We start from the raw sequence: 288,358 nt of genomic DNA, 5'->3' as shown, positions 1-288,358 counted from the left end.
GGGCGGAGCGGAATAACCTGACCCCGGAAATGCTTCCCCTGTGTGTGGGCGGGACCGAGGCAAGGATAGACGTGGCTCTAAACGGGGTACAAATATTTCCGGTTGGGATATAGAAGAAGCGGGCAAAGAATATAGGCCCTGACGGAAATAGAAATGCCCCTACCGGAAGTCTCTTTCTCAACTTCAATAACTTTATTGTTACGTGTTCTTCAGGTTATTGACAATTGAGTTACCTGACCCTGCCGGCAGAGGTCCTCCTGAACTCCAGGATCTCCAGCCTCAGTTCACAGCTGACTAGTCTGGGTGGAGTGTGTGGACCGTGTGATTTCCGCGTGGACATGTTGACAGTTTCCACCGCCTAGATCACAACCACCAGTATAAACTTTTCCAACATCCAAATAATTCTGCTGTTAGAAAACCAAGTTATGAAAACACATAAAAACTCAAAGGTTTCTGTATATGAAAAATCTTTAATAGTATCAAATAACTCGGGGGGCCTGGGTGGCTCAGTCCTTAAGCAGCTGCCCTCTGCTCAGGTCATGATCCCGGGGTCCTGGGATGGAGCCCTATGTCGGGCTCTCTGCTCGGTGGAGCCTGCTTGTCCCTCTCCCTCTGCCCGCCACTCTCTGCTTGTTCTCTCTCTCTCTCTCTCAAATAAATAAATAAAATCTATGTCCAACACTGAAGAATTGGATTAATTCATGGCACAGACATGTAATTGAAATACTATTCAATCCAAGGGTACCTGGGTGGCTCAGTCGGTTAAGCCCAGGAAAGCCCTGGACTCTTGAATTCGGCTGCAGTCATGATCTCAGGGTCCAGGGGCAGGGCTCCATGCTCATCCTGGAGTCGGCTTGGGATTCTCTCTCTCCTCTCCCTCTACCCCTCCCCGCTGCTCTCATGCACTCTCTCTCTCTCTCTCAAATAAATAAATCTTTAAAAAAACACTATTCTGTCTTTTAAATCATGTTGTAGTTTTGACAAATAATTAAAAACAAATATAGTATTGGATAATTTGTAAAATAAAAGTTCTATAATTTATAGAATAAATAAATATCTGTGAGTCCATACTGACATAAATAAATGATTGGATAAGTAAATGAGGGAGAAGGGATAATTCTACAGAGGAATTCCTGTCAATAAATATAGAATGAGGAAAATAGAAATAATTGACAGACAAAATCTAAGAATGGGTTCTAAAATTAGTGGGTGAAAGTTTGAGGAGAAACAAATTTGCACTGTATCAAATGATCTCCCCAAGGTATTTATTAATAGCAATGAGGGGCTCGGATATTTTACAGTGGAGAAACCTGGCAAGTATCACCTTCACCAAGCCACAAAGGTCAACGTCATCATCATGAAACTCCTGACATGATAAGTTGAGGAGAAGGACACAGTATCACTTCTGTGGTATTCCTGCCAAAAATGCAAAACTACATTCTAATTATGAGAACACATCAGACAAACCCAAATTGAGGGACATCCTGTAAAGCAAGTGACCGGTATTTTTCAAAAGTGTTAAAATCATAAAAGACACGGAAAAACCACGGAACTGTTACATTAGGAGATGAGGGAGGCATGACAGCTGGATGCAGTGTAGGAATCAAGATTAGATCCTGGAACAGAAAAAGGGAAAACTATAGAATAAAATAAAAATATTTGAATTAAGTCTGTAGTTTAGATTACACTATTGTACCAATGTTAATTTCCCAGTTTTGATTATTGTACATGATTTTGTAAGATGGTAACATTGGGGGAAGCTGAATGAAGGGCACACCTGAACTCTGTACTACATTTGCAACTTTTCTGAAGTCTAAAATTACCTAAATGTAGGTGATTGGGATTACTAATTATGTTTCTTTTCTTTTCTTTTCTTTTTTTTGTTTTAAAGGATTTATTTATTTATTTATTTGACAGAGAGATAGAGAGCACTAGTAGGCAAAGTGTCAGGCAGAGGGAAAGGGAGAAGCAGGCTCTCTGCTGAGCAGGGAGCCCGATACGGGGCTCGATCCCAGGACCCTGGGATCATGACCTGAGCCGAAGGCAGACGCTTAACCAACTGAGCCACCCAGGTGCCCCTCTTTTCTTTTTTTTTTATCATTCAACCCAGCTTCAGAGCATTGTTTCCCCATCAAACCACTCCACCACCATTTCCTAGAGAAAATCATCTTGTAGATACATAGAGACATGTGGATCTACTCATCAAAGTACCTAACACACACTCTCTTCTTGCCAGACTGATCTCTAGTTCCAAAAATCTCAGAAATAAAATTAATTCTGTTGAGTTTTGTGATGTCAATTCTTCACCAAACATCATCCTTTTATATTCATCCAAATATAAGCATATTTTTCTCCCAAATGTGTTTCTATTGCAGATTTTCCTAAATCCATGATCACTCTTTCTTCTAAATATTATGTTTAATTCCTTAAAATATTTTTAGTAACTGGTGATTCGTGATGCTAAAGTGTTGGAGGATATCATCAAGAAGACATGACCACCAGTTCACCTGAGAGCTGGACTTAGGTCATCAAAGGCTCCTCACCTCTTCCCCTGTCCTTGGACTGTAACTTCTGCCCACCACTCCCACAGTGGGAGCTATTTTCAAGGATGCAGCCTTGAGAGAGCAATATGTTTTTGAGACCACTTGGACTGAATACATGACTGAACCCAGTGAAGGTCTCTATATAAACTTTAAGATTCTATCAGGCAGGTGCAGAGATCTACTCGTCTCCCGGCTGCCTAAGACAAGCCTCATATGTAAGTTCCCTTTCTTTTTTTTTTTTTAAGTCATTTTCTTTTTTTATTTTATTTTATTTATTTATTTGACAGAGAGAGACACAGTGAGAGAGGGAACACAAGCAGGGAGAGTGGGGGAAGGAGAGCAGGCTTCCCGCCGAGCAGGGAGCCCGATGCAACGCTCGATCCCAGGACCCTGGGATCAGGACCTGAGCTGAAGGCAGACGCTTAACAACTGAGCCACCCAGGTGGCCCATGTAAGTTCCCTTGCTTATTGAGACAGCCACCTACTGACCTGGAGTGGCCTGCCACCGTCTTCGGTCTCTCATTACCCTCTGAATGTGGGTGCCAGTTTCTAATTTCACCTGCGGAATTTCTGAGGCTTCAAACCGACATAAAGGGATGCAATGCAGGTCACGGTACCCATGGAAAAGATTTGGGTCAAGGCTGAATGTTTAATCAGCTGCTGTGAGATCAAATGAGGGGAGAGGAAAATAGATATGCAACACGATAATGCTTGATCTATTCTTGAATCAAAGAACTGAGAGAGCTGAGGAAGCAGTGCCTGGAAGACCCAGCAGTCTCCAGCTGGCCCTGCAAGGGTGGGAGGGAGACAAGAGCAAGGAAACAGAGTAGCAGCAGTTTGCATGGGGTGTTTTAATTTTGCAGAGCACTAGCATAGAAATATACACTTGTAAACAATGCAGCGGTCGCTCAAACTATACTAGAAATGTGGTATACAATATACTGAATTCTTCCGCTTCAGACGATAGTGCTCTTTTCTGTATGGACAAATATTGTCTAGTCCCCCCTCCAAAAAAAGTACAAAATTCCTAAAATGGATGAACTTTTATACTCTGTATTACAAGTCAAGTTATTTCCTGCTTTCCGCTGGTGATTATTAGCTTATTCCCAGAAGCACTAGAGGCCATGACAAATACAATTACAGTTTTATAATTCTTACAATGTATTTGATTCAAGAATGGCTAATCGTTCCCATAAATCATTCAAATTGATAATAGTGAATGTATATATACATATATACATATAAGATACACATATGTATTCATAGTGCGTGTGTGTGTGTGCACACACGTGTGTACAAGAGAAAATAAGAAGACAGGATTGCATCGGCTATCTTGGGAAAAGGACAAATTCAGAGGAATTTCATACCCAAATGATCAAGGTCCCACATCACAATAGATGACATTTTGTGTTATTCAGATTTCACTTTTGATCTCTTGACCGAAATCCTATGAGTAAGACAGCATAGGAGTTATTCTCTTTCATTTAGAGATATAAGCAAATGAAACACAAGATGGTGAAGAAAGTTGACAAAGGCATTTGGGAGCGTGAGGGGAAAAGGCCACTTTTATATGCTCTTTCTAGAGGGAAATTTGCCAACCCCTATCAAAACAGAGGCTAGAGAAATGGAGAGAGAGAGAAAGAAGAGAGCTCTTTTTTTTTATTAATTTATTTATTTGAGAGAGAGCGCATGCGCGCGAGCGCGGGTGCCTGTGAGTGGGGGCAGGGGCAGAGGGAGAGAACCTCCAAGCAGACTCCCCACTGAACATGGAGCCCAACACAAGGCTCGATCCCATGACCCATGAGATCATGACCTGAGCTGAAACCAAGAATTGGACACTTAACCCGATTGAGCCACCCAGGTGCCCCAAGATAGCTCTTTGATCTAGCAATTCTATCTCTGAGAATCTATCCTAGAGAAATTTTTACATATGAGAAAAAAAAGTACATATTGAGGGTAGTTGGTAATGGAGGAAAAATGGACACAACCTAAATATTTTTCGATAAAGGAATAGTTTTTTCCTGTTACCTATTGCTACCTAGCAGACCAAACCAAAAAAATCGTGCCCTAAAAAAACCCACCATTTTGTTATCTTTCATAATTGCTTGCATCAGAAATGTCTACAGGGCACATCAGAAAAGACCTATCTCTGTTCACCATGTCTGGAGCCATAGCTGGGGTGACTCGAATGGCCACTGGCTGGACCGCTGGGGACTGGCTACACGTCTCTACATCCTCACATGTCTCTCCAAGGGCCATCTCCAGCATGAAGAGTATTTGGACTTCTTACAGCGGCTTGGGGCTTGGAGAGACTGTTCCCAGAGGCTTCCGACCTCACCTCAGAAGTCACAGATCACTTTTGCGGCACTCTGTGTCAGGCGCACGCCAGAGTCTAGAAGGCAAATGGACTCCGCCTCTCAATGGAAGGAGTAGCAAAGAACGGGCAGGATTTTGAATCTACCATACTGGTCCGAATTTGGTAACCATTAAAAAGAATGAAATGTTTTATCAATTCTGATTCTATGCAACCTATGGATTATCTAGAGGCATGAGGAAGGTTCTGAAAGTGATGGAAATATCCTGGTTTTACCAAACGTTATCTTGTTACCTATTGTTAAATGTTTCATCTCTGTTGTGGGCGTGGTCTCATAACTGTACACATGTCAGAACGGGTCAAACTGCACAGTTTAAACATGTGTAGTATACATATACACATGCAACATATTCATTACACCTCGATAAAATTGGGGCAAGGGAGAATGAAGTAGATATGTAAGCAGTGACATGGAAGAAGATTGATCACATATTGTTGAATTAAGAAAGCAAGTGCCTGGGCAGGTGGGTGGCTCAGTCAATTAAGCGTCAGACTCTGGATTTCAGCTCAGGCCATGATCTCAGGGTTGTGAGATGGAGCCCCCTGTTGGGCTCCACCCTGGGCATGGAGCCTGCTTAAGGATTCTCTCTCTCCCTCTGCCCCTCCCCACCCACTCTCTCTCTCCCTCTCTAAAAAAAAAGAAAGAAAGAAAGCTGCTGAACAATATAAATATAATCCCACATTTAGTTAAAAAATCACACACATGCAAAGAAAAAAAAAAGGTTTGAAAAGATAAGTATAGCAAATTGTTAATGGTAGCTATCTCCTATGAGTTGGATTGGCAGAGCAAATAGAAGGGTATTCATGACTTTAAGATTTTTTTTTAAGATTTTATTTATTTGAGAGAGAAGGAGAGAGAGAGAGATCACAGAGGCAGAGGGAGAGGGAGAAGCAGACTCGCTACCAAGCAGAGGACCCAATGCAGGGCTCGATCCCAGGGCTTTGAGACCATGACCTGAGCCAAAGGCAGACGCTTAACCCACTGAGCCACTCAGGTGCCCCCTTAAGATTGTTTTTTGAAAAAGAATTGTTAAAGAATGAACACAGACTGGGGGTGAGACAGAAAAGGGTGGAGGAAAAGAGATTTACAACTGCCCTCTGACATGAAGAATATTGGCATAGACGTGACAGCAGCCTGGGAACCGAGCGACAGCTGCGGAACTGGAGGGGAAAGATAGGAACTAAAGGCATGTTAGGCCTTGGGGTGGGGGATGGGGGTTGACCAAGTGCTCAAAACCCAACTCCAGTGCGCCTCTTTTCCTATTAATTCTGCACACGTACTCACTCAGCTTGCATTTCCACTGCCAGGGACCCGATCGATTATAGGTGTAAAACCTGCAAAAGTTGTTAACATGCACCCGTGCTAAATCTAAGATAAATGAGCCCTGGCCCAAGGTTTGAAATGGGGCCCTCCTCCCCCAACACACACCAGAGCAGGTCCCCTCCTTGCAGGGGACAGTGGGGAGGGGAGGTCTTGATGATCTGTGGAGGACTCCTATGGGTGGAGACAGGGTTTGGAGCTCTCAGTATTTTAAAACTAACAGCCTGCTATGTGAACCTTTCTGTGTGTGAATAAAAACAAAACAACAAAAAGCTAAAACATATGTGCTCTTTTTCGAATTAAAGAACTTTCATGATTACAGCATGGCATAACATGCAGACAGCCTCATCTATAGCCTGTATTTTTACGTTTTCGTCTGCAAATTTCATTACGTGTGGCTGGCATTTTGTTGACTACAACCGACAACCCCAAGCAGGGGAAGGAGGAGAAAAACATTTTTTTTGTTGTTTAAGATTTTATTAATTTATTTATTAGAGAGCGAGCAAGAGAGAAACAGCATGAGAGAGGAGAAGGTCAGAGGGAGAAGCAGGCTCCCAAGGAGCAGGGAGCCCGATGTGGGACTCGATCCCAGGACCCTGGGATCATGACCTGAGCGGAAGGCAGTCGCTTAACCAACTGAGCCACCGAGGCGCCCAAGAAAAACATTTTTTAAGCTTTTTACGTATTTATTTATTTTGACTTCCTTACTGGGATGTGAGCTTACTACAGAAAATTCCCGTGGCCCTCGGGGCCAGGGACGCGGCGGTTTCTGCGGCGCTGGGTGCCGGCTTCCCTTCCCTCGCGCGCTCCTAAGCCCCAATTCTGCGTACTTGGGGTTAGTGGCTCGGGCGGAGACGGTGGCGCTGGCGCTCAGGGGCGCCCCCAGGTGGCGGCTGCTGATCCGCGGGCTCCGGTGCTTGCGCGCCCGGGCCCGCCGGCCCTTCCACTCGAGACAGCCGCGGGGAAGAGCGCGCGCCCTCCCCGGACCCCGACTGCAACTCCGGCCCAGGGCGACCCCGCCAAGTCTGGGTGAGGCGCGCTGAGGTAGCCCTTGCACATCGGTAATGGGCTGCCGGGGGACACTCCTGATTCCAGGCAGCCAGGGCTCAGCTCCCTGCTGGAGAACGCAGGCCTGGGGTCTCTTTCTTGATCCCACAACTGTTGCTTGAGCCCTACCATTCAGAGCTGCCAGGCCTACCCCAGGGTCTGTGGGCCAGGGTGTGGGCCAGCTTTTGCCTGTCCTTGCCTCTGTGCCCACAGCCCGACCGCCAAAGGGTGTACCCTGGATCTCTTCCACACATGAATATGGGCAACTTGAACCTCTGTGCCTCAGTGTTCTGATAGGAGAATGGGCACTAAATGAAATAATAAAAGTACTTGCTGCATAGGGTGTGTGGTGAGGATAAAATGAGATGTATGTATACATATATATATATCAGGAATTTAGAAAATTAAGATATGGAGATATATATAGAGATCTATCTATCCATCTATCTATCTATCTATCTATCTATCTATCTATCATCTATCTATCTATATGAAAGCCTTAGACTCAAACACAGGATGTGCACAGTAAGGTTTAGTTGTTGAAGAAGGGAGGGAAGAGAAGGAAGAAAAAAGGGAGGAGAAACTTTCAAGTTGTTTAGATTTTAATCCCTCTGGAATTCTCCAGGCTGACCTTCCAAAGCCTCCAGGACTTGGTCACAGCTATACCTCTGCCTGTGAGCATCTTCCAGAAATGCACCGAGCACATTCCAAGGATAAATTCCTCAGCTGCTTGCCAGCCATTTTTCTGTGCCACACCCTGGAGGGATCTGATGCAGTCCAACAGCAAAGGGGAGGGTCTATTTCAACCTGGTTCTCAAGTGGGGTGGGGCTCCAGACAGGAAAGCTCACTGGATTGAGAAGCCCTGATTTTGATGACCAACCCCCCGCACAAGGAATCATCGTCGTACAACAGGGTGATCCAAGGTGTGTGCCTTGCCCCTGAGTCAACAACAGTTACGGAGGCCCCTTCCTTCCTCCATGGAGGTCAGAGTGGCCAGAAGCAGCCTCCTGGTGGTCTTCACGTTTCTGGCTAAATGCACAGCGACTTCAGCCTTCATTCTCAGAGTACAAATAGCACCAGCCAGTAGTTGGCCGCGTTCCTGAATGAGGGCTTTGACCTCTTAAAGAACAGAATTTACAGCTGGAAGAGAGTCTAAAATCGTATCATCAAACCCCTCCCGTTCCACACAGGAGCAAACTGAGGCGTACAGAGGTGAGATGTGCAGCCCAAAGTCCTCCAGGTGACTAACGAAACTAACGAACATCACAGCCCAGCTAGAACTTAGATAACCTGACTTCTGTGGCTGATGCTCTCCGTACTACCTCAGAGCTTCTCCAAGTTGAGTGATGTGCAAAGCCCTTTTAAAAAAATTAGATTCCCAACGTTGATGTAAATAGTTGTATGATGGGGGTGCCTGGGTGGCTCAGTTGGTTAAGCGACTGCCTTCAGCTCAGGTCATGATCCTGGAGTCCCTGGATCGAGTCCCGCATCGGGCTCCCTGCTCGGCAGGGAGTCTGCTTCTCCCTCTCCCACTCCCCGTTTGTGTTCCCTCTCTCGCTGTGTCTTTCTCTGTCAAATAAATAAATAAATAAAATCTTAAAAAAAAAAATAGTTGTATGATGTTTCTTAAGTATGTACAAGAAGAAAACCTGACATGAGCTTTGTATGTTTACATCAAAATAGACTTACAAGTTTCATATCAATAAAAGTATAAAACCAGTAACAGTCCAAGGAGCATCACTAATGACATGGATGCCATTGTCTTTCCGGGAAACTGAATTGCCCCTGGCAACATGAAGATGGTGCGGACTGCTGCCACACAGCTGTTTTGGGGTTCCCTGTGCTTACATCATACCAGCAACATGCTCCATTCCCCTGCCATCTGAATCACCAAGAAGCCTTCAGTCAGGCGATCCCTAATATCATGTGCCCTTAACTGGCTTGTATCTACCATGTGTATATGAACTCAATCCCTGTTTTTTTAGTAGCTTTTTTTTTTTTTAAGATTTTATTGATTTATTTAAGCAAGAGAACAAGCAGAGGGGAGAGGCAGAGGGAGAGCGAGAAGCAGGCTCCCCACAGAGAAGGGAGCCCGATGCGGGGCTCTATTCCAGGACCCTGAGATCATGACCTGAGCTGAAGGCAGAGGCTTAAGCCACTGAGCCACCCAGGCATCCCCTTTTTTAGTAGCTTAACTATAATAGTCTATATATACAAACAAGGAGGGTGCAAGCTGAAATTACGTGGCAACACTAAGCTATACAATAGTCACATTGATGATCCAGAATATGTATATATTTGTTTAAATATATGAAATGAAAACACACATTTTAAAATTTTGTTCACAGGCTCTAGTTTGAGAAATGCTGCACCCATGTCCTGCTGCCCTAAAGGCATAGACAGTGATGAAACTTCTCTGTCATCTGCTGCAAGAATCTGAAACTCTACATTCCAGAGCCATGCCTTTGCTTCTTAAGGCTTTTCATCCATTAGTGTCTTAGAATGGGCCGCGGATGATGGAAAAATGTCTAAGGGATAAGCAGCAGGGTTTTTCCAGGTCAGGGAAGGGGTGGGAAAGCAGAAGAGATGGACATAGGATCCAAAGACCTCCTTAAAGTGGGTACTGCAAAGATTCACCTTGGTCAACCCCACTCAATTATTAAAATCTGAACACTGAAAAGGACCCCTGCTCATAACGCAACATTGCAAAATTAGCCCATGTTATAGTTACAAAGTACCTCTCATCTGTTTCTCACTTTAACTCTAGGAGAAAGTTGGTGGATATCATCTCCAATGAATGAATGAAGAACTGAACCCCAGCGAGGTTTGTGACCTACTTAAGCTAATGATCGGTAGAGGGCAGACCTATCACTGCAACCAGGATACCTGACAAGACCTTTTCTCTCCCCTCTACACCAACATTATGAAAGTGAGTGACATGAGGACATACATTTGAACCAGTTAGTCCTTTTCTGTAATGGGACATTTTAGCAAGGATGAGTCTTAAGGGTGAGCATTACAAGTTCAAAGAAACACCTCCAAGAGGGAAATGCTTGAAGCTTTGGTATGTTCTGTTCTATCTACTATAAGGCAGGAGTAGTTCAAGTGCTAAAACACTAAACCATGACATTGAAGAGGAGGAAGGATAAAACACCAGACTTCTCAGATCATGCCCCATTTGACTTCTTCATTTACAATAAAAGTTGCAAAATGGAATCATTGAAAAGAAAATTTTCTTATGCACACCAGCAACTCCTTCTTGAATTTTCAGAGCCTGTTAATTTAGAATTGCTGAATTTCATGTATAATCCTCCAGCCTATTAGAACCACTTCTCTTGGGATGGTATTTGTAGCTTTATCAAGTGTTTGAAGATCTGTTTGCTTTTGCAAGTTATTTCCTTGCTTACTCACTTTATCAATTTCTCATTCACACATCAGTGAACTGTATAAATCGCCTTAAACTTTAATAATTTATTTAAACAGTAGCTAAGGCTTTATTTCATGTTAAAAGAAGAATTGCTGTCCTGGACCAGACAAACAGTCCCCCACTTAGAATTTAGAATCAATATTTAGAGTCAAGTCATATTTGAAGACAGACATAATTGCCTTCAATATTTAAACCTCAAAAACCTATGAGCTGCAACTTTGCTAGTCATAAAATTAAAACAAGTGCAATAAAATCGTTATTACATGCTGGTGAGGAGAACAAATATTGGTAAAACATCTTTGAAAATATCTATCAGTTGTCTTTAAATTTTTTAGAACTACTTCTTCTGGGCTTTTTATTTTTATTTTTTAAAAGATTTTATGTATTTATTTGTCAGAGAAAGAGAGAGAGAGCACAAGCAGGGGGAGCGACAGACAGAGGGAGAAGCAGACTCTCCACTGAGCAGGGAGCCCGATGTGGGACTCGATCCCAGGACCCCAGGACCATGATCTGAGCTGAAGGCAGCTGCCCAACTGACTGAAACACCCAGGCATCCCTCTTCTGGGCTTTTTAAAAAGTTGGTAATCTTAAATATTTAAAAAAACTTTATGTACAAAGATGTTCATCATGGGATACCAACAAACATTTGGAAGAAATTTAAGTTTAGAACCATGGTAAACTTGTTTGATGGCCTATTAGACAGTCATTTTAAATTTTTTCCATTTTACTTGTATTTTCTGTTTTTTTAATATTGTTAAATGAGTGTGCATTATTTGTCACGGTGTGCATATATTAATTACTCCTACATATTTTTGTTACGCATGCATGTTGTGTGTGTGTGTGCGTTATAGTGTTAGGGATCTCAAAACAGAACCAATTCATTCATGAACTCATCCACTTATTAAACATTTAGTGTGTACCTACTATGTGTCAGGTGTTGTGTTAGCGAGTCTGAGTAGTCAATACTAAATAAGAACATTCCCTGCCTTCAAGGACCTTACAATCTAGTGAGAGAGACAACAAAGTACTGAAAAGTACAATACAATATATGATTGTACAGATCATATATATTATTCTAATATATCATTGGAGTAACATGAGATGATATTACATAAAGCACAGAAGAAAAGCATCTAATCCATTCTTGGAAGATAAGGTTTATTTCTTGGAGGAAAGAACATCTAAGCACTGTGCTTGGCATACAGTAGGTGCTCAGTAAATGTATTTTGAATGAATTGGTATCAGAAGGGCAATGGGGCAAATAGAGTAGGAGAAACCCTTTCAAGACAAAGGAAACATCATGTGCTCATGCCTAGAAGCGAGAATGTAGAACACTTGCAGGAAGTCAAAAATTGTCCAGTATGGCTGGAATTTGGAGTTGAGTTTAGAAAAGTGACAAGAGATGAAGCCCAAGAAGTGCATAGAGACAAATCTATGAAACCCTGGGTGCCATGCTAAGGAAGAGAATGAGCAGGGAGGACATTGCCAGATGGGCCATGGAGAAAGGTCCTGGACAGAAGGACACATGCAATGACAGGAGGCGCGTCGGGAGGTGGGGACGCAGTAGAGACTGTTTCAGTTGTCTAGAAGGACTGAATGCAGGAGAGTCCATGGAGAAAGGAGGATGCCTGGAAGAGACAGTAGGATAAAATCCACAGGGCTTGAGGTTTAACTGAGTGTGAAGTAAAATGAACAGGAGGCGGCGGGGTGCCTGGCAGTGGAACGAGGTACGTGGAGGTGCTGTGGTTTACACAGGATCACATGCAGGCGCTTGCTTGAGGCAGGACGAGGTGGCTCAGCCTCCCTTGCATGGCTGCCTCGCCCTCGAGCCACACCCACGGCATCACTGGGATTGCCCTGTGGCCAGAGGAAGAGAAGACTTAGGCCAGTTAACAGATGGTTTGAACAATACACAGGCACCAGCTAGAAGTGAACAGCTGCCGTGTGACAACCCCAATCAGGAGCGTCACTGGAAAAGAACTGGGAAAGAAAATCTTCGGACCACTCAGACTTCTAACAGCACCTCTATACTGCCAGGCCTGGAAGTCTTGAATCCACGATCCCAGCCCAGGTGGTTAGTCTTCATTTGTCCCCCAGAGGTTTTCCATCTCTTGTCTCGTGCTGTATTTGAAGAAATGTCTTTAAATCTGGTTTCCAGTGTACTAATTCTCTCTTCAACTATTTGCCTTCTATTTTAATTCCAATAATATTTTTTCCGTTTTAAGGATTATATTTTTAAAGATTATTTTTAGGTATTTATTTGAGAGAGAGCGAGAGCACACATGAGCAGGGGGTGGGGAACAGGGAGAGGGAGAGAGGATCCTCAAGCAGACTCTGCACTGAGCTTGGAGCCCAACGCAGGGCTGGATCCCACGACTCCAAGATCATGACCTGAGCTGAAATCAAGAGTCAGACGCTTAACCGACTGTGCCACCCAGGCACCCCAAAGATTATATTTTTTAAATATGATCATTTTTTAGAACTCAGATTATTTTTATAATCTGCCTAGTTCTTTTTCATAGTTTTTCTTTCCCTGTCTGGTATACTTCCATTTCATTAATTTATATCTGCATAAGAGACATGCTTTTACCTTTCTCTGAAAATTATCCTTTAGGAAGGGGAAGTACAGGGTGCCACAGAAGCATATGACGGCAAGCTGGACTTCACCCAGGGAGCAGAAGAAGCCCTCCACAGGAAAGATAACATAGCTGAGCACTGAGGGGCACCCTGTCACTTGGAGTTGTATCCAAACTGCCAGACCCTCTCCAGGCCCAACTGTAGCTCCACGACTTCTACAACCATTGGATACAGAATATGTGATTGCACACCACCACCACCACGCCCCCCTGCCCTGCACCATGCAGGGGTCACTATGAGGAGTAGAAGCTGCCTCCAGGATTTCACAGCTCTTTCCACCCCATTGTCTAACACTGCTAGGGCTTGGGAGTACTCGAGGATTGTTCCATTTTCTCCCATCATACTTAAAAAACGAGAGATCGCTTTCCTCTGTTCTCAGGGCTATTATGAGCCCTCCTCATCCCTGCCATTCATGATAGGCAGCTCAAGCAACATGATCAAATGCTCAGTTTCTGGGGCACCTGGGTGGCTCTGTTGGTTAAGCGTCTGCCTTCAGCTCAGGTCATGATCCCAGGTCCAGGGATCGGGAGTCTGGCTCCCTGCTCAGTGGGAAGCCTGCTTCTCCCTCTCCCCCTCCCCCTGCTCATGCTCTCTCTCTCTCTCTCTCAAATAAATAAATAAACTCTTAAAAGAAAAAAACAAAACAAAACATTGTTTCTGTCAGAGGCCAGTAACAACTCAAGAGCTGTTTCACACAGAAAAAAATAGTTATTTGCAACAAAGGGTCTGGCTTTGCCCTCAAGCTCCAGGGGTGTGCACAGCAATTCTCTACTGGGGGTTTGGAGTTTTCTTTTTTTTTTTTCTTTTTTTTTTTTAGATTTTATTTATTTATTTGACAGAGAGAGAGATAGCGAGAGCAGGAACACAAGCAGGGGGAGTGAGAGAGGGAGAAGCAGGCCTCCCGCCGAGCAGGGAGCCCGACGCGGGACCCGATCCCAGGACCCCGGGACCATGACCCGAGCCGAAGGCAGACGCCCAACGACCGAGCCACCCAGGCGCCCGGTTTGGAGTTTTCTGAACTCTCCATACAGCATCCCTGTCTGTCCCTGTCTGTCTTCAGGCACGTTAATGTGATAGAGCAGCATGTACTACAGCCCAGATGCCCAAAGACCTTCTCTTGCTCTGGGCCTCACTCCAAACTGGCAGCCTTACAAGTTCCTTCCTAAGTAAGTCAGAGCAGTAAATTCCAATGTGCTGGTCGTTGTTCTCCAAAGAAGCCCATGGTCATGGCCGTAGGTCTCTTGGGGCTTGAAGAAAGATTCTGAGTATATGCTCGGAGCAGTGTCAAGGGTTCCAGGTCTGCAAACCAGCTCAGACCTTGGCACTGGGTGAGAGGCCAGGACTCTACGATTGTGACCCAAATTAGATCTCTGCTTACCTGGCAAGTTCCAATTATGTAAATCAAATTAGGTTTTTAGCAGGCTGACCATCGATTTCATTGCTAGGGACTCCATTGAAGATCCTCACAAGTCAAAGCATTCTATTTGCCACTGTGGGCCCGCCACCAATTACAGTGACCATGCCTATTGTCTCTGGTATGAAACACTGTCACTTGGCCTCTGAGATCGGGAAGTCTACTTCAGTGGCAGCATTGATCATCGTCATTTTCAGCCTGCAGAGGACACCCACTGCAAAGTTTCTGAACTTTCTGATGCGGCTGTTCCCATCAGCACATTTCACAATACCACATTGAAGGGAGTATCTTCTGGGCCCTCCTCAGGGGACACCGTCGGGAAGAATTTTTTACAATCTTGGTGTGGAGGCCCCCACAGGATGCAAGAGAATGAGAAGGGCTGCAGTAGACTGTGTAATTATCTCTTAAACATTCCAGTTTCCTTGCCTATGATGGCCTTGTCTGGATGTTCCTGCCCCCGGAGGAAAATGCATGCTGCTCTTGTTGAACTCAAGAGCGTCCATGTGACTTGCTTTGGCCAATAAAATGTGAGAAGCCATGTGCACCACTTCCAGGTAGACACTGTGAGCCAGTATGTGCTTTTACTATGATCTCTTCTCTGTGCCCCAGACCAACCATATACCAAAATAAGTTCCATCAGCTTGGGTCCAAGGGAAGACAATATAGAACGGAGCTGTAGTTGACCTTTTATGCACATGTGGTGTGTTTAAGATATAAATTTTGTTACAAGCCAATGAGATGTTGGGGCTATTAGTTGCTGCAGCATCACCTAATCTATCCTGACTGATACAGCTGTAAACATTTACATAGAGTTTTTCCTATGTGCTCTACCACTTTACATATGTTAACTCTTTTAATTTTCATAAGGACTCTATGAGTCACGTCCTATTATTACCCCACCTTCCCAGACGAGAGATTGAAGCACAGAGAGGTTAAGTAACTCGCCCAGAAACATGCAGCACTAAGATCTGAATCTGAGCGGTTGAGCTCCACAATCCATGTTCTTAATCTACTACACCACAAAAACAGAAGCAATAAAAAAATTTGATAAATATGACTACATAAAACAAAGTTCTACATGGTTAAAAAAAAACCCACGATATACAAAGTCAAAAATATTAGAGCAGAAGGAGACTCCCCACCAAGCAGGGAGCCCAAAGCAGGGCTCAGTCCCAGGATCATGACCTGAGCTGAAGGCAGACACTTAACCAACTGAGCCACCCAGGCATCCCTAATTGTAATTTTAAAAGATACTAAGTTACTCTCCACAAAGCCTGGGCCAATTAACCCTTCTATATTCAATACAGTAAGTAGTATTAGCAAGCTCCCTCTGCCCTTCCCTGCCACTCACGCTTTCTCTCACTCTCAAATAAATAAAATCTTAAAAAAAAAAAACACTGTGGGGCACATGGGTGGCTCAGTTGGTTGAGTGTCTGCCTCTTGGTTTCAGCTCGGGTCATGATCTCAGGGTGGTGAGATCAAGCCCCATGTGGGGCTCCATACTCAGCTGGGGTCTGCTTGGGATTCTCTCTCCCTCTCCCTCTGCCCCTGCTCATTCTCTCTTCCTTTCTCTCTCTCAAATAAATAAATGAATCTTTTTTAAAAAATTGCAATTACTTTGACCCAGGACTTCATTCTTTGGAAATATTTGTGGATGTGAAAAATGATAAAAATACAAAGATTCTTCATGTATTGCTTTTGAAGTAGCAAAAGAATTGGAAACAATCTAAATATTCATCAATAGAGAATTCGCTAAATAAATATGGCTCAACCTCAGAGTGATTTATAAACTGGTCTTCAAAAAGAATAGGTAGTTCTTAAAATGTCAATATGGATAAATTGTTGATAAATTGTTAAGTGAGACTAAGGCACAGAACATTGTATGCTATTATTAGTTTTTAGAAATAATCCATTGGGGGCGCCTGGGTGGCTCAGTCGTTAAGCATCTGCCTTCGGCTCAGGTCATGATCCCAGGGTCCTAGGATCGAGCCCCGCATCGGGCTCCCTGCTCAGTGAGAAGCCTGCTTCTCCCTTTCCCACTCCCCCTGCTTGTGCTCCCTCTCTCACTGTCTCTCTGTCAAATAAATAAATAAAATCTTTACCAAAAAAAGAAATAATCCATTGCTCTGGAAGGATACATACACACACACACATACACACAAGGTAACCAGTTGCCTCTGCAGAAAAAAAAATGGTGAGGGGCAGGGAGCACAGGGCAAAAGGATTTTTTATTGCATAACTTTTGGTATCTAGACATCTACATATATTACCAAAAATGATTTATTTTTATGAAGAATACTCTTTGCACCCTCATCCCCTAGATAAATATCAGGTTTGTTCAGTGTTATTACTTCAATTGTTGAGAATTAAAGACAAATTAACCTTGACAAGATTAACTTCTATTTGGGGGCGCCTGAGTGGCTCAGTTGGCTAAGCGTCTGCCTTTGGCTCAGGTCATGATCCCAGAGTCCAGGGATAGAGCCCCACAAAGGACTCCTTGCTTGGTGGGGAGTCTGCTTCTCTCCCTCTGCCCTTCACCCTGCTCGTGCACATGCTCTCTCTCTCTCTCCCTCTCTCTCAAACAAATAAATAAATCTAAAAAAAAAAAAAAAGATTAACTTGTATTTAATCCTTCTTCCTTATTCTCCAGGTAAAAATATTGATTTCTACCTATAAAGAGTATGGTAGTATGGTATATGGCATTCAACTATAATATCACACTAGTTGTCCTCCAAGTGAGGAATAAGTGAAGATATTCCGAGATAAACAAAAACTGAGGGAGCCATGACCACTAGATCTTCCCTGTAAGAAATGCTCAAGAGAGTCCCACAGGTGAAATGAAAGGACACTGAACAGTAACTCAAACCATATGGAGGGCGCCTGGGTGGCTCAGTCGTTAAGCGTCTGCCTTCGGCTCAGGTCATGATCTCAGGGTCCTGGGATCGAGTCCCGCATCGGGCTCCCTGCTCCTTGGGAGCCTGCTTCTCCCTCTGCCTCTCTCTCTCTCTCTCTGTCTCTCATGAATAAATAAATAAAATCTTTAAAAAAACAAAAAACCATATGGAAAAATAAGATCTCAATAAAGGTAATACATGAGCTATTAAAAGTCAAGTGTTATTAAAAAATTTTTTTTAATTATTAGTGTAAGAGCTAGTATTACTGTAACTTTGGTTTATAACTCTGTATTATGTTTTATAAACGATTTAAGAGACTAGTGCATTTTAAAAATCTTTAGTTTGGGATGCCTGGATGGCTCAGTCAGTTAAGTATCTGACTTTGGCTCAGGTCATGATTCCAGGGTCCTGGGATCAAGTACTGCATCGGGCTCCTTGCTCAGCGGGGAGCCTGCTTCTCCCTCTGTCTGCCACTTCCCCTGCTTGTGCTCTGTCTCTCTCACTCTCTTTCTCTCTCTCTGACAAAGAAATAAATAAAATCTTAAAAAAAAAATTTTTTTTAAAGTTTGCATTTGTTTTGGACACACATAGTATAAAGTAATTTGTGACCAAAAGACGGGACAGAGCTGTAAAGAAGCAGAGTTTTTATACATTATTGAAGTTAAGCTGGTACAAATTCAAATTAAAGTGTTACAATTTTAGAATGTAAATGTAATCCCCATGGTAACCACAAAGAAAATTTCTATAGAATACACATAAAAGGAAATAAGAATTTGAACATATTACTACAAAAAGTCAAGTAAACACAAAAGAAGACAGTAATGCAAGAAATGACGGACAAAAAATTATAAGGCATAAAGAAAACAACATAATGACAGAAGTCCTTCCTTAATAATTGCTTCAAATGTAAATGGATTAAACTCTCTACTCAAAAGACAAAGATTGGAAGAATGGATTATAAACACAAAATCCAGGGCACCTGTGTGGCTCAGTCAGTTAAGCATCTGCCTTCGGCTCAGGTCATGATGCCAGGATCCTGGGATCGAGCCCCGCATCAGGCTCCCTACTCAGTGGGGAGCCTGCTTCTCCCTCTCCATCTACCTGCTGCTCCCCATGCTTGTACTCTCTCTGTCAAATAAATAAATAAAATCTTAAAAAAAATAAAACACAAGATCTAAATATATGCTGTATATAAGAGACTCACTTGAGATCCAAAGACCAAACAAGCTGAAAATAAAAAGAAGATATTCCATAGGAATAATAACCAAAAGAGAGCAAGAATGGCTATATTAACATCAGACAAAATAGATTTAAGTCAAAAGAACTTACAAGAGAGAAAGAAGAACATTAAATATTAATAATAGGTTCAATACAACAAGACAATATATAACAATTACAAACATTTACACACCTAATGACAAACCATCAAAATTTTTGAAGCAAAAACTGACATAACTGAAGAGAGACAGTTCTACAGTAATAGTTGGAGACTTCAATATCCCACTCACAATAATGGATAAAACAACTAAACAGAAGATAAATAAGGAAATAAAGGACTTAAAAAAGGATCTAACACAATAAAGCAACTAGATCTAACAGGCATACACAGAACACTCTACCCAACAACAACAGAATACACATTCTCTTTAAGTTCACATGAAACATTTTCCAGGAAAACCAGTGTTAGGTCACAAATTAAGTCTCAATAGATTAAAAAAAAATAAATGTCAAAGTATCTTCTCTGGCCACAGTGGGATGAAATTAGGAACCAATAACAAGGGATGCCTGGCTGGCTCAGTCAGTGAGTATGTGACTCTTGATCTCAGGGTTGTGAGTTCAAGCCCCAAGCTGGGTATACAGATTACTTATAAATAAAATCTTTAAAAAAAAAAAAAAAAGGAAGGAAAACAGAAAAATCCACAAAATTATAGAAATTAAACAACACACTTTTAAGCAACCGATGGATCAAAGAACTCAGAAGGGAAATTAGAAATACTTAGAGACGGGGCGCCTGGGTGGCTCAGATGGTTAAGTGTCTGCCTTCAGCTCAGGTCATGATCCCAGGGTCCTGGGATCGAGCCCCACATCGGGCTCCTGGCTCAGCGAGGAGCCTGCTTCTCCCTCTCCCTCTGCCTCTCTCCCTGCTCATGCTTTCTCCCTCCCTCTCTCAGTATCTCTGTGTCTCAAATGAATAAATAAAATCTTAAAAAAAAAAAATTAAAAAAAAAAAGAAATACTTAGAGACAAATGAGGGGCTCAGTTGGTTAAGCAACCGACTCCTGATTTTGGCTCAGGTCATGATCTCAGGGTCATGGGATCAAGGCCTATGTCGGGCTTCATGCTGAAGGGGGAGCCTGCTTTGGATTCTCTCTCTCCCTCTGTCCCTTCCCCCTGCTTGTGTGCACGCTTACTCTCTTTCTCTCGGAAGGAAGGAAGGAAGGAAGGGAGGGAAGGACTCAGATAGAAATGAAAGTGAAAATACAACTTGCCAAAACATGGGATGTAGTGAAGGCAGTGCAAAGGGAGAAATTTATAGCTATAAACACATTCAAAAACAAGAAAAATCTCAGATCAACAACCTAACTTTATAACTTAAAGAACTAGAAAAAGAAGAAAGAACTAAACTCAAAGTTAGCAGAATGAAGGAAATAATAAAGACTACAGCAGAGATAAATGAAATTGAGACTAGTAAATGGGGCACCTGACTGGCTCAGTTGTGGGAGTCGCATGCTTGATCTCAGGGTTGTGAGTTTGAGTTCCACATTGGGTGTAGAGATTGTTTAAAAATAAAATTTAGAAAAATTAATTCAAAATGGACCAAGGGCTTAAATCTAACACAATAAAGACTAAAACAATAAGACTAAAAAAAATAGTACAAAAGCTTTACCACACTGGATTCAGAAATGATTTCTTGGATAGGTCAGCCACAACAAAAATAGCCAAACTGGATTTCATGAAAATTAAAAAAAATTTGTGTATCAAAAGACACTAGCAACAGAGCAAAAAGGCAACTCACAGAATGGGAGAAAATATTTGCATATCATATATCTGATAAGAGATTAATATGCAGAGTATATAAAGAACTCCTAAAACTCAACAACAAAAAACAAACAACCTAATTCAAAAATGGGTAAAGGATTTGAATAAACATTTCTCCAAAGAGGATATACAAATGGCGAGCAAGCCATGAAAAGGTATTTGACGTCACTGATCAGGAGGGAAATGCACATCACAACCACAAAAAATATCAGCCCATACCCAGTAGGATGGCTTCTCTTGAAAACACAAAAAATAGCAAGTGTTAGCCAGGATGTGGAGAAATTAGGACCCTTGTACACTACTGGTGAGAATGTAAAATGGTACAGTCACCACAGAAAACAATATGCAGTTCCTCAAAAAAAACCCAGAATTACCGTATGAGCCAGCAATTCTACTTCTGGGTGTATATCCAAAAAAATTGAAAGCAGGGTCTCAAAGAGATATTTGTACACTCACGTTCATAGCATTACTCACAACAGCTAAAACATGGAAGCAACCCACGTGTTCATTGACAGATGAAAAGATCAACAAAATGTGGTCTACACACATAATGGAATATTATTCAGTCATTAAAAGGAAGGAAATTCTGCAATATGCTACGATGTGGATGAAACATGAAGACATTATGCTAAGTGAAATAAGTCAGTCACAAAAAAACAAATACTCGGGCACCTGTGTGGTGCAGTCGGTTAAGCAACTGACTCTTGGTTTTGGCTCAGGTCGCGATCTCAGGGCCAGGAGATGGAGCCTCCTCCCATTATTGGGCTCTGGGCACGGAGTCTGCTTAAGACTCTCTCTCCCTCTCCCTCTGCCCTTCCCCCCATGCGTGCACACTCTCTCTCTCTCTCAAATAAATAAATAATCTTTTTTAAAAATGCCGTATGATTCCACATATCAGGTGCTTAGGGTAGTCAAAATCACAAAAACAAAGTATAATGGTGTCTGCTGGAGGGTGGGAGGAGAGAATGGGGAGTTTCATTTAATGGATATAGAGTGTCCGTTCTTCAAGATGAAAAGAGTTCTGGAGAGGGACGGTGGTGATGGTTGCACGACAAGATGAATGTACTTCATACCACACAATTATACACTTACATGGTAAATTCATTTTATGTGTATTTTACTATAATGTTTAAATATTAATCTCAGCCTGAATGGAACACGAGCTGACAGAGGTTTTGATTTCTTTGAGCATCACAGAGAGACTCGGTGAATAAAGCAATCCATAGGAAACCCCACCCACTGTGCTCTTATCCCAACTGTCACAGGCTCTTTGGTGACCTTGGGATAACACACATAAGCATCCCAGAAGTAATAAGCAAATCTTAGAAGGCTTCCATTTAACACAAGTATTTACTGAATTATCTACCATGGGCAAATTATCAGGTTAAAAAAGCACACAGTAGTACCGCAAATTAAAGCAGGGATATAATTAAGAATGAAGTCTGCCAGCGGCCTTAAGCAGGCCTTGGATGTTTGGAACTCTGGCCCTAACTGTAGGATGTGGATACCTTTTAAGTCTAGAATATTCATCACTCACACACACACATTCAGTGGAGACAAGCAGTAACTTATATTCAGTCGGCTTCCCTTCCCATAAAGTACTGTGGAATGCTGGGGCGCCCGGGTAGCTTAGTCAGTTGAGCAACTGACTTTTGGTTTGGGCTCAGGTCATGATCTCAGGGTCCAGGGATGGAGCTCCCATTGGGGCTCAGCGGGGAGTCGGCTTGAGATTTTTCTCTCTCCCTCTGCCCCTCCCCCAACTCATGCTCACACACACACTCTCTCTCTCTCTCAAATAAAATAAATAGGGGTGCCTGGGTGGTGCGGCCCGTTTAGTGGCCGACTCTCGGTTTCCACTCAGGTCATGATATTGGGGTCATGGGATTCAGCTCTGTGTCCGGCTCTGCGCTCAGCAAGGGGTCTACTTACGTTTCTCCCTCTTCCTCTGCCCCTCCCCACCTCTAAAATGAATAAATAGATATTTTTAAAAATATTTTTTAAAAAAAGAATTGTAGAGTGTTTCAGAAATATATTTGCAATGTATTTGTAATAATATTTGCAATATATTTTTAATAATTAATTACAATTAACGAAGCAAAACCTCTTAAGAATGTAGCTGTCTCTACCATATAATGCAATGAAACAGTATAACTTGAAAGTCAGTATGGTCAGAGAAAGACTAAGAATTATGTAAAATAACCCAGGAGTTTAGAGGTTAAGTCCACAGCCCACATGATGCACTCTTTATAGAGGTGTCCCCCCACTGTCAAAAAAAAAAAAAAAAAAAAGGCTGAATTGTTTTTTAATCACAGAAGTATTCAGTGTGTTGAATAGAAAGCAAGTAGTTAAAAACTGAAGTAAACAGCAAAAGTTTCCCATCATCCTTATTAGCTCAATTTTAAGTTTGACAGACATTTAATATACTTTTAGAAACATTATATACTTAAAATATAAATCAAATATTATATATACTGCAACTCCCACTTTCCCCCACTTGCCATAAATCGGACATCTGTATCCCAAGTTAGTCCTTTTTGCATTTTGGGTTAATATCTTGTTTTAAATTACAAAATACAGGCTTTTGAGAAACCAAAACCTATAATTATGTATAAGGAAAATATTTCTAATTCTTTCTACCCTATGATGGTCAAATTTTGTGTCAAGTTGGCTAGGCTATGGTGTCATCGTATGGCAAACACTAGATGTCGCTGTGAAGATATTTTGTAGATGTGAGTACCATCCATAATCAGTTAACTTTAAGATTACGCTCCATGATATGGTGGGCCCCATCTAATCAGTTAAAGGCTTCAAGAGGAAAAAACAAAACAAAACTGAGGTTTCCTGAAGAAATTCTACTTCAAGACTGTAACAGAGGGGCACCTGGGTGGCTCAGTCATTAGGCGTCTGCCTTCGGCTCAGGTCATGATCCCAGGGTCCTGGGATCGAGCCCCACATCGGGCTCCCTGCTCAGCGGGAACCCTGCCTTTCCCTCCTCTCCCACTCCCCCTGCTGGTGTTCCCTCTCTCTGTGTCTCTGTCAAATAAATAAATAAAATCTTTTTTTTTTAAAAAAAAAGACCGTAACAGAAATCCTGCCTGAGTTTTCAGTCTGCTGGCCTGCTCTTCTGATTTCAGACTTGCCAATCCCCCACAGCTGCATGAGCCTATCTCTTAAAATAAATCATTTATGTATACACACACAGACACATACACACACCCTGGTGGTTCTGTTTCTCTGGAGAACTCTAATACACACTCTTTAAATCCATTCCCTACAAGCGTTAAGTTTGCTTTTTCCCTAAGAAATGAGTCCACGGTATATACGGGAGCCTGCATCTTTTAACTTTTTCCTACTTAATAACCTATCATGGACATCTTTCCAAGTCAGTAGGCTGAGATCTAACTCATTCTTCTCAAGAGCAACATAGTAAGCCATTGTATGGATTATTATTTAAGCAAGGGAAATACAGACATATAGGTAGTTTCCAGATTTTTTTTGCTCTTCATTCTATTATTTGCATCAAGCTTTCAAGAAACCTATTTATATACACTGCCCTTGTCTTGTATTCCTGTTTTGTTTCAGAATGGATCTAGTTATAATCTACCAAATAAATTGTGTCTTATTTTCCCAGCTGCCAGTTTAGAAATAAATCACCTGGATTAAAAGCCAAATGTGTCTTAACAGGTACCATAATGCGCATGAGGGTTCTACTGTCCACAGGCCTTTGAGAAATGCCAGCAGCCAGTGGATCTCACTAACCTTCATATGAAGTCAATCCTGTACATCATTTAATCTCTCAGGTAAGAGAACTGAGAAAGCGCTCCTTTTTCCCCGACTCTCTTTTTTTTCAATAAACCACCATGTTTAATTCAAATGTTAATAAGACAGGCACCTAGAAAAAAATATGTATGTTTTTTATAATCTTATGGATGAGGTTTTTTTATTTTTTAATTTTAATTTTTGTTTAATTAAGCTTTATGCCCAATGTGGGGCCTGAACTCACGACCCTGAGATCAAGAGTCACATGCTCCACCAACTGAGCCAGCCAGGCATCCCAAAAAATATTTTTCAGTGAAAAAATTAATGACCTAGATTTGCGTGTCATCCCCTGGCTCTTCTATGCCAACTGATCCACAGTTAACAAAACATCCCAGCCCGTCTCTAGCCAACACCAAACCCTGGAAGGACTGAGGGAACCTGAAGGCGCAAGGCACTCATGTCATCACCCTGGTGTTCTGCATCTCTGAGGGACCTTGCCGAGCCAGTCCATGAATCAAAGTCACTGGCCTCTACTGGGCTACAGAGGATTTCATATAGTGGGAGGTCACACAGGTGTCCAGGCAATTAAGATGATGATCCTGGGGCGCCTGGCTCAGGCAGTAGCGCATGAAACTCTTGATCTCAGGTTGTAAGTTCGAGCCCCACGTTGGGTGTAGAGATTACTTTAAAATTAAAAAAATAAAAATAAAAAGATGACCCCAACAACTTCTCCATGAGGAGAAATGTCTGTAGCCACCTTTACAAGTCCCATTTATTTCTACTCCAACCTTCTGGACTCTTTGGAGCTTGTCTTTGTTTAAAGGTCTCTATCCAAAATAACCACAAATCATTTGGATCATTATGTATTATTCCAGTTTATTAAACAATGAACAAGGTTTATGCCACATATTCCAACAATGCTTAAATAAAGAGCTTGAGATATAAAGGCTTATGAAAAATGTAGTCTTTACATAATACATACTATTTCCAGCGCATGAATAAATATAGAGAACAGGAGCCATTTTTATATCACAGATCAGCAACCTTCAGCATCGATGATCACACAAATCCACAAGCAAACAAACAATCCATTATCTTCATTTTAGTCATAAAAGCTAAAAATCCTTTTGCCACATTTAAGCAATATCCAAGGGGGTTGGGGACTTGTAGTCACAGCCCCGAAAAAAAGGGGACTGAGTCTCCAAATCCTTAAGTTCTCTCTTGCGTGAACTCCTTCAGGAAGCAGAAAAACCAGAACAGGTTAAGATCCTGTTCTATACAACATGTTTAATAAATCGACACTGGAGAAAGACTCCATTTTTGTCTTAAAAACATGATCAAGTTTTATAGTGAGGTTTGAGCTTCTTTTCATCCTGGTATGAACATGTACATAATTTGAATAAATTGATACAATGAATGTTGCATGACGTTGACTCTTTACGTGGTTTTCAAAATGGACTTGCTTCTACTGTTTTAGAAATTATATGTACACTTAAAAAATATAATGTTTTCATTAAAAAAAAAAAAGTGGTTCTTAAAAAGTAATGCTTTAAACTCAAGGAACTCAAAGTGAAAGCCTTTCTGAGAAAGCCCTGACCAGGTTAATGGAATGTTTTGGTAGGAAGAAAAAAAAAAATCTCCATCTAAAAATACGGTTCAGTACCAGGAGCAGGGCCCAAGAGAGCTCAGCTCTGCAGTCACATCTAGAGTGGGCCCAGGGATCTGGACTTTCAACTAAGTCTTTAATCAATTAACACCTAGACACCATTCTACCACTTCTTCCTTTCTCTTCTTAATGACTTTGTCTCTAGTTTGGAAATAACAATTCTGCCTCGCAAAATCTTTTTTGAAGTAGACATTAATAAAGAAGGCAACGTGAAAGTGATTGGCAGGAAAACGGCTCGATCCCCCCAAAAAACCTACACTCCTTCGATTCTGGGTTCAAGGGAGGTGGTGACCCACGGTGAGAACACACTGGGAACCTGCCTGGCTAATATTGCGGAAGGGTCCACCCCAGAGCCATTGTCAGTGTGTATTCAATGTTCTCAAACGGTAGAACCGAAGGTACCCAAGTAACTATGTCCCCTTCCCTGGGCTGTCTTCTAGAAGTGTAAAGTTCTTCAGGCTCTTGGAGTCACTTTTTATGAAGGCAAGAAAGAAGAGGGAGAATGATTTTTGTTGTCTTTGGAGAAAGAAAGGAAGAGACTATATACCTCTTTCAGAAACGGGAAAACAGGTGCAGCACTAAAGAGAGAGTTTCTAAAATTTCAAGCAAGTGTTTTCCATCCAAAACCGAACAGGAAGTCCGAGACAGGACATATCTTAATAGAACCCGAACTAAAGTAAAAACTGAAAAATCTGGAAAAGTCAACTCTTCTATTCACTCGCAACATTTTGCTAAAGGAAAACATAGTAAAACTGTAGCTTAGACTGTGTTCTCTCTTTTCACAAGGCCTTTGGCGAGAGCCTTTGCTGGGGATTCCAGCGAGAATCCTTTCATGAAACCACTCTCTTCTGTACACCAGGCCGTTGATGCCGGGATTCTGGCGGGACGACGGCACGACTGAGGTCCAACGCCTACCCTCCAGGCAGGTACTAGCAGTTACTCCTGTCTTCATTTGACCCTCAACATCAAGAGGCGTTATTATCCCCATTTTACAGACTGGGAAATAATAAACTTTGCTAAAAATCGGAGCAAATTGCTAACATTACCTAAGACTGACCCGCAGCTGCCTCAAAGATCTTCCACCAATGTGGATCCTGCCATGTTCAAAGCCAACACATCCCACCGTCATGGGTTTAGAGATCAATACTTTGTAACAACTCCTCACAAAGGTCAAGCCTTCAGGGGCTGAAAATCACTTATTGTAAGCGAAGGATCCTGCCGAAATCAGAAATGATAAAGCAGTGCAATATTCCAAGGATCTATTCCCTCCTGCACTGTTTCCACCTGGAGTTGAAAGGTTGTGAAATTTCTTCAGCTGACAAGAAGCGACAGTCCCCCACAGGTTCAGGAACAATAACACCCTCTTGGAGGCTCCATTCCGTGGTTCCTGTGAGCTTCTCCAGAGCAGTCTGGCATTCTCAGCTGTGAGCTGAGACACAACAGGGGCTCCTCTCCCCTGAAGAAAACCACACACGGTTCCTGATCTTCTCGCAAGTTTTCTTTAGCAAGAAACATGCGTTCCACACGCGGTCGTGGAGTCGAAGGGCACTTGCATGGTAAGGACTAGCGTTCGGATGCTCGTTTCTAGCATGAGACATCTGAGGCACGGCTGCCCACACACAGCAACCGGAACTAACCCCATCCTCATCTGTTGCTCACGCTTCAGAATCTGCGATGAACCAAGCAGTGAGAAGCAACGTGACACGCAGGAAGCTTTATTGTTTCGGAAGGGAACCTTTGCAGAGCGCCGTCTCAGGCAGCCTTGACTTGTCACAAATCCAATTTCTTCAACTGCTCATATGTCACAAAGAACTGCAGTTACTGGTTAAGGCTGACAAAGAAGATGCTGTCTTAACATCACGGACACGTGAAAACTGACTCACAGACAGCACATTTAACAGATACGTCTGGGCAGACCACGTGCCTTGGACGGGATTGAACATGAGGGGCTCCATCCTTACCCACCTCAAAAGGTCTTCTCATTAGCCTTCCCAAGGTCAGCCTGGAACAGAACCACCACAGCAGAGATATCTCTAAATCCCCTCACACCAGCTCCCAGAGCCTCTTCGAAGATGACATCCCCCCTGACTAGCTCTGGCGATCGCTGTGCTGGGCAGACTTTCCAGAACAGTGAATTCTGTGTGAAACAGAAAGACAGCAAGCCCTGGGAAGCTCTCCCCAAGGGTCACGGCGAGGCAGGCCTTCAGCAGCGGGGAGGCGCAGGTAAAGAGAAACGGGGATGGTGAAAACCACATTCCCTTCTTTATAATTCTGCCCTTCCGTGTCTAGTGAACCGCCGCTTCTTTCCTCCCTCCCACTTTGGCATACAAGAAACAGTGCTAATCGGCCAAATAATTCAGGAGCTAATTCCTGTTTATCTGCAGGCACTCTCTAAAATAAGCATTCTAGAACACTGCTGCCAAACCGCATCCTTCCCAAGGGTGGCTAGGGATATCAAATCAATCCCTGTCTCTCTCTCTACTCGTAAGTATTCTCAGCTTCGAAAACTGAGTCTGAATAGAAATCTGTATTGATGTCAGTCCCTTTCAAAACACCAGCACTAAACCAAGAGTCATATAGCCCAGCACAGAGATTTTATACCTGCTGAGATAGAAACTGAATCATCATTTCTTAGAATCAGAGGAACTCAAAAGAATAAGACGCCACTTCTAAATTATCATTAATAACATGACAGTTTATACAATCCTCTTTTAGCTACATCTTTCTTCAGATGTACTGCGACAGAAAAGGATACAATGATATTCCAAGGACCAAGTCTCAACCAATTTGGCCAAAATCCTTTATACAGAGCAAAAAACCCTTCATTCTTCCATGTCTGTTATAAGGCGGGGGGGTAGGGGGTGGGGAGACAAGTTAACTTCCAACTTTCCAATTAGGTCAAATGCATTCACAATTCATTAGTAGCCAGACTGAATGATCTACTTTTCTTAAAAATAAAATCCTGTTTGAAAAGACTGTCTAAAACCTCATTGCCCTCTGCCTCTTCTTGCTCTTTAAAGGATTCTGCATGGGAGAAGACAAAGGCTCCGTGTCAAACCAACCCACGCCAAAGCAGGCAAACGGCCACTGAAGGAGTGAGAAATGAGACTGAATCCCAGCTGGAGTCTCTTGCCTCCTGGTCCCATGCGCTCACAAGCAGGTGGGAAATAAAGAAGTGAAGCAATGGTGGTAAAGACCTAATTCGGACCACCACTACTTCACGTCGCTGGGTGGATAAAAACACGCATCTCTGCTCCGCTGAAGCAGCCCTTGAAATCTAGACTGTGCCAGCATCACCCCCGAGGGCAGGAACAGCAAAGCGGGCCCGGATCCTCGGCTGCCGGCAATCTAGTCGGGGAGACAGCTGCAAACTTGCACCCCCTCATGAAGAGGAGGCCCCACTGTTTAAACTGAAAATTACAGTAAGAGCGATGTGTTCTTCTGAGAGATGTCTGAATGAACGAAATTTGTTCCAATAGGACTCGAGAGGAGGGAGATACACTGGAAGGAGACCCAGTTCCACTGTGATGGCAGAAAATCTGACTATTTTCTCTCCCTTTACAGCAGAGCAGCGGTATAAAGGAAATACACTTTCATTTCTAAAGATTCATTTAGATTCTGTATTTATCAAAGTTAGCCCCAGTGTGGCCCAAACTGGGTACTATCCCAGGGCTTTAGAGCATCATTCATGTTCGTTATAATAGCCCCCCAAATTTAGATACTTCTCCGGTTAAATAGATGTATACAAATAAGCATGTGTGTGAATATGTATGTCTATATTCACACACAAACACACACACACACACATTTGGGGGGCAGTTTCGATGATTGAAACAAACCACTAGAATATTGAAGATTAAGTAAAATAAACTTGCTCATTTCATAAGTGTCCCTTATTATTATTAATTATACTAACAAGGCTTACTACACATGAATCCAAGCACTACGCTGTTTTGTAGGCATCATCTCAATTTTTTACAATAATTCTATGACATACGTGCTATTATTGTCCCATTTCACTTATGAGGAAACTGAGGTATAGAATCTGGTATCTTGACCAGTCACACAATCACAAGTGACAAACCCACAGGTTTGTCTTGCTCTAACCCTTGTGTTTGTCATCGTGATAAGGAAACTCTTCAGAGGGGAACAAGTAAACTAAGGAGCTGTGAAAGGACTTCAGGACCCTGCCCAGGGGCACACCCACGCTCACCTGTAACAAGCAGTCCAGGGTACCTGTGTGGCCAGAACACCTGCCATCCCGAAGGACTCTCTGATTCATCATCCGTGTTCTCACAACATCGACGGGGTTGGAGGCCAGCGCCCCAGCCAGACCACAGGTGAAGCTTGAGCTATGAAAAAAATACCAAGGGAAAAACAAACAGTTCAGCACCGCTCAGCCGCAACCACCACCATCAGAAGCAGGAAGCGGCCTCCTCCCAAATGACGCCAAAGTGACATGTAACAAGAGGAAAGGTTTCCAGGAGGAGGTCCATCACTAGAGCGCTGCACGAACTTCTTAAATGTGGCACTCATTAGAGTGGCCTACAAATTCCGGCCCCGACTAAGAACACCTTTGAGGTTCCGGAATGTCAAAGAATCGTAGAAACATGAAGCAATGTCCTCCAACGATGATCTAGTGCATCTATTTGCTATAAGCAGGACTCAGAGTAATTTCAGCCCTATCATAACCGTACCGCTCTTGGAGAGCAGAGAAAAAGACGTCGTCACTGTAATGCCCTCCAGGGGCCTCTGGGTCTACGAAACCTTCAGTCGCACAAGACTAAGACCACACCTGGTATCAATCAACTCAGGACAGGGTTTCTCAACTTCCACACTCCTAACATTTTGGGACCAGGCAAGTCTCTGTCGTGGGGGGCCGACCTGTGCACTGTAAGCTGTTGGCTTCTACCCAGCAGGTGCCAACAGAACTCCCCAATCCTAACAATCAGAACAGTCTCCAGAAATTGCCAAAGGTCCCTTGAGGGGCAAAATCAGCCCTCAGTGGATGAAACCAGGATACATCCATATTAACCAGCAGCTATTTAAAAATACATGAAATTTGTTTGTACTGACACGGAAGGATATTTGGAATATATTATTGAATTTAAAAAAGCAAGTAAGAACAGCAAATACTGCGTGGTACCATTATATGTGGAATCCATAAACAAAAAACAGAACCCATAGAAACAGAGTAGAAAAGTGTTGCAAGGGGTGAGGGATGGGGGAAATCGGAAGAGGCTGGTAAAGGGGCATAAACCTTCAGCTCTAAAATGAACAAGGTCTGAGGATTTAACATATTACAGGGTGACTATAGTTGATAACACTATCACATAACTGAAATTTGCTAAGAGAGTACAAGTTAAATGTTTTCACACACACACACACACACACACCCAAAAGGATAAATGTGTGAGGTGATGGATGTGTTAATGAACTCTGGGGGCAGATCCTTTCACATTGTGTATGCCTATCAAATCATTATGTCATACGCTTTAAACAGCTCACAAGTTTGTCAGTTATACCTCAATAAAGCTAAAAAATTAAAATAATATAAATAAAAAGTAAGAGAATGTTAAGCATGATCTTGCTTGTGTAACATGTACACATAATATACGTTTATAGACATATTTGCATGTGCCTAAAAACCAAGCTGTTGACCATGGTTACCTATGTAAACAGATAAGGACTTTCACTTTTTCTTGGTTCACTTCTGAATTATAATTTTTCAAGTATGAGAATACTTTTATAATAAAACTTTAAAATTTCTATATATTTATAGCAAATTGTCACCCTGAACTCATGTATCCCTAAAATATCATTTTTTTTTAAATCTCTAAACATGGGCACCTGGGTGGCTCAGTTGGTTAAGCGTCTGCCTTCAGCTCAGGTCATGATCCTGGAGTCCTGGGATCGAGTCCCGCATCGGGCTCCCTGCTCAGCGAGGAGTCTGCTTCTCCCTCTGACCCTCCCCCCTCTCGTGCTTTCTCTCTCTCATTCTCTCTCTCAAATAAATAAATAAAATCTTTAAAAAAAAAAAAAATCTCTAAACATACAGGAAGTGGGTATACACAGTGTCTCCCATTAGGCCCGAGAGAATCAGATGCTTCTTGGTGAGGTCATAGACCGGTAGCTCCACGCCGACAACGATGGCAGCCCTCTGGGCCGTAAGGGACACTCCCTGGGTAAAAATACGAATAACCAAGATTCAGACATCTCTCCATGGAACAGGCCTTGAAAAAAACTACAGAGTGAGAGAGTAGAAAAGACCAGAGGGTAAAGAACTCAGAAGCTCCCATGCCCAGTTCTGCTCTGGCACTGACTGTATGACCTTGGCCAGACCCTGGCCAGGCCAAGTCGCCTCACAGAGGCTCCGGTTTCCTAGTACATACTGAGAAGACTCTACTGGATGACCTTTAGGGTCTATTCTGTGAACTGACGGGTGACTAGACTACCAGGGAACAGCACTCCATACCAGCGGCTGCCTATTAACGGTCTTCACTTAAGGACCAGGAAAACACACAGATCAAAAAATCCAGCATAACTATAACCTAGAAAACCCTTCTCCAACAGAATTTTTTTTTCAAGTAAACAAACGAAAAAGTGCTCAATCTTCACAGAATTTCTTATGCATGAATTAGCCAAAAGGTACTTTAAAACTATGACATATTCTTTGTATTCCCATTTCACAGGTAATGAAATTAAGAAAGAAAGTAACTTCGAGGGCGGACGTCACTCTTCTTCCCGTACACCATTTTGACATTCGGATTAAATAAGAGGATGGAAATAGGAAAAATAAATTCAAAGAAGGAAAACGGGGAAGAACTAAGTAAGGAAGTTGGCTCTGTTTTGCGGACTTACCTTCCACAGTCCCCTTGCTCCCTCTTGCTGGTAAATGTTAATGAAGTTGCCTATCATTCCACCTTGAAAGGTGCTGCTTTGTGCCTGCATCCGTATCTAGAGATTATTTTAAAGATGAACATGAGAAGGAAAGCACATTTCTCTCTGAATGTAGACTTCTGAAAATCATTCAATCTGTTGTTTACTAACCATTGAAAGAATCGCAGTATAAATAGGACTGTAATGCTAGTTTAAAACGCCCTTTGTAGGATTTATAAGGATTTAACATTCATAAGGATTGGTTCTGAGGCACTTTGGAATCAAAAAATGGATTTTTAAGGGGCGCCTGGGTGGCTCAGTCGTTAAGCGTCTGCCTTTGGCTCAGGTCACGATCCCAGGGTCCTGGGATCGAGCCCCGCATCGGGCTCCCTGCTCAGCGGGAGGCCTGTTTCTCCCTCTCCCACTCCCCCTCCTTGTGCTCCCTCTCTCACTGTGTCTCTCTCTGTCAAATAAATAAATAAAATCTTAAAAAAAAAAATGGATTTTTAAACGTAGTCTTTTGAAAAGGAAAGAAAATGACATATTTCCTTGTAAGTTACTGAACAGGAAAGAGAATGTGATGGTATGCTAAGATTTCACATAATTGATAAGAGTATCCAGCACACTTGGCAGCACTAAGCATGGACAAGTATATTTCTTAAATTAGTTACTTCAAGCCACTACTATTTCCAACCAGCTGAACCAAAAGGTATGCAGGCGAGCAGAGCACGAGATGACCACATGATGCCCGTCACACTCTGTTACACTTGAACTTACAAATAAACTTGACAACGCCCGTGGAATTCAAAGGACCGAGATTCCAACATAAAAATAATGTTTGATGTAGCTCTCTACATTTTTTAAAGGGTTTTTTCTCACTAAAAATTGGTACCTTATTTTTGTTTAGGGAGCAGTTATCTCTAACTTCTAAAAGAAAGTGTTACTGCCATGCTAACATGGGAAAATAAACCAAACTACGGGAACTGCCTTTCTATGAGCCCCGACAAATGTTTCAGGTATTAAGAGGCGTACGGATATTTTTCTCCACTTTTCCCCAACGAAATCCTAGCAAAAGCACCTTCACCGTGCCGAGGTGTAGCATACTCTGCATACTGCTGCAAAAAACTCGGATGTTCGTCAGAATCTCCTATTGGAGTGAAGGCTCTGAGGGCAGGGTCCTTATCTTACTCATTTTTGGATTCTAAGCATGTAGTACATCAACTGGTAGAAGGTAGAAGCAGTGAACACTGGTTAACTAATAGGAACAAAAAAGGAGAGGGAAGGACAGAGACAAACATCCTAAGAGCACTGAAAAAGCAAATCCTGGGCACCTGGGTGGCTCAGTCGGTTAAGCATCTGCCTTCGGCTCAGGTCATGATCCCAGGGTCCTGGGATCGAGTCCCGCATCGGGCTCCCTGCTCAGCTGGGAGTCTGCTTCTCCCTCTCCCCACTGCTCATGCTCTCTCTCTCTCATTCTCTCTCTTTCTCTCTCAAATAAATAAAAATTAAAAAAAAAAGAAAAGAAAAAGTAAGTCCTGCCTAATTTCTATTTTGTTTAATTAGTTTATTTCCTTGTCTTTTTCCAGAAAGGATCTAAGGAGGCTGTATCCCTGGTATATCGGCAACAAGGTCATCCGATGCGTTATGTCTAACTGTGGTAAGGACATATTTCCATTCGTATTTCCTGAAATCAAGTTAACAGATAACATCACGTGTTCAGAAATGGTCATTAGGGAGCAGATTTGTGGAGAACTTGCAGCCCATCCATTTTTAATGAACCAATAAAACCTGGAAGATTTTCAATGAAAAATGAAATTCAAATGTATTCAAGCCCAAATTTTTTTTCTGCTTAATCGCCAAAAACCTTGTCTCCACAATGAGCTCTACTTTTGAGTTCCTCTGTATCAGTGGGAAATCCATCCAGTGGATGTTTCTAAGTTAGAGTCTTCATGGCACTTAAATTATAAACAAGTTCACACATACAGTGTATGTTATATTTGCAGCTTTTCATTATCTGAATGTTGTTCTCAATAAGAAAATGTGGGGTATGCCTATAAGATATGGATCGTACTGCTTACTTTCAAAACATCAGTTGGATTAGCGATGGTTGAGGATACGACTCCAGAGAGAATTCCACACACCACATTTATCAGTAGAGTTTCATCTATAAACAAACACATATTATTCAACTTTTCGTATACACAGAGCTCTTCATATCAGTCACTCAAATATAGGTGTAACTCGTTTACATGTCACTTGTACATCTTTAGAGAAAAGTAAAATTTCTGCTTTATGAATAAAGCAATTTTTTAAAGATTTTTTATTTTTTTAAAATAATCTCTATACCCAATACGGGTCTTGAACTTAAGACCCTAAGATCAAGAGTCATATGTTCCACTGACTGAGTCAGGCACCCTTGAATCAAGCAATTTTTAAAATATCAGGAATTTTGCTGGCTTAACAGGATTTTGCCTAGCAAAATGACTTGATATCCAAAAAAGGAATGTGAATTATCATGCAAAGTGAACAACCATGTACTAATTCACTTTTGTGTGTGTAAATGCAGACCACTGTAGTAATTAAGATGAGGTATATCCCGCAGGAGAATAAAAAAGATACATTCCTGGGGCCCGTAGGTGGCTCATTTTGGTTAAGCGTCTAACTCTTGATTTTGGCTCAGGTTATGATCTAAAGGTCCTGGGATCGAGCCCCATGTCAGGGTCCATGTTCAGTGGGGAGTCTGCTTGAGATTCTTTCTACCTGCCCTTCCCCCCACTCATGTGTGTGCATGCTCGCTCTCTCAAATAAATAAATAAATCTTAAAAAAAAGAAAAGAAAAAAAAGATACACTCCTAGGAGATACCGAGAAGATAAAAGTTTTAAAGCACACTGTATATATTTAATGTGAAATATACTGAAGTGCTAAAGCATCTTAGCTCCTGTTGACCACTCTCATATAACAGCTGACTAGCACTCGTCCCATTGTAAAAAAAAAGAAAAAGTTCTACGGATTAAAGCAAAGTCACAGAGACAACTAGCAATAGAGTATTAGAATTCAGTTCTTAATACTAAGAAGGGTATTCACTGCTTTCCTGGAAAAACAGCTTATAATTCCTGATTTTAGAAATTTTTAAGTTGGCTCAAACTATAATAACACACACTGTAGTCTGGGTGTTTTGGAGATGAGGATAACTAAAAATTTGTTAAGATTGCTCTTTTAACTGCCACTCCCCTAAGTTCAGCTAAGAACGATGTGCTTTAAGCACCATTCATTCAGACTTTACGTCCAGAGTTCTCCTCAGCAGTAGTAAAGTCCCGGTCAGGCTCAAGAAATTCCGATCTTGCCTTGACTAAAAAGACACACAACCCCCCACCTCCTGTCCACAAGTGGAAAAGAGATTCCCCACTCGCCTTCTGGGTGTTCAACAAACAGCCGCTTCAAGCTCTGGTAAATGCCTATCTTGATAGTGCCGTAGGAAGCCTGGCGTAACATCGCAGGGGCAATTCTGTCAAACCAACGCACAAAAGGACAAAGTAATCCTAAAAATCACTTTAAATCCTCTAGAAGACACACACACACAGAAGCAATCACATGTGCCTTCCACAATCAAACTATGCTAAACCAGATTTCTCACAATTCAAGATCCAACAAAAATATAGCTGGGTTCAGTTAAATTTGTGCCAATTATTAGTTCACGAAGTGAAAGCTCAGCCCCTTGTAGTTATCCTTAATGAAAAGTTAAGCGAATGTGGAATTCTAATCTGCTCACCGGTGTTCAAGGGAAAAGGCTCTCCTTGCTCGGGACAAAGCGCCCGGTGAAATCTGCCCTCTGCAAGCATCTAGCATTCTTCCACTGCTGCTCTGGAGCTCATCTCCCACCTTGTTGGAGGCCCTGTTCTGGTATTTCCTCTCCCTCTCTTAGCCTTCTGGACACCAGAACCACCCTGGGGCAGTTATCCGCCCGCTGTTCCTGCACTTCCCACCTCTTCTCCAAATGCAGTCTGCCTTCCCTCCCCCTCTCTCCATCAAAACTGCCCTCAGTTGAGGTGACCAGTTGACATCTCTGTCACTAAATTAAATGATGTGTTCCACTTAGTACCTTACACAACCTCTCTGTGGTATTTGCTACTGTCCACCCTCTGTCCTCCACGCAGCGACCTCCTCCCTGAGCTCCGTTAACATCCCCCTCTCCTGTTTGTTTCCTTTTCTCCACAGCCCCCTACTTCTGTCATCTGGGGGATCCCCAGAATTCCATCCTGTGCTTCCTTCTCTCCCCACTCTCCACACATTCCCATGCTTCCACCACTGTCAGAGACTCAGGACGCCTAATTCCTGCTTCCAACACGGATCCAATGATGCATTTCCAACTGCTTCGTAGATTTCTCAATGCGCATGTCCTATCCCCGGCCCACCTCTGGATCCAGAGTCCCACATTGAACTCACTATCCTCCCGCTCCAACCAGTCAGCTCTCCTCTCTGTTTCCCAGACTAGGGAATGGAAGCTCCATCTACATTTTGGCCCAAACCAGAAATCAAGACATCAGCCTTGTCCCCTGCTTCCTCCACACCCCCTCACATATTAGCTCCCATAATATGTCAACCCTACGCCCTAAACAGCCTGTCTTCTTTCTCTCTGTCCCCAACACAACACCTCTGTTCAGATCCTGCTTCCAGCGTGACAGCCTACTTCCAGTGTCATCAGTCTTTCATCCCGTCTCCCCATGACAGGCCGGCTTCTCTTCACCATGGAAACCCTATCCTGTCAGTCTCGCACTTAAAGCCCCCCCCAGTAGCTTCTGCCCACCACAGGCATAGCAAATTCAAGTGCCGAGAGCGCCAGGCAGATGCCTTAAGTGAGTGACGCAGGCTGGGTCCAACTGCACACACATACACCGCGTGAGAGGCAGAGGTTTCAGGAAACCAGAGAAGCCCTCCTTGATGCCTGCTCCTATTATCCTAAGTGAATGAATGTGGGCCCAGATGTTGACTTTTTCCAAGAAAATGGAATCCCAGGTTTCTGTGTGCAATTTCTCATAGCTGAAATATTGGCCCAAGTGAAAAACAAAAACCTTTGGTGACGGTGGGTGGGAGGGCTGCAAGGCCCGGATTGGGGACCTATGAGGCCCGGATTGGGGACCTATGGTGTAGCGGAGGAGATCAGGATGCTTGGCCTGTCCCGAGGCCGTCCATGTCCTGACCCCTCATTAGGGCTCCAACCCCAGCTCTTACCGCTCACCAGCCCCCACGCTATACCCATGCCGAATTACTTGCAGTTCATAGAATGTACTGGGCTTTCTTGCACACTCTACTGGCTCTGTGTAAATACAGTTCCCTTCTAACTTCACCTGGCCAACTCACTCTTCTTGATCCTGCAAGCTCAGACTGGGCGCCGCCTGCACCGAGCAGCCTTCCTAAAACCCGCCCTCTTTCCTGTCCCCACACTCTGGGCTTGACGCCCTGCCTCTACCAGACTCTAGTACTCAGTATCAGACTCCGCTGTATCCCCCGTTCCCACGTCTGCTGTCCCCACTAAATGACAGCTCCTTCACAACCGTGTGTTGCTGCTGATCCCCATCTGTCCTCCCAGATCCAGTCTCTCAGCCTTCTCTGTGATGCTCTGCGGCCGGGAGGGTGGTGCCCGCGGATTACGTCATTCAGGTTCCCCTGCCAGCTGACTTCCAGGTGGATTCCACCAGTAGACGATGGGATGGAGGGAGGGAGGAAGAAGAGGGATTCTCCTCTCCCTGGGCACTACCGAAGCATCCCTCCACAATGACTGTTCGCTCCTTCAAGGCTCTAGTCTTAACAGGCTCTGCTAACACCATTCCCGTCCTTGTCCTTTTGGTCCTAGGGTTGGAACCAATTTCTCACTTTGATAGTTTCTAGGTACCTCAATATCCTTCCTTTGTTCCCTTAGCCCTTAAGCAGCCCCTTCATTAAGGTCTCCTCACTGAAACCACCCAAGCAAATTCTGTTTTCTGCAGGGACTCGGGCTGACATACTCACTTTCCCATCCCGCACCTTCACACTGTTCGATAAATGTTGGATTAAAGGAAAGTTGTTCACAACCCTTACCCATACAGGATACTCTGTCATTTTCCTTATAGCAAAAACCTCAGTAATTCAGAATAGCCAAGAGGAAGGGCTTTTTTCAGAGTGAAACACTGAATTATGGAATGTTTTTTGGAAACAAATGTAATTTTTGCATTAGTATTTGTATTTGAATATAATAAAAACATACTTTCACCACAATGTTCATTACATAAAAGATATATAGAAAATAAAGCTGAAATGAAAAACGAAAAACCTGCAAACTACTTTCTCTTTTCAAATATATCTCAAATTTCTAATTTTTCTCCATGAAGTCTTAGTTTTCAGTCTATTCATTTGGAAGGTCAGTAGTCAAATATAAAAACACAAAGGTCTACTTACCCTGAGTACAGAGCTTTCAGCCCTTCTTCTCTGCCTATCCGCACTAACGCATGCAACATTCCTCGATACCTGATTTCTTTAAAGTTTGCATCATTTGTCTGGCCTTGAATCTGGAGCCGTGTCTTCGTTAAGTCAATTGGAAAAGTACCTTAAAATTTTTTTAAAAAGAAATATTTCACTTGATAAAAAGAAATTCCACTAAATAAAGGATACATGGTGATCTATTACCGAGGAAACATTTTAACTATAATGTAAACTAAGAAATGGAATTAAGAAATAGCAGATACTTTGCAATCTTTTCTCTATTTAAAAAAAATTAGGAACCAAAACATTAAAAAGACCCCTATTTTCCTTTCTTTACATTTTTATGTAGTTCCCATCCTACTCTACCTAGGATGTCAGAAGCTACACTGCTGTGAAAGACAGGTACACGGAATGATTTACACAAACAGGAAATTTTAAAATATGTTACTGTTTTTTGCATCTGTGAAAGCTAAAATCAGGTTCAATATGAACAAAGAGAGAGAAGTTCATTTTCCAAAGGAGCGTTTCACTTTGTGTTCTGCAGTCTAAAAGTAAATCTGTTCACGCAGCTAAAAATGTTTACCAGTGCCCCACGGAGAGTCCACCCAAATATGTAACACTCATTCTCAGCACACTTGCTCCACCGTGGCAATGGGAGAACCCACCTGCACGGGCAACCAAGTGGGTGGGTGGTTCCTGTGCCTTCACCCCTCAGCCCTGCTGGCTCCTCAGGGGCAGCCCCTGTCCCAGGACAGCAGTGACCGAGCCCTGGAAGCCCACGATGTGTCCAGCCCGGCACCTGGCACTCAGCAGCTGCTCAATGAGGATTTGTTGAGTGAATTATGCCAGGAAATAGACAAAGATAACCGGGATCTGATGTGGCACTCCACTGAGGAGGCAGTCACAAATACGGTATGGCTAATGGGCAGGGGAGGACCTGGGAGCTCCTCCCAACTCTCTACGGCCCCAGGCGCTAACAGGGGCAAAGTGGGGGAAAGGACAAGGAGCACAGGGACAGATGTGATCTAAAAATGACTGATAAACCTTCTGTTTGACTAACAGGTTCCACTTTCCCCACCCACACTGAACTTTGAACTCTAAACAGCTAGGCAGCCAAAATGACTCTGTGTTGGAAAAACATACCAAAAGAGGGCAATTTTGAAATCTGAGATTAACATTTCATGCTCTCACATGCTGTGCTCGAACCACAGTCACATCAAACTCCAAATAGCGACCCTAACTTCTCATCGATATCCTGACATCCCAAGCAGCAAGCAAGCGACCTGAGTCGGCCCCTTGGGCTCCTTACCGCATTCTGCTGTAATGGAGGCCAGCCCCCCGTACACAAAGGGCTTCCAGTTGAGGGCCGACATCTTCACCACGGTGCCTTCTCCTGGAACAGAGAAACATAGCCTCCGATAGGGTTTTTCCTGGACACAAAAGGAAGGCATGTCAAAGTTGTAACTCCGTGCACAAGCAGTTTCTTCTTTAAGCTTGTGTTCCATTCAAAGAGTGCCATCAGATGCTATTGGTGAACAACGCCCCCCACCCCCACCCCAATTCTCCAGGGGAGCCTTGGCTTCATAAAGCAAACCTCACTTTATCACTTGCCTTAAATCTCATTCAGGCCTTAAGTAAATGCAATATGCTGGTCTGGTGATACGGTGAATGTATTTAGTGGAGCACAATGGAGGCTATTTTCTGGGTAGTGCATTTTATCTAAAATCCATTCATTTTCACTCAACAAATATTTGCCATTTGTTTGCCACTGTCTTAGTGAGTCCCTCGGGTGCACTAGAGCAAAAAAAAATGTTGCAACTCCGTGTACGAAGGTAAAATGACAATTACTTAAAAGTATCAAAATGTACTTCTAGTTCACACTCTATAAATGTTAGTTTTCTCTTCTTATCCATACGCCATTAATAGCTGGGAAGCAGCTTGGTACAAAGGAAAGAGGAGTACTCTGGGGTCAGAGCCACGCCGCATCCTTCCTAGGGAAGTGCCTATTAACCCCTAAGCTTTTTCTTCATCAACATCATCACCATCGAAGCAGCCAACACAACCAATTAGGGGTGGAGCCCATACTTTTATTGGCTAAGCTAAATAAAATGCCTAGCTTTTACTCCTATTGTGGGGATTTTTTTTTTTAAGATTTTTTTTTTCTTTTTTGACAGAGAGAGACACAGTGAGAGAGGGAACACAAGCAGGGGGAGTGGGAGAGGGAGAAGCAGACTCCCCCTGAGCAGGCAGCCCGATGCGGGGCTTGATCCCAGGACCCTGGGATCATGACCTGAGCCGAAGGCAGACGCCTAAGGACTGAGCCACCCAGGCGCCCTATTGTGGGGATTAAATATACACTTTTAAACTAGCACAAAAACAGACACTCAACAATTGTCGTCTTCCATCTTCCTTTCACCTAAAAGGTGCTCACACATTCTGCAGTTTTATGCATTTTCAGTTGGTAAATCTGGCCTCTGCCCACTAACCGGAGAAACATGCAAATTAACAAACATTTGCATATATACTATCAGCCATAATTACTGTGGTTTGAAATAAAATTTCTAATTTATTATAGTCATTACTGGTGAGCAATACGCCCAGGGTTTTTACTCTGCATGTTTTGGGAGTTTCTCAAGACTACATTTCTCAAGAAAGGCCTGCCACAAGTCATTATTGCCAAAAATGTCAGTTTGCAACAAGGCCCAGGGGCTTGTTTAAACTAAGAAAAAACACAAAGAACCCAGAGGAGATTCTAAATACATCTACCAGTGGCTATTCTCATTTACAGACATTAACCGAATTCAGACTGGTTACAAGTGAGTATGGAACCTCTATGAACATGGAACCTGAAAAATCTTCATTTGCTTTATGTGTTTCAGGACCAAGAACAAACCCTGCCCCCCCCAAAATCATCTCAGCTCCCTATCATCCTTGCAAACACTTAATAATATCTGTATATAACTAATTCTTAGCCTTATAAGATTCATAATATAATGATTAATACTATAAGTTATATAGACCATTAAAACACATTAATACTAAATCCAATAATTCATTAACTGTCCGCTAGTACCTTCCTTAATCTACTTTTGGATTCTGCTGATTTCAAGTTAAAAAAAACAAGGCAATAACTACGTAACAGTGACCTGTGGAAGCACTATAATTTGCCGTTAGAAGAGTGTCTGATACAAATGATTTCCCTGGATCCCCCAACAAGTTTGGGATAGGAGGACAGAAAAACAGACTAGGAAATGGAGTCTCAGCAAGGTGCCTTGCCCAAGGCCACACAGCTGATGGGGCAGAATTGGGCCTCCAACCCAAGGGTTCTAATTCCAAATACAGTGTTCTTTCTGCCACCACCTGAGGCTGTATGTGATCATAAAGGAGTGGTGGTGTTTTAATTAAGGAGAAAATATTACTAAGCAGCTTCGAAAAGGTAGTACTGATAAGCTGCATCTTATAAACAACAAAAAATGTGCTTAATTTAAGAGAAAAGTCTTAAGAGAATATAATATTCAGAAGGTAGACAGTCAATCTAAACAGCAGTAATTTATTTTTCCAATACACAGTATACAAAGATAATGTTCAAATAAACTTTTGGAGTTGTTCACAGTGGTGAAATTCACATCCTATAAAATAAGCCATTTTGGTGAACAATCCAGTGGCACTTCACACATGCAGGATGTCGTACTACCACCACCTCTATCTGGTTCCAAAATATCTCATCACCACAAAAGAAAACCATTACCCAGTTGATTCCCCACTGCCCCCTCCCTGCGGCTTCCATCTGGTTCTTATTTCCTTGGCTGTGAAACTATGTAAGCATTAAGCATCTGTGTGGCACATAGGACTCCTTATTAATAGTTCCTAACCTGACTACAGGGCTTCGGAAAAGTACAGACATTAGGGTCCCACCTATGGAATGAGGATCTCAGGGACATCACAAGCATCTATATTGTTACTATAAATCAGTGAGTTAAATATGTGGTGGCCAATTCACAATTTGGAATACTTACCACTTAAATTCCCACTTTAAGTACTTAATTCTCAGAGATGATATTAGAGTTGACCCTCCTTCTTACTCATCTTATTTAGTAGTGACTTTTTTTCTACACATACATATGCGTGTGTGTGTGTGTGTCTGCATATATAAAGACACACACACACAAGGTTTCCTGCAGAATGTCAGCAAAACTTTATGGGAAATGGAATCATAACTGATCTCTAATTTAAAAACAAAACAAAATATTTTTTAAAGGCTCTATTGCCATATGGCCTCATGCCATCTCACTGATTAACTCTCTGGTTTCCTCACTTCTTATTTGTTTTACTAGCTTAGTTTTTGGTTTTTGTTTTTTTTAAGATTTTATTTATTTATTTGACAGAGAGAGAGCAGGAACACAAGCAGGGGGAGTGGGAGTGGGAGAAGCAGACTCCCTGCGATGCGGGGCTTGATCCCAGGACCCTGGGACCATGACCTGAGCCCAAGGCAGACGCTTAACGACTGAGCCACCCAGGCGCCCCTACTAGCTTAGTTTTAACGGCTACTTTTGGTGACTTTGTCTTCTGTTTTTTTCTTTTTTTAAGATTTTATTTTTAAGATTTTGAGAGAGAGCGACAGTGAGCCAGCGAGTGGGTGAGCACAAGTGGGGGGTGGGAGGGGCAGAGGGAGGAGAAGGAGAAGCAGGCTCCCCACTGAGCAGACACCTGGCCATGACCCCGGGAGGGATCATGACCTGAGCCAGGATCATGACCTGAGCCGAATCAGACGCTTAACCAGCTGAGCCACCCAGGTGCCCCCTATCTTCTGTCAGTTTTGATATTAACTTTTCAGTTAGATCAAAACCCAAAAGTTCTGGGTTCAAATGCAAATACTCAACTAGAGCTCAAAACTGCGTGGAATTGCCTCCCCCAGGATTTTGAATCAAGTGGACGGAGCACACACCCATTTGTCCCTATTCAGATGTTCCCCCGGGGTTTTGAATCAAGTGGACAGAGCACACACCCACTTGTCCCTATTCAGATGTTCCCCCGGGGTTTTGAATCAAGTGGACGGAGCACACACCCATTTGTCCCTATTCAGATGTTCTCCCGGGGTTTTGAATCAAGTGGACGGAGCACACACCCATTTGTCCCTATTCAGATGTTCTCCCGGGGTTTTGAATCGAGTGGACGGAGCGCACATCCATTTGTCCCAATTCAGATGTATCACCGCCATAAACTCATCTTCCACAAATGAGTGTCCATTCCTGCATCCCTGGTTAAACTGTATGAAAGTACCTTCTATTCAATTACAATTTTTAAAAGTTAGATAGGAATAGGGTAAAAATTACCTTCGGGCTCTTCTCTTTTCCTTTCCCAAAGCTAGGACTAGATTATTGAGCAGTTAAGCCTACTGCCCGCCTTCCCAGGTTAATGTTTGCTGGGTCAAAGAAAGAATACTTTAGGGGCGCTTGGGTGGCTCAGTCAGTTAAGCATCTGCCTTTGGCTCAGGTCATGATCCCAGGGTCCTGGGTTGGAGTCCAGCATCCGGCTCCCTGCTTGTCAGGGAGCCTGCCGCTCCCCCCTGCTTGTGCTCTCTCTGACAAGTAAATAAAAAGAAAGAAAGAAAAGAAAGAAAACTTTAGCTAACTACCACAGAGAGTATCAGTAGTTGGTCAAACATGCAAACAAGAAAAGCTTCTAGCTAAGGCTGCAATAGGAGACGTTATGTCCAGTACGCCGCGCTGGCCACAGCAGGCTGAGACAGGGCTCCGGCTATCTCAAGCTGAAATCTCTGTTCAGTAAACTGAACCATTTCTTTGTTTTGGAGTGCTCTTTAGAGGGGTTTTTCTCAAACACATTAAATTCCTAGCACCATTTTTTGGGAAAATTCCAACTCTACTCAAGTCCCAAGAATGACAGGCCAACACAGTCAGGGAGATCTGTGTCCTTAGCAATCACTAGTGTCTGGGCGACATCTCAGCCTGAGATCCAGGGAAGGGATTATAACCTTGCAAAAACGCCAGTGTCAGGGAGAGCAGTGCCTGGGGATCACTTCCCACTTTGCACTCCTCTTTAGGCCATACCCTCTAGCCAGACTAAACCTGGGGACCACTTCTCTGCTGCGTTATAAACACAATGCTAATAACCACAGCCATCGTTATTGAATATCTTATATGTCAGGCACTGCTATACATTTTCCACATTAAGGATTTTATTTAATCCTTACAACCCTATGAAATAGGTACCATTAGCCACATTTCACAATTGAGAAAAGACAACCTCAGAGAGGAAAAGTGACTTTTCCTAGTCACACAGCTACAATGTCTGCAAACTAAAGTCTCCCTGAGGGAACCCATGATCTTTCCTCTAAGTACTACAAAAGCCAGACACTATTTCCCAAAGGCTGTTGAAAAATATTAGCAGGTGGTACTGTCGAAATTCTGCACATTCAGAATAAATGTACGATTTTCCTGCAAAGGAAACACAAACTTCCCACCTATTTTTTTTTTTAAGTGTTTCCTGAGTGGAAATGTCTATACAAATTAAGGATTCCAAAAGATTCTCCCTACATTTAAGATAGGTACCATAGCCTCTCTCCTAAATTTTCTCTTACTCAGGAGTTATTTTCTCTTTACCTCATTTGCACAGCTGCAAAGAGAGGTAAAATATAGTACAGTCATTGCTTCTGGAACTTCGGAAAGCTTTCCAAGTTTCTGTTATATATTTAATTCTGGATAAGTTCTTTCGAATTTACTTGTGTTTCCTTTTCAGTCTGCAGTCTTAAACTGGAATCACAGTCTCTAAACTTCTGTGACCTCTTAAATCTTTGTTCCCCAAATGTCTGCCTTTCACAGACTCTTATTTCCCATTCTCTTTAAAGGTACAGTATGGAAAATAAGCTCATCACAGACTTATGAAACGTGGAATTTAAAAGGAATCTTAGAAGCCATTCCTCATTTCATACGAATTAATTGAGCCCACGACCACAAAACTTGGCAAAGGCAAAGCCAAGACCACAATTCATGCCTTTCAACTTTTTTCACTACCTGAGGAAGATGAATCTAGAATCTGTAGGACAGTCCCAACACTGTTCTGCTACTCTTGCCCAGGAGCAACAATGCTGAACACTGCAAATGCTTTACATGAACTTAACACCTGGAAAGACGCTAAAATCCAGAGCTACATTAACCTTCCAAGCAAATGAAGTGCACCCGTCCCTACAAACGAGAGCCAACCTGGCGTGTCCCAGGAGCAATTCCGAGTACAGTGTGCCCTCTCCCAGAGTAGGAAGCTCTCGGGGACCCGGGCTGCGCACTCTGAATAAACCGCGAGTGGGAGGGATGCAGAGGCAGGAAAAACACACCGTGGGGGCCGGGGCGCACACGCTGAGATGCCACCCACACGGGCCTCACACTTGGGACCTGTGACGCTGGGACAGAAGTCACCCCTCGCACCAAGTGATGAGGCCCTGGAGCCGGCGCCCCTGCCGGAAGAGCGCGACCCAGCCCCGGAACCTCGCGCCCCCGGGAGCCGGGCTCCGCACGCGAACCGGGGAGCAGCGGCAGCCCCCGAGCACGCCCGGCCGCGTCGGCGCTCTCCCCGGCCGCAATCCGACCGCAGTCCCAGCCCCGGCCGAGGCCGACCGGAGGCGCAGCACCGGCCGCGGCCGGGCAGGGAGTCCCACGCCGACCGGTTCCGGACGCCGCGGCGAAAGGGGGGCGGGCCGGCAGAGGGGCGACCCGGAGCAGGCACGGAGCTGCCAGAGCGACCGCGGCCCGGTGGTCAGACACTTACCGGGCGGCGGCGGCTCCGCCAGTCCTGCTACTGCGCCCCGCTGCACTCGAAGCCGGCAGGCACGGGAGCTGGAAAAAAGGCTTCTGAGCAGCGGGGGCGGCTCAGGAGCCGGCGCGCGGCCACGCCCCCCGCCGCGGCTCCCATTGGCCGCCCCGGCCGCGGCCACGCCCATGGCGGCCGGCGACTGGCTGGCCTCGGAGGGACCCGGGCACTGAGTAGCCAGCTCCGCGCTGACAGGGGTGGGAGCTGTGGGAACTCGGTGATGCCTCCCAGGGCCTCGGGTCCAGGCTCCGCAGTGAAAGAGAAACTTTAGGGAACGCACCGAGAGCCTCGGAATTGGAGGCTTCTCCGAGTGCTGGTTCCCTATGGCCATGTGAACCTCCGCAGACGAAGGAAACTCGCGCTTTTTTTTAATCCCAGCTTTTTAGTTTGAAAATTTACGAACCGACCGAAGAGTTGCAAGAATAGTACTATGAACAGTATACCCTTCATTCAATGCACCATTTCACATTTGCGTCCTCTCTCACTATACAGGTTCCCCCCCAACCTTTGGAAAGTTGCATGCAATGCTGCTTCACCCCTAAATATCTCACTATTATCACATGCAATAAATTGAATACCATTTCTGTCATATCATTCAACATACCGTCTATATTTAAATTTCCTTTATTGTCTCAAAATGTCATACAATTGCACACGTGCACACACACGTCTTTGAAAATTCAGGATCTACCCAAGATTCACCCGTTCGGTTTAACACCGTGCCTCTCTAGAAACTCCTTTTATCTACTAGAACTTCCACTTTTTCAAAATCTTTCATAACTTTGACATATTTGAAAAGTCCAGGCCAATTGTCTTGTAGACTTTATCAATTTGGATTTATCGAGTTGTTTCCTCATAATTAGATTCAGGTTAAACATTTTAATAGGAAAATGGGAGGTGTTGTGTATTTCCATGAGAAGGCACAGTGTTCTTTTATCGGTGCTGCCAAGTTGGATCACTTGGTCAAGGCATCTGGCAAATCTCTCCACAAAGATATTGTCAGAAGCTCAGAAATGATAGAAGTAAAGCGAATGAATCACCAAACCAGTAATCAGTAAAAGTTTATTGTGCACACATCAGAAAGACAGTTTGCAAACTGGGAGCACTCAAACCAAAACACGGAATGAGGCTTAGGAGTATGTTATAAAGCAGCTTATATAGCAAGAAAGCAGTGACTGTTTGTTCTTCATGGGGATTGGTTATAATATTAGAATTTTCTTAAATGACAGGGAACTGGTCAGTGGTTACCTCATATCAACCTTAAGAAACAGTTCAAGACTTGCTTATGATTTCCAGAGGCATAAGCAAGAAATTACCCAGGTCAAGTTAGTCTTGCAAATTAAGCTTTGTATGATTAAACTGTTTTTTTGTCCGTTCAATTTTCAAAGCTGATCTCCGTTTTTGTTTTTTGGGTTTTTTTTTTAAAGATTTTTTTATTTATTTATTCATGAGAGAGAGAGAGAGAGAGAGGCAGAGGGAGAAGCAGGCTCCCAAGGAGCAGGGAGCCCGATGCGGGACTCGATCCCAGGACCCTGAGATCATGACCCGAGCCGAAGGCAGACGCTCAACCATCTGAGCCACCCAGGCGCCCTGTTTTTTGGTTTTTTTAACAATATCCTTCTCCCGCTGCAGCAGAGACTATCTGCAGTGACAGGTTGAACTGGGCAAATATTTTTCCGGGGCGGGGTGTAGCACACACTGATGAACGCTCATAGAATTGGTTATAAAGTGGTGATTTTTTAATGCTGTCATTCCTTCTACCTGTCTACCTTTTTCTCTTTTTTCCCCCCTGCTTCTCATTCTTCTTCCCTTCACAGCTCCCCTCCTCCACCTTCTCCTTTTTGAGTAATGGTGTGTGGACGCCTGCATTTTTTAAATTCAATTTAATTCAGTTACTATAAACAAATACCATTATTACTTTTGGTGCTCAAATTGCCCATATTTGGCCAGTGGAAGCCCCCACACCTGGCTCCTTCATTCTTTATATAATATCCTATCAATCTTTGAGCACTTCCTTGTTTTCTGACCCAAGACCTGCTAACGCTTCATTGAATCTTCTCTGCCCTAGGCAGGAAAACCCTAGTTGCTTTTGGGAGGAAATGGCACTTAGAAAATTAGATCTGAGTACTTGTGCTCATTGCTACTGGGATGTCATTCTTCCAGGCCCTTACAGGGGACGAAGCATATATATATTTATGGAGATATAGATGTAATGCAGTAAACAGTATACCCATCACTCAGATACAGTTTTAAATCATGAATTCATACCTCCAAGTCAAAGTCCAACACCATGGGATTCATTCTAGTCTTCCTCTTTCCGTATTTATATCTTCCTTCTCCCTCAATGAAAACCCTAGCTCACCACAGCATCAATACATTTGCACATTTATTCGACAATATACAGAAACTAGATGAGACTCACATACCAGTACTACCCTTGGCAACAAACCTAAGCTCAAGATTTCTTGGCAGTTCCCTGTATCTTTATAGTACATCCTTCTAAATGGTGTGTTCAAAGAGTACTGTGTTCAAAGTTTACTTGAATTCATTGGTTTTTGCTATGGTTATGTTCTTTATTTGATATATTGTTAGGTTGGTTATTTTTATTTGCATCAACTCTAGAGTTTGCTTTTTTCATCTTTTTTGTTCAATTTCATTTTTTTTTTAAGAATTTTTTTTAAAGATTTTATTTATTTATTTGAGAGAGAGAGTGAGAGAGAGAAAGAGCACAAGAGGGGGGAGAGGGAGAAGCAGACTCCCTGTCGAGCAGGGAGCCCGATGCGGGACTCGATCCCTGGACTCCAGGATCATGACCTGAGCCGAAGGCAGTCACTTAACCAACTGAGCCACCCAGGCGCCTCAATTTCATTTTTTGAATGTATAAAGCATCCACATGGTTCAAAATAAAATCTTACAAAAGTTAAACTCCCTCCCCATTCCCTGCCCTCCGGTCCCACTCACCTCCTAGCAGTAACCACTTTCCTTAGTTTCTAGTTTATTCTTCCACCGTCCCCAAGGTAAAAGTCTATAGAACTATATATAAGTATATTTGTTAGTTATCTATTGCTGTATAACTAAGCTTACCAGCTTAAAACAAGCGTGTATTAGCTCACAGTTTCGGTGGGTCAAAAATCCAGAGGGGCTCTGGTAGGCACCTATAGCTCCAGGCCTCCCAAGAATGCAGTCAGGGTGGCACCTGGGGCTGCAGGCACCTCAGGCCTTGAGTCGCAGAGAATCTGCTCCCTCTCCCAAGCACACTCAGCCTGGCTGTTGGCAGGCCTTAGGAGATCCTCTTTCAAGCGCACTCACATGGCTCTTGGCAGGCTTCAGGTCCTCACTGGCCACTGGCCAGTATTCATTTCCTGGGGCCTAACAAATGACCACAAACTAGACGGCTTTGAGAAACAAGAATTCATTCTCTTACAGTTCTGAAGGCTAGGAGTCCAAAATCGAGATGAAGGCAGGGCCATGTTCTCTCTGCAGGCTCTAAAGGAGAGTCTTTCCTTGTCTCTCTCCTAGCTCTGAGCCACTGCCAGCCACCCTTGGCATTCCCTGGCTTGCAACTGCATAACTTCAATTTCTGCATCTGCCTTTACATGATGTTCTTCCATCAGTGTATGTGTCTCTGTGTCCCAGTTTCCTTCTTCTACTGACACGAGTCAGGGGAGTAGGGCCCACCCTAATCCAGCATGACCTCATCTTCACCTGATTATATCTGCAAAGACCCTATTTCCAGTATGGTCATATTCATAGGTACCAGTTGGGTTAGAACTTCAACATATCTTTCTGGTGGGCACAATTCAACCCACAAGAGCCAGAATTAGGTTTCTTGCATTGTGGTCCCTCCATGTAACTACTCACAACATGGCAGCTTGCTTTGCCCTGGAGAGGGAGTAAGAGCACGGAGAGACAGGGAAATTGATTCCAAGATGGAAGCCAATCATCTCTTTGTAACCTAATTTAACACTTCTGCTAGATTGTTTGCTAGAACCAGTTGATAAGTCCAGTCCGGATGCAAAGGGAAAGGATTACATACGATTACACGGAAGAGGCAAGGATCATTGGGGACCATCTTCAAGGCTGCGTGCCATAATATATGTATTTTTTCTTACTTCCCCTTCTTCCTTACATGAAAGGTAGCACACTTTATTCCACCTTGCTTTTTTCATGTCATGGTGTATAATGCATCCTGGAAATCATGCTAGAGCAGTTCACAGAAGCCTCTCTCATTGCTTCTTACTACAGCATCGTTCTTTGTCATGTGGATGGAAGCAGCGTATGTATTCAGCTTCCTATGTGTGATGGGCAGGGTCCTAAGATGGGCGCCAGGATTCTTGGCCTCTGGTGCACACATACCTTCTCCCAGCCGTTCAATCAAACACTCATCTAGGTATGGTAGTGAAAGGATTTTGATGCATGTAATAGAGTCCCAAATCAGTTGATCCCATGAGAGCGAGATCGTCCGCAGTGGGCTGACCTAATCACACAGGCCCTTTAAAAGCAGAGTTACCTCTAGCTGCTCTCAGAAGGGAAGTCAGAGCTTCAAATCACAAGAAGGATTTGATGCACTGGTTTGAAGGTGAAGAGGTGCATGGCAAAGAATGCAGGCCGCCTTGAGGAGCTGAGAGTGGCCCTCAGCTGACACCCAGCAAGGAAACGGGGTCCTCGGTCCTGCCACCACAAGAAACACTTTGATTTTGCCCTGTGATACCCTGAGCAGAGAACTCAGGCACCATGTCAGATTTCTGATGGAGAGGGCTATGAACTAATACATAGGTGTTGCTTTTAGCTAAATGTGTAGTAATGTATTGGGCAGCGATAGAAAACTAATACATATGACATGCAGGTTGTTTGTAATACTTTGCTACGGCAAACAATGGCATAGTGAATAAACTTTTGCATGTATTGTTTTTATTGGAGGAGACAGAGCTTCAGGGTAAACTTCTGGGAGAATCATTGGGTCAAAGAGTAAACACATATGTACAGAACCTACATCTATTGTTGCAAAGAGGCATGGCAGCGATCTTTACATTCATGGGTTTATTCGGGCCAAAGAGGTGTCACTTCCATTTACAGATGAGGGAATGAGATTCCCGGAGGTAACCTGCCTCTGCCAGGGCCCAGGGCTACCCCTCTCTCATTCCCTTTTCCTGTTTCTCCAGCAGCCCCGGGCTTAGGTTTAAGCATTCTTTTCTTTACTCTCCAACTTGAACTCTAAATGAATCCTTGGAGTTTTGTCCACACACCATTTTGTTATTGATACAGCTTGGACATGCTTCGGGTATCACCCGAATCCTGACATAAAATCAAGCACCATCCCCAGCCTGTGGGGGAAAGTCATTGAAATACTCCTTTCCTAGGGCAGAGAAAGAAGTCCACGATGTTTGCTACCCCATGCTCATCTCAGCACATCTAGTCCTTCCGGACTCACAACTCTATGGCATCTGAATACAGTTACTGGATTTCCCCCTTCCTATTGATCTTTACACGCCCAAACTCCCCTGTTACCCTATGCCCCACCACCCTTTGCTAATATACACACATAATATCTAGTAATTTATATTTAGTATTTAGTGATACACAATTCCCAACCTTTCAAGTATGAGGATCCCTTTGTAATGTAAGCTAAATTTTTAAAAACTTTGGAGTCCCTATAAAATAGACGGTAGTATTTTCAGCTTCCATCAAGAAAATGCACATTGAACCTGAGGACCCTCTGAATAATCGTGGGTCCCCCAAAGGGTTTTGATCCACCGGATGGAAATCACTGCTCTGGGGAACAGTAACTTGGCTACATCATCGTGATTAGTTTAGAAACAAGTGTACGGTGCTGACAATACCGACTCCATCTTTGGCCCTCCATCTTGTTCATATCCATGCGATGACCTCCCTTGGGGCTTCATGTTCTAGACCTGTTGGAGGTTAATGCATGCCCTGACCAGAATGTGGGAAGGCTTGTTCTGGTCTGCCCTAACATTGTTTAGTTAACTAATAGAGATGATATACCTCACCCCCCACCCCACCCCCAGGCACAGATAGTACCATGAGGTCTGTTAAATGTTAATTATCAATTACGTGTATGCAGACCCTTTGACCTCATCACAATGCCCGCTGTACATCCCCTCGCTCTATACAATCTGTAGATAAAGGTCTGGACTTAGTGGAGAATATCTGCATGGCATCTGGATTGTAATCCGCCTGATTTCCCCGTCAGTAAGTTATCCTGAATAAAACTCTGTGTAAACTTGTATGGAGTCTCCTGCTTTGTTATTCAATCTCAAAATGCCTTCTCAATTTGGAGGATACTTTACTGTCCCTCCTCCACCACCTAAAAACAAGAATAGCAAAAAAGAAGCGGTAAGCCTCGAAAAACATCTACTAACTACTCAGCGCCAATCCATGCTGGGCACAACTAACTTTTCTTCTGTTCTTTGCCTTCACGTCCCCTTACCAGCTCTTCATGTATGGTGTTTATCTAAGTACAGTAAACGCACCCAGATGGCAGTGCAGAAATGAAGACCTAGGTTCTACTCAATCCTGGCCACAACTTTATTAGCTCTCTGAACTTGATTAATTAATAATGTCTCTAAGTCTTCATTTGCCAAATGGAAATAATACCCAACCTACAGAACGTTAAATGAGGGACGTGGGCACAAATGCACTTTGTAAAATGAAAGTGCTCTAGAAATATATTCTAAATTCATCTGGCTATGTCACTTACCAGCTTACAGCTCTTCATTGGCTCACCAGAGTCTTCAGGATCAAGGACAAACTCTCAGTCTGGCACAGGGGCCCCTCACTGTGTGGTCCTCACTGCTCCCCAGTCCAGGAATCTGGTTCCCCCTCCTCCTCACCTCCTCACCGGTCATCTCAAGTAGCTGGACTTTCATCCTTATTTCCAATTAGGACTTTTATTAGCACACCTGGCTTGCTGCTCTTCAGAGCAGTAAGGTGCTCAGAGTCATAAGCCAGGACTGCACTCCATGAAGGGACTATCCCAGTCTGCATGAAGAGCCAGGCAGGAGGATCCAGCCCTCACCCACATTGGGTTTCTTATCATCTTGGCGATTGCGTTTGCACTGTGTCCTAATGAGGAACAGATGCTGTGGAATCCGCTAGAATTTAACAAATGTGTGTGTGACGACAGTCAATGACAAGAAAGATGCTGATACATTGTTCTGTGGCCCTCGATCTTGTCAGGAAAGAGTCTCTTGGGTTCTTCTGTATGCTTAGTGCCAAGCAGAGTTAAAGGCCTGAATCAAACCACTTTTAGGGATAGACTTCACTGGTTGGTGGGGGGAGGAGGAGGAGGAAGAGGGGAAGGCTCTATCTGAGACATCTGGTTACCTCCCCACCCACCTTGGCAAAGAGAAGCAGTAAGGAGCCATAGCTCCTCCTAACAAGAACACCTGGAGAGGCAAGCATTCCCAGCTGGGATCCTGGGAACGAGCCAGTACAATTCTTTATCATTGTATCTTACACCGCTGGTTCTCAACGAGACTTTGCCACCTCAGGGGACACTTGGCAATGTCTGGAGTCATTTCTGCTTGTTACAACTGCATGGCTGCTACTGGCGTCTATCTGGTAGGGACCAGGGATGCTGCCAAACTTCCTACGATGCCCAGGAAAGGCCTCTGGCAACAAAGAATGATCGAAATGGCAACAGTGCGGAGGTTTGAGAAATTCTCTTTTGTGGGGCTGTGGCTTTTGGCATATGTTTTTCTTGGTCACAGGGGTTGGCTTACATGGGAGTGTTTGTATGAGATCTTTGCAGCTCCCCAAACATGCCGGGGCTCCCTTTCCCCTCTGGGACCTTGTACAAGCTCAGCTCTTCCCCTTGCTAATTCCCTTTCCTCCTTCAGGCCTCAGTTTGGAGGTCATCTCCTCCAAGAAGTCTCTCCTAATCTCTCCTTTCTCCAAGAGGCCACTGTGGTAGGCAGAACAATGGACCCCCCCCAAAAAAAAGGTCTATGTCCTAATCCCTGGAATCTGTGAATGTGTTAGGTCACATGGCAGAAGGGAATTAGATTACAGGTGGGATTAAGGTTGCTAAGCAGCTGACTTTTAGGTGGGGGTTAATCTTGGATTATCCAGAAGGCCCAAAGTAATCACTGGAGTCCTTATTAGTGGAAAAGGGAGGCAGAAAGTCAGAGGAGGAGGTAGGACTGTGGAGACAGGCCAGAGGGATTTAATGTAAGAACTCAACCCTCCATTGTTGGCTTTGAAGATGGAAGGAGCCATGAGCCAAGGAATGCGGGAAGCCTCTAGAAGCTGGGAAAGTCACGGAAACGGGTTCTCTCCTAGAGCCTCCAGAAAGGAGCACAGCCTTGCCCAACACCTTATTTTGGCACAGCAAGCCCCATCTCAGGCATCTGACCTCTAGAGCCACAAGTTAATAAATGTGTGTTGCTTCATGCCACCGAGTCCGTGGTCCTTTGTTCTAGCAGCTATAGGACACTAATGCACTCTCCCTGACTCCCTGGCTGCCCCATCTCCCTGCCATCCTAACTGGGGCTGCACCGAATCTTCTCTCACACAAGCCCCCTGTCCTCCCCTGGCAGCCCCACATCTCAGGCAGGCCCATACCTGGGTCTTCTGGGGCATGCTCCTGGGAACCTGAACTTCACTTCACCTGGTCTCCCTGTAAACACTTAGGAATAAGGGCTGAGTTTTCACCCCCCTGCAGTTATTTGCCCCCGGTGAGCTGACGGGAAACAAAAAAGTACAACCCCCTGCCCCCCCCCGGGGGGAAATGGCTGGCAGGGCTCCTCCGGGCTAACTCCTCTCCCTCCACGGAGAGCCAGCCTGAGGATCTGGCATATTACTATTGTAATATGTATCTTCTTGATAATTCTCAGTGTCCTTAAAAGTAAAATCAATGTCATGCTGTCTTCAGAACATTTTTGTAATAATTAAAGGAAATAAACGAAGTAATGAAGATGGTACCCTCCATATAATGAACATTGCTATCACCACTCTCCTTAGCATCATCACTATCGCCATTGGTCTGAACGTCTCTTTCACTTATACACAAAAGGCCCACTGCCTTTAGGTAAAACCAGTATTGCTAGATAGTTAAGAGTCTAAAAGTCAAGCCTTTAACATCTCTTAGCGATTTTGTCCGAGGCTTCTACTCAGTACTTTCAATGAACTTTTATTGAGTAATACAATTTCAAACTACAATAGGAACACGGGATGACTGGCTGGCTCAGTCGGAAGAGCAGGCAACTCTTGATCTCGGGATCATGGGTTTAAGCCCTATGTTGGGTGTAGAGATTACTTTAAAAGAAAATTTAAAATACAATAGGAACAGAAACCAAAATGGCTACTTACTTGCTATGATGACTAGTTATATCTATGGGACGCTAAGAAAATTAACCAATTCAATGTGTAAAAAAAAAAAAAAAATCAAGCTGAGTTTTGATTGGAATCGTCTGCATTTTTTTTGTAGTCATTCATTTGACTAAATATTTTACCTAATTTTCTGGGTTGTCTTCATGTAGACACTGCCCAAGAAAATTATCAGATTTAAGTTTATCAGAAGCAAAATAAAAAAGGCAAAGTACAATCTCCAACAAATGCACGGGCACCTGGGTGGCTCAGTTGGTTAAGTGTCTGACTCTTGGTTTCAGCTCAGGTCCTGATCTCAGGGTTGTGATCTCAGAGTCCTGAGATCGAGTCCCGCGTCAGGCTCTGCACTCAGCGTGGGTTCCTCTCTCCCTCTCCCTCTGCCCCTCCCCACATTGTCTCTCTCTAAAATAAATAAATCTTTAAAAAAAAAACAAACTCCAACAGATGGAATAGTGGCTTTTCCATGAGAAAGCATTTGGGCCAAGTGATCTGTGACACCTAATGCTGAGAGGCACACGTATAAAAGGAACTAAACAGGTGGCTTCTGCAGGATAATTTTAGCCAGAGCACTCTGCAGCATGCTTCTTAGGAGTGTAAGGGAGGTCAGTACCCTGGCCTGTGGCTCTAGAAATGCCCTAGAATGTTCAAGTACATTCACAAAGTAACCAGGGACAGCAGAGCCAGGACCGACCCTGTTCTTAGAGTTGAAAAGTTATACAACCCTCCAAGGGCTATGTTCTCAGTTCTTGGAACTTGCCCTCAGTGCAGACTGTCATGCTCCATTTTTGCCTCTGATAGAGTGCACATAAACTTGGCACAAGGGCTCTGAACACACCCATTATCATCCCGGTATTTGAAGGGTCAGGGCAGCAGGTGAGGCCTGAGGCTGGCCATGTCTAAATCTGAGCAGATCTGATGGGACCATAGTCATTTATGTCCGTAGCTTTCAAACTTGTTAAACTATAACCTACATTAGGAAACACATTTCACTTCATGACCCAGTACACACATACACACACTACTGAAGAAAACATTCCAGGAGAAAATACTTACTGTGAGCAGAGTGTACTCTGATATTTATTGCTCTGTTCTCTCTCATTAGTTATTTCCACTGTTCATAACCCCTGAAATTGAAAAACATCAGTTTAAAAAACACTGGCGTTGGAAGTCACATCCAAGCACACTCCTTCCGAGCTATTCTGTAATTGGAGGGGCCTGTGAGGCTCTCCCTTTATCCTTGTAGAGTTAGAGAGGGTGGGTGGTCAGGAAAGAGGCAGGCAATGCTCTCGGAGTCTCTGGTCTTATAGGATGACCATACCTGCCCTGCCTCCTTCACGGGCCTGTTGTGAGGATCCAACGGGCTGATTCTGTGGTAGTGCAAAGGAAGGGGAAAGGGCTTTGCCATAAAACTTGTTGTCGAGGTTGAATAGTGGCCTGGCCCTCTGATAATTCATCCTGAGGCCTTAATTTGCAAAATTCTTCTCCCAGTGAGTGAATGGGAGGAGAGACTCTATTTTCATGTCAGAACCAAACCACCCACGGTTTTGCACCCCACTCAGTTTGGTCATCATTTGTTTGCTTTTGTGTGAATTTAACTGCTATCTAAGCCACCATAAAATGATTAAACAATAAATCCTCAGCCAACAAACAGCTTCTCACTGTGTCTTCTGCAGCTGAGGGACATTTGAGAGAGGGCAGGCAGGTTTCTGAAAACTGAGAGAGCTGCCTGGTAACATTGGTCAGGAGGGTATCTTCTTACGTGAAGTCTATAAAGAAGCGTAGGTCCATAAACACATAGCTCCTGGGGTCAGTCTTTCTTTCCAGCACAGAGGACCGGCTCATCCCGACACTCGCAACTTTCGTTCAAAAATAGATCACTTGGGTCTGGACAGAGGGGATAGTTACACAGCATTGTAAATGCACTAAGTCTACTTTACAATGGTCGATGTAGGAATGCACCAAAGAAAACTTCAAGTTGGGTGCCTGGGTGGCTCAGTCATTAAGGGTCTGCCTTCGGCTCAGGTCACGATCCCAGTGTCCTGGGATCGAGTCCCACATCGGGCTCCCTGCTCAGCGGGGAGTCCGCTTTCCCCTCTGCCCCCCCCCACCCCCCCACCCGCCGTCTGTGCGTGCACACGTGCCTCTCTCAAATAAATAAATAAAATCTTTAAAAAAAAAAAGAAAACTTAAATTATTGTCTTAGGTGAATCTTAACCTCAAGTTCTAAAAAACAAAAACAAAAACAAAAAAACAATACATAAGAACACATACCACCAGAACAATGAAAAATGTAGGGGTTTTGTTTTTTTATTCTAGTTTTCTGACACTCTGGATAGTCAAAGCAAAATACTTTTAGGGCTTTAACTTTGAGCAAATGAGAGAGAACTCTTGATAGAGAGTAAAACAGCTCACCGCCCCCCCCCCCCCCCCTGGCCAGTTTGACACAGTGCAGCAGATAGCCTAGAACAAGGGATCCAGGACTGGACACTGTTTCATTGCTTCCTCTGTTGCCGCAGGGAGCCTACCTCACCCACTCCCCCCTCACCCCACCTTCTGGGTGTGCTCAAGTGTGACCAAGAGTGGGAGTCCATGACCCATCACCCTGCTCACACTAACAGGCCAAGGAAGCCATTGCTAGGCCAGCCAGAGGCCGGGGCTGGCTGTGAGCTAGCGCCGCCCCACAGGGGCACCCCCCGGGGACAGGGACGGCTGTCCAACAGAGAGTCTCTCAGGACATTTGCTATAAGACGCAAAGAGAAAGTCTGCCAGTAAAGGCGGGAGCGGTAGGTTTAGAAGCAAAAGCTCTGAGTCACGGGATCCACAAGTGCCCTGTTCTGAAGAGCCACCTTCAGTGGCCCCAGAGCTGGAGCGCTGACCACAGTCCAGACTGTCCCAGAGGTGGGACCACGTGGCCTGACACAACCTCCTGTCTCCTTCATTTCCCCCGCAGCCTTATAATTAGCCCTCCTAAGAGTGGAAGAACCCGAGCAGGTGTCTGTATCCTGAAACCGAGAAGAATCTAATTCTCGTAGAAGTGCCACAGAAGGAAGCCGTCGAATGGATTCTGACTGCTCCTTGCTTCCCCAAAGGAGGGCTGGTAGCTACTCTTCTGTGACTGGTAGGGAGGCTTAGTCCCACTTCTCCTCTGCTTTCCGGTCTCTGCCAGGGACGCTGCGAGAGCCAGATATAGGTACTTCTTGCTCAGTCCCTCCGCAGCGAGGCATGGCCACATGACAGGCTCTGGCCAGTGAGACAAAGGGGGAACTCTTGCGGGGCAGGAGGGGGAGCGACTGGGGAAGCTTTTACTTCGATGTAAAAGGACCAGGTCCAGGAGTGGTGGCCACTGGCCCTGCCCCTTCCCATCCTCGGACCTATAGTACAGACAGGGTACCGGAGCTGTGACAGCCATGTCACCATCACAAACCCAGCGGCCTGATAAAAGCCCCGCCTGCTAAGAAGGGCGGGACCAAAAGGCAAAGACAGAAAGGGTGCGTAAGGCATTGTCAGGCCGCTCAAGCAAGGCCAGCAGCTTCCTGCCTCTAGACTTCTTTTTTTTTTTTTTTAAGATTATGTGTATTTGAGAGAGAGAGAGTGCACCTGGTAAGAGGGGGGGAGGGAGGGGCAGAGGGAGAGGCAGGCTCCCCGCTGAGCGGGGAGCCCCATGCGGGCCTCGATCCCAGGACCCCGGGATCATGACCTGAGCCGAAGGCAGACGCTTAACCGACTGAGCCACCCAGGCGCCCCCAGACTTGTTGTTCTATGAAAGAAATACCACTTTGACTGAGTATTGTTAGTTTTCCTAACCGATACCACTGACCATGGAAAACGGGTAACAAAATAAGGCTTACAGATCTATCATTTCCCTCAGTAAACTTCACAGCAAGCCTGGCGGTATTCATTCCACAGAAGAATCCTGTCCTTCCAACTACTTCTCACAAAATCGCCAGTTTAAAAAAATCACTTTGGGTTTTGTTAAGGAGAGAAACTCCAGGGACCTAACCTCCACAGGGGTCAGTGCCCGGGCCCTGTGGCAGCACCTGGAAGAGACGGGCTCATACTGGAGTGCGCCTCCCCTCACACAGAAGCTGCTGCTGAACGGAGTGTCATGCCCTGAGAGGGAGAAAATCTGAATTACATCCCACAGGTAAGCGTACTTCATCACTGCTTCTGTGAAAGCGCTATTATAGAACCCATGCAGCCCTACATAAAAGGATCAGGGCATGGTTCCTGGAGAAATACACGGCCATACACATATTAAACGTTTTCCCCAAATGCTCAATAAATTCATGAGCTAAGGAGTACATGCTTAGCTAACTCACATAACACCAGCTCCAAACCGGACACGCAAGGAATATGGGTTAATTAACGAATTCCTTGGCAGAAGGAAGAACAAGTAGCGGCCATATTCCAACCCCGTGCTTGTGTTCAAACTGATAACAATGTCCTGTCAGGTTTCTTTTATCACCACTGTCCTTCACCTCAGGTCAAGGCCAGTTTTCACTTTGGCTTGAGTCACATGAACATGCAGTCCTCTTGGAGGAGAGAAATGCCAGGCTTGTTCTACTGACACCACAGAAGGGTTTTGAATTGATAGAAGTCTCTTTATGACCAGGAGCCCTGTCCTTAATTTGGATTTTCCAGCAGCCTGGGAAAAATGCTGCAGCCAGAGCTATAAGGACCCGCATTACCACCATCACCCTTTCACCTACTTACCTAAAAAGGGATAACTAGACTTTGACTGGGGCATATTGATCTATTCAAGAGAATGCCCTCCACACTTTGACCGGGTATCTCTTTCAAATTAAGAAAAAAAAAGTCCTACATAAACAAACAGGATGACCCTTTCCCCAGATACGTTTCCTTTAATCAGAGTTCACAGAAAAATTAAAACTAAAGATAATTTGACAAATTGGTTTGCATGGGGTACTCACTGTCCTCTTTCCATTTAGGCTATAAAGGAAAAAATCTTGATGGGATGGCCGGATGGTTTTTCCAGTTACGAATATATCACACACACACATGATGTGAGTGCTTAATAAGTGTTAGGTAATATTTTTTAATTGAAGTGCAACATTATATTAGTTTCAGGTGTAGAGCATAATTATTCTGCATGTATATATATTGTGAAATGATCACCACAATAAGTCTAGTTACCATCTGTCACCCTACAAAGTTACAAAAAAAATTTTTAAGGGCGCCTGGGTGGCTCAGTCGTTAAGCGTCTGCCTTCGGCTCAGGTCATGATCCCAGGGTCCTGGGATCGAGTCCCACATCGGGCTCCCTGCTCGGCGGGAAGCCTGCTTCTCTCTCTCCCACTCCCCCTGCTTGTGTTCCTGCTCTCGCTATCTCTCTCTCTGTCAAATAAATAAATAAAATCTTTAAAAAAAAATTTTTTTTAATGTTAGGTAAATTATAACCAGTGAATACAATCTGGAAATTTATAAGATTAGGCTGAGAATTATTCCCTGTCCTTCATTTTCTGTGAGAATACCATGATGGAGGTCTCCAAGTTTGCGCTTCATTACTTGCTCTCACACACTAACAATAATTTGCCTTAAAATGAACCATAACAGCTGACTCTCCAGCAAGAACAGGAGGGAGGTAAGGTGACTAATGGCAGTGTTTCCACAGCTAGCCATGGGAGGGTTGTGAAGTGACTCTCCTATGCAAGACAAGGGAATTTCCGATGCCTAATTTTGTCTGACTGCAGTTTATAAATTTTAAACTTCCTTTGAAGATGCTTTTTCACTTAATTTTCTGGTCCAGGAAACTAGATTGAATTTCCAGCCACTAGTGTGTATCCTGAGTCTTGAGTCTTGTTTCCTTTTGTGTTTGGCAGAGAATGAAACAGAACAAGAGAAAATATGCCCAGAAAAAAAACTGATAAAAATCTGTGGAGCATGGTAGGCCAAATGGAAACACCCATGTTTGACCATGAATCCCACATGTGGAAAATAAATATTATTACCTCACTTCATTCATTTGTATGTTTATTCATCCATGCGATTAACAGTCACTGATTAAGTGCCATGCTGGGCACAAGGGTGGGGGGAATGTCTTTGCCTTTAGAGATTTATGGTCTGATGGAAGAGAAAAAAAAAGATAACCCATCAATTACATAATAGTCTGAAGAGCCTTTTGGAAGGCTTCCTGGGGGAGATGACACTTGAGCTGAGCAAGTCTTGAAGCATGAATGTAGGTTCTCAGTAGAAGAGCTAAATTAAGATGATGATAGAGGGAGTGGGGAGAGTAGAGTCAAGAGAGATGAAGGAGGTAGAATCCAGAGAACCGGAGTGATCTGCCACGGCGGGGGAAGAGAAGTGGTTGAGGAAGACCCCTGGGTTCCTGGCTTATACCAAAAGATGTCTGGTGGAGCCACTCACAGCACAGAGACCGTTGGAAAGGGGTTGCGCCAGACATTAAGGTGGTAATTCTGAGATATGCTGGTTTAAAGTGTCTGAGAGCCTTCACGTGGAGTGTCCAAGAGTCAGTTTGCTATATGGGTCTAGAGCCCCAGAAATAGATAGGAGCTGGAAATGAATGTAGAATCACTGAAGTTATAGGAGCAGTAGGTGAGTCCATAGATCTGGCTGAGGTCTCTGGGGGCAGGGAGAGGAGCTAAGGTGGCTAAGGACCTACCTCAGGAGATGCCCGCTGGGAGGCAGGAACCAGGGAGCCAGAGAGGGGGTGGTGGCCGACATGTCACCTGCCAAGGGGACAAATGAGACAAACTTAGAGGTGGGGGAAACTACCTTTTCTTCTGTGAAAGAAGTGAAGGACTAAAGGAGGCGTGATTTGAAGAGGAAGAAAAAGGCAAATTATCATGTCAGCGACACATGGAAGTTGAGATCACCTCGAACTGTCCATGGGACACACTAGCTTAGGAGTTAAATAACATCACACTTCCACGAAAGGCAACAAGTGTGGTAGACATCTGGGCTGGCTCTGTCACTAATAAGTCAGGTGATCTTGTGCGTTCCACCATCTTTTAGCAAAGAGGTGAACCTGGGTAGCCCCTAAGTTTCCTTCTTCCTCCAGGATGGGCTCCCTTAACTCAAATGGTGCCGGGCCCTCTCTCTGGCCCTTCTCAAAGGCTCCTCCTGAGCCCCAGGGAATGGAATCATACCAGGTGCGGTGGTGGGTGCAAACGAGTCTATTCACAGAGGTCTCCCACCCCTAATGAGAGCTGGGCTCCTGGCATCCTGGTTAGAACAGGAAGTGCCAGGGCGCCTGGGTGGCTCAGTCGTTGAGCGTCTGCCTTCGGCTCAGGTCATGATCCCGGGGTCCTGGGATCGAGCCCCGCATCCGGCTCCCTGCTCGGCGGGAAGTCTGCTTCTCCCTCTGCTTGCCGCTTCCTCTGCTTATGCTCTCTCTCTCTGACAAACAAATAAATAAATAAAATCTTAAAAAAAAAAAAAAAAAGAACAGGAAGTGCCAGCTCAGCAGGGCCACCACTGCTCCAGAACGTGACACGTCTCTAGGTCCCCGTGCCTGTGGGTCTGCAACGCTGCAGAGGGGTCTAGTTCAGGCAGAGGCACATCTGTTCCCACAGTCCTCTTGGCTTTCCCTAACTGTGCCCCAAGCTTGTCCCAGACCTTTATCCCCTATGTCGTGCCAGGTTCCAGCACAACAGGGGCTTTTCCGACCAGAAAGTGAAAGTAACAGACCTCATTTTGGAGGGCTCAGAGCTGCTCTACCAAAAATTAAGCCTCGGGGCGCCTGGGTGGCTCAGTCAGTTGAGCGGCTGACACTTTTCCACTCAGGTCATGATCTCAGGGATGTGGGATCAAGCCTCGAGTGGGGCTCCACACTCAATAGGGAGTCGGCTTGAGATTCTCTCCCTCTCCTCCCCCCCCTGCCCATCTCCCCACTCTCTCTCTCTCTCATATAAATAAATCTTTTTTAAAACGATTTTATTTATTTATTTGACAGAGGGAGACACAGCAAGAGAGGGAACACAAGCAGGAGGAGTGGGAGATGGAGAAGCAGGCTTCCTGCTGAGCAGGGAGCCTGATGTGGGGCTCGATCCCAGGACCCTGAGATCATGACCCGGGCTGAAGGCAGACGTTTAACGACTGAGCCACCCAGGTGCCCCTAAGTAAATAAATCTTTAACAAAATTAAGCCTCTTAACAATTTCCTTTCATAACAGCTATTGAAGGGATCCAGGTCCAGCTGATCGCTTTGGAAGAAATTATTCCAACGATTTACTCATGGCCCCATAAATCTCTCCTGGATTTTGGTGTCTCTGTTCACACCATCATTTCGTCTTTCCTCTCTTGAGTTAGAACTGAAAGCTGGGTCCTCTAGGAAGCCGGACTAAGTGACTTGTTCACTGCTACATCTCAGTGGCTAGGACCACGCACCTTATGAATGAATGACTCTGACTTCATAAAAGGTTCTGTTGATGTGATTACTCCGCTAACTGATGGCATCAACAGTCAACCTATCTTGGTATTTCTCTTGTATTATGCAACTTTTCACAAGTTTATAGCTTATCTCCCAAATCTAGGGTTAATATCGTGTTTTATGCTTCTCCTTAGCATCAGTGTGCACGGCATTTGGACATACAGCTGCTCAGTAGTCATTTGACTGAGAATCTAGAATTTCGACAAAGGATTTCCTTCCCCTCAACTCCCTCCGGGCTCATCCTTACTCTGCACCTGTTAATCCTCTGACTTTACACACTGCCCTCTAGTGCAATTTCTCCTCTCCAGAAAAACCCAGGACAGTCAAGAGAAAACAGCAAGATTCATGGAGGGCAATTAAATGGAGTTAAGGTCCCTGGGAAAACATTCCACATGACTGAAGAAAACATGCTGAGAATAATTCTTCCAAGCTGAAAAAGTCCTGAGGCCAAATAACTACTTTGTACTATGAACTGAATCATGAGGCTCTATTAATTGGGAAGTGACCTTGACATAGGACATTGTAAGAGCTGACAAAGGCAATAAAATGCAAAAGCTACAGTGGGATTCATCTAATCAAGCTATTCTATTTTTTTAAGATTTTATTTATTTTTTTTTTTTAAGATTTTTATTTATTTATTCATGAGAGACACAGAGAGAGAGAAGCAGAGGGAGAAGCAGGCTCCCAAGGAGCAGGGAGCCCAATGCGGGACTCAATCCCAGGACCCTGGGACCATGACCTGAGCCGAAGGCAGACGCTTAACCATCTGAGCCACCCAGGCGCCCCGAGATTTTATTTATTTATTCATGAGAGACAGAGAGAGGCAGAAGCAGAGGGAGAAGCAGGCTTCCCGCGGAGCAGGGAGCCCAACTCGGGGCTCGATCCCAGGACCCCGAGATCATGACCTGAGCCGAAGGCAGACGTTTAACCAACTGAGCCACCCAGGTGTCCCAGAGCATACATGTTTAAAGGCTGGAGACCAAGAATACAAACACTACACCAAGTAAAAATATTACTGGGAGGAGGATTTTACAGGACAGCTTTGACTGACAGCATTTACCTCCTGTATTTTATGTGTGACCTTTGCTAGCTGCTTCAGAATTAACCTGGGCAAGTATCTTGGTCAGCGTGGGCTGCTTTCACAAAACACCACAGACTGGGTGGCTTGCAACAGAAATTCATTTCTCCCAGATCTGAAGGCTAAAAGTCCAAGATCAGGGTGCTGGTAAAGCCATATTCTGGCTGAGTCCTCACATGGCAGAAAGAGGGCAAGATAGCTCTGTGGGGTCCCTTTTATAAGGGCACTCATCTCATTCACGAGGCCTCCGTCTTCATGCCCTGATCACCTTCCGAAGGCCTGCCTGGATGACCTCCTCTATCCTCCGTATCCCAGTCAGTAGGGCTTTCAAAACAGAAAGCCTGCCCATCTCCCTTTCCTTGTGGTTCCCTGCTGCCTTCAGAACAAAATCCAAATGCCTCGGTATGGCACCCAAAGCCCTTCTTGATCCAGCTCTTAGCTTCAGCCCCTCTGTTCCACGCCAAGGCATGCTGAGCTTTGGCTCTGGTAAAGGAGAACAGGTTTGCCATTGTCCAGTACCTATGCCTCCCCGTCCTGGTGCTCAGTGCCCCTTCTGCTTTGTTGTGCTAACGACCTGTGGTAGATTATTTGCACAAACTGCCCCAATCATTCCCCTCTCAACATCCATTTCCCCTGCAAGATACCCTTGCAGCGTCTCTTATCAAGAGATGGCATCTATTTCCACAACCACTGAAGCTGAACTGGCCCGTGACTTGCTTAGAATGCTCTGGAAGTACACTGTGTGGTTTCTGAGCCTGAACCTCAAGAGACCTCCAGCTTGTGTTCACTCTCTTGGATCCTTACCCAACCACTGTGTGAACCTGAACTTCGTTGTTGGTTGTAAATGAAACACCACAACCCAAGTCTTTGGGGTATGATTTCCTAAGCCGCCTCTGAGGAACTGGATGGAACAAACTAGAAGTTTAGGGCATTAACCCCTGACCCTTAATGAACCTCGACCAATTGGAAATGAGAAATGGGAGGGAGCCAGACAGGTACATCCTCCCTCCTTTCTCTCTCTGTGGACTACTCTGAGGTAAGGCCCCTCTTTGCGACTCTCTACATGAGTGGATGTGCCATTGAGAAGTGTCTTCACAGCTCACGGCAACAACCTATCTCAGAGCAAATCTATGCATCTTTCCTTCCTTTGTGTCCCTTTTTGTTCACCCTCCTTGCCCCAGGCTTACACACCTGAAGAAAGAGTGAGCATCCTAACGTTTGTCTCAGGTTCTGTTTGTTAGAAGATAAGGCTTAGGCAGCAGCCAAGATGCACATGTCAGAGCTAGGAAGCTCGTTCCTAATTCAGATGCTCTGGGCAAGAAGCTAAGAATTCCTAGTAAGCACAGGTAGTCATTTCTTGTTGCTGCCGTAACAAGTCATCACCAGCTTACTGGCTTAGAGCAATGCTCTCTCTGAATGTTCTCTCGGTCGCAAGCCTGAAATCAGTTTCACTGAGCTGAAATCGAGTTGTTTGCAAGGCTGGTTCCTTTTGGAGGCTCTGAGAGCTGACTGCTTCCCTGCCTTTTTCAGCTTCTAATGGTGGCCTCTGTTCTTTGGCCTATGGCCCCTCCTCCATCTTCGAAGCCCTTCACTCTCATCTCTGCTGCTATGGTCACATCACCTTCAAATCACCCTTGGCCTCCCTCTTACGAGGACCCTGTGGATTACATTGAGGGCTCATCCAGATAATCCAGGATAACTGTCCATCTCACGACCTTTAATCACACCTGCAAAGTCTCTTTTGCCATATAAGTCAACAGAAGTTCTGGGAATTCGGACCTGTATATCAACCTAGCACACGACATAGAGTCCCTCTGCCCCCATTTATTTACCCCCGAGTGTAACAAAGCAGTTACCTCGCAGAGTCCTCAGGAGTTAGTTTCTACCAGAGCTTCAGGCCCTTACTTCATTTTTAAATGAAAGGCCAGGTTTATAACATACTCATCATTAATTTGGACAGATATTCTATCCCATTTTCTCACTGCTTAAATAAAGGACGCCTTTGAGAGTTTAATTGCATTTGGTTGTCACAACATAAACAGACACTTGGCAATTACCTAAATAATTTGGCCAGTTTGGATGTCAGATGCCCCCTAATTTTATCTGGATAGGTGTTCAACCTCTACTTCCCTTTGTGCTGGCTAGACCCAACTGGTTCTGAAGCAATAACTTCCCATGGTTTCTAATGAGAAATTGGAGCTAATACATCAACTTAATCTCCTTCATGGCCTGTTTCTATGACTTACAGGAAATTGACTAGGCATCAAGACAAGAAATGGATGCAGGTGAGTAGATCACCTGATTGTTCGGGTCTCCTTTCCTTAATGCTTTATTCCCATAAAACCTTATTCTTGGTTTAAACTAATTTAAATATTTAGAATGGGGAAAATGGTGATGACAACCTAGTTTTATGACATTCATTTGGCTGTGTTTTTAAAAAGTATATTTTTTCAGGGGCGCCTGGGTGGCTCAGTCGTTAAGCGTCTGCCTTCAGCTCAGGTCATGATCCCAGAGTCCTGGGATCGAGCCCCACATCGGGCTCTCTGCTCCTCAGGAAGCCTGCTTCTCCCTCTCCCACTCCCCCTGCTTGTGTTCCCTCTCTCGCTGTGTCTCTCTCTGTCAAATAAATGAATAAAATCTTTAAAAAAAAATAAAAGATAATAAAAAATATTTTTTAAAGTATATTTTTTTCAGATAGATGATGTGTTTGTCCATTCTGCTGATAAATACTAATTTCATTGATATGCCAGATGCTCTACTGGGCACAGAGCTTGCAGCAAGGAGCAAATCAGAGTCCCCACCCTCTTAGACCTTCCACTGTGCTTAGAGGGGGCAGATAATAAACACACATACAAGTACACAATGTCAGGTGAGACATCTTTTAAAGAAAAATGAAGCAGAGCAAAGAGAAAGAGAATGTCAGGCGCCATGTCAGATGGGGTGGCCATGTCTGAGAGGAGACTTAATGAAATGAGACCACAAGCTTGCACACATCTGGCATAAACACAGAGGCACAATCCATGTAAAAATTTGAGACACGGGCAGCAAGAAAGGCAGTGGTCCTGAGCCTAGTGCGACTGGCTTGTTTGCAGAACAGCTTGGGCTCCCAGGTGGCTGGAAATGGAGCAATGACAGATGTTTGAATGTTTGTGTTCCCTAAATTCACATATTAAAATCTCATCCCCAGTGTGATGGTATTAGGAGATAGGGCCTTTGGGAGGCTCTATGAATGGGACAAGAAAAAGAAAAGAAACCCCAGACTAATGCAACATTGCATATCAAGCATACTCAAATTTAAAAAAATTTAATGGAAAAAAAAAAAAAGAAAGAAAGAAAAGAAAAGAACACCAGAAAGTTCCCTCACCCCTTACGCTATGTTAAGACACAGTGAGAAGGGACGCCTGGGTGGCTCAGTCGTTGAGTGCCTGCCTTCGGCTCAGGTCATGATCCCAGGGTCCTGGGTTCAAGCCCCACATCGGGCTCCCTGCTCAGCGGGAAGCTGCTTCTCCCTCTCCCACTCCCACTGCTGTGTTCCCTCTCTCTCTGTCTCTCTGTCAAATAAATAAATAAAATCTTAAAAAAAAAAAAAAAAAGACAGTGAGAAGACATCTATGAACCAGGATGTGGGCTCTCCGCGGTACTGGATCTGCCGGGGCCTTGTCTCAGACGTCTCAGCCTCCAGAACTGTAAGCAGTTAAGTTTCTGTGGTTTATAAGCCTCCCGGTCTGTGCTCTTTTACGCAGCTCGAAGGGACTAAGCCTGGAGATGAGATCAGATAGATAAGCTCGGAGAAGAGCAGGGAGGCACTTTTATCTCCTAGCCTAATACCATCCCATGCCCTCTGGTTTTAAATTATTTTACTTTGCTGAGACTTCCTTGATCACACTTCACAGGTTCAACAGCAGGACATGTGTAGGGTCCATCGTCGGTCACTGGTCACCATATGGCTCAGAAAAGCGTCCACCCTACCTTCATTATCACACGTCTCACTGCTTTCTGAGGGCGTGTGCTGTGGGTACGTGCATGTGCCACACCCCTGCCCAGCTGGCCAGGACCTGGGGGGCTCCTGCAGGTGGGGCCACGTCTGCTCAGGTGTGCATCCTCCCCATCCCACACCACGCCGCCCATGTTAAGCCTCCATAAAATTGGTCTACTAAAAGGTGAAAGAGACTGCTCCGTTTCTCCCAGCTGGATCTTCATGAACCAAACGGCAACTCAGAAACGGTAGGTCTTGTGGCCTGAGGGCAGTGCAGGGCACACTTGTCACCTCAGGCCCTTGACTGGGGGGGGGGGGGGGGAGAGGTGTAGAAGGGGTCTCTTCAGAAGGTGCTTCCAGCAGCCAGGGTAGGTTCAGAAGGTCTGGTCCACCAGAAAAGTCCAGTGTGATGGTTAATTTTGTATGTCAATCTGACTGAGCTAAGGGATGCCCAGATAGCTGGTAGAACATTCTTTCTGGGTGTCCGTAGAAGGTGCTCTGGAAGAGATTAGTGCTTGAATCAGTTTGCTCAGTAAAGAAGTTCGCCCTCCCCAACGCGGATGGGCTTCATCTAATCCACTGAGGGCCTGAATAGAACAAAAAGGCAGAGGGAGGGTGAATTTGCCCTCTTGCTTGAGCTCAGACATCCACCTTCTCCTGCTCTCAGACACTGGTGTTCCTGGTTCTCTGGCCTTCAGATGGGGACTGAATTACACTGGCTTTTCTGGTTCTCCAGCTTACAGAAGACAGACTATAGAACTCCTCACCGTCCATAATCACATGAGCCAATTCCTATAATCAATCTCCTCTTATATATATCTATGTATATATCTTATTGGTTCTGCTTCTCTGGAGATCCCTGACTAATGCATTCATATATGACTAACACTACCTTGATCTTCTAGACTCCTTCCCATCTGACTGCCTCTGATCTAATAATAGTAGGCGAGGCTCCTCTCTGGCCTTTTGGTCTCTGGATGGGAAATTATATCCTTGATCTTAAATTACTACTTTCAGAAACCAATAACCAGAATTAAGTGTTGCACACATGTCTGGCTACAGAAAACCACATAGAATTCACTTTGGATCCTACAATTTAAGGGCTGAAATTGAGTTGGGTTTTTACATTATTAGAAAGCCATGACTGAATAAGGTAGCTTTTGTATGTTCACATTGAAGGGGGAAAAAAGAAATTAGAACTGAATTTCTGAGCCTCATTTACCACTTTTAAATTTACCTCACATTGCACATTGAGTGAATCAAGAGGAACATTCTATCAAATATATTTGCCATGACCATTTCAGAGATATGCCAATATTCAACTGTGAGTCTCTGAACATGAGAAGACACAACTTGAGTTTAGCTCTGACAGAGGGAAAGGGAGGTCCCATACAATGAGCATCACACCCATCCCATCCCTCCTGGGCACATGTGTCTTGGTCGGCCCAATCTCCCTGAGTCGGCAGGTGCCAGAGCTGTCTTTGGGTCACGCTTCTCTGTGACAGTCTCTCTGGCCTGCAGCCTTCCTTTCAGATCGATTCCTGACCTCTCTGGTGGGAGGGGGGCAATCTGGGCCCAGTGTGAGCCCCCTGGGCAAGGGGCCCCCAAGGCCAGAGAAGCAGAAGGAGAGCTTTAGGCACAAGGGTTGGGTTCCTCAGCTGCCACAAGTTAAAAGCATCACTTCTATTTTTGTTTGGTATTTTTGTGAAACCGGATTTGTAACAATGGCTGATAAAAACAAAATAACTGAACAATTAATCATCCATACTGATTGTCATATATAGACTCCCACAGTGACAAATGTGCATTAAGAGAACAAATACAGCCAATGTAAGAGCAAACCATAAAACGTAGTATGTGCCTGGAAGATGTCCTGCTGTGGATGTTTGTGTCCCGCCACAATCCCTATGTTGAAGCTCTGATCCCCAGTGCGATGGTATTTGGGGCTGAGACCTTTGGGAGGCAACTAGGTCATGAGAGTAGTGCCCTCTTTAAAAATTTTAAGGGGCCCAAACAGACAGCCTGTGCTTTTCAGTCAATAGTGAAGCAGCTTTTGTTGTTCTCATTTGGGGATGAATAAGGCAGTCATCTTTCACCTCCTTGTCCAAGTTCCACCCCAGGCCTTGGCACAAGTTTCCAGGAAGTGGGCTGGGGGTTCAGGGTCCAGGGATCAATATATGAACAACATAGCTACATCACACCCGAAATGGCTTCTTCCAGCTGACATGCAACCAGGATCTGGTCTGTACCAGCGCCCCCAAGCCTCTACCCTCCGGGTGAGCTTCCTGCCCATGCAGCGGACCGTGGAGGATGCTTTTCCTCACCCACGCACTCACCATGCTGCATGCTCTTCGTGCCTTCCTGAGGATCCAAGCTCCTGTCTGGCATCATCTTCCTTCAGCCTGAAGAACTTTGGAATTAGTGTTTTCCTGTATGTAAAGTGACATTTTGCTTTCAGATTTTTTTGTGTTTGGTTCTTCACAGCTTGACTCTTATGTGCTCAGGCATAGTTTACTTTGTATTTATTCTGTTTACTGATCTTCTCGTATCTATAAATGGCTTTCACCAAATGTGGGAAATTTTCAACCATAATTTCAAATATTTTTTTCTGTCCCGTTTTCTCTCCTCTTCTTCTGTCCTCAAGCTAGGAGCCCTAAAACAGGACACTCCCCCCAGTACCAACCCCTCCTTCGGAGTATTGACTCCTACAGAATCTTCCTGCTTTTGACCACACATGGCACCTCCAGATAGTTTTCCTGGCTCCCAGGGTTTGTAGTTGTTGCCTATGGGAGGGACAGTCCCTGGCTATTCCCAGAAGTGGACCCTGTTCAGGATGTTTAGAGGAAGTTGCTTGATAGCCCATGTTCGCCCCCCCGGCGCCCTTCTGACCTCCCGGGAAGTTCATCCAGTCAGTGCGAAAACAGAACTTCTCTACCTGAACAGTCCCAACCCCAGCAGTGGTCATTCAGAAAAAGATTCCTTCTGTTATTCTCATGTAAACATGATTTTAAAAATGAATGAAACAGTTTTTTAAAACAGCCCCGTCCTGAATTCATCCTTTCTAAAGCAAAAGGATTATGATTCTAGAGGAATAAACACCGAGTGAAAAGGCCTGGGTGAGGCCCAGTTCCTCCAGGCCCCAGCTGGGTGGCCTTGACAGCTGACATGCCTTCTCTAAGGCAGCTACCTACCAGGAGACCATGGTAACCGCCCCCCCAGCCCCAGAGGCTGAAGACCAAATGAGGTAACACACGGGACGTGATTACAGACTGTCTGACATGATTATTCTACTGTGATTGCCCAAAGTTCCAAGTCTGACTTCTAAACCCTGGGCTTGTGTAAATGTGTGGACAAATGGTGTAGATCTGATCACATTCTTCCGCAGGCGGTGTCTAAGGAGCAAGCGAGGGAAATGACCCCTCATCTAGGTCCCAAAGAGAGGGGGGCCAGCTTTTCTTTTTTTTGACAACACAAAACTGAGGTCCTTTATTCGTAAACTCCAGACGACATACAATCCTAACTGACTAGTGTTACTAGCTGTGCCCCCCGCCCCTCCAGCAGCCCCTCGGGAAGCCTTAGGAAGCAGGAGCCCAGGGACCACGGCCAGGGAACTGGATGGGAGGAGAAAGGGACTCTGCTTACACTATGACAGCCGTTCCCATAAAAGGAGGCTGGCCTTAATTTTGATCAGAGTAAGGACCTGAGAATTAGGGATGATACGAGAGCCCCACTGCAAGCCCAGTGCTGAGCTAGGAGAGGTGGTGGGGCCACAGAACACCCAGCAAAGGCCAAGGTGGGCTGGGGGGAAGGTAAGCCACAGGTATACAGAAAAGCAGGAAAACTAGAGGCATGGTCTGGAAGGAAATGGGAGTGAAGCCACCCTTCCATCTCCCCCAGCTCAGTGCCTTCTGCAGGCAGTAAGTGAAATATACCCACCTCTTAAAGTCGTGCAACTGTTTTCCAAAAGTCTCCCCCAAAGTCCTCCCTGCCTCTGTGACATTTCGCCCAAGAGAAGGGAAAAGCGGCTGGCGGCTGTAAGGTAAGTCTCAGGATAGGAGCTGGACTGACAGGCTGGCCGAGCCTGGAGCCGCCTTCTCCACCTCCTCCGGGTGCATCCTTCCAGCTGTTGCCCACTTTTGTTCCCGCTCACCTGCCTCCTCGCAGGTCTTTGAACACACTGAGTCCACTCTCAGCAGCTTTCCACATCTTGCTCTGTGGTTGGCTCTTTCTCACCGTCCAGGTCGCTGCTCAAATGTCATCTCCTAGAGACAGGGGAACCCTCCTACACTGTTGGTGGGAATGCAAGCTGGTGCAGCCACTCTGGAAAACAGTATGGAGATTCCTCAAAAAGTTGACAATAGAGCTACCGTACGATCCAGCAATTACACTATGGGGTATTTACCTCAAAGATGCAAATGTAGGGATCCGAAGGGGCACGTGCACCCCAGTGTTTATAGCAGCAATGTCCACAATAGCCAAACTATGGAAAGAGCCTAGATGACTGGATAAAGAAGATGTGATATCTATATCTATATCTATATCTACACAGACACACAATGGAATATTATGCAGCCATCAAAAATGAAATCTTGCCATTTGCAACGATGTGGCTAGAACTAGAGGGTATTATGCTAAGTAAAATAAGTCAGTCAGAGAAAGACATTTATCATATGATCTCACTGATACGTGGAATTTGAGAAACAAGGCAGAGGATCATCGGGAAAGAGAGGAAAAAATGAAACAAGATGAAACCAGAGAGGGAGACAAACCATAAGAGACTCAATCTTAGGAAACAAACTGAGGGTGCCTGGAGTGGTGGGGGTGGGAGTGATGGGGAGCTGGGTGATGGACACTGGGGAGGGTATGTGCTATGCTGAGCACTGTGAACTGTGTAAGACTGATGAACCACAGACCTGTACCCCTGAAACAAATAATACATTATATGTTAATAATAATAACAATGATTTAAAAAAATGTCACCTCCTGGGAGAGGCCTTTCTGGACCCCAGGCCTCAGGTCCCTTGTGGGCCAGTCACTTACTATCATTGCATCCTGTTTTTCTCAAAGCCCTGGATGCTATCTGAAATTATCTTACTGACTTGTGTTGATTATCAGTCTGCCATTCTCAGCAGAACGCAGGCTACATGGGAGCAGGGGCCTGTTTGCCCATGGCAGCATCCATGGTGCCCAGAATCCTTTGAAGTCTTGACAGATATTTGATGAATGAAATAGGATAGGTTGAGGATTACATACGACAATGTGCCGAAGCACTTGGAGAATGCCCACCGGCTTCACGGTTTAGTGGTAGCAGGGTTACTATTTTTCCTCTTTTGCAGCAAGTCTGTTTTGTTGGATAAGACAGTAATAATGACCCCGAAATGGGAGTACAGGAAGCACTGAGTTTTCAAGAAAAGCACCCTTCTTTTTTTCTGGAGGACAAGGGCCAGACCCAAATAGATTCACCACTAACCTTCCAGAGGCAGCACTGAGTGCTGGAGAGAGCACAGGTCCATGGCTTTGTGCTAATCAGCTGTGTGACCTTGGGTAAGCCTCGACCTCTCTGAACCTGTTTCCCCATCTGAGAAATAAAGGGGATTGACCAGATGCTGCCTACGATCCCTTCTAACTGGAACCCTCCCTCATCTCCTTATACTGCTCTTTAGTGCCTAGTGGAAGAAAAGTGAAGGAACTAAAGACAGGCAGAGGCAGAGATTCTAGAACTAAATACTGTAGTCAATTCTAAAATGGTTGGATTGGACAGTCTCCTTTCTAGGGAGAGAGAGGAGGAGACCCAGGAAAGGTCTCAGAACACCTCCTCCACCTTTGATTCAGGTTAGAGACTACTTTGCTTTGAGCACTTATTATTAGCCGCTTTATACCTGGATGTCGTTCCATCTTTAAAACAACCTTACAAGGTAGGCATTATAGTTCCATCCTACAAGGGGAGGGGGATGCTCCCAAAGGTCACACAGCTAAAAAGCAACAAGCCTGGGAGTGAGAACCAGGTTTGTCTTCTCACTCTTTCGGCTCCCGAGCTGGTGGGTGTTCCCACCAACGGATCCCAAACCTCTTGATGATCAAAATCAGCGGGAACACCTTCAAGGAGGTCGTACTAAACCAGAATCTTCAGGGGTGCTGCCAAGAAATCGGTATTTTTCAAAAGCTCTCCATGTTCCAGTGATACAGCCAGACTAGGAAACCACTGCCTTATACTGGGCTATGAAGCCACCTAGCAGTTGGAAATTGTCCAATTTCCAAACTACGGGCTAATACTTCTCACTGCTGTCATTCAGAACCTCATTCTACTCTCCCTGCGCCCCTCCCTGCGGGTTGCGCCTGCGCCCGCGGCAGCTATGTCTCCGCAGCGCCCTCTGCTGGATACGCAGTCAAACCTTAACTGCAACCAACTTTCTCCGCGGGGAGGTATCGCGGGCATCAAGCGGCGCTCCCCAACGCCTTTTTTAATATCAAAAAATGTAATAACGAGGGGCGCCTGGGTGGCATTGGTTGGTTAAGCGACTGCCTTGGGCTCGGGTCATGGTCCCGGAGTCCGGGGATCGAGTCCCGCATCGGGCTCCCTGCTGGGAGGGGAGTCTGCTTCTTCCTCTGACCCTACCCCCTCTTATGGTCTCTCTCTCTCTCTCAAATAAATAAAATAAAATCTTAAAAAAAAAAAGGTAATAACGATAGCCCACCGTACTGTGAAGGTGAGTACTACTAATACCCACGGACTGAGAAAATACATGCTGATCATATGCTATTAATGAACAGATGGATTAAGAATTTGCTGTTAATTAGGGGAGCCTGAGTGGCTCAGTTGGTTAAGCGACTGCCTTTGGCTCAGGTTATGATCCTGGAGTCCCTGGATCGAGTCCTTGGATCGAGTCCCTGGATCGAGTCCCACATCGGGCTCCCTGCTCAGCAGGGAATCTGCTTCTCCCTCTGACCCTCCCCCCCTCTCATGTGCTCTCTCTTTCAAATAAATAAAATAAAATCTTAAAAAAAAAAAAGAATTTGCTGTTAATTAGAACAGAACTGGCTGCACACACTGGGGCAGAAGGAACCTGTGGTTTATTCAGTTTTGGGCATGAGTAGGTAAAGAGTTGCTTCCCTAGGAGTCACCCATACTTTCTTTATTCATGTACTCATTCATTTCTTTCTAACAAGTATTCATTGAATAATAAATACTACTAAACACCAAGCATTCTTCTAGCACAGAACAAGACAAAACGCCCTCTCCTCAGGGAGTTTATAGTCTAGAGATAGAGACAGGAATTAAATAGGTAAATACCTACTTACACATGGTGATAAATCCTATGAAAGAAGAGAACTAGGTTTGGGTGCCTGGCTGGCTCAGTCCGTGGAGTCTGTGACTCTTGATCTGGGGGATGAGTTTCAGGCCCCAGATTGGGTGTAGAGATGACTTCAAATAAAATCTCAAAAAAACAAAACAAAACAAAAAACAAACTAGGTTTCGAGAGCCCTATTTTAGGAAGGAAGGTCAAGGAAGGCCTCTCTCTGGAGCAGACTTGAAGCTGAGATCTGACATTTGGGATAGAATGAGCCGTGCAAAGCAGGGAGGGGATTCCAGGTGGTGAAGGGAGTTCTCATTTAAGGAGCATGCGCATAAGGGGCTTGTGAAGTGAGATAAGGCTAAACGAGTCTGGTTAACGATAAGCACCTACTATGTGACAGCACTGTTCCACTTTGCTTTCCACGCATTGTCCCATCTGATCCCCACCAGTCTTAAGAAGTAAATAACAGTCTCATCTTTTGAATTTTATAGATGAGAAAATTGAGGCACAGAGAGATTAAGTACCTTGCTCCAAGTCCTGTAGATAGCAGGGAGCAAAACTAGGATTGAAACCATGCATTTCAGCCTCAGCCCCCAGATTCGACACTCATCCATCACCCTACACTGCCCTCTAGGCATCCCTAAGGAGTTTGTGGTTTTATTCTAAGCGCAGCGAGCCATCTCCATCAGCTCTTACGCAGGGGCTCTGAGCGATCTCTTATGTTTTAGCAAGATTGTGCTAAATGGATAACAGATTACAGGAGGGCAAGAGTAGAGGGGCAAGGTGGAAGGCACGTGTGGCGATCCAGGCAAGGAATAACTGTGACTTAGACAAGGTGGGGCGCAGTGGAAATGGGGGAGAAGAGGGCGGATTTAATACAGAAGGGACAGGACTGGGGACAGGTCAGGTGTGGGGTGCACTAGAGGAAGCTATGAAAGATGGCACCTGAGCTCGGGAAACTGGACATGGACCACTGACTGGGATGGAGGTGCAAGCGAATGTAGGAGAGTGAGTACGGTTCAGTTTTGCACACATTCAGTTTGGGATGCTGGTGATCCATCTAAGTGAAAAATCAAGTGGGCTCTTGGAGACTCACAGGCATCTCAAACTTAGTGTGTGTAACCGAAATTCATTCTGAAATTCAGAGAAGACATCTAGGTTAGAAATGGAAATGTGTTGTTTTTAGCATAATAGGTGCTATTTAGAAATAGATGGTGCTGCCTAGGGAAGGGAGAGTTCCAAGGACCAAGCCCTCTGGAACTCATGCATGTGGAGGTTGGATTTGGGAAGAGAAGGAGGTGGAAGGAGGGAGAGTCAGTGATTGAGGAGAGCCAAGAAGGAAGAAAGAAACGACAAAACAAAAGCAGCCTAGGACTGCCCTCATAGTGTCCTCTGAAAAAGAAAAAGACCCCTCCTTCCTGTTTCCTTACACATGGGGAGGATTTGGCCCAGACCCAGAGACAGTCAGCGACTGAGTGTAGGCCAGCGTGTAGGCAGCCCATGTGCTTGGGTACGTCCAGGCATCAGTCTACACTAGGAAGCAGTAGGCACACCCCGAAATAGACCCAGTGTCGCGTTCCCTGTAACTGCTCATTCTCCTGTTGGGCTCACAAGACTACACAGAGCAATAGACAGGCTGTCAGCTGCGGGGGGGGGGGGGGGGGGTGGACGCCCACAGACCTCTAGGATTGGGATTCCACCTTGAGGCTGGGCGGGGCTCAGGCATTATTAGTCATATTCCCGTTGTCATTTCCTGTGGTGGTTTGCTTTTTTTTTTTTATCTTTCCCTGCCACTGCCCCTGATTTCACCCACTTCTCTTTCTACTTTATTATCTTCACCCAGAAAGCATTACGATTTTGTCATAACGACAAATCGTCGTAAAAAAATTGTTTTGTCCCCATAATCCCATGATCATAATTTCATCATTAATTAATATGGTGATTAAAATGTTCTCTTTTATATCCCTTTTGGGTGATGGGAATTGCTGCCATAAATGTTTAAGAGGTTCCTCCTGTCTCTAGTAGGAAGAAAGGCAAGATCAGTCTTCACCCCGAGGCCTCACCCTGTGCAGGAAACACAATTCTACACCGAGTGCTCTCCAGCTTCTAAACTGTCAGCCCAGAAATAGGGGTAACTAAGAGCCACTGGGGAAGCTCTACCATTTTCTTTTTAAACTGTCATTTTCTTAATTACAGAAGTATATTTTACCAAGGAATTGGGCTTCTCAAACTTTAATGAGCCTATGAATCACCTGGGGACCTTGCTAAACTGCAGCTTCTGACCTGGGAGGTCTGGTGGGGATGGAGATGCTCCCTTTCTAACAAGCTCCCACGTGATGCTGAGTGCTGGCAAATGGACCACATTTGAGTATCAAGGATTTGCCAGATAAACAACCAGAAAATAGGAAAACACAAATGAAGTATGAATGTGTCTCCCTGGATGAGACATTCTGCTTCCCATTCGTGCCCCCGTGCTGAAATAGCGCAGGGCCCGGCTCCTTCCCCAGCAACATCCAGAGGACCTAGAGAGAGGACAGACCAAGAGGAGGCCAGGAGCCCCTGGGGAGGCAGGAGGCTGTTTGGAAGGTGGCTACAGGGTGGGGAGAGGGTGGCCGGGGAAGGAGTCTAGTCCTACCGCTGCCCCTCCCCTACCTCCGCCTGAGAGCACTGGGGCTTGGCCTCCTCACCAGCTGAGTCAGATGCGGGGATACTCAGATTCAAGAGGAAAGTCAGTGAAGGGCAAGAAGCTGCATAGACAGGTGGGACTGACCAGACCCAGGGACTCACCCCCTCCCCACCCCGCCCAGGCCCGAGCGAGGCTGGAGGACCAGATTCTAAGGGATGCTGCCTCCTGACTGCCAGCACTCAGTGTGGGTGGGGAGAGCCTTGACCTTGACTCAGGAGTGAGAAACCCTGTTCCTCAGGGCCTGGGATTTTCCACCCTAGGGTGCATGTGCCCTCACTTATCTCCTCACCCCCGACCCCGCTGGAAACCCCTAACAAAAATGAGGCAGGGCGCCTGGGTGGCTCAGTTGGTTAAGCGACTGCCTTCGGCTCAGGTCATGATCCTGGAGTCCCGGGATCGAGTCCCGCATCGGGCTCCCTGCTCAGCAGGGAGTCTGCTTCTCCCTCTGACCCTCCCCCCTCTCCTGCTCTCTCTCATTCTCTCTCTCAAATAAATAAATAAAATCTTTAAAAAAAAAAAAAATGAGGCAGCTCCCCTCCTGAACGTGGGACGGTTAAGCTAGTTGACTGCTTTGAGCTCAGCTCACAGCCCTAGAGAGATGGGACAAGCTGAGAGCAAACCACAGGCTACGAGTGAACCAGGAGACAGACAGAGAGAGTTGAGCAGGTGCATGGCGGGGAAATCAGCAAGAGGAGAGCTGCTACAGCTCTGGGGGGGGCGCAGGAGCACCCCCAGCTCATCAGGAAGGAGGCTGCCCTATCCCATCTGTATGTCGCCTGCCACTCTAGGCTCTGGAAATGCCGTGCAAAACCCGGTGGTCGGGGACTCCGCCCTCTCGGAGCTCCCCTTCCAGGGGAGCCAGAGAAGAAGGGAACACACCTGCGAACCGGTGAGGTCACGACAGGCTGGCTTAACAGGCCAGGGAGCAGCCTCAGTGGAGGGGGTGGTCAGGCGGGCGGCCCGGAAGAGGGAGCGTCTGCGCTGTGAGCTGGTGGTGAGGAGCAGCCCGGGGAAGGAGCCTGCACACCAAAGAGCCAGGGCACGCCGCGGTCTGCGGGGAACCAGACGTGGTGTGTCTGGCAAACAGACAGGAAGCAGGGAGGCAGGGAGGAGCAGCTGGACGAGAAACGAGGAAAAACACCCACTTATCTAAGTGATGGTGAATTCAAGACGATCCAAGACCAAGAGGGGTTTGGAGAGAAAGAGCAGGTCACCGACACAGACGTAATGTTGGAGAGGAGCCCCCCCATCAGAAGGGACCTGTGAGGCCACGTGAGGAAGCTGGCTCTTATTCTAAATGAGGCGTGAGCCATGGAAGGAATTTATTTTTTTAAGTGTACATTCAATTCTCAATTCAGTGGGAAGTCACTTGGAAAGCTGTGAGTAGAGGCGGGACTTCGGCACACTCCGGTTTCCTGAACAAGCCGCCGCTACCACACCCGCCGCAGTGATGGAAGCGATGGACGGCGCAGGGGCAGCCCTGGTGACCGCACGCGCTCCGTGACTGCGGGGCTGCGGGGCTGGCGGGCAGCGGCGGGGACGTCACCAGGGCGGCCGGGGCAGCCCGCACACAGAAGACCGTGGCGGTGAGATACACGTCTGAGGCATAAGCAACAGGACACGCTGAAGCCCCAAGACGGAGGCAAGAGAGAGAGTCCATCCAAGGACGACTTCTCATCGAGGGCAGGTGCAACCGGGGGGGCCAGGGAGGGCTGTAATGCCATTGACTGAGATGGGAAGTTTGGGGGCGCCCGTTTTGCTGCTTATTTGTGGTATCATTTCTCATCAGTTACCTCCTGGACTGCTGGCTGGGCCACCGGCTAGGCTATTAGGCTTCCAGCCACACTCTTTGGTGAATCTATAAAGAAAAACTTGGCCGACAAAACGGATTGTTTGTGGGCGCCTGGGTGGCTCAGTCGGTTAAGCATCTGCCTTCGGCTCAGGTCATGATCCCAGGGTCCTGAGATCGAGCCCCGCATCAGGCTCCCTGCTCAGGCGGGGAGTCTGCTTCTCCCTCTGTCTACTGCTCTTTCTCTCTGACAAATAAATAAAATCTTAAAAAAAAAAGTTGTTTGCTGTTGTAATTGTAAAATTATTCATCCCTTTGAGTTTTTTTTTAATTAATAGACTTCAAATAGAAAACTTCAAAAAACATAAAGCTAAGCAAATTTATTTCAGAAGCTAGCATTTTAGCCATGTGCCTCCTTCTGCTGTGCTTGCGGGTTGGCTTAGTTGTTTATTAATCGGGAGACTCACAGCAAAGATGGGCAGGGCATCTCCCAGGACACGGAAGGCTTGCACATCAGACCAGCTGATGCCCACCTGGCCTCCTGAGTTACACCTGCCCTGACCTACAGTGAGCCTTTGTGGGCCTATTTCCACCTCTGTGGGACTTAGCCGTGGAACTGCCAAGGCCACAAAGAGGATGAAGAGGGCTTCGGTTCATTTTAACGACTGAATCTGGAAAGTACCAGGCAGGGAAAGCCAGAGGAGAAGCAGGCTACCTCCAACTGTCAGCAGCCAGAACTGGGTGGCTCTTTAGCAGTGTGCTAATGAGCAGAGCGTTCTACTCCCACCACGGCCCGGAGCCTGGCAGGAAGTCAAGCCCGTGTACCCACGGTTGTCAGCTTGGCCTCCCATGGGAACAAACAAAACTTCCCTGCAGTGTGATTCAGAGCTCCGTGTTTAGTGAGACTCCGGTAGACCTGATAACAATCTGAGAGGGGGGCACCTTACTTGCTCTCTCTTGTGAACATCCCACCAATCATAGGAAGACATGCGCTTTTGACAAATGTGTCAGCACAGGAATTCTAAACATAGGAGTGAGTCATGGTTAAGATAGTCCGTAAACATTTAATATTGTGTGCAAAATGTGTGGGTATGTGCGCTTTTCTGGGGGGAAAGATCTATATCTTGAATCAGATTCTCACAGTGGAGGGCACCTGGGTGGCTCAGATGGTTAAGCGTCTGCCTTCGGCTCAGGTCATGATCCTGCAGTCCCGGGATCGAGTCCCACATCGGGCTCCCGGCTCAGCGGGGAGCCTGCTTCTCCCTCTGACCCTCTCCCCTCTCATGCTGTTTCTCTCTCGCTCGCTCTCTAAAAAATAAATAAAATCTTAAAAAAAAAAAAAAGATTCTCATAGTGGGCCAGGATCCAAAATACCATGAACCATGAAAGGAATAAGCCCTAGGCTACTTGGCTGCTCTAACAAAAATCCCGTACACCAGGGGGCTTTACACAACATTTTTTTCTCACAGTTCTAGCGGCTGGGAAGTCCAAGATCAAGGCATTGGCAGGTTTGGTGTCTAGTGATAGCCGACTTTCTGGTTCAAAGTCCTCACCTGGCAAAAGGGGCAAGGGGGCTCTCTGGGGTCTCTTTCATGAGGACACTAATCCCAACCACCCTTATGACCTAATCATTTCCCAAAGACCCCACCTCCTAATACCATCACACTGGGGGTTAGGACTTCAACATATGAATTTTCAACACAAACATTTAGTCTATAACAGAATCCATTCCTGAATAGTACGACACGGGGCTCAGTTAACTGAACACCAGGCATTTCCTGAGTGAGTAGATTCTCTTCTACCTGCACCTTAATTGAGCCTCTGTTCCCCAAAATGAACACATCATTTTAGGAATATATTTGGCCACTAATTCAGGAGTCAAGGCCATGTACCATGTGTTTAAAGTTTGCACATTAAGCCCCGCTCACCAGCCCTGAGAACCCAAACACTCATATGGCACCCAAAGCAGAGGTCCTCTCCAGATTGCCCCTGGTCACCTGGCTGAGGGCCCTGGAGCGTTAAGTCAGGACATTTTGTTTTTTGGGTTTTTTTTTTTTTTTTTAAGATTTTATTTATTTATTTGACAGAGAGAGACAGCGAGAGAGGGAACACAGCAGGGGGAGTGGGAGAGGGAGAAGCAGGCCTCCTGCTGAGCAGGGAGCCGGATATGGGACTCCATCCCAGGACCCTGGGATCATGACCTGAGCCGAAGGCAGACGCTTAACAACCAAGCCACCCAGGCGCCCCAAGTCAGGACATTTTGATAATAAGATATGTCACAGATATCACTGGTAGAGAAAACCAAATGAGATAGTCTGAGAAATTAAAACCTATACCTTAGATTTAACCAAGTAAAACCCCATAAACGCATGAACTGAAAAAGCCTTTGATATACCCTTCAATGAGCAGCCGAACTGGTATGTGTGTGTGTGTGTGTGAGTGTGTGTGCATGTGTGTGAGTATGTATGTGTGTCTCCTTTGCTAAGTCAATAAGGAAGATTCTGGGAAAATGGCAGCGGGGGTAGGGTAGTTTTTTTAATCTCTCTGAATCCCCAAGTGAAAAAATAGAGCAACTTCAACAAAGCCAAAATCTTATGGATGACACAACAAAATTAGGAGTAAGAAATCTCCATGACGAGGTGCCTGGGTGGCTCAGTCGGTTAAGCATCTGCCTTCGGCTCAGGTCATAATCCCAGGGTCCTGGGATCGAGTCCTGGGATCGAGTCCTACATCAGGCTCCCTGCTCTGCTTTCTCTCTGTTAAATAAATATTTTTTTAAAAAGTGGGGGAGGGGAGCAGAGCCAGGAAACCCCAGATAGGAAGTTGCCTACGTATTTGAATCCTACCCAAAAATACCAGAAGAGGAAACCCTGTGACCACACAAGCTACTCTAGAGCACACCTCGTTCCAAAGGCTGAGGGAAACGAACTTTCCCACAATAATAGATAATAGCAAAGCACTGAAGATTCAATACATTATTTGATGATATCAAAAATATAAAAATTTTAAAAAGAGCAACAACCAGACAATATGGGCCCCCTGATGAGAGAATTCAACCCTGCTATGGTCTTGCCAAAGGGATGGAGTCTCCTTAAGCCACTGAATCTAGCAAGACAACTTTGGGGGAAATACAGAGGCCACACAAAATCCAGACCATGAGAAACAGGTCAAATGATGTGAAATCTCCAACAGATGAAATTGAGGGAAAGAATTGAGAGGAACCATACAGACTAAAAATAAACTTAGAAGACCAAGCAAATTTTTCAAAAAGGCAACACTAAACTCTTACATCTAAGGATGCTATTTGGCTGAGAAAGCTATAAAAAAAGGAAGGACGTGATCAGTATAAAATCAGGAGAGTATTTACTTTAAGGAAAGGGTAGGGCTGAAATGGGATAGGACTCATTTGAGGGCACAAAATGGTGATACTCTAATTCTACCATTTCTTTTCTTATATAGTGCTAAAATATACATAGATAAAATTAACCATTTTAACCAGTTTTAAGCACATAATTCAGTAGCATTAAGCGCATTCACAATGTTGTACAACCATCACCACTATCCATCTCCAGAATTTTTGTATCATCCCAAACAGAAACCCTGTTATCTACCACTTCTTTTTAAAAATGTATTTTTACATTTCTAAAAAGATGCTTTTCTGCATCTATGATTTGGTTACCCGGGGGTAGGGTTCATATGGAAAGGCAGGATAAAGGCTTGATGGGGATGGGGCATGAGGGGCAGCTTCTGGGGAGGTGGGAGAGCCAGGCAAAAGAAGGAAGGAAATTTTCTGCTGCCACAAAAAAGTACATACGATATGATAACATTTATGCATCTCCTCAAATGAATTATGTGTGGTTCTGTACCTGAGAAATAAATTTAAAAAAAGGGAAAGTGTCCATCTATTAGGTGGATTTAGGCATAGGCCTACTTACGGGCAGATGGATGTATAAAATAACTTCTTAGAGGTCCTTCTGGGAGCAAAAGGGGCCTCTGGGGTGCTGGCCATGATCTGATTATAGATCTGGATGTAGTTGCATGCATGTGATCAGTCTGTGAAAAATTATTGAGCTGTATACTCACAATATACGCATTTTTCGGTATGTATGTTATATTTTCATAAAACCTTTTCTTAAAAAAAAACCTTTTCTTATAGTCCTAAGATCCTATAGGACTTTAGGGAAATACCCAATCCTTATTTAGGTTGTTAGAATTAAAAGAATGCATTCCGACATGTAAAACTGGAATTGTAGTCCTTTCTACTCATTAATTATCCACAAAGATGGAATTAGACCTGACTCATCAGCCTGCTTGTTCTTGACTGAAGGAGGGAGCCTACACCTCTGGTCACTGGGCCTACGAATGGCTTAGCAGCACCCACACCTTGGTCCACCGCATAGGACCCAAGCACAGCATAGGACCTGTAGCATAACTGATGGCTGAGTCTGGTGCCAATGAATGGGCCCAAGATGGGAGTTGAACAATATCTCACTACTGGCAGACTCTGAGAAGAAATGAAGGGAGGATGAGGAGGGGAGAATGAAGAGAATCTAAATAAAAGTGTTTCTACTTCATGCCTACTATAATAATGATCTTTGAGCTATAGGCTACAATAATCCTACAAAGCATAGATCACCCTGTGTTTTATACCTGATGGAAATGAAAACTAACACTTGAATGAGATTTCCTCCTAAATTCTCTGGTTCCCATGAGCTCTGAGATTCCAGATTCTCTTGAAGAAATATTTACCTAATGGGATTTGCTCTAACTACCATCCTTGATTCCTAAAGACTAGGAAGCCTGCCTGGAAGGAAGTGGTAATTCTTGTTCCCTGAGAACATTGATTGGTACAGTCATTTGAGCTCCTTGGCCAAAAAGTACTTTGGAAATACCAAGTCTCTTAAACAAATGACTTGTAAGAAGATGATGTCCCCTTACTGTGAAAAACTGCTGTTTTTCTACAACTATGAAGTATTATTCTACCACAAAGCTCTAGACACAATGTTCTGGCAAATCATCCTACTGAAGGAGAAGAGAGTATTGGCAATTTAAAGGGAGAGAGACATAAAAATGTACAGGATTCGAGGCACCTCAGAACTTGTCACTTTACAAATGAGCTTCACAGAAGTTCCTTTTAGATGACAGGCACTTTTCTGTATGTATATTAGTCAATAAAGCAAAACAGTGGATGATCCCTGATGCAAACTCACTCACAAAAGCAGGGAGGGAGCCAGCATTTGATGAACGCACAGAGTAAGTCAAGGCAGCATGGTAGTTGCTGGGTGTTTTTGTTTTACTTTGGTAAAGTATACATAACATAAATTCGCCGCTCACCACCATCAATCTCCAGAACTTCGCGTCATCCCAAACTGAAATTCCATACTCAGTCAACAAGAACGAGGCAGAAGGGACACCTTTACTGTGTGCCTTAGAGCCCTCAGCAGGGTCACATAGGTAGTATTAGCAATTCTAGGTCACTGCTAAAAGACAGTTATTAAAGGTAGTGTACAAGTTATAAAACTTGCTTTGGATATTATCTTCAGAAACTTTTGTTATCCTTTAAGGAAACTGATGTTTTGATTGACTTATCTGCGTTAGGCCCTACCTGCAGCATTCCCATCTTCCCCTGGGCGGGGCTTACCGCTCTATTGCAATTTGCATGTTTAATCTCCCATCTGTTCCACTTTCCTTCCGGGGAAGGGCTCTGTCCTGTTCATGTTGAACATCTAGCAGCTACTAATGTGCCTGGCACATATGAATTGTTCCATACACATGTGCTGAATGAATGAATACAAAATTAATACTACTCAATTCTTACCAAAAGCTCAGGGGCAAATAAAATTTTTTTCCCTTTTGGGAAAGAACTGCCTTTGGGAAAATAATAAATCACCTTGTAATAGAAGTCAGAGACCTTGAAGGCAAGAAAAAGCAATGGTTAAGCTGCCTCTGTATGACAAAATGAGGGATTTGTCTTTTTTTTTTTTTCCCTGATGGGGAAGGTGGGGGGAGCAGGTCCAGGAATGGAGAAAAGAGAGGGCAGCCAGTGAGCAGGTAAGAGATGGGGGATCATGCAGAGTCGTGGTGGGTGATTAGGGGTACTTTAACAACAGGGACACCCAGACTTCACTCCAAAGCTGCATTGCTGTGATGTAATACGCGCTCTTCCTTCCCATGTATTGTCAGTGACTAAAATAAACATCGACAGAAATCTTGGAGAGGGTTTTGGATTTCCTCCAAAGATATGCGCCAACCTTATCTGGATTTCATGGGGACAGGAGAGCCCGGCAGACATTTGTGTTACAGAAACATACTTGTGCTAGATTTCTTGAAGAGAGTTCTAGCCATTCCAGATCATAATAAGATATTTTTTTTTCTTTGGATGGGTCCTGGCCTTGGAAAGCTGTAAGGCAGGATCCCTTTGTTCTGCCAACTACTAGAATTATTTTTATTGAGTTGAATTTGAAGATTGGGCCTACACTGAAGGAGGTCACACAAAATAAGCCCCAGGAAGCCCATTACTGAATTTACTGTAGGGGTATTTACTGATGAGGGCTTGTGTGTCTCATTATCAGACACTAAAAAAAAAAAAAAAAGTCTTCCCTAGGAAAAACACAAAAATGACGGCGAATCTTAGAACTAATTATATTCTCCCTTCTCTTCAGTTGTGAAAAAGCTCCTGACCAAATTCAGGGCCCACCTCTAATGACTGTGCAGGGCTCAACACACCCAGGTTGATACCATTCCGACCCCTGGCTTCATATTCTTATTCTCATTTTCAGTTTGTACCTATGGCCTCACTAATTTTTGAAGGTGCTACATAGGACGTCATAAGTTGCTACCAGTAATTTTTTAAGTAAGGCGACGTGGAAAGAAAAGAAATTAATATGCTCTCCAAATTATATTCTGTCTAGTTCCCACCCCATCGTGCATCTGCACTTGAAAGAGTGGAAAGCAGAAGATAAGCTATCTTCCTCCCACAGCCTGATGGCAGGCTTGGCCCATCCCTCTCCATTCCTCCCTTTAAAGTACTGGCTGCCATTTCTAGCAAAATTATTTATGGGTCAGTTTTTTGGATCAAAATCAAGCTCTCAGACACACACACACACACACACACACACACACACACACACACCCTGTGCCTATTAAGTGATCAGAAAACTCACTGCCCCCCCACACACCCTGTGCCTATTAAGTGATCAGAAAAACTCACTGACACACACACACACCCTGTGCCTATTAAGTGATCAGAAAACTCACTGACATACACACACACACATACACACACACACACACCCTGTGCCTATTAAGTGATTAGAAAACTCACTGCCTCCCAGCCACACAATCTAGAGGTAGAACTCCCTTCGCTCTTCGCAGGTGTAATATGCTTCTTATTTCTTTAGGGCATTTTCCTTATAAATTGTCTGTATATGACAGAAATATCTCCCCCATACTGCACTTGTGTCACTATAATACGATGTTAGGTAACTGCGAGAAAAAAGAGCTTTAGAAACTAAATGTGAAGTTGCACACGCAACGTCATTGGGATAAGTCACAAGGCGAGTGATAATAGCACTGAAGTCTCCCTCGACCCCACTTTTCCTCGGCGCCCCTGCCGCCCAGAGTTAGCCACTGTTACCAGGCTGATGCACGTCCTTCTAGACTGTCGTCTGTGCTTTTGCAAATATAACCCGTATCCGCCGCAATACACCGCTTCTCTTGGGCGTGTCTCTGTGTTGAATGGGCGGTATGCCGTATGTGTTAGCTGCTCTACAACTTGCTTTCTTCACAGAACCGTATGTCTTCGAGCCCATTTCCTGCTCGGAGGGAAGAGCTCCCGTCTCTGTTAACTTATGCAAACAGCCTCTTCTAGTCGCGAGAGGCTGGTCTCCATCTTTACTGTTCAGTCACCAGCACGGCCAAAGACCTAAGTTGCAGGTCATAAAGGAAGTCAGGAAATCTAACTATACAAGGAGGACTACCTCATAGGCTGCTGGGCTGGACGTTGGTGCTAAACCTATAATTTGTCTCAGTCGCAAGCTCACTCATTTAACAATTTTTGACTGGCTGTCCACTACCCACTGTTCCAGGCACTGGGGATTTATCTGTGAGCAAAAAGACAAGCTATACCTCTCTGGTGCTTACAGAAGATAAAATAATAAGTAAAAGAAATAGCGTGTAGGGGTGCCTGGGTGGTGCAGTTGGTTAAGCGTCTGACTCTTGGTTTCGGCTCAGGTCATGATCTCAGGGTCATGAGATCGAGCTCCGCCTCAGGCTCTGTGCTCAGTGAGGAGTCAGCTTTGTATTCTTTCTCCCTCTGCCTCCCCCCAATCCCCACCACACCACTCTCTCTCACTCTCAAATAAATAAATACATCTTTTTTTTTTGGTCAGAGAGAGAGAGAGAGCACAAGCAGGGGGAGCGGCAGGCAGAGGGAGAAATAGGCTCCCCGCCGAGCAGGGAGCCCGATGTGGGACCCGATCCCAGGACCCTGGGATCATGATCTGAGCCAAAGGCAGATGCTTAACGCACTGAGCCACCCAGGCCTTCCAATAAATAAATCTTAAAAAAAAAAAAAAACAGAAAAAAGAAAAAGAAAAAAATAATGTGTTGGTTGCTGGTAGGTGCCAGAGAGAAAAATTAGGGAGAAAAGAATAGGGATTTCCAAGAGGAGACCAGTGATTGCGATTTTAAACATGGTGGCCGTGGAGGGCCTATGGAGAAGGTCACAATCTGAGCCAAGTTATACCTTTAATTTGTGCAGACAGGAGCTTCTTTTTCAGAGAGAGAGAAAAGGCTTAAATGAGGCATTTTCAGCAGTATCTTTCCTATCATTTGGCCCTCCCACAGCCGGTTCACCTTCTAAAACTTGACTGTTGGGCGCCTGGGTGGCTCAGTTGGTTAAGCGACTGCCTTCGGCTCAGGTCATGATCCTGGAGTCCCTGGATCGAGTCCCGCATCCGGCTCCCTGCTCTGCAGGGAGTCTGCTTCTCCCTCCGACCCTCCCCCCTCTCATGTGCTCTCTCTCTCTCATTCTCTCTCTCTCAAATAAATAAATAAAATTAAAAAAAAAAATTTTAAACTTGACTGTTGAGCGATGCCCTTGTGAGAGGGGTCAGGAAGATGACACTTCTGTCAGCCTGCCGACAGCACACCAGAAAACAGCCTGGCTGTTTTCTCTTTCTGGCTTCCTTTATCAGGCACCTGCACTTTTAAAAGGTACCAAATTGCAGGGCACCTGGCTGGCTCAGTCCTTGGAGCCTGCGACTCTTGATGTCTGGGTCATGAGTTTGGGCCCCATGCTGAGTGTAGAGATTACTTTTAAAATAAACAAAATGTTTAAAAGGCATCAAATTGCTTCTCTTCACTACTATTTTGAAAAATCCTCTTCTTGTTAATCCCTTAAAACGGAGATTCTGGGGGCACCTCGTGGCTCAGTTGGTTGAGCGTCCCACTGGGTTTCAGCTCAGGTCATGGTCTCAGGGTTGTGGGATTGAGCCCCGATGTGGCTCTGTGCGCAGCAGGGAGTCTGCTTGAGATTCTCTCCCTCTGCCCATCCCCCCAGCCCCACGTGCACGCTCTCTCTCAAATAAATAAATCAATCTTAAAAAAAAAAGACAAAGATTCTCAATCTTGGCTGCATATTGGCATGACCTGGAAAGCTTTAACAATTTCTGCTGCCTGTGTCCCACCCAAGGGGTCCTAATATCCTTGAACAGGAGTATGCCTGAGCATCAGGATTTTTAAAGTTTTCCAAGTAATTCTAATGCACTGCCAGGGATGAGAACTACTGTCTTACAGGCCACTGGCCCTAGTGATAACGTGTTCAACAAATGACCACAGGTTTCCAACTGAAGGCCCCGTCAACCAGAAATAAGACCGGGGGATCCTATAATTAGCCAGATGTTGGTACTACTACTTATTCCTTATTCACAATTTCACACTTTTTTGGATCACAGTTTTTGGATCCTTATACACAATTTCACACTTTTGCAAAGTGTTTTCCAATATATTATCTTTTTTGAAATATGTATTGTCGTCCTTAGCTCCTAAGATCTTTGTAATTTCTTGAGTGATAGGAGCATCTGACACAGAGCTCTGAAATCCCTTAGAATTTCCTGGGTGGGGCACCTGGGTGGCTCAGTGGGTTAAGCAACCAACTCTTGGTTTCAGCTTAGGTCATGATCTTGAGGTTGTGGGTTCGAGCCCCAAGTTAGGCTCCCAATTCAGTGCAGAGTCTGTTTCAGATTCTCTCTCCTTCCCCTTCTCCTCCCCCCCCACTCATGTACTCATGCACTCTCTCTCTAAAATAAATAAGTAAAAATAAAATCTTAAAAAATGGGGGTGGGGTGTGCCTGGGTGGCTCAGTCAGTTAAGCATCTGCCTTCGGCTCAGGTCATGATCCCAGGGTCCTCGGATTGAGTCCCACATCAGGCTCCTTGCTCAGTGAGGAACCTGCTTCTTCCTCTGCCTGCCACTCCCCCTGCTTGTATGCTCTCTCTCTGACAAATAAATAAAATCTTAAAAAAGAAAAAAAGAATTTCTGGGGTGATTAGGAATGTCTTCTGAGCTAATGAGGCAACTTCTGGTGGGCTGGATAGCTTCAGCATGGAGGGTGGTCATCAGAAAAACCAAGCTATGATTAACCATGGAACTTTCAGCCCCACACCTCATCCCCTGGGGAAGAAAAGTGGTAGAGACTGAGTTAATAATCGATCATGCCTACATGATGAAGCCTCCATAAAAATCCCAGAAGTACAAAGGTTTGAGAGCTTCTGAGTAAGTGAATGCATTTACGATGTGCTGGGAGAGTGACATACCCCAAATCCATAGGGACAGAAGCGCCTGCACTTGGGGCCCTTCCGGATCTTAATCGTATGGATCTCTTCATCTGTCTCTTCATTTGAATCCTTTAAAATATCCTTTATAATAAATCAGTAATAGTAAGTGAACTGTTATCCTGGGTTCTATAAGCTGTTCCAGCAAATGATTAAACCTGAGGAGGGAGTTGTGAGAGTCTCCAGCTTACAGCCAAGTCAGACAGAAGTGGTGGGTAACCTGCGGACCTACTACTTGCGATTGGCATCTAAAGGGTTGGTGGGGGGTAGTGTTGTGGGACAGAGCCCTTAACCTGCGGGATCTGAGCAGTTAGTGTCAGAAGTGAACCGAATTGTAGGCCATGCAGCTGGTGTTGGAGAATTGCCTTGCTGTGTGGGGAATCCGGTGTCAGAAGTATCGTGTGTGAGAGTAAATGAAAACACAGTCCGTTTTTCCGTGGGTGCCTTCACAGAACTGTGAAGAGCAAGGTTTCTTGGAAGTATACTTCCTTATCAACATAGAAATATTTGTTTCAAATCTAATTCTCATCATATGGGGACAGTTTTTGAAAATGGTAGCCACCTCCATACCTATACTAAAAGATACACAATACAGGGTAGGACAAAAAGTGGGCCAATAAAAAATTATATTTGCATGTTCATGTATATTCCTATAAACATATTTATATTATATATATGATGTGTACAGGAATATACATGACATATTTATATTTTATTGTTATAATTATATTTTGCATATTTATGTATTTCAGATTATATTTTAAATATATATTTTATATTTATATTTACGCCTATATCCCTTTCTATAATTTTATTTTTTTTAAGATTTATTTATTTATTTGAGAGAGAGAGAGAGCGAGAGAGCACGAGCCGGGCGAGGGGCAAAGGGAGAGGGAGAAGAGAGAGAGAATCTCAAGCAGACACCCTCCCACATCCACCCCTGCCCCCCCCTCCCCCCGGGGCACAGAGCCCAGCTTGGGCTTGATGCCAGGACTCTGAGATCATGACCTAAGCCGAAATCAAGAGTGGGTCGTTCAACCCACTGAGCCACTCAGGCGCCCCTCCATTTTTATAATTTTGGTTCTTGCACTTTTGAACAAATGTTTACATATCTGATGTCTCAAATAGAATGAACACTTTGCTCTAAAAGCAGTAATAAGTTACTGTGCACCAGCATGCCCTATGAGATCTGAGAAAAAAATTCCTTCCTTTTCCATACTTAACATTCCAGTGACCCCGCTAGGGCAGCCCTGAAAAATAACTGTTGCCATACCAACAGCTTAATGAAGAAAGTCTGCCATCGTTTTCTTCCCTGTTTGTCCTCAACTATGTGATAAATTTCAAAGATGAATTAGAGCAATTAAATTCTGCCTCCAAAGGGTACCACTGGTTATAAAACTGAAACTAAAAATCTTTCTAATTCTTATCTCCACATTAACCCCAATCACTATTCCCACAGTAATCACTGTGAATAATTTACGAAACTTCGGAAAAGTTTTAACACAGACACAAACAGATGTATATTCTTTTCCTAAAAGGAATACTGATTCTATCTACGTGACTCTATTTGCTCTGTTCTCATAACAAAATTTAATTATCTTCAAGCTTTGTATTTCAAATTCTAAATTTTCTTTGATATTCTGAAATTGCATTCAGTTCCTACTCTAAGCTAATTTCCATGACTGTTATAGGGAATGGTAGGCAGCCAGGCAAGATGCACCAGCAAAGGAGAAGTCATGTAGAAAAGAAGAGTAAGCCAGCCAACAAGTTAGCAATCTGGAAGGGAGATAAAAATAAGTATAGAGATAACTCTAATATTTATTTGTTCATATGTTTATTTATTCATTCCTTCATCCATGATGATGAAGTATTTATACATCCAATAATAATTCCATAGGCAAGATGGAGAAACTGAGGCTAAAGTCAGTCCTTACTTCACAGCCATTAAATTTTCTTTTGACTCAATTCTGTGCTTTCTCTCCTCCCCTATGCCACAGGGCATGGAAGTACCAATATAGCTGTGACTGAGACTGCTCACTCTTCCAACTCCCTATCCATCTGCCCCCCTGAATAAAGAATACACTTCCCAGCTACCCTCAGAGTTAAAGGCTCTGTGATTAGGCTCTGGCAATAAGATAAAAGAAGTGATAGGCATGACTGCTAGGGCCTGCCCTCTGATTTCTGTTTATCCCTTCCTTACTGGGATGTGGACATGGGTGGTGTGGGTACCTGAGTGGGTGTTGGTGGGGAGGGTGGATGGATCTCTGGATGTCCACAAAGGAGGATAAAGTAGACCTCAATGTGATCAGTCATATTTTTTCATTCATTGAAAAAAAAAAACTTGAAGCAAATATGAAAAATGTTAGCAGTTATTTATTGTGATTGGTGGGTACCTAAATATCTTTAAAATGTTTATTTTCCAATGTTTTGGATCTATGATTTAAAAATAAATTCCAGGGCGCCTAGGTGGCTCAGTTGGTTAAGCAACTGCCTTCGGCTCAGGTCATGATCCTGGAGTCCCGGGATCGAGTCCCGCATCGGGGTTCCTGCTCAACAGGGAGTCTGCTTCTCCCTCTCCCACTCCCCCCTCTTGTGCTCTCTCTCTCAAATAAATAAATAAAATCTTAAAAAATAAAAATAAAAAAATAAAAATAAATTCCAACATTCATCAGTTGGACTATTTATAATAAAAATTTTTTAAAGTAGTTTCCATGCCCAATGGAAGGCTTGCACTCATGACCCTGAGATCAAGAATTCCATGCTCTACTGACTGAGCCAGCCAGGCATCCCGGAATATTTATAATCATTTTTATTTTTTATTTATTTGTTTGTCAGAGAGAGAGAGAGAGAGAGCACAAGCAGGGGGAGCGGCAGGCAGAGGGAGAAGCAGGCTCCCTGCTGAGCAAGGAGCCCAACGTGGGGGCTCCATCCCAGGACCCTGGGATCATGACCTGAGCCGAAGGCAGACGCTTAACTGGCTGAGCCACCCAGGCGCCCCTATTTATAATAATTTTAAATGACATTTTATTTATTTATTTATTTATTTATTTACTTATTTATTTATTTATTTATTTATTTAAAGATTTTATTTATTTATTTGAGAGACTGATAATGAGAGAGAGAGAGCATATGAGAGGGAGGAGGGTCAGAGGGAGAAGCAGACTCCCTGCTCAGCAGGGACCCCGATGCAGGACTCGATCCCGGGACTCCAGGATCATGACCTGAGCCGAAGGCAGTCGCTTAACCAACTGAGCCACCCAGGCGCCCCTAAATGACATTTTAGATGAATGGTTAATGATATGGGAAAATATTCACGATAAAGGAAAAAATACTTGAACAATTTTCTGAGATTAAGAGTTGCCCACCCAGCTGACTGACTAGTCTAATCATCTTCTACTCATTTTTAAAATCCAGTCTAAAAATGATTAAAAGTAGTCCCAACCAAGAAATCTTCAAATTGGCTTGTTTATAGATCTGTTAGAGCAGTCTTAAAACAGTAACCTATACTTAAGTCTTAAAAGTCTTAAAAGATGGAGAAGTCACTTAGACATTAGGATTCCTTCCACCCTGTTTTTTGTTTTTTAATATAGGTAATATGTTTATTTATTTATTTTTAAAAAATAAGCTCTACACCCAATGTGGGGCTTAACCTCATGACCCAGAGATCAAGAGCTGTAGGCTCTACTGACTGAGCCAGCCTGGTGCCCCTCCCTCTACCCTGCTTTTTAAAAAATTTATGAATATTGATGGGGAGAACATTAACGTGAAGATTAGTTATCTGTGGTTTTCTCTATGGTTTATAAATGCTCTTTTATGTGTATTATGATTTTTTAAATCAGAAAAAAGCCCTATTTTTCAAAGTTAAAAGAAATATTCAAATATCTAAAAGTATCTTAGATTCTAATGACCACTTTACATTCATCAAAGACACTACTGGAAGTTATATTAGTTATGTTGCTTGGTTTCACTTAAGAGAAAGGGAACGGGTATTCTCAGCTAGACCTAGATATTGCCAACAACTGGCCTGGCAGTCCCAGTTCCAGGTAGGGCTTGGTATTCCGTTGAGCATAAACAAACTCATAGAACATTAACACCAGATAAGGCTACTTTGTGACTAAAACATGAACCTTGTCCAAAAGGGCTACAGAGTCAAAAGGGGCACATTAAAAAAACAATAATAAACTTATCCACTGAAATTGACCAGTTCATGCTGCCAAGAAATATATTTGAAAAGAAAATTTGCTTAAGTCAATGGCTTTCAAACCTTTTTGAACTAGATCCACATGAAGAAATACGTCTTATGTTGGGATCCAGTACATATATACATGTGTAAATCTAAAACAGAAATTTCATGAAACAATAGTCACCTTTACTACATGTGACTCTATTTTCTTTTTATTCTGTTTCGTTTTTAATTAAGTTGGTCACTATTCACTAAGTTGTTTTTCAGCTCTCAGTTTGAAGAGCACTGTTACACTAGGTCTTGAATATATGCTGAATCCTATTAATTGAGATGGGATTTGACTTAATTCAATTAAGAGAAATGAAAACTGTTTTTTGTCCATTCATTTTTTTTATTTGACAGAGAGAGACATAGCGAGAGCAGGAACACAAGCAGGGGGAGTGGGAGAGGGAGAGGCAGGCTTCCCGCTGAGCAGGGAGCCCGATGTGGGACTCGATCCCAGGACCCTGGGATCATGACCTGAGCCCAAGGCAGACACTTAACGACTGAGCCACCCAGGCGCCCTTTCGTCCATTCATTTATCAACAATTATTGAGTCAGGCCCTGTTAGGACTCCTGAGGTATAGCAATTAACAAAACAAAGTCCCCCACTCATAGAGTTTACATTATAGGGCTCTGCGGCCATGGATATTTAAATTTAATTAAAATTAAATAGAAGTACATACTCAGTTCCATTGCCACACTAGCCACATTTCAGGTACTCAATAGCCACTTGTGGCCTAGAGGCTACTGTATTAGAGCTGATACAGAACATTTCCATTATCAAAGTAATGCTCTTTTGAACAGTTCTGCTCTAAAGGAAAGAAATTTGCCTTGTAACTTGACTAAAGTAATGATTTGTTAGCAGAGTATGAAAAGTCTGGGTAAAAGGAGCAAGAGAATTCATTAACAGATCTCAGAATGAAGGGATTCAGACCATGTACCAGAAATAGTCCAGCTGGACTGGTTCATTCCTAAATCACCTTCTGTCACCATCATAAACCACATTCTAACCTCCCTGCCCAATTCCCTCTTTAAGTACATTTTCTGCAACTTGACTGTCTACACTATACGTAACCAATTAGGAATTCCTCATTCTACATTAATGATATTGTTTTGCAAATCAATCTCATATATAGGAGTTTGGTAAATACTAATCAATTTCCCTGAACCTGACCCCCAGTGAGTAAAGGTGAAAAACGTCCAAGCTGAGAACCAGACCTTTTGCACTGTGAGTACAGCAAGGACTACTAGCTGCCTACATTCTTCCTTAAGAACAAAATCCTGATTTTTAGGGTGGCAGTCAACCAGTGTCCATGAGCTGGAAGACTAGTTTGCAGCCTTCACTGCAACTGGATGGATCCATGTAATTGTTCAGTGGGATTGTAGCCAGGGCACTGAGGTACAAGAGCACCTGGCCCTGGGGGTTCCAAACAGTCCAGGTTCGGCCATTCGCCACTGATAAAATCCGGAGGCAGAGATGAGTGGTGGTGAAAACAAGAAAGTTTATTTCAGTGACGCAGACGCTGGGAAGACAGAGGACTAAGGTCTCAAAGACGGTCTCCAAAGCGCTGAAAATACTTGCAGGTATATATAAGGAAAATGTGGGCCAAAGGTGGGTGGGTAAGTGCAGGTGGGCAGTGAAGGTCAAATCCACCCTCCTGGAGTCAATCAAGGGTTGTGTCTTGCTAACTCAGGACAGTCCTTATTGCTTGAGGAGGTAGTTTTGATTCTTATCAGGGGATGCTTAGCCTTCAGGCTCTTCCACCTGAGTGGAGACAAACTGGGAAGACGAACCCAACTAGAAAAGTTTGAGGTCAAAATGGAGGCCGACTAAGTCCTCTTTTAGGACTTCTAGAATTGCTCCCTAGGAGGGAAACACACACTAGAATGTACCTCTTTTGTCCTTCCCCTTTTCTTGCAGCCTGCAACGTGGATGTGATGGTTGGAGTTCCAGCCTCTACTGCAGACCATATAGGTGGTGAAGAAAGGAAAATCCTAGGTCCCTGATGCCCATGAAGCTACCACATAAGTCTGGACTGCATATCCCTGAGTTTTATTTATATGAGAGAATGAATAAACCCGTTTAAGCTATTGTAGTCAATCCCAAAGTGATAAAAGGGATAAAAACCTCTTCTGAGGTGCTTTTCTCATGTGAGGGCCTGTGTGCAGAGGCCAGAAGACATTGTCTTTTAGACCTCTTCAATTGAGAGGTACCAAGTCATATTCAGCTGTAAAATTTAGGACAATCAGATTTTGTTAGAAAACACTGAATAAGTAAGAAATAAAATGTTATAAAAAAATTTCAGCAGCGCCTGGGTGACTCAGTCAGTTAAGCATCCGACTTTTGATCTCAGCTCAGGTCTTAATCTCAGGGTTATGAGTTCAAGCCCCGCACTGGGTTCCACCCCGGGCATGAAGCCTACTTAAAAAAAAAAAAATTCAAATGATGCCAAAGTAAGAGCTAATTAGCTGAAGACCAAACCCTTTCGATTTTGTCAGTGGCTTGCAATTAGTAACTTTCCCTATTTGCACTGCTGGTGTTCTAAGTAGGTATTTTCAAGATACAGCACAAATTTTTAAAAAAATATTCATTCATTCATTCATTCATTCATTCATTCAGTGAGTGAGTGAGTGAGTGAGTACAGTGATAGAAATTTATTAAGTGAAGATACAGAAAAAGCTCTCAAGAGTGAGAGGGGTCCTGACAGGGTTGCTCCAGCACAAATTTTTTATTTATTTATTTTTAAACATTTTATTTATTTATTTATTCATTTGAGAGAGCGAGAATGAGAGAGAGAGCACACATGAGAGGGGGGAGGGTCAGAGGGAGAAGCAGACTCCCTGCTCAGCAGGGACCCCGATGCAGGACTCGATCCCGGGACTCCAGGATCATGACCTGAGCCGAAGGCAGTCGCTTAACCAACTGAGCCACCCAGGCGCCCCTATTTTTATTTTTATTTTTAAAGATTTTTATTTAATTGACTAAGACAGAAAGCACAAGCAGGGGGAAACAGTAGAGGGAGCGAGAAAAGCAGACTCCCCTCTGAGCAAGGAGCCCATGATCTCAGGACCCTGGGATCATGACCTGAGCTGAAGGCAGATGCCTAACCAACTGAGCCACCCCTCCCTGCCCCCCCCCCCACAAATTTTTTAGATGACAGGGTGGAGCTTACAAAATATCTTGAAGTTCAAATCAGATTTTCCTAAGATTTTCTTTTCTGGATTTCTAGTTTCTGAATTACCATGAGCTATTAAACATGAACCCGAGATAGAAATCTCTTGACACAACTCAAATTCTTTCAGTGAACAATTAGTGTTGTGATTAAACAGAAGAACGTCTTTAATACAACACATATCCACTAAATCCCTAAATATTTCCAAATAACGTAATTAGAGGATTAATGGAATAGTTTCACGAATGTTTTGCAAAGTAATAAAATGTGGGGGAAAAAAAAAGTATTAAGATTTGGAAAGAATTATGCATCCAAATTCAACCAATATTTATTAACAACCTACTGAGGACACCAGACATTTTTTCATTGCCTTATTTAATATCCCCAAAACCTTTTAACTCACAAAAATTCCGTTTTATGCTTAGGCTTAGGGAGCCTGGCTTTCCCAAGGTTAAAGGACCAGTAACAGACAAAGCCAAGATTCAACCTAGGGTCCTTTGACTCTTAACTTCAGTACTTTTTTTCACTATGGCTTTTATAAAACTTGAAAAAAGTTTTTAATTGAACATAAAACTAGAGAAGAGTGGAGAGAGCAGTTTAGGGATATGATACCAGCAAATGGAAATATTTCTAAAAAATTTGAAAATGTTGGGGTGCCTGGGTGGCTCAGTCATTAAGCGTCTGCCTTCGGCTCAGGTCATGATCCCAGGGTCCTGGGATGGAGCCCCTCATCGGGCTCCCTGCTCAGCAGGGAGCCTGCTTCTCCCTCTCCCACTCCCCCTGCTTGTGTTCCCTCTCTCGCTGTGTCTCTCTCTGTCAAATAAATAAAATCTTAAAAAAAAAAAAATTGAAAATGTTAAAGCTAAGGAAAATAATTGAAGATCTTCCTGGGATAACCTGTTCCACTCATATATCCCAGAAATAATAAAGAGGTTTGAGAGATCCTTCACAGACATTCTGTCAGAAGATGTCCATTTGTTTTGAAATTCCTTTCATGCCATTTTTTAGCTTCCTCCCAGTTACCGGGGGTCCTCTAGGGTGTCCGGTGCAGCCCGGGACGACATCTTTTTGGGAGCGTACTATTTCCTGGCTCTTTTCCATTCTGACTTCTCCATCATCTCAATTCAGTTTTGTGCTCGGCTCTTTCCCAAGTTGCTTTCTCTTACTGTGCAGAATGCTTCGTTATTAGATTTAGAAAAAAACAAAAATGTTAGATGTATTGTAATTGCCTGATTCTTAAGAACAAAAATTCATGTGAGGATAGGACTGGTTTTAACTTGTTCACGTTTGGGAGATCCGTGCAAAACCCGGTGCTAGGGATCCCGCAGAGCATAAAAATATTTGTTGAATGTAACAAGCTCTCCGGTATCACACAAAAAGGGAAACTGTTTCCTTGAGTGTTTGTTTTGGACCTAATAACTGGGTCTAAAGCCCACATAACATTTAGGCAGGTAGGAAGCTCCCGATTTTTAACTCTCTAGCACTTAGGACATAATTTCATTGTCATCTTAAAGTGACACTATATCCCTTTTTTCAAACAGAGGACATAATTGAAGACCAAGTGCAAAACAGAAGGGAAAGTTCTTCAGCTGTTTGCCTGAGGAATCCGCAAGCTTTCAAATACGGAACTCCAACTGGGAGATGGGAAAGCTGTGCGAACTCCAGAGACACCTTACGTCCTCCCCAAGACCTTGCGCCCCCCACGACTAACCCCAGAGGGCAGCGGCGACCTGTAGCCCCGTCCTCGGACTCAGCTCTGCCCCACGAAAGCGTCCGAAAGCTACAGCTGGGGTAGCGCCTGGGCCAAACGCTAAAAAGTCCTCCGACGCCTCCCGAGAACCCAGAGCGAGGCCAAAAGCCCAGTACCCTACCCTCATCCTTTGTGGACAGCCTCGCGGTCCCCCCAGGCCCCGACCCTCCGTAAAGGCGAAGTTGACATTTTTGTTCCCAGAAATGGGTGGTAGCTGCGCGGCGCGAGGCGTACGGCGGAAGCTTGAAGAGATTTCATCTAAGCCCCAGCCAGGCCCAGCACCTCCCGGGGCAGCCCGGCAGGGTAGGGAGGGGGCAGGAAGCCTGCCCCGCTTCCCCCACTCTCCGCACTAGAGGCCCGGGAACCCCTTCCTCCCCCTCTCCACCTACCACCCCGTCGCGAGCACCGCGCAACGCGGCATTGTGTCCCCGAGCCAAGTCCCCGGATGCTCACCTCCCCTCACCGGCCCGCGCCGTGGCTCCACCCCTCGCGCGGCTTTGCGTGCCACGTCACCGCTTTCGGCGCTTCCGGAGGCGCAGCGGGCGATGACGTAGGGGGACGTGCCCTCTATATGAGGTTGGGGAGCGGCTGAGTCGGCCTTTTCCGCCCGCTCCCCCCTCCCCCCGAGTGCCGCTCCGGCTGCACCGCGCTCGCTCAGAGCTCCCGGCTTCTGCCAAGGTAGTGCCGCCGTCGTCTCTCTCCAGCCGTCGTCATGATCATCTACCGGGACCTCATCAGCCGTGAGTCGTGACTGCACTACCACTACTGCCGCGCGCAGGGGACAGGGGTGCGGGTGGGGGCGGGGAGGAAGGACGCCGCCGCTGTCGTGGGCCTAGGGGACGCTGGCGGCCTTTCCGGGAGCGAGGAAGGGTCGGTGCCTGGGGCACGCCTCGGGGTCTCGAGCGCCCGGGGAGGAGCGGGGGCCGCGTGCGCCTGGCCCGCGCGGGAAATGGCGGCGCCGGTTCCAGACCTTCGGGCGCGCCGTGACGGGCGGGTCTGTGTCCCCGGGCAGATGATGAGATGTTCTCCGACATCTACAAGATCCGGGAGATCGCGGACGGGCTGTGCCTGGAGGTGGAGGGGAAGGTGAGTCGGTCGGGCCGCGCGGCGCGGGGGAGGCGAGGCCGGGCAGGCTCGGGTTTCCGCCGCTCCCCCGCCCAAAGTTGTGCAATCCTCTCCGCTGCCTCCTGGCGGAGGAGACGCTCTTTCCGGGCTCGGGTTTTTCTAGAAAAGTGGAGGCGGAGCTGAGCCTGGAAATAGGTCCGCCGCCTTGGCGCCCATCCTCCTCCCGGGCCATCCGGGACAGGTAGGCTCCGGTTAGGGAGCCCCAAGCCCTTCAACGTTTGCTCTACATGTACTTGCTTATCATCCCAAAAGCCCACGTAGAACCTTTACTTGGATGTAAATGACCCCATTTTCTTCCGGTCAACAAAGAATTCTTAACTGAGTTAACGATGTTTCAGGAATTGCAGGCGGCTTGAGTTTTTTCTCCATAACAATGTTTTAGTGGTTTTGGCAAGAGTCAAAAGTGTTTGGTGGGAGGATGATGGCTATGTGAACTGCTGACACAAGATTTGGGGGATTCCTTTAGCTAAGGTCAAAAACGTCTGAAACCGAACTATTTTCTTTCTTAATGCAGATGGTCAGTAGGACAGAGGGTAACATTGATGACTCGCTCATTGGTGGAAATGCCTCCGCTGAAGGCCCAGAGGGCGAAGGTACCGAAAGCACAGTAATCACTGGTGTTGATATTGTCATGAACCATCACTTGCAGGAAACCAGCTTCACAAAAGAAGCCTACAAGAAGTACATCAAAGATTACATGAAATCGTAAGTGTTGCTGGCGCCGCCCACCTACTGCCCGCAATCCTGTGGGATTCGGGGATAAGCTGCCTTGGAGGGTCTTTAGCAGCAGGCTTACTTGTGAAAGGCCTTAACCTTTTCTGTTGTGAGCTCACAAGGACAGGTGCTTTTCCATAAATAAACTAACGTGAACATACTGGAGCATGCAGTGTGGTTTTAGCTTTTTAGAAGTGTACTTCGGGAATAACATGAAATCCAAAATTTGAACAGTCTTGAAACTTTGATCCTGTGAGCTAGTAGTTTCTTGATTGTGCCATGTTAATCTGGCCCAGTGACAGCTAGTTGCCCTTTTCAGTGCTTGCTTGTTTTCCTTTGGATTTTTTTTTACTGAAAAAATTCGTTTTGCTGAGAACTGAGTACTTTAACCTATTAATAAAATACTGTTTTAGAATCAAAGGGAAACTTGAAGAACAGAGGCCAGAAAGAGTAAAGCCTTTTATGACAGGGGCTGCAGAACAAATCAAGCACATCCTTGCTAATTTCAAAAACTACCAGGTAAATACTGTAAATGTTTGTGTCAAAGATGTGTGCAATTTAGCTGCCAGAGCAACAAATTACTTGATGAATCATTGGTGTAACCTGGCTGTCTCCTGGGTCTTTTGAGCAGTTTAAATACTTCATAGATTCAATTCCAGTAGCCTAGGCTGTGGAAAGTAGCCTTCTCTGCTCCTAAGTTTGTTTCTAGATCTTGTCTGCTTGATTCCAGAATCTCATCCCTACTCACTTCCCAGAGGACATTTTTCATTTCTCCCTGTCTAGAATTGCTTGTTAATATCCTAAGTGGTCTTCCAATCTTCTTTTTATTTCCAACTCCAGTGTCTCATTGCCACTGGAGTTCTTTCTACACTTGTTCTGTTGGGGAAACTCAGTGACTTTCCCTTACCTCTACAGGAATAAAGGAAAAACTCATTACAGCCTGGCTCTTTGATTTTCCAACTTTCACATGTCCTCTGGCCATAAAGATAACTTTATCCATATGATGTTCTGTCTTCGTTGTATGTTCCCTATGCTTGATGATGTAAACAGGCTTTTACAGAGTTTGGAATTGTATATGTGGGGTTGAGCGAGGGTGTTTCCAGAAAGTCTAAAGTGTTCTGGATTGCTCTGTACTTACTTTGGTCAATTGTTAGTGTTCTCATTCGGTGAACAGAAGTTTGGTTAGAATTTTTTTTTTCTCCTGGTGAAAATCTCTTAAATTGTGGTGTTTTGAATCCTCCTTTGATTGTTTTATTGTAGTTCGTTTTGATACGATCTGTATATAACAGTCTAATTCTGGGTATTTGTTTGCTTCCTAAGTTCTTTATTGGTGAAAACATGAATCCAGATGGCATGGTTGCTCTGCTGGACTACCGTGAGGATGGTGTGACCCCATATATGATTTTCTTTAAGGATGGTTTAGAAATGGAGAAATGTGTAAGTATAAGGAAGTGGGTTGAAATCCGTAATGTAAAAATGGAGACCTCTTTGGTGTGATTCCTTGTTTCCTGCCCCTGGGATAGTTAGAATGGGTTTTACAGCAGTCTTTGTAAAATGTAGGTCTAGTTCTTGTTTCTTTTTGGGAGTCTAATAGAGTTGTGTTTCACATGTAAAAGATTTTTATGGGACAGAAAGGGACTTAGAATTTTTATATACAGAAAGTTTTTCTTGTAGGTGGCTTAAATCACTAAGCTGGAGATGAGAAACAGCACCCTGTGTTGATCTTCCCCCCTAGAAATGGTCCTTCTCTTCATATTTTGCCAAGCATACGTGAATGGCTTGTATGGCATGTGAAACCTTTTTCACTTCGGTTTACTGATAATTGACAACTGGTCATTGAAAGCCTTGATGTTACTAGCTTTTAGTAAATAAAGTTAGAGGTGGCTGCTTACCCAATATGCAGAATCCTTCAGTAAAATTAAATGAATGTCTACAATGCAAGGAATTTCTGGAGGCAATACAGGAATGAAAGCATTCATTATCCCAGCTTTCAGAGGCTTCCATGTAAATTAGGAGTAAGATCAAGTTAAGGCTACACTAAATAAGATTAGAGGCAACAGTGGACAAAAATGTCTTAGGATGGTACAGATGATTTGCTAAGGGGATTATTCCAGGAATATCTGTGGTTTTTGTTAGTAGAACAAAAGTATATGTAGTATGAGTGGGGCTTGCTTCAGAATGAGATTTCTAGAAAATGTGCTACCCCCGCTTTGGTAAGGATGGTTGTGCATCCACTGATAGACCTTGAACAATTGGCTGTTGTTCTTTTGGTTTGCACTAGGATGCAAGAGAAGAAAATCCCTGCGCTTTCTGTCTGTCTTTGTGGCAGCCCAGATTGAATAGGGGAATACATCTGCAGCATAGAAATGTTAAATATTTTCATACCGGGTAAAAGTGTTAATACAGTCTCTCGTTTTTACAGTAACGAATTCGGCCATGACTTTGGATGTGTCACCTATTGCCGTAATGGGCTGCTCCTCTTCCTCCACACGACACCAGGACTTAGACAGATGGGACTGATGGCATCTTGAGCTCTTCATTTGTTTTGACCCTGATTTATTTGGAGCGGAGGCATTGTTTTTAAGAAAAAAAACATGTCATGTAGGTTGTCTAAAAATAAAATGCATTTAAACTCATTTGAGAGAATGCCTCTTAGTTTAACACATATTTAAATCCATCTGGTGTAGTGTCCTGGAGAAGCTAGAGCCTGGTCATAGACAACTGCTAGAAAGCATAAGACTGCCTGCAGATAACTTCTACTGTGAAAAACTACTTCTGGGACTGGAATATAAAAAACAAGAATCCAAAAGTCGTAATTCTGAGTTCAAGTAAAGGGAAAGACCATGCTCATAGCTGGGCCAACATTTGAAGTGGATTCCTTACACATTTCATCACCTACCAACGGAAGTAGTTAACTCTGGAGGAGATTACCAAAAGAATGAAAAGAGACTAATGACAGTTGGAAGCAAAGTATTGTGTGATCTTATTTGTCATAAGTCAAGTAGAGCCAAGTTCTAGAGAAACCTAGATGTCTCCTGGAATGCTTGTGTCAAACACCCTGGAATGGCTTGTCCTGCCACCTATTTTTGTGACTTCAAGGTGGTGGTTACATTTTTGAATGGTTGGGAGAAAATAGGTTGTGGGATGTGAAAAATATGAAATCTAAATTCGTGTCCAGTTTTATTGAGCCCTGCCATGCTCATGTTTTTATGTATTGACTGGCTCTTCACTGTTAAGAGCAGAGTGTGACAGAGACCTTAAGAGACCTTAAGGCCTACAAATCCTAGAACAGCTATGTGGCCCCTCACAAGACAGGTTTGCCTGCCCCTGCTTCCAAAGATGAAGTTCTAGATGGAGTGTGGGCCGAGGAAAATGCTGCTGTTGTGTCCTGTCGTGTCTGAAAGGGCTGTGGGTGTCAGGAGAATAAGAAAAATGCATCCGTTTGACAGACCTGGAGCAGTTCCTGTCTGCTGCTAAGGTTTCCACTAGAGATGCAAGAAAAAAGTGTCCTCGCGCTTTCTGTCTGTCTCATTGTGGCAGTCAAGATTGAATGGGGGAGTACACGGAAAAACCAGAAGAATTTCTGCAACTCAGAAGTAACCTTGTCAACAATGAAATCTTGTTTTACTCCAAAGTATCTGAAATTTGAGTTAATGAGAAGTGTTGCAAAAGGATTTCCCAGACCCTTGCCTTTTGATTAATTCCACTTTTAAAAGCTTAAGGGTTAAAACTAAATAGAAGACAAGCCAGTGAGTCATCTGGTCCTATGACAAGTGAACCCAGGGCGAATCCAGTGATTTGGGAATTTGCCCTAGAGATTTCAGAGTTAATGCTGTGATTCAGAACCTGAGACACTCAAGGTTGATAGTGCCCCCTGGTGATGAGTGGAAGTAAATCCAAATACTGGAAACTAGTCAAGCTGGTGGCAATTTTAAGCATTCTGATCTGACGTTAAAATCGAAAAAGTGCCAGTTGCTGGTCTGGGAGGCCACTTGGCCCTCTGAAACATTAGTGGGGAAAGAATTTTGGGGCAGCGGTCAGTACTATGAACATGACCACCTGGTTGTGTGTAAAGTCTTGTACCATCTAACCTGAAACCTGATTGAGCAAGCCGTGGAAAAGACTGGAAGAAGAGGAGGTGCAGAGGCTTTGTAGGAAGTGAGTCCAGATCAGTCCAGCCTAGGAATGCTTATTTTCAGTCTTTCTGGTTACTCCCAGTTAAGAGTCTAGTTAAGATATTCTGTGCAAGAGTAACCGGTGATGTGTACTTTGTGGGCATGTCATTTTATGTACTTAATTGGTGTTAAACTTGATAAAGTCTTGTTCCTAGTGCCCTTTAAGCCCTAGGCTTTGTTACACGTTTGGACAAAAATTGTAAAAGGACTCTGATGGTGTCTGGGAAGGCCTTTGTAATGTGATTTGAATAGGAAAGCAAATAGGCTATGTGATATCTGGGGGCAGAACAGTCCAGGCAAAGAATAGCAAATACAGAGTCTGAAGTGGAGTGTGTTGACATGTTCTAGAGACAAGGTGGCCAGTTTGCTGGACCCACGATGACAAGAGAAAGGGTTAAGGCATAGAAGAGTATCCAGGAAAAGAGAAAACCAAGTCACTCAGGAAGTCCATAGGGTTTTGAGCAGAAGGGTGACATGATCTGACCTAATGAACTGTACCCACTTGAGTATTTTACTTGGAAGGAGAGGTCTAAAGATTTAAAGAACTACTGGGAAAATCTCAGTGCATGACATTTGAAGCCAAAACAGTGGGTGAAATCACCTAAAAAGGATAGACTCAGCCCTCTGACTTGGAGCTTGAGATGGTCAGCATGATGACCTGGCAAAGTGATTCAGAGGAACTGTCCCTGAGCTAGGAAAATCCTAGGAGTGGTCTGGAAGTCAAATGGACAGTGTTTCAGGATTAGTCTAGATGAGGACCAAGTAGGCGAACTTGACAAGTGTGTGAATAGTAGGGGAAGAAAGCAAGACTATAGTATATAACATGTGTGTTAATATGCTGTCTGTAAGGCTTCTGGTCAACAGTAGGCTATTAAAGTGGGGAGTGGAAAGTTATGTGCAGAGTTCTTACTGTGGGGAGTTTGCAGATAAAGTTAAGAATCATAATGATGGTAGTTTATATTTATCCCACTGAAGTCCTCCAAATCCATCCCTTAGTGCAGCAATGGTATGTCTGATTATAATGCTTGGCAGTCCAAAGCAGGTTTTTTTACTATTGTGGGGGCATGTTTTTAACTACTGGAACATTCTAACATACTTTCTGAGAGCTTGTAGATTATGGATTTGTACTATTACACATGGTTTCCTATTACAGCCTGGAAATGGGCATACAGGATTCCTCCGTACACTGGGCTATGCGAACCTCAAGTGGATGTTTTAACAGGAGTCATACAATTCAGTAGAAAAATGTCAACCATGAGCCTAAGGGAAAATTCTTTCCAAAGTAATCACTTGTTCAATGAGGTTCCCTTCAATTACGCCTCCTCCACCCCCTCCAGGATATACTTGACATCTCCCTTTGTTCATATATACATAGTACTGAGCTAGTGGTAAAGCACAAAGCATGGAGATGGGGCAATACCTTACGGAGTGCTTTTGCATGAATGCATCACAGTTTGAGGTGAAAAATGAGAATTCAGACATCAGGTGACTGACTAGAGGGGTCCTCTGGGGGGAGGACACAGACCACAATTGGCTAATCAAGAGTGCAGTACTATTAATAGTATTGTAGAACTACTAGACATTCGGTCCTGAGTTTCTAACAGTTTGATGCTGGAAATCTAGTCTTGTACTTGGTGATTTTCTTCGTATGTAAAGACAGCAGATAAGTTCTAGTTTATTCTCAAACGCTACTTGCACATGACCTCACCTAGAGCATAGGAAAATAAAATCACTCTACCCAGAGTGGTGGAGAGCTGGTAAATCACAGAGAACGTTAGTACTTTAAGGACAAGTATTCAAAACAGCTATACATGTAATTTCCATTTTCTTAGGTACATTAATTTAGAAGTCTCCCTCAAGAACTGCCAATTTGTCCTGTAAGTCAAATAGCCAAACTAATAGTCAACCTTGGGGGTGGAGGATTGGCAAGTGAAACGAGGAAGATTACTACACAAGAAATTTAAAACGTGAACACCTCTTTTGACTACCTTGAGGTGGAATAATGCGTATCAACAAATGGCAAGTATAAAATCAGAAGCTAAGGATACTCCCCTCGGTGGTCTGCAGTCAGTGTTTCTCCCCATCACTTTCCTAGCATTCCACCCTTCCGAAGTGTACTCTGACAAATCAACGTGATGGCAATCCACATTGATGGATTTTGTCAAGTGGGAGCATGGGCAGGGTGTCCCTACCCTTGGTGACTGCCATCAACCGGCAGGACGGTAAATGCCACCTGCTGGCATCTATTAAAATCAAAAGTGACTAAGCTTTTGAAAACTGGTTAAGTAATGTGTAAACTGTTCCACTCTGTTCTACAGACAAAGGAGGAGGGCTGGGTGTGAATGTGAGAGCAGCTGATTTTAGCATCCCAAGAGCAACGTGAAGGCTTCCTTTTCTAAGGCATTTGCTAAACCCTCTAGTTTATGGGGTTGTGAGAGTTGTGCAAAACTCCCAACTACCATTTAGCTTCCCCTATCACTAGCCTGTGGTCATTTTGCGGACTATTTTCTAACCCCTGGGGTTGCCTGCATCTGAAGCCCCTTCCTACACCTGCATTTAACCTGGCAACCCTAACCATGCATGCTTCTGCTCCACAGCCTTTGCCCTGGCTGTTTTCTCAGCCCAGATGCTTTTCCCATGTAGCCACGTGGCTCGCTCTGACAACCAATTCTGCTCAAAGGCCATCTGGTCAAAATCAGAGCGGCCTTTTCTGACCATGCCATTGAAACCTACACATCCCCCCACCCTCTTATTTGATTTTTTCCTCCATGGCACTTCTCACCATCTAACATACTATGATTTTACTTGCTTACTGTCTTATCATCTGTCTCCACGCAAGCTCCAAGAGGGCTCAGCTTTGAGGCTCAGTGCTGTATCCTGAATGTTCAGAATGGTGCCTGGCGCTCAGCACCGAGGTGTGTTGGTCACAGGATTAAAGGAATCGTGGGAGATCCTACACATGCTGCTGAGCTTGACCTGGATATGCTTCTTTTAAAAAAATATTTCATATCCTAGTCTAAACTGATACATTTAGTGATCACAGCGAGAATATCAGTCCCTTGCCCCACCTCATTCCTGCCAGGCTATTTTTACTCTCCCAAGATACATTCTGCATATTTGCTGTTTCTTTTTCTTTTTTAATCCTTATTTCTAAGTAACTTTCTTCAACTATTATTTCTTGTTTTTTTCAGTTTCAGAGTTTAAAAATTACCTTCTGACTTTCTCTATGGAAGATGAAGATTACACTTTCTTGGCGCTGGTAACTCCCATCTCTTCTCTCCCTTGAGCCCTGTCACTTCTCTTTCCGCATCCTCCCATACAGTTATTTCCCAATTTAAGTTAATAATTATGGTATGTCTGTGTATTTTTTCCAAATTGAGCCATACAGTACAATTTCTAATTTTTGTTTTATATTTTGCTGGAGTTAATTCATTCCCTACTGCTTAGTTTCCTAGGTACTCATCATTAATTCATCCCCTAAAATCTAGAAAATATAACAATTCTCCTAATTCCAATGTGTGGAAGTTCCCCCCACACCAAGCAGCTGGTTGTTCTACAATTTAACTCGATTCTGACACTATCTGGAGACAGCATCAGATTCCACAGGTGAAGGAATCAGTCCTACTGTACTGCGCCCACCTCCCCACTTCAGATGCCAGTCACAAGTCCAGGTTACCTGTGCTTCTAGAAATTGGAGATTCCCACACCCCCTCTTCAAGTTGGATTAATTTGCTAGAGCGGCTCACGGATCTCAGGAAAACATTTTACTTACTAGATGACCAGTTTGCCATGAACGGCTAGGACTCAGGAACAGCCAGATGGGAGAGATGCATAGGGCAAGGTATGGGGAGGGGGTATCGAGCTCCCATACCCTCTCCAAGCTTGTCACCCTCCCAGCATGTAGATGTGTTCCCAACTCGGAAGCTCTCTGGAACCTGGAGGCTTCATTACATAAGCCTCATTGACTAAATCATTGACCATTGGTAACTGAACTCAACCTCCAATGCTTTGCCCCTTCCATGGGGTATGGAACTGAAAGTTCCAACCCTTTAATCACGTGATTGGTTCCCTTGGCAACCAGCCCCTATATGGTGGGACTTTCCAAAAGTCACTCCATTAACATAAATCAGATGTGGTTGAAAGGAACTTGTTAGGAATATAAAAAACACACATTTCATTTTATCTTCGGGAACTATTTCAGGAGCTGGGAACAAAAGAAGCCCTTATAACTCTTATCGCTTAGGAAATTATAAAGGTTTGAAGTGCTAAGTGCTGGGAACCCAGGATAAAGATAAAAATACCTATTTTTTTTTTAAAGTTTTATTTATTTAACTAATCTCTACACCTAACATGGGGCTCGAACAAGAGTCAAGAGATCAAGAGTCACATGCTCTTCCAACCAAGCCAGCCAGGTGCACCCCCCCACTTTTTAAAAACACCTATTTCTTTTTTTTTTTTTTAAAGATTTTATTTATTTATTTGAGAGAGCGAGAATGAGAGAGAGTACATGAGAGGGGGGAGGGTCAGAGGGAGAAGCAGGCTCCTCGCTGAGCAGGGAGCCCGATGCGGGACTCGATCCCGGGACTCCAGGATCATGACCTGAGCCGAAGGCAGTCGCCCAACCAACTGAGCCACCCAGGCGCCCCAAAACACCTATTTCTTATTATGAACCACACATCACAGAAAAAAACCCCCCAAAACATACATACTACAGTTCTAAACTCTTGTTTATTAGATTTTCAGATTATACTTTATACACAACAAAATTATTCTGTTAAATTGCCTTTCAAAGTTTCTAAATCCTTTCAAATTGACTAAGCAACGAGGCCGGTAGACCGAAGTGGCTCTAGCACCTTAGCAGCCGACAGAAGCGAAGCGAAACCTACCACCTGTCAATGCCTCAAGGCGAGGAAATCAAACCGTAAGGCCAACCAATCACAAACAAGCACCTAGGCTTTCCCAGAGCGCAACCACCCAAGCTACAGCTGATCAAATAATTTCCTTGCTTCGTTTCCCCCTTCCCATAGAAAAGTCTTGCCCTGAGCTCCTGTTGGTGGAATGCTCCCACCCACTTCCGGTTTGGCAGTGCCCAAGTCAAGTCATTCCTTCACAGATAGACTCCAAAATTTGTTTAATATGCCTCGGTGTATCTTTTATCAACTCTCAGTTTCTGCCCCAGGCTGTGGACCACAGGTTGAGTGACTGTGCTCCAGGCAACGCTGGACTGAATGTGACCTGGTTTTGAATCTGAACATTGCGATCCAAGCGTTTCACCCTTTCTTTGCAAAATCTTACAACACTCTTGAGCCTTTCAAAACCCTCCACGGTGTGTCCCAAGTGTACCTTCTTTAAAACACCAAATGTTATTGAGGTATGCTTTATACACAAGCAATGCTATCCTTTCCAGGTGTACAATCTGATGAATTTTGACGGACGTGTAGACCTTGAAACCACCACCACAATCATGATACGAAGCGTCTCTGTACCTCAAAGAGATCCCTTGTGACTCTGTGAACCCAGCTCTAGGGCCAAATTCACACTGCTTCCGTCACTAGAGATTCGTTTTGCATTTTCCTTTCATTCATTGTAACGATTCTGAGATTCATCCACGCTGTGGAGATAATCAGCAATTTTTTCCTTTATATCGCAGTGTCATGCTCCATTTGGATCCTACCGGTGTTTCTAGCTTGGGGTTACTGTGAATAAGGCTACTGTGAACATTTGTGTATTAGCCTGTAAGTGGATACATGTTTCATTTCTCTTGGATAAATACCTAGGCGTGGAATGGCTGGGATGTACCACAGGTCAATGTTGAACTCCACACCCACTTTTCTCACTATTTCAATTTCCTACCATTCCTCCTACCCACCTTGGAGCCAAACTGAACCACTTTCTTTTTCTCAGACGTGTTCTAAGATCTGCCTCCGAACCTTTCTTCAGGTTAATCCTATGGCCTGCAACAGCGCTTTCCAGATCATTCCATCTACCTTAGCTGGGTTCAAGCACCAACTCCACAAAGGCCTTTTTATTCTTCTTGATTAGAGGTGACTGCTCCCCCTTGGAAAGCCCACAGAGCTACACCATTCTTTTCATCTTAGAGCTTGTCTCCTCTACTAGATCCTAAGTGTCCTTGATGGCAGGGTCCAGTTTGGAGGCTCCCCACCCCCACAGGGCCTATTCAGTTCTTTGCATAGGGTAGGCACTCAGTAAATATCTGCTGAATTAAGGAACATAATTTGTAAAGCAGGGAAAGGCCAGCGTATGTGGTGTTTGAGAAAAGGGAATAGATAATTACTTGGGGAGAAGAAAGCTAATGGTGGTTACAGTAGCTCCTTTGCAACAACCTTATTTGAAAACAGACTCAGAACTTGTCTACCTTATGTGATGTGAGGGTGTTATTCCGAGGGTGGCAAGATATCTTGGTTCTCTGTACCCCAAAACAGCCCTCCTCCAACTGACCTGCTTGCAGAGCTGAAATTCCATCATTAAATATCCACTCCTATCTAGGAATTGAGTATCAACAATTGGTAAGATCACAAAAAAAGAGACAACCGGACATTAAGTGCCTCCTGATGGAAAGACACAATACCAGCTATGAAATGGTCTTGTGAAAAAGATCAAACCTGAATCTAGTTGTCAAGCAACTACCAAGTACCACCACTCCAGGGACAGAGGTGGTATTAAACTCCATTACAGTGATGCCATCCCCCAAATCCTGACTGGTGGTGGTGGTGGTGGTGGAGAGGGGGGACTCTAAAGAACACATAACTGGGTTTCCTTTTAAACAAATAAATTGAAAGAAAAAACAAAGAGGCAAACTATAGATTAAGAGACTGAAAAAACATCAGCTCACTGCATGTTATGGACCTTATTTGGGTCCTGATTGAAATAAATTATAAAAGAAAAATTATGACATTGATGATATTATGGGATTTTTTTTTTTTTTTTTAGTCTTACTCTTTTGGAGAACATTACAGAGCAAGGGAGAAGTGGATGGTGATAATGATGAAACCAGATTGGCAATGAGTTGATAATTCCTGAGGCTGGATAATGGGTACAGGAAGGTTCGTTATATTACTGAAATTTCCATAATCAAAAATTTTTAAAAAGACTGCCTTTGGGTCTAATTTGGGGGGCTCCAAAAGGTCTTTTTAAAAATGTAAGTCTTGGGACGCCTGGGTGGCTTAGTTGGTTGAATGTCTGCCTTCGGCTCAGGTCATGGTCTCAGGGTCCTGGGATCAAGTCCCTCATCAGGCTCCCTGCTCAGCAGGGAGTCTGCTTTTCCCTCTCCCTCTCCCCCTCCCCCTGCTTGTGCTCTCTCTCTCTGACAAATAAATGAATAAAATCTCAAGAAAAAAAAAGAATATGGATTTTAAAAAAATTGTAAGCCTTCCCAGTAGGTTACCACATTAACAAATGATACATCATTAACATTTTAGCCCTTGATGGTTTCCTGTAGCTGAAATGAAATGTTCACCTTCCTCAACCCAGCTTTTTACCACCTCGGCCCCTACCTTCTCTAGCTTCTCCCTCACTGAACCCCAGCCAGCCCCCCACATACCCTCCACCTTCCTGCATCCATCCCCTTCTGTTTGTCTCCAGGAATGCTTCCTTCTCCATCCTCTACTTGGTTAAACCCCCCCATCTTGAAAGATCCAGATCAATGTCAGTTTCCCTGAGTGCCCCCTCATCCTCCTCAGTCAGAACTTATCACTGCACCCCCTGTGCACCCTGAAGAGCATTGATGAAACTGCTGTTTCCAAACACTCAGCATATTGTGTTCAATTGTAATGGAGAATTCTGGGTTCTCCAACTCGAATCAAGATAGATGTTTTTGGTGGATTAATTATTTTGGTTCATCTCTTCTACCAATTCTAATCCCAGTCAGGGCTGGACAACCTTCCTTGAGAGGCCCCATTAAGGCCTGTCCTCTAGCCAGAGGTAAGCAGGCCATACTCAGGTGTGACGCTGGGCACGGCTGCCAATTCAGATAGCTACAGGTACTGGACGGGTCATAGGTCTGAGGAGAGCAGGCTGCAGAGAGACTCTGGCAAAATGGAGAGCATGTGCCTGGTTGAAAAGCGTTTTTATCACCTAGCTCCAGTGGACTATGGTCCCCAGGGCACAAGGGCCCAATATTATCAGGTCATCTGATTTGTCAAGAAAATCTAGTAGTCTTCTCTTGCATAGGCTCCTTCCAAGGCCCACATGTTTTTGTCTGTTGGGTTTTTTTTTTTTTTTTTTAAGATTTTATTTTTAAGTAATCTCTGTACCCAACATGGGGCTCGAACTTACAATCCTGAGACCAAGAGTCACATGCTCTACCGACTGAGCCAGCCAGGCGCCCCCCAAGGTCCAACTGTTTTTATAAAATTTGCAAAAATAAGATATTGTATCTGTATTCAGTTAAGACTGCTGTCTCTTTCCACTTTGATTTCCTTTCTGTCTCCTTCTATAATTGGGTGGCACTGGAGTGACTATAGACATTTTTAGAATCCAAGTACAATAGAGGGAAGCTGACTTGGGGGTACATACAGGATGCTGGCATAGGAATAACTTGCAGAAATTCTTCTACCATCCACTGCACAATTCACCTGGAATTGTGATGTGTGACTTAGAGATGAAAAGTCAGAGGTGATACGCTATAACCTTTGAGTGACCAACATTAGAATATGTAGGTGGTGGAAAAGAAACAAGGTATAAAATGAATGGAGCCAGAAGCTAGTCTATGGAAAAGTCATCTACTCCTTAGATGAATAAAACTCTATGAAATTATGTTATAAAGCCATTTTGTATCAGTAGTGGGATGAGAGTCCAGCACTGACAGATCTTTTGCTTTTTTTTCAAGAGTAATCAAATGGCCAATATATTTTGGTAAATATCTGAAGAATGAAGAGGTAGCCAATAAAAAATATATATTTTTGCAATATATGTATATATTGCAAAATATATACTGGGATTAGATATATATATTAGATTTGCAATATATGTATATATTGCAAAATATATACTGGGAAAATACTGAAATTGACAGGCAATTAATAAAAGTATATTATTTTTCTGAATATCTGTCAGCTTTTTAATTTTTAATTTTTAAAAATATGTTATTTATTTATTTATTTATTTATTTATTTATTTATTTATACAGCATGCATGAGAGTGGGGGGAAGACAGAGGGAGAGAAAGAATCTCAAGAAGACTCTACTGTGACTGGAGCCCACATGGAGCCTGAGGTGGGGCTCAATCCTACAACGCTGAGATCATGACCTCAGCCAAAATCAAGTCAGATGCTTAACCAACTGAGCCACCCAGGCACCCCTGTCAGCTTTTAAAAATTAGAATATTTTAAATTTATTTTTTTATTCTAAATCATGGGTTTTTAGCCTTTTTTTTTTTCCTATGGCCCTCTGTGGCAGTCTGGTGAAGCCTATGAACCTCTTCCCAAAATAATATTTTTAACACCCAAAGAACAAATAATCCAATCAAGAAATGGGCAGAAGACATGAACAGACATTTCTCCAAAGAAGACATCCAAATGGTCAACAGACACATGATAAAATGCTCAACATCACTCGCCATCAGGGAAATCCAAATCAAAACTTCAATGAGATACCACCTCATACCAGTCAGGATGGCTAAAATTAACAAGTCAGGAAACGACAGATGTTGACGGGGATGCGGAGAAAGGGGAACCCTCCTACACTGTTGGTGGGAATGCAAGCTGGTGCAGCCACTCTGGAAAACAGTATGGAGGTTCCCCCAAAAGTTGAAAATAGAGCTATCCTACGACCCAGCAATTGCACTACTGGGTATTTACCCCAAAGATACAGATGCAGTGATCCGAAGGCATACGTGCACCCCGATGTTCATAGCAGCAATGTCCACAATAGCCAAACTATGGAAAGAGCCCAGATGTCCATCGACAGATCAATGGATAAAGAAGATGTGGTGTATATATGCAATGGAATATTACACAGCTATCAAAAAAGAAATCTTGCCATTTGCAACGACATGGATGGAACCAGAGAGTATTACGCTAAGTGAAACAAGTCAATCAGAGAAAGTATCATATGATCTCACTGATATGTGGAATTTAAGAAACAAGGCAGAAGATCATAGGGGAAGAGAGGAAAAAATGAAACAAGATGAAACCAGAGAGGGAGACATAAGAGACTCTAAATCTCAGGAAACAAACTGAGGGTTGCTGGAGTGGAGGGGCGTGGGGCGATGGGGCGGCTGGGTGATGGACATTGGGGAGGGTATGTGCTATGGTGAGCGCTGTGAATTGTGTAAGACTGATGAACTACAGACCTGTACCCCTGAAACAAATAATACATTATGTTTGCTTGCTCTCAGGTGCTTGCCCCTAGGACATATTTCAAGACCTTTGTGGGGAAAATAACCATTATTATAGTGATATGTAAAGGTGTTTACCTGTCTGCTTTTGGTGCAGTGCCACATCTTCTGGAAACACTCAGCGGACACACAGACTTTTTGGAGTGACTTGTGGTCTGGGCCCCCCTGCAGATCATCCTAGGGAAAAATCAAAGACCACTGTTCAGAAGCACACCCGCGGCCCTAGAGAGGACTTGTGTGTGCCGGGGATGGCTGGGCGCCCCTCGGAGACGGCCAGACACCCACGACCCGCGGCCCCCCGCCTCCCCCCCGGCCTCTGTTAAGGCCCGGGGCGTCCAGGAGTCCCCGGCGCGCGGCCGCCCTCTCCGCCCCGGGACCCCCGGCCGTGCCACCTGTGCCCGCCGCGGAGAGCACAGGGACCGGCTCTGGGAGCAGGGGCCCGGAGGGATCGGGCTTTCCCCGGGAGATGAGACGGCTCGGCGCCGGGCTCGCCTCGCCCTGGAAGGCCGGGAGCGCGAGGCCGCCGGGGACAGGGACGCGACAGGAGTCCCCGGGGACAGCAGCTCGCTCCGCGCGGTGGCTTTTAACCGGAAGGCGACTGCCGCTCTGGAGGCGCCTCATCTTTCCAGCCTCTCCCGATCTGCCTTTTCCTAGCAGAATGCACTCGAACTTGCCCAAATTAAACAACAAACCCCAGCAACTCATCCGCATGACCCATCTCCTCCCCCGCCCCCCAGCCCCGTTTTCCAGGGACTTTGACGAGAAGCGGCATTTCCTGATGACACAGCGCGGGGCATCGCGGTTGCAGCGATCGGGTGAGCCGAGCGGCTGCTCGCCTTAGCTTGGGAGAGTGAAACCGAAGGGCCTTGCGTCTGGCCTCTCGGTGCGAGCACGGGTGGGAGATGTCGCCTGGAGGGGGCGCCTGCTGCGCGCCTGGGACTCCGCGGGGTGAAGGGTCAGCGTGCCCGCACCGGGAGCGGTCCAAGGAAAGAAAGGGCGGGTCAGAACCCATGAAGAGTATCTTTCTGCTCTGGTGAACTTTCCTTCGGAACCAGGACTAAGCAGACATTTGTCTAGCCTCATGGAGAAGAGCCCAGACTCGGCTCATTGCTTAGCAACATAAAGTGTTAATAAAAATGCAGAATAAAAGGCAGGTGGTACAGAAGTACATGCATACTGCTGCATCTCATTTTTGAAATGCTTAACGGCTAAGGGTAGGGGGGAGAAGTAGTTTTGCTTCTAGATACGTCTTTGCAGAAAGATACAAAACATTCCCTTGGGAATGAGTGGAAATGACAGTTGGTACATTAAGTTCAGTCTAATTCCGTAATTAATTTATGCTGTGGGCATTCTAAGGTGGCCAAAGTGGTTAGCCTGAGTTTTTATGAATTTATTCTTTCCGAAGATAGTAAGTACTACCGTGCAAAGTTCATGTGCATCACCATGGAATTTGATTTATAGAAAGCTCTTCATATACACATCTACTATCACCCTTTTGTATCTTTTTGTGACTATTTTGCCTCCTCTATTCCTGCCCTTTCCTAACCCAAAGAAAGGCAAAGGTAAAATGATGACATGGTGGGGGTGCAGAGTGGGAAGGTAAACAAACTGTTAGTTAATATCTGAATTCTTGCCCCGGGGTCTTCTGGAACCAACAAAAATTAAAATATAAGAGCAGCTGAGTCAGTCATTGTTATTCTAACTCTCAAGAAAAATTTAACCAACTCTGCAAGAACTTCTCCAAGACTTGCCAGGGGAATTAGATGGGGCAGTGAGATTGCTATGATTTTATCAAAATTTGTACAACCAATAACCATAACCCATTAGTTGCTCCACTAAGGTGTGTGGGAAAGAATGAAAAATATCTGCGACAGGTTAAAAAAAGGATGTAGGTAAAGTTGTTTTTTTTTTTTTTTAAGTTTTTATTTTTGTAAATCACACTGCCCAGCTGCTGCATCCATAGCATATGTATAGAAAAGGGACTTCACTGGATTAAACCCCTATATGGCCAATGTACTTAAAGGGCCCAGTAATGTTTGGGTGGTGTAATTTCTGGTAACGCCACCAGAGGGCGGCCAAGTTTGCTTCCTACAAAACTTCAAGTTGTGGTTCAAAAGACTCGTGAGACAGCCCAAGACTATTTCAATATCGCCTTCCTGGAAAGTGGTGTGGGATGCAAGGCTGGTAACCCTAGACCCACTGGTGTGAACTGGAAGATGTCTGTGTCCTGTCTTAAATAATATATAATATATGATATCTCACAACTATAAAAACTGATGTGTTAGGGAGAAGTTGTCCACTTTCTGGTTGGGAATGTTCTCATTTTTGCTGCATTCAGACTTCCTAGCAAATGACAAGTTATACTAATAAAATTCAACTCAAGTCATTTAGGGAGTTACTGGATCACTTTGCTTCATAATTAACAATCCCACGACTTTTTTGGTTTGACCTGACATTAGCCATTCGTGAATGGTACCTGGAATGATTCTTATATTCTCTTTTCACAAATAAGGGCTCTAAGGCAGAGAGGTTTTAAGCAACCCGAGAAGTGGAGAACGGCTGAGAACTTATAGCTTCAACTCACAGTGACCCTGGATGCCATTAAAAAGTTAAGAGGAGAATGACTCTCATGCAGCAGAGAGCCTCCATTTCTGTAACAGCAGAAGCTGTGCCCAGGCATCAAATAGCGTGTCACTGATCTTCACACAATATGGATGCTGCGACAGTTCCAACAGTGTCTCTTGGCTTCAGAAACATACCTGTGTGCAATGCCCTTTGCAATGACCTTTAGTGGGAAAGGGCCTGAAAGGGTAGTCCAAGAGTTTTATGTGTGTCAAGAAAGTCAAACTTAATATCCAGGGAATCTGGTTGTTTCTTCTGAGGATGAAGAATAGACCTAAATAAAGGCTAAAAGCAAAGCGACCTTCTCAACACTAGGTCCCTACAGTTTCTATACACGGGCTCCTGGCTGGCTCAGTCAGTAGAGCACGTGACTCGTCATCTTGGGGTTGTGAGTTCAAGCCCCATGTTGGGAGTAGAGTTTACTTAAAAAAAAAAAAAAAAAGACTAGTAACAAAGATCCTTCTGTAGGGGTTAGGGGGGAAGCCTTTGTACCCATTTTACTGGATCATCCAGGACAGTTTATCATAGTGGTTAGGAGCATATGGCTTTTGGAGTTAGAGAGACCTGAGTTTAAATTCTCCTGTCACTTTTCATTGGCTGTATGACCTGGGGCACTTTATTTGTCTATGGTTCAATTCAATCTGGAATACAGAGATAATTGTATTTACCTTCCTGGGTAGTTGTGAGGTGACCGATCCAACAGTCAATTGATCTATATAAAACATAACATGACATTACATAATAGCATTTTTCTCTTTAAAAAACTGAATAAACTCTGGGGAAATATTAGAGCAGTGAGAATATGTGATGTCCCAAGTTTAGGTCCTCCACATGCTGGCATTTCAGGATCCCAGAATCATGGCCAGGTTCCCACCTGCTCACCACGAAGCAAAGTCTGTTAGTTGACAAGTCCTGCCCACGCATAGAGCTTCTAATCAAACATCCAATTCCCTCATTTAAAAAATGTGAACAAATAGGCAAGAATCATCAAGAAAGCCTTCAGCACAAAAGAGAGATAATTCACAACAAACAGAAACCATAAATAATTCAGGGAACAGAAAAGAACAACAACAAATACCCTCTAATTAGTATCCTCAGAGAAAAGAAATTCACAAAGGTAGAGCATCTAAAAAGGATGCCATGAAATAAAAAATCAAAGAACAGAGCTTTTGGAGATGGGATAATTTTAATTAAAAATCTTCTTAGGGGCGCCTGGGTGGCTCAGTCATTAAGCGTCTGCCTTCGGTTCAGGTCATGATCTCAAGAGTCCTGAGATGGAGCCCTGCATCGGGCTCCCTGCTCAGTGGGAAGCCTGCTTCTCCCTTTTCTGCTTCCCCTGCTTGTGTTCCCTCTCTCATTGTCTCTCTCTCTCTCTGTCAAATAAATAAATAAAATCTTAAAAAAAAATCTTCTTAATTGGGGGTGGCTGGCTGGCTCAGTTGGTAGAGCATGTGACTCTTGATCTCGGGGTCATGAATTCAAGCCCCATGTTGGGCCTAGAGCTGGCTTTAGAAAATTTTTTTTTTTAGATTTTATTTATTTATTTGAGAGAGAGAATGAGAGACAGAGAGCATGAGAGGGAGGAGGGTCAGAGGGCGAAGCAGACTCCCTGCTGAGCAGGGAGCCCGATGCGGGACTCGATGCCGGGACTCCAGGATCATGACCTGAGCCGAAGGCAGTCGCTTAACCAACTGAGCCACCCAGGCGTCCCTTTTTTTAATCTTCTTAATTGAAGGATTAGAAAATAAAAATGGGGCCATTTTTTGGAACAAATTTTATTATAAGGCAAAATGAAAAATTGAAAGAGAAGATGAGACACTTAAAGAATCAATCTAGGAACCAACCTCTGATTGATAGTAGCTCAAAAGAGAGAGAATAAATATATTTGAAAGAAATATAACAAATAATCTCCCTGAGAAGAAGGGACGTCTTCAGACTGAATGCAATATTGAGTGTTAAGTCCAGGAAACGTAAAAAGGCCCACACTAGGACACTTCAGGTATTTCACTATTACATATCAGATATGACGATGTGTCCTAGCATGGGTCACACTTAGTAATAACGTCAGAACACTGAAGAAAAATAAAAAGCTCCAATAAAGAAAAATATTAATATTAGTCCCAGGAAGTATACACTATGGACTAGGAATTCTTCGAAGCACTAGTCTATTAAATCACTGCTTCATTAACAACAGCCCTGTGAGTAGGTGTTATCATCATTCCTACTTCACAGACAAGGAAACTGAAGTCACAGAGCCAGCAAATAGCAATAGAGCCAGGTTTGGAAACCCGGGCAGTCTGTGGGTAGAGCCTGCACCCTGACCATTACACACACTGCCTCGCAACACTTCACCCACAAGGGAGGAGGTGCAGATTTCTCCAGCAATACTGGATGCTGAGACAAAATGGCTCAATGCCTCAGTATTTCTGAAGGAAATTATTTCAACCTGGAATCCTATCTCCAGCCAAATTATCAATGAAATATGAGGGAGAAAAAAGATATTTTCAGGCATTTCAGATGGGGAACACTTTCTTCCTATATATCCTTTCTTAGGAAATTATTTGAGGGCGGCTGGGTGGCTCAGTTAAGCATCTGCCTTTGGCTCAGGTCATGATGCCAGAGTCCTGGGATCCAGCCCCACACTGGATCCCTGCTCAGCGGGGAGTCGGCTTCTCCTTCTCCCTCTGCCCCTCCCCCCTGCTTGTGCGCACGCTCTCTCTCTAATAAATAAAATCTTTAAAAAAGGAAGTTATTTGAGGATGTAATCCTCAAAAATGAAGGAGAAAAAAAAAAGAGTAGTAAGAAAACTCCCAGAATGACAGACATGTAATCCACTTTAAAGACTTCCCTTCATGCAAGTGGCCAAAAGCCTTAAAGGTGATGGCTAACTTCTCAGCTCAGCAAACCCCTCCCTCCCTCCTTTCCTTTCTCCTTCCCCACTCTAAGGAATGAGCTGTTTCTTCACCAATTATCAAGTCTCTGAGCAGCCAAGTGAGGGGACAGTGCCAGGAGAACCGGCTGACATTGCTGCAGGTCTGACAGAGCTTCTAAATTTCCTTTGTCGGGTCCTTGAAAAATACGCTTAAAAAGACCGCCCCCAGGCTGACCCCACTGCTTGCTTTCAACTGTATAATGCGATTTTTCACCAACCCGGGGTCCGAGGTCAGTCCCAGTGTGTTCAGCCAGCATGCTAGAATTGCTATTCAGCCCAATTTAAATTAACTTGGCAAGGGAGCCTTCATGAGCTGTGGCATCACCACCCTCTCCAAGCCCAAAAGTAGATCTTGAGTAGGTGTAGTCTCCACTTTGATAAATGACAGAGTTGTGCACTCATTTTATCTGAGGATGGAAGGCAGCGAATAGTTGTTTTCAAAATAAGGTTTATTCATCATTTAAAGAAATCTGGAACAAGTTCTCCTATCAAGCTGGCTCAAGGTCTGAGAAACCAACTGTTGCACCAAAACAAAAATGTGCCCAGACTCCTCGTTACCCAACAAGGTGAGGGTCTCACTGGTTTAGAGAGGTCTACATGTCGTGTGTCATGAAAGCTAATTAAGGCACAGCCCAGTTAGAACTCTAAGCGTCACACACCCTTCTACTTTACCCCAGACCGTGTAGGACTCAAGGGTGAGACTGGTGTGACCCTGAAGAGGCATTTTGTCCATCCATTCTTTGCGCTCTTACCTCCTCAGATGCAGGAGCCAGACCTTTCAGGGCAAGGAAATCAGGGCAGACACTGTAAGAGAAGAAACCAAGGGACCTAAAATCCCGAGTGACTGGACTGGTATTTTGAGGGTAAGTTTACGCACACTGGGGTGACAAGTGCTTGCTTCCTCCTCTCATAGTCTACACCAGGACACTCACCCCAAGGACTGGAACCTCATCGGGAAAACTGACAGGGGGTGGGGGTGGGTGGCATCTAGGGCTCGCTGGGCTGGGGGTGGGCAGCACAGCTTGCCAGCTCCGGTGACCTGGGGGTGAGAGACCTGGTGTTGGGTCTGATCCCACAGCTCTAAAACAGTTCAAGGGCTCTAGGGCCGGCCAATATTTACCTTTGTTTTTTCCCAAACTGGAGTTACTATTTGGTCTGTTTGATAAAAGCAATTTGCCATTATTCCATATTGGCTTTCCTCTGTTCTCAGCGTTTCATCCCTGTTAACAGCTTTTGGCCCTTTCCTGTGAAATGGCTAGCAATGGAAGATGAGAAATGCAGGCTCCTTTTATCAGTGACAGCCGCTCTGGAAACACGGTCAACAAGAAACTTTTATTGAACATATACTACGTGGCAGGCATGGGGCCACTTTACAAACGCTTCTCACTTAACCCTTCAGTCCCTGTTGGGAACGTGCATCTTCATCTTCGGGCTTCGGGGGACGGCAGGGAGGCCTCACAAGGTGTCTGGTCACACTGTTGGCGTGGACTCATTCTCGGGTTCTCAGAGTAGGCTGTGGGGTGCGATGCGTGATAGGTAGATACCACTGTGTATCAGGAAAAGCCTGACACCTTCCTTCACACTGTTCATGGCCAGGAAAACACCACCATCCTTCTCAGTTACTTTTGCAATTGAAAATTTTGACGAGTGCAATTGTTCCCAGAAATACCTCGGAGCTTTAGAGGCACCTTGGGTGGTTCAGTGGGTTAAGCACCTGACTCTTGATTTTGGCTCAGGTCATGATCTTGGGTCACAGGATCAAGCCCCGTGCTGGGCTGCTCACTCAGCGGGGAGTCTGCTGGAGATTCCCTCTCCCTCTGCCCCTACCCCGTAAGTTCTCTAATAAATATATTTTTTATTTTTGTTTTGTTTTGTTTTTTTTTAAAGATTTTATTTATTTATTTGAGAGAGAGAGAATGAGAGAGAGAGAACACCTGAGAGGGGATAGGGTCAGAGGACGAAGCAGACTCCCTGCCGAGCAGGAAGCCTGATGCGGGACTCGATCAAGGGACTCCAGGATCATGACCTGAGCTGAAGGCAGCCACTCAACCAACTGAGCCACCCAGGCGCCCTAAGTATATTTTTTAAAAAGGAGGGGGAGTGGTGCCTGGGTGGCTCAGTCGGTTAAGCATCTGCCTTTGGCTTAGGTCATGATCTCAGGGTTCTGGGATCGAATCCCGCATCGGGCTCCCTGCTCAGTGGGGAGCCTGCTTCTCCCTCTGCCTGCTGCTCCCCCTGCTTGTGCTATCAAATAAATAAAATCTTAAAAAAACGTAACTTGGAGCTTTATAAAAATACAGAGCTAGGGCTCCCTCCCAAGGGCTATGTTTCCGTTCTCCCAGGTAGTGCCTCGCAATCTGCTTTTTACCATGTCTGACACCACCCCCCCCCAATCCCCTTGACTCCAATGACTAGGTGGGTTTGAGAATCCTGAGAATCCTGGGGCAGGAGAGAGGTTGTGGTGCTGGCAGTGAGTGCACACTGGCCCCAGCTCAGCCACTATCAGGCTGCGTGGTGTGAACGTTTACCTTTCTGTGCCTTTGTTTTCTGTCGGCAGAACGGCGATGGCACTTGCCGTTGAAGTCCTTGATGCTAAAAGTGCTTTCTCCGTGCTCACCGCCATGCGGAAGTACAAGCATCGCCTCAGCTTTCTCAGAACTGGAGAGCAAATCTAAATTGTTGCTGATAGTATGTGTAAATGGTAGATCACATTGCTCGTTCTGCAATGTAGGTTCTTTCCCCTTACAATGCACCCGATAGAGGAGTCCTTTATACAGCCGGCTTTGTGCATGAGGACGCTCTTCTTTTCTTCTATAGGCTCAGTATTCTATCTTTCCATGGGAATCCTCGGAATTTTAGAACCGGAAGGGCCTCTTCCTCCTAATTTTCACCATTACCTTGAAATCCTTTGGTGGGGCTTTTCCCCAGTGCTCTATTTCTTTAGTTGTGGAACTCAAGGCCCAGAATCTTACAGAAATAACACCGAAACAATGACCTCAGGATTCTTATATTCCCAGATGTGCATTCGTGAGTAACTGAGCCAGTTGGAGGGTACTGTGGTTACTCTCCGGAGTGCTCAGCTAAACGTCAGCCCTTCCGTTGGAACCCCCCTGTCCCTGCAACTACGGCTGCCATTCATGCTTCTCCCCACTGATCAGATTAGGGGTGGACGCCTGACCAGAAGGCAGCCATCAGATTTTTCTGGGAAATCTGGAGATGGGATCCAGAATTAGAGTCAGTCAGCTATGAGCAGCTGAGGTGGAAAGTCATGTCAAATTGACGCCAAAGCCAGCACTGTGTTAAGACAGAGCAAAATGCATGCTGAAGTTCTGGGGGACATGACCTTGTAAAGCCAGGGGAGCCAATCTGCAGAGAACAGGATGGAGCAGATGCACAGAAGCAAGCCAACAGCAAGGACCATGTGGCTTCTGAGAGAGGAACGGAAGAAGGGCCAGTCCCTGGGAGGGCTGTCCTTTCTGCCTTTGAGCAGACTTAAGTGGCTTTCTCCTTCTTACCACTGAAACAGCCTTTAGTAGGAGGGAGCCGGGTAAGAACTGGATGACAGACAAGTATTTCCGGGTGCAGGCAAGAGCGTGTGTAGAAGCAGGTGGGCCTGCAGCAGGGGCAGGTGATGCTGGGAAGCCAAGAAGTGAACGGTGTTTCCCCAGAACACACAGGCCTGTCCACAGTGGGATGCTTATGTGTACAACTCAGCGCGTGCGTTGTAGCTGGGTCTGTGCCAGGTACAGAAGCTCCAAGTGAGAACAATAAAGCAAATCTCTGTCCAGTCTTGGGATATGGACAAGATGGACAGGCAAGCCTGGCCAGGCTCACGGCTTAGAATTATAGAATCTTAAAACCAGAAAGGACATTAGGGTTCATCCTTGCCAACGTCTCACCTAGTACAGATACTCTCTTTTCTGCCAACCAGCCTCTCTGCAGCCACCACCCCTAAACCGCAACAAATTTCTCCACCCTAGATTACTGGTGACAGCAACTGCCTACAAAGACCTGGCAAAAGTATTAGGTGTGATGGAGAATGTGGAACCCAGTTCTAACATGCTGACTCGTACTTTTCTAACATATGCGATGCCCTCGCTGATCGACATACTCAATTTTTTCTGAGGAAATCAACCTGGCCCAACTGAAGATTTATTTATTAAGTAATCTCTGCCACCAACTTGGGGCTCGAACTCATGACCCCGAGATCAAGAGTTGCGTGCTCTTCCTACTGAGCCAGCCGGGAACCCCAACTGATGGGGTTTTGTTTTGTTTTAATGTGATTTGAAATAATCCCGTTTTTCTTTTCTGTCCTTTCTCAGTTGATTACTTGGTATCTGTCTGCAACCGCATGCAACTTGACATCCATAGGCCGAGGTGCTTTCATTTCAGCATACTAAGCTTGCAGGCTAGGGTTTGTGGGCTTACAAGTGAGTCTCTGTGTAGGTGGTTAACAGAACGTGATCTCAGAGATGGCTGACACGTTCAGGTTTCACTTGACAATGCTGTCTGAAGGTGATTAAGAATTTTAGTTTCTAAGAGGATATAAAGGCTCGGTGAATAATAAGGACTCCCTGCCTCCACAAGCTGCCACTGAAGGTCCATATGCCCAAGTTCAGCGCAAGGCTGGCCCTCGCCCAGCACAGCACACAGCCCAGGAAGGGCACACTCACTCTCCTCTCCAATCTTGGCTCCATGAAGAATAAGACTCCTCATCCAAGGGCAGGAGACTGAGCCAAGGAATGTGGGGCTAGCAACATTAGCAAAAGCTGACTTGAGTTCTAGCCACAGTTCCAATGTGACACAGTTAAGAACTTACCTTCGTTTTCTCTGCTTTAAAATAGAGATCTCTTACCTCCCCTACTCCAGCAGGAAATCGTTGTTCAAACTTGCTTTCTCAAACATTTAGCCAATCAGTGATGGGTTTCTCATTCCTCAGGGACACTCACTTCCCGAGTTTGTGGTGGGTATATAAATGACTCAGTCCACTGTTGGCTTTTTGGGGGCCCTCTGCCAATGGACTTAATTCAAGGCCTCCAGTGCTGTACATACTGGGTTTTCTTCTCTTTCAGAGATGGACTTTACCTCTGTTAACGCTTGGAGATTTGTCAGGGCAACAGAGCAGGCCTCTGGCACCATTACCGGGCTCTGAGCACAGTCCCACCTTTCCCCGACGGGAGCAAACTGCACACTCCTGGGCTGTGTGGTGCAGGCAACCAGACCCCAGCGCCTAGGGTGGCGCCCCGGATGCAGCGGGGTGACATTCATTATGGCCTGATACAGTCTATCCTCTCCCACACGGAGTCCTCTAGGGAGAGGCTTTTCCTTGCCGGCAGGACTGAAGGTGTTTCCTAACACCAGTACCCAGGGGGTAGAACTGGAGCATTATGCATCTCTGGAGTGGCCTTAACTTCATAAAAGGTGTGCTCTCCCTTTGGGCTTGATTTTCACACATATATATTATATATATATTTCACATATGTATTATAAACATTCGAATCATTAACATATATCGTCCTTGTAAAAATGTACACATAAGGAGAAATCCCCCCTTGCCCTGCCTCCCTATCCTAGTCTCCTCCTGATGTTTTCCTGTGTTTATAGATGTATGTGCTCATGTAGGAATACCTATTTTGGGGGCACCTGGGTGGCTCAGTCTGTTAAGCGTCTGCCTTTGGCTCAGGTCACGATCTCAGGGTCCTGGGATCAAGCCCCACGTTGGGCTCCCTGCTCAGCGGGGAGCCTGCTTCTCCCTCTCCCTCTGCCTGCCGCTCCCACTGCTTGTGCTGTCAAATAAATAAATAAAATCTTAAAAAAAATACGTATTTTGTGGGGTGCCCAGCTGGCTCAGTCAGTAGAGCATGCAACTCTTGATCTCAAGGTTGTGAGTTCAAGCCCCACACTGGGTATGGAGCCTACTAAAAAAATGTATTTTGTTTTTATTAATATAAATAGGACCTATTAAGTTTTAAAACTTTTTTTTTTTAAAGATTTATTTATTTATTTGACAGAGAGAGACATAGCGAGAGAGGGAACACAGCAGGGGGAGTGGGGAGGGAGTAGCAGGCTTCCCGCCAAGCAAGGAGCCCGATGCGGGGCCCGATCCCAGGCTCCTGGGATCATGACCTGAGCCGAAGGCAGACGCTTAACGACTGAGCCACCCAGGCGCGCCTGAAACTTGCTTTTTCGATTTAATGAAACCTTTCCAGTCAACATATTCATCTAATTTTTAACTGTTGCAGACATTCCATAATACAGATGAGTCATAGTTTATTTACTTTTTCCCTGTTGGGACATTTGTTTCCAGTGTTCACTCTGACTTTTTAAGCTAGGTTTATTGATGTATATTTTATATACAGAAGTCTTTTTTTTAAAGATTTTATTTATTTGAGATACAGAGCAGGTGAGCACGAGCTGGAAGGAGAGAGGGAGAATCCTCAAGTAGACTCCCTGCTGAGTTTGAAGCCGGACTCGGGGCTCGATCTCATGACTGGGAGATTATGACCACTATCAAGAGTCAGCTGCTTAACCACTGGAGTCACCCAGGTGCCTGGAAGTCACCTCTTTAAATGTGCAAGTTTCAAAACACACACACACACACACACACACAGAGTCCTGTAACCACTACCACAGTCAGGACTGCCATCACCCCAAATGTGCCCTTGTGTCTGTAGTCAATCCCCCCACCCCACCTGTGTTTTTATCCCTCTAGTTCTGCCATTTCTGTAATGTCCTGCAGATGGAAGCATACAGTATGTAGCCCTAGGAGTCTGGCTTCTTTCACTTGGCACAGTGCAGCGGCAATTCACCCAGGGGCCGTAGCGGCAAGCCCTCTGTCTTCATGGCCCAGGGGCATTCCAGTGCAGGACAGCACCACTGTTTATCTGCTCACAAGCTGGTGGACATTGCTGGGGTGGGGGGCGGGGTCCAGTTGTGGGCTATTAGGATTGAAGCTGCTACAGACATCTGGGTACAGGTTTTTGTGTGCACATATGATTTTCATTTCTTTGGGGGGGGGGAATAGCTATGAGTAAGATTGCTGGGTTGTAGGGTGGTATGTTTAAGTTTACAAAAAACTGCCCACTGGTTTTCAAGGTACCTGTATGATTTTACATTCCTGTGAGCAATGTGAGAGCGTTCTGGTTGTTCTGCAAGCTCATCAGCCTTGGGACTGTCAGGCATCGGAAACTGTAACCGTTCTGATAGGTATATAACATTATCTTGTAGTTTTATTTGCATTTCCCTCAACTAGTGATGTTGAGTAGCTTTTCATGTGCTTATGTGACCATCCGTATCTTCTTGATGAGGTCTATGTGTACCTTTACTGCCGTTTTTATACTGCCTTGTTGCTCTGTTATTGAACTTCGAGAGATCTTTATACAGCCTAGATACAAGTCCTTCATATGTGTTTTATAAATATTTTCTCTTCTGTAGAATTTTTAAAGGCTCCCTTTCAACATCACTGATGATCGTTATTTCTGAAGTGCTATCAGGAGTTTCATGCTACCCTGGTATCTCTTTGGAGATCCACATTTGACAAATAATTATTACTCTTTTAACTGCAATATATTTGACGTCTAACATCTTGTTAATTTAGATATACAACCTGTTGACTTGATACATTTATATATTGTGAGATGACTGTCATTGTAGCAACAGCACCTCTTACATCACAGAATTATTTCATTTTTTATGGCTGGATTATGATTTAATGTCTTAGCAAATGTGATGATTATAATATTGTTGTCTACATTCACTACACTATGCATTAACTCTAGGACTTATTTATTACTACGTGCAAGTTTGTACTCTTAAACATTTCTTCTATCCCCCCACTGCCCCCAGTTCCAGGGACCGCCATTTTACTCTCTGCTTTTATGAATTTGACTTTTTTGATTCCACATAAAAACGAACACCACATTTAAGACTATTTGTCTTTCTCTGATTTATCTCACTTAGCATAATGTCTTCAAGGTCCATACATGGCAGGATTTTCTTCTTTTTCATGGCTCAATAATATTCCTGAAGATATTTTTCTTATCAATATATATATATCTCACATCTTCTTTATCCATTTATCTGTTGATGGGTACTTGGGTTGTTTCCATCTTAGCTATTGTAAATAATGCTGCAATAAAATGGGCATGCATATACCTCTTTGATATCCTGTTTTCATCTCCTTTGGGTACATACCCATAAGTGGAATAAGTAGATTTTTAATTTTTTGAGGAACCTCCATATTGTTTTCCATAGTGACTGAAACAATTACATTCCACCAATAGTGTACGAAGGTTCCCTTTTCTCCACAGCCTTGCCAACGTTTGTTATCTCTTGTCTTTTTGACCTTAGCCATTCTAACAGGTGTAAGGTGGTATCTCATTGTCATTTTGATTTGCATTTCCCTGATGATTACTGATATTTAGTATCTTTTATGTACCTGCTGGCCATTTGGATGTCTTCTCCCAGCTGTTCAGGTTTTTCACCTGCAAATGGTAAGTTAGGCCAACTGCCTACCAGTGGTCAGCCAGTCATCACCAACTGAGGAGAAGGATAAGGAACTCTCTCTTCAGCTCTTAGCTAGGTCCTCTAGTCCAGCTGGGAGTTACCAGGCCTCTATTAGTAAGGTGCATCTGACCTCATTTAGCTCCTGCTCCCTATTTATCTCTACTAATTAGAGTTTGCAGTGGTGGAAGGATAAAGGATTGGGACTTCAAACCTCTAACATGTAATTCACTAAGGTTGGTTTCCACTGTCACTTCAATTGGACTATACTAAAGAAATGTACTCACGGATGAATCAAAGTAGAAAAGCATGCTGCAAATAGGGAGCAATTAGGTTATTTGCATCATTGTGAACTTGTGTGTACGACCGAAGGAAGCTAGTCCTGCCTAGCTGCTCACCCATTCCACCTGGTCCCGGGCAGCGATGACTTGCCCTCCACATTCTTCTCTCAGACTAAGACTGGATGCGACATGTTGAGCCACACTCCTATACTACACCAAGCGGTATCTAGGAGTACACTGAAGCTGTGTGTGGGTTCTCACTCCAACCACCTTGTGAAGTAAGACCCACGCACTTGGTCTTTCTGTACATTCTGCCCCCTGAATCTTGCTGAACTCCTAGACCTCGTTCAAAACCCACTTCAGGGGCTGCTCAAGGAATGCTTTCCTGACTCCCCAAAGATGTAATTAATCATTTCATTCTCTGTGATACTTCCATATTTTACATATTTTGTATATGATAAAGTACTTTCTACAGGTCACACAGTGTTCTAAGTGCTTTACATATATTGACTCTTCTTTTTAAAAATACAGTTATGTTCCTTAACCCCATACAGCAACAGCAGAATGGCACAAAGTCAGCTGTGCAACAGAAAGAGCCAGCAATTCTTCTGCACTACAGCATCACCAAGACAATTCCCATCCACAGGTCTAAATACAGCGCGGACATACTGACTCATTTAACTTTCACCACAGTTCTGTGAGGTAGATACTTTTAACTTGTCTATTTCACAATGATGAAACTAAGAGGCACACAAAGCAAATAACGTGCTCTAAGTGACTTACTTTGAATCCATGTAGCTCTTAAAACATTCTGCCATGTGTTTCTATTGCTGCACTTGATACACTATGTTGGCTATTTGTTTGCCTCCAAGTCCTCTTCAATACTGGGAGTGTCTGGAAGCAAGGGCCTGTTCGTATTGAGCTCTGTATCCCCATTACTCAGCAGTCCCAAACCGATGGACTTCCTTTGTGCTTACGAGGCCATGGCAGAGACCCTCAACTGTGACCAGCCAAATCACCAACTTTCTCATAAGCCTGGGTGGTCTAGAATGTAAGTAAATCAAGTACACTGGCCATCTGCAGTCATTCCTGGGAAATATCTCATCTGCATCTAGAGCCAAGAAAAAAAAAGGAACATCATTCTGTAAGAAACTCCAGAACCTCAACAAAAATTGGAAACTAGGAGCACCTGGGTGGCTCAGTTGGTTAAGCGTCTGCCTTCAGCTCAGGTCATGATCCCAGGGTCCTGGGATAGGGCCCCTCATCGGGCTCCCTGCTCCACGGGAAGTCTGCTTCTCCCTCTCCCACTCCACCTGCCTGTGTTCCCTCTCTCGCTATGTCTCTCTGTCAAATAAATAAATAAAATCTTAAAAAAAAAAAATTGGAAACCAACCTCTAAAGGCAAAACAACTCAGGTAGAATACAGAATTAACTCTTTGGATTCAAGAAAGATAACTTGAGACTTTGCTACCCATTAGTAAGAAGTCAAATACAAAAGAGTTATAGGTCAATTACACCTCAATAATATTAATAACAATAAAACAAACAACAAAAAACCAAACGGGAGACTCTGGGCAGGTGAATTACAGCTAAGGGCAATCAGCAGCATGGGACCCATAAAAGTACACTTAATACACATAATAGTAACTAAGAGCCTGCACTGCTGTGTTCTTCTGGGATTTGAATCTGGTTCTGCCCCTGACTACCTTGGTTATGACCTTGGTTAGGTTCTTCAACCTTTCAGGACCTGATGTTCCACATCTATAAAACAAAGGCAAAAAGAGACCCATATTTTAGTGCTGTTGTGAGGATTAAATGAGGAATAGGAGTCAAGGGCTTTTAGCACAGTGTCTGGCATACAGCAAGGGTCCACTAAACAAAAGCTATTATTCTTACTGCTTTTTTAGTAACATAGGCAGAGAACCGCTGGCACGTAAGGCACATTATTACAGACACCCATCAACCTTTGCTCCTGGTGCCTGGCGCACACGGGGCATTTTAGTGGGTTTTCACAGAATGAATGAATGAATGGCCAAAGTGCTTCCCAGGCTTTTGTTCAAGGACAGAAAATAGAATGTAAGAAGAAGAAAGAAGAAGAAGTAGAAATGTAAGTAAGAAATATAAAGTAGAAATGAGGCTTACATGTCACAAGGACTAGCCCAGTGAGCCCTTCAATTCAGCATTCTATTAACGAGATCGATGTATTACAGACATCCACTGTATGTGTTCATAATAATGATCCTTAGGCATTGTACAAATCCTCTTGTGTTTTAGGAATTTTCAATGGTTAAATTATATTCAAAGAAGTTAAAATTAGGTATATATTACTGCATTCAAATGCTTTAAAAATTGGAAATTCATGTAGAGCATAAATGGCAACAATGAATTGACTGGAATATTCTGATTGATTGCAACACTCAATTCACACTTCTCTACCCACACAGTGTTGTATCCGTCTACATTCTCTATTTCCCACTAGACTGTGAACGCCTCTTATGTCTAGCACTTTAGTATCCACAGTGCCTGGGATATAATCATGGTCAATAAATACTTGCCAATAAACCACCGCTGTGCTCCATGACCACGCCACACTACGGTGTTTAGTCCAGCAACATATCTTCTGGTGTACTTAGATTTCCACAAGACAATAAAAATCTCCTATCTTAAGATTTTTAAATACAAATTTCAACATTTAAAAATACGGTGCACTTTAAGAAAATCGTTCTTTAAAACCCTAAAATTTGGGGTGCCTGGGTGGCTCAGTCATTGAGCGTCTGCCTTCGGCTCAGTCATTGAGCGTCTGCCTTCAGCTCGGGTCATGGTCCCAGGGTCCTGGGATCGAGCCCCGCATCGGGCTCCCTGCTCGGCGGGAAGCCTGCTTCTCCCTCTCCCACTCCCCCTGCTTGTGTTCCCTCTCTTGCTGTGTCTCTGTCAAATAAATAAAATCTTAAGAAAAAAAAAAACCCTAAAATTTAAGACTAACTGATCTGACAGAATCTAGTTTAAACTGGAAGCTAAGGCATCTAAAATGTCCTTGTTAATTTAGATGATTTCTAACAAAGCCAGATAAAAGCTGTTGATTTTCTTATAATAAATTATTAAAGGCTTATGCCGCCATCTATCAGATTTACATGGTACTACTGTACTATGGATGGTGGTACTTGCTCAAAGACCAGGAAGTAGGAAGAAGAAAAGATGGAAATATGTGAAGAAAAGGAAGATTAAAAAGCAATCTCTGATTCCTCCTACACATGAAAATATTAGGCTTAGGAACCTGCTCTGACCCACTTCAGAAAGAAAACTGAGTTGAAAAGAAAACGAGCTTATCATCTCCTGGACTCGGACACAAATGCTAGGGAAAATGGCCAATGTACTGGGATGAAAGGTGGGTGCCCAGCCCCCATGAAGGCTGACTATAAGGCAGTGCCCCTTCAGCCCAGTGCCCCCGCCTCCTATCACATTCCACAGGGGTCCTTAACTCCTATGGAGGTCGAAGAAAGCTACTCTTAGGCTGTGCACACTACCTGGGTACTTGAAGTGCAGCAGGGATGAAAATTTTAGCAAGGGGATCTTGACTTTAAAGGAGGGAGCTCAGTTTTCATCCTGTGTTTGTATTAGAGATGCCAAAGACAAACTCCTTTGCTCTCACAACTTCTTCTGGGGTCTGCATCATTTTCCTGGAGGGGAGGATTTGTGTGTGGAGGGAAGATTTCTGGAAAAGTAAACTCTGGTATTCACTCTGGCCAAAGGTAGAATTCTCCTCAAAGAGGGATCAGGTCTCATGACAGTGTGGTGGGAAGGAAATGGTTCTATAAAATGGTCATTGTCTACCTCTCAGAGCTATTTCTGAGCATAAAATGAGATATTTTAGAGCATTTAACACACTGCCAGCCACGTAAGGGCCTGATAAGTGTTTACTCTTATTTCACTGATAAGTACCAACAATGATGAAAGTAAGCTCCAAAGAAAATTTGTTCATAGACCTTTAGGAACAACTCCAACTCTGCTGAACTCCTTTAAGGGCTGCTTATGATACAACAGAGCAAAACCTGTTTTCTTTTTTAAGATCTATCATTTTAGAAGTTACTGTGGCAACATGTAATTTCAAATCTTTCCAATGCCCAGCAACCATAATATATTTATTACAATTTGTTGGTTAAAGCATCCCTTAAGTGTGTGTAACGGCGGAGTTTAACTAAATCACCTTTGAAACATGGCCCTCCTGTGCTCTTATGATGTGACATCTTACCAGATGTGTATCTTTCTTACTAGCTTTCCTCTCTCGATCTCACAGTGGTTATAAGGGCTTAGGACTCCTCCTTCCTGATAGTTGGCTGTCGAAAGCATGTTTATAGAGCAAGAGAGTTCTGAAATAAAAGAATAAAGGAACCCAGAGAGAGTCTCCTTCATTGCCATATTTTAGTATTAAATAGGAAAGCAATTTCAAAAAATCTAATCAGGAATGGTACCAGTCTACCGCCTAGATTAGCTATGCCACTGAATGGGTAACAAGTGTTGAAGAGACTAGAGCAGATACTGTCAGGTGTGATGAGGTAAAAGATACCTAAACTAAGCTGAAGACACCAGATCTGCAGAAATACCAGAGCAGAGCCTCAGAGGAGACACAGCTCGGCTAGCAGCTACACAGTTCAATCTGGCAGCCACTGTCACCATAAAAACTAAAGACAGAGGGAGAGCACACAGAGGTCTGTTTCAGGGCAGGACCAAACATCAAAAAAAGACAAGGTTTGGGGGGAAGATATATGCTATGAACCAAGCACATGACAGATATCCAAGATTCTCAGTTCTCTACAGATTTGTCGCACCATTATCCATCTGCTTCCTGACACTCAGTCTCCGCCAGAAACTGAAAGGTAAGGGGGATACATTTGGTTCCTGCACCAGAACAAAGTAGAATAAGACCACTCTCCCTCACCAGAATTTTATTTCACAGTGGGAATGCAAAGATAAACATTTTCTCAATGCAGTAGTACTCAACCTCAGCATGCTGGTGTTCTCCTGCTGAAAATCAAATAATACGGGAAAATATTTATCTCAATGGATAGGTTTCTCCTTGATTTGCCTTAATTATATAACATTTTCTTAAATTTTTGGCATTTGCTACTTCTTGGTTGCAAGCATACAGAAGCAGCTGACAAAATGAACAAATAAAAGCCACTTTTTGTGTTTAATTTGTTAAAGCTTCTTTTGTTTTGGTGGTCTTGCTTGTGGGGATGCTTGTTTCTGTGCCCGCCTAACACATATCAGCCTCACCCCTACAACCTCTGTTAGTTTGTCAACATCATTTGTCAGGCGAGTCAATACCTGCCAGCTGAGTATGCAGCAAAATTCTGGAGCAAAGTTGGTTTCTGAGAAGCTGATAATCTGGACGGGGGAGACATATCTTGAATTACTGGAAAAATATTTAATTTCTAATTCTTTTAAAAGCAAAATTAAAGAGGGGTACCAGGTTGGCTCAGTCGGTAGACCATGTGACTCTTGATTGCGGGGTTGTGAGTTCGAGTCCTGTGTTGGGTGTAGAGATTACTTAAATAAATCTTTTAAAAAATAAATAAAAGCAAATAAAAGAGATACTTATTGCCAAGATTTTTTCCATTTTTCATGTCACTAACACTAGGGTAAAATATGCAAGCTAATGATGAAAACTGCTATCTTAGGTACAAACATAAATGCTCTCTTCTTTATTAATGGGTGTAACTATGAAACATGATCACCTGTAAAAATAAATAAATAAAGACAGCTTTGTTCTTTGACAATTTCAGAATAAGGAACTTTGGCTTTTTATTCCTTTTAAGACTTTCTGTAGTTGACTACTTTTTTCTTGCTTTGCCATTCACTTTGGATTTGTATCACCTCAGATCCTCAGAGATAAAACAAGGACAGAGAGTCCTCATTTAGAAAACATTTCCTAGTTTTACATTTAAAAGTCAATAAAAAGAAAAACCTTCTTAACCCCCCCAACCCCTCACCCCATTCTGAATAATCTAGTTTAATGAAAGCCTATAAATAAATTTTTTTCCCTCAAAAAAACACGAGTAACTTTACAAGAATTATTGTTTAAAAAATTTACCTAGGGAAATTAAAGTTCCAGTCATTTTACCCCTACAACAGATGGTACTCAAGTATTTGAGTATCAGTGGTGCTTCTTCAGCTCATCACCCTTTAGTTGTTCTGTTAGCATGCTGGTTAAGAGTCTCCTTAATCACTCTTTTCTTCTCCTTGATAATGTCTATACTCTGGCTTCAGCTCCCATGTGTTTTTGTGGGTCCCTTTTACATTCTGAACGCCAATTTCTTTCAAGATTTCCTTTAGGTACCCCTAAAAACAAAACAAAAACAACCCAAGATGAGACTATGAAGGTGAAACAAAATTTAAAATAAAGCCATACACCAAACCACACTCACAAGTAATACAAATTATGATCTTGAAAGCTCAACAAGATTTCTCTATAAAGATGTTCAATAAACTGCCTCTTGGTTCTATACATGCAGTACATGATAACTGTGTTAAATATACACTCATTTGCATTAAAGGGAGTGGAAGTCTGGAATGCCAATGACCCGAGAGCTTAAAAAAAAAGTCTAGAGGAAAATACACTAGAAAGTTACTGGTGCTCACTGTTCACTAAGATGACACAGTATACCACGTGTGATCTTCCCTTGAATTCAGTGGCCTCACTCAGTTGACGGTTGGATAGGGTTATTCTTGGATTAGAGCCAGTCATTTCAGAAGCAGGAGCATATATAAAAAAACAACAAATATTTTTGGGACGATAATATTCTAGAAAGCAAGCACATGACAGGCATCCAGAATTCTCAATTCTAAGGTGACTTTTCAAATTTGCTATCAGGCCACTTGTTTTTCCTGTGTAATAAGAAAGGTTATTATTCATCTTTAGTATTGTTTTGATCTTGGCCAAGCTTGCCAAGAGACAGGGTAAGGAATAAGAAATGATAATAAGACATACTAAAATCCATGGGGCCTGCCAGTTTTCTCATGGTTGGCTCCTCCAGAGGAAAGAGGTGAGCAATGACATAGCGCAGAACTCTGTTTTATGTCATTTTAGGTCCCTCCAAATTCAATACACATTAACCAAATGATTACTATATTCAGGGAAATGATGGCTATGGACAAATATAATACCAAACCCTACCTTTACTTGCCAATGCCCAAGGCCAAAAAGCATTCCACTATAAATTAACCCATTAAATTACAGTACTTCCTTCTTGGCGATAGAGAGAAAAGTTAATTATTTATGTGTTTTTTGGGGCTCCTGGGTGGCTCAGTCGGTTAAGTGTCTGCCTTCGGCTCAGGTCATGATCTCGGGGTCCTGGGATTGAGCCCCGCATCCTTGTGGTTGGGCTTCCTGCTCAGTGGGGAGTCTGCTTCTCTCTATCTGCCCCTGCCCCTGCTTGTGCCCTCCCTCTCTCTCTTATGCACTCTTTCTCAAATGAATAAATAAAATCTTTTTTTTTTTTTAAAGATTTTTATTTATTTGACAGAGAGAGAGAGATAGTGAGAGCAGGAACACAAGCAGGGGGAGTGGGAGAGGGAGAAGCAGGCTCCCCGCCGAGCAGGGAGCCCGATGCGGGGCTTGATCCCAGGACCCTGGGATCATGACCTGAGCCGAAGGCAGACGCTTAACGACTGAGCCACCCAGGCGCCCCAATAAAATCTTTTAAAAAAAAGTGTTTTTTCCCCTGCAGAACCAATCTAGTAATATTTTGTGTATATGCTTCAGAGAACCAGTTAAAGTACTAGTGACTCACCCTGTTGATGTAATGGAGATTATAATATGTAAATATGTAATATGTAAAGGAGATGTAACATTTTTTTATTTATTGAAATGAGGCACTGATTAGAAAAATGGTTGAGAAGCTCTTACAGAAATAATATTTAAGGCAGTGCTCTTCCTGGGGCTGGACTACTTGCCCTAGAACCTCATGGGAAACTTGTTAAATAAACCTCTCATCTTAGGCCTAGTGAATCAAAATCTCTGGGGCCAGGCCTGGGAATCTGCATTTTCACAAGCCTCTAAGAGACTCTGATTTAACTACACTAAAGCTCCAACGCATTTGCTTTAAGGTTCATCCAGCTCTAACACTCTAGGATCTTGAGTCCTCGAAGTGTTGCTTAGTTCTATGAGCCTCACAACTGCTGGGGATTCTGTGTTAACGAACACAATCGAATACCACCTTACACTGACTGGTATAATGCTCTACTGTTTAAATCCTTTCATTTAGGGGTGGGTTTTCACCTAGACACAACAGCTGATTAACACTGGAACTACATGGCCCTGGATGGCTTAGCTTCCCATTCCAGGAGCCACGGCCCAGCAGGTGGCAGCAACGAATCAAATGAGGCCTGGGTTTCCCCAGGAAGAAGGCTGCTTGCCTCCCACACTTTCTGCAGTTGCCCTCACTAAGGGATCTGTGCCAATGAGTAAGCATAAAGGCTCAAGCCATCCAGGTAATATGCACATCTGCTATCTGCTACTTCAAATCACATTTTTAAAATGAGACACTGTTCATAAGCTACTTTCTAATTAAACAGTATTCATAAAGGGAAAATGATGTTCTGGACACAAAGGGTTTTCAGCTTAGATGCCAAGAATGACATCTTTGTAAAATTCCAAAGGATGATTTATTGTGAGGCTGGCTACGAACCTGCACACAAACAATTGAACAACTGGCTGCACTGCTCTGGGTCAAAACTGAAAAGAGCAATCGCTGGGAGTGCTGTGGTTGTGAGACAGGAGCTCTCTGGGGTCCAAGTCTAGCGTGCCCATTCGGAAGCCAGATACAAAACACGAAAAGCCTCAAAAGGGTTAAACACAAGATAGTGAAGTCTCAAGTGTACAAATTCAGTTGCTTTCATGTATAGTCCACACTCATTTTGTTAAATTAATATAAGACTATGGAATATTTTGTTTTCTTAATGAAAAGTCACTCTTTATTTCCTTTTCAAGAATAAGAACAGAATGAGATATTCAGTCTGTCAGTTTGTCAGGTAACGAGATGGGATTAGGGTCACAGTATCTAGCCATGGTACAGAATTCTTTTTTTTTTTTTGGTGGAAGGTGGGGAAGGGGACATTTCTGGAGTTTTAGAATGTTCTAAACTGCAACCTAAAGTCATTTTACTCTAACCAAATGAATTAATTTGGCACAACTCATTAGTAGAGAAAGTAATAGTAATGATAGGGTAACACAGGTCACAAAAGTCCCTGAAGGAAAGACACAGGTAGGGAACAGTGAGACCATGTCATTCCTCTGTTGAAAAAAAAATTTTTTTAAAGATTTAATTTATTTGAGAGAGAGAGAGAGCATGTGCACAAGTGGGGGTAAGGGCAGAGGCAGAAGGAGAAGCAAACTCCCCGCTGAGCAGGGAGCCTGACACGGGGCTCATTCCCAGGACCCTGGGATTGTGACCTGAGCTGAAAGCAGACATTTAACCTGTTGAAAATTTTTTAATGACTTCCCCTTTGGCCTACAGGTTAAATTCCATACTCCTTCACAGGCATCCATGCAGGCCTGCCTTTTCTCTTTGGCCTCAACTTCTAAGAATTCCCTGAACATATACTTGTCACTTCTGTGTCTACACGCTTCTAGTTTTCTCCATATGCTATTCCCTTTCCCTGTCATGCTTATCCCCTTACCTCAAATCTGAACTCTTCATCCTTGAAGACTCTGCACGAATGTCACTCTCTCGGACCACCTTTCCCTAACAGTCCCACCTCTTAGATCTACATTTCACACTCTATGTACTTCAGTGATAGCCCTCATACTACACTATAACCCTTGACTCACATGCCTCTCTCCCATCAAACCATGTGCTCCTATTACAGTGGCTGCCTGTACATCAGAGTCTCAGTGCACTTACACTGAATAAATTGGGTATGCTTAAGAGTAAACAAGAGAACTAAGAGGATTTAGTGGGGGAGGTGTTTGAGGTAAGATCACTTAGAAGGTCCATAGGACTAAACTCTAGTTCTTTTCATTTTTAGAACTCAGGCTCTAATTAACTCACAGGGCAATGAGAAATACAAGTTGACTGATTAAATTGTATTATCTGAATGATATTTATTATTAAAAATCTTATTATAGTGGTAAAATATTGTTGGGAACAAAGCCATCTGAGGGGGAAATTTTAAATATTCTAACAGGATTGAAGATCAATTGGCAATCTAACTTTCCTTCTATAAAAATTCATATACTCTAGAAATATTTATTTTAGAACCTACTACGGGCCAGACAGAGTGGCAGCACAGTCAGTCTTCATCCTCAAGAGTTCATGATTTAAGAGTAGGGTGTGTGAGCGGGGAGGCAAAGGCACAGAAGCCGGCAATCACAAACTCAAGCGCAGAAGTAAGGACATATATATACAGGATATCATGGGAGCACTGAGAAGGGGCATTTAAGCCAGCTGCAGTCATGATCTTAGGTTTTGAGGATGTGTATTTGATCCTTTGAATTGAATGGCAATTCTGTGCGGAGATCAGGAGATACTAGTTCTTCTCCTCTCATACTAAACAATGACTTTCCAATTTAATCTTTTGCCTGACCACCTGCATTTTAAACAAAGGATTCTAGACCTCGGTAGATCACTTTATGTGACACAGGATTGGAGAGATTTCTCATTACTGCTATGTGCAGTGCTGCAGAACAAGATCTGAAATAATAAACTGGCTCAGGTCCAGCAACCCTTCGTCAAAGGGATGTGTGGGAGAGTATGTCTGAATTGCAGAGAAAAAAGGGATAGAGCGTAACAGCTTCCTTGGAAGGAAAAGGCAAAGCAAATACTGGACCAAAGAGGTCAAGTGATTAGGATGTGATTTGCATATTTGTGGGTCAAGATAACACTGTGGTGGCCCAAAAGCCAGAAATCCACAGATCAAATTCCTACCCTCCCCCAAATCACGACAAACCTACGTAGAGTCACAAGGCACAGTAGCCTACTACTGCAGTCTTTCTCTTTCTCCTCCCCCCACCCACCCTTTCTGTCCACCCCCACCATTTCTCATATCATCTTTTCCTCTACTGCTCTGCCAACCAATTCCCAAACCAGGAATTTCGGTTAAGTGTTATGTATATAATAATGAACTAACTGTATCTAAATTCCTAGAAATTGGTAAAAAACATGTACCTTTGACAAAGAGCTGATCACCAACTATTAATGCTTTAGGTGAGCAAATAATATGACCCTGTTAAATGTCTAGTCACAAAATCTCCCCAGAGAGGTTGGACTGAATAGACAATATGCAATCTATACCAAAGATGGCACTGGTTAATGCCAGTCACTAAAGGAAGTCACTATATGCTTTTTATAAAGTGATCCAACAAGGCAAGAGGGGCATTATCAGAAAACAGTGTGGAGGTTCCTCAAAAAGTTGAAAATAGAGCTACCATACAATCCAGCAATTGCACTACTGGGTATTTACCCCAAAGATACAAATGTAGGGATCCAAAGGGGTACGCGTACCCCGATGTTTATAGCAGCAATGTCCACAATAGCCAAACTGTGGAAAGAGCCAAGATGTCCATCGACAGATGAATGGATAAAGAAGATGTGGTATATATATACAATGGAATATTATGCAGCCATCAAAAGGAATGAGATCTTGCCATTTGCAACGACATGGATGGAACTGGAGGGTATTATGCTGAGCGAAATAAGTCAATCACAGAAAGACATGTATCATATGACCTCAGTGATACGAGGAATTCTTAATCTCAGGAAACAAACTCAGGGTTGCTAGAGTGGTGGGGGGTGGGAGGGATGGGGTGGCTGGGTGATAGACATTGGGGAGGTATGTGCTATGGTGAGCACTGTGTTGAATCACAGATCTGCACCTCTGAAACAAATAAAACAATATATGTTAAAAAATAAAAAGAAGAAGAAGATAGGAGGAGGGGAAGAATGAAGCGGGGGAAATCGGAGGGGTAGACGAACCGTGAGAGACGATGGACTCTGAAAAACAAACTGAGGGTTCTAGAGGGGAGGAGGGTGGGAGGATGGGTTAGCCTGGTGGTGGGTATTGAGGAGGGCACATTCTGCATGGAGCACTGGGTGTTATGCACAAACAATGAATCATGGAACACTTCATCTAAAACTAATGATGTAATGTATGGGGATTAACATAAGAATAAAAATCCAATTAATAGTACCAAAAAAAAAAAAAAGAGGGGCATTATCAGTTCTGTGTAATTTCAAAGTATCATTTCAAGCGATCTGTGTGATTAAAACAGAGGACTTCTTGATAAAGATGTTAGTGGCTCCAAGGCACAAAATTCTTTCATTAAAAAAACAAACTACACATTAGGCATAAGCTGTTAACAGAGGCAACATATGTTCTTACTCCTTTAGATAGAGAAAACTGCAAACAGGATAGGGAAGGGGACGTTGGGGATTCTCTGGGACATGGGCCATGTTCGTATTTTTATTCTCTTTTCCTTCTGGTTTCACCCCCACCTTCCTACTAGACCCCACTCCCCATCCGTCTTCCGCTCACACAGGCTGCATTCCTCCCCATGTAAAACTCTGAGAAGCAGAGACAATGGGTAATGAAGTGGTCGAGGCACAAGCCCTATCTTATGGCTTAATCCAAATTCTGGAAAAGCAATTTATTATTGCATGAATATTTGTGTGCTGGTAAATCATCTCACTCTTATTAACACTTTATCTGCCTAACACTGGCAAATGATTCCTGTTTGCATATATCAGATGAACAAAGTTTACCTCCTTTGGGCCAAAACTTTTAATTTAACTATTTGTTTAAAGATGTGCTTTCTAAACTGTATTTTTTTTTTTTTGGCTCAGGTCATGATCTCAGGACCCTGGGACTGAGCCCTACATCAGGCACCTGCTTGGCAGGGAGTCCGCTTCTCCCTCCACCCCTCCCCTCTGCTTGTGATCGCTCTCTCTCACTCTCTCAAATAAACACATAAAATCTTTTTTAAAAAACCCTGTATTTGTTTATTTGTATGCTAAACATAACTTAACTTTGGAATACTGCAAGATATTCCAAGGCTGAGATATGATGGCTTTCAACTGGGAAAAGTGTATACATATATAGCTAATGTTGAAACTGTTATAATTAGGAAAATACAATCAGAAATATCCAAAATGTAACCAAGTAGCAAAAACTAAAATTCCTTTTGAAATTTAAATATGTGGAATTTAAGAAACAAAACAGATGAACATAGGGGAAGGGAAGGAAAAATAAAATAAGACAAAAAACAGAGAGGGAGGCAAACCATAAGAGACTCTTAATTATAGGGAACAAACAGGGTTGCTGGAGGGGAGGTGGGTGAGGGGATGGGGTAATTGGGTGATGGGCATTAAGGAGGGCACTCGAAGTAATGAGCACTGGGTGTTGTATGCAACTGATGAATCACTGAATTCTACCTCTGAAACTAATAATACAGTATATGTTAATTAAATTGCATTTAAATAAAAAATAAAATAGAGGGGCGCCTGGGTGGCTCAGTCGGTTAAGCGGCTACCTTCGGCTCAGGTCATGATCCCGGGGTCCTGGGATCGAGCCCCGCGTCGGGCTCCCTGCTCAGTGGGGAGCTTGTTTCTCCCTCTCCCTCTGCCTGCTACTCTGCCTACTTGTGCTCTCTGTCAAATAAATAAATCTTTTAAAAAATAAAAAATAAAATAGAAAAAGTGAAAAAAAAATTTAAATATGAATTCTTGCATTTAGAACCATGGCAACTATCTATTAGTGCATTTGGTGTGAAGTATACTTTCAAATGTACAAAAATAAGAAGATATCAATTGGCATAGTTATTATTAGTCCATTTGACTAATAATATGGCAAGGAAAGAGACCTTAGGTATATATTTTACTAACAGAGAATTTTCTGTAAATTAGCTAGCACTCCCAATGCTGAGATATTATTCATCCTTAAAATATTTGGAATAGAGAGTAAAGTTTTACCTTAGGACAACAACAGATAAAAGTTTTTGCTGGCTAAGGATTAAAAAAGGATTGATGACAATCTGGCAGTTAGTTCCTCAGGTTAAACAGAGTTATGAAGTGACTCAGCAATTCCACTCCCAACAGAAAAAAAACAACCTATGCTCACATAAAAACTTGTACATGAATGTTTACAGCAGCTTTATTCATAATAGCCAAAAAGCAGAAACAACTCAAATGTCTATCCATGAGTGAATGGATAAACAAAATGTTGTATATCTCTCTGTAACAGTATACTGGTTGGCAATAAAAAGCAACAAAACACTTATACGTGCCACACTGGGATGACATCTGAAAATATTATGCCTAGATGAAGAAGCCAGTCATAAGATATCACATAGTATATGATTCCATGTATATGAAATGTCCAGAGTAGGCAAATCTACATGGATAGAAAATAAAATTAGTATTCACCTAGGGTAGGGGTGGGAGAAAGGGAAGTGACTGCTAATAGGTATGGGGTTTCTTTCTGAGGTGAAGAAAATGTTCTAAAATTGATTGTGGTGATGGTCATACATCTCTGTGAATGTACTAAAATCCTATGAACTGTAATACAGTAACAATAACTGAAAATACAGATTTTATTTTATTTTTTAAAAAAGATTTTATTTATTTATTTATTTGAGCTTAACTGACTGAGCCACCAGGTGCCCCTGAAAATAAAGATTTTAAATTGGTGCGGGTGGTGGGGGGGAGACCTACCTAGCTCATAACAACAAATTAAGATAACACCATTTTAACTCAATCAGATATAGACAATTATATGATCTCACTGATATGTGGAATTTGAGAAACAAGGTAGAGGATCATAGGGGAAGAGAGTAAAAAATGAAACAAGACGAAACGAGAGAGGGAGACAAACCATAAGAGACTCTTAATCTCAGGAAACAAACTGAGGGTTGCTGGAGGGGGGTGGGGGGGAAGGGGTGGCTGGGTGATGGACACTGGGGAGGGCATGTGTTGTGGGGAGCTCTGTGTTGTGTAAGACTGATGAATCACAGACCTGTACCCCTAAAACAAATAATACATTATATGTTAATAATAATAAAGTTTTTGGGAAACTGGAAAGTAAAATAAATTCCATAACAAAGTCCGTATAGAATATGACATTAAAAAAAGAAAACACCATTTTTTATTACCAAATGATGATGGTAACATTTCCAATAAATAGTGGCTAGCTCTGTGTATCGGCCCCTATGTACTGGAAAATATGATGGAATTAGAATATCTATCTTGGGACATTCTAGAAGGAATGCCTCTGTAAAGCTGCAATACAGAAATGACAGTACAAGGTTTTCTGCCAACAGGCTTATCCTCTGGTATCTCAATTCTCCTGTGAGATAGAGAAACTGGGATGCTGTGAACACTTATGAACACTTATCTTAATCCACAGAGTCATGCTTTCTCTAGTGCTGAGACCAGTGCAAAGAAAATTATCTTTCCTGAGATAATTTCCATAAGGATGGCAAGCCTAAAAACAAGTCCTCCTAACTTGTTCAGGGACTAAATAAAGAAATCAGAAGGCAGTTAATAAGCTTAAAACTTACTTTAACCTTTCTTCAAATCAAAGGATGCTGGAAGGTAGGGAAGATTTTATAACCAATGACATTTTTCAGATTAAATATAAATTTTGTGGCCTACTGCTTAATTAAAAATTCTGGGGCGCCTGGATGGCTCAGTCGGTTAAGCGTCTGACTTGAGCTCAGGTCATGATCACAGGGTCCTGGGATAGCCCACTTAAGGCTCTGCACTTAGAGGGAGTCTGTTTCTCCCTCTCCCTCTGCCTCTCCCCCTGCTTGTGTTCTCTCTCAAATAAATAAATAAAATCTTAAAAAAAAATTCTATGTAAACTTTGTATATAAATAAATGCCCAATTTTCTTTATCTGGTGCTTATGTTAAGAATATTGCTTTTATCTACATAATATTTCATGTGAAATCTGGACTCAATTGGTTATGTTAGTAAATTCACCTCAAATTTTACCACATTTAGAAATATGGTAAAAAAGGTGAAACAAAGCATATAAGTTAAAGGAGGAAATGTTACTATCCTATATTAAACTTGGTAGTAGATCTATTATTAAAATCTTCTACAGGTAAGTATTAAAATTTCATATGTTTAAATTTCATCCATTTACATTCAATACAAATAGTTAATTTATTTTAGTATGACATTTCATATCCTAAAGCATAACAATAAATCAGGTTCTAACATCATTAATTAGCAAATAATTATTTTTTTAAAAATTTTATTTATTTTTAATTTTTATTTATTTATTTGACAGAAAGAGACACAGTGAGAGAGGGAACACAAGCAGGGGGAGTGGGAGAGGGATAAGCAGGCTTCCCGCTGAGCAGAGAGCCCAATGAGGGGCTCGATCCCAGGACCCTGGGATCATGACCTGAGCCAAAGGCAGACGCTTAACGACTGAGCCACCCAGGCACCCCGCAAATAATTATTTTTTAAGACAGAAGTTTCACAAAAGGCTGTCACTAATATGCTCTGTTGAGAAATTGGTGGTCTTTTTTTTACTAGTATCATTCAAAAATAAAAACTTCCATTTATAGGAAAAATGAACTAAAAGGGATTAAGTGAACAGAAAGGAAACGATAAAGATTTCAGAAAAGAAAAAAAAATGAAGAAAGGAAAGTGTGTATGTCAGAACAAAACATCATATTAAAAACACCACTTATTAAGCAGTAAATTAGGGAATAAGTTTCAAACATTAAAAATACCTATTTTGGATTAGGAACTGAATGAGCTAAGATAAAGTTTAGATCCCATTCTCTTTAATTTAAAGATTTTATTTATTTATTTGAGAGACTGAGTGAGTGAGCATGAGCAGGGGGAGGGGCAGATGGAGAGGAAGAGGAAGAATCTCAAGCAGACTCCGCACTGAGCACAGAGCCCAACTCGGGGCTCAAGCTCATGACCCTGAGATCATGACCTGAGCTGAAATCAAGAGTCAGATACTTAAGTGACTGTGCCACCCAGGCACCCCAATGATGATTCTTAATGAGAAAGCCTGCTGAGAGAGACATTAGTTTTTTTTTTCCCCCCTATTAAAAAGGGGTTTCTATTGTCAGAAAAATATTTTCCTTGCTTGTCTACGTATAAATGCACATGTCTGAATACATAAGAGGCAATGTGGTAAGAGATATTCCTAGACTGAAGTCAGCACAACTGGGGTCAAGTCACTAGGCAACTCCTTCTCTGGGTTTATAAGTGAGAGAGACTAGATAATCTCTAAGATCACTTTTACCTTAAGATCCTGAGTCAGATATACTCACATACACAGATATATGTATATATGCACATAATTTATATGATATATATGTATCATAATTTGTAGTATCCATGTCATGAAGAGGAAACAGGAATACAGTTGTCTGGCTTGAACAATTTAGGGAATGACGGTGTCACTTACTGAAATGGGGAAGTCTGGTGGAAGTCTTTGGAAAGGAAGAGAAATTAGAGTTCTGTTCTGAACATACACAATTTGAGATAACAATGAAATGACTAACACTGACTAGGTGCTAACTCAGGCGGCACAGCACAAATGTGGGCAAGGCAGTGGCCCTGGCTGGCAGAGTACCCCTAACCCCATCTCCTTGGTTCAGGAACGGGCATACCAGCCCCTACCAGGTCAATTAAAATCTTCCCTGGGGTTTTTATTTAAAAAATCAGGACAAATACTCTCTTTTTGCTTAGGGGTTGCTAGCTGTGAGGTGTTTGAGGAGGTCATTTCGGCTACCACAGGGCAAGATCCTGCCTAAAAGTAAAGACAACACACAAGAAAGAATAATGAGGAGAGATATAGAAGGATGGGAAGGGACAGTTCTAATTAAATAATATTAGCAGCTGGATCTAGTCATTGCTAAAGCTAGATGCATTTCTGAACTCCCTAGCTACACGAGCCAATAAATTTTATTTTTTCTTTTTATGAGAGAGACAGAGATGAGGCGGCGGGGGTGGGGGAGGGAGAGAGAGAGAGAGAATGAATCTCAAGTGGGCTCCACATCCAGCGCAGAGGCCGATGTGGGGCTCAATCTTATGACCCTGAGATCATGACCCGAGCCAAAATCAAGAGTCGGACACCACCCAGGCGCCCCACAATAAATTTTATTTTTGTTCAAGTTAGTTTGAGTTGCATTTCTATTCTCTGCAACTGAAAGAGTTTCAACCAATTCATAGATCTATAACACCACATACTTGTGTGTGTGTGTGTGTGTGTGTTTTAAAGTAAGCTCTACGCCCAACATAGGGCTTGAACTCATGACCCCAAGATCAAGAGTCACATGCTCCACCAAATGAGCCAGCCAGGGGCCCTTATAACAGCATATACTTATAAATAAAATTTTGTTTTCTGACAGGGGAAATATTCAGTAGGCCAAATTGTCTAGCCATTTCATCCTTTAAAAAAGCCTATCTTCTTGTATCTTACTGAAGCCAAATTTTGCTTAAATTATTTCTACTCATGCCTTTATTTAAGTCTATCTGGAAACAAATTCTGAGGATTAGGTTAACATTGCCTTATTGCTGCAATGGCTTTGTTTACTGAAAGCCCACTTTGTGCAAATAAAACTGCCTATTGAGCATTATTTAGTGCTGAGGAACTTGAGGTATAGACATTAATTGCTTCAAAGTCAAAGCCACCCAAATCTTTGCCTAGTTCTTCCTGTTAATTTGAACTTACTTTAATAAAAAGCATGCAAGTTGCTCGATTACATATTTGAATTAAGCAATGGGTCTGAGGGACTCACATGATAGGGGATTGTTCATTTAAAAAGATCATCAATAATTAAATATAAACTTCCCTGGATCATGCCTAGAAATTGGGGGGATACAAGGAAGTTAGTGGTTTGCTTATAACCAGGACTAATTTTCAATGATACTTTTAGCAGAAAGATGTGGTTCAAGGAACACTGGAAATGGCTGCTATGCCAGAGAACAGGGTGTCAGGGCTCAAAGTGGTCTTGGCAGTTTGGTGTTTCAAAGGGAGCAATTAGATAAAGTTTCGAATGATTTAAGTTTTGAAGGAAATGCTGTGTATGCTTCTATTTTACAGATACAATAAAATATAAAGACTAGACATAACAAATTCAAGGTGAAAGATCAAAGCCTGCAGGGGAGAAATAATGGGCTTCTTCTGGTATTTCACATTAAGGAGGGCTTAAAAGCCCAAATTTAAACCACATAAAAACACCCCCCCCTTTTTTTTTTGAAGATTTTATTCATGTATTTGACAGAGAGTGACACAGCGAGAGAGGGAACACAAGCAGGGGGAGCAGAAAAGGGAGAAGCAGGCTTCCCGCCAAGCAGGGAGCTTGATGCGGGGCTCGATCCCAGGACTCTGGGATCATGACCTTAGCAGAAGGCAGACGCTTAATGACTGAGCCACCCAGGTGCCCCATAAAAACACCCCTTTAAATGGGTATCATGTTTCTGACTTTACATCAGTTATCAGAGCTTGGCCTTTTAAAATCAGCGTATTTGCCCTTAATGAGTAACTAACTCCTTGATTGTTTATGCAAGTCACATACTGACCAATGAGAGAGAAAGTCTGCCCATAAGGACAGTTTCTCTGATCAATAGTAATTTTGCTTATAGAAGGGAAGGTTTTTAGGAAGAATACAGAGAGGAAAGAACTGCAAAAACAAGAATAATACCTCAGGTTCCCTCAGAAAGTGTCAAAAATGACATTCTAGGGACACCTGGGTGGCTCAGTCAGTTAAGCAGCTGCCTTCGGCTCAGGTCATAATCCCAGGGTCCTGGGATCGAGCCCCGCATCGGGCTCCTTGCTACGCGGGGAGCCTGCTTCTCCCTCTGCCTGACGCGCTCCTGCTTGTACTTACTCTCTCCCTCTCTGACAAATAAATAAATAAAATCTTTAAAAAAATTGACATTATAAAGGTCAGAAAGCAGATGGTAACTTAAGAATATAGTAGTCGTGTTAATGACAAAGAGGATGTGTTAAAGTGATAGACTTCATGGTTAGAAATCTATTACCAAAGGGGGCACTGGGACCATCAGAAAATGAGAAAAAGTCTTTAAATACATATACTAAAGAAGTGTTTAATACAAACAAGATCTTTTTTTTTCTCTTTTACACGGGAGCTCAAAAATTTCTTTGTATTAAACATTAAATGTATTTAAATACCCTGTTCAGGACTATTTGTCTAACTGGCAGGGCTGGGACTTGAACTGAGATCCCATTAATCCAAATCCACTGCTCTTTCCATCATACCAAAAAGCCCCTTTCCTGGATCACTGATCTTCATGCTCTACTCTCCTTCATTCTCCTGGTATTGCTCAGATTAAAATCAAATTAGTAAGGGTGTACTGATGACCAGAAGTATAGACTCACTTATGTCCTGTGAACGTTTTAAAGGGGATAGTTACCTACACGGAGGAGAGCTGGCCTTGGACCACTTTCTAGGTGAGATTTGCCAATTCAACTCAAAACAAGAGGAGATGAAATAGGAGAGGGAGAGAATCACACATTTAGGGCTGGAAGGGAGCAAAACAATTATCCAGTCCAATTTCCTCAATTTCAGGAATGGAAGGAACTTTCTCAGATTCCAATGGGGTAGGTAAATGGCAGAACTGAACCCATGCTGACCACTTTCTGCCCCCTCCTCTAGGGGGAGGTAACTGTAACCCTGTCATTCCACACTTCCTTGAGACTGGCTCTCTGTCCCCCTCTCCTGCCATAAGTGATATGAGGCCTGTTGAATCCACCCAAGTAAAAATGGTAGTCCTTGGATAATGAGGATGGGGCCATTTCCTTTTTATCAGATCAATTCCTCTGATATTTACTGAATTTCTACTACGTTTCTGATGTAGAGTGTATAAATATTTAAGGGTATGACTAATATACAACCCTGTCTTCAAGAACTTTATGCTTGCTGAGGCAATTTAGTCTCTAAATAATAAGACTATTATAAAATAATTTAGTTTGTAGATTAGTGGTTAATAAGCTCCTTAAGGTTCCCAGGCCCTCTATGAGAATCTGATATTAACTATGGATTTGCTCCCCAGAAAAACCCACATATTTTTGCACATATTCAGGAGATTACTGGATCTCATAAAACCCACCTACTGACCATGAGTTAAGAAGCTCTATTTTGAGAGATTCACTGTGTACCTCTACATAAAAATTATCTGAAAAACCAAATCTTCAGTATCAAAGCCTTAGAAACAGCATTTCAAACTAGATTTAAAGAAAAATTAAAATAGAATAATTCATTAGGTAAGCCATGTTTTTTCTGCCTTTAATGAAGTTTATCCCTGTGAATGTAAACTTCATATATATTATATATATATGTGTGTGTCTGTGTGTATGTATGTGTGTGTGTGTGTGTCTGTGTATGAAAAGGCCATTCTGGAAACTGAATGCAAACAATATATTCTTATGGAATAATGTACACACAAAAATTAGATTTGGGAAAATAAGTATTTGTAGAAGGGACATTTAGATGACATTAGAGAAAGCAATTTCTTTGCTTTCCAATTTCTTAACATGGAACAACATATTGTTTTTAAAGTTTATTCATTTTGCATCAAAGGAAAGGGATAACTAGTATTTCTCTCAATTAAGAAAGTCGAATGGAAGGAAATGTGACTTGGAGCTTGGAGAAAAGGGGTTTAGATCCCTTATTTGTTACCCGTATTTTAAATGGATTAGAAATAACAAACTGTTAGCAAACAGGCACAGAAGTCTGGCGCAGGGATAAAAATTGATCATTTATAGAACAACCATAAACTTTCTAAAACATCAATTTATTAAATTTTTCCTTAAAAATCCCAACCACAACCTCAACAAGCACTGTGGGGCAGAACAGCTCAAGTTGAAAAGGACCTAATGCTAGTGCTAGGAAATTCTGATTAAAAAAAAAAAAATCCATTAGAGAATAGCCCACATGACACGATAAACACCCTCATCATGACAGATCAGTATGGCTCTTAAAAGAATACAGTTCTTGGGCGCGTGGGTGGCTCAGTTGGTTGAGCGACTACCTTCGGCTCAGGTCATGATCCTGGAGTCCCGGGATCGAGTCCCGCATCAGGCTCCTTGCTCAGTGAGGAGTCTGCTTCTCCCTCTGACCCTTTCCCCCTCATGCTCTCTCTCTCTCTCAAATAAATAAATAAAATCTTTAAAAAAAAAAAAAAAAGAATACAGTTCTTTTACGGGGCACATTTTCAAATAAATAAAGGAAGTTTTGGAGGGAGCTAGGGGAACAAAAGAAAGACTAGAAATGATATCAATACAGACTTCAGGCTTAATGTCAATGATCAGTATTAAGACATCTCTTCTGAGTGTTGAAAATAAACCCTGACGTTAGCACAGGTGCATGTGAACTACTTCATCTATGATACCCTTCTCTTCAGAACATCCTCTAAGTGAAGGACTTATTGACTTATTTATTTATTTTATTATGTTATGTTAATCCCCATACATTACATCATTAGTTTCGGATGTAGCGTTCCATGATTCATTGTTTGCGTATAACACTCAGTGCTCCATTCAGCATGTGCCCTCTTTAATACCCATCACCAGGCTAACCCATCCCCCCCCAACCCCCTTGAAGGACATATTTAAAGGATCAATGTGAGAAAATACATACCACAGGCTGTTTTGTGATGTCCACCAAGTCCTTAAGATTATAATATTGATGTTTCTCAAATGCAGAAAATAGCATGTCTAAAACGTGTTGTTTATCAGCTCGAGCTCGTTTTCCATCTTCTTTCTTTTTCCTTTCATATTCAATCTAGGTGCAAACAGCAAAATAATAAAGGCATCAATCCAACATGCTCACTCTAAAATACAGGCATTCTCTTTTTAGTCACCCCCCCCAAAAAAGGATTAATTTCAAGTTGCAAGGCAGCAGATTAAAGAGCAGTCAGTGGGTTCAGAACCTGGGTCTTCACTGCTCCTGGGGCTCCTTCGACCTTGAAGGATCTACGAAGGTATTAACAAGCCTACCCATAAACCACCTTCATTCTTTTCTCAGGCTTTATATATAATGTCTCCATTTGCCCCCAAATAGCTTTTGTTTGCCAAATTAGAACAATTCAGTGTGGCTACTGATTAGGTCATGTTGATCAGAAAGTCCAACTTGCAGTTTCTTTTGTTTTTGATTACCCCAAATACAGTAAAATAGTTCCTCTAACAGATGCAGTTTGGTAGGTGACATCTTTCAAAATTAAGGTTTTTTTGGGACAGGCAGGGAATTAAAAGGAGGGCAGGTTATAAAAAAGGTTCTCTAGGAAGTGCAAAGTTTGAGAAGCACTGGTAAAAGGAAAAGAATGAGGGCAGTGAGGCATTTTCTCCTCCCGACTCTGTGTGATCTTGAACTTGTTTCTTCTGTAACATGAAGCTTACTAATAGAAAAGGGTAAATACATACTCAGTACTCAGGCACAAGCAAACTCTTTTTCCAAAATCCCCATTTTATCTTAAAATTCATGTGAACTCTAAATTCACCTGCATAATACACTTTTATTTGTAATACAAAAATAAGGGGTGCCTGGGTGGCTCAGTTGTTAAGCGTCTGCCTTTGGCTCAGGTCATGATCCCAGGGTCCTGGGATCGAGCGAGACACAGAGAGAGAGGGAACACAAGCAGGGGGAGTAGGAGAGGGAGAGAGAGAAGCAGGCTTCCTGCTGAGCAGGGAGCCTGATGCGGGACTCGATCCCAGGACACTGGGATCATGACCTGAGCCGAAGGCAGACACTTAATGACTGAGCCACCCAGGCGCCCCAAATAAATAAAATCTTTAAAAAAATAAATATCTCTCATTCAAATAAAAATGACACTCTAGGAGCAAGTGGTATTTGTCCTGTAGTTTTGTGTACCTCTATGCACCCCAGTTTGAAAGCAGTGGCACTTTTCAAAGAGTGTATAAACCCTCTCCTAGAGATGTGATCCAGAGATTTGATCATTTGAAAAAAAAATTTACTTTTTATTAAGGCAACCTATTGAATGGGAGAAGATATTTGCAAATTATATATCCAATAAGGAATTAATATCCAAAATATATAAAGAACTTTTACAACTTAACACCAAAAAAACCCCACCCCAATCTGATTAAAAAATAGGAAGGAGACCTGAGTAGACATTATTCCAAAAACACATGGTCAACACACACAAGAAAGATGCTCAACATCACTAATCATCAGCAAAATATAAACTAAAACCACAATGAACTATCACCTTATACCTGTCAGAATGGCTAAAATAAAAAAGGCAAGAAATAACAAGTGTTGGCAAGGATGTAGAGAAAAGGGAACTCTCACACATTGCTGGTGGGAATGTAAATTAGTACGCTGTGAAAAACAGCATGGAGGTTCCTCAAAAATTAAAAATAGAAATACCATATGATCCAATAATTCCACTACTGGCTATTTACTCAAAGAAAAGGAAAACACTAAATCAAAAAAATATATGCATCTCTATGTTTATTGCAGCATTATTTACAATAGCCAAGATATGGAAGCAACTTAAGAGTCCCCATCAATAGACAAATGGTTAAGAAAAATGTGGTGTGTAATGGAATATTATGCAGCCATAAAAAGGATGACATTGTGCCATTTGCAACAACACAGATGGACCTAGAAGGCATTATTGCTGAGTGAAATAAATCAGACTAAGACAAATACCATATGATTTCACTCATGTGAAATTTAAAAAACAAATGAGTAAACAAATAAAAAGAATCAGACCTATAAATACAGGAGAGCAAACTGACGGCTGCCAGAGGGGTGAGGAGATGGGCAAAGGGGAGTAGGAGATACAGGCTTCCAGTTACAGAATAAGTCATGGGAATACAAGGCACAGCATAGGGAACACAGTCAATGATACTGCAATAGCGTTGTATGATGACAGATGGTAGCTACACAAGTGGTGAGCTGAACACAGCATAATGTACAGAGGAAGTGAATCACTATGCTGTACACCTGAAACTAACGTAACATTGTGTGTCAACTACACTAAAATAGAACACTTTTTTAAAAACGTACTCTTCACTGCAAACATGCAACTTATATTCACTCCAGTTGGTTAAACTTTTAATTTTTAAAGAAACACTTCATTTTGATAAAGCATAAAGTATATTAGAGGAAATACATATAAACCAAAGCAGCCCACCTAGTAAATAAAGCATCAGAAGGCTGGGTGAAAGCTGCCAGAGAACAATCTCCTGTGCATCAAATGGAATTAGCTATAATCTAGGGACTAGCTTCAAAAAAAATAAAATGCACTTCAAAACCTAAATTACTGCATAAATTCCAGCTTGATAATTAGGCTTACTCTCTATATTTTAACAATAGAGATTTGTTATAAAAGAGATAAAATTTAGTTTCTATTGATGTTAAAACTAAAAATATATCTTATACATAATCAGAGACTTTCAAATTAGTGGCACAGATAACGGACAATGGTGAGTATCCTTCAATTAAAATTAGGAGATAGGGAGAAAGAACTTAATTGTCTTGATTTTTTGGATACGTGCATCTTGGGAGTAAAACTCAAAATCCATTAATCTCAACAGATTAAGCATGGACTGTGTGTTCGGATGCACTAAAATATAGGTGAAATAAGATTGTCTCTTTTGAAAGGCAGCCCTTTCTTAGGGTTCTTATATTAAAATATATAGAGGGGACAAACATTGTAATAGCAGAGCACAGAGCCACCTTTGGACAAGATCATGATGCTGAGAAAGGCGCAAATGCATGACAAAGGGCTGTGTTGTTGGGGAGGAATGTGGGTGGATTCAAGATTCTCTGGGTGGCATGAAAGAAACAACATGGACAGCTCCAGGGGACTTATTAGAGAAAAGCAGAGTGACTACAAGAGCTAGAAGCAAGACTGGAGAGGAGAGAGACCAGAGCAACCCATGACCGAGGAGAAAATCCAAGTCTTCCCAATGTGGGGAAGATGGAAAAACAGATGAAAACATGCATTTAAGTATGAAGGCAGAAGTAGAGTGGCTGTCCCAATTCAGTGAGAAAGGAGGCTAAAGAGATAGCAAAGACTCAAAGGGATGGACCTGAGGTCCATTCAAGAATTTTCTCTCTCTAGGGTCAAAAGAAGGACAGAAGTGGGGTGGCCGGCTGGCTCTGTCGGTAGAGCGTGTGACCCTTGACCTTGAGGTCATGAGTTCAGGCCCTATGTTAGGGATAAAACTTACTTTAAAAAAAAAAGAAAGAAAGAAAAAGAAGAAGGATAGAAGCAAGAGAACATCAGGGAGAAAGTAAGCATGATAGGCCAGGACAAAACCCACAAATCCAAGCAGGAGGGTCTTTGGATTAAATACAGAAATATCATGGAATGCCTTAAGGGATTAATATTTTAAGCCCTGCTTTGCTGACCAATATCTAAAATACGTATTTTCGCTGTTTACAATTGTACTTAGTTTGCATTCTGAAACCTCCTTCCACTGTTGCACCTCATTTGAATAGTTTCATGTTTTGTATTAAGATGAACAATCCAGAAAAGGCGACTGCTAAAAAAGAGAGAAAAAGAGAGAAGTTTGGACCAGGAGGTAAGTTGTTACAACCCTTTACTCTAGTCAGATGTGGGATAAGAAAAACTTGGATCTGGAAAAATAAAGGGAGCCAGAACCAGATGAAGGAAGGGTGAGGAAAGCCTACAGCCTTCCCACAGGCTTAAGTGGGATGTGGGCCAGAGGCCACAGGTCCTCAAGAAAAATAATACAAAGGAAGTGAGGACCTCACAAAGGTCCAGTGTTAGGCTTTTATACTCTGCATGAAGCCACAGTTGTATGATATTCTGTGTGTCCTCCTGTCCCAGCTTTAATTTATGCTGAGAGAAAGAGGAAGAGTTAAATTCAGGAAACAGTAAAGAAAACTGATGGTATATTCAGCTTCCACCCTTAGTAGATACTTCCTTGTGTGAAATGCTTGGAGAAGCTAGGAAGATTAATAGGAAAAATGTTTTCAAATACAGATGATCCCCAACTTCCAATGGTTCAATTTAGGATTTTTCAGCTTTATGATGGTGCGAAAGCAATATGCATGCAGTAGAAACCGTAATTTGAGTTTTGAATTTGGATCCTTTCCCGGGCTAGCAATGTGCTGTACGATGCTCTTTCGTGCACGTGGCAGCCAGCTGTAGCTCCTGGCCAGCCATGCTGCCACCAAACAACCCGTACACTTAAAACCATTCTGTTTTACTTTCAGAACAGTACTCAATGCATTACGTGAGATCTTCAACACTTCATTATGGAATGGGCTTGGTGTTAGATGATTCTGCCCAAATGTAGGCTAATGTAAATGTTCTTACCACATTTCAGGTAGGCTAGTCTAAGCTATGGTGTTTTGGTAGGTTAGGTGTATTAAATGCATTTTTGACTTACGATGTTTTCAATTTTGACTGAAACCCCACCAAAAACTGAGGCAGATCTATAAAGAAATCTGCTGATAAAGCAAGATGGCCCACTTCAGAGAGGGCATACACTCTAATTGGTAGTGGAAAGAAAAGCCTTCCAAGTGTTTGTTATCAAGTTGTCCAACCCGAGAGCCAAATGCCAGATCCAAGAGGGCCTGAATCAAAGGTAAGAATTTAGAATAAGTTGGAAAGGAACTTTGCTTCAATCTCAAAATTACTGAATTCAACACTGGTGCTTTCCTACTTTAAATTTGGGGGAAAGCAGACTAGAAATGTTCTGTGTTAACTGTGTTTGTTGATGGCTCAATTCCTGGGGGCAGTGCAACCTAACTTTACTTTTGCTTAGTGGAATAAAAACACTTAAAAGTATAATATGAAAACCCAGGCATATAAAATAATAACAGCAACAACCAAATGGCAATATTATTCCTTATTAGAGAAACTGAAGTACTAGGAATTTAATTCTACACTTACTTAAAAACAAAAGGCAAATGGCAAAATTTGATGTCCTCAGGGCCCATACTGCAGGATAACCTATAGAAGACTGTCTTAAAACAAAATTTTTTATAGTATAGCATTAGTTAAATCTTTTTTGATAATGTCCAAGGCAGACTCATAATCTAAATTCTGCTCTGTAGTAGCAAGTAGTTCCAATGGATGTATGTATAATTAAAATTATATACACACACACATACATGTATATATGCATAACTATTCAAAAATTGTCATTAAATTATTAATAACTTTACACTTAGGAAAAAACTAAGGTCCTGAGATAGCTTTTCTTTTTAAAACTAAACAGTATAGAAATGGTCATCTTAATATCATACTTACAATGTTGTACTACTGATAAAATTAATTCTACAAATAAACTACAAATGATATGAACTGGTTTATTAAGGAGAAGACTACAGTGTTGCGATAATGTTAATTCTCTTTTTAGCTCTTTTCCTTTTAGGCATTTTGTTTTGTCCTGGTGCACCAGCATGGTAGGGAAATGATGCTACTCAAAACAGTCACATATCTAACTTTTTAGCAGCCACCACAAAATATTAGTAGGATAGTTACTGGACTAGAAATGGCTATGTGAATTTTAATTATCGCTATTATATCTGCCCCAGTGACCACAGATCAACTGCATAATCAGCTGCACAGAAATAACTGTCAATTCAGAAAGGACTTTAAATTTAGTCTCCACTTAAAAATTTTATAATCCAAAAATATCTATCATACACAATAATTTTTCTTTCACAACAGAAAACAAATTATTCAGGACTAAGATGCAACTAAATGTTGAAATCCATTGTGGTGTAGTATAGAGATACTCAACCATCATTACTGAAAACTTACTGACTAAAATTATAAAAGCCACCCACCGCCAATTAAAATATTGTATTACAGATGTCTGTAAATTTCTAGATTGTTGTTTGCAGAAATACTTTGATTGCTTTGTCAAGGCAGTCCTTGTGGAAGCTTTTAACTTTTGAAAGGAGCATGACAGCCTTGAGATCATGGTTTGCATTTAAATTCTTACAAAAGATCCTCCTCACCCCTAATGCTTCTATTTCTGCCTAGTGTGTTGTTATATTTTGGGAGGAAATTAATTCTTTAGAGTCACTCAGTTCTTGGTGTGCAAATTCAAATGGACAAAGCACGTAGCATACTTCTACTAATACTAGGCAAATATTGCTGAAAAGCCTTTATGATCTAGTCCTGTAGGCATCTATTATTCACTGAGCAAAATTCCAAATTTATACATACATATACTAAAAAACCAAAACCACCACAACAAAACAAACCCAACAATCTTTGTTCTGAAGACTAACAAAGTTGGTTGCCACACTGGAGGAAACAGTGTGTGCATAAAAATAAATTTTCTTTCAGGGCGGCTGGGTGGCTCAGTTGTTAAGCATCTGCCTTCGGCTCAGGTCATGATCCCAGGGTCCTGGGATTGAGCCCCGCATTGGGCTCCCTGCTCTGCAAGAAGCCTGCTTCTCCCCTTCCCACTCCCCCTGCTTGTGTTCTCTCTCTCGCTGTGTCTCTGTCAAATAAATAAATAAAATCTTAAAAAGAAAAAGAAAACCTCCCTTAAAAAAAATTAAAAAAAATAAATTTTCTTTCTAGTTTCTGGAGATTTACCTCAAGATTTTATATAATCATTCGACTCCCTCCAACAATAATTTTCTAGTTAAGCTCTTCTAATTCTCTATCACTTTCTGACCAAGAGTTCTTGCCAGGAAAAGGAAGGGAAAGAGAAATCTTTATTTTTATTTTTTTATTTTTTCTTAAAGATTTTATTTATTTATTTGAGAGAGAGAGAGAATGAGAGACAGAGAGCATGAGAGGGAGGAGGGTCAGAGGGAGAGGCAGACTCCCTGCCGAGCAGGGAGCCCGATGCGGGACTCGATCCCGGGACTCCAGAATCATGACCTGAGCCGAAGGCAGTCGCTTAACCAACTGAGCCACCCAGGCTCCCCGAGAAATCTTTTTTTAAAGCTAGGGGACAGAAAGGATGATAAAGACAAGAAAATATTAACTCTTTTTAAAAACCTTAGGTTTGGTGGAGACTTCCTGGTCTCCTCTCAGGTATCATTTTTGCCCCTACCCCAACAAGATGGCAGAGAGAACTATGAAGTTCCCATTTCTGTGTCAGTGGCTGCATGCTACAATTACCCAGGGAACGTGAAAAATTTTAAGATAGTTCGCCTTCACAGATCAATTAAAATCAATCTCTGGGGACACCTGGGTGGCTCAGTTGATTAAGCGACTGCCTTCGGATTGGGTCATGATCCCAGGGTGCTGGGATCAAGTCCTGCATTGGGCTCCTTGTTCAGCGGGGAGCCTGCTTCTCCCTCTGCCTGTTCTGCCTGCCGCTCTCCCTGCTTGTGTTCTCTGACAAATAAATAAAATCTTAAAAAAAATAAATAAAATAATAAATCAATCCTGGAGGTTATTTTTCTTTTTAAAAAGCTTCCCAGGGGATTCTAGTGTATAGCTAGCACTAACAAACACTATCTAGATAATAGAAGATAGAATTCCTTATGAGTAAAGTCCTAAGACTGTAGACAACGTCTGAGAATGCTTGTGAAATTTACACATGCTAAATGATGATGCACACAAAGCCAACAAAACCACATACAGAAGCACCTTTACCTGTAATCGGAGATGGAGGGAGCTGGAAGGAATCTTAAACATCAGCTAATTCTATGTATATCAATAGGTAAACTGTAAAAAGGTACTTCTATATTTATATGCACAGATATTTTAAAGTACACATAAACAAGGAATTTAAAGAGATGAAATAAAAATAAAACATTATTTTAAGATTAAGTTTTAATTTGTCAAAATTACAAAATACGTTTTAGTTTTGTTCTCAAAATACAGCAATCTGCTTCACATTCTGGATGCTTAGTTTTTAAGTGAATTGCAAACCGTAGTAGCTTTGTACCAGCAATAGCTAATATGACTTAAGGTCCAACACACACAAAAGGTTAAGGGTCACTATGTCAGTTATCTCCAATAAGCCAAACCTCCAGGCCTTGGCGGTGGTGGCAGCAGGGGACCTGCAGGCTATAATTCCAAGAGTCCCTTCCTAGCTGGTTTCCAGCTGCGGTTCTGCCAATGGGAGAATGAAAGTAGGAGGAAAGGAGATTTTTTTTTCTTTTTTGTGCATTCTGTACACCTCCGGCAGCAGCAGCTTCCTTATCTCTGGTAACCAATCCCCCTTCTCCAGCCCTTCCATTTTGTATTCGTAAAGCATGTGTAACCAATTCCCTACAGTTAATCCCTTTCTGCTTGAAAATCTAGAGCTGTTTTTGTTTCCATGATAGACATTAACTGAATCATCACTAAAGATGGGGGATGACAAGCCACATTGAAAATGAGATTGCTAATTTCCTTTTTGGAAGGGCCAAGAGTACTTGTTACATCAGATTACATCATCACTGCTTCTACCTCACACAATGACTGAAAAAGAGGTCATTTCAGAACAGAAGTGTCAGTTTTTCCACTTTCTTGTTCACATATATTTGCTTTATTAATATATTTACAGTTTCTTTGCAGGAACATTTAAACCATTTGTTCATTTTTTTAAGATTGAACTTAGCTAATAATAGGTACCATAATCTATAAACCTCTGAATTTAGCACCAAACCTAAAAAGCTGAAGGCAAATGAAAACGTGAGGTGTTGGAAGCACCAACGTCAATCCATCAGTGCTGCAACATTTCTACTCTTCTGTTGAAAATGGCTGACTAGCACAGGGGCTGCATAAGGGTGCTAGGGTCAATCCACACCATATTTCTAAGGCTCAATTTCCTTCTTTTATGATGTGAAAAACAAGGTAAATACAAGTTTCAATATTCCCCCCCCCTCACTCAATGGGTCCTCCTGAAAAATCCTACTTTGACAACCCATTATTTCCCAAAGTTTGCTTTTACTACTACAAAGGATAGGGAAAGGGGAATTTAATGTTCAAATGTTTGCAAAATATAGGATTAAACAAATTCCAAGGCCCCTAATTTCAATATATTAAAGTGTCCATTTTGAAGAGGATACAATCAGAATCTACAAGTCTTTTTTTTTTTTTTTTTTTTAAAGATTTCATTTATTTATTTGAGAGAGAGAATGAGAGACAGAGAGCACGAGAGGGAGGAGGGTCAGAGGGAGAAGCAGACTCCCCGCCGAGCAGGGAGCCCGATGCGGGACTCGATCCAGGGACTCCAGGATCATGACCTGAGCCGAAGGCAGTGCTTAACCAACTGAGCCACCCAGGCGCCCTCTACGAGTTCTTTTAACTCCTTTTTTCAAGAAGACTCTCATAAGATTGGTGTGTGTTTGTTGTTTTTTTTTTTAAAGATTTTATTTATTTACTTGTTTGTTTGAGAAAGAGAGAGAGCGCATGAGCACAACCAGGTGGAGGCAGAGGGATAAGCAGATTCGTCACTGAGCAGGGAACCTGACTGACCCAGGGCTCAATCCCAGGACCCAAGGATCATGACCTGACCCGAAGACAGATGTTTAACTGACTGAGCCACCCAGGTGCCCCAAGGTTAGTGTTTCAAAACTTACTTTGGTAAATGCTGACCTAGATGAACTAGTAGTTTCAGAAATGTAATGAAGATTTAAGGCAGAAGAAAACCATTTACAGAGAAACCTAACAGGTCATATCCTATAGGTAAGGCAAGAATTTTCAGGGCCAAGCTTGCAAGGAAGGAGCATTCTAAAATAAAATGCTAATCATATATTCTGTTTGGTCCAATAAATACTTTCTGAATGGCAAGTATGGTAGGTATTACATCCCAGATAGTCTGTGAACTAAAGAGATAAATTTGAATTTAATGCTTAGAAGAGCTCCATATACAAAGTGGGAGTTCAAATATTAAGAGATGATTACATATATATTCTACATACAGTTGACCCTTGAACAACACAGGTTTGCACTGTGTGGATTTTTTAAGTTTATTGCCCCAGCGTGTTTTTTTTCAATAAACACAATACAATACTATAAATGTATTTTCTCTTCCTTGTAGAAGAGAATTATTTTTTAATAACATTTTATTTTCTCTAGCTTATTTTATTGTAAGAATATAGTATATAATGCATATAACATTTAAAATGTGTTAATTGATTGTTTATATTACCAGAAGGGCTTCCAATTAAGTTAAGTTTTTGGGGAGTCAAAAGTTATAACATGGATTTGACTGGGTGTGTAAGCGGGGGGGCCAGTGACCCAAACCCCCGAATTGCTCAAGGGTCAACTATGTATGTAAATTTATTTATGTGCCATAGGTGGGTGGAAAAGGTTTTGGGGGTAAATGCAAGGTGGGTTCTTTCTGATCAAATGCAGGGATACAGTTTTACAAATACATATGCTATTTTCCATGCCCTCTTTCAATTTTTGTAGAAATTTTTTTCCTTACGTTTATCCTAAACATTGTATTCAAAGAACCTCAACTGTTACAATGAAATACCAGGCTTTATATATTTCACCTGGTAAAACTGAAAACATTTCAACATTTAACGACTGAGCCACGAGGCGCCCCGGATTTAAAATTTTTATAGAACGTCTTGATTATGTAACCTCTAAGTCATCCTCATTGAATTATGTTGATGTTTCTCAATCTTTTAATAAATCAAAGCCTCCTCCTGATAAAAATAACAAAAGCTTTATACTCTTTCTATAGTTGATATTATACTATAATAGTGAATATGTTTTTAAAAGCTATGCAGGTGCCTCCATTCATTCTGATACACTCCCATAGTGGAAAAAATTCACAAAACATTCAAATAATGCAGTATGATAGATTATAGTCAATCTTTATTTTTATAAACAAAATCTTTGAAAGATTACTATATGGCTCATTGCTAATAACTACATTAGTATAATGACTCACTGATGCCATGACAACCTTAACCTGCCACTTAATGTTAAAAAATCTTTAAAGTGGATGGTACAGCATTACATCCTAACATGGAGTTCAGAATACAATGTATTTAAACTTGCTTTAGTAGTAAAAAGAAAATATAAAAACATCCTAAAAATATGAGATTTGGAGTTCATCTTCTACATCTGCCAACTGGATATAGTGCGAGGATCACTAAGAATATGACTCTGGGGCACCTGGGTGGCTCAGTTGGTTAAGCGACTGCCTTCGGCTCAGGTCATGATCCCTGGGATCGAGTCCCTCATCGGGCTCCCCCTGCTCTGCGGGGAGCCTGCTTCTCCCTCTGCCTCTGCCTGCCACTCACCCTGCTTGTGCTCTCTCTCTGTGTCAAATAAATAAATAAAATCTTTATAAATAAATAAATAAATAAATAAATGAATGAATAAATAAATAAATAAATAAAAGAATATGACTCTGATACTAGCTAATGCCAGCTTTGCTTGACCCAAGACAGATTTTCCTTTTGCCTCATCAATGGTGGGAGCAGCTCATCATGGCCCGGCACTAACACTCTTTCCTAGCTTTCTTACTTTTCTTATTCCAACAAAAAAGCTTTACTGCCCACTGTAACAATTCGACAATACATACTCACTATGATGATTCCAACAATTCAAAAAGACTTTATAAAGAAGAAAATTAGGATAAAATAATTCTAGCTCCTATCATCCAAAAATAATGTTAAAGTATTTAATCTTAATTTTGGACATTTGTTTCCAATCTTTGCCTGTCTTAAAGAACAGAGAGAAATGCTACTGTATATCTCAGAACAGTGCCTAGTGACCCTTAAATGCTACTGTATAACTCAGAACAGTGCCTAGCACAAAATATGTATATATGTGTGTATTGTATATTATAATATATGTAGTTATATGTAAGATATACTTCAATAAAAATGGTTTAAATACCTATACAGGCAGTCCTCACTTTGCATGGTAATGTGAGACCACAAAAATGCCTGTGAAAGTTGCAACTATGCAAAGCAATCTTAATAATCACTGGGAAAAATCACTATTTTTCCAGGAAAAATTACTATTGTTTCAGACTTATAAAATTTGTCAATACATTAAAAATCCCTAGCTATAAAGGTATGGAAAAATGAAAAAAAGTATTAAAACTAGTATTTATTAAGGACATCGTAATTTAAAACATTAAAAACACCAAAAAATGAAGTGTTTTATTTCTTTGAAAAATTTATCAAGAGTAGTTTGAACAGTGGTTGCCTTCTTCTCATTGTTTAACTTAGGATACAGAGTGAACTCTTCTCCATGCTTGGTAAATCATCAGATTCCTTACTTAGTCTAGATAACTCAAGCATTTAACAGCAGGTGTGTGGCTAAGGTCCTTTTAAAACCGAAGAGTCTATGATACAGAAAAGAATAAAGATATAACAGAGTGAAAAAAGACATGAAGACTTACATTGTACTGATGATTAGCAACAGGTTTATAATTGGTTGTCACAATTTTGTCCAGTTGTTGTGATAACCTTACAGGTTTGGAAGATTCTTCTATTTGCAATCTGAAAAACAGAAGGCATTATTAACAAACTTATTTATTAGAGTGGAACCTGAAGAGTTATTCCTATAATTCTTCTTACTCAATACTTAACATATAAAAAGTAACCTCAAAAGCTCTACCAATCTTAATATAATACTTCAAAAAAACACTGAATGTATATGACTATAATGCAGAAACCATAGCATAAGCTAAACATATAACTATCTCATTATAATTCTATGACTTGTTTCTAATCCTAGCCTACACAGTCAAGTCTTAATTACTAAAACCAACGAAGCTAACCAGCCTTAAATTTCTGGAAAAAAAAATCTGCATGTAAAAATGAATTATCTTAAATTATATGGTATAAACCTAATCAAGTTATTAATTTAAAATTCCATTCGCTTGATAAGAGATAAAGATAAAGATAATATGCTGACACTCAGGTCTAATGGTTTCTGTATTGGACAGCACAGATACAGAACATTTCCATCATCAAATAAACTTCTACTGGACAGCATTGGTATGGAACTATTGCAGACCTCCATCTAAATTAAAATATAACTCGGGGCGCTTGGGTGGCTCAGTCAGTTAAGTGGCTGCCTTCGGCTCAGGTCATGATCCCGGGGTCCTGGGATCGAGCCCCACATGGGGCTCCCTGCTCGGCGGGAAGTCTGCTTCTCCCTCTCCCACTCCTCCCTGCTTGTGTTCCCTCTCTCACTGTCTCTCTAATAAATAAATAAAATCTTAAAAAAAAAAAATCAAAATATAACTCAAAATACCACCTCCAGGGAAAAACCATAAACGTATTACTTTAAATTCTCTTGTTCAATAGAACAGGAACTAAAAATAATTTTCATTTAAAATTCCTTTAAAAAGCCCAACTTGCAGTATAAAAAGTACCTTTTTAAATTTTTTAAAATTTATTCATTTGAGAGAAAGAGAGAAAGCTCCTGTGAGGGCAGGAGCAAGGGGGAAAGGTCACTGGGAGAGGGAGAAGCAGACTCCCTGCTCAGCAGGGAGCCTGAAGGGGGGTTCGATCCTAGGACCCTGGGGATCATGACCTGAACTGAAGGCAGACACTTAACCGACTGAGTCACCCAGGCGCCCCAAAAAGTACCTGTTTTTATAACATTATTATTTTATTCCTTGCATGAAGCTAATTATCTATTTGCTTCTGCCTACTTTTAGGTACGTAACACCAAAATACTCAGAAGAATTTAGATATATAGCAACTGCTTTTTTAAATGTAAAAGTTATAAATACTATAGGTTTTGGTTTTACTGTGATCCCCAAATTCAGTATAGTCATTCCTGTGTTGAAACATATTTAAATTCTTCTAATTATTTATAAATCCGTAACATTTCAACATATGATGTTGATTGTAAGTATAAAATGATTATAAGTACTCTGGAAATGTCTTTAGAAACTTACTGTATATGTTACCATAAATCATACAGATAATGTTACTTTGCTTTTCATGAGCCAAATATACTTTCTGTGAACCATAAAGAAAGTACTAGCAAGAGGTCTTGAGGACATCTTGGGGATGTCCACCCAAAGATGGACTTGGACTTATACTCCTTCAGTGGTCTTTTAACTGTTCTTGGATGAAGCACAAGCTCCTTCATGACTTCATATCCCTCTGGAATCTAGTCCCTGCTTATCTCTCCAGCTTTATCCACCATTCTCCCACATCTGCTTCAGACTGCAGCTTTGCCATGACCAGATTTTAGTAGAAGCCTCTTGCTGGCAGTCATCCAGCAAATGTTTACTGGGTGCCTATCTCTGCCAGGCACCGGGTCAGAGGTTGGGAATGCAGCAGTAAAGAAAAGACTTGCTTTAGTGGAAGACAAACATTAAACAAATGCTTATCTGTAACTAATAAACTGCAGAACTAAAAAAGAGCAGGGGGTTGGCATTATGACAACTGACGGCATACTGCTATGAAGTAAACATTAACCCTGGTGTGTGCACTTCAGGATAAGCTGGAGCAGGACTGCCCGTGCTTTTAACAGGTGGGGCGAAAAAATCAGGTGGAAATGACTCCTCCAAGCTGAGAAGACATCTCAAGGTGACTAAGAAAGAAACAAGTGAGTGAAGACAGGTGTAGGAATGTTTACAAAGGATTAGAACTAAGCATGTACAACTACAACTCCCTGAGGGGAAAAAAAAAATCAAGTGGCAGCCTGTTTCTGAACACCTCTTTGTGTTCTAATCTTAGCCCTGTCCCCTACCAGAATCAGTTCTCAGGGATTTGGCCTTCTAAATGGTAAACTATCTGTTATGCTTCCACCAAATTATCTTCCCTGTTTCAATCATCGCACTCCATAATTTGATCTTATGAGACATTCAAGGAGGGAGGCATGTACTAGCTCCTTCCTCCCACATTAAATGATTGTTCCTATTACTTCACAATTTGAAAATTCCTTGGGGTTTCCGTTTATTTCGGTAAGTGCATTTTTATAAGCGGTAACTTATTCTTGTCATACTCTTACACTTGAATTCATCTGCAGGCACTGCATCCTGATTCAGATTCAGGTGGCATACTTTCATTTCAATTCTAGTGCAACAGCTCTAAAAGCCAATGCTGTCATCCATAGTGTCATGCCATTTTTATCCTCAAAGTAGCTCATCTTTTAAATTTAGAAAGGAAAACACTGAATTAACTTTTTAAATAAAGAGCTCATATAAAAATGTAACCTTTGTATTATGGATTTAAAACATCAACTTCAAGAGTTTTGTTTTAACTAATTAGAGGATACCTTATGATTCAAAATTCAAAAGGTTAATCTTGGGGCTGAAAATTATGACATTTTTAAAGAACTAAATCTTTTTTTTTTTTTTTTTTTAAGATTTTATTTATTTATTTGACAGAGAGAGCACAAGCAGGGGGAACAGTAGAGGGAGAGGAAGAAGCAGGCCCCCGCTGAGCAAGGAGCCTGAAGCGGGGCTTGATCCCAGGACCCTGGGATCATGACCTAAGCCGAAGGCAGACGTTCAACCATCTGAGCCACCCAGGCGCCCCAAAAGAACTAAATCTTAAAATACTTTAATAAACTTTGAATAGTTTAAAATAGGTTGGCAGGGATCTTAACACAAATAAATTCATTTAACGTTATCCATGAAGTGTCAGAACAATTTGCAACTCCATTTCACCACTGAACAGTGTACTTAATTAAACATCACTTACCTCAACATGCCTTCAAAGTCAAAATAAGGTTTATCTGTGTTTGTGCAAAATAATAAAATTTTGAAATATTTGGTTTGTAAAGCTGAACAGCAAAGTACATATAGAGGTTGTAGGCTGGACTGAGAGCAATCTAAAAGTTTCACTGTCCAGACCATTTAAAAAAAATGCGTCTTAACTTTTTCAGAAAAAATTTTAAATATGGTGTTATTTTCAAGAAACCGTAACACAAAAATCATATCCTGTGATTATTTAGGTGCAGCCAAACACCTAAAAAACACCTAAAAAAAAAAAAAAAAGGTGTTTTACCTTTGTTTTATAAACCATTAAAAAAAAAATACTTATGGGATGCCTGGGTGGCTCAGTCGGTTAAGTGTCTGCCTTCAGCTCAGGTCATGATCCCATGGTCCTGGGGCAGAGTCCCACGTCAGGGTCCAGGCTCAGTGGGGAGCTTCTCCCTCTCCCACTCCCCCTGCTTGTGTTCTCTTTCTCTGACAAATAAATAAATAAAATCTTTAAAAAAAATACTTAGTGCTAATTACTATCATCACTTCAGGACAATTTAGACTATACTTCCATCTCAGAAATTACTAGTCTTTCTGGAATTATTATCTAAAGAGCCAATTTTATCTCTTACTTCTTCCCATCAAAGAAAAAGCTCAAAGGCTATGTGACCTAAAAGCTGAAATACTAACAAAACAGTAACAAATTTATACAGATACTTAAAGAGCACTTACTATGTGTTGGAAACTGTGTTAAAAGTTTTACCTATATTATCTCAATCTCACTTTTTCCTTATCTCAATCCCACTTTTTCCTTATAGTAAGCAAAAAGAGAACCGGAACTCAGATCTTCTCCCCCCCCCCCCCCGCCCCCGCTTTTACCTCAAGTTTCAAGCAGTTAATCTATAAAGTCCTTAACAGCATATGGTCTCTTCTATACAGTCTCCTAAAAGGCCATATAGCAGAATCAAACCTCTAATTAAAATCTCATTGATATAAAAATTAGAAAAAACTCATTGCGTTTAGTTCAAAATAAGTAATTCTCCTTAACACCCATCAATCTGCCTACACCTAGCCCAATTACATACATACATACATACAGAAGGGCACACTTTCCTTTCCAACACTGAAAAAAAGATTCCTATTAAGTTAATGTCACGAGTCATTAGGCTACAATCATGGTCCATAATCACTCTTACCAAAATCACTTAAAGATCTTCTTCATTATACTTTATTAAGATTTATGTACTATACTGGGAATTTGATTTTTAAATTATTTAGGATATTTCAGAAATACAAAGTCCATGTAAAAAAATAAAAGAATAGTAGCATAAGCATCTCCAAAATACTTTAAAGGATGAACACTGGTAAAATCTAACAAAAAGGGAAAAAGTCAAATTCTCTTGCTCAATATTGGCAGATTGCAGAAGAGAAGTCTACAAATTTTAGTCAATAGATCCTCCATTCACTTCCTTGGTAAGTACAGTGCATCCCATGTAAAAATAATTCAATAAATATTTGTTAAGCAAATGAACAAATGATACCACTATTGGACAATTAGATCACAAAGGAAAAGGGCAAAACCCATATTAAAAAGTCCCACATTAATGCCTGACTTTATACATGCAGGCTATTTGCTTAAGCAGAAAACCCTAAGTAACACTGCCTTGACTAATCTGGTTATCAACTATAGAATTATACAACTACAAAAAAACACTGAACAACAAATGTTTCCACCAGCAACTGCCAATGTAGGAGTCATTTGTGTTACAGCTGCATTTGATTGCAATTTATGCTATTCTTAAAATGACAGGTTTCACAAAAGAATGTGTATTTTCTTAAGATTTTGATTTCATTTTTAAAGGGAAAAGTAAAGCAGTGAAAGAGGTAAACGGTGCCTCCAGGGGGGAGAAGGAGGCTGACATTTTGTAGGGTGAGAGAAAGAGAGGTCTCAAGGCAAGGAGAAGCAGGACCAGCAGTGGAGCAACGGAACTGCCTATAAGCGAGAGCACGTACAGTTGGCCCAAAGTCAGGTGACAAAAGAGAAGTTTCAGAAGAAAGCCCAGCTTGGGAGCAGGCAGACAGAAGGGTGGGAGAAAGGCCAGGTGTGGTAATTACAAGGTGCCCGTGGAGCTGATTTACTAATATGAAACGTTCTGGTGACATCTAGTTTTAACACAGTCCACTAACAGGAAGTTTCAATGTTCTGAGACTAGGACACGAGAGCTCCTTGGAGGAACTGTAACAGCACACGTTTATCTATTAGAATGTGGATCTGAGTGGCAATGAGGAAATTTTACATCTTGCAATTGATGAGTAATTGAATTATATCCTTATCTGGCAGGGCAATTGGAAGGATTAAAGATAGCAAATATGAAATTAAGTAATTTAAGTGTCTCTTACAAATATTTATTAATTATTTGTAAGCTTCATGAAAACAGGAACCTTGTTCATATCCCTAGGGCCTAGAATAGGCATGCAGTATAACTGTGATGAGTAAATGAGAAAATAAAAGAGAAGAAAAGTTTTAGGCTGCATTCAATCGGAGAATGGCAATCTGGTCATCAAATCATAAGATTTGCAGCAATATACGCTAACATTTAGATTTGGCATTTGAGAGAAGAGACTGTAAAATATATTAAGGTTTAATTTTCACTCTGTAGGAACAGACTCTCCATATCTACTTGCACTGCCTAATACAGTAGCCACTCGCACAATGCAGTTATTTAAATTAATTTAAATTAAATTAAAACTTAGCTCCTCAGGCACACCAACCACATTTTATATTGGACAAGACAGATAAAGAACACTTCTATCATTGCAGGAAGTTCAATCAGAGAATGACGAACCCAAAAATCTACAGGAACTTGTCAAGTAAAGTAGGAAGTACCAGTGAGAGATGGGGGCTGTGGTGAACTGGAAATGGAGCAAATGCTCCATCCCAAGTGGGCAATAAGTCCTTAGCTCTTACTTGACTGTTAGTCCGTAGGAATACAGGCAGAGTATTACCAGATCTTCTAATTACTCAAGAAAATGCAGAGTCAGGTTGTGGTGTGAAAGCATTTATTTAAACACTGCCAAGTAATTCAATTTTTATAAAAGGCAAACCCCAACCCCCAAACAAAATTAACCCCTCAGTACCAAAAAACATATACCAGCTATACCAGGTCACTAGTTTGCAGCCCTGTGACCTTCTAGATCCCAGGAGTTTTGTTTGCTTTTTGTTTTAAGCAAAGCAGCAGCAAAGAATTAAGAATTATTACTAGAAGTAGGAAAGTCATGACAGAAGGTGTAATAACCACCTGCATCAAGACTCTAGTCTTGGGGCGCCTGGGTGGCTCAGTTGTTAAGCGTCTGCCTTTGGCTCAGGTCATGATCCCAGGGTCCTGGGATTGAGCCCCACATGGGGCTCCCTGCTCAGCGGGAAGCCTGCTTCTCCTTCTCCCACTCCCCCTGCTTGTGTTCCCTCTCTCTGTCAAATAAATAAATAAAATCTTTAACCACCCCCCCCACCCCAAACCAGCAATTCCCTCCAACTCCAATCCCATGTTCCTATCCTAAAGAGAATCCCTGAACTGGCTGATAGACTCTCCTAGATTGTTCTTTGGGGAGTGCATTCCAGCCAGTAATCAGACTAATAATCAAAAAATAGTTCCTAAACAATACAGAAATTAGACAGTTCTTTGGCTTTTATAAAACTAACAATTTCATATGATTCAAGCTAACAGCTCCCACTAGATGAAAGACTTAACACTGAGTTGAATTCTTCTACAGGAGAATAGAACTCAAATTGCTAATTAAGTCCTATCATAATGGTGACTTGCCCATGATCATACAGTCTGTCAGAAGCAGGCGGAGAAGGGGTGATTCAAGATGCCTTGTCCAGTGCTCTTCACTTATATCATAATTACATCTTAAATATAATGAAATAATCCAGATGTCTCAAGTTGGTAAGCATATATATACTATCCCAATTTAAAATATTTATAGCTATTTGAGAAAATATACTATGTCCCAAAATACACCCATTACATTAGCTAGCAAGGTATTCAGAAGGGGCCTACACTCAGCAAGTGAATGATTGACACTTGGCCTCTGTTTCCTCCTAGATTCTTATAGAAACAACAGCCACTGACAAGTTTTGGGTGCGTGTTGAGTAAGGTAAAATAAATGACACTTAGTGTAATGAAGACATTTTGTAAGGGTCTTGTTCCTGTTTTTGTAATTACTGCCTAATTTCTATTTTTCACTGGAACAGTGTAAGACTGTCAATCTATTACCAAATTTTCACTGCTCCAGGAAGAGTGTGTCACCAGCATTTCAGAGAGTATCTATCTCTGCTAGCTAACCAACCCAAAATCCCCACTCAACAGTCCAAAATATAAATATCTTGCCTCCTGCCAAAACATCATCATTATCTTACATAGTTTCTCCTTTCTCTTATATTCTTTCCTTATGTCATATACTTATTATCTAGAACTTGAAGGCACGTTCGTTCAGTGGATACCTTTACCCAAAGCAGTGGCATTACTTCTAAGTCACTGGGGCTCTGGTTGCATGCAAGTACAGCAGACACCCACACTGGAGGAAGGGGGCCAGGAAGACAGCACACACAACAACAAGTTCTTACGAGTCTAGAAAACAACAGGATGTCTAAGGTATGCAGTGCCTGAAGGTTTTGTTCAAATAATTATCAATTTTGGTCACCTGAAACTTATCCATGATAATTTTTTTTTCCTTAGTCCAAGTCAGGCATGCTTTTTTATACCATCTCATTAAAGCAAATTTCTTTTGACCTTGGAAAGTTTGGATTCCAATTTAAGTGTGTGTGTGATGGAGAAAGGGAAGAAGGAGAGGGGCAGGCAGAAAGGAAAGAGGGGGCAGAAAGAAGGGATGGCATTTACTGGAAGAAACCCTTTGCTGCTTATGCTTTTCCTGTTAATCAGATACTCTAGTCACTATTTTAGTATAGGCATAAAGTAGAAATACATGAGAGGAAAAAAAAGGTTACCTAATCAGGGACCATTTATTACTTCTCAATACATGACCAGCTAGCTATTCTTCCTATGCTAGAAATGAAATTATCCTAAACTCCAATGGATGATGAATGACAAAAATACTTAAATTTCATTCTTTAAGAAGTTTTCATTTTATTTCCCTTCTCCAAATTCCAGTCAAAGTAAAAAGCCTAAATAACTTGGTATAGTTCCCAGAGGTGCGGGCGAAAGCTTATCTATCAAAAGGACCACTAATATTTATAATGCAATATATAAAAGAGCAACGAAGAACTACCTTTTGTATTCAGATTCATGCCAATATTTTGCATTTAAAAAATCAGAGATTAAAAGCAAACCTATGGCATACTGCAAGACCTCGAACAATGCTTAGTCTAGAAAGAATGTACCATACCATGCATAATATGGCAGGGTCTGAAACCAAACTAGTCTGAAGTTCCAGTCCTACCACCAGGTATGACCTCAGACAAGTTAGTCAACCTCTTTAACACTTTGGTGCCCTCATGGGAAAAACCGAGGATTATAAGAACAGAAATAAGGGAGATGATCTTCTTCTTCTTCTTCTTCTTTTTTTTTTTAAAGATTTTATTTATTTGACAGAGAGAAACACAGCGAGAGAGGGAACACAAGCAGAGGGAGGGGGAGAGGGAGAAGCAGGCTTCCCGCCGAGCAGAGAGCCCGATGTGGGGCTCGATCCCAGGACCCTGGGATCATGACCTGAGCCGAAGGCAGATGCTTAACGACTGAGCCACCCAGGCGCCCCGGGAGGTGATCTTTATAAAACCCTGTCCCTTAGTGTATATTCAGTACACGGTAGCTATTATTATAATTATTATTCCTCAAGTAGCCACACTGAACAGAAATGTATGGGAGTTATTTGAAAACAACTTTTAATAATTATCTGGTTTACCAAATGAATTTTAAAATCAAGACTTATGGAATCTGTGTCTATCCTTTATTCTAATAGGGGAAATTTGGCTACATCAAATTAAAAGCACTTTCTCTGATCTCCTCTGATGTTTTCAAGGATAAGAAAATTTCTTCCTAAATGCCATTCGGCATCAGGTAAAACATGTAATGCTCACAGAAGTGCTAATTTTAACTAATTATAACTTATCTGCAGCACCAAAAGACATAAAAATATGGTAGCTTACAGTTTTGGGTAACTATACATCTGATTTGAAAAATTCACTAAATTATTAGATTAGTCAAATATTTTTGGATTTAATCTTCAGGGCACTCAAATAAATGTCTCATATATGACTTTCACCCAGTAGTGACTAGAACATGTACCTAAGTAGAAAACTACATTTGAGCAGAACATCTCTTTAAGTTATACAGATAACTCATAGCCATTTTTAAACAGTCTCAAAAATTATCTTTCCCCAGGCACCTGGGTGGCTCAGTTGGTTAAGCGACTGCCTTCGGCTCAGGTCATGATCCTGGAGTCCCGGGATCGAGTCCCGCATCGGGCTCCCTGCTCAGCGAGGAGCCTGCTTCTCCCTCTGACCCTCCCCCCCTCTCATGCTCTCTCTCTCTCATTCTCTCTCTCTCAAATAAATAAATAAAATCTTAAAAAAAAAAAAAGACCCTTTCTAAAAAAAAAAAAAATTATCTTTCCCCATCTTACTCATCATATTAAATGTGATTCAAGGAGGTTTTCTAATTTTCTTCCCAGAGGACAGGGCCACCTTTAGAAAAACTGCACAAAGGGTACAACTGCATGGAGTAACGATTTTATTCCTCTCATTCCTTTACCATCAGTGTCTATTTTACTTTGGCTAGTGTCCCTGTTTTTTACTTCCTTGACCTTTTTAGCTGATTTTCTCTAGATTTTTTATCTAGTTCTGGATTATTTCATATACATTATTTTACCTTGATGACCAAATAGGCTAATGCCTCAGGAACATGAAACAATAACACTTAGGCCCCTTTCCACCCTGTAATCTCTAAGGATTAGTTTAGATTTTTGTATCCTAAAGGATTCTTTGCCCAATGCTTAACTACACTGACCGTCATAAACTTTTGTGTATGCATTGGTTAACTTAGCTCTTAGAAATCTTCTTGACATCACCATTTTACTCAAGCAACTCAGGTTTCACTATCCATTTCTTCTCCCAGATTACTTTCATAAATAGAAACTGAGTTTTCCCTAAGTAATAATTCTAGAGGCTCGTGCTGCTTAAACTCTCCCACCCAGCTAAGTAACAGGCTCCAGCCTTCTGCTTCCTTGCGGATTCCCCACGTACAAGAGTCCACGGACTCCCACAATGACGTATGACTCAGAGGACTGACTGGATGAGAGAACTGCAGGCCAAGCAGTCACTGTGGCAGTTCAATGTGATATACTAGGACTGCCAAGCCCCTGAATATTCTCGAATCACATCATACATATCTTGATTGAAAATACTTAAAAATATATATATTTTTAAAGATTTTATTTATTTATTTGACAGGGAGAGACACAGCGAGAGAGGGAACACAAGCAGAGGGAGAGGGGGAGGCAGAGGGAGAAGGAGGCTTCCTGTTGAGTAGGGAGCCTGATGCGGGGCTCGATCCCAGGACGCCAGGATCACAACCTGAGCTGAAGGCAGACGCTTAACAACTAAGCCACCCAGGTGCCCCGAAAATACTTAAAAATATTTAATCAATAGGATGTGAAAGCTTTTTCTTTCCATCGAAGATTGAGATGTATTCATTAATTTAAGGCTGCAATTTGATTTTAAGAGCTTCAAGCCTCACACAGGTTTTACCTTTGTGGATAAAATTCTTTCAAAACTAGAAGAGAAATTGCTAGAAATTACCATTAGTGTAATAACATTAACTCAGTTTCACAACAGAAACACTAATGCTTATATGTTCACCATTTTGAGAAAGTGCTCAGAGTAATTATTACACTAAGATTTTCTATTTTCATAATTTTATCTGTTCATGTTGCCAGCCCTCTCAATAGGCATTCAACTCCAACTACTTTTTTGGAAGCTCCCAAAACTGTTTATCCATTGACTGATAAATAGGTTTCTGATTTGCTATTGTTTGGTGGGGTATTATACAACACTGACATAAAGTTACCTGGCTATCAAGCAAATTTTCTTTTATATAAAGCTTATGGATAGATTTATTAAGAACTGAATATATCATTTTGAATATAATATAAATTCTTTTTCTTGCTATTAGTAGAGGGAAGAAGGCATTATAGAAATGTTTTAATCTGGGTTTTCTAAATATATAAAATACTACTATCTGGTTCAATTCAAACCTAGGATTTTTAACAGCTGGTAGTACAAAGTACAAAGACAACAAACTTGGCATATAGGGAAAGGGTTTCTAACAACATGACGGTGAAAACAGTCCTGATGCTTTACGGATTTAGATTGTGTGTTATTTTATTTGCATTGTTAGCTCTACTTGAAAGCAGCTTCGTCTTTTAGTCATTCATTTTATAGCCTGTAATTCCTACAAGATGTTAGGGATATCAGACTATTCTTCATGGAGCTCTGGTTAGTCACAGAATGACTATCAGAGCCCAAAACAAATGTATCAAAATGTTTTCCACATCATCAACACGCATGGATGGTACAAATTATTAGATACGCTACTTGGCCATGATGCATATTTGAAAGTGATGAACAAAATTCACTTCATTTTGCTAAGCTTTTGATATGATAATCTGGGTCATTTATCTTTGTAAACGTCACTTTGGTAGACATCTTTGATGAGGCCAAACACCAGTAAGATGAGGATGAGGATGAATACCAGTAAGAAAGCATAAACTCCTATGTTATTTTTTCCAGTTGTGGTAATGGTTTTATACCAAGCTCTTTCCCCCAGTTCCCTCTAGTATTGCTAGCTGAAAGCTAGCTGTGTCCATGGAACAGTCCAAGGTAATACACTCAAATGGCAACGGACCCTATGACTTTGGTCTCTCAGCACTATCCATTCAACTGTGGAACAGATGAAAAAATCGGTACGTATGTATGTATGTATCTGTACATATATATTTGGATGAACACATTCTAAAAACACACCCATGTTATGTTTCTCCAAGTTCAATATTTAGAGCCAAGAAAGAAATTAATAGGATTTGAGCTTGCTGTATTTTTATACAGATCAAAATGAGAATATAGATGACTAAAGGGAAGTAGGCGTCTGTGGGTTTAATTCATACACAAGGTAGGGGTTAAAGTATGGAATATGTTTGATAAAAGCAATTTAGATGTGAAATGAACCTGGTGGTTTAAAGGAGCCTTTACATATTTTATAACAGATGGTACAGCAACAATCTTTATATCATTTAAGATTAGATCCGATTCTTAAAACTGTGAACTCTATTACCACGAACAGGCTATCCTATCTTCTCCAAATAAAGTATATTATAGAATATGTATTTTCTGTAAGGTACATGTTCACATTATGTGAAATCTGAAGGAGACACATTTTAAAAATGAAAATAAATTTATGTAACTGTTATTTTAAGTAGTGAGTAAAGGAACTTAAAGTGAGTGTGTAGAAGGGGAAATGAGTGAGGTAATGTAGTTCGAAGAGGCTGACCTAATAGAAATTAGACAATAAAAGATTGGAAAAATGACTGTGACAAGAAGTACTTCCCAATTTTCATATTTGTTTTACTATAAATTGAAGGCTTATAACCCGAAATCTTTAAAATAGTTTAAAGCTAAGCACCCAAGATTATCAAGCAGCCCCAACTGCTCACCTTCTGATCAATTTCTTTGACTCCTAAAAATATGCAGGCTAGGGATTAAATAAGCTGCTCATGGTGACAGAAGCAATGTTTCTCTAGCCAGCCACTGTGATATATACTGCAAGTATGAATCATTCTTCCAAATTAAAATTTCTATGATCCTATGACTACGTGACGGGTGCTAAGAGAATATACCAGTGGGATCAAACAACTTCTATTCAGCAAATTTAAAAATTCCATTCTGCAAAATTCCAGTTGCCTCGAGTAGAAATCAGAATTATTAGCAGCATATCATGTCAAACTGTAGGGAGCTACCCAGGCGTATGCCAACCAAGACACTGTTGCTATGGTGACTAAGCAAATATAGCAAATGGCTACTTCATTAGTGACTCCATGAAAGTATAAATGCTGGAATAATAGATGGGAAATGTCTAACAGGGTGTGGCCACAAACGTGTGCTGAGATTCAGAAAGACTTTTTTAAAAGATAAGGTGAATTTCAATATGCTATTTTAGAAACCTTAGAAAAATTAAGAAGAGAGATTCTGGTGCTAATTAAAACCAAATCAAGCCGGTGGGGGTGGGGGGAGATTACAGAAGGAGTGATAAGGCTCAAGGGAGAATGCTCCATTTTGGACCAGCTGCTGTGATACTGATATTGATATTAGAGACTGTAAGTCATTTAGACTGTCCTTTAGGACAGCAAAGAGAGAAGGAAGGACTTCCTATCGATTCACTGCTTCAGACTTTCCACTGTGAATGGGGTTTCAGGCCATATGGTCTCATTTTCTCTCCATCAAGAGGATGAATAGAGGGGTTGAAAGAAGAATTCTGCACATGTTTCAACTTTGAAGAATTCAAACTTTACATTCAAGAATGATAATGAACGCTAGATACAAACTTCTGTGGTACAGTGACAAAAGATCAATGCTAGAATTAGACTTCTCTCAAAGAAGTTAAATTTATCTAACACTCCATATACTCTTGCTCCAACCTCATAAAATCAAAGGCTAGAAACTAAAAAAACCCCAAATGCTGTCTTCTCCTCATACATTTACACTGCCACTAAGAACTTGTAGCTGACACAAACCATATAGGAACTAACCAAAGTTATGCTTAAGTTTTAGTATCTACTTAATGTTATTAATTACATAAATATGTTAATATTGTTAGTTATAAAAATGTCAGTTATGTTACTGTTATGTTACATAATTATGTTATATAAATGATGCTAGTTATTTTGATGACACACTGCCACAACAACAAAGTCCTGGTTCAAAGTAAAGTATTATAAGACATGTAGCTAGTTTTGTATAACATATTGTTATGGAACAATTACAGCAGTTCAAGATGCACAAGGATCGTGGCAATACTGGCTCCAGTTAGTTGTTTTTTGTGTGTGTGTGGTTTTTTTTGGCAAAACTACCATTATAAGAAAAAAGACTAGCAATATACAAAACTGTTTGACTTCTATTAAATATTAAATGCTATTCTTTTTTTTGTCCTTGTTTTGATCAGTATAAACATCAGAGTGTTAAAAGCCATACTTACTATAAGCACCTCAATTTATCCAATCCCAAATTCCTGTTAGGATCTTTTAACACACTATAACCACAAAAGACTCTTCTCTTACTTCCTACCTGAATGGTTTGCTTATCAGCATTGGTTAAGACATACAAATTCTTACTGGAATTACCTTTCCTACCATACTAAGGCACCCAACCACACACACATTGCCATTATTAAATTTTACTCCAATTTCTTTTTTTTTTTTTTTAAAGATTTTATTTATTTATTTCTGAGAGAGAATGAGAGACAGAGAGCAGGAGAGGGAGGAGGGTCAGAGGGAGAAGCAGACTCCCTGCCGAGCAGGGAGCCCGATGAGGGACTCAATCCAGGGACTCCAGGATCATGACCTGAGCCGAAGGCAGTCGCTTAACCGACTGAGCCACCCAGGTGCCCTACTCCAATTTCTTATGTAGCTATCTTGCTTGTCAAATTGAAAGTTGTTTGTTTGGGGGGGGGGGCAGCTAGCCTGTATCCCACACACCTTTCTTTGTATAGTTCAGAATCCTACCTAATTAGGTGTTCTTTTTCTAAAATAAGAGATGACCAAAAAAAATTCCATACATCACTATGTTTGCCCTTTTGACAAGGTTCCTTTCCACCAATAGCTCTCGAACATCTTCTCACCTTCAACATTCTGATGTTAACACATAAATCTCTTTCTCACCCCTCCTTCATTCTTCCTCACACTGGATTAATAAACAGTATCTCCAACTTCTGCTAAATATGTATGTTTACACTATCTTCTCACCAGCCACCTTCCAACCCCAACAAAAGCCTCTATTTCAAAGTGATATCACATCCCTATCATCTCTCAACAGACTGTGAGAGGCAAGTCACCCTGTATCCTACAAGTGCCTGCTCTTAATTAACGGAGAAGACAAACATACAGAGAGGTAAATAACAGTGTACAGTAAAAGCTAGAGTAAAGTACATGGGGAAGATAGGGCAATTGCCTGGAGGAGCAAGGAAAGGCTTTTCTGGGGAGGTGAAGGCCTAGCTAGGAGTTTGTTGTACAAAGTGGGGCAGCTTGAGGGGCAGAAAAGAAGGTGGCAAATTCCAAGAATGGAGGATGTGAGAGGGAGGAAGAGCGGGAGGGGGAAGGAGGAGGGAAGGCAGAAGGGGGATAATGAGGGAGAGGAGGGAGGAAGGAAGAAGAGGTGAAAAATAAGTGGTAAAAAGATGGTTAGGTCAGGCTACAGCTCTCTTATGCCAAACTAAGCTATTAGGAGTCAGCTGTCAAAACTGGGGAACTATGGGAAAGGGCTCACTTTAAAATGAAAACTAACTCTGACCACAAAAAGGAGAATGAACCAGGGTAAGGAGAGACTGGTGTCAGGGAGAACAATAAACAAGGGATAAAGAGAAGCTACACAGTACCCAGTACCAGTGAGTGGAAGGGCAGAATGGTATGTGCGTATGGTAAGTGCACCTCTGATGCTGAATTCCAGAGGGTTCTGGAGACCTAATACAAGCCAGACCCAGAACCAGGTACTGTGAAAGAAACCAACATGAAAAAGCTACAAGCTGGTGGAGTGGGCAAGACAAATACCAGAACACAAGAGCTTCTTGAACTTCTAAGGATTCCTCACCATTCCCGGAATGTGCCACCTTCTTTTCTATCCTTCATTCCCAGTGTACTTGGCAAACTCCTCCCTGGGCCATCACCTCCCAAGCAAAGCAGCCCCTTACTGCCTATGTGGTTGCTCTATTTCCCTCATCCTTCACTCATTTCTCTCTCCAGCGGCTCTCACTGGACCACAGTACTCCCACAGCCACCTAAAGCCAGTGCCGCAAGCGTCGTGTTCAAGAAGGAAAACAATTCAATATGTTACTCAATTACCGTCCATCGAAGACATTCAGAGTGTCTATTACCTGCCAGGTACTATGTTAACTACTGATCTACACTCCTTTTAAAGCCCACTAGCAAAAACTGTAATAGAAATCCTCAATGAAAGCAAAAAAAGGCAAGACTATCAGAGAGGAAACCTAACTCAAGCGAAAGTTTTGTGATATTTTAAAACAGTTTTACTGAGGTATAACCGATTTAAAGGAAGCTGATCTCTACTGTGTACAATTTGGTAAGTTTTTACATATGCCTTGCAACCATGTGACACTTGTTTTAGAAAAACTGCCCAGCCTTATAACCTAGGTTCCTCAATGCTCAACTTTGTTTTTTCCATGGAAGAGTTTTAATAAACCCAAACTGACTATTTTTTTTTAAAGTTATTGTGTGTCTCTGATCAATAAGCTCAGGAACTTAAGGACACATAAGTTTTATTTCATATTTTTAATAGGATAACAACTATAGATATGTACATTTATATAATACTTTTCTAAATTTCATATGCTAATTAAGTACTTTTTAAATATCTGGATACATCTGCAAACAATATAATTATGTACTTGAAAAAAAAGAAAATGATAGATTAGAAACAGTGCAAATATACAAGAGTAGCCTTCCTATATTCCAGCTACATTTTTTTTTTTTTTTTAGATTTTATTTTTATTTATTTGAGAGAGAGAGAATGAGAGACAGAGAGCATGAGAGGGGGGAGGGTCAGAGGGAGAAGCAGACTCCCTGCCAAGCAGGGAGCCTGATGCGGGACTCGATCCAGGGACTCCAGGATCATGACCTGAGCCGAAGGCAGTCGCTTAACCGACTGAGCCACCCAGGCGCCCCCAGCTACATTTTTTTGAGAAAAAGCATTTACCGTAGCATATAAATACACAGGGCAACCCTTGCAAAAAATGTCCAACCTTCTAAGAAGAAAACTATAAATTATTATCGAAATATATAAAAGAAGACAACTGTGTTTTCGAACGGGAAGATTAACTATGCTAAGAAGCTGATTCTTCCCAAATAGCAGGTTTAAAATAAAAAAGGATTTACTGGAAATTGACATGAAAGAACAAATAGGTAAGAAGAATTAAGAAAAAAAAATTTTTTGAAGATTTTATTTATTTATTTGAGAGAGAGACAAGGAGAGACAGTGAGAGAGTACAAGCAGGGAGGAGAGGTAGAAGCAGGCTCCCTGCTGAGCAAGGAGCCCCATGGGGAACTTGATCCCAGGACCCCAAGATCATGACCTGAGCTGAAGGCAGATGCTTAATCGACTGAGTCACCCAGGCGTCCCAAATTAAGAAAAAATTTTAAAGGAATAATAGTGCAGTTCATAATATTCTAGGCATTAACATACACTATTAAAGCCACAATAATTAAAATGGCACCTTTCTGATATAAAACTAGAACAATGAGTAGAAACAGACTCTAGGATGTGTAAGAATGAAGTTTATGATAAGGTGGTATCACAAACCTCTGAAGAAGGGAGAGTTATTCAAATAAAGAGCTCAGCAGAGGAAAGACTCCACCCTCTAGGATATGCTGATAGGGAAGGTATCAAAAAGAAAGGTAGGCTCAAGAGACATCTATAGTGAAATAGTAACCAACAGTATACTTTTAGACCTATGGTAACACCATGACATACACTCTCGAATTTATTTTGGATTAGGTAATGCAGTCACATGGTATAAAATGTGTAAGGTACAAAAGCATACAGGATTAAAAATAAGTCTCCCCCAGACATCTAGATCTTTCTCCCCGGAGGCAACCACTGACAAGGATTTCTTGTGCATTCAATGACATTTCATTTTTTTTTTTTTAAGATTTTTATTTATTTATTGAGAGACAGAGTGATAGAGAGAGAGCATGAGAGGGGGAGAGTCAGAGGGAGAGGCAGACTTCCCACTGAGCAGGGAGCCCGAGGCGGGACTCGATTCCGGGACTCCAGGATCATGACCTGAGCCGAAGGCAGTCGCTTAACCAACTGAGCCACCCAGGCGCCCCCAATGACATTTCATTTTTAAAGAAGTTGTTGGGAGGAAATGTTTTGCCTTTGCTGTAGCTGTCAAATATCCGTGGTCTTTGGGAGACAGCCTGCCATAGGGCAATGTTATTCTTATGGAAAAGATTAATTTGTTGGTGGGTTATTTAAGAGATAAGAAATTACCATGCTTAGATTTAATCATAGTTTCCAGTTATTTCATCTCAACATAAAGGTAATAAGTAGAAACATAAGCCAATGATTTAAAAAATACTTTTGAGATAGTTTACAGATGAAATAGCAATCAGGTTAAAACAGCATTATATTGTTTGTGTCCATATGTTATTTGAAAACTGTACTCCCTGTTAGGAATTCCTCATCTGCGAGACCAGAATTTCTCAAAATGTGCTCGGAGGACCATTACCTCAGAATCATCAGGTTGCCCGTTAACAGTGCTTATTTCTAGTCCCAACTCAAGACCTATTGAGTCAAAAACTCTGGGGCCTTGGCCCAACATTTTTAATGAAGTTCTCAGGTGATCTGTATACACATGTTAAAGTTTAAGTTAAGACCGGGTACTATTTAAAATCATAACTACAGAAACCCTGTCTTTCTTATTCATCGTAGGCATAGTACCTAGCACAATGCCTGACAAAGAAGGTATGACAGAATATATGTTGAAGGTTTAATGAATGTACACTGGGACTGACTGTATAATATATTGCTATGCTGTTAACACTCGACTGATTTTTAAACTGTACGCTTCACCTGTGACAGAAACTTGAATAAAGAGCAGAGAAATAAGCTTTGGCAATTAACAGCTTAATAAAGTTCATTTAGTTGCATGACTCAGTTTCACAGCAAAGCACCTGGAAAGATGTCAGGGAATTTAATTAGCAATACTTGATTATATATCTGAGTTTCAGATAGATGCTACAAGTGTATCATGTTAACAAAGACGAGTGACCCAAAGGAAAGGTCCCAAAATGAGATATTCTACATATTTTCTATTTATTAAGTAGTGACATCTGCCCTAACCAGAACTAGGAAAGATGCATAAAAGAACATCTGAGCAACCAAAACAGATGTCACAAGGCCAAGCATGACAGCTCTGGGCTCTTGACTCAGAGTCAAGCCCATTAGACCTTCACTCAGAGTCTATTCAGTCTACTTTTGCACACATTATTCATTTTAATAGAATTTTAAAACTGGTTTCCTGGCTCACAGGAAATTAAAAACACTAAATCAGAATGGAGAGAGGGGCTGCAACAGATAGTAACAGCATTAACATGACAAAATGAGAGCTGCTAAGAGGGGAGTGAAGAATATATATAAAACAAGCAAAAGAACTCACAAAGCATAATACTTTGTGGTCATCTTGTGAAAGGGTAAATAATCCCACTCCTGACAGGATCTGAAGGCATCTACTATAGAACTCAAAACAGGTGTTCAAAAGAAAAACGAAGTTAAACAGAAGGCTAGATTACATTCCCAATAGACTTTGTATATGAGGTATGGATGTAGGTATAATATGTAACATATTTCAGAAAGATTTTCATTCATTAAAGTTAATCAAAAATTGTTTAAAGTGGGGCACCCTGGGTGGTACAGTTGGTTAAGCATCCGACTCTTGATCTCAGGTTATGATCCCAAGGTCGTGAGATCGAGCCTTGCGTCAGGCCCCATGTTCAGTGCAGAGTCTGCTTGAGATTCTCCCTTTATCCCTCCCCACTAATGCTCTCTCTCTCTCCTTCTCTTCAAATAAATAAATCTTTTTAAAAAATTGTTTAAAGCCACAAACTTTTCAAAAGAATGGAGTAGTAGCTATTTGGAAAACTCAACTATTAGAAGCAACTCATTCCTCTAGCATTCCAGGAAGAAAAAAGAGCAAACTAACAAGAGACAATTTTCAAAACAATATGTTCTTGAAAAAAATAATTTCAGTTACCCCTTTGTTGGTATATTAGCAATATTCTTATTTTCTATATTCAGGGGACTATATAGCACAGTACACTGTCATTTAGAATCCACATGGGGACTATTTCTAGAAAAGTCATGGTGCTCTATTTTATAAATTATGTTCATCTTGAAAGATAATTTTTTTAAAAGATTTTATTTATTTGACAGAGAGACAGTGAGAGAGGGAACACAAGCAGGGGGAGTGGGAGAGGGATAAGCAGGCTTCCTGCTGAGCAGGGAGCCCGATGCGGGGCTCGATCCCAGGACCCTGGAATCATGACCTGAGCTGAAGGCAGATGCTTAAGCGACTGAGCCACCCAGGCGCCCCGAAAGATAATTTTTTTTATGAAAAAGGGGTATCTAAAGTATATGGTATAAAAAACAGTGCTACTGAACGGCACTAAAGAGAACACAAATAGAAGTATAAACTTCTTGTAATTTAATGAGCTGCAATAAAATGCCATATGGCACTCAATGTAATTATGTGGTAAGTATTGCAAATTCTGTGAATAATAGCATTTGGCCGTCACCACACCCACCCTCTCCAAAACTGTTGTGTGTACCAGACAGTACTGGTAAACAACAGATTTGTAAATTAACTTTACAATATTTCATATTCATGTTAGCCTCAAAAAATTTATGTGTTTCTCCTATAACAAGTGAATTATTTTGGTTATGTGTTAAAGTTTTAAAAGCTAGAAGATCAAGTATAGTTCATGAAGCAGACTGAGTAATTTTTTCTTTTTAAAACTACACAGAATGCTACATATCGAAGAACAAATTATCTACAAAGAGCAACTCAAGGGCAGGAAAAATGTCTTACTCACTTTTTGTTTCTGAGTGTGTGGTACATAATAGGTGCTCAGTGGTTACTGAATGAATGGATTTACAGACATTTGTGAAGCTCTGGGCTGTGAAACCTTTGGTATTATGGTGTATTATGGTGTAAAATATTGATTGGGAGGGGAGAGGAACTCTGCTTACTCTTTAGTATTAACTTCAGTTTCAGTGGGCAATAGCATCTTTATTGTCCAAGCTACAATACATGTAAGTATGTGTCATTCCGGAAGTATGCCGTTTTAAAGAGAAAATAATTTGGTATTTTAAAATTAACCTTGGAATATTTGCAAATTAAATATAAGTAATTCAATTTTATAAGAATTCAACAAATAATAGATTATTAGAATCTAACAAAGGAAAAATAAACCCCTGTCACTCTTCAGATAAATCTCCAAAATATAAGAGGCTAAAGGGATTATGAAAAACATTTATTCATGAAACAACCATGCTAGGTGACAGGAATACAGTCAATAAGTAATAATTAATGAATAATAAAGATAGTGCCACGCAGTAATAAATGCTAAAAATACAATAAAACTGAGTCACGGCATGCCAAGTAACTAGGCAGTGGTGGTGGGTGGGGAGACGGCCCTACTATTTCACCTAGGAGTGGTCAGGAGAGGCCCATCTGAGGAGGTGACATATGACCTGAGAACTACCTCATGGAAAGGAGGCTAAGATCTGGTGAAAGACTTGTACTTAGACTTAAAGAGGAGCCCAGAGATGGGGCTGCTCTTGTTCTGAGGGACCAAAAAGGGGCCATTTTGGCTGCTGCCTAGTGAATGAGAACAGGAGTGTGGTGGGAGAAGAGGATGAAGAAGCCTCAGGGTCAGAGCGCACACAGTTCAGATCCTGTAAATTCTCAGTAGGGAAGGGGTATGATCTCATCTATGCTGATGACCGCTGTGTGAAGAATGGCCCGTAGGGGGATGCGGGGAGCCACCAGTTAGGAGCAACTGCGGTAGCAGAGCCAGGGGGAGGGGCAGGAGCAGTCTACAGTGCACTGGGCCCACCCCCTGAAGGGTCTTACACTTGATCTGATGCAATGCTGTCACTGTTTTGAGATTCTTAATCTATTAATAAGGGACTGTGGAATTTTGTTTTGCAACAGGCCCTACAAATTATGTAGTTGGTCCTCAATTTAGGTGAGTGAAGAAGGCAGCTTCGACTTGTGTAGTAGCGGCAGTGATAAGTAGGTCAGCATGTGTAGTGTGGCAACAGCTGACAGAGCTGGAAGATGGACTGGATGTGTCTCGTCATGAAAAGTGGAATCATGGCTAATTCCTAGGTTGTTTTTATACCTGAGTAACTGAGTGGAAATGGAGAAGACTGGACGAAGAACTGCATTAGGGGTGGGAAGGTGGGTAACAACCAAGAATTCAATTTCAGCAATGTTAAGAGGCCTGTGAGAAATCCAAGGGGAGCTTTCAAGTGAACTGTCGTAAATATATGGGTATGAAGGTCCAAAGAGAGGTCTGAGCTGGAGATACAAATTCCAGAGTTGTTGTGTATATATATTTTTAAAGGGTGGGATCACTTAGCAAAACAACGGAGGAGGGCTAGAGTTCAAGAGATAAGCAGAAGCTACAAAGACTACTAAGGCCAGAGGAAAATTAAAGAGGATCACAGTAACCAAGGGAAGAGAATGTGCTAAAGACAGAACCCTGAAGGACACCTACGAACCTCCCTCAGAGTGAAAGATGCATAATCTGTGACTCATTGGATCATCCACCTGTTCAGTCTAACACTGCAATATCCTACAATCAGCCCTCTGTCTATTCAGCCTACCAGGCTGATTGACTACGTTTCCTAAAACGCTCCTATTAACTCATCCCAGATTGTGATGTGCCCATTCCTCCTAGAATCTCTCCCTCCTGCTCTTTATCTATTCAAAGCCTATGACTCTTTTCCCTGACTTCACCAAATCAGCATTTTCCAAATCTTGGTATTTACCGCCTGTGACAATCTCTCAGATTGTATACCATAATATACTATCCTAAATTATTATTTAATACCCATCTATGATCCATTTCCCAAAACAGATAAACTCTGGTTTCCTTTTAATGCTACACTGCTTACTATAATAGTTGCATCAGATGCCGAATATAGATCTGTTGAACAAATGAGTAACAAATTAACACCTTGAAACTATGAAATATGGGGAAGTAACAGAAGTAGATAAATCAACTTGGCATGTAACAGCTTAAATAGAAATGACTCATTGTGATCAAAGTCCTGGGCAGCCTGCACGACAAAAGACATAAAACCTAAGTCTCTTACCTTTCATTCCTTCTTCATTCAACAAATATTTATTGTACACCTACTAGGTGCCAGGTACTCTTCTGGTTATTAGAGATATGCCAGCCAATAAAGTAGACAAAAAGTCTTGTCCTCAGAGAGCTGCAGTTTAGTGGAAATACCATTCACTGGCATGTTTTGTTTTATATAAGCTTATTAAGCCCACACCTTCCTCTCCTGTTTTCCCTACATGCCTACTATTTTCCAGTCTGAAAAGTTTTTGCCTGAACATTATCATTATTATTATTAATTCCATCCTTCCAGTTTTCCTCAAATATATAACACATTATAAAAAAGAGGTTTTAGACATTCTGAGGCCTTCAAAGGCCTAAAAAAAAAATCAGTACACAGTATGTGACAACTGTCATATTAGGACATATTATAGAGAATTACATCTTCAAAACAGCACAACTATTAGTGCATCAAAACTACCCAAAGTATTACAGATTTTACATAAACTTCCCAAAAGTAAAACACTAAACTCCACGGACATGTAAAATCATTGAATATTCCAACTCTCTCCTGCAGATATATGGAGCTTTGAAATTAAATTATGCTATCAAAGTTCATTTTTAAGTTGTAGGATCTGAAGTTTGATAAAAATTCTAAAATGAAACAACAAAGCAGTTACATATCTTATATAAATCCTGAAAATGTTATCCTACTTATTTTATAATGTAACAGAACCATGGTACTAATAATATTAGTTTAAGTTGCAGGGCATTAGGACAAAGATCATCCTATACAAGAGAGAGAGAGAAAGAGAACAAACTCCCTTCCCTTCCCTACTGATAAGCCAGGCAATCTCTTGAAAATATCAAGGCCAGAAGAGGTACCCTGTCATCTAATGCACTGGAATCAACTGAATCTGGGTTCAAATTTCAGCTTTGCCATTCACAAATTGTGAGCCTGGGCAAATCACTTAATTACAACTCAGTTTTTTCATTTGTGAAAATGGAAAGAAGATTAAAAAAAAACAAAAGAATTAAATTGAACATCTAATAGAAAGTGAAGCCATTTAAGAGTGGGAGGCCTAGGGCGCCTGGGTGGCTCTGTTGGTTAAGCGACTGCCTTCAGCTCAGGTCATGATCCTGGAGTCCTGGGACTGAGTCCCGCATCGGGCTCCCTGCTCAATGGGGAGTCTGCTTCGCCCTCTGACTGTCTCCCCTCTGATGCTCTTTCTCACTCTAAAATAAATAAATAAAATCTTAAAAAAAAAAAGAAAAAAAGAGTGGGCGGCCTACCATGCACGCTGAGCTGTCCTGCCTGAAAATCAGTTCCCCTAGGCAGACTTTAAAAAAAAATTTTTTTTTGAGAGAGAGAGGGAGAGAAGAGAGACCAAAGAAAAGAAAAGTGCATGAACAGGGGAGGGGCAGAAGGAGAAAGAGAGAGAGAGAGAATCCCAAACAGGCTCCATGCCCAGCGCAGAGCCCAATGTGGGGCTGAAAGATCGTGACCTGAGCCAAAATCAAGAGTTGGACGCTTAACTAACTGAGCCACCCAGCCATGTCCCCCCACCCCAGGCAGTCTTTTAAAAAATTTTTAAACACTGTCTTCTCTTTCTCTACTTATATCTAGAATTCTTTCTTAAAACTCAAGTTTTCTTTTTCTTTTTTTTTTTTTTAAAGATTTTTATTTATTTATTTGACAGAGAGAGACACAGCGAGAGAGGGAACACAAGCAGGGGGAGTGGGAGAGGGAGAAGCAGGCTTCTGCCAAGCAGGGAGCCCTATGCGGGGCTCGATCCCAGGACCCTGGGATCATGACCCGAGCCGAAGGCAGACGCTTAACGACTGAGCCACCCAGGCGCCCCAAAACTCAAGTTTTCTTTACAATACATCCCATGGCAGCTTCATTAGAGTCTTGAGCAAGAAGCATAGTCTATAAGATGTTTATAAGTAAGGTCTTCTTGTACTTTACAAACTATTAAGAATATTTGAAGCCTGGTCATCCCAAAGTCTAAATTAGTCCCTCCTAGTAGTAAGTTAGACTTATCATCATTCCTGCTGATTCAATGTACTAAATGGTAAGTGGGACCCTGGTTCCCTAATAAAGAAACATGTGATATCTTTTCTTATTCTTGAAGTGCTTCAGGAAACCACAGACCAAGGGTTGAAAATTTCAGTGCCTACAAAGACCAGACAAGCAACTTAGATTTTAAGCCAACTCATAAGAAAAAAAGACATCTAGGCCTGCAGCAAACAAGGGAATGCAGTTCATTCCCAGGCTGGTCCCATTTTGCAGTGCACCATAGTGTCACACTGACAGGGCACATTCAAAGAGATGGCAAAGATTTGTATAATTCTTGTGACAATTTTCTGGCAGATGGCAATAATGTCTTGTTCAACAAAATATGTAAATCGCCATGATTCCCTGACAGACAAAAATAAAAACACTTAAGGAAGGATCACCTTTTACAAGTTTGTACAAAGACACTATATGGACTAGTGATGGTCCTAATCCTCACTAAGGGAATGTGGCCAGTTCTGTGGGTCGCATTCAGCAGCAAGTTTTAAATCCTTGGAACAGATCTTCAACAAATGTAGGCAGGCCAGATCTACCCACTCGGCCCAGCAAGCAGAGATGGTTGTCCTGGTGACAAGTCCCACCACAAATTAAAAGGACTACTCAAATTTTGTGTTTAGGGCCAACCTATACACGGTGTAATTTCATCGACTTTTCTTCCTTTCCCATTAAAAAAAAAAAATGTGCCTGCTCAAATACCTTGAACAGGTAATCTAATGGCTATTATTCACATGTAGTAATAAAAGGTTTAAAATCAAATACCCAGTTTGATGCCTATTCATTCTTAAAATGATTCAGAACTGAGAGAACAGAAAAGATCAGAATATGATAAAAAGTAGGTGCCTAAAGATAGACATTACTAAGGGGGAAAGGAGTGATAAAAGGAGATGCCTGGATAATAAAGATAAACTTTCCCTACTTCACAGTTTTACCTAAGGTTAGCCCTGTTGATTTTCAACTGTGAGTGAACAAAGACAAATTGTGTACTGAGGTATTTTTAACTTGCAAAGCTGTGAGGCTTTGTACAAACATCACCACATGCCAGTACTGCTTCTCGGGACTTAGAATTTAAATTTAAACACAGCTAAATGCATTTTTAAAAGAGTATTAATTCTTAAGAGATTCATTAATCATGGTATAGCTATAAATCCATAACTTCAAAATTCTGATTTTTGGTCACTTATGAGAATTTACTGAACATAAAGCTGTTAGAACAAAGATAAATGAGATATACTCCCTGACCTAAAGAAGCTCACTATCTAGTAGAGATAAATAAAAGTAATGAAAAGTAAAATAAAAAGCAAAATGTGATCAGTGGTTTATTAGAAAAAAGTGTAGCAGGAGCTTGGTGGAGATGGTGATTATCCTATGTGGAGAAAAATGGTTGGTGACATTTCACATTTGAACTGAATCTTAAAAGGATAAATAGGGAGTTTGGCAAGCAGAAAACCAAGAACAGAGCACAGCAGACAGTGGGAGAAGAATGCACAGGACACATTTGGGAAGCGTGAAAGTGACCGGTTTTGATACAGTGCACATTTGAGTTGGAATGGCAGAACACGAAGGGGCCGGAACCCCAAGGAACACCAAGAGAACAGGCAGAGGGGGTATGGAACTCCAAACACAAGAGATGCTTAGGGTGAGACAAGACCCAGATACTCAGAAAGTTCCTCTCCTCTTTCTTCCAGTGAAAATGCCAGAGAACTTGAAAGAAAGAAATCATATGAAAACTTCGTTGTTTAATTTTGCCAATGCGGGGGCGCCTGGGTGGCTCAGTCGGTTGAACGTCTGCCTTCGGCTCAGGTCATGATCCCAGGGTCCTGGGATCAAGTCCTACAGGGCGGGCTCCCTGCTCAGCGGGGGGCCTGCTTCTCCCACTCCCCACTGCTCATGCTCTCTCTCTCTCCCTCCCTCCCTCAAATAAATAAATAATCTTTATAAAAAATAAATAAAATAAAAATTATACCAATGCTTTAATTCTTTATATGTATTCCCAGCAGCTTTTTACAATCATTTGGAAATCCTTCTTTCATCAGAATACTAAATCTTCAGGTGTAGTCTATAGCTCAAGGGCCGTGGAGGACAGCTGTTCTGGCTCTTCAGAGGAAATGGAAGCATCCTTACCATCAATCTCCCTAAGATTTTTTTTTGAAAAGAAGATTCTTATCATGGACTAAGAAGTCTTCCTGCATCAAATAACATTCCCTATGAGGAACTGTTTTAGTCTCTTAAAAAATTCTAGGTAAAACACCTTGCCTAGCTTTTTAGGGTAGTTTTATTATTGCACTGGTATTTTTGCACTTTTACTACAGCTATCTATTTATAATGCATTTAAAAACTGTATTTAAATGATGTCCTCAGCCCCTTTCACATAATGCTTCACTTAAAGTGATAATTAAAAAGGAGCAGTACAGGGGTAACAGCATGCTTAAGGCAAAGAAGGCCAGCTGCCTTCTTGGGTTAGCTCTTCAGAAGGACCTTTAAGAAAATCTTTGATTAAAAAAGATATACATTTCCACATTTTAAAAATCACACATCTGGGTGCCTTAGGACAGTCAAGATGGAGAAAGACCCAAGAACATTAGAAGCAGAGCTACAGCACTGATGACGTTGAGGACTTCTAGATAAAGCATGGCTAAAGCCCACAATACCACTGGATTTTATTTATGTGGGTCAATAAATTTCTTATATTTTTAAGCCAGTCTGCACTGGGTTTTCTGGTACCTGAAAATGAAAGTATCCTAACAGTATCCTGATACAAGTATATTAATCATTAACCTCAATATTCACCAAAAACTGTTTCAAATGAGACTACCAGAAAGCTAAAAACTAATATTACATTTCCCTGGTCATGAAATTATCTTTATAGAATTCTGAGTTGCTGCTATGACCTCAAATTTTATTGAGCATTAATAGAAAATGGCTTTTAATAAAACTATTTTTAGCTTATTACTGATTTTCTGTTTAATAAACTTCATATAAAAATTTACGTGAAAACATTAACACAGCACCATTGTATGCCCAACTTTGGGTGGCTTCTGGGAAGCACACAGTTTTGCTCAGCCATAGCAGTTTCACCTAGTCTAGAATTCCTGGTACTGTACACATTTCCTAACTGCCAGCACTCTCATTATTTGACTCTAATCTTTTAGTTCCCATTTTAAAAGGTTAGCATTTCAGTGTATCCAGGCTATTCATATTGACCTTACATCCCAATTATATCTGGGACAGTCTAGACTGCTGTCTCAGGGTGTCATCTTCTCTGTTTAGTGGCTGCTTTCTTTCCCCAAAGTATCCTGTTTTAAATGATAAATTATATGATTACCCTATCTGTCATTCATCCTGTATTTATTTTTTAAAGATTATTTATTTATTTGACAGACTGAGAGAGAGAGAACAAGCTGGGGAGAGGCAGAAGGAGAAGCAGGCTTCCCGCTAAGCAGGGAGCCCGATGCAGGACTCGATCCCAGGACCCTGGGATCATGACCTGAGCTGAAGGCAGACGCTTAAGCTGAATGAGCCACCCAGGCGCCCCATCCTGTATTTATTTTTTAAATATAAAGGGACACAGTTATAAGATAATCATCCTAATATATAAGAAAAATCACTTAAAAATAATTATTCTTTATGAAATTTATATACAGAGAAGAGTCAAAATTACAAGTACTAAATATATCCACATTCAGTGTTGTAATTGCATTGAGCAAAAATTTTATTTGCAGAAACTTCTTTGGGCCTGAATCTAGTTCACCCACATGAATCACATCACCCATAAATTACATAAAGATCTACTGAGTGAGGAAGTCCTTTTCCTCTTCCCTTATAATAACACATTCTAAGACATCTTTTACCATAATATTAAACATCAGGAATCTAGGCAGGTATAGCCTGGTAACCTCTCCCCAAGAAAGAAAGTGAATCACAACTTGCTTCCTACTATCTGGTGTCTTTGCATAGAAAAAAGACTGATTTTTCTCTTCTCCACCTTTCTACAGTCTATGTTCTGTTCCCAAAGAGAAGGGCTTTTCTTAGGTTTTTGATGAAATCCCACAAACACTGAAAAAATTAAAAATAAAAACTTTTGAGACAAGTATTTTGAGATGAGTTGGTGACATAAACATGCAGAAGTTAAAAAGCTACATATTTTCCCATTACTAGGACTTTCCTACAAGAAAACACACATTAGGGTGACTGTCTTATCTTTATGTCTCTTTATATTTTAAAGAGTACAACAGGGGCACCTGAGTGGCTCAGTCGTTAAGCGTCTGCCTTCGGCTCAGGTCATGATCCCAGGGTCCTGGGATCGAGCCCCGCATCGGGCTCCTTGCTCGGCGGGAAGCCTGCTTCTCCCTCTCCTTCTACTGCTTCCCCCCTGCTTGTGCTTTCTCACTCTCTCTGTCAAATAAATAAAATCTTTAAAAAAAAAAAAAAAAAAAAGAGTACAACATGACAGGGCACCTGGGTGGCTCAGTTGGTTGGGCGACTGCCTTTGGCTCAGGTCATGATCTCAGGGCCCTGGGATCGAGCCCCGCATCGCATCAGGCTCCCTGCTCGATGGGAAGCCTGCTTCTCCCTTTCCCACTCCCCCTGCTTGTGTTCCCTCTCTCGCTGTCTCTCTCTGTGTCAAATAAATAAAATCTTAAAAAAAAAAAAAAAAAAGAGTACAACATGAATTATAAGCGGGGTGAATGTATAATTTATCATTTGACTATTAAAAAAAGCCTCAAGGGGGCACCTGGCTGGCTCAATCGGTGCAGCGTATAACTTGATCTTGGGGTCATGAGTTCAAGCCCCATGGTGGACACAGCGATTAGTTAAAAAAAAAAAACAAACCCTCAAGATGCTTAAAGTTACACTTAATAAAACACAAATTAAATAATTTAAAAAATTTTTTAGAGAGGGAAAGGGAGGGGGAAAGGGAGAGGGATAGAATCTCAAGCAAACTCCCCACAGAGCACAGAGCCCAAAACACAGTGCTTGTTCCCAGGACCCCTGAGATCATGACCTGAGCCGAAATCAAGAGTCAGACGCTTAACCAACTGAGCCACCCATGTGCTCCATAAATTTTAATCAGTGTATCAAATGTGAGTTGATATTGAGTATATTTACATTTACCAATTCAAAATAAATTTCCTCCTAATAAAATATCATTAGATCCCACCAAATTTATAGAGATAAAGAAAAAGTAATAGAAGCAGTGCAATATTTTTTCCCTTTTGTGTTTTAGGTTTTCTTGATGAAATCCCCTGTCCCACAACCACTTAAGTAGGAGATGAGCTCATTAAGTCCTATTGATTCTATCCTCAAAACCTTGTCTTTCGTTTCCCTTCTGACTAGAACCACTTTGTTTAGTCATTTAGATATTTTGTACCTGGGGTTATTACATCAGCCTCTACCTTATCTCCCTGCATTCAGTCTTACATTATGGACAGGACGATCTACCCAAAACAGAAATCCCTTTGCTTTCCATAGAGCTTAGAATTCTTCAGTGCCTCTCCAACTGCCAAAGCACAGAGTCCAAATTTCTTTTTTTTTTTTTTTTTAAAGATTTTATTTATTTATTTGAGAGAGAGAATGAGATAGAGAGCATGAGAGGGGATAGGGTCAGAGGACGAAGCAGACTCCCTGCTGAGCAGGGAGCCCAATGCGGGACTCGATCCCGGGACTCCAGGATCATGACCTGAGCCAAAGGCAGTCGCTTAACCAACTGAGCCACCCAGGCGCCCAGGGTCCAAATTTCTTACTAAAGCATATTAAGACTCTTTAACAGATAATTTAGCCAGAATATAAAGGTCTTTAATATTTTAAACCTTATCTCCTGCCATTTATTCACTCAATAAATACTTACTGACCACCTGCTACATGTAAAAAAAAAAAAAAAGATTTATTTGAGAGAGAGAGAGAGAGCGCATTGGTGGGGGGGTGGGGGGAAGGGCAGAGTGAGAGGAAGAAGCAGACTCCCTGCCAGACAGCCAGATGCGGGGTTCATCCCAGGACCCTGAAATCATGACCTGAGCCAAAGGCAGATGCTTAACCGACTGAGCCACCCAGGCACCCTGTCATGAACTATTCTAAACACTTGGGGGGGGGGGTGTATAAGTGAACAAAATAGATGATTGTGTGCATGCACACACATATACACCAAAGAACCAACCACAGAAGTTTAACACTAGGGCAAAGCTGGCAATAAATATAAGTAAATTATATAGTCTATTAAGAGTGATATGGTCTATAAGAAAAAACAAGTATAGAAAGAAGTAGGTTGGTCAGGATAGGCCTTATTGGAAAAGCAGAATCTGAGAAGAGACTTGAAAGAGGCAAGGAGTGAGCCATGCAGTTATCTGCAGAAACGATGTTCCAGGCAGAAAAGAAAATCTGGTGTAAAGGCCCTAATATGGAAGTGCCTAGAGTGCTCAGGACTGTTGGGAGCTCAGGGTGGTTAGAGAAGAGTGAGTAAGGGGGAGTGAGGGGAGAGGAGGTAAGGATGGGGAGAAGTGGGAAGGAGTAGGAGGGTGATTACGTAGATCCCTGCAGAGAACCGGAAGGACTCGAATTTTACTGAGTAAGAAGGAAGCACTGCACATGACCGGCGAGCAGAGGAATGGCATGACGTAACAGATTTCAGAAGAACTGCTCTGACTGCTGTGCTGGCAGCAGACTGGAGTGGGGCAGGGACAGAAGCAGGAATGCTGCTAGGAGGCTGCTGCAGTGACCTAGGTGAGACTTCATGGAGGATCACAGGGGTGGTGAGAAATGGTCACACTGTAGATGTGTAATACTTTCAAGGTACAGTCAGTAAGATTTTTCTGACACATTGGATGTGAGTGTGAGAGAGGACTCAAGAATGTCACCAAGATTTCTGGACTAAGAAAACAGGAGAACAGAGTTTGTACTAACTCAGATGAGAAAGACCACTGGTACAGCCGTTTTGGGGGAAAGCCTGGGAGAACAGTTTTTCATATATTTAAAATGTCTCTTGGACATTCAACCAGGTTTTTGAATATACAAGTTTGGAGCTCAAAACAGAGGTCTAGACTGGAGCTTCTGTTTGCTCTGCCTCAAACAAATCCCGCATTCCAGGCTCGCAGAGCTACACAGAGGTCCCCAGTGTCTTCCCCAAGTCTTTATGCGTGCATATCTCTCTCTGTTTAAAGTGTTCTTACTCCTGTCTTTTTCCACTTGGTCAAAAAAAATCTCAGGGCTCATGACATGTCACGGATCATCTATTTTATGAAACTCACATGATTATCATTCTCCTGAATCACACTGTTTCCTTAAGTCACTTAAGTAACTGAAATATGTAATGGCTGGTCTCTTAGCACATTCAAAAGACTAAACATTTTTTTTATCTTTTGGTAAGAAAAAAAAGCAGCCATTTCATTAACACAACAGGCAACTTGCCTAATCTCATCATCAGAAATCTGCAGAAACCTTTAAAGAAAATTAGGACCACAAAAAAAGATCTTGGCAAGTAGCTCAATAACCAGATTTTGCATTTTGCAATTTCAGTGGTTATTTGAAGAAGGTAAGTCTTCAAAAACACACATTGTATGATCAACTTTATAGGCTAAACATGAAGAGAGAAACACCTCCTGACTGTGTTCCAAAGTTATTTTCAGTTATAAAAAATTTTCATTTTGATTATCATCCTTTTCCTTGCCCTGGGAAGCCATTTAAATGAGAAGAATTACTGGACAAGAAAAGAGTCTTTTTGTTTCCTTCCTGAGAGACACACTCTAATCTAACTGAGAAAGGGGGGAAATTAAAAAGATGATGTGACATTAGAGAGGATCCAGCTCAAGCAGCCACTTTTTTTTTTTTTTAAGATCTATTAATTAATTTTGGTGGGGGAGAGCATGTGCACATGCATGGCGGGGGAAGAGGGGCAGAGAGAAAGGGAGAGAGAATCTTTAAGCAGACTCCATGCTGAGTGGGGAGCCTGACGTGGAGCTCGATCGCATGACCCTGAGATTACCGTGGAAACCAAGAGCTGGATGCTTAACTAACTGTACCACCCAGGTGCCTCTCAAGCAGCCACTTCTATCTATGAGAACACTGATATCCAGGCAGGCTACTGCTACCACCTGAACAGTGTGTTCCCCATTATGAACCCTGTATAGGTATAATCCACTAAAATGTAAGTTCCACGAGGGCAGAGAGTTTTGCCTGTTTTGTTCACTACTCTTTCACACAGTTAAGTGCTGAGTGAATGAACAAACTTGTAATTCTGAAGTACATAGGGTTGAAATACATTCAATATAAAGTATAAAACAAGGGGTGCCTGGCTGGCTCAGTCGATAGGGCACGTGACTCTTGATCATGGGGCTGTGAGTTCGAGCCCCACAGGGGGTGTAGAGTTTACTTAAAATAAAACATTTTTAAAAAGCCTTTCCTCAGGCTTTAAATAAAGTGCTCTTTTAAAGTCATAAAATTTGGAGTATCAAGAATTTGCAATCATCAAATTAATTACAAAATGCTGACCATGTACAACAGTGGGGGAGGAGAGACCTTATGTGAAATCTCTAACAAAGTATTAAGTTTATAAAAAGTTCTCTGTATATCAAGAGAAAAGGATGATATTCTAGCAACTATACTTGCTTTATACTGTAGAGTATTTTAGAAATGTTCATTATGGGAAAATTACAGCCTTTAAAAATAAAATAGTACAAATACCTTATTACAGGTCTTTAAAAAATCAGGATCTATAAAGATGATTAGAAAAAGAAGTATAAAAAGTTTGACTACAGGTTTTAATAAGAGAGTAACTTCAAACATCCCAAATAAACAGGCCAGGTTCTGAAAGTTCCCTTGCCAAAGAAACTCTTGGGTTTTTTTTTTCTTTTAATTGAAGTATAACTGACATATACCATTATATTAGTTTCAGGTATACAACATAATGATTTGAAATATATATACATTGCAAAATGATCACCGTAATAAGTCTAGTTAACATCTGTAACCATATTTACAAATTTTCTTCTTGTGATGAGAACTTTTACGATCTATTCTCTTAGCAACTTTCAAATATGCAAAACAATAATATTAATTATAATCACCATGCCGTACATTATATTCCCGGGACTTATTTATTTTATAACTAGAAGTTTGTTCTTACTTAGTTTTAAAACAAAACAGCCTTTGAAGAAAACACTTGCAACATAACCACAGTTTTCATACAGTTAATAAACAATCTAATACATGCATTTCAATCCCCAAAAGGAATTATCAGGTATTATTTTAAAGTTAAAGAACACTAACCTCTTTAATCTCATGTAGTTTTCACTGGCAGCAGGTCGGCATTCAGCTCTTTGTACCACTATTCCTTCCAATGAAAGTTTATCTTGAATGGAAAAGAAAAAAAAATGAACAAATATATTCAGAGATAACACTGATCATTTTCAAGAATTTACTATGACATATGAGCCATAGTAGTAATGATCAGAATTAAATGTAATAATAAAAATCAAGGAAACTTATAAGTTTATAGTAGCATCATTGGTCAGAATAGAGAAAAACCTTACTCTTGGCTAGTGAAAAAACTGAGCTTGTTAAGTTTGTTTACTGGGCTGCTGCAGCCCCTTGCCAATAACAACTTTTATATACTATCTCTTCCTAAAGAGGGTGGCCTAATAGGGCATAAAGTCAAATTTCAAAAATTTGAAGGGAGTGGAGACTACATATCTTTAGCAGAGAAGTAACTTCTGAAAACCCAGCTAGTCTAACCCACTAAAATCAAAGATAATATATATCTGTATGTGTGTGTGAGCACACACACACATATGTATGCAAATAAAATACTAGGATACACTGTGACTAGAATAGCTAGTCTAGAAAATACTATAAACTGGGCAGGTCATTGTCTAGGCTCTACTGTGTACCACTTCTGCCTGCTAGTTGCTCTGACTTCTATTTTCCAGCAGATTTATTAACTTGGGTATGTCCAAATTAGAACTTTAACTGCTATGGATATTTGTCCAAACAGAAGGGCAATTTTTCCTACCATTAGTAAGAATTCTTATGGTGACCCTGACACAAAATTCAAGAGAAACCAAAAAGGTAAACAAAAGTTAGCACTTACTACATGACTACTAGGCACGAAACATTGTGGTAAAGTCACTTTACAGACCTTATTTTGACAGTACATATATTATCCCATGATGGCACCAGCTTTCCTATAGTCTGGAAATGTACAACTATGGTTAGGAAGCTATGGTTCAGTCTTAATTCCATGAGAATTCACCCAGGTTTTGAGAAGAGATTCAGGAAATCCTTTGGCTCATCAGCAATGCATTTATGACTCATCTCTTCAGGGCGAACGACTTCGTGCATTCCCCTAACATTAACTAAGTGCCTACTATGTAAAGGGCACCATTTAAGCATTTGGAATCAAAGATGAGTAAGACATGGTACTCTTTTCAAGAAGCATACAGTTTGTGTGTGTTGTGGGGGGGATACAGATAAACAGATAAATGGACCAAAATGCAGAGTGCAATAGTACCACACCCACATGATTTATATTAGAAAATCTTCCTAATGGTTACTGTTCTTGATTTTGTCTCTAAAGTCCAGGAGACCCCTTACTGTAGCCCCTAACTGTGAATGCATGGGTAATCCAATAGTTGAAGAATCCCTCAATGCAACATACGCAACTTATCTCAAGTACATGCTATCAGAGGTCTGGAAAAAGCAATGATGAGAAGCATGCCTACCTTATACCAAAATGTCAGGAAGGAAACAAAGCCATAATTATTTTATATTAAATTTAAATGTCTAAAAATAATTTCATCTTGTTAATCAATTTAGTAAGATTGAGATTAAAATTTGACTTTCCCAAATCTTGTATTTGAGTTTGCCTTTCCACTGAAGCTGAAAGTTCTATCTAGAAAAATTATTGTCATAACAATAGCAAGATATGTATAAAGTATCTTAAATGCATGAGAAAGTCCTCTATTAAAACATAAATTAATCCTTTTTAAAGAACTAAACAAACTTAGAATACCATACCATCCCTGAAAATAATTTACTTATATATCCAGGTGTTTCGTTGAATACTAAAAGACCTATCTGTTAATACCATCTGTGAATGTTTCCCCACTTATTTAAAGCAGTATCTACTTCATGAAGATAGGTTGAATTTAATTTTTAGTTAAAGGATTCTTCTGTCAATGTTCTCCATATAATACCTAAAAGAGTAAGAAGTTTCCAAAGCACCTGCCTATATCAACTTGGCCACTACTCTCATCACTATTCTTCAATCAAGGCCACTCTCACAAAGCAATAAAATTCACTTCTCCAAACCATAATTTCCTGTCCATGACATTCCCTTTTCAAACCTAAAATAGCTTTCCAATGCTTCTCAAGTGAAAGAAAAGTCATAATCATCTGCAATGAATTTTCCCACTGATTGGCTGCTCTTAAATAACGCCACATCTCTGTTAGCTCATTCCCCTTCTCCTTTTAAATAAATTTTAAAAAGCCAATTTACTTATGATAAAGCCTCCTATTCAAGATTTAAAGCCTTCACACACTTTTTAAAGCCTCATCGGAAAATGTTTTCATATTCTTTCCACTAATCATGCTTCTTTTCTTCTTCAAAACGTTGCTTAAGATTTCAGGGGAAAGGTATTAAATACTGCATTACACCTTAAAGGCATCTGAAAGCACCCATTTGCACACCACTGCTGTTTATTACAGAGCATATTCATTAATAGGGAACTCTCACTTAAAAGCACTTTGTTGGCCACAAACACTTGAAACACATCAGGAAGAACAAAGATGAATACAACATGGCTCCCATCCTTAAGGAGTACAGAGTCTAGTGCAGCCATTTAAATGATTTCTGTGACAGAGATTCTTAAAAAGTACTGAGGGCCCCCACAGAGCTTTTAGGTGGGTTCGGATCTCTTGCTATTTATCATCTTAGGAAATAAAACTAAGAAATGTTTAGGAAATCAGAACTGAAAAAGGCAAAAAGGCTTGGTATTATTATGAATAATAGTTTTGATTTTACAGATCCCTTGAAAAGGTCTCAGGAATCCCTCTACCCAAAAGTGTCCAGATCACGTTTTGAGAGCTGCTGGTCTAGCAGGAAGCTATGACAGGTATATAAATCATTTTAATACACTAGAATCACTTTTAATAGACCTCTGCTTACCCCACTTCTAGATTACCAATGCTCTCAAGTCCCCTCTTTTGAATACAGTGACAGATGCCCATAGCTTGCCCATAGTGGGTAGTTAGGTTCATCTCTAGTACTCCCACACACTTCTGCTCTAACTATATTAGAACTTGTTTATGCTAGTTTTACTGTTAGTAATTATGCAATTTGATTATATATATATATATTTTTTTCAATTTGATTATATATTATATAATCCCATTAATTATGAGTACTGGGGAAGGAGATGTTTCTACGAAAACCAGGTTTAATGCTTTGGCAAGACTTAATATAAAAGTAAGTTGCTAAAAAAAAACGGTCAAAGTAGGTACTGGAGAGATAACAGGAGACTAGAAGAGAAACATAAAAGTCTAGAAGGATTCTGCATTCGTGTTGTTTCTGTGTCTAAATTCTTGCTCCTTTCTAAGAAGCCAAAATTGTAAATCTAGATTATGCGTTGAATTTTCTCGAGAAAGCAGATGCTCAATCAGCATATTATACTGAAATCAAAGGCCTTATCCTACACGTACACTGGTAGCTAAATGTACATCTTAACTCTTAAGGTAAAATGTTTAAGGCAGTAGGAATGCATATTAATATCATTTTATGATTCTCGACTTTGAATCTACCTGACAGACTACTGGTCCTTCCCTATGGGCTGTGGGACTCCACTGCACAAAGAAAAATTTTTTAAGGGTTATAAGACAGACACACAGGTGAGGCAGAAGGACAATGAAGGTGGTGGGAACAGAGTGAACAATGGCTTTTGTCTCCTCCCTCTTTCTCTCTGTGTGTTTATCCCTCTCTCTGAATTTCAAACTAAGGGACCCACACCAGAATTGGATTCTGGGAATTATTCCAGAATCTTTTCTAAATTTTCTCTCCCCTCCACCCCCCCTTTTTTTTGCTAGATCCATTTACTTACTGGTTTCTGTTACTTGTAACCAAAAGAATCTTAATGAGTATGAACACACACCATTGGTAATAGTATTTTATTTATCTATACCCTACCGCCTACTTTCAGAAAAAAATTGAGAGAAAATTTTAAAGGGCAAGTATACAAAACACATACCATAAAAAAAGAGTTTCTAGTTCTGATTCTGTCTCTAAATAGTGATAGCATTTTGGTGAGTCTACTTCATATCTCTCAGCATTGGCATCTACATAATGAAGTTACTGGGATATCTCAGATCTAGTTCCAATTCTTTCACTTAAAAATCTGGCCTTCTCTTCCAACTGGAGATGTTTTATCATTTCATTAGTGTTTACTTTGCACTTATATTTTCTAAAAGACTTAGATATAATTAAATTTTCTTTGAAGAGAAATTAGAAACTGTTTCTGGGAACAACAACAACAAAATGTCAAACTTCTGCTCTAAGCTAGACCTTCCTGCTCTTTATCTCAACTGAGATAGACTATGTTGAAGAAGTCAAGAAAAATAACAGGCACTTTTTACAAATTTAAGGGCATGCTTAGTTGAAACAAGTTATAGTAATAAACAAGCAGGGAGGGTATTTATTAGCATTGGCATGTAATTAATGATAGCAGGTATGTTAGGCATCAGGAAGTTATAGGCATTCATTTCCACAAGGCCAATCTGGATCCAGTTCAATGTGGAGGCCTTTAAGAACACTTCCAACTCCAGTTAAAACACAGATAAGTGGGCTAGGACCAAGATTTTGGACTGTTCCTTATGACTTTTGAAGCTACTTTCCTGGTTCTTATTTATATCACATCTGTGTCTATCGTCTGGAAAATGACTGAAGAAAAAGTATTTCCACAGAGCAGGTGAATTTAAAAGGTAAACCATTTTTAATATTCCTACTAGTTTCCAATCTTTTCATTTAAGATTTTAAATTCATGGAAGTTTTTTGCCTGTGGTTCACAGGCAAGTAAGGCCTATCAATATAAACTACTTGGCATCTTAACAAATCAGTTAGGCAAACTTGCAATCTCTTTATTATTAAGAAGGTGATCCTTATTCTATTCAAATTTGTGAACTGATGTTCTAATCTCCATTTAACCTTCAAAAATTTTAGGAATAAAAGATCATGTTCAGATTTCAGTAAGACTACAGAGTTAGGATTTGGTTATTTACCTCAAAAGTAACAAATGAGCAATCATATAAATATTCCCCAAAGTTATCTCTTTATGTAATATGTTTTCATATAATAATTCAAATTACAAATATGCCTAATATACTGGAAGTTCCCAATTCTAACCAAATACTGAAACCATATTTTGAGGACTAGACCTAAGATTTAGAAAACATCTCAACTTCCTCACTCATAGTACTACTCAACTGTTCACCTATGGACTAGAAGAAAGAAGGCTGTATTACATTCCTATACAAGGGACATTGTAATGCTGATAAAAAAGTATCTGTGAATGACAAGAGTGGTTGCCCAGGAGTAGAAAGAAAACTGGTTAGCTAAAGTACAAAATCAAAGATGAAGGCCTTGGGGCACCTGGGTGGCTCAGTCAGTTAAGCCTATCTGACTCTTGATTTCGGCTCAGGTTATGATCTCAGGGTCATGAGATCGAGCGGCATCAGGCTCCGTGCTCAGCGGGAAGTCTGCTTGAGATTCTCTCTTGCCCTCTACCCCTCCCTGCCACCCCCACTCTCTCTTTCTCTCTCAAATGATAAATAAATAAATCTTAAAAAAAAAAAAAGATGGAGGCCTTAAAGGCACAAAGGAATCTGGACCGTTCTATCAGTCTACAGAAGCCATAATAGACTTAATTAAAGAAATAACTTGGTGAATGAGCTTAAGAACAAATATTTTTGTTTTAATGTTTACAAAGCAAGTCCACAAGTTATTTATTGCTCCTCCCATACCTCAGATTACAGTGTCCTTTATGATTGTTACATCATATATATAATTAGCCAATATAAAAACCTCTTGAATACAGATGTGGGCATGACATTTTAATGTAAAAACAGACATAACCCCGAATCTCAAAGTTGCTTTCAAGAATAAGGGGCTGGATAAAACCTGGAAATAAAATACAGCTTTATAAAAAACATGAAATAATGCTGTGTTGTAATAATGGAAAAGGGCAGGAAAATCCTAATACCATAACATTTTATTTTAGTTAGACTTTCATCAAAGGGTGCAATCCAGCTTTGCCTGCTGCACTTGAAATTAGGGATAATTTAAAAACAATAGCAAAAGTGATTAAATGGATAAGAAAAACAAATCCTTCCAGGAAAGATTAAGTCTCCAAGGGAACAGACTTTCACTATAATGCTCTATTATTAAATAGTGCCAAACACTGTACTTGGTTAAGATGAGTGATACCAAGAAAGAAAAATACAGACCCTTGCACTTAGAAAGACTGCAATATATGGTTGAGGGATACAATATTAATGAAATACTTATAGACAATCCAATGGCACGTATTTTTAAATCAACTAATATGATTCAAGTTTCATTAATTTCAGCTTCAGTAACTCCTGTTCTCTTCACTATGTTTAATTGGTAACAGTAGTGATGCCATACACTAGTTTAGTTCTTTATGAATTTCAAGATACTTTGTTAAGTATCCTCAGAACTACAGGGTAGAAATTATGTCCCCACCACTAAGAACTCCTCTAAGTTCCCTTTCCCAAACTCATTGATTTCCTTACTATGGTGGTTCTTCAACTCTGCTTGATCATTAGAATCACCTGGGGAGCTTTTTAAAAACTACTGGGCCCAAAGCCAGAGATTCTATTCTAATTGGCTTGTGAGGAGGGCAAGAGATGGTGGTGTTTTTATGTCAGTAGATAATTCTAATATGCAGTAGCCAGAGTTTAAAACTGCTGCCCTAATATTGTTCCTCACCTACAGGGCCTCTTTCTTCCTCTCCCTGCATCTCTATTATAATTTTATTTTCTGGTGGTATGAAGATAGTAGAGCTCAGAGAACTGCTCAAATATATATATATTTTTTAAAGATTTTATTTATTTATTCATGAAAGACAGAGAGAGAGAGAGAGAGAGGCAGAGGGAGAAGCAGGCTCCCAAGGAGCAGGGAGCCCGATGTGGGACTCGATCCCAGGACCCTGGGATCATGACCTCAGCCGAAAGCAGACGCTTAACCATCTGAGCCACCCAGGCGCCCACTGCTCAAATATTTCATCAACTCTAAGACAGCAACAGCTATAATACACATTATTTTATATGCCACTAAAACAAACCACTGGCATGATTTTAAGATGTAAGATTTTAGAAATGTTAGGGTGCCCGGGTGGCTCAGTCATTAAGCGTCTGCCTTCAGCTCAGGTCATGATCCCAGGGTCCTGGGATCGAGTCCCACCTCGGGCTCCCTGCTCGGCAGGAAGCTTGCTTTTCCTTCTCCTACTCCCCCCGCTTGTGTTTCTGCTCTCACTATCTTTCTCTCTATCAAATAAATAAATAAAATCTTTAAAAAAAAGCTGCCCCTATGCCCGCCTGGCCCCGAAGCACCCAGTTCTAGGGACTCTTCTCCAATGCCTGAGATTTACGGGCCTGAAGAAAATTATGCATCCCTGCAAATGTCATCTGCTGAGACACCCCACGCGGAGACCGTCTCTCCTCTTCCTTCGTCCATGGATTTGCTTGTTCAGGACAGCCCCGACTCCTCCACCAGTCCCAGGGTAAAACCACCACCCACTTCTGAAGAGGAGAGAACAGTGAGGAAGGAAGATACGGCCCAGGGCAAGAAACAGAAGATCAGGACCATGTTCTCTCAGACCCAACTCTATGTCCTCAATGATCGATTTCAGAGACAGAAATACCTCAGTCTCCAGCAGATGCAAGAACTTTCCAACATTCTGAACCTTAGCTATAAGCAGGTGAAGACCTGGTTCCAGAATCAGAGAATGAAATGTAAGAGGTGGCAGAAAAACCACTGGCCAAAGAAGAGCAAGAGTAATAGCACACCAACCGCAGAATACCCAGGTTTCTATTCCTACCACCAGGGATACCTGAGGAACACTTCCGGAAACCTTCCGATATGGAGCAACCAGACCTGGAATAACCCGAATTGGAGCAACCAGACCTGGAACAGCCAGTCTTGGAGCAACCACTCCTGGGCCAGTCAGACCTGGTGCCCCCAAGCCTGGAACAATCAGCTCCAGAACTGTGGAGAGGAATCTCTGCAGCCCCAGATCCAGTTCCAGCAAAATTCCATCAGTGATTTGGAGTCCATCTTAGAAACTTCTGGGGAAAGCCATAGTGTAATACAACAATCTGCTAAGTATTTTAGTACCCAGCAAATAATGGATTTGTTCCCAAATTACTCTGTGAACATACAGCCTGAAGATGTGTGACGATGAGTATATTATTCGATCTCAGTTTGGGTGGTGGCTGTTATCTCCTAGGCTTTGTCTTTTAGATCCTATATATCTCTGCCTCGATATTCTGTTTTTCATTATTCTTACTGTGTCCATTGAGGGGGTACGATGGGAGTCAAAGAGGTTTCAGTAGCGTTGGCTCTATGGACAACATGATAAAAGGTGTTTCTCGCTATAGATAACTAGATACAATACTAATGTGGATATCTTTAGGCTCTAGAATCTAACCTCAAGAATAGGAAGTGAAGATACAAAGTGTGATGAAGGATAATTTGTATTTTCTGAGATTGTGAGGCTTTTCTTGTTAATAACCTCTAACGGTGAAGGGTTAAGCTATAATGTGCTTCACTGACTTCCTCTGTCCCTTGTGATGTTTTACTAGAACTGTTAATTTGTTCATTATTCTAGTATTTGTAGAAAGATGTTTTGTATTTTAATGTGTCATGATAATAGTACCAGTTTGGCTGATTGGTTTATAGGTTTAAGTACAAATAAATAAAATACACACTTAAAAAAAAAAAACTTAAAAAAAAAAGATTTTAGAAATGTTAGATGGGGGCGCCTGGGTGGCTCAGATGGTTAAGCGTCTGCCTTCGGCTCAGGTCATGATCCCAGAGTCCTGGGATCGAGTCCCGCATCGGGCTCCCTGCTCCGTGGGAAGTCTGCTTCTCCCTCTGCCTCTCTCTCTCTGTCTCTCATGAATAAATAAATAAAATCTTTAAAAACAAACAAAAAAAAGAAATGTTAGATGGGAAAAAATGTGCAACATGGAAGACTTCTCCATCCCTAATTTACAATCACTGTACTCTCTAAGAAACTGCATTTGCTCGTATGAACCATCATATCCTGTCCTACTGTTCAGGCCCCCCTCTCTTTCCTCCACACCATCTCACCAATAAAGACACAAGAGGATCTAAAGAAAAAAAGGATAAAAAAAGGAATGGTGAGTGGTAGAAGACAGCATTTAGGAACAGAGACTTTTTTGGTCACGGATGTCTTTTCTTTTTTTTACAGATTTGTTCATTTGAGAGAGAGAGTGTGTACAAGCAAGGGGAAAAGGTAGAGAGAGAGGGACAGAATCTTCAGCAGACTCCCCACCGAGCGGGGAGCCTGACAGGGGGCTCCATCCCACAACCCTGAGATCATGACCTGAGCCAAAATCAAGAGTTGAACGCTTAGCCCACTGAGCCACCCAGGCACCCCTGGTCACTGATTTCATAAAATATTACCTTTACAAGTTTTCAAAGTCATGTCCCTCATTTTGAGATTGTAGACAGTGGTTATTAACATTTTAAAAATATCTTCTTCCCAAAGAGAAGGCAAAATTCCATTTTGCCAAACAGCACTATAAAAATGAGTTCTATACAATAATATAATTTCAATGTTCATTTGATGGCTCATGAAAATGCTTTTTGCTCATCTGGTTACAAAAGAATTTTCCAGTGAATAATAATGCATAGGCTACACTTCAAAAAAGAGAAAATTCACTTTAAAAAACTTAAATGACTTCTGCTTATGCAATTATAAAACACTGCTTTCCCTGAAACACTTATCTCTCAAAGTATACTTAAAATATAAATTAATAGGATTTGTAAGTTGTTTTCAAAGTCATCTCTGTAATTAATGAAAAGCAAAGAAATGTGGGATGGAATTTTGCTTGAAGTTCTTCTTTATTCTGGCATTTTTATTTGTGCTCCTTTTAATACATAGTTTTTATTCTTTTCTATACTCACAAATGAGGCTTAAAGGTTTGCCAATATAGCAAAGATTCCTGGGCTTCTCTGAAGACTCAGTTCAGCACTACAAAACATTCACAAACATATTTATCTGACTAGAATTACCTATCCACATCACCTTCCTATCAGAGGTTATATCCAATGATTCCTAGGGGGATTCATGCACCCTGCATAGTTGGTTAGATACTGTGGCCAATCAGCTCCATAAGGCAGGGGAGGCAGCACTTGTATTAGTACAATCCCAGTACCAGACAACATCTAATGCAGATGATTTTGTATTTCGAAACTAAACTAAACTTTTGGCATTCAAACAGAATTAGATTAACGTGGAAAAATCCTTGATTCTTAAAATGTTAATACATTACATTGTAGTTTATTTTTATTTTCAATTAACTTTTATTTTTTAACACAGAGGCTAAAGTAAAAGTCATAGCTGAATATCGAAACAAATGTTTCTCATATTAAATGCTATTAACAGAAGACTATGAAAAAGAGGTAAGCCACACATTAAAAAAGAGAAACTTAGCTTGTGAAAGCCACAGTTCAAAGCAAGGAGGCATCAGAGGACATAAAAGTAAGATGGCCAAGGGTTAACCAGATTTGGGAACATGAACAGATTAAGCTATCATCATGGAGTCAGGTAGAGGCGGGCATCATATTCAAGTGAGAAAGAAAGACCCAGATCAATAAGCTTGAAAAAATGTGGCAAAGTCCAGGACACAGAGTCCCAGATTTAAGTAAAAACTGACAGCAGCTGCACTAGCTGTAGTTGCTTTTACTTTCTTTCTAAGGTAATAGGAACTAATCTTTTTTAGAAGATAGGCAGAACACATGGAGGTAAAATCAACCAAAAAGATCTGGTATAGGTGGAGACTGTGGAGGCAGAAGCACAATGTTCCTATTTTATTTTATTTTTTTAAGATTTTATTTATTTGAGAGTGAGCGAGAGAAGGGTGTGTGGAGAACACGAGTTGGGGGAGGGGCAGAGGGAGAGGGAGAAGCAGACTCCCTGCAGAGCAGGGAGCCCAAGGTGGGGCTCCATCTCAGGACCCTGGGATCATGACCTGAGCCAAAGGCAGACGCTTAACCGACTGAGCCACCCAGGTGTCCCCAATGTTATTTTAAAGGCAGCTCCTAAGACCAACCCTTTTCCTTGAAAAGGAATGTTTGAATTTCATAGAGGAGTGATATGTTGAGCTTGAAGGGGGATCATCAAATCTTATATCTTCCAACCAAGAGAGATTACCTTCTTGGTGAGGTTCTACTTCCTTTCATGGCATATAAATGGAGCAAGCATATATTATGATGACATCCTGTGTCAATCATGGCAATGACAATGACCTCATTTTCCATCAGGAGCTGGTAGATAAGATGGAAACTCCTCCCACTGGCCTGGAGTAAGTTCTGCCTAATGCAGGTAGTGGAGGATTTAGCATCATCATATTAGTGGAAGATTTTGCTAGAATTTGATTAGGCATTGGCCCTAACTAATGGATTGACTTATACCAAGAACGTAACAATGGTACTATTCAAATCCTCAAAGTTGGCTAAAGGGCTCTTTTATTTGTGTGATTATAGATGTTTAAGATAAAGGTGCTCTAATTCTAATAAAGGTCTAGGATGCTGAGTGAAAACAGGGCCCCCCTACTCTTAAAAAACAAAAAACAAAAAACCTTCTGTCTGCAAAGGAGACGCAATCCTCAAGTCTAGCGGTCAAGTGGATCTAAGTGAGCTAATCTTTGACATGTGGGTTAAGCCTTTTTAAAAAAAAAAAAGATTTTATATATTTGAGACAGAGAGAGCGAGCATGAGCAGGGGAGAGGCAGAGGGCGGGGGAGAAGCAGGTTCCCTGCCGAGTCAGGAGCCAGACATGGGGCTCGATCCCAGGACCCCGGGATCATGACCTGAGCCAAAGGCAGATGCTTAACCATCTGAGCCACCCAGGCGCCCCTGGGTTAAGCCTTTTGCTGAAACTGTTGAACTGATTAACTGCAGTTTATATCTGCAGCAACGTGGAGAAAGACGATCACACCACGTTTTCCCTGGCATAGGTACTAAAGCATGATTTTTATAGTCTTAGGGCTATGTGGATCTGACTGACAATGTCCAGGACAAGCTTTCCCCACCCTCCACCCACCCAAGCAGGCAAATACAAACTTAGAATAGAACAGAATAAAGAAACAACGTGGCGAGCGCCTGGGTGGCTCAGTCGTTAAGCGTCTGCCTTCGGCTCAGGTCATGATCCCAGTGTCCTGGGATCGAGTCCCACATCGGGCTCCCTGCTCTGCGGGAAGCCTGCTTCTCCCTCTCCCACTCCCCCTGCTTGTGTTCCTGCTCTCGCTATGTCTCTCTCTGTCAAAAAAATAAATAAAATCTTTAAAAAAAAAAAAAAAAGAAACAACATGGCTTTCTTGTAAGGGGCAGGTGTACCACAACAGGCAGCAGTGATAACAAGCCCCTGCCACTTCTGTAAGATGCAGTCATGTTACTTTAAAGGGGATGATGTGGAGTAACGGGGATAAAGTGAGGCCTACCGGAGCCATTCTTCTTTTTCTAAGACTGCAAGTTGGGGGCAGCAGGACACAAAAGAAAAGTGCGATGGATTCCTATCAACTTCTAGTCAGGCACCAAGACAAAGCCTCTGTTACACTCTTGTTGCCTGGCCATGGGGGTGGCAAACGAATCATACATGTCAGGTGTGCGGAAGCCAAGAACACCAGAGTGAAGCCTAGAGTGAGAAACAAGGGTCAGGGGCACACACGGGTGGTTCAGAGTCTGTCAAGGCAAGCCAGCAGAAACAAAGAATAAAAATCAGGGAGCAGAAGCCAGAAGTGAGTTAGCAAGGGTAAGGCAGCCTTGGACTGATGACTGTAGAGGCAGCAGTCCAACCTGCAGCAGCCCTGCCTCACCTTCCCATCCTGGGAAAGCCCATCTTCTGGCAGCACTAGCTTTATTTCCCCATGACGGCTTCTACAAACGGGCCAAACAGGACGTAAGGAAGGCCTAGTATTACATGGTATTCTACTACATCACTTGATTTAAACACACAAAACCTGGGTTCCATCACTATACTAGTTATGTTCTATTGATTCTGATGTTCATAAAGTTCATTTAAAGAGGACTAGGCCTATCAATGAAATTATTATGCCTTTGTTGATTCTGCTTATAACATGGTGCAGTGGCTATAAACATATGAACCCCATGCACTTCCAAAGTTGTACCAAAAAAATATATTCAATATTTAAGTCTGATCCATAGAAAAAGACTTGAATCCAAAACAACACAATCAACACACACATGAAACTGTTAGAATATGGGGCTCCTGGGTGGCTCAGTGGGTTAAGTGTCTGCCTTTGGCTCAGGTCATGATCCTGTCGGGCTCTTTGCTCAGTGGGGAGCCTGCTTCTCCCTCTCCCTCTGCCTGCCGCTCCCCTTGCTTGTGCTTGCTCTCTGATGAATAAAATAAAATCTTAAAAAAAGAGAAACCGAATATAAGAGTAAACTCTTCTTAAAAGATACAGGACTGAGAGGAAGGTTTAGTTCAAGTGCTGGCTTACCATTAACAAGCTGTAAAGTTCTAGATAAAATACTAAATAAAACTCTCTAGAGTGTAATTTTATTTTTGGTAAAATGAGAAGGTTGAATTTTATGGTTTCTAAGCAAAAACTCAGCTCTAAAAATGTTTATGCATTAGATTTCTAGTTTAATTTCAATGGACTTTTGATAATCTCAATGATCAAGATATTACCTGCTATAATTAAGGATATCATTTTTTATATCTGAAGAAAATCTAACATTGTTTAGAGAAAATACAAGGTAATAAGCATTTTTAGAAGACTCTGCTCCATTATTTCCACCAACATACAGTTGAATAATTTAAAAATACCTTTAATGTAATAGAAGTCAATTTAATATTAAATCTAATTTAATTCTGATAATAATGTAGTTCCTCAGAATAATTTAGCAGATAGACCAGTCAAATAATAGTGTACAGGGGAAAATGTTCACATTTCTTACCACTGGGCCTTTAAACTCTAGAAATAAAAGCTCAGATCTCTAAAATGCTTTGGAAGGCAAGTTACAAGGGAAGGAGGAAAGGAAAAAAAAAAAAAGAAAGAAATGGGAAAAACACCAGACTCAACACTGTTCCAGTTCCCAAGTTTAAAAAAAAGCTGTCTTTGGCCCTTTCTCTTGCCTTTTGTGAACACTGGGCGGGGAAGGGCGGGGGAGAGACCAACAATAATGAAAAAAAACAAACAGTGAAATTTACCATGACACTGTTTTATAGAAGGTATTCTGAATCTTTTATCTTCTGAAACACATGCACGTGTGTGAAAGCACGCACGCACACATGCACGTGCACACGCGTACACACGCAGTTACAGTATTTCCTACAGCAGCCCAAGTCTTTGTTCAGCACTGGAGCAGCTTTAGGGCAAAAGAAGCTTATGAATTTTCCATAGGAAATCTTAACCAAAAAGAAATGTAAATGATTACTGCAAAGCCTGTATATTTGATGTTTTCCCTTTAGGGTAATAAATAAATAAATAAATAAATAAATAAATAAATAAACTAATTAATTAACACATTAATTAATTCTCTTCTGTTAAAGGGCTTTAAGAAAATTTCTTCTCACATGCTAAAAATCCCCAAATCAGAATTACATGCAAATTCAATTAAATTCAAGTGCAATATCACAAATAACAGGTTTAAATATTCTCACTTGGGTCTCTAAAATGACTACACCACTGTGAAATATGTGACTTTTTATAGGAGAAAAGATTCTATACACCTACTTCCTTTCTCTTTAGATTTCCTGTTTATGATTTACTTTAAAAGATGATACTAATTCAATATACATTACTCTCCAAAAGTTAACAATATTATTCAATATTAAGCTTGCCTGATTGAGCAATAACTTTAAAGACATTTAGAAATGGAAACACACTCAAACTCAGCTGGAGAATTAAATGTTTGTAATTGCTTAACTGCTAAGAGGAAATTCAGTTTATTCTGAGTAACTTTTATTATTTCAAAGAATATACATGAAAATCTCTAAACAACAAATTCCTTCCCCCATACAGTTAAATGCAAATTATCTTTTTTTTTTTCCCCGTCTTACTCCAGAAAGCTCCCGCACACATAGCTGATACGCCACCTACTGCAAAACCGAGCTGACAGCGCAGGCGGCGCTGCCCGCATTTCCATTCCATCACCAGGCTGGGGCTGAATAAAGGCGTGCTTGTGTGGTAGTGTTTCTTTTTTAAAAATCTCAAAGCCAAGAAGAACAGGCTGAAATAGCATTTTCAAAAATGGAGCGTAAAATAAACAGAAGAGAAAAAGAAAAGGAGTATGAAGGGAAACACAACAGCTTGGAAGATGCTGAACGAGGAAAGAACTGCAAATCCACACTGATGACCCTCAACGTTGGTGGATATTTATACATTACTCAAAAACAAACACTGACCAAGTACCCAGACACTTTCCTTGAAGGTATAGTAAATGGAAAAATCCTCTGCCCGTTTGATGCTGATGGTCATTATTTCATAGACAGGGATGGACTCCTCTTCAGGCATGTCCTAAACTTCCTACGAAATGGAGAACTTCTACTGCCCGAAGGGTTTCGAGAAAATCAACTTCTTGCACAAGAAGCAGAATTCTTTCAGCTCAAGGGACTGGCGGAGGAAGTGAAATCCAGGTGGGAAAAAGAACAGCTAACACCCAGAGAGACTACTTTCTTGGAAATAACAGATAACCATGATCGCTCACAAGGACTGAGAATTTTCTGTAATGCTCCTGATTTCATATCAAAAATCAAATCTCGCATTGTTCTGGTGTCCAAAAGCAGGCTGGATGGATTTCCAGAGGAGTTTTCAATATCATCAAATATCATTCAATTTAAATACTTCATAAAGTCTGAAAATGGCACTCGACTTGTACTAAAGGAAGACAACACCTTTGTCTGTACCCTGGAAACTCTTAAGTTTGAGGCTATAATGATGGCCTTAAAGTGTGGTTTTAGACTGCTGACCAGCCTGGATTGTTCCAAAGGGTCAATTGTTCACAGCGATGCACTTCATTTTATCAAGTAATTACCTGTGTCGTGTCATGAACAAAGGCAACAAGCATGCAGCCAGCAAGCTTCGGAAAACCACAGCATCAAAGGCATCCCGAATAACGTGTGCCGGGCTAGCTCCGTACTCAGAGCCCTGCTGCTAATCAATTACTGTGAGCTAACGGTATGTAAATTCTATCGCTAAAGATGTCCTTCTCAAGGGTGTTCCTGCTGATCAGACTCTTATAATGAAAACAATGATGTTCTACATATTGTAAATAAAAACTGAATGCTTTTGCTATTTGTTTATTTCTCCTGAAGCTGTCTTTCAATCAGAATGTCTTGGGTACTTGCACAATGAACAAGCATGTACATTATCTATGATTCATTTAAGTAAATGGTAATAAAATATGTTAAGGGGCTATAAGATTTAAAATCTTTTCTATAAAACTACAAAGAAACTGAACTGGTAAAAATTAACTACTGAGAGCAAAAGAAATGTGCAGATGTACTAAGAGCTATAGTGAAACCAAATGTAATTGTAAGAAGGTATTAAAGTTATTGATTTAATTTTAAAGGCAGGCACCAAAAGCTTATTCATCTGTATTTCATACTAGAATTATAGCTGAATTGACATATTGCTGAACATTCCTAGAAAACTGCGTAATGACAATAAAATAAATAAAAGCACTACTAGCTTCTTTGCTTGTATTAATAGTTACAATAAAAAGTTACATGTATCACTTTCAAAACAAAGAGTACCACTTGATGATTTCACACAGTACTATGCATTGATGTAGTCAACTGGCAGGCTACAGTAACCCTCGCTGGTCTTGCAAGTGACAAAAATCAGTAAATTCATTTCTTTGCAGGCTGAGCTCCAACACAGCATGGATAACTTAGCCTTAACAGCTTATGTGGTATCAAAATAATAAAGGAGTTCATTTTCAGAACCATCCTATGAATCCATTTTTCAAGCTCAAAAATACTAAATGAGCATCACTAAACATTGTTCTTATGAAACAACTTTATTCTTTTCAATACCTATTTTGATGCAAATCTCAAACTCACTGAGTTGTGTTAATTTCTTTAACCTCATGGTAAATAGGAAGTTGTAATTTATTTTGGCTTCTCAATGAAATAATGCAGAAACTTAGCTCTAAATATGAGTACATTTCTTCCCTCCCAAAGAGCAGCTAAATAATTTCTATGCCTCTCATTTTCTTTAGCTTCTAAGAATAAATTATATCTTAAATTTGCTCCTTTAAAATCTAACCATTAAAACAGGTAACTAAATCTTAATCTTAATAAATTTAAATCCTAACTGAGGTTACATAAATTAGCATATATGCCAAAAGTTTGCTCACACGTTAAAAACTTAGAATAAATTAGCAGCAAAACTAATATTCATTCTCAGAACTCTGACTTTCACTTACAAAATCAAAGGTAATGCAAAAGTTGGCTGCACATACTAAAGGAAATATTTTAAAATCTATTATACAAAAAAGTCCTTTAAAAAACCCACATAAAAAAAAAAAACAAAACCAAAATTCCATATTAACCACACAGTCTTCTTTTATGTATAATGGGGAAAATGTTTCTAATAAAACATCAAATTATCTCTTATGTGCTTTAACATGGCTTAATCAGGCTTTAAAGGAACTATGAAAATGGAAAAATATAGTAAAATCTACTTCAGAACAGTTCACTGTAATTGAACTGTTTACATACCTCTCCAGCTTGTGAGTTGACTTTTCCTTGGCATTTGGACTTTGGTAATGAAAAAAATAAGAATGATTTAATGTCAGAGCAAGATTTTCTCTAACAAGATTTCATTACAGATAATGAAAATAGCCCTGACATATCTTTTTACAGGAGATATCACTGAACAAATCTCCTTCGAGGTAGTGTAAGTTTTTGCATGAATTCACAAAAAGAGAATTTAACTGTCGTAACAAATTATTACCAATGGAAACTACTACTTAAAGAAATCTGTCATTCATTTTAATGTATGTCTCTAAAAGAAATCATAGCTGGATGCATTTAACTCATCCTCACACTCTTGATAGATCATAATATTCTAAAACAATTTAATAATCTAGAAGGATATTTGACTAGATTAATTACTCTTGTATAACTCTTTATACATGTACCTTTTTAAATTCAGTTAGTTGCATTTGAATTTACATAGCCAAGTGCATAAATACTGTGTTGTTAAGTATGCAGAAAATATCATTTTCAATTTTCCCATTTCTTAAAATATTTAGAAATACTTTCCATTAAAAAAGACTCAAGAAATCATACAAAATGCCAACCATAAGTCAGAGTGATGTTGTCATATTTTTCTTTGCAGTCAATGAAGAATTTCTTCCTTAAAATTCTTCTCACGGAAATTCTCATTATTCTCATTGCTTTACAGAATAAATCAAAGTGACTCTTAATCTTCTTTTTCAAAAGAAAAGTAATAAAAAAATAGTTTACTTGCCACAAGCCAAACATACATACTCCTGTATTTGGAATTATCCCATGCAATGCCTCTAGCGCGGTCTTTAAAATACAAAAAAAAACAAAAAACAAAAAACAAAAAATAAAAATACAGTGTACTATATTTCTAAAATGTATATGGCTGTGTGCAGAGCAAATGAAACACTTACTGAGACTTTGCAAGTAAGAAAAGATGACTACCATCCCAGACTGAAGCTAATAATACTAATGAAGCTTGTTATTTTTTTTAAAAGAAATTTGTTCATAGTTCAATTGCTATTTTAAAGAGGATATTAAAAAGTAACGCTTATTGTTTCATTACATGCCTGATATCAACACTATGAATATACGTGATCTCAATTAATCCTCACAATGACCCTAAGAAAGGTGCTATAATTCTTTCCTTCTTTCAGGTGAAGAAACAGAGACTTACGAGGGCTAAGAACCTAAGGTCATACAGTTATTAAGAGGTAAAAGTGGAACCAAGACTTGAAACCCAGGTATACTAGCTCCAGAGCCAGCAGGAACTGTGTCTGCTTTTGCCAGCCACTGACATCTCTAACACTTAGAACCTGGCATAAAACAGGCGTTCATGAAGTATGTGCTGAATACACAGGGCCAAAACCCAGGTTTGCCTCACTTGATAAAATCTCACAACGCAGGTACTCGTAAATGTTGAGTGACAAACTGAACTATGGGAAAGCAAATAATATTTTTAATGTCATGTTGGGTCATTTAAAGAACATGAGATGAATCATCTCACAAGAGTAAAGGGTATCCCAAATTTGTCTATTAGTAAATCTAGATTTTCATCAAGTTTGCGGAAAAGGAGGTTAACTTTTTAGGACTTGTACAGTCTGCAGAATGGACATATTATGAAGAAAAAATACGGCACACATGAGCACTGGAGTCAGACCTGGATTCAAATCCAATTAACCTCCACTAACCTGCTTACATGATGTAAGCAAGATTCTGAACTTCTTTGAACTTCAATATCCTCATAACAAAATGGAGATAATGATTAGTTGACACACCTTTTATAAGACTTAAATGAAATTCTAAATTATACATAAAGTGCCTCACCCACTACAGACTTTCAATAAGCACTGGTTATTATCTTATCCAGTATAAAGATATTTTCATGACATAACCATGAATACCATGCACAAAAAGGCACATTTACATTAATTAGGCTTTCAACTCAGACATGAACAGAATGCAGAACTTTTAACAAATGCACGCTTAATACTTTGATGAATACTATAAATACAAGAATACACTTTAGATTGCTACAGGCCAACACAGTTTTCATTTGTATTGGTTTAAAAATACATATGGTGAGTTTCCTGGGACTTTTATATTCTATCTTCATTTACAAAATCTACAAGAACAAAATAATCATTGCAGCTGTTTCATCAGCAGTATAAAACCAGTCAGCAGTAATATATGTGATAACACAATCTTAGAGATACCCCTATCTAATAAATTCTGGTTAAATGTCTTGAACTGCAATGATGTCAGTCAAGGTTAAAATTAGAGCATCTGAATCATAATTATCCTTCCTAATAAAGCAGAGATGTAACATGGACTATCCAAAACAACATGTAACTTAGAAATTATTTGTATTTAGCTCTGAAATATATATGGCTACTTCCTCAGCAGATTGGTCTTCCTAATTGTATTTTGCTTAAGCTAATACTAAAATTAATTTGCTTCTGTTAACAAGCATCACGGGAGTGGTGATAAAGAAAAGTGTGCTGGGCAGAGGGAAACATCTAGGATGAAATTTTAAATTTACCTAAAATAATTTATGAAAAGGTGACGGTGTTCCTACTTCTTGATCAAAACACGCAATGGTTCAAGAGTTTCTCTCAAACAAAAATCACTGATATAAATCTCATAAGCTGCTATAAATGACCTCCATTTAATTAAAAATTTTCAACAATGCAAAAAAAAAATACAATGTTAACGATATTGAATGTGGAACCTCTAGTTTTATTTAGATCACTATTTCAGAAAAAAATACTGAATTGGATATGAAAGAGTGAGGCAATCATAATGCACTTCTTTATTACAGGTCTTAAAAAACTGTTCCCTACCATAAAGTATAACAGTCAACCTAATAGCACAACAGGTTTTCCCAAACCCAAGATTCCAGAGTATTTAGGTACATTTAAAAGCAACATTTAGTAGTTTGGTTTTTGTTTTTTGAGTTTTTAAAAAATCTAGTTAACTTTGGAAAATTCCTTTTTGAAGACAGGCCCAACTTTTCAAAAAGCAATTCTGATTACTGTCCTCTAAGATGTTAAGACATATTTCTACATCATTAAAGTGTAAAACCGAACAAGTCTGGTTTCTTCCTAATTCCACTCCACTAATTTTGCCTTGTAATAACAGATGTTTGTAACTAATTTTTAAGGTTAAGAATTATCGAATGATACTAACTTTAATTTCAGTGGTTTCTTGAATTTAATAACCTGACTTTATGCAGTTGCACAAAAAACTAGACCATTTAGCATTTACTTCAGGCATATCATTTGATGAACTGTTATTTTTATTTATATATTTATATATTTATTTATTTTATTTTTAAGTAATCTCTACACCCAACGTGGAGCTTAAATTTACAACCCTGAGATCAAGAGTCACGTGCTCTTCTGACTGAGCCAGCCAGGTGCCCCATTACTTGTTTTTTTAAGAACATTAAAAATAAGTATGAATGCAGATACCTATGATCCTATATCCTAACAAAAAAAATTTTTTTTAAATAGGCTCCACACCCAGTGTGGAGCCCAACGAGGGGCTTGAACTCACAACCCTGAGATCAAGACCAGAGCTGAGTTCAAGAGTTGGATGCTTAACCAAGTGAGCCACTCAGGCACCCCCTTAAAGAACTATTTTGATTTTTATGTATTTTTTCTATCCGTGTGCATGCATATATATATATATTTTTTTAAGATTTATTTATTTATTTGAGGGAGAGAGAGAGCGCACACACACATGTGAGCGGGGCAGAGGGAGAGAGAGAGAATCTCAAACAAACTCCCCATGGAGCATAGAGCCCCACCCAGAGCTCAATCTCACGACCCTGAGATCATGACCTGAGCCGAAATCAAGAGTCAGACACTTAACCAACTGAGCCACATAGGTGCCCCATATCCATGAATATTTTTATAGAAACCCCTACAGAAAGAAAAAGGAAAGACTATATATAGCTATGTACAGGAATAATTATTAATAAGGGTTGGGTGACTACTGGAGAGAAACACCAAACAAAGAATCTAAAAGTCACAGGTGATTAATTTATAAAACAACAAAACCAAAATATACAACCACAGGCATTTATGATACATATATGTTTGTTACAACGCAGCCTTGAAAATGGGCAAGATAATGTTGAAGGATGGTTAGCAGCTCCCCTCATTAGAGTAGGCCAAGACTTGGCTTAAGATACCGGAAGACGCCGAAGTTAACCAAAAGGGAATCCAGCCAGTCTGGTGAGTTTGCTGCAAGAAAAACCTAAGATAGAGAATCCATTTCTGAGACATGTTGAGCCACAACCACAGAAAGGAAAGGAGGTGACTGACAGGTCAGGGAGTAAGTCTAACCAGGAAAGAAACCTCTGTGAGCCAAGGAGATTTTCCTCATTCAGGGACAGAATAATTACTGAATAATTCAGAAGAATAGCTAGCTCCCTGGGAATAACCACCAAACTGATTGCTAAAAATGAACTAAAAATTCTTCCTTGGGAACATCTAAGAAAAAGTAGAATATCTTTAAACAACTGGGGGGGGGGGTTGGGAGGTGGAGAGGGTATTTATATAAATTAAGCAAAGGAACAACTTCACAAATTTCTGAGTAAAGTCAACTTTTGTACTATACCCTCCACCCCCACTTAGGGGGTAGAGGAGGAGTAAGAGGGTGGACAGAGAAAAGCATAATTCTCTTCTGCTTCCCAGTAGTATCAAACAATTAAAAAAAATACTTAGGATCAAAAAGCATCTTGTATGCTCTGTTTTAGAGTCTTGAGAGGAAGTGAAGTAAAAAAACTGGGAAGGAGAAACACAGTCTAAAAAACTGAACTGGTGGAAGCCGGCAGACCAACATGGCCAATTTCTTAGGAGCAGTAAGGCATGAATGAAGAGTTTCATAAGAAGCTATCTCCAGACAGGGGCCTGAGGCTTTAACCAGCAGGGCAGCCATTTATTCCCTAAGGAGCTAGTATTCTTATCTTCAGTTTTCCAAATTAATAAACTTGTGGTAAACTACTCAAATTAATTAGACACTTCTCCAAGAACATGTCAAGAGAAGGATCAAGAAGAGCAACTGCTGGCTTTTTTTTTACACTGAAAATACTAGAGCACTGATGCTAAAGCTCACATACTTTTTCTAAAAAAATCAGATAAAAAGTGACCCAACGGCCAATAGTGGTGCATTTTTGTTCAGGTTATACAACACGATCTGTTGATCTTTTAAGAGCAACACCCACTCACCCACATATTAATAGATTTTATATTTACTTCTAAATACACAGTGTTTTTGTATTATATAGCTTTAAAAGATAAAATATGAAGTTATTGTTGCTTAATACCTTATTTTACATAGCTATCTGAGAGGCAAATTACTAATAAATCCTTAGAAGATTTAAACACAAGAATACATACGTTAAGATTCCACTGGAAAAAGTATTTTGAAAATTGGCAAACTAATAAGCAAAAGATGTCAACTAAGATTAATACAGTTAAATAGTCCCGAATACTGCCTTGAAACCCAGGCATCTTTTAGCTTCTGGTCACTTATATGTACTAAATATAACCAAACAGGATGATGACAGATTGAGAAATATTCTTATTATAAAGCAATCAAGGAAGATGCCTGCTAACGTAGTCCCTACCAATCTTTTATAAAATCAAAGAGAAGGAGAGGATCAATGGCATTGCTTGGTCAATCTTTCTGAACTGAACACACACCTAACTAAAGCTGCTATTAATATCTTCTGCTTGGCTTCATATTAATGATAGATTTCTTTTAAATTTTATTTTAAGTTACATTGTAATTTAATTACCATAGCAATTCACTTTCTTAGACCCTTAGTTTAAAAACATGTTTACACTGGACATTTATTTAAAATTGTCTCTGCAGGGGCACCTGGGTGGCTCAGTCGTTAAGCATCTGCCTTTGGCTCAGGTCATGATCCCAAGGTCCTGGGATCGAGCCCCGCATCAGGCTCCCTGCTCGGCAGAAGCCTGCTTCTCCCTCTCCCGCTCCCCTGCTTGTGTTTCCTCTCTCGCTGTGTCTCTCCCTGTCAAATAAATAAATAAAACCTTAAAAAAAAAAACCTGTCTGCAGCCTAAGACTCTCACCTTTGAGTCTACTGCTCATCTCTATTCAAATTCCTAGCTCATATTACAAATGAAAAATAGTAACAATAAATAATAAATATAAAAATAAAAGAATAAAACAAGGAAGAATAAAAGGACACTAATGTTTACTAAGCATTAACTTATGCCAGGCACTTTTCTTATAGCTATGTCTAATGTACAAATGGAGAAACTGAAGTTTGGCCAAGTATGTCTAAGATTTCAGAGCTCCTAATGAGATTTTCTTTTCTTTTTTTTTAATATTTTATTTATTTATTTGAGAGAGAGAGAATGAGAGACAGAGAGCATGAGAGGGAGGAGGGTCAGAGAGAGAAGCAGACTCCCTGCTGAGCAGGGAGCCCGATGCGGAACTCGATCCCGGGACTCCAGGATCATGACCTGAGCTGAAGGCAGTCACTTAACCAACTGAGCCACCTAGGCGCCTGGAGAGATTTTCTTTTTAAAGATTTTAGTTATTTATTTATTTATCAGAGAGAGAGAGCACAGGCAGGGGGAGTGGCAGGCAGAGGGAGAAGCAGGGTTCCCACTGGGCAGGGAGCCCGAAGCAGGACTCAATCCCAGGTCCTGGGATCATGACCTGAGCCGAAGGCAGATGCTTAACGGACTGAGCCACCCACCCAGGCATCCCTCCTAATGAGAGATTGAGGAGGGTTTTAATTCAGCAGTCAGGTTCCAGAACCCACTCTCAACGACTACAACATAACATTGTCAATCTAAATTCTCCCCCTTGCTTTGAAAAGTAGAAAACTGTTTTTTCCCCCTCCATCTATGAAAAAGAGTGTTCATCAAACAACCTTTAGTAAATGTGATTCAGAGGTAAGATGTTCAACTCACCTGGAAATTTTTTAAGAACAGTAGAGGGGCATCTAGGTGGCTCAGACAGTTAAGCATCTGCCTTCGACTCAGGTCATGATCCCAGGGTCCTGGGAACAAGCCCCACATTGGGCTCCCTGCTCAGCAGGGAGCCTGCTTCTTCCTCTCCCTCTGTCCACCTCCCCCCACTTGTGCGTGCTCTTTCTCTTTTTCTCTCTCAAAGACATAAAATCTTAAAAAAAAAAAAAAAAAAGAACAGTAGAAAGAAATGTTTACATATGTAAGTAATTGACACATTTAAAACACTCGGCTATTCATTCAAAGATTTCCCAGAAACCTCTCTGGGCCAAGCTTTTTTCCTCTGATTTCTTATTCTGAAGTAATAATAACTCTCCTTAAAACCACTACTAATAAGAAAATAAATTCCAAGCTGTCATTAGTTGAAATACGTGACCCTTTCCTTTTTGAGGCAGCCAGCAAGAAGGGAAGGAGGTATATAAAGAACTGATGGCATATCTCTTTTGTTTTTTAATGACTATATATGGCAAGGACCACTAAAGAGACTGACAATCTACCAATACAAAAATATATTTTTAAAGAAAAAGTCATTCTTTCCACTTCACTATATCTTCTAAAGAAAATATTAAGATGTGAAAAAACAATTAAATAATTTTATTGAATAAAAATTTCTTAAAGCAGTACATTAATTAAGAGCCTTCAATTATATAAGCACACAGAAATAATAATTCAATCCACTTCACTACAAACACATAAAACTAAAAAAAAAAAAATGATGAATCATTTTTCACATGATTTAAGCCATACTGACCAAATTAAATCAGAGCTTATAAATTAAGACAAAATGTACTTATTAAAAATTATATTTCAACATCAGAGGAAATCAAGATGCATGGAGAGAAAACTGGTCCAATAAGTAAATCAATTCTTCCATAAAAGTGTTTAGTCAGCTTAAAAGTAAACTTTCACTAATTGCCTAGAACTCTTTGAGGAGTAAAAAATATATGTAATTTATCTTCTATATATAAAATTATAACTATATATCTAAAACAGACACATAATCTTGAGTCTAAAATGGAGACAAAAACTCTACAATGAAACTGGAAAAAAAAACTGCAGTTTTTAAAAGCCATGCATGAACCCTTTTTAAAAATAAAGGGATCTAATTTGGAAATCTAGACAATATACAGACACATGAAAATAGTAATTCAGGAATAATATGGCATGATCAGAAAACTAGAAAAAAGCACAAAATCTATTTACAGCTAATACTAAGGCTAAACAGCAGTGGAATTAGCTGTGGAACAGAATGTTAACCTTTAAAAGCCTCAATAAAGTGAAAATGTAAATGATAAAAATTGAGAAATTGCGTTTTGAGGGAAATAACTTCCTAATTTTTCATAAAAAGGAAAAACAAGTTTGTCAAAAAGTGGCACCTGGAGTTAAAAAAAACAAACATAATGACTCGAACCCCTTAATTCCTCCCCTCTCACACCCACAGCCTCATTCCCCAACTACAGAAGCAGCTCTTGGGAACTCATATTTTTTTTGTGGAAAAGAAGCATCTGTTTGACGTTGAACAATTCTTTCCATTCTCTTTCTTCTGTTACTTCAAGTAAATTAACCACACTTGTTTCTATTCCCTATAATGGTGGCCTAAGTTATTTAGATCAAAGCTCCCACTGAAAACAACTATAAAAGCTGAACAAAATCTTAAAAGTATCAAAAAGACCACAAGATAATAAGTAATCACCAATCTCCAAATATAGGGAAAACAAGAATCTGTGAGGTCATAGGTCAATCCAGAGAAAATGAGACACCCTATTTAGACAATCTCCCAAAGAAAGCAGTGGGGGAAATAAACAGAACTCAAAATCCAGAGCTGCACAAGGTGGAAAGCGTAACAGGAGTCTCTTACCATAAAAACTTAAAATCCCAAAGGACCATACCCTCAAGGTGAGGGTAAACAGGACGTGGAAAAGTCCACGATGAATCATAACTAGGATGACCACAGGTCCTAGTTTCCCAAGACAGTCTGGTTTATAACACTTTTTTTTACTCTCAAAAATGTTCCAGTTGGGCGGTGCGTTACATGGTCACCCTAATGATCAACTGGTTTCAATCCTCTGGCTATCCTACCAGAAAAATGTCAAGCCTTGAACATGGTTTAAATGTGGTCACCTGTCTCTGCAGGTGACTGTCAAAAACTCCTCCATCCCTATATAAGGAAAATTCTGAGAGTTTCAACAAGAACCAAACAGGACATCTAGAAATAAAAAAATATAAGTAAAATTTAAACCTCACTGGATGAGGCTAGACATAACTGAAGAAAACTTCAGTGAGCTGAAATATAACATAGCACAACACAGCATGAAAAGAATAAAGCTGGAAAAATCAGAAAAGAGACATAAAAGGTAGAGTGAAAAGGCTGAACATCTATTTAAAACATTAGTTTAATCAGAATCTCAGAAGGGTAGAAAAAGAAATGGAACAGAGGCAACATTTAAAGGGATGGTGTCTGAAAATTTTCAACTGCAGGAAAACAGCAATCAACAGATAAAAGAGGCTCAGTGAATCCCAGGCAGCTTATGTAAAAAGAAATCTCCATTTAGATATCAAATTAAAACTGTAGAAATTAAATATAAAGAGAAAAATTTTAAGTAGCCACAGAGAATAAAAAGATTACCTTCAAAGAAGCAGCAGTAAAACTAAGCAGAATTCTCCATGACAAAGACAACTGAAGGCTGTGACTATCTTCAATGAGTTGAATGAAAGTATCTATCAGCCTAGAATTTTATACTCAGCAAAAACACAAATTACCAGTATCAGGAATGAAAATGAAGGCATTATTACAAATTTTAGGGACATTTTAAAAGAAAACGAGTGGAAATTCATTCCAATAATTTTGACAACTTAGATAAGATGAAGTCAAAATTCACCAAAAGACACCAGAAGATACAGGAGATACAAATAGTCCTTATAAATAAATTGACTTCATGTCAAGAACTGAGAAGGGCCTGACATTTCACCCAAGTTACTCACAAACTAACAAGTTATCCTGCCACAATTTCATAGATGCCAACAGAAGATAGGAGACTCCTAGGCCAGGGGAAAAGGATTTTATTATTCACCACAAAGCAGACAGCATGATTTTTACATTTGTATCCAGTTCCTTTTGCCCCTGCTATCTGCCCATGGCAGCAACCTAGAAGAGGCTCAGGTAGATAATATGTACACAAAGGGTTTGTGTCACAGCTGAGGAACCCCAAGCTTAGAAAACCACCAATCTCATATGGAGGCTGCCCGCAAACCTAACAAACTTTTGCCCTGTAGAGAGACCCTATTTCTGTATTTCAAGGCTTTTTGCTATACATTCTTAAAAGGACAGTCTGAGATAAAAGTTGTCACAAGAGGTGTAGAAATGCTATACAGATTTGCTCCCCAACTTCATAATTTAAAAATTGCCCACAAAGAAAATTCCATTTCCAGTTAGACTAATCAGTGAATTCTGCTAAATAGTTAAGGAAGAAATATACCTGGTCTTACAAAAAATCATCTTCGTAACAAGAAAAGGATCACTTCCCCAACTCATTTTATGAGTACAGTATAACCTCAATACCAAAACTTGATAAAAACAGGCGAGGGGCGCCTGGGTGGCTCAGTCGTTAAGCATCTGCCTTCAGCTCAGGTCATGATCCCAGAGTCCTGGGATCGAGCCCCACACTGGGCTCCCTGCTCGGTGGGGAGCCTGCTTCTCCCTCTCCCTCGCTCCCCCTGCTTGTGTTCCTGCTCTCGCTATCTCTCTCTGTCAAATAAATAAATAAAATCTTTAAAAACAAAACAAAACATTAGGTGAAAGGAAAATTATGGGCTAATTAAATTCATGAACATAAATGTAAAAATAGAAACAAAAGATAAGCAAACTGAATCTAGCAATATTTGAAGTATTATAAATCAAAGTCAAGTTAGAGTTATTCCAGGAATGGAAGTTTGATTAGCAATTTTAAAAAACAATAGAATTTTCCACATAAATATATCTTATAATATCAACAGATCTCGATACAGAAAAAATATTTGATTAAATTCATCATTCATTCATTGGCATGCTTAGCAAATCAGGAAAAAAACAGGAATTTCCCTAATCTGATGAGGAATGCCTACCCAAAACAACCAACTAACTAGAATCTACAGCAGACATAAAAATGAAATGTTAAACAGACATGACTCCATCACTACCCCCAACTAGTACAATAAGGCAAAAAAAAGAAAGAAAAGGTACAGTATTTGGAAAGAAAGATGCAAAACTGAGATTTTATTTGCAGATTTTACGATTACATAGGTATGAAGTTTTTAAAAATTTATAGATAAACTATTAGAATGAAAAAGGCAGTTGAACAAGGTTGAAGAGTACAAGGTCAATATTAAAATTCAATTGTATTTCTATATACCAGAAACAAAGTGATGACAATCTTTTAAAAGAGATACTTTATACAGTAGGGTCAAAAATATCAAACATCTAGAAATCATAAAAGTATGTAACTCTTGGTTTCAGCTCAGGTCATGATCTGAGAGTTCTGAGATGGAGCCTGTGTTGGTCTCTGTGCTCAGCAGGGAGTCTGTTTGAGAGTCTCTTTCCCTCCCCCTCTGTCCCTCCCAATTGTGTGCTCTCTCTAAAATAAATAAATAAATCTTTAAAAAAAATTAAAGACCTCACAAATGTTCATATATTGCAAAAGTCAATAAAAGATGTTAATTTTTCCTAAGTTGCTACACAGAATGATACAATTCCAATAAAAAATAAACCAGTCAAGTGCTTATGCAAGGTAAGCTGATTCTAAAATCTACATAGAAATGTAGACAGGCCAAAAATAACCAAGATACTCCTAAAGAAAAAGATGGCAAGGGGCTTCCTGTCCTGGATATCAAGACTCAGTATAAGGTAAAATTGTTTGGTATAGCATAAGGATAAATGAATCAACTAATGGAACAGATAGAGGAGTCTAAAAACAGACTTCTGCTTCAATAAATACCTATGGCAAAGGTAGCAATGCATAACAGTGAGAAAAAGACAGTCTTCTAAAATGTACATGATATTCGTCAATATTGAGGAGAAATAAAATTTGACCCCTATCTCACACCATAGAGAAAAAACAATTCCAGGTAGACTATAGATCTAAATGTGAAAGACAATACAAAAAAGCTTCTGGAAAATGATGAGAATACCTTTATGATCTTGGGCACTGCAATGGGACACAAAAAGCACAAATCATAAAAGACTAATAAAGTGGAATGCACCAAAGATAATAACTTCTGTTCATCAAAAGACACCTTTAAGAGAATGAAAAGGTGAGTCACAGAATAAGACACTTGCAACCCATATAACTAAGGGTTATACCCACAATTTATAAAGAATTACAATTCAAAAAGAAAAAGTCAACCCAATAAAAAATAGGTAAGAGATCTCAACAAGCATTTCATAAAACAGGAAATCCAAATGGACAATAATGAAAAGGACTCAACTTCATTAGAAATCAGGGGAATGTCAAATCAAACCACAATAAGAAATCACTACACATCCATTTTTAACAGTTAGCCTTAAAAATAAAAATTGGACTATACTACTGGAGAAGAGTTTAAAAACTCACACTGTTGACGGGAATATAAACTGGTAAAACTCCTTTGAAAAACAATTTAGCATTATCAACTTGAAGAAAAAATAAATACGTCCTGTGACCAAACAAAGCCCACACTTAGGAATATGCCTTTTAAAAATGTATGAACCGGGACAACTGTACAAAAATGTGACAGCAGCACTGGCAATGAGCCACAAATTATAAACACCTCAAATATCCATCAACAGTAAAAATGGATAAACGATGTTAAATACACACTTTGGAATACAGGAAAAAAAAGTAATAAGCTACTGCTATATACAACATGAATCAGTCTTAGAAAATAGTGTTCAGTTAAAAAGCTATGCTAAAAATGAGTGCATTTTGTATGATTCTTTTTAACAATCAAAAATGAAGAAAAATATATTGCAAAGGAATGAAGACTTAAATGCTAGGAATTATGAAAGAAAAATAAAGTGATTATCATAAATGTTAATGATAATGGTTACCTCTGTGGAGGAAGGAGTGTGTTACGATGGAGGAAGGATACGATACCCAGCAGCTTCTGAGGGGCTGGACATATTTCCTGTATTTGTTAGTGTTCACTTTTTAAAATATTTTTTAAATTATCTATACTTATTTTTAAAAATAGCCATTCTGGAAAATTTTGGCAGTTTCTTATAAAATTTAACATGGAATTATCATATGACCCAGCAAATGCACTCTTGGGCATTTATCCCAGAGAAATGAAAACTTACATTTACACAAATATCTATACACAAATATTCACAGCAGCTTTATTTGTACTAGCAAAAAATGGGAAACAACACAGAAATCCTTCAATGAGTGATTATACTGTGATGCCTCCATACCATGGAAATACTCAGTGAGAGAAAGAAATGAACTATTGATATATACAAAACCTTGGATGAATGTCCAGGGAATTTAAGTGGGAAAAAAAGCATTTACATAATATTTTTTTAAATGATAAAATCATAGAAATGGAAAACAGATCAGTAGTTACCAGGGGTTAAAAATGGGGTAGGGGAATGTAGGGGATGGGACTGGTAGGAAGGGGCATGGTTACAAAAGGCTGAAACAAGGGATCCTTGTGGGAATGGAACTGTCTGTACCTTGAGAATGGTGGTGGGTACAGGAAAGCACACGTGATAATAAAATTGCATGGAACTAAACACATGCATGCATACACATCAGTAAGTACAAGTAAAACTGGGGAAATCTGAATACCAGTGGACTGAATGGATGTCAATACCGATGGCAGTGGACTGTACACAACTACAACGGATTGTACTATAGTTTGGCAGTATGTTAGCGTTGACGGAAACTGGGTAAAGAAAACAAAGGGTCTCTGTATTATTTTTTAGAGCTGCACATGAATCTAAGATTATATCAACATAAAAATTTAACCAAAGTAACTGAAAAAATAGAACACACATAATTTCTCTCTCTCTCCCTACACCCTTATTTCTGTATCTATGTACCTTTATGATGTCTAGTTGCAATAATAACCAAATGATAATTATTTACTTCTTGGTGGTGGGAACTCTGGGTGATTTGAATGTTTCTGTATTGTTAAATATATATATACATACATATATATATATATATTTTTTTTTTTAATGAACATCTCTCTCTCTTTTTTAAGGATTTTATTTATTTATGAGAGAGAGAGCACAAGCAGGGGGAGAGGCAGGCAGAGGGAGAAGCAGGCTTCCCGCGGAGCAATGGACCCGATGCAGGATTCGATCCCAGGACCCTGGAATCATGACCTGAGCTGAAGGCAGGTGCTCGACCAACTGAGCAACCAGGTGCCCAACATCTCTCTTTTTATACAAATAACAAGTCATTACTTAATTTTTAAAAAGAATACAGTGTAAAACTTATACTCTAAAATTAGAAAACACAGAAAAATTTTAGAAATAAAGACATCCGTGTTCATGGCTTGGAAACAATACTGTTAAGATAATAATATCCTCCAAATTGATCTATAGACTCAATACAATCCTTACCAAAATCCCAGTTGGTCCTTTTTGCAGAAATTAACAAGCTAATCCTAAAATTCACATAGAAACTCAAGGGACCCAGAAGAGCCAAACAATCATGAAAAAGAACAAAGCTAGAGGATTCTCAATTTCCCAGTGTCAAAATGTCCTACAAAAGCTACAGTAATCAAGACTGTGTGGTAATGGCATGAAGGATAGATATATGGAGTGATGGAATGGAACTCAAAGTCCATAAACAATTTCTGATCAATTGATTTTCAACAAGAATGCCAAGACAACTGAATGGGGAAAAGACAGTCTTTTCAATCAATAGTGCTGGGACAACTGGATATCCACATGCAAAAGAATAAAGCTGGACTCCTACTTCATACCATATACAAAATTAACTCATAATGGAATATAACTTGAATGTAAGAGCTAAGACTACAAAACTCGTAGAAGAAAATATAGGTAAATCTTTATCACCTTCAGTTAGGCAAAGCCCTTTCAAATATAACAAAAAAACATAACAAAAAGAAAAAACAGACAAGTTGGATTTCATCAAAATTAAAAGTTGTATGCTTTAAAGAATACCATCAAGAAAGTAAGAAGACAACTTCAAGAATGGGAAAACATGTTCGCAAATCATCTATCTGACAAGGGACTTGTACATATATACAACTCTTATAATTCAATAATAAAAAGACAAACATCCTAGCGAAGGATCTGAATGGACATTCTCTAAAAAAGATATACATGGGACGCCTGGGTGGCTCAGTCAGTTAAGCGTCTGCCTTCAGCTCGGGTCATGATCCCGGCCAGTCCTGGATCACGTCCCACACTGGGCTCCTTGCTGAGCAAGGAGCTTCTCCCTCTGCCTGCCGCTCCCCTTGCTTGTGCTCACGCTCGCTTGCTTGCTCTCTCTCTCACAAATAAAATCTTAAAAAAAAAAAGTTACAAAAAATATAAAAATTAAGAAGATATACAAATGGCCAATAAACACAAGAAAAGATGTTCAACATCATCAGCTATCAAGGAAATGAAAATCAAACCCACAATGAGACTATTTCACCCTCACTAGGATGGCTATAATAAAAAGGACAGACTGGGGTGCCTGGGTGGCTCAGTTGGTTAAGCGACTGCCTTCAGCTCAGGCCATGATCCTGGAGTCCCGGGATCAAGTCCCACATCGGGCTCCCTGCTCAGCAGGGAGTCTGCTTCTCCCTTTGACCCTCTTCCCTCTCGTGCTCTCTCTCATTCTCTCTTTCTCAAATAAATAAAATCTTTTAAAAATAAATAAATAAATAAATAAAAAGGACAGATTGTATCAAGAGTTGGTGAAGAGGTAGAGGAAATCGGAACCCTGCTAGTGGGAATGAAAAATTGTGCAGTTGCCGGAAAACAGTCCGGCAGTTTTTCAAAAGGTTTAACAAAGTTACCATATGATCTAGCATTTTACTCCTATACTATATTCTGTATATATATTCTACTATATACTGAAGAGATTTGAAAATGAAAGTTCAAACAAAACAAAAAACTTGCACACAAGTGCTCTTAAACAGCATTGTTCTTACTAGCCCCGGAGTGGAAACAATCCAAATGCCCATCAACTGATGAATGGATAAAGAAAATATGGCATATCCATATGATGGAATATTATTCAGCAATAAAAAGAAATTAAGCATGATTAATGCTAAGTCACGGATGAACCCTGGAAACATGCTAAGTGAAAAATGCCAGTCTCAAAAGATCAAATATGTACTGTATGATTCCACTTATGTGAACGGCCTAGAATAGTTAAATATAGCTACAGAGACAGAAAGGAGATTAGTGGTTGCCTTGGTTTGGGAGACTGGGGTGAGACTAACAGGTGACTGCTTACATATGGGGTTTCTCTTTGGGATGATAAAAATGCTCTAAAAAAGACTGTGGTGCTGGCTGCAGGTCTCTATGAATATACTAAGAACCACTGACTTGTATACTTTAAATGGGTAAATTGTATGGTGTATATGAATTTTACCTTAATAAAGCTGTTATATAAAAAAAAGACAATATAATGCAAATACTCCTTTTCATTTTTAAGACCACTAAATAATATCAAGTTTACTCATAGATAAATTAGGGAATTATAAGCTTCTCCCTCTCGCTCTGCTGCTCCCCCTTGCTTGTGCTCTGTCAAATAAATAAATAAAATCTTCAAAAAAGGGGGGGGCACCTGGGTAGCTTAGTTGGTTAGGTGCCTGCCTTCAGCTCAGGTCATGATCCCAGGGTCCTGGGGTCGAGCCCCACATTGGGCTCCCTGCTCAGTGGGGAGTCTGCTTCTTCCTTTGACCCTCCCCCTTCTCATGCTCTCTATCAAAAAATAAAATCTTTTTTTTTTTTTAAGATTTTATTTATTTGACAGAGAGAGAGAGACAGCGAGAGAGGGAACACAAGCAGGGGGAGTGGGAGAGGGAGAAGCAGGCTTCCCGCTGAGCAGGGAGCCCGATGCCGGGCTTGATCCGAGGACCCTGGGATCATGACCTGAGCCGAAGGCAGCCGCTTAACTGACTTGAGCCACCCAGGTGCCCCAATAAATAAAATCCTTTTTTTGAAAAATAAAAATAAAATAAATGGGGAGCCAAACCATGAGAGACTCTTGACTCCGGGAAACAAACTGAGGGTTGTGGAAAGGGAGGTGTGTGGGGGGAATAAGGTAACTGGGTGATAGGCATTAAGGAGGGCACATGATATGATGAGCACTGGGTGTTATATGCAACTAATGAATCACTAACACTACACCAAAAACTAATGATGTATTATGTATTAGCTAATTGAATTTAAATTAAAAATAAAATATAAATGAAAATAGGGATTTATGAAAAATTCAAAAATACTATGCTTAAGCAGAAAATAGACACTTTTTATTTTGGAGCTATTTATGATTTTATAATACTTTTTTTTTTAACGGGAGAGAAAAGAGCAATCCATAAAGAGAGAGTAGGATCTGAGAACCATACTAACATATGCACAGATGAAGTGTTATACCTGGAATTTGCTTTAAAGGAATCCGGCAGTGGATAAGGCAGGTAGGAAAAGGAGTAATAGATAAGTATAGAGAGATTCATATATTATTCTCTCTACTATGTTTGAAAATTTCCATTTAAAAGACTCAAAGTATAACCTTATTAAGCACCAAACTTCCAAAGAATTATAACTTCCAAAGATTTAAAATATTATAAAATCAGTTTTACAAAGATATCTATAGTTCTACAGAAATAGTATAATGATTGGGGTGCCTGGGTGGCTCAGTCGATTGGGCATCTGACTCTTGATTTCGGCTCAGGCCGTGAGCTCAGGATCATGAGATCAAGCTCCGTGTCAGGCTCTGTGCTGGGCGTGGAGCCTGCTTAAGATTCTCTCTCTCCCTCTCCCTCTGCCCCCCACCCCTCCACTCACTCTAGTTCTTGCTCCTTTAAAAAAAAAAAAAAAAGGAAAAGAAATGGTATAGCAATTGATTTTCAAATAAATCTGATTTTCTAAAGAGCTTACACAGCACTAGAGTATCCTTCAAAATAAGGCCGCGCATGGGGTGCCTGGGTGGCTCAGATGGTTGGGCGTCTGCCTTCGGCTCAGGTCATGATCCCAGGGCCCTGGGATCAAGCTCTGCGTCGGGCTCCCTGCTCAGCGGGGAGCCTGCCTCTCCCTCGGCCTCTCTCTCTCTCTCTTATGAATAAATAAATAAAATCTTTAAAAAACAAACCAAAACCAAAATAAAGCCGTGCACTTTATAACAGAAATTAACGATCTGTATCAAATATATATCACTTGACTAAATCTAAAGCAGATAAAATTTATTTCTCCAGAGCGGGAGACAAACTGTAAGAGATCCTTAATCATAGGAAACAAACTGAGGGTTGCTGGAGGGGAGAGGGGTGGAGAGATGGGGTAACTGGGTGATGGACACTGGGGGAGGGTATGTGCTTTAATGAGCACTGGGTTTTGTTTTGTTTTGGTTTTTTGTAGGTATAGCCAACTTTATTTTTTCCCATGTTTTTAAATTTAAATTCAATTAATGAACATATAATGTATTATTTGTTTCAGGGGTACAGGTCTGTGCTTATGAAGCTTCTGTCTCATTCAGGATAATTTGGTTGCTTCCTCTTTTGCTTCCCCTGAACCCCATCCCCTCCTTCCCCCGCTTTTAGACACTATTTGAGGATAGGAACTGTGTATCTTTTCAAAACACTGGATTCTCAGGGCATGGTGTAATAGTGATCCTACAGTTGGTGGTCAAATTAAATCTGCCAACCCACATCATGTTACCTGTTTTTCCTCCCAGAATTCTTGAGGGTCATGCGGTAGTACTACAAAAGTATTTTGTAAGACACTGTACAGTTGGCTGCAAGTGAGGACTAATAATTAATGCAACTGAAAAGACCTTATACAGAATTATAAACATTTTTTTTTTTTAAGATTTTATTTATTTATTTATTTGACAGAGAGACACACAGCGAGAGAGGGAACACAAGCAGGGGGAGTGGGAGAGGGAGAAGCAGGCTTCCCACCGAGCAGGGAGCCTGATGCGGGGCTCGATCCCAGGACCCCGAGATCATGACCTGAGCCGAAGGCAGAAGCTTAACGACTGAGCCACCCAGGCGCCCCCAGAATTATAAGCATTATTAAAGCTAATTCTTTCCACTGAAGAGTAACTGCATGGAACAATGATCACAAAATGCAAGATCCTTCACAAAAGTTATTTAAAGCAAATTAAATTTAGAATGACAAATATTCAAGTGCTAAGGTATGAGAAGTACTGTGTACTGTGTGAACAAAAGTAATGGGAGAGAATAAAAAAGTCACTAGTAGTGAATTGAGGCATTTGCCTGCTAGAGTGAATAAAGCTAATAGCTGTCTTTTAAAAAATACTATACCCAGAAATGACCAAAACATTCCTCATTCTTCAGTATGAGCAATAAAAGACAAAATAAAAACGTATATAAAATATTTAGAGCTGTGTGACAATTAACTTCAAAATGAAATGGAGTCTCTTATGAGAACATGGAAGCCCAAAAAAGATGAATGCCTGACAAAGTCCAAGGATGAAATAATTACTTTTCTCCTCTCCTTTCCCCAAACCTTTATTCTAGTAGCACTGTCAGTCTTTGAGAGGCCCCGTACCCGAGCCCCCACCTCCCAGACGGTGAAATGCTGCCACTCTTCAACACTCCCAGAGCAGTTTCACCAAGTTTCACACACTTTCAGGAGTTACCATTTTCCTTTATCAAAGCAGTGGAAAGCAGTCATCATCAGAGCGTGACTCCCTCTCCAGCCTGTACCTACATCTAGTCCCACGTCGCCTCACTCTGTGCCTCAACCTTTAAACTCTGGCAATGTTCCAAACCCATCAGGCTCTCAAACCTCTACACATGCTGCTTCGGTAAGCAACAGGTGTGCTTTGCTTGCTTATGGCAGATGCTGAAATAATACTTCAGGTCTTAACTCCGATTCTAGGTTCTCAGTGAAGCTTCTGTCTCATTCAGGATAATTTGGTTGCTTCCTCTTTCGCTTCCACTGAACCCCATCTCCTCCTTCCCCCGCTTTTAGACACTATTTGAGGATAGGAACTGTATATATTTCCAAAACACTGGATTCTCAGGGCATGGTGTAATAGTGATCCCATAATTGGTGGTCAAATTAAATCTGCCCAACCCACATCATGTTACCTGTTTTTCCTCCCAGAGTTCTTGAGGGTCATGCGGTAGTACTACAAAAGTATTTTGTAAGACACCGTACAGATGTTTTATTATACATTTACTTTTTTAATTTTAATTCCACAAATGATGTTTTTACAGGCTAAACTTCTCTTTTAGATAGTGAATCACACTGCTTTTCAACTGAAACTATAGTTGGGAAATACAAACACCCCACAAATCTCTACCGTTGAATTTCTTAATTCCCTAACCAAATAAGCTACGAGATTCCATTCCTAAAATGGGTCTGGTAACCTTCAGGAATATTAAGATTCTCAATCTGGGAACTGTTTTTTTTTTCCCCTCCCCTAACTTCAAATGAAAAGGAAAATCTATAGCATTCCAATATGATTCCTTATTATTTGCTTAAGAGGTATACAATATCAGAATGCTTTGTAACAGCCATTCAGGACCCCCAAATTACTTAAGCCTATTTCTTTTAGTTTGGTCTAGACTCCCAAAGCAAGAACTACAGAGCACATTATCACTCTGTCCTGTGTCCAAAGAAGTATAACTTGGCTTTCTAATCATGTCTTCACTTCTTTGCTATTCTTTCTATGGCAGGAAAGACATGGACACAGAGAAAGGAAACTGGTCTCTAGTTCTATTCTCAAAATCATTCAGAGTACCTCTGCTACCTCAAAAAAGAAAACTGGACTTAAATCAGGCAGTCTTAAACCCAAAAGTTGTCAGGGATAGGGTAGGTAAAATAAGCATATGAAAAAACAAGTGAGTCCGAAATAAGGAATAATGGCTGCGCGACTAGTCTGGCCATCTGAAGAATGAATGCCCTGCCTAAAATCAACAATATGCATTCAAAACAAAAAGCCAGCCAAATAAAATAGGACTGCAGGATGGATTTACTTTCTTACCCCAGCACTATTTTAGTAGCCATAACACACATAGATTCATGAGTTATACTCCTGAGTTCACTCCTAAACTTGATAATCCTTACACACTTCCTCTTCTACCTTTAAAATTAAACCCAAAGAAAAGAACCATGAGAGCCATGTTTTCCAAATTAGAGAACACTACATCTGGGAGAGATCACTTTCTTTTTTTCATTTTTTTTTTTTTTTTTGTTTTAAGATTTTATTTGACAGAGACACAGCGAGAGAGGGAACACAAGCAGGGGGAGTGGGAGAGGGAGAAGCAGGCCTCCCGCCGAGCAGGGAACCCGACGCGGGGCTCAATCCCAGGACCTGGAATCATGACCTGAGCTGAAGGCAGCCGCCCAACGACTGAGCCACCCAGGCGCCCCTGGGAGAGATCACTTTCAATAGAAGAGAGTTTGGTAGCCCCTGTTTTACTCTAATAATGAACCACCATCTTTGAATATGCTGTCCTAAAACATCTTTGGTCTAGTACTTAGAACTCCACCTACAGTCTATGACTTTTTATTTTCCCAATATACTCTTTTATCTGTGCAGCAAAGTCACTATCTTTAATATCAGGTTAGTAAAATGAGTTCTCTTCCAATCAATATCTCACCACACACACACACTCTCTCTCTCTTTCTCCTCCTATTCAGAAATGATCTGGGTCAAAAGGCAAGTCTCCTCCTCCACTAATAATGTGAGTAAATTACTATTTAAACAGCACTCCTTCTAATTCTATAAATTTGGCCAGTACGATTCTACTGGCTGAAGTAGCCGTGTATGTACCACTCTCCAATGATACATAAACCATGGGACAGACGCCATCTCGTGCTGCAGAGTCATTCTCAGGTTCCCAATAAACACAGGGTGAGCTTCTGGGGAAATCCGAACCAAATCAGGGATAATAAGATGTAACTCTACAGTTACTGTACTCTACAGTTAGAGTAGACCCTAATCCAAATGACTGGTGTCCTTATAAGATGAAACCTGGTCACAGAGACACACAGGGGTATATGTGCACAGAGAGACAACCACGTGAAGAGGCAGAAAGAGGTGGCCATCTGTACATTAAGGAGCGAGACCTCAGAAGAAACCAAACATGCTGGCACCTTGATTTTAGACTTCCAGCCTCCAGAACATGGTGAGAAAACAAATTTGTTGTTTAAGCCACTCAGTCTGTCCTTGTTGTTATGGCAGCCTCAGCAAACTAATACAATGTGATTTAATACCTATAATTAACTTTTTTGAATCAACTAAGAGATCTGGTAGATGGATTTTTAGAAAAATGTGTTTTCTTCTTGTGCTTTGCTAATAAAAGTTTTATTGAAATATAATTTACATCTAAGAAAAGTACCCAAGTCATAAGTTTATAAGCTTTAATGAATTTTCACAAAGTGAACACATCCCTGTAACCATCACTCAGTTCAAAATACAGAACATTGGCAGCTGTGCTTTGATTCTGAATTCATGCATTCATTAAAGAATTTTCTATACAATCCCTTATATATACTGAGGAACCTTATTTCCCTTCTAATAATTGTTTATTTTAGCTTTCAAGCATAAGTCTGACAGTGCCACAACCACTATTATTTAGAAATACTGCAATATTAGAAATCCTAAACTTCTTAAGGACTAACATGTTTAAAATAAGCAAATCATGGTTCTAGCATTTTAAAATTTTACTTATTTTTCTTCTTAACACAGACTATGGTTATCTTTGTGAGACAGGCTGGTAAACTTACCATTATACAGGCTCCAATTAATTTTTCTTTCTCCCACTTAACATATTTTAATATTTTTTTCTGACAAGACTTAGAAGCAAGTAAAGGCTTTGGGGGAGGTGAATGTCAGCTGAATCAGTGATGCAGTTAATTTATGTGAATTACTTTTCATGAATTTTATAGTCTTGGAATGAAATGGTTTCTCACAAATGATAGTTTTTTCAGCTAATGAGGCACTGTGTATACAGAATATTTTCCCCTTCCAACTGTCTTCCTGAGTAAAGTATTCAGTGGAGAAGTTCTACTGCTTTGAAGCAGTTATTTCAAAAAGCTGGAAATAGAGAATCTGCATATACGAAAGATGGGAGGCTGAAGTGAGAGAAAGAATCAGAGGTGGCATCTAACAGCGCCTTCTTGAGATCGTAACAAGAGTTCATGGAGGCTCTGGGGACGTCCAAATGAACAGAGGGGCAGGGATGAGAGGACATGTTTACCCAGTGAGACTGAGTCCCATTAGGGGGACTAATGAAAGCCTACTGAAGGCAGTAGCAGCACAGTCAGTCATACTGGATGGGAGCAGAGACGGGGGGAAGATGATGATGGGTCAATCAGAATGTAACAGGCAGCTGACTGAGATGGCAGTAGAAACAAGCAGTGACTAGGGGAGAGAAAGCAATGTCGGCAGTCACACAACCATGAAAAACACCAATGTGTTCTAAAACTACATCTTGGCTTCCTCTTTTAAATCTTCCTGAACCTCAGTCTTAGAATATTTGGGTCTATTAAAATATGCTTTATGTGCAGCGTCCCTAGGAATCACAGTAGGGTTTAAAACCATTTGGATGCACAGACACATAGAAAGCTGAGGATCAAAGAACAAACATCAGTGCTCCCACAAAAATACATGTTTATAAGTGGTAGGTTGTGAAGTATGGCATTAAGTAACTTAATAAGAATTATGATACCACATTTGGTCCACAATTCTTTTAAAAGGTGGGGTATATGTCAAGGTTATCTCTATAAAGACATCATTTGCACTTTCTGAGTAAAGATAGAGCTACAGTTTACTACCTCTATCTTGGTTTGGATTCTTCCAGAAGCTGACTTTATAAAAAGGTTTTAAAGTTCATGTAATTTATTTGTGAGATGATCCCAGGAAACTTTGGAAGAGGGCTGGGGAAAAGAGACAGGAAGAAGAAATGAGTTAATAAAGAGATGAGTTTAGAAAATTGGTACCAGCTACCTATCACTGTGGAAAACTGTTCTTGCTGCAGAGCTCTATAAGACATTGTAGGACATGTGCCCAGAGGGGACATGAGCGTTAAGGGAGCTAGGTATTTACCCACCAATTCCTGTCAGATACTGGTTGAGAGTGGTTCTCAGTGTGAGTGTTAATATCCTAGCACTTCTGACTTGTCCTTCAGGAGGGCAGAGTGGCTGGCAGCAGAGACAGAGCTCAGACAGCGACACAGATGTTGACATTTAGAAGCTGGCCTGCATGCACAGAAATGGCAAGGGCAGAAAGACTATGGGCAGACACTGAAAGCATCCATGGTATTTATGCCACAATCCCTAATCCATGGGATTGTCGGCAATGTCGGCAGTCACACAACCATGGGAGTCTGTTCCTAACTCGGGAATAAAAGAAAAATCCTTCATTTAGAGGCTGCAGAAAAAACTGCTCTAAATCACCAGGCATTTTCCTTTGCTGAACAGTATAGGTGTTCCTCTCAAGAAACTGTTTATGGTATGTAACAAGTTACATAGTAAGAAAAACCTACCAAATCCTCATAGGCAGTAAGGTTTCTGTAGTTATATAAAAGAAACCAAAACTGCGGGGCGCCTGCGTGGTGCAGTCAGTTAAGCAACCAACTCTTGGTTTTGGCTCAGGTCATGATCTCAGGGTCATAGGACTGAGCCCCACACTGGGCTCTGCACTCAGTGTGGAGTCGGCTGAAGCTTCTCTATCCCTCTCCCTCTGCCCCTCCCGCTCATGCATGTGCTTGCCCACTCGCTCTCTCTCACTCTCTCTCAAATAAATAAATATTAAAAAAAAAAAGAAAGAAAGAAACAAGCTGTAAACAACTCTGCATGGTGTGTTGTTTTTCTGTATGAGCAGAGAAGGGTACAACTTCTAACCATAAAATATTCTCAAGACAAGACTCTTTTAGAGGGGAAGGGGGAAAATGTGAACACAGAATGTGTCTGTAGGGGTTTTTGCTCACTTCTTTTGGAATAGCTAATGATACAATATAAGCAAGGAACTGTGGACTGATACACATACACAGAGTTTTTTGGTTTTTTAAGATTTTTTTATTTATTTGACAGACACAGTGAGAGAGGGAACACAAGCAAGGGGAGTGGGAGTGGGAGAAGCAGGCTTCCCGCAGGGCAGGGAGCCCTATGCGGGGCTCGATCCCAGGACCCTGGGATCACGACCTGAGCTGAAGGCAGACGCTTAATGACTGAGCCACCCAGGCGCCCTACATAGACCTCTTAAAAAAATAATAATAATCAGCTGCATTTCTTTTCAAACACAGCAGTCTTGCAGAGCACGCTGGCTCTCTTAGTATTTCACCTCTAGACAGGCCACAGTTGTCTAGTTCTAGCATCTGGTAAGAACATGGAAGAATGAGTTTTTATTTCAGAACTTAAAAATGTTCATGAAGTTGTTTTGCATTAAAGACATAAACTGATCTGACTTTCAAGAGATTTTAAACTTAACCTCAGAGGTCTCTCTATCCTTCTTGCTCAATTTATTTTATTTTGCAAGTAAGAAATATTGTAAATTGAGGTTTGTATACAAACTCTATATAATGTCCCCACTGTTTATACTGACATATAGTGATACAGTCCCTGTCATATTAACTATCTAAATTAATGAATATTTTTTATTCCATTCATCATATAAATTCTTATACCACCTGCTTTTATTTTATTGTTAACCTTTGTTTTAAAAGCCTTCTATTCTTTAGAGATTGGTCATATTGCATTAAAATTTTCTTCTTCATAAATGCATCCATTTACTAACTTTAACTATATACAATCTGAAAATAATCCAAATACATTCAGTAAACACATCTCAGGAACTCCCCCCATCAACAACGACACAGGTTAGACATCAGTGCCTCAGTACAGCTCTAGAAATGATTTCTTTTTTGTCTTTTTTTTTTTTTTAGTTGACACCCAATGTTCTGTCACTTCTTTATCAGCCAAATTCCTTAAACAGTTCTACAGAGGGTGCTCACGCCTTCATAGTAATATAAATGACTTGATGAATAGTATTTTCTCCAGTGGTACCTTTACAAGTGAACATTGTGAGCTGTGCAACTGCAAACCACTGTGATTTCAGATAGAACTGAACCATACATCAGAAGAGGGGAAAAAATCAAGGAACGCTGGAATTTGAGCAGGATAGCTCCCACTGCCTAGATCTATGATGATACTGGAATTACTGGTTGTTGTTTTTTTTTTTAAGCCCTGCACTGGGCTCTGTGCTGAGCGAGGAGCCTGCTTAAGATTCCCTCTCCTCTGCTCCTCTCCCCGCTCCTTTCTTTCTCTCCTCTCTATAAATCTATCAATCAATCAGTCATCCTGTGGGATACAAAGGGCAGTGGCTGTGGTATAGCTGAAACAAGATTAACTGTACTACTTCTCTACTACTGTATATGCTTAAAAATTTTCCACAATGAGGGGCGCCTGGGTGGCTCAGTCGTTAAGCGTCTGCCTTCAGCTCAGGTCATGATCCCAGGGTCCTGGGATCGAGCCCCGCATCGGGCTCCCTGCTCTGTGGGAAGCCTGTTTCTCCCTCTCCCACTCCCCCTGCTTGTGTTCCTTCTTTCACTGTGTCTCTGTCAAATAAATAAATAAAATCTTTAAAAAAAAAAAAATTTTTTTCCACAATGAAAACTTAAAGAAAAAAATGGGGGTGGGTGAAGGGAAAAGAAAGTTTATTTTTCTTTCCTGGTAAGCTTTCATTATTATTCTTTCTTTCCTTTTTTTTAGAGATGGGGAGAGGACAGAGGAGGGGGATAGAGGGGGAGGGAGAGAAAGAATCTTAAGCAGGCTCCATGCCCAGCACAGAGCCTGATGCTGGGCTCCATCTCACGACCCTGAGATCATGACCTGAGCTAAAATCAAGAGTCGGATGCTTAACTGACTGAGCCACCCAGGCAACCGTTTCCTGGTAAGCTTTTACGATGAATAGCCCTACAGATAATTCTGCTCTACTAATATACTAATATATAGGTGAGAAATCAGCCACATTTCAACTTTATATTGCTTTTTCTCTTTACTAATTATGAATTTTTAAGCTTAAAGAATTAAATCAAGCTTGAATTAAAGTGGATGAGGTAGGAGGAGACAAGCCATATCTTTCTTAAATGTAAGAACTTTTTCATGAGCAATAAAAAGCCATGTGTAAATCACCGTATTCTTTTGCTCTAAGAGTTTTCTTCAGTCAGAACTTGTACAAAGAAAAATGTGCTTTTGTGATCATGGTAAACACCCCAAACTGTTTTAAAGAAGTAATGTGACAAACAGTGGCTAGTGAAAAAATATGGTACTTAAGAGTAGATATTTTTTAAAAATCCATATAAAGATAAAACCTCAAGGGTAGTCTCCTAAAAGCAAACAAATTTCTTCTGACACAATAAGAGAAGAAAAGCAGCAGGACGAGAGGGAGAGGAGGAGGAGAAGAACAAAAACAATTACTGGGGAGGTAAACAGGTTTTGGTCACTCCTGTTGGCACCTTCAAAAAAACCCTGTTTATTTTATGACTTTAATATCACCAGTAGTTATATCAAATAGCTTGTCTGCTAAAAATAAAAATAGCTTCTCTTATATAAGACCATGGTTTCTCATCCTTGGCACTCCTGACATTTTGGGCTGGGAAGTTCTTTGTTGTGAGGGGCTGTCCTGTGCACGTAGGATGTTCAGTGGCATTCCTGATCATTAGTTAGATGCCAGTAACAGTCAGCGGTGACAATCAAAAATGTCTCCAGAAGCTGCCAAAGTTGCCCCCAGGTAGGAACTGCTGCATATAAAGATACACACCTAGAAAGCAGCAGATTAAAAATATATTCATAATCTGCAGACAATGATTAGACAGATTATTTTTGTTTCTGCAAGGCAAATCCAATAGGGAATTTATGAAGGAACTGAGGTTTATAGTAGGTAAAACTATTTATCACTGTGATAAAAAAAAAACAAACAGTGATACATAGCCTTATAGAGCCTGGGGAGGTAAAATTTAACAGGGCAATGATGGGGGAGGAGTGCAAATATGTATGAATAAAGTGAACTTAATATCTTTTTACATAAGTAGTTTGCTCTTAAACACTGAGAGCATGTTAAAAAATCTACCATAAATCCCTCAAACTGGGTGGTACATACAGGATTCCTTTTATTATTCTACTTCAGTGTTTGTGTAAAATCCAAAATAAAAAGTTAAATTTCTTCCGTTCTCTTTCTCCCTTTTTTTTTTTTTTTGATGCTGCCTTTTAATCACAAAACTGATCTTGCATTTACACTGAAAACAACTAATATGAGGATCAAGGGCACAAGCTTATAAGCTGCACGATGTTAGTCAAGTTATATCCTATGTAAACCCCATTTCTCTCATCAATAAAATAACAATGGTACCTACACCTCACAGGTTCACTGCATGAAATAAATGAAATAATTCATGTAAAGTGCTCACCATAGTGAACAAAATATGTCTCAGTGGGTTACCTATTTCTGTTAGCTATCACTGCTTAATGATAAAAGATATAAATATAAATATTTACACCTCGATAAGATGTTCCTTCAATTCTTCCAAATCAAATAGCTACGAAAATATAAAATGACACTAGGCACTTTGTATCATGGTCAGTGTAATCAAGAATATAGTTCAAATGTAGGCTTCAAACTCATTTTGGTAGCCCTTCCTATTTGGTTATGATGTAGCTTTTTGTCAGCACTGGGTACCCTAAAAGTGGGACTAATGAGACGGTAGGGAAAGGGGCTGCTACTTTTTTTTTTCTTACATGGAAGCCTTCAGTACTCTATCCATGTTTATTTTTAAATATATATGTGACTTGCATCTTATTTCTACTGGACAGTACTTTTCTAAAAAATAAACTCTACCCCCAGCGTGGGACTCAAACTCACAACCCCAAGATCTAGAATCACATGCTCTACCGACTGAGCCAGCCAGGTGCCCCTCATATTCTTTATTTTGAAAATATGTATAAGGGGGTGCCTGGGTGGCTCAGTCATGATCCCAGGGTCCTGGGATGGAGTCCCATGTTGGGCTCTCTGCTCAGCAGGGAACCTGATTCTCCCTCTCCCTCTGCCTGCAGCTCCCTCTGCTTATGCGCGCTCACTCTCTCTGTCAAATAAATAAATAAATAAAATGTTTAAAATAAAATGAAATAAAATAAAATAAGATAAAAACATGTATACGGGCACCTGGCTGGCTCAGTTGGTAGAGCATGCGACTCTTGATCTTGGGGTGGTGAGTTCGAGCCCCACACTGGGTGAGGCGCCTACTTAAAAAAATAAAAATTAAAAAAATATGAATTGCTTTTTAAAGTAATAAATTTTAAAGTCTCAGATTCTTTTTTCTGTAGGGAATTACTGTATTCGTACTACTACCATATCAACAGAATACAGTTTCAAGCAATAAAAGTATAAAGCCAACCAAGTAATGTGTCTTCTCTTTCTATAATGAGAGGCTGAGATAGAGAAAGAAAAATCAGCTACACTGCATTTTCTCCATTTTAAATTTTGACATAAGAATAACACACTTATGCTCAAAGAACTAGAGACAAAACCATGTCTCTGTGCAACAACCTTGGATGTGGTTTAAATAAAAAATGGCAATAAAGTTATTTGAAACAGACAAAGAAAATGACTTTCAAAAAATTAAGATAGTTTAAAACAATTAAGATAGTTTTAAATTAACATCGTTTCAAGACTTAGTTTTTTTTTTGTTTTTTTTTTTTTAAAGATTTTATTTATTTATTTGAGACAGAGAGAATGAGAAAGAGAGAGCACATGAGAGGGGGGAGGGTCAGAGGCAGAAGCAGGCTCCCTGCCGAGCAGGGAGCCCGATGCGGGACTCGATCCAGGGACTCCAAGATCATGACCTGAGCCGAAGGCAGTCGCTTAACCAACTGAGCCACCCAGGCGCCCTCAAGACTTAGTTTTAATACCTCAAGTACTATACACTGTAAAATTGATTTTACCATGTTGTATTTGTTTTGTTAAGAAGCCAAGGTCTTCCTAAGATCTTAAGTATACATGAATCAAAACAAAGAACCAACTTTAAAGCCTGGAAGCTATAGAAAATCAAAAGGAAAAAAAGAGAAACCTGTTCGTACAGCCTATCAGTCCCTCCAGGTATAATAAAAACCTCCTAAGTTCTTCTCAACGGCTTTACAAAACCGAAAATTAGGTTTGATGATAAAAAATGAGCATCACAGAATTTTAGGAATAGGCAAGTAAAACATACAATAAAGATAAAAACTCGATGCTTTCTGATATCCTCCATAAAAATCACGAACAAGGATACAGAGAAGACAGAGGTCCAAAATAAAGTTAGTTATTTAGTAGAAATCACAACCCAAATCCAGTAGATTTTAGGCAATAAAATTTAAGTGGAATTTATGAATAACGGAACTGGAAATTTAGGTTACTTTAACAAATTCATAGCAATGACTAAAACTGACAAAAAGCCAAATGTGTAATACTCCTTGCATAAATTATAGATCAATTCTTCTGAAGAATAATACTATAAATATTATCTAACTCATATTCAAAACACTGACAGTGTGATTACCACAATACAGATATAGAAGAGACTACATTACCAAAATAAAAAATGCATGGGTGGCAAGGCTAACACAAAATTTAAATGTCTTCTTTTATCCTTATACTTTTCACTGATCAATCAGTATTTCTCACATGGGATTGAATTTTTAAGTTTCTCATTCATAATTACTTTTGATCACATAATTTATACTAAATTCCAGGGAATAAAAAGAATTCACAGAGTAAAGAAACAAAAGAAACAACAACAAAGAAGCTTGTCAAGATATATGCTACACCAAAAAAAGCTCTATTCAATATATGCACTGAACTTTCCTAATTGCTACAAATTTGGATGACACTACTTAAACTATCTCTAAAGAATTTTGTTTTCTTCTAATACATACATAAGTCCTGGAGATCTAATACAGTACAGAGACCACAGACAACAAAACTCTACTGTAAACATTACACTTGCTGAGAGATTAGATTTCAAATGTTCTCAGTAATAGAGGACATGTTAATTATGTGACATGATAGAGGTGTTAGCTAATGCTACAATGGTGGTCATACTGCAGTATAAATGTATCACTTCAATATAATGTACACTTTCACTTATACAATGTTACATGTCAATTATATCTCAATTTTAAAAATTATCCTTATTTTCTATTTTCTCCTTTCTTTTTAAGTGATAATTTCTAAAATACATTATTGTGGGGTACTTGGGTGGCTCAGTCGGTAAAGTGTCTGCCTTCAGCTCGGGTCATGATCCCGGGGTCCCGGGATCGAGTCCTACATCGGGCTTCCTGCTAGGCGGGGAGTCTGCTTCTCCCTCTTCCGCTCCCCCTGCTCATGCTCTCTCTCTCAAATTAAAATAAAATCTTAAAAAAATAAATAAAATATATTATGTATCAAAAAATAGAATTTTGTTTTCTTCAGTAAAACTGTTAAGATTTTTGTTGTAAGCGACTGCAGAGTCTCACAATGAGTCACAATAATATGCACTAAACTCCAGGACAATGGTTACCTCTGGATAGGGAGATGGGATGGGACCAGGAAAAAGAAAATGGGATGTCAACTATACCTAAAACATTTTATATCCTTAAAAAAAAATATGGCAAATATCAACAGTTATGAAATACAGCTGTTACACACTAGTTATACTATTCTCTAGTTTATTATAGGTTTGAAATATGTCATTAAAAAAAAGTAAATGAGCCTTAATGAATTTAATTTGTGATTCCAAATCTAAATGTTATCCTTCAATTCAGATTTTTTCTTTTTCTCCTCACCTTCATCCCCAAATTATTAAATCTACAGTGTATACCAAACATGTAATTATGCATGCATACCTGAATATGAAAAGAATATAAACATGCCTTTTACTGTCTTTCTAGGCACTGAATAAAGGAACATTTTCTGCTATTAAACTTCAGAGAGTAGACCTGGCTCAGGCAGTTGGCAGAAATTTCAAAGCTGAACCAGCCACAAAACCTGGTGGCAGTTCAGGAAATACACAAAACACTAAAGTCATGCATTTTTGCTTCAATCTGCTCTTCCTGAGAAGTATAAGATTGCCAGAAACTGGTATGATTCCAAATATTCAGTGGCATGGCCGTTACTTAAGAGTAAGCAAAAAATCTGGCTTCCTTACTCCTTCTACAGGGATTTTTGCACATAATGAGGAAGAGTGGAAAGCCTGGGGGCAGCCACACAAACTATGATTATCAGACTCAGGTATCTGGAAGATACTTTCTCAAAAATGAATGGAATAAGCCCAACCTTTCTTTTTCTTTCAAAGATTTTATTTATTTATTTGATAGAGACACAGCGAGAGAGGGAACACAAGCAGGGGGAGTGGGAGAGGGAGAAGCAGGCTTCCCACAGAGCAGGGAGCCCGATGTGGGACTCGATCCCAGGACCCTGGGATCATGACCTGAGCCGAAGGCAGACGCTTAACTGACTGAGCCACCCAGGCACCCCTAAGCTCAACCTTTCAGAAAAACAACCAAGAGTATTTGATGCCATTAATAAAATTTAACTTTCAAAATGAAAATCAGCAGTTTTGAAAAATGTATACCCACCATAAGCTTGACAGCTATCTGAACCTGAAGATGTTCTTATTCAATCAGTGATGTTAATGAATGCAAAATTTGGTATTATGTATCAACATGTGGAAGAAGTGCATAACTCAGTGAACCAACATTCTCTAAATGATGGACATATGATGTTACAAAACCATGCACAGGGAAAAGAGCCAAAGTACTAGATAAAACCTATGGATTTTTTTTTTTTTAAAGATTTTATTTATTCATTTGAGAGAGAGAGAGAGAGAGCACAAGCAGGCGGAGCAGCAGAGGGAGAGGGAGAGGCAGGCTCCCTGCTGAGCTGGGAGCCTGATATGGGACTCGATTCCAGGACCTGGAGATCATGACCTGAGCCGAAGGCAGACGCTTAACCATCCGAGCCACCCAGGCGCCCCCCCCCTTTTTTTAAGATTTTATTTGACAGAGAGAAAGAGAGCACAAGCAGGGGGAACCACAGGTAGAGGGAGAGGGAGAAGCAGACTCCCCACTGATCAGGGAGCCCGATTCAGGGCTCAATCCCAGGACCCTGGGATCAAGACCTGAGCAGAAGGCAGATGCCTAACAGACTGAGCCACCCAGGCACCCCAAAACCTATGGATTTCAGTGTAACAAAGTATAAAAAGTTTACTGATCTGGTTTCAAATTCTATACTGCAACAAACCTTTAAGAAACTACCCCTTATAGAATTTTGGTGTGATATCAAAAGAATACGCAAAATTATCCGAAAATTTCATTAATTACTCCTCCCTTTTGTAACTTCATATTTGTAAGAAGTCAGATTTTCTTCAGTTACTTCAACCAAAATTAATATACTAGTATATGCAGAAGTGGACAGGGGAATCCAGCTTGTCTTTTTAAGCCAGACATTAATGTGATTTGCAAAATGCCACATTTCCCCGTAGTTCTTTCTTGAAAACAGGTTTTTTTCATAAAAATGTTACTTCCTGAAACCAAAAGTTCAAGAACCACTGCACTAAAGGGATACAAAATAATTCAAATAACTTGTAAATTGTAAACAATTTTGTTTACAATAAATTGTAAACAATTACAATAATAATAATTACAATAATTACAATACAAAATAATTACAATTACAATTATGATACATAAGGCTAAATAAAATCTGAGTCCCATTGCATGGTAACTAGTAATAAGCATATGGTGCAGATTTAAGCAACAGAACATAACTCATGTCTAAAGGCAATGATAGGAAAAAAAAAAAAATTCAACAAAAGAAGAAACAGCTTGGGACGCCTGGGTGGTTCAGTCAGTTAAGCGTCTGCCTTCGGCTCAGGTCATGATCCTAGGGTCCTGGGATAGAGTCCCACATCGGGCTCCCTCTGCCTGCTGCTCCCCTTGCTTGTGCTCTCTCTCTCTCTAACAAATAAATAAATAAAATCTTTAAAAAAAAAAAAAGAAGAAGAAGAAGAAGAAACAGGTGTAGTTTGAACACTAAGAACCACATACACATCTAAGTAAAACTTAATTCAAACCTCTGCAAATTATACAACTAATATCCCATTCTCAACAAATGGGGGAAATGTATCAAGTTAATGTTTCCCACTAACAAAAATTCAACTTGAAATAAAAATACTACCTATATTTATCCTTCATTTACCATTCTTGCAGGATAATCCACACAAGACACATTATAAATTATACAGTATTTCCAACATGACTGGTAATTCAGCATCTTCAAAGAGCATTCCCACAGATACAAGTTTTCTTCAAATTCAAACTAACACATCTAAGACAAATAGGTGTTGGTATATGTTACCAAATTCAGGCTTGAAAGTAAATAAGGCAGGCCACCACCAAATAAATTCTCACATACTTCCAATTATCTCAGCTGCTAGAGTATCCAGGGAATAGGGCTTATTATAATGTGTACAGTGGTTAACCAACTGTTACAGGACACACTGCTGAACTACTCTGATTAGCAAAAAGAAAGTAAAGGAATCAACCGTGCCAAAATAAAAATATAACGAGCAAGAAATAAAGTGAGAAACAAAGAAGCCTGCTTCTCCCTCTCCCACTCCCCGCTTGTGCTCCTGCTCTCGCTATCTCTGTCAAATAAATAAAATCTTAAAAAAAAAAAAAAAAGTAAATCAGATCAAATCTCTATTCTGCTCAAAACCTCCAGTGGCTCCCCCTTTCGCTCAGAATAAAATCCCAAATCCTTCCGGGTTTACAAATCCCTTCATTATCTGCCACTGCCAACTCCCTTCCTCTCTAGCCTACTACTACTTATTCCTCTTCCTGTTGGCCCATCTATTCCACCCCACACTGACCTCCTTGCTATTCCTGGAATGTGCCAGGCTCGCTCCCACCTTAGGGCAAATGTGTTCCCTCTGCCTTGAAAACTCCTAGCTGGCTAACTAACTCCATATGGCTAAGTCATCTGAAGGAGTTCAAGGCTGTTCAAATACCATCTTCTCAATGGGCCCATGCTGACCACACTGTTTAAACTTACAAGACCCAGGGTGCCCGGCTGGCTCAGTCGGTAGAGCATGCAACTCTTGATCTCAGGGGTTGAGAGTTGAAGCCCACGTTGGTTGAGTACAGAGCTTACTTAAAAATAAAATAAAATATTGAACTTGATAGCCCCACCTTCAACCCAGTACTCCTCATCCCATTTTCTGCTTTTCTCCCAGATAATTCACCACCTTCTAGACTGTGATACGATTTACTCATTACATTTATTATTTGTTGCTGTTTCCTCTTACTAAAATGTAAGCACAATGAAGTGGCTGGGATTTTGCTCACTAAAGTATCCCAAGTCTAAATAAAAGAGGTCCTGCAAACAGTAGCTACAAATATCAGTTTGCTGAAAATGCTGCAGAGGGGTCAAAGATAATGAAAACTTAGAGCAAAAACGCCACTGTGGTTCTATCGGCTCTAATCCTGCCCATCTCCTCCAATATTGTCTAACTCAGTAATGGTCTCACCACTTACCAAGATGCTCAAGCCAAAAAAGCCTGGAAACCATTCTGGACTTCCCACTCACCCAATTCTCCCGATTAATTCATCACCAAAAACTGTCTACTATCTCTAGAACCGGATTCTCTTTTCCACTCCCACTGCACCAATTCAAACTTTTTCATCTCTAAACTAGGCTATCAAGTACACAACTGAGCTATTTTGCTTTGACGTAACCAGGACTATTTAATGGATTTTAGATAGATTATGACCAAGTATGACAGGCAGGAGAAAGCAAAGTGAAGAACAGGATATCTGAAGGCAAGAAACATGTATTTTATCTTTACTTTCTTTCCTCCTATTCAAGGCACGCTTACCTCAAGGTCCAGCTCAAATATTATCTCCACTTTTAAAGTCTTTCCCAGTTCTTGCAATTAAAGTACTCTTTTTTTCTTCTTTATACATAGCTCCATTAGAACACTTCCTGTAGTGAGTATTTTTTCCACAAAGCAGTTGCCCAGCTGAACAGAAGTCTAGTCTTATTTTTTTATTAAAGATTTTTATTTATTTATTTGAGAGAGAGAGAATGAGAGACAGCACAAGCAGGGGAAGGGGCAGAGCAAGAAGCAGACTTCCCACTGAGCACGGAGCCTGATAGGCTTGATCCCAGGACCCGGGACCATGACCCGAGCCGGAGGCCGACGCTCAACCAACTAAGCCACCCAGGCACTCCAAGGCACTAGTGCACCCAGGCACTAGTCTTATTCTAACACAGGACCTAGCATTGAAAATATCTGTTAAACAGATGAATGAACAACAACTTTTAGTCTAGAATTTGCAATTATAAAGAAAACCTAAGTTTGAACAAAGGTAGGGGTGTAAATTATTAAAAAAATCGAAGTTATTTAATTACCAATGGTAGATTAAAATACTAAACCAAAGACCCAAGGGGAAAAAAATAAAGACCAAATACATGAGGAATTTCTCCCTAGACAAGGGTAGAGAGATAAGGATACTAGCTAATAAAAATATTTAATAGGGAAATAGATTTAGAATTTCATAGAGAAATGTGGAGTAGAAAAAGGGCTAACCCCAAATAGTCCTTAAAAATAAAACATGTTCGGGCGCCTGGGTGGCTCAGTTGGTTGAGCAACTGCCTTCGGCTCAGGTCGTGATCCTGGAGTCCCGGGATCGAGTCCCGCATCGGGCTCCCTGCTCGGCGGGGAGTCTGCTTCTCCCTCTGACCCTCCCCCCTCTCATGCTCTATCTCATTCTCTCTCTCAAATAAATAAATAAAATCTTTAAAAAAATAAATGAATAAAATAAAAATAAAATAAAATAAAACATGTTCCCTCAGATAGGAATACTCAACTAGAAACAAACTGTGTTCATAAAACACTCATGAAATGCAGTTTTAAGGAGACAATGTAAAAGATATCATCAGTCCCTCTAATTCCATCTCCACAAAGATACTCTAATATGTAGAATTGAATCATTAGAAAAACTGGCTCAAGGGGACCTCTCAAAAACCAGCGAAATGTATATTAATAGAAGGAATAAAGTTATTAAAATTAAACTCAACACACTGAACAAATGAGGTTTTAACTCTTCTTACCAAATTCTACATTTTATAGACCTATGGACTATTAAAAAAAAATGAAGAGCCTAAAAAAGCAATTTTTTATAAGCTGGTACAGCTCTATGCTTGAGGGAAAACATAAAAATATTTAAGATAATGCCTGCTTTATGTATATTTCATTGTAAAATAAATGGCTTTACTCACTGTAAAATGGCTCAGTTATTCATACTTTGGCCAGTTCCTGATCAACCAAGTTAATACTAGAGTGTGGACTCTGAAGCTTTTTTGGGTCACAGACCCCTCTGAGTCTCCAATGAAAGCTACAGGCCTGTCTCACAGAAGAATATGCATACATATATATCTTTTCATTTTTTTTAAGTAGGCTCCACGCCCAGTGCAGGCCCAATACAAGGCTCAAACACACAACTGTGAGATCAAGCCCTGAGCTGAGATCAAGAGTGGGATGCTCAACAGACTGAGCCACCCAGGCAACCCTATATCTAGCATTTTAAATATGTCATGCAGTCACCGAGCCTCTGCTGTCTACTCATGACTTCCTAGAGATTCAAAGAACTCAGCTGTGGTACTGAGATCTTGAAGATTAGAAATGGCAAATGACATAGTACTCCTCCGAAAAGGAAATAAACTGTTAATTACAACTCTACAGAGCTTTCTCCTCGGTCATCGAGGCAATCAAAAAACACCGAACATAAAAATCTCTACTGGCTGAAGTTCATCAAATGATATACACACAGATGAGCTAAAATGCACGCACAGGCCTTAATAAACTTGAAACCTAAAGTGTTTAAAAATAAGATCTAATATAGGGGCACCTGGCTGGCTTAGTCAGTAGAGCATGCAACACTTGATCTTGGGGTCATGAGTTCAAGCCCCACATTGGGCCTACAGCTTACTTAAAAAAAAAAAAAAAAATATATATATATATATATATATATATATGCACACACACACATATACATATGTGTACATATATCCATATATCTCTATATCTTAAAAATGAGATCTGAAATTAATAACAGTAATAATAATAGTTATTGAGCATTTATTATGTAGAGTGCTATTCTGTTTTAAAAATTACTATTTATACATAAATGTAAATAATTATTATTACATTTCACAAATAAGGAAAATTAAAGCACAGAAAGGTACAAGGAGAGCCAAAGAAAAATGACATGAAACAGAAATGACAGAGATTAAGAAGCAAACAATTCCTTATAGTGTGCAGCATCTAACAGCAACTTAGATCTGCATTTGTACTACCAGAGTTCTACAAAGCAAGAACATATTGTCCAAACTCCAGAAAAAGGATGGCAATCTTGATCCTCTTCCATATCCCTGCCAAGGTAATCCTTATAATACCATATTCACTTTGGAGTATACTATAACCAGAAATGTGAACACAAAATGTTCAAAAAGAGCACAATACGAAAGGATTTATAAGATTAAAAATGGAAGATGAATTTTGAGGGTAAAAAAAATCTTACCTTTCTAAATCACTGTCCTTTGTATAATAAACCACGCGTTGGAAAAATCAGCAACTTAGTAAAATGTAAAAAAGCTCAAATAAGGTACCTTTCTCTGCAAAGATAGTTCAAACTTTGTTCAAGGCTCTGCCTCCTGTTTACTGTCTTGGTGCCATATGCCTCTTCTCCACGGACAACCACAAAAGTAGAGAAAACCTCACAGGTTCAATAGGTCTTACTGAATATTACCAATCACAAGACAAATTTGAGTCCTTGGATATACCTATGCTATGCCCTGCATAACGTGGCATACAATAAATATTTGTTGAATAGTTGAATCCTCTCCAAGAGAAAATGAATGTGTTTAACTTTTTCTACCTCCCATAATACTACACTACAAATTACTGTAGCATCAGGATAATGCAATAAAACAAAACTGTTACCTTAAACCACATGATAGAAAGTTATAATTTACAATTTTGGTTTTTTAAAAAGATTTATTTATTTTATAGAGAAAAAGAGAGAGAGAGCAGGGGAAGGGGCAGAGGGAGAGAAGCCCCACCGCCACCAACGTGGGGCTCCATCTCACAACTCTGAGATCATGACCTGAGCCAAAACCAGCCAGGAGTTTGATGCTCAAACAACTGAGCCACCCAGGCGCCCCTATAGTTACCATTTTGTTACATTCTATGTCGGGGGGTGGGGGAGACCGATTTATTTTTTAGATCAGTTTTTACAGCTCCTGGTAATCTAAGACACCACAAAAGATTTATCTGAACATATTTTTTTAAAAACAGTAACATTCTTAACATACTATAATTTCTTACAGCTTTCTTTGTAATGTTTAATGAAGATACATAATCACAAATCATTTTCGTTAGACAACCAATAAACTTAAAAAAAATTTTTTTATGGTTATTTATTTATTTGACACAGAGAGAACAAGAGACAGACAGAGAGCAAGCACAAGCAGGGGGAATGGCAGGCAGGGGAGAAGCAGGCTCCCCGCTGAGCAAGGAGCCCAATGCGGGGCTCCATCCCAGGACCCTGGGATCATGACCCAAACCAAAGGCAGCTGCTTAACCGACTGAGCCACCCAGGCACCCCTGAACTTTTAAAATTAGATATGAGAAATTAGCTCCATTAAAATGAGTTGCTCTGCTGTGTTAATAGTAATATTCTAAATTTAGGTAAGATAAAAATCAAATAACAATGAAAATAAACATAGATGTACGCTGCAAAAAAGCTTCCTCTGTATTTAATGCACAAACTGAAACATCTGCTTCTGATCTATTGAACTGGTAAAATATCTGAGAGCAAACACACAAAATTTACAAACTATACTTAACACAGAGCTTCTTGGAAGTCAAAACCAAAATACATTACAAATAGTTCATCTCTCTGCACTAAAAATGCCCTCTTAGTATCAAAACCCACAAAAGCAAAAATTCAGGCTAACATATTCCCTAATATTAAGCAGGATTCTTTTTTTAAGCACAACTTATAATTGCTGAATATCAATTCACCAAAACAGGCAAGTATGACCTTATCTTGGCAAAACTCACAATACTGTTTCTTCAACATCCTAGGAGACAGCTTGATGCACCACACTCTTCCATCTGCTTTGTTCTATTTCTTCATGCCCCAAATGGAAACTAAACCCTTCGAGTAATAGCCAAAATTTCATTAATCACAGGAAAGTACTTAGAGAAATAAGTAGCATGATATGAACAGAGGTAGACAGAACAACAGGTAGAGCAGCCTTGGTAATGACCTCAAAATATATGTTGAGACAGAACATCTATACAACAGGTATGGGAATCATATTAAATAATTCTATTCCCACTTACCTGATGAACTCTCAGTAAAGACTGTTAATGTCTGTCCTCCAACACTTTGTAAGACAAACGGATGTTCTCTAGGAGTGCTGACTGAAGCTGGTTTTCCACCAATATCGTGAATATTTGCAAGATCCTCATTCAAAGTAAATGACACCTAACAGACACATTAACAAGAGCTTATTACAACAGACTTATGTACTCAAAGTATCTTTCACAGAAATTCTGATTAAATCAAATACTTCTTTAAAAATGTGAATCTTCGTTTTTAGACATTTTATTAAACATTTACCTAAAACTTTATTTTTAAAAATCCTTAATACTTAGTCATAAAAAGAGAATCTGGGGCACCTGGGTGGAGTCAGTTAAGCATCTAACTCTTGGTTTGGGCTCAGGTCGTGATCTCAGGGTTGTGAGATCAAGCCCCACGTCAGGCTCCGTGCTCAGCGTAGAGTCTGCTTAAGACTCTCTCTGCTCCTCCCCACCCCAAATAAAATAAATAAATCTTAGAGAGAGAATATATTCCCATTTGTCAGAATAATGGGTGGGACTAATCTACCATTATAAAGACAGGAGACAGCTTTTGAATGTTTTCTCTGGTTTATGGCTGAAGAAATTCTATTTCCAAAACAGAAATAATTTTTTTTCCCTAAGGTCTGTGATTTCAAGGGATCATGTCTTGTTACATTTATATCCTTATGAATACATATACTTAAATATATATTTAAATATATAACAAATACAAATAAATATACAGCAAAATGCCTGGCACAACGAAGGAAAACAGTATTTGCTGAATAAGTGAGTATTTTAAGAGTATTAAAAAAGCAATTGTACTTAAAGGGTGAAAAAATGAGCTATTAACTAAGAATGCTTAAACACTCCCATAAGCAGAAAATATATTTCTTTTTTTAGGTTTTAATGACTACTGTAGGAGTACATGGTGCTGTTTCATTTTTGAATATTTTAACAAATACAACTAAATATTTATTTATATTTTTTTAAAGATTTTATTTACTTGACAGAGAGAGACATAGTGAGAGAGGGAACACAAGCAGGGGGAGTGGGAGAGGGAGAAGCAGGCTTCCCGCTGGGCAGGGAGCCCAATGCAGGGCTCGATCCCAGGACCCTGGGATCATGACCTGAGCAGAAGGCAGACGCTTAACCGACTGAGCCACCCAGGCACCCCACAACTAAATATTTATAAAGATAATGCAACACTGAGGTTTAGAATAAAAACACATACTAGCAGTTGTTCTTTCAAAATGATTTTTACTATATACTAGATCTCCCCAAAGGAACATCACATTTTACATCAAAAGATTTATAAACATAAAATACTAATATCCCAACCACATAGGAAAGATTATGAAGCATTTGTTAAATATTTCTCTACTATGTGATAGGTACCACAATTATGTCCTGGACTTAATGGGTCAAAACCTAAAGCCCTGAAAAATCCAGACCAAATGCCTTTGCCACGCTGAAATAATGTTAAAGTATTAAAGAGATAAGCAACAGTACCGAGAGGGGATAGTTTAGGTCAAAGCAGAAAAATGCTAAGAATGAACAACTAAAAAGAAGTCCATTCATTCACACAATGCTGTTATGTGCTCCTCACCCTCAGCCACTAGTTTGATGTGGAGTTTTCCAGAATGCAAACACCACCTTCTCTTTACTATTACTAATACATAGTAAAATAATCTCATGTTTTAAATAAAATTTCCACAGAAATAATCTCACCTCAGTCCTTCCTTGATTCCTACAAAAGAAAGGAAAAATTTTTATTTAGATTTCATGTTTTCTTCAGATGTACACTAAGAACTAAAAGGAGTAACACTACATCGTATTTACATAAAATAAGACATTTACATAGATCAACTAATATTTACCCTTGGCTCTCCTCAACTAACCTACTCATAAATCATGTAGTAAAAACAAAAGTCACTTTAATCCCATGTGTAGATATTATGAGTTTGTATCACTTAACACTATTACAACCTGCCTAATATTTTAACCAAGTAATGATCTCATTACAATTCTTATCTTTATTTCTACACCCTATGTAATAGCCTAATTTAAAAAAATATATTACGTATCTACTATAAGCAAAGTACTGAGTGTAAGATCTCTGTCCTCCACCAGAAGATATAAAAATTACATCCATAACGATAAGAGATACATTTTAACTAATTTTAAATTAAGAGAGCCCAATGTGCCAGGATCAGATAGGACCCCATTTTTTCCATTTTAAGAGTTGAGAGAAAACCCGAGGTAAGTCTTGAAGGGTACTGGGATTTCAATAGGCTGAGACGGGAATATAATATCAGAAGTATCAGCTGAGCAAAGCCACAAAGAGTCTGATCATGAAAATGTAGTCACATTTGGCTGGGAGAATACAAACTAAGGAATAGTGGGAGATAAACTAGGAAGGAGAACTAAAGCTAGACCATGGAGTATCTTGAATATCATAGTACAGAGCATGGACTTATTAATTCTCAAGCAATGGAGAGCCACAAGTATCATTTGGAAAAAAAAAAAAAAAGTGTACGAAACTTGCACCAGAAAATATATATAAAATGGATATGAAGACCAGTTAGAATACTAATGTTTCTCCATAACACCAGGCTGAGTTCCAACCTGCCTTCATTCAGTGGCTCAACCACTCATTCTATCATTAAGTGTCTACTCTACAACCATTAGGCATTGTGCCAAGTGCACGGTACAGTATGAACACAGGTCTTTATCCTCAAGAAGGACCTAGTTTAACAAAAAAAAGATCCAATCCATAAACAACATAAACTGGATAATAACTTTATGACAGAGGTACAACATACTGTCATGAAAATGCAGATGAGAAAGCTAGCAAAGATTAACTGAATGAGGGATGAGGTCAACAACGTGGAGGCATTACAGGTTAAGAGAGCACACAAGCAGGGGGAGCGGCAGGCAGAGGGAGAAGCAGCCTCCTTGCTGAGCAGGGAGGCCGATGCCGGGCTCGATCCCAGGACTCTGGCACCATGACCTGAGTTGAAGGCAGACGCTTAACCAACTGAGCCACCCAGGCATCCCTAGCACATTCTTTCTAACATCAGTGAATGGCAGGCAGGAGTCAAGTGGTAAAGAGCCTCTTAGGCCAGACTAAGGAGTCCAGAATCTTAAACAGAATTATTCCTGGCAGGACTTCTCAGTCCTTCACTTATTAAAATGCAATGTTGATTCTCTCTTTGTTGGGGAAGTACCTAGAACAGAAGTGAAGAAATTCTAAGATTTCCTATAAAAATATGCATTTCCAGCTTCTCTCAAAAGACTGGAAGATTTGGCAGCAATGCCCTCCCCTACCCCCGAATTCAGCATGACAACAATCCCTTTGACATGCACAGTCCAATGAATTCTCACTGTAGTCCCTTCCCTATCACTCCTGGACCTGGTTTCTAGAGGCATTTAGTTTAGCTACCTTTCATAGGTGCTGCAGTCAAAACAAAGGCGAAGATGCAGAGAAGGCACTTGCAGAATGTGTACTGAATTGGAATGAGGCTAATGTAAAAACCCACATAAAAAGTAATGAAGGCTTGGGCGCCTGGGTGGCTCAGTTGGTTAGGCGACTGCCTTCGGCTCAGGTCATGATCCTGGAGTCCCTGGATCGAGTCCCGCATCGGGCTCCCTGCTCGGCGGGGAGTCTGCTTCTCCCTCTGACCCTCCTCCCTCTCATGCTGTCTGTCTCTCATTCTCTCTGTCTCAGATAAATAAATAAAATCTTTAAAAAAAAAAAGATTTTATTTATTTATTTGAGAGAGAGAATGAGATAGAGAGTATGAGAGGGGGGAGGGTCAGAGGGAGAAGCAGACTCCCCGCTGAGCAGGGAGCCCGATGCGGGACTCGATCCAGGGACTCCAGGATCATGACCTGAGCCGAAGGCAGTCGCCTAACCAACTGAGCCACCCAGGTGCCCTAAATAAATAAAATCTTTAAAAAAAAAAAAAAAGTAATGAAGGCTTGAACCTGGTAATGGTAGAATGGAAGGAGGAGGACTGTGTGGCAGGGTATCAGCTGTCAGAATGGACAGAAGCGGAAATGACTGCAAGGAGGCAGCAAGGGGGAAAGGACTGTTTAAAGATCATGCTGACATTTCCAGTCTGGGGGACTTGAAAATCACCCAGATGCAATTAGGGAACACAGGAGGGGATGACAACTTTATTTTCATATATTTATTTATAACATCATCTTAGCTGGAATGATAAGACATTGACAAACTCTGGATGAGTTCATTTTCCAGAATAAAAACTAGTCCTTGAAGACTTAAGACTTATCTTAAAAGGATTACATACTCTTTTGTCTTGGTGTATAAATGTATGAAGTATACATGACTTTTTGTTGTTCAATATTACCAATAAAATATATCCTCTTCATGATGACCTGTGGTTAAAATTATAAACATCAACTATTGTAGAACACAGTAATATCCTCAGAAATGAATGAAGCAAACATGTAGCTCATCCTTTTCACTGAAAGCCTCAGAAGGCTGTGCCATTAGTTCCTCCTTCATTACCCTGGGTCCATTTCTCAATACTCCACAGCTATTTCTTTAGACTCCAGCCCCATTCCTCTTGCCTTTTTAAAAAATTAATCATTTGTCTTTCCTTTTTGTTATTTTTAAATACTTCATAGACTTGACACCAATGGCAGGAGACTTTTCACTATCACTGATCACCAATAAAACACCTCTTTTTCCAAGGTAAGAAAATCAATATCAAGTCTTTTAACTGTGCTCCAGGATTTTTTTAAAATTTTTTATTTAAATTCAATTTAATTAACATATACTGTATTATTAGTTTCAGAGGTAGAATTCACTGATTCATCAGTTGCATAGAACACCCGGTGCTTATTACTTCAAGTGCCCTCATTTTTTTTTTTTTTTTAAGTTTTATTTAAGTACTTTTACACCCAATGTGGTGCTTGAACTCACAACCCCTGAGATCAAGAGTCACATGTTCTTCCAACTGAGCCAGCCAGGCATACCTGGATTTGTTTGTGTTTTGTTTTTAATTCCTATTCATTCATCCGCTTCTTGAACAATTCAGCTCAAAAATCATTAGGTGAAGCCAAGCAAGGTAGGTATCTGCAGACCGGGTCGAGTAAGGTAAGCACAGCCCAAATGGGATGGAAAGCAAGTACCTGGGGCAAGGTGTCTGAGCCCAGGAGGGTAAGGAGGGCATCCCCACAAAGGAATGGCTCAACAAGAACTGTGTTAGAACGTAGCAGGGTCAGGACATCCACATGGGAAGAAAACCTGAAGCATGCTGTTGGGAGTCCTAGACGGGTAAGTAGGCATGCATATGAGGTCCGGAGGGCATGACAATCTGAATGTGTTGAGGACAGCATCCCTGTGGAGGAGACTGCAAAGGCAGCTGCCTAATGGGGGATGCTATAGCCCAAGCCAGGTGCGGAAGGCGTTCATACACTGGTGGGGAAGAGGGGGGTCTAACCAAATAAGAACAGAGGCCCAAACAAATAAGTGAATATATTTTAAATATAATAGGAACCAGTCCAAACATGAAAAGGGAGAAAATTGGAAACATTCAATGGTGTTGGACTAGAATTGGATATCGGTATAAATTTATTATTTGCAAAATATATAAATATATAAATTAATATAGATGTAAATGTGTATGTGTACATATACTCCCTAACTCTGCTCCCGGAAAGGGTCTGGGAGCAACAATGAGCACTGTGGTATCCAGATTTTAGTTTCTAAATATCATTCTCCTCTAGAAAGAAGTCGGATCCATAGAAAAATGCGTGACTTCAGGCTCAGACAGAAATATACAAGATGAGTCTAAACCTTTCTTCTATGACAAAAAAAGTTAAGTGCTCAAAGAATGACAAAGACAGGTCAGAAGGCCACAGGACTTACACTATTGAACTGTACACTGAGAAAAGGGTTAAGATGGTAAATTTTATATGTGTTTTTACCACAATAAAGAAAAAAAGGGCATGGGAACCAGCTTAGGAGAAGCTTCCAATGTCTATATTTTGGACAATTTGAACATGAGAATAAATGATGATAGTAACAAATTGTGACCCATTAACTAAAACTGGAATCCATGAATTCATACGAAAAAAATAATAAAGTGGAAAACTTGATGAGGAATGGAATATTTACACAGTCTCAAAGTACCGCCTGACAGAATACTTATTAATTACAAAGAAGAGTAAATTTACAGTGAAAAAACATAGAAGACTCTCCTTAATCAAGTGATCAAAGTTACCACCAGTAATGGGACAAAATGAAAACATGCAAAGCTTACTAGAATACAGTAAGAACCCAGCTTCACCTTCATTGATATTCTTGCCAAAGATGCATAACTCCAATCTAATCATGAAGAAACATCAAACTCAAATTTCCATAAAATAATGGAGAGTGTTGATACTTACACAGTATATAAGTCAAGGAAAGACTTCCAAATGTTCTAGATTTAAGGAAACTAAGAGACCTGACAACAGAATACAATTCAAGATTGTGCACTGGATCCTTTTGCTATAAAACAGTATGGACACAACTGGCAAACCTTGAATATAGTCTGAGGATTAGGTAGTACTATTTGATGTTAGTCCACTGATTTGGAGGGATGTGCTGTGATTATGTAGGAGAATATCCTTTTTGTAGTAAAAAAGAAAAAAAAAAAGCCCTTTATACTGTTCTTCTAACTCTTCTGTAGCTTGAGATTGTTTTAAAATAAAAGTATTAAATAATTTCAAAATGTGCCCAGGTTACTTCATTATTCCCTTACTAAGGTTCTGAGAATATTACTGATTTTTCTCTATAACAATGCTGAAATGAATATCCTCAATCTTCGATCACTAACTTATTACTTCCATGAGGTAAGTTCCATGAAAGTGCTGGGTCAAGAACATGAATGTTATTATTAATATTTCTAGCCTTCTCATTATCCCAGTCCCACTCTGCTGGATGAGTTTGTCTGCGTCTTTCTATAAGGGCAGCACCAAGAACTGAACAAACTACATTGTGAGCTAACTGGCAGAGAAAACAGTGGGATTATTATTCTGTTTTGTTCTGAGCAGTAATGTGTGTGTGAGTACATGTGACTGTGTTATGTATATATATGTATGTACGCATATGTATGTTGCCAGGCTGGTCTTCACAAAGTTTGCGCTGACTTAAACTCATCAGTATAAGATTGTTCTAAATTTAGTCAATTTTATAACAGAAAAATTATATCTCATTTTTTGTTTGCATATTTATTATGATCTTGAATGTTACATGTGTTTAGAAATAAAGCTAGATATTAAGTCTCTGAGAAAAGCCTTACTAGTACCGACTGCATGATTGTCAGTAAAATATAGCATATATAAAGCATTTCAAAAACTGAAGTTTTCTGAGGCAGGATGGTGATGCAGGAAGGTTTTTTTTCGTTTTGGGTTTTTTTTTAAGATTTTCTTTATTTATTTGAGAGAAAGGAGAGAGAGAGGGCATGAGCAGGGGGGAGGGACAGAGGGAGAAGCAGCAGCAGACTCCCTGCTGAGCAGGGAGCCCGACGCGGGGCTCAAACCCAGAACCCCTGAGATAACCGACTGAGCCACCCAGGTGCCCCAGAAGGCTGGTTTTAAAACTTACACAACCTAGGGGAGTGTGGGGGGGGAACCCAGAAAACTGAAACAACCTAAAGCAAAACTATAAGCTAACTAAAATGCAGTACACATTAGATATCCAAAGGGATAAAAATAACTCAAGTACAATGGTTTAGAAACATCACATAAGCTGCCTAAGAAAAATGGCCCAAAACCAGCTGTTAAAAAAGGCTAGAGTCAGGCGCCTGGGTGGCTCAGTCGTTAAGCGTCTGCCTTCGGCTCAGGTCATGATCCCAGGGTCCTGGGATTGAGCCCCGCATCGGGCTCCCTGCTCAGCGGGAAGCCTGCTTCTCCCTCTCCCACTGCCCCTGCTTGTGTTCCCCCTCTCACTGTGTCTCTCTCTGTCAAATAAATAAATAAAATCTTTAAAAAAAAAAAAAAAGGCTAGAGTCTCCTTTTTTCAGGTGGAAACAGAACCAAATTTGGGGAGAGCTGCACTCCCAGCTGCATGTTTTCTCCCCTCCCTCTGCCTCTCCCAATTCCTCTACTCCACAGCCCTGTCTCTGCCAGAATGAACCACCACACCACATAGATCTTCCTAGCTTTGGGCCACCTGCACAGCAAGCTGCTGCTGCTTATCTTTGGGAGATGTGCCAGGGAAGGGAGGCCCATCTCCAAACCACATCAAACACAATGCTGGGCCAATGGTCTACACTGTGTAGTATGTGGCATGACTGTAGGTGAACACTACAGAACATTTTATATGCATTGAACCCACGAGGTATTAATACCACCTCCTTTTAATAGATGAGGAAACAGAGAGGGGAATTAACACCTAAAATCACATAGCTAGTAAGTGACAAGGTCTGGACAAGTCCAGAGCTGAGTAACTCCTGAGTCCATACTCATAACCAGTATGCCACACTAGCTTTTAAAAACCTTAGCTGTTTTCATATTTTACCCAAATATACATTTTTTACCACACAGGTAATATATAAACTGGTTAATCTGCCTCTAAGAATCAATAGTTAATTATGTATTTCCTAGCCTTAAAAATATTTGAAGATGGTTTCACCTGGTGTTCCTTAAATCTTCTCTCAACAGCCATAGTACCTTCAAATATTCCTCATAGGACACTGAGCTTTTTAGTTTTCTCATTATCCTAGTCTCACTCTACTAAAGGAACTTATTTGTCCATGTCTTTAGGTACAGCACTAAGAACTGAACATAATGTTTTCACCATACACTAACTGGCAAAAAAAAAAGAGTGGGATTATCATCCCACTTCATTCTAAACAACAAACATCTATTAATGGAGTCTTTTGTTTATAGCCACATAACCCTGATGATTCATATTTAGCTTGAAATCAACTAAAATCCTGATAACCTCATCACATGCACTGAGAAGCCATTCCTCATCATCCTACACTTGCTTAATAGTGAATTTAGTAATTCAGTAAAAGGAATGAAAACTGGGGTGCCTGGCTGGCTCAGTCAGAAGAGCATGCAACTCGATCTCGGGGCTGTGAGTTCCAGCCCCATGTTGCGTGTAGCGATTAGTAAAATAATTAAGCTTAAAAAAAAAAAGGGAATGAAAACTAAATGAATAGCACAAACAAATAGCCAGGAGACCTACTATGGAACAAGCTGTTTTTAAGCATTTCCATAGCAATCTTAGGGTGCTAATTATGATGAATTGGTTATCATTAAAAGGATTTGGATCTGTAAGACAAGACGATTATGTATCATGTTAGGTAGAAAATCTGCTAGATCTTTTATCTAACATAAAAAATACATGCACACCTGACAACATTAAATGCAAACAGCTTATTGTCATGATCAGGACACTCTAGAAAGAAGGGATACTAATAATAACTGCACGGGGAAACACGTAAACTGGGACTGTTCAGACAAACTTGGGGGAATGGCCACCCAATATTAGATGCAACTGTGTAAACCACCTGCTTTAAATAAGGAAAAAAAAAAGCTTGAAATTTTCTACCCAGCAAAGGATGATAAAGAAAAACTGTGGCACCCCCACCACTGCTTATTTAGTATGCTGTCTTTATTCTACTTCAGGGATCAAAGGGCTCGCAGAGGTTTCGCTGAACCTCGGCGTTTACCCTGTTTCCCATACTAGTCCTTTTTTCTCCACACCAAAAAAAAAAAGATTTTACAGTCCTCAACCAGGTATTTTCTTCACACAGAGGTTTTGAGGAATGCAATATGCATGGCAGAAAAAGGACATTTGAGTTTACAAAGCATTTTTTTTAAAAGATTTATTTATTTGACAGAGAGAGAGACAGCAAGAGAGGGAACATAAGCAGGGTAGTGGGAGAGGGAGAAGCAGGCTTCCTGCCGAGCAGGGAGCCTGATGGTGGGGCTCGATCCCAGGACCCTGGGATCATGACCTGAGCCGAAGGCAAATGCTTAACGACTGAGCCACCCAGGTGCCCCTACAAAGCATTTTAATAAATCCTAAGCTATTTCCTTTGTCTCATAAATACTCTATGGGTTGTGAGGCATTTTTATCCACATTTTACAAACAAGCTAAGGCTTAGAGAGCTAAGGCCAAACAACTTTCAAGAGACACTTAGGACTAGAACCCAGGTCTGGAGCTCTAGTCCAGTTGTTACATAAAACCACATGGTTCATCACTTAAATGCATTTTTCCTATAGTCTGCCTTTCTTCAGTGACATAGATTGCTGAGATTTTATCTTGATAGTGGCTCCCACTTTCAGTAAAACCAATTATAAGTCCAAAACAGAAAAAATAGGTAATTATCTGCATTACAAAGAATTCCGTGTTGAAAAAGAAAAAAGATCACAGATTTCAATTAAAAGTATGCAAAGTGTACATTCCATTTTTCTTTCATTAAAAGTACAACTCACAAAAAAATGTGATTTATCTACAACTTTCCAGAAACAGGCTCATTTTATAGTTAAATATACAAATAAATGACAACCATTTCTGTATTATCTCACTGGATTTATAAAAAATGCCTGCAAGGTGGGGAAGAATGAAGGGGGGGAAATCGGAGGGGGAGATGAACTATGAGAGATGATGGACTCTGAAAAACAAACTGAGGGTTCTAGAGGGGAGGGGGGTAAGAGGATGGGTTAGCCTGGTGATGGGTATTAAAGCAGGCACGTTCTACATGGAGCACTGGGTGTTATACGCAAATAATGAATCATGGAACACTACATCAAAAACTAATGATGTAATGTATGGTGATTAACATAACATAAAAAAAAAAAGAGTATATGGGACTAAAAAAAAAAAAATAAAAGGACTGCAAAACAGGCAACTTTAGGGATAAGGAATCTAAACTCAAAAGATGAAGTGACCTGTACAAAGTCTCACTGATCATAAGTGACAGAGCTGGAATGGAAACCTACTGGAGTTTTCTTACCATTCAAAGGCCTGAATTCAAGCCTTGTTCTGCTATTAAACGTGTGGTCATTTCTTGAGAAAGTAAGATATTACTTGTCTCTACCTAACTTTAGAACTTTGGATATAAAAGCATGCCTGTTTCCAATCAATACCTTGTTAAAACAAAATGAAGAGTTAAAAGATAAGTCAGAACAAAGGTAAGTAAGAAAAAGAACAAAAAAGAACTAGAGAGAATACCTTAGGGTCAAATAACATGTAGAGACTGAGAAGATGAGAAGGAGCCAGCAACAGACTGAGAAGGTACAGTCTGCTAGGGAAGATAATCAATAGAGTGGGGTCCCAGAAGTGAAATGAAAAAAAAAAAAAGGGTTTGAGGATAGGAATGAATGACTGCAAAAAAGGACTATAAATCCTTTGCAGTGACTCCCACCAACAGTGGAGTCTATTGCACCCCACTTGAATCTGGGCTTGGCTATGTGAGTTGCATCCTTAGTAGGACTTCAGCAACCATGATGCAAACACTTTCACCATCATGTGAATGAGCACCCTGGAGATGAAATACACATGGTGGGACCTAGTGGCTCAGTCAGTTAAGCGTCTGACTTCAGCTCAGGTCATGATCTCAGGGTCCTGGGATAGAGCCCCACATTGGGCTCCCCGCTCATTGGGGAGCCTGCTTCTCTCTCTCCCTCTGCCTGCCACTCCCCATTTGTACTCTCTCCCTCTGTGTCAAATAAATCAATAAAAAATCTTAAAAAACAAAACAAAACCACACACATGGCCACTGCCCCCGCTGATAGCAAGCCAACTACTAGATACATGAGTGAGGCCATTCTAGCCAGGAAGACCAGTCAGGTCAGCCCCAAAGAGAACTGCCCCACAGAAAAATAAGCAAATAAAATGGTTTTTGTTCTAAGCCACTAAATTTTGGGGTGATTCATTATGAAGCAAAAGCTAACTGATAAAGACAGTGATGACAAAACTAGAGCTATTTTCAATGGAGTAGCATGCATGAAAATCTGATTAGAGTTGGGTTAAGAATGAATGGACAAGGGCACCTGGGTGGCTCAGTCGTTAAGTGTCTGCCTTCAGCTCAGGTCATGGTCCCAGGGTCCATGACCACACTGGGCTCCCTGCTTGGCGGGAAGCCTGTTTCTCCTCCCCCACTTGCCCTGCTTGTGTTCCCTCTCTCGCTGTGTGTCTCTCCGTCAAACAAATAAATAAGATCTTAAAAAAACAAAAACAAAAAAATGAATGAATGGACAGAGTGGAATGCAAGGCTTCTGGCTGATACCAGCTGAGCTCTGGAGGCTTCCCTTTCTAACAAGACCATTTCTTCAACCAGGAAACTACACCATTACACTGCTTACCAGGTGTTCCCTACACTTTTCCATTGCCCCTACAGATAGACATGGTGGTACAACGGCAAAATCTTTCTACCGAAGCAATTAATGGGATGCATAACCAACCCAGCATACCACCTCAGAAGATGTGGAGACAATGGAGGGATGAGGGAACTACATATTCTGTTGCTTCATGGCCAATAAGTTTTGCCAGTAAATCTGACTTTATATTTACACCTATCACTAGAGAGGGGGCTTTGAGTGTGCATCTGCAGAGGTATCTATCCGCGTATGCAGAAATACCCATGCGCACACATAACTCCTTAGAGCGCACCTAACCATCTCTTGGAAAGTCTTGATTTGCTCATTATTTCTCATTTTCCAGGTACATTCTCTATCTAAAAAAGAATTGCTATTACATTTTAAAGCACTTATAAAATTTTCAAAAAACAGCTTTTTAAGATGTCAAAACTACAGAAATAACTTACTTGGCAATCCGCAGTTTCCCAACTTCACCTCTTCCAGGGGCTTTAGCCCATTGCTGTGACAAATATTTAGGAACCTAAAAAAATAAATAAAACACTAGTAAGACTATGTTTTAGATGCTAAGTTCCTAAACATAAAATGATATACTGCTTCTATTTTACTCTCTGCCTATAGTAACTAATCACTAAGTATCACGCTCCCATTATACATTTTGCACTATAAGGGATACTAAGAAAATATTTTAAATTTCAAAGAGCTTGGGGCGCCTGGGTGGCTCAGTTGTTGAGCGTCTGCCTTTGGCTCAGGTCATGATCCCAGGGTCCTGGGATGGAGCCCCGCATCGGGCTCCCTGCTCAGCAGGAAGCCTGCTTCTCCCTCTCCCACTCCCCCTGCTTGTGTTCCCTCTCTTGCTGTGTCTCTCTCTGTCAAATAAATAAATAGAATCTTAAATAAATAAATAAATAAATAAATAAATAAATAAATAAATTTCAAAGAGCTTAAAGTCAATCAAGCTGATGACACAATTCTAACACCAGTCAAATATCTTAACAAAACAAAGTGTTATGTTCCCAAATAAGTCCAATGAAAGTTCAGACATCAGAAAGGCTACCAGAAAAGTTTTCTCAGAGGAGTATAACACTCTAACATATTATTTAGAGATACCACCAAGTTTAAGATGATTTCAAAAGTCAAGTTTTATTGTAAGATAATAACTCTGACCAATGATAAAGGATCTGCTGAAATAAATGATTAAATATCACAGCTAACATTTATATAATACTACTTTCCTGACACTGTTATAAGCAGTTTCCATATATTTACACATTTAATCCTCACATCTCTATGAGGTAGGTACTGTTAATTACCCTCATTTTACAAATTATGAATCTGGGATACCCGGGGATTATATAATTTAGCCAAGATTATATAATTTGCCAGTGGAGCCAGGATTCAAACCCAGTCAGTGTGGATAACTAGATACATATAATCAGAAGGGTTTTAATTCCCAAAAGAAAATATATGCTGAATCACTACTATCTCTTCTAAGAGACAGTATGAACTGTGGAATCAGCACACACCTTCAAGGTTAGCCTATTGTGGAATGAGATACCACAGATAAAGCATGAAGCATAATACCTCACATAAGGCAAGTACTCAATGAATGTCAGGTATCACTACTATTTCCCCCAGCAATCTTGGAATGGTAACATGAACATGAGTGTAGAACTGAGTCAGAGCTTCCAAAGCTGGAAAGAAAAAAAAATTCTATTTACCAAGATTTCATTTGCAAAAGAACCACCTGATTATCAAGTAGCACTGCTTTGTTTAGATATAGTAAAAATTCAGGAATAAAAGGTTTAAAAAAATTCTAATGTTATTTCTTCAATTACATATGCATTCTTTACACCAAAATTATTGAACACTAGTCATATTCCCTAATAAAGCCCACAGGAGAAAGATGGTGTCTTTTCTTCATCATATTCCAAGTTACTGGTTCATATGAGTCCTCTACATATATAGACCCATAAGACTTTCTCCCTTTCAGTAAGGGTATCCCTTCCATAATTTTGTATTTCAAGCAATCATACTAACCACTAACTTCCTGGCTCTCTCCTCAGTACTTCAACAGTTTTTTCCATCCCTTCAAATCACTGACTCTAACATCTCTGCACTTTTCCCTAGCTGTGTATGTCCTGTCTTCACAATCATTCCCTTGCCCGTACCTCCTTCATCATGCTGGCCTGGCAGAACCTTAATCCCGATTAAAGCCCATCTCTACTGCTACTTAATTAATTAGTTTGATTTCATTTTGTTACTTCTCCACACTGGACCTGAGCAGCTGGAGAAAAATTCACAGTGATGCTAACTAGTCTCACTTGAAATATATGGCTACTAACATCAAGTAAGCCCTTCACAAGATGCTCAGCAATTGAACTCCACCTCCCTGGTCAATCTATTCTCCTGCTACAGCTGAGTCACAAGTTTTCTTCACTTCTCAAGCCAACAACACCTCTCCCTCCCTTCTCCTTCTGTGGTGATAACCTGACTTCTCTTCAAACTAGGGAAAGAGGGGAGCCCTGGTGGCTCAGTTGTTAAGCGTCTGTCTCGGCTCAGGTCATGATCCCAGCGTCCTGGGATCGAGCCCCTTATCGGGCTCTCCGCTCAGCGGGAAGCCTGCTTTTCCCTCTCCCACTCCCCCTTCTTGTGTTCCCTCTCTCACTGTCTCTCTCTCTGTCAAATAAATAAATAAAATCTTTAAAAACAACAACAACAAACTAGGGAAAGAGGATCAAAAGAGAACCTCTACAGCTACCATGTAGCCACAGCTAAGGCCTTTTACTCTGACTTCCTCTCTAAAAACAATAGATGAACGATGGTCAATCCCTCCACTGTGCACTTAATTTCTTCCCCTGTAGTCTAATCAAGAACATCTTTCCTTCAATTCTACCGTTTTTCTCCTCTCTCCTCTCCTCCACTTAGTCATCCCCCCATCAGAATGATGACCATGATGATGACCGCTAACACTAGAATGCTTACTACATGTGGCAGGAACACTCTGAAGATGGCCCCCAATGATCCTCACCTCCTGATATTCATACCCTTGTGTAATCACCTCTCCTTGAGTGAGAAGGGGATCTGTGACTTGCTTCTCATCAATACAACATGGCAAAGGTGATGGGATGTTACTCCCCTTCCCTTTTGGCTAGGATTCTTTTATTTATTTCTCTTTTTTGGCTATAAAATTTGTCCAGGTCTTTTTTTTAAGTGGGTTCCACACCCAACATGGGGCTTGAACTCACGACCCTGAGATCAAGAGTCAACTGCTCTACTGACTGAGCCAGCCAGGCACCCCATTTTCTTTCTCTTTTTTTTAAGTTTTTATTTTCATTACCCAGTGCTCATCATAACAAGTGCACTCCTTAATCCCCATCACCTATTTCACTCATCCCCCCATTCACCTCCCCTCTGGTAACCATCAGTTTGTTTTCTATAGTTAAGAGTCTGTCTCTTGGTTTATTTCTCTTCCCCCATCTTTGCTCATTTGTTTTGTTTTTTAAATTCCACATATGACTCATATTGTATGGTATTCGTCTTTCTCTGACATATTTCACTTAGCATAACACTCTCCAGCTCTATCCATGTCATTGCAAATGGCAAGACTTCATTCTTTTTTATGGCTGAATAATATTCCACTGTGTGCGTGCCTGTGCATGTGTGTACCACATCTTCTTTATCCACTCATCAATCAGTGGGCACTTGGGCTGCTTCCATATCTTAGTTATTATAAATAATGCTACTATAAACATAGGGGTGCATATACCCCTCTGAATTAGTGTTTTTGCGTTGTTTGGGTAAATACCCAGTAGTGTGATTGCTGGTTCATAGGGTAGTTCTATTTTTAACTTTTTGAGGAACCTCCATGCTGTTTTCCAAGTGGCTGCCCAGTTTGCATTACCACCAACAGCGCAAGAGAGTTCCTTATTCTCCATATGGGATGTTACTTCTGTGATTAGGTTACATAAGATGGTGACTTCTATCTTGCTTCTCTTGTTTTTTTCAGTCTGCACACTCTGATCAAGTAAGCTGCCATGTTGGGGAGGCCTAGGTGGCAAGAAACTAAGGACAGGCTCCGGTTAGCAGGCAGGTAGGAAACCTAGGCCCTGGGTCCAATAACCCCAAGAAACTGAATTCTGCCAACCACACATGCTTGGAAACAATCTTCCCTGGTCACGACTTCAGATGAGAATTCAGCCCTGGCTGACATCTTGATTGTAACCTGTGAAAGGCTCTGAAGCAGGAGACCCAATTAAGCCATGCCAGGGCTCCTGATCCACAGAAACCATGAAATAATAAATGTATGTTGTTTTAAGCTTCTAAGTCTGTGGTAATATAGCAACAGATAACTAATATATTAAATGACAAGCACTCTTCTAAATGTTTTTTTTTTTTTTAAAGATTTTATTTATTTATTTGAGAGAGAGAGAATGAGAGACAGAGAGCATGAGAGGGAGGAGGGTCAGAGGGAGAAGCAGACTCCCCGCCAAGCAGGGAGCCCGATGCGGGACTCGATCCCGGGACTCCAGGATCATGACCTGAGCCGAAGGCAGTTGCTTAACCAACTGAGCCACCCAGGTGCCCCCTAAATGTTTTAAATATATTAACCACTTAATCTTCACACCATCCTGTTATTTCCTCCATTTTGCAAATGAGGAAACTGAGGCATGGGGAAATTAGCAAATTTGCTCAAGATCACACACCTAATAAGAGCAGAGTCTATAATTCTTTCCACACTGTCCCATTTTCCACCTCTCTTTTCAGCATAGCTTTTTGAAAGAGTAGTCCCTGCTGGCTGACTAGTTCCTCCTCTGCCATATATATATTTTTTTTTACTCTAGACAGGACTTCCTCTCTACCACTCCATGGAAAGTGACGACCCTAGTTACCAAATATCTCCACATTGCCAAGTCAATGTACAGTCCTCATCTTTCATACCTATCAATAATATTTGAGAACTGTTTCCTCCTTCTTCAAACACTTTCTTCACTTGGCTTTAAGTCACCACAATCTCTCTTGATTTTCCTCACACTTCTCTGGACTCTCCTTTTTGGTCCCCACACATCTAGATTCTCACCTTCCTGGCCTCTCACCTGTAGTGTTCTGGTTTCAGTCCTCAGGTTTCTTCTCTTCTCTACCTGCAATCAATCTTATGTAATCTCATCCAGGCTCAAGACTTTAAATACTATCTGTATAATAACAACTCCCAAATTTAGAGCAAGTCCAGGCTCTCCCCTCAAGTTCCAACTTACATATCCAATTGCCTACTCAAGCTCTCCATCTGAAAATTCAGTGGACATTTCAAACATAAAATAACCATACCAGAACTCTAATTTCTCCCTCATAACCTGCTCCTTCTGCAAGTCTCCATATCTCAGTAAAAGTCAACTCCATTCTTCCAGGTACTCAGTCTGAAACTTTGTGCAGTTACCCTGAATAGCTACTTTTATCTCACATTCCACATCCAACCAACTGATATATCCTGTGAGCAACATCTTCAAATTATATCAGGACTCCAGCCCCTTCTCTCCAATTCCAGGGTTACCATCCTAGTCCAAGCCACCATCATCTTTTGTATAATTTTGATAGACTTCGGATTTCTTAACTTCCACTCTTGTCCACGTCTAGCTGATTCTTAATATAGCAGCCAGAGTCATCATCTTAAAACATAAGTCAAATAATCCTATTCTGCTCAAAGCCTATTTAATAGACATCTACATAGTGCTTACTACAAGCCAGGTACTTTTCTAATCACTTTACAAAAGTTACTTCACTTAATCCTCATAAGAACTGTATTATTGGGACGTCTGGGTGGCTCAGTGGGTTAAGCGTCTGCCTTCAGCTCAGGTCGTGATTCCATCGTCCTGGGATCGAGTCCTGCATCGGGCTCCCTGCTCAGCAGGGAGTCTGCTTCTCCCTCTACTGGCTGCTCTGCTGTCTCTCTGACAAATAAATAAAATCTTAAAAAAAAAAAAAAAAAGAACTCTATTATTATCCCAGTTTTTTAAAGATTTTACTTATTTGAGAGAAGAGAGTGAGAGGGAAAGAAAATCTGAAACAGACTCCGCACTGTGCACAGAGCCTGACGCACAGCTGGATCCCACAACCGGGAGATCATGAGCTGAGCTGAAACCAAGAGCCAGACGCTCAACTGACCAGCCACCCAGGCGCCCCTATTACCATCCCATTTTTGCAGATAAAAAAACGAGACCAAAAAGTTATTTGCCTAAGGTCTCACATTACTAGTGGTGAAGCCAGGATTCTAATCTAGGCAGTCTAGCTCCATAATCACCATGCCATGTTGCTGCTCTAGGGCTACTCCCTCCCATGTCACTCAGAGTAAAAATCCTATGATGTCTGACGTGTTTCAGCTCCCTCTAGCCCATGGCCTCATCTCCTACTACTTTCTCTCTCTCACTTGACTCTAACCACACTGTTCTGTGAACATTCCCAGCACCTCATATCTGAGGGCCTTTGAAATGCTGTTACTTCTGTCTGGAATACTCTTCCCCCCAGATATGTGGAGAGCATGACCCCATAATATCCTTCAGGTCTCTGATCACAGACCACCTTATCAGTGAGGCCCTTCTCCCACCCTATTTAAAACAGTATCCCCAGATACTTACTATACCTTTTACCTTATTCATTTTTCTTCAGAGCACTTATCATGGGCTATATATGTGTTCATTTACTGTCTATTCTCCTTCCCCATCAGAATGTAATCTGCAGGAGGCAGATATATTGTCTGTTTTGTTTACTACCATATTCCTAGCATCTAGAATAGCCTAGCACATAGCAGGAAGTTATTTTAATGACTGGATACTGAGGAAACATTAGCTAATGTTAATGTAATAACAATGATGACATTATTGGGATGTATCTGGGATACAGAATTTAATTTTAATAAACCTCACTGCATTCTCAGAGAGAAACTTTATTTCAGAGATCTACCTTAAAATAAGGGGGAAGGAGGAAAATACCAATAGTGGAGAGCATTATTTTCCAGTCTGCCTCCGTCCACTTATTGCTGGTTCCTGGAGATGCTATTAAGATAAAGGAGAGACAAGAATATCTTGGAGCACTGGAACTCTTGAGGAGACCGCACTTCTTCACTACATTAACCAAGTCAGAAGAGTCTCTGATCAAACTGCTGGAGACTACAATTTTAGCCACCAAACAATGAGAAGTTCTAAGTAAAGTCTATATCATACACTAAAACAAATTTAAGAATCAAATCCACTACAATAAAGTGTACCTAATACAAGCAACTGACAACTTACAAAAAAGATTATGCTGCAGAATTTAATTGATAAAAATAAGTTTGGAACTCACACTGCATTATCATCATTATAATAAAGTCATAAGTTCCCAGGGAAGCCTACCAGCTTATTTAATTCAAAAGGTTGCCAAAATACTATACTTTTTCAATGAAAAACTGAATACATTGAGGATAGTATGTCAATCATATACATATAACTCTCTACAGCAAGAGCTTATGGAAATGAGCTTCCCAGAAGTTCCAGCCCATTAGCATTAAGTCTGAAAAAAGGGAGGGAGATGAGGAAGAAAAACTCATAGCATATATGGTCCCAAGCCTCCAAAATACTATTTTGAATGGCTGATATTTTTAATTAAAACATTTTCTTTTTTTAATAAAATTGTTAAAGTATACAACATGATGATGTGATATATTGAAATGGTTACTACAGTCAAGCTAATTAACATACCATCTCCTCACATAATTACTTTTTTATAAGAATACCTGAATTCTACTCTCTTAGTAAATTTTCCCAAAACAGTCGTGTCAACATATCACTTGTGAGATATGTGTTGTTCCCACCATCTCCACAGTCATTAAAGAAAATCAGATGAAGACAAGATAATAGGTACAACAGGGGGTGTTTTCTCAGATTTCCAAAGACAGTAATAGAAAATGACTCACTTAAGCATTACTTCCTCAGGGAAACTTCCCTTGACCCCCTAGACTAGGTCAAGTTTATTATCCACACTCATAGAACAGTATTCCTGGCTTCCATGTCCAGACAGATAAGTCTGTAACTGCTTTGATTAGGACTGATCTTTGATGGCTGTCTGTCTCCTGCAGTAGACTATAAATCCTAGTTCACAGAGCATGGGCCATGTCTGTTTCTGCTCACCAAAACATACTCAGAACCTGGCACAATGACTGGCAATCACTGAAAACTTGTGGGATGAATCAACCCACGCACCTGCTCACTCATGGCAGGCAGAGCAGTAAGGTCAACCATGACTTTGAAGCCAAGGTGCTAAGGTCATATGTAAAGACATTATTCCCCTGAGCTTCTTTGCCAAGTTTGCTTCAGCAAGTATCTAGTTCCCCAACTACTCGTCTCCAAACCCTGTTTCTCCCAGAATACAAGCAAATTAAGGGCACTGTAATGGACACTGTGATGTGACACCCATTTCCCCCTTTAGGACTGAAGGCCTTATTCTCCCAGCTGGGAGTGTGGCCACAGAGAGCCCTAGCTGTTGGCCCCTCTTTGGCATTGCCTTCACTGAAGAGAGGTGATTGGGGTGGGGTGGGGGGGGAGCTTCATTTCTTTCTTTCTTTCTTCCTTCCTCTAGCCAAGATCACACTCTTCCTGGGACAAACAACATGCAATGATTGGTCAACATAGGGTATACCTCACCCCAAATCAGGACACCTGTAAGACTCCCTGTGGAAACATCTTCAGCTTTCCTTGAGACTGCATCATACCCTCTTACCAGTCCTGTTTAAGTCTTCTTCCTTCCACAGGTGATGATCCCAAGAGCATTCCCTGGTAAACTTAATCATCTCAGAATCAGCTTCCCAAGAAGCCCAATCTGTGACGCGCAGCTTTTACTCCCATGTTTTCTTGAAGATCATCACCACATGGAACTGACAAGATCCAAGGTCACAAAAATGAAGTTCCCAGGGGTGCCTGGGTGTTAAGCATCTGCCTTCGGCTCATGTCATGATCTCGGGGTCCTGCGGTTGAGCCCTGCATTGGGCTCCCTGCTCAGCAGGGAATCTGCTTCTCCCTCTCCCTCTCATTTGTGCTTTCTCTCTCTCTCTCGAAGGAAGGAAGGAAGGAAGGAAGGAAGGAAGGAAGGAAGGAAGGAAGGAAGGAAGGAAGAAAGAGAGAGAAAGAGAAAGAAAGAAAGAAAGAAAGAAAGAAAGAAGAAAAGAAAAGAAAAGAAAAGAAAAGAAAAGAAAAGAAAAGAAAGAGAAAGAAAGAAATGAAGTCCCCACATCACCTCTATTCCTCAGGGAGATAACTCATGAAAGAGACCTAAGCTGGAAAAAAGACATTTCCTATTTTTGGCATAAGCTGTATAGCCAAACAGACCTAAATTTGAAACACTGTTCCATACTTGGGTAAGATAACCTCCCTAGGCCTCAATTTCATCATCTGAAAAAATATAGACATTTAGTATCTTCTTCAAAGGTTTGCTTTGTATAAAATACTTGGTACATATGAAAGCTAAGTTCCTTTTTTGACTGTCTCCTGTCCTGATCCTCTCCTCCAACAAACAGTAGTCAAAATGCGTAGAAGAGGAAGGCTGATTGGGTTAGAAACAACTTTTTACTGGCTAGAAAGCTGTTGCTTAGACCTACCACAGCCCTTCTCAATACCTCCACTTTTCTTTCCCAAGAAAGAGGTAGCATTTGTTATAAATCAGGCCTCAGTATGATATTCATTACTTACAAAAATCCCACCACTCCTAATAACCTTGCTAACTTTATCTCCTCTTCCCCAACATATATGTACCTTACCCTCCAGCCAACCATAACTAGAGAAGATTTTTCCAGAAGTCTAAAAATTGGAAACCAAACAACAGAACTATGCTAAAATATTCTTAAACATTCTACAATTTTGAATGATTTGGTATAAGGTATGTAGTGACAGTGTGACCAACTGGCAACCTAACAGTGGCACAGACTGAGCAACAGAAGAGGGTAATGCAAATTACAAGGACTAGCTCCCTGACAAGGTAAAAACTGTGACTTTATGTTTTAGCAGATGACATCTACCATAAAAGTTAAATCCAATCATATCTATTACCTATCAAAACTCATTTGGATCATCAATCTCTTGTACATTTAAGATACTCCAAACCCCAGAAATGGCATTTCATAAGCCAGTACGTACTGGATATTCTGGGACACAATCTTCTACTATATTTGCTTTTTTCTGAACACACTCTAGTTCTCCCCAGCCCTGTTGAGAAGTTTTTTCCTAACTAATTAACTCCATAGGCTCTTCTTAAATGTCACCTTCTCCATGAAGTCTTCCCTGTTCCAGCCAGAAAATCAACTATTTTCCTGCTCAAAACACTCAAGAGATCTTACATGTATATTACACCTTACTGTATTTCTCCTGTTTTATACCTTTCTAGTGATGGAATTAATATGTACAAGATGGCCCATAAACTTTGAGATACTCTAAGAAGAAATTTACACATTTTGCAGCAAATGATCCTCAAAGAACAGAACTCAAAGTATTATCTATAATGAGAAAAATGAGGGGTTTTTTTTGGGGGGGGGGTCTCCTTTAATTTTTTTTAAAGATATTTATTTGGCAGAGAGAAAGCACAAGCAGGGGAGTGGCAGGCAGAGGGAGAAGCAGGCTCCCCGCTGAGCAAGGAGCCGGATGTGGGGTTCAATCCCAGGACCCTGGGATTACGACCTGAGCAGATGCTTAACCGACTGAGCGATCCAGGTGCTCCTACAATGAGAAATATGAAAATATAGAGAAAAGACGTGAAATCAGTATGTAATTCTGTTCACAAACTCTGACTGGATAAGAACGAAGACACACTTTCTAATATGTTATATTTTAATATCATGCAAAGAAAGCCGAAAATGAAACTATTACAATTTGATGTTGTCCTATAATTTATTCCTATAATTCAGAGTTGAAAATCCAAGTATGCTCAAGTATGGGCATGAAAATCACACTCGATACTAAATCCAGTGCAAATGAAACAAGTTCAAGTTATCTGACAGCTATGCAAATCAAACCCCACTGTCTATCAGGTGTCCTTTAATGGAGCAGAAACAAAAGTTGTCAAAGAAAGAAAGAACAGGAGTGGACTTCAGGGCAGAAAGTATTTGCTAGCAATTCTTCTCATCACCTTTCAGAGATAAATTTGTCAAAGAACAAGAACTGGCAAGAAAGTCCTTTCACACCCTGGAAAGATCTATCTGCAAGTGTGTTATTTTTTTTTTGATACTTAGGATTAGAAAAAGAAGATATACTGTATGCCAAGCTGGTAAGAAGAAACAGTAATACTGTAAACCGTAAATAGTCTAACAACTACCTTTACAAAACAAGAACAAATCATTGGCTTGAGTTCTTTTCAAAGAGATAAAATGTATTCAAATACCCAGACATGAGAGAGAACTAAAATTTTAAACTTCATTTTTTAACTTCTTTTTAAATTACATTTTTTCACATTCTCATATAGTCAGTTACCAAATCCCGACAACTTTTACTGAAAAAGTTTCCCTAACTCCCCAGACTTCATTATCACATACCTATGATGCTGTGATCACTTTCTAATTTTGACTCTGGTTATCCTCCTCTCAAGCTTTTTCCCTCCCTTGAATTATTTGCATCCTTGCCTTACTCAAAATCCTCCAAAGGGTTCCTCACTTCCTGCAGACTAAAGTTAAGACACCCCCATTTCACAGTATAATATGAGTATATGGTTCCAAACTTTTTTTTTTTTTTTTACACAAACCCTCTGCTCCTGGCATAATAATCTCCTTCATTTTCCAGGACACACCATGGTAATATGCATTTCCAGTCTTGCATTTCTGTTCCACTCTCCATAATATACTATGCTAATGCCTCTGCCCACCCATCCAGTTGTGTAAGGCAAACAATATTCACTAAGCATTTACTGTGCTCCAAGAATTGATGCAGCATCTCAAGTGTCACCATTTTTTCAAGCTCTTTCAACCTGCAAGGGAGATCTCCTTAATGATTCTCCTCCATTTGGCATGCAGTAGGAGCAATACCGTAGGAGAAATTCACCCCGGCCTTTTAGGTCATACTGATACAGCTGTGAGAAGTCAAATGAGTGCCAGAGAGTAAAGCTGAGGTTGAAGAATAATAAATAAGAGATCATTCATTCACTCATTCATTCACTCCATATCTGTTGAGCAATTACCATGTGTCAAACACAATTCTGGTTGGGACAGGCAAGGATCCCATTCTCATAGAATGTGTGAGAGTGCACCCACACTAGAGAGAAGGAGGTAACCAACACTGAACACATGAACATACAATCACTTTAGACTGTGACAAGTGCTTTGAAAAATATAATACAGGTTTGACATGCTAGCAACTGATCATAAGGGAGCTTTTTTAGAGAAGAGGACAGGAAGCGCCCCTCAGATTTAACTGATGAGAATTCAGCCATGTGATAAAAGTTAAAAAAAAAATTAAAAAACCAAAGGTCCTAGTTCAAAGACTGCCATAATTACATTTTGTACACACGTCTCATGAAAGTCCCCTAAGAGACAACACTCCTCGATATGAAAAAGTAAGGACAAATACTGTGCTCACTCAGGGCTAATCAAGATTGCTGCACTTACAAAAAACACTCTAAAAGAACACTCCAGTTCAATGGCCTCTCCTTCTGTGAGTTCAGAGCTCTCTCAGCTCTCCTGAGAACTCCAATAAGGGCCATCAACCTAAAAACACGTTAAGGGTACACAGGGACCCGTTCTACTTTCTGGCCGAGAATATTGTACAGGAAGCAGATACTCAACTTCTTTATATGGACTCACGACTAAAATCACTTTCACCAAAAGGAGATACAGAAATTCTTCAGCCTGGGGTAAAATACACCACTCAAGTCGGAGAACACCATCACAGGACCCCAGAAAAACCACACAGTGGGGAAAGGAATCCGTTCCAGGCAGGTTCGTACTCTTGTTTCAAGGACTGCGTCCCTCAACCAACTGCCTCGCCTGCAAACTAGTTTGCACATGTGTAGCTCTAACGAGATAGCCGTAGAGAACTTTAAAAGGCTTACGCAGTGGGACAGTTTCAAGTCACTTAAACTACTTAAACTAGGAGGAGCGCAAGCCGGCGTCGCACGAACATACCTTGACCAGCCACACTCCGGTGTTCTGTTTGGCGCCGGTCAGATCGAGTTCCCCACGCTCCGCCATGGGTCTGTTGCCGGTTGAGGCGAGCGAGCCGGAAGAGCGGCCCAGGAGCTGAGGGCCTGCGGTGCAAAGGACTGGAAAACAGCGTATACCGCTACCGGAGGCGGACTATAAAGAAACCGCCTCCACCCCACAAGATATAGGGAATTCCCGGAAACAGAAACACGCCGCTGGAAGGCGGGAACTGCGCCTGCGCGCTGCCACCGTCAGTACGGCGCGCCGGTACGGACAAACCTCCTAGTTAGGCACATTCTTGAGTGGGCGTGGTTACTGGTGGCCGGTTGCGTTTGAGTGATTAAGACACCGGGCAGGATGAAACAATATGTCCACAATACATTTAAAGACCAGGTCGGCATATGTGCAGAAAAGCAGCGTCAAAACAGAAAAAATGGGGTTCAAAGAGACAAAAGCTGTCAGTATGTGTCCATCCCTGGCCAAGGAGAGAGAAACAACATATTCGAGGACGGGGGGGAATAATAAAAAGAGTAAGTGAATTAGCACACCTGGGCATTGGGATCGGACAGTGTAGCGCTGGGAATACTGAAAACATGGTGTTTGTAGACCCGAAAAAAAAAAAAAAAGGAGTGTCTCAGGTGAGAGGCTATCTTGAGCACTTATAATTAAACAAGCAGAGCACACCCCTTTCAGACTCCAAAACGCAGAATCCATATAATTACATCAACGACAAACTTTAGACCTCTAAGACAAACCTGATTGTCAAACTCCCGGGCTTAAACAGTTTCCTCTGTCTTCTTGCCTCTAGCATAAAATTCTATCCTCTCTTCGAAGGCCCTCTCCATTTGATCCCTGTCACTCAATCACACATCGAACCACACGGAACCGTCAGACCTCCCCAAACACATCAGGAACTTCTTCCTCAATTATTTCAGAGCCTCTGCACACTGGATGCCCTTTACTCACAGACAGATGCTCTATTCCCCCCTTACCCTCCTTCTCACCTCTGTCCTCTGACTGGCAAACTCCTACTTGGGTTTCAAGACTTATGGAAATGTCACTTCCTAGGAAACCTTTTATTAAATTCCCCAGAGGAAGTTGGTTTTTCTTCACATCACAGTGTGATACTTATCACCCTGCACTACTATATACATGTTTACATGCTGCCTTTGCTTTCTAGACTATGAGCTCCTCCTAGATGGAAATACTGTTTTATTCATGTTGTATCCACAACAGCTACCACAGTACTTGACACACTGTCAGATTTCAATAGGCTTTAGCTGAATGAACATTTGCTGAAAGAGAAACAAATAGTAAAATATTGTAAGAATGGCAAGTGATGTATGAATCAAACATCAGAGCCATACACATAATTGAGGAAATTCCATGTCAGTGCAGCATAGAGCCAGGAAAAGTTGTCAGGTTTCTGTGCTCAGCTGAGAAAACTAATAGGAAAGATGGAAGACCAGGCATGGGTTGAAAAAGAAGGTTACAGTCTTGTGTCACAGCTTACAAAAAGGCCTTAAAACATATAAAGGGTGAAGAGAGCTGCTTTGAGCTGTGATCCAACAGAAGGAATAAATTGAAATATGAGACCATGGGAAAAGGGAATTAATGTAGCCTGGAGCACCCTAGTAATGGACTTTAAAGGATTATGATCTAGGGGTGCCTGAGTGGCTCAGACAGTTAAGTGTCTGCCTTCGGCTCAGATCATGATCCCAGGGTCCTGGAATAGAGCCCCGCATTGGGTTCCTTGCTCAGTGGGGAGTCTCCTTCTCCCTCTGCCTCTCCCCCCCCTCCCCAGCTTGTGCTTTCTCTCTCTCTCAAATAAATTTTTAAAAATCTTTTTTTTTTTAAAGACCTTTGATCTATGGGTCATGGGAAGACTTAAAATGAGTGTGTGTGTGTGT

At 41.2% G+C, this 288,358-nt stretch overlaps 6 protein-coding genes, 1 long non-coding RNA gene and 3 other non-coding genes across 17 annotated transcripts in view; 6 read left to right on the top strand and 4 right to left on the bottom strand.

Moving 5' to 3' along the window:
• COG3 (component of oligomeric golgi complex 3) overlaps window positions 1-92 on the bottom strand; it is a 76,134-nt gene extending 76,042 nt beyond the window's left edge. For both annotated transcript variants that reach the window (XM_035003351.1, XM_035003352.1), the window contains exon 1: window positions 1-92. This exon is cut by the window's left edge and continues 282 nt beyond it. The gene's annotated coding sequence lies outside the window, so the exon portion shown is untranslated.
• A 25,214-nt stretch (window positions 93-25,306) lies between these two features.
• SLC25A30 (solute carrier family 25 member 30) lies at window positions 25,307-57,754 on the bottom strand. Of its 6 annotated transcripts, none has more exons than XM_035003346.1 (10): window positions 57,684-57,754; window positions 40,768-40,888; window positions 39,435-39,582; window positions 36,413-36,507; window positions 35,080-35,165; window positions 32,984-33,079; window positions 32,179-32,303; window positions 30,336-30,474; window positions 28,878-28,958; window positions 25,307-27,934 (listed from the first exon to the last, which is right to left on the bottom strand). In XM_035003346.1, exons 2-10 carry the CDS (start codon window positions 40,829-40,831, stop codon window positions 27,893-27,895), a joined length of 876 nt encoding a protein of 291 aa, XP_034859237.1. In that variant the 5' UTR covers window positions 40,832-40,888; window positions 57,684-57,754; the 3' UTR covers window positions 25,307-27,892. The 6 variants fall into 6 exon arrangements, with proteins under 6 accessions (XP_034859237.1, XP_034859238.1, XP_034859240.1 ...); XM_035003347.1 differs by lacking the exon at window positions 57,684-57,754 and adding an exon at window positions 50,364-50,452; XM_035003349.1 differs by lacking the exon at window positions 57,684-57,754 and adding an exon at window positions 50,364-50,382 and having other exon boundaries at window positions 40,768-40,851.
• A 10,535-nt stretch (window positions 57,755-68,289) lies between these two features.
• LOC118009418 lies at window positions 68,290-72,539 on the top strand. The gene is made up of 3 exons (XR_004678923.1): window positions 68,290-68,401; window positions 70,010-70,340; window positions 72,313-72,539. It is a non-coding gene; the product is annotated as an uncharacterized LOC118009418 (long non-coding RNA).
• Window positions 72,540-102,360: 29,821 nt separating this feature from the next.
• Window positions 102,361-106,320, top strand: TPT1 (tumor protein, translationally-controlled 1). 2 transcript variants are annotated; one of them, XM_035003343.1, is made up of 6 exons: window positions 102,361-102,585; window positions 102,858-102,931; window positions 103,485-103,675; window positions 104,098-104,203; window positions 105,005-105,121; window positions 106,107-106,320. In XM_035003343.1, exons 1-6 carry the CDS (start codon window positions 102,558-102,560, stop codon window positions 106,107-106,109), a joined length of 519 nt encoding a protein of 172 aa, XP_034859234.1. In that variant the 5' UTR covers window positions 102,361-102,557; the 3' UTR covers window positions 106,110-106,320. The 2 variants fall into 2 exon arrangements, with proteins under 2 accessions (XP_034859234.1, XP_034859235.1); XM_035003344.1 differs by lacking the exon at window positions 102,858-102,931 and having other exon boundaries at window positions 102,425-102,585.
• Window positions 105,910-106,039, top strand: LOC118009720. The gene has a single exon (XR_004679005.1). It is a non-coding gene; the product is annotated as a small nucleolar RNA SNORA31 (small nucleolar RNA).
• Window positions 106,321-107,116: 796 nt separating the features above from the next.
• Window positions 107,117-107,250, top strand: LOC118009721. The gene has a single exon (XR_004679006.1). It is a non-coding gene; the product is annotated as a small nucleolar RNA SNORA31 (small nucleolar RNA).
• A 25,833-nt stretch (window positions 107,251-133,083) lies between these two features.
• On the bottom strand, window positions 133,084-133,214 carry LOC118009722. Its single transcript, XR_004679007.1, has one exon. It is a non-coding gene; the product is annotated as a small nucleolar RNA SNORA46 (small nucleolar RNA).
• Window positions 133,215-138,231: 5,017 nt separating this feature from the next.
• GTF2F2 (general transcription factor IIF subunit 2) lies at window positions 138,232-286,667 on the bottom strand. Its single transcript, XM_035003342.1, has 8 exons — window positions 286,431-286,667; window positions 273,754-273,827; window positions 262,682-262,700; window positions 260,951-261,095; window positions 202,582-202,663; window positions 167,826-167,925; window positions 155,182-155,325; window positions 138,232-138,891 (listed from the first exon to the last, which is right to left on the bottom strand). The coding sequence occupies exons 1-8, from the start codon at window positions 286,494-286,496 to the stop codon at window positions 138,772-138,774; spliced, it is 750 nt and encodes a 249-aa protein (XP_034859233.1). The 5' UTR covers window positions 286,497-286,667; the 3' UTR covers window positions 138,232-138,771.
• Window positions 209,678-210,819, top strand: LOC118009412 (homeobox protein NANOG-like). Its single transcript, XM_035003340.1, has one exon. The coding sequence runs from the start codon at window positions 209,955-209,957 to the stop codon at window positions 210,774-210,776; it is 822 nt and encodes a 273-aa protein (XP_034859231.1). The 5' UTR covers window positions 209,678-209,954; the 3' UTR covers window positions 210,777-210,819.
• KCTD4 (potassium channel tetramerization domain containing 4) lies at window positions 217,661-219,272 on the top strand. The gene has a single exon (XM_035003341.1). The coding sequence runs from the start codon at window positions 217,849-217,851 to the stop codon at window positions 218,626-218,628; it is 780 nt and encodes a 259-aa protein (XP_034859232.1). The 5' UTR covers window positions 217,661-217,848; the 3' UTR covers window positions 218,629-219,272.
• Window positions 286,668-288,358: the final 1,691 nt, after the last annotated feature.

Source organism: Mirounga leonina, unplaced genomic scaffold, assembly GCF_011800145.1.
Source record: "Mirounga leonina isolate KUSES-001 unplaced genomic scaffold, KU_Mleo_1.0 Mir_127, whole genome shotgun sequence".
Lineage (NCBI taxonomy): Eukaryota > Metazoa > Chordata > Mammalia > Carnivora > Phocidae > Mirounga > Mirounga leonina.
The sequence above is the reverse complement of the archived record's forward strand: the minus strand, read 5'-3'. Positions and strand labels throughout refer to the sequence as shown.

Excerpts from the sequence above, each read along its gene's own strand:
- KCTD4 (XM_035003341.1), top strand. The coding sequence starts at position 217,849 with ATGGAGCGTAAAATAAACAGAAGAGAAAAAGAAAAGGAGTATGAAGGG.
- GTF2F2 (XM_035003342.1), bottom strand. The coding sequence starts at position 286,496 with ATGGCGGAGCGTGGGGAACTCGATCTGACCGGCGCCAAACAGAACACC. Across the intron at positions 167,926-202,581 it reads AACTACATGAGATTAAAGAG|ATTGCAAATAGAAGAATCTT; the intron begins GTTAGTGTTCTT and ends TCTGTTTTTCAG. Across the intron at positions 138,892-155,181 it reads ACATCACAAAACAGCCTGTG|GGGTACCTAAAGGAAATCTT; the intron begins GTATGTATTTTC and ends TTTTGTTTTTAG.
- TPT1 (XM_035003343.1), top strand. The coding sequence starts at position 102,558 with ATGATCATCTACCGGGACCTCATCAGCC. Across the intron at positions 102,586-102,857 it reads CTACCGGGACCTCATCAGCC|ATGATGAGATGTTCTCCGAC; the intron begins GTGAGTCGTGAC and ends GTCCCCGGGCAG. Across the intron at positions 102,932-103,484 it reads GCCTGGAGGTGGAGGGGAAG|ATGGTCAGTAGGACAGAGGG; the intron begins GTGAGTCGGTCG and ends TTCTTAATGCAG.
- LOC118009412 (XM_035003340.1), top strand. The coding sequence starts at position 209,955 with ATGCCTGAGATTTACGGGCCTGAAGAAAATTATGCATCCCTGCAAATG.
- SLC25A30 (XM_035003346.1), bottom strand. The coding sequence starts at position 40,831 with ATGTCGGCCCTCAACTGGAAGCCCTTTGTGTACGGGGGGCTGGCCTCC. Across the intron at positions 30,475-32,178 it reads ACTGTGTATACCCACTTCCT|CTCAAGCTTCACCTGTGGTC; the intron begins GTATGTTTAGAG and ends TTTTTTTCATAG. Across the intron at positions 27,935-28,877 it reads TTGGTCCTTGGAATATCATT|TTCTTTGTGACATATGAGCA; the intron begins GTATCCTTTTCT and ends CAGTAACTGCAG.